General features: G+C 45.4%; 16 protein-coding genes and 2 pseudogenes across 17 annotated transcripts; 15 read left to right on the plus strand and 3 right to left on the minus strand.

Moving 5' to 3' along the window:
* The first annotated feature begins 29,460 nt into the window (after positions 1-29,460).
* On the plus strand, positions 29,461-30,239 carry LOC116968411 (histone H1-like). The gene has a single exon (XM_033015187.1). The coding sequence runs from the start codon at positions 29,478-29,480 to the stop codon at positions 30,237-30,239; it is 762 nt and encodes a 253-aa protein (XP_032871078.1). The 5' UTR covers positions 29,461-29,477.
* An 11,940-nt stretch (positions 30,240-42,179) lies between these two features.
* On the plus strand, positions 42,180-200,483 carry LOC116968503 (histone H2B-like). 2 transcript variants are annotated; one of them, XM_033015273.1, is made up of 2 exons: positions 42,180-42,270; positions 200,021-200,483. In XM_033015273.1, the coding sequence occupies exons 1-2, from the start codon at positions 42,208-42,210 to the stop codon at positions 200,360-200,362; spliced, it is 405 nt and encodes a 134-aa protein (XP_032871164.1). In that variant the 5' UTR covers positions 42,180-42,207; the 3' UTR covers positions 200,363-200,483. The 2 variants fall into 2 exon arrangements, with proteins under 2 accessions (XP_032871164.1, XP_032871163.1); XM_033015272.1 differs by lacking the exon at positions 200,021-200,483 and having other exon boundaries at positions 42,180-42,689.
* LOC116968564 (histone H2AX-like) lies at positions 43,675-44,083 on the plus strand. The gene has a single exon (XM_033015335.1). It carries the CDS (start codon positions 43,703-43,705, stop codon positions 44,081-44,083), a length of 381 nt encoding a protein of 126 aa, XP_032871226.1. The 5' UTR covers positions 43,675-43,702.
* On the plus strand, positions 67,490-68,216 carry LOC116968643 (histone H1-like). Its single transcript, XM_033015410.1, has one exon. The coding sequence runs from the start codon at positions 67,490-67,492 to the stop codon at positions 68,144-68,146; it is 657 nt and encodes a 218-aa protein (XP_032871301.1). The 3' UTR covers positions 68,147-68,216.
* LOC116968595 lies at positions 69,406-69,803 on the plus strand (annotated as a pseudogene).
* On the minus strand, positions 81,226-82,984 carry LOC116968547 (late histone H2A.L3-like). The gene is made up of 2 exons (XM_033015315.1): positions 82,783-82,984; positions 81,226-81,755 (listed from the first exon to the last, which is right to left on the minus strand). Coding segments are annotated over exons 1-2 (381 nt in total). The 5' UTR covers positions 82,785-82,984; the 3' UTR covers positions 81,226-81,376.
* LOC116968507 (histone H2B-like) lies at positions 83,817-84,322 on the minus strand. The gene has a single exon (XM_033015275.1). It carries the CDS (start codon positions 84,296-84,298, stop codon positions 83,876-83,878), a length of 423 nt encoding a protein of 140 aa, XP_032871166.1. The 5' UTR covers positions 84,299-84,322; the 3' UTR covers positions 83,817-83,875.
* LOC116968392 lies at positions 85,975-125,420 on the plus strand. The gene is made up of 4 exons (XM_033015175.1): positions 85,975-86,105; positions 98,448-98,752; positions 103,012-103,267; positions 125,000-125,420. Exons 1-4 carry the CDS (start codon positions 85,975-85,977, stop codon positions 125,325-125,327), a joined length of 1,020 nt encoding a protein of 339 aa, XP_032871066.1. The 3' UTR covers positions 125,328-125,420.
* On the minus strand, positions 112,135-112,647 carry LOC116968573 (histone H2B-like). Its single transcript, XM_033015344.1, has one exon. The coding sequence runs from the start codon at positions 112,566-112,568 to the stop codon at positions 112,194-112,196; it is 375 nt and encodes a 124-aa protein (XP_032871235.1). The 5' UTR covers positions 112,569-112,647; the 3' UTR covers positions 112,135-112,193.
* LOC116968584 (histone H4) lies at positions 178,881-179,278 on the plus strand. The gene has a single exon (XM_033015353.1). It carries the CDS (start codon positions 178,913-178,915, stop codon positions 179,222-179,224), a length of 312 nt encoding a protein of 103 aa, XP_032871244.1. The 5' UTR covers positions 178,881-178,912; the 3' UTR covers positions 179,225-179,278.
* On the plus strand, positions 180,933-181,395 carry LOC116968535 (histone H3). The gene has a single exon (XM_033015302.1). The coding sequence runs from the start codon at positions 180,933-180,935 to the stop codon at positions 181,341-181,343; it is 411 nt and encodes a 136-aa protein (XP_032871193.1). The 3' UTR covers positions 181,344-181,395.
* Positions 183,509-183,975, plus strand: LOC116968540 (histone H2A-like). Its single transcript, XM_033015307.1, has one exon. The coding sequence runs from the start codon at positions 183,573-183,575 to the stop codon at positions 183,963-183,965; it is 393 nt and encodes a 130-aa protein (XP_032871198.1). The 5' UTR covers positions 183,509-183,572; the 3' UTR covers positions 183,966-183,975.
* Positions 200,484-201,280: 797 nt separating the features above from the next.
* On the plus strand, positions 201,281-201,937 carry LOC116968554 (histone H2AX-like). The gene has a single exon (XM_033015324.1). The coding sequence runs from the start codon at positions 201,424-201,426 to the stop codon at positions 201,802-201,804; it is 381 nt and encodes a 126-aa protein (XP_032871215.1). The 5' UTR covers positions 201,281-201,423; the 3' UTR covers positions 201,805-201,937.
* Positions 201,938-209,610: 7,673 nt separating this feature from the next.
* On the plus strand, positions 209,611-215,425 carry LOC116968412 (histone H2A type 1-like). The gene is made up of 2 exons (XM_033015188.1): positions 209,611-209,628; positions 215,063-215,425. Exons 1-2 carry the CDS (start codon positions 209,611-209,613, stop codon positions 215,372-215,374), a joined length of 330 nt encoding a protein of 109 aa, XP_032871079.1. The 3' UTR covers positions 215,375-215,425.
* Positions 215,426-227,805: 12,380 nt separating this feature from the next.
* LOC116968538 (histone H2B-like) lies at positions 227,806-228,295 on the plus strand. The gene has a single exon (XM_033015306.1). It carries the CDS (start codon positions 227,832-227,834, stop codon positions 228,234-228,236), a length of 405 nt encoding a protein of 134 aa, XP_032871197.1. The 5' UTR covers positions 227,806-227,831; the 3' UTR covers positions 228,237-228,295.
* Positions 228,296-229,168: 873 nt separating this feature from the next.
* On the plus strand, positions 229,169-230,510 carry LOC116968553 (histone H2AX-like). The gene has a single exon (XM_033015323.1). The coding sequence runs from the start codon at positions 229,296-229,298 to the stop codon at positions 229,674-229,676; it is 381 nt and encodes a 126-aa protein (XP_032871214.1). The 5' UTR covers positions 229,169-229,295; the 3' UTR covers positions 229,677-230,510.
* Positions 230,511-250,944: 20,434 nt separating this feature from the next.
* Positions 250,945-251,266, plus strand: LOC116968593 (annotated as a pseudogene).
* A 1,069-nt stretch (positions 251,267-252,335) lies between these two features.
* On the plus strand, positions 252,336-252,834 carry LOC116968533 (histone H3-like). Its single transcript, XM_033015300.1, has one exon. It carries the CDS (start codon positions 252,372-252,374, stop codon positions 252,780-252,782), a length of 411 nt encoding a protein of 136 aa, XP_032871191.1. The 5' UTR covers positions 252,336-252,371; the 3' UTR covers positions 252,783-252,834.
* The last annotated feature ends 10,354 nt before the right edge of the window (positions 252,835-263,188 follow it).

The raw sequence follows: 263,188 nt of genomic DNA on the forward strand, positions 1-263,188 counted from the left end.
TTAAATCCCTGCACAGCACCGAATCAGCCCTTTTAAGAGTGTTTAATGATATTTTTTTAGCTACTGACCGTGGTGACTGTGTTACCCTTGTGCTTTTAGATTTGACTGCTGCTTTTGACACAGTGGATCATGAAATATTGATCTCACGTTTGAAGCAGTGGGTGGGTATCAGGGGCATAGCACTGGAGTGGTTCAGGTCGTACCTGGCTGATCGAACTTTCTGTGTCAGCCTTGGGGACTCTGTATCCTCCTCTGCTCCTCTCTCGTGTGGGGTCCCACAGGGCTCAGTTCTTGGCCCTCTCCTCTTCTCTCTCTATTTGCTCCCACTTGGTTCCATACTTAGGAAACATGGAATTTCATTCCACTTTTATGCAGACGACAGTCAGATTTATGTGCCTCTTAAAAAGAAGGATGAACACTCTGTCGGACTGTTACTTGAGTGTCTCAACGACATAAAGGCCTGGATGGCTCTGAACTTTTTAAAATGTAATGATAAAAAGACGGAAGTAATGGTTTTTGGTGGCACCACTGGGGCCCCCCCTGTAGATCTGGGCTCCCTGGCACAGTATATCAAACCAAGCATCACAAACCTAGGGGTTAAAGTGGACCCTGAGCTTAAATTTGACACTCAGATCAAGGCTGTTGTTAAATCAAGTTTTTTCCATTTGAGGCAGCTGGCCAAAATAAAGCCAATTCTGTCAAGGCAGCACTTTGAGACAGTAATCCACGCCTTTGTTACCACTCGGCTGGATTACTGCAATGCACTGTATGTGGGGGTTAGTGGGTCCTCCATCGCCCGTCTCCAGATGGTACAGAATGCAGCTGTACGTCTTTTAACTGGCACACGTAAACATGAGCACATTTTGCACATTTTAGTCTCACTCCACTGGTTGCCTATTCAGTTTAGGATCCATTTTAAAATTCTTTTATTTGCTTTTAAATCCCTGAATGGTCTTGCCCCGCCCTACCTATCTGAGCTTCTACACCTATACACCCGCCCGCTCTCTCAGGTCAGATAATCAGCTGCTCCTGAGTGGGCCAAAAACTAAGCGGAAGCTCAGAGGGGACCGTGCCTTTGCTGTGTCGGCACCCAAATTATGGAACGATCTGCCTCTCCACATTAAACAGGCCTCTTCTCTGTCTGTTTTTAAATCACTTCTTAAAACCCATCTCTTCTCCGTGGCCTTTGATACCCAGTAAGATGTCGACTTTATTTACTTGATTTAATTTCTTATTTTGATTGCTTTATTGCGGGGCTATTATTTTTACTCATGTTTTATGTCTTTTAATTTATTGTTGTATTTCATATGTAATTTTTGTGCTTTATGTGAGCTGTTATGTTATGTTCTGTTATGTTGTCTGTTTATGATGTCTTGTTTATTCTTCTGTACAGCACTTTGGTCAACATTGGTTGTCTTAAAGTGCTTAACAAGTAAAGTTGTATTGGATTGGATTGGATAACACATGCTGGGAGTTCTCAGCAGCCCAGGCAGTGACTGCGGTGATAGAAACAGAGCTGAGACCTGGAACCAAAACTCTGCTTTTCTCCCCGTAGGTGCTGACCGACCTGCCTAATGTTTCCAAAATGTTCTACTTTTATTTCTCAGTGGGAGCGCCTGTCGACCATTCTTAGACTTACCTGCTGCAGGGAGCAGTTTCTCTACATCGACCGTTTCAGTTCAGTCAAGTCAATACTTCCCCTTCCCATCCCACGACCCCTGGTCCCAGGACGTGGAATAAACCTCATGGTCCTGCATCCTCGGGCCGAAGATCAGGACCAGGGCCCACACTTCCATCCTGGGACAGCTGCGGCCGGACCCATGTTTTACCTCAATGATAACTCAAGGTAAAGGAGCCATCAGGAGGTAGTGACCATAATATGATACGTTTTAATCTGCAATTTGAGAGGGAGAAGGGAATATCGGATGTGTGTCAGGATCTTTAGAGGTGAAGAGGTCAAAATTAGTTAAGACCAAAGTTGGACCCTTGAAGACTGAAAAAGGTGATTTCTTTTATGGGGAACATGGAAATGGCAGACGAGTTGAACAGGTACTTTGGATCTGTCTTCACTAAGGAAGACACAAACAATCTCCCTGATGTACTTGTGGCCAGAGGATCTAGGGTGAGGGAGGAACTGAAGGAAATGTAGGAAATGGTGTTGGGTAGACTGATGCGACTGAAGGCTGATAAATCCCCTGGGCCTGATGGTCTGCATCCCAGAGTACTTAAGGAAGTAGCTCTAGAAATTGTGGAAGCATTGGTGATCATTTTCCAATTATAGACCAGTTAGCCTGACATCGGTGGTGGGGATGATGCTGGCGTCAATTATAAAAGATGAAATAGTGGCACATTTGGATAGCAGTAGCAGGATCGGTCCGAGTCAGCATGGATTTACGAAGGGGGAAATCATGCTTGACTAATCTTCTGGAATTTTTTGAGGATGTTACTAGGAAAATGGACATGGAAGAGCTAGTGGATGTGGTGTACCTGGACTCTCAGAAAGTATGATAAGGTCCCACATAACCGGAGATTAGTGGGCTAAATTAGAGTACATGGTATTGGGGGTAGGGTATTGAGATTAATAGAAAATTGGTTTGCAGACATAAGCAAAGAGTAGGGATTAACGGGTCCCTTTCAGAATGGCAGGCAGTGACTAGTGGGGTACTGCAAGGCTCGGTGCTGGGACATCAGCTATTTACAATATACATTAATGATTTAGATGAAGGGATTAAAACCAACATTAGCAAATTTGCAGATGACACAAAGCTGGGTGGCAGTGTGAATTGTGAGGAGGATGCTATGAGGAGCCAGGGTGAGTTGGACAGTTTGGGTGAGTGGGCAGATGCACAGCAGATGCAATTTAATGTGGATAAATGTGAGGTTATCCACTTTGGTAGCAGAAACAGGAAGGCAGATTATTATCTGAATGGTGTCAAGTTGGGAAAAGGGGAAGTACAAGGGGACATCTGGGGGTCCTTGATCATCAGTCACTGAAAGTTAGCATGCAGGTGCTGCAGGCAGTGAAGAAAGCGAGTGGCATGTTGGCCTTCATCCAATAGGAGTTGAGTATAGGAGCAAAGTAGTCCTTCTCAAATAATTTAAAGATTTAGAAGTTACAAAATGGATTCTGCTGTAGATTTAGAAGTTAGAAAATGAAAACCTAACCTTTCTCCTACTACACTAGCGACATTACAGCACAATAACATGAATGTTTTGCCCTTCTATTGCACAAGCGAGATGTTCAGACAAGTTCTTTCCCTCTGCTCTATAGATTGCAATGTACAAACAATTAATCAACAAGGTAAAAAAAACAAGAGTGCTTGAATCTGCAAAAAATAGCACCTTCAGCATAACCATATATGGGTTAACCTTTCCTCTATTGGAAGAACCTGTCAATCTTCTGATTTTATCCATGTATGGACAAGGCAAGAGGCTGTACAATGCTATGTAAGATAAAGAATTGCTGAATTGCTGATTATTAGGGTGTAAATATATCTGATTGAACATTACCTCTGTGTGTGTAGAGAGAAACTCTGTAGTGTGTATTTTACATACTGTGAGAGTTGACTCCCACACCCACCTGGCGAAGTAAAGTCGTTATTGTATTACTAACTTTTGTGTTGTTATCTATTATAATCAAAAATAACTTTAACAATTCTGCAGTTGTACAGGGCCCTAGTGAGACCACACCTGGAGTACTGTGTGCAGTTTTGGTCTCCAAATTTGAGGAAGGACATTCTTGCCATTGTAGCAGTGCAGCGTAGGTTCACAAGGTTAATTCCCGGATGGCGGGACCGTCTTATATTGATATAAAGGAGCGGCTGGGCTTGTACACTCTGGAATTTAGGATGAGAGGGTATCTTAATTAAACATCAATGATTATTAAGGGATTGGACACGCTAGAGGAAGGAAACATGTTCCTGATGTTGGGATAGTCCAGAACCAGGGGCCACAGTTTAAGAATAAGGGGCATGCCATTCAGAATGGAGATGAGGAAAAACATTTTTACACAGAGAGTTGTGAATCTGTGGAATTCTCTGCCTCAGAAGGCAGCGGAAGCCAATTCTCTAGAGGCTTTCAAGAGAGAGTTAGATAGAGCTCTTAAAGATAACGGAGTCAAGGGATATGGGGAGAAGGCAGGACAGGGGTACTGATTATGGATGATCAGCCATGATCACAGTGAATATCGTTCTGGCTCGAAGGGCCGAATGGCCTACTCCTGCACCTATTGTCTGTTGTCTATTGTCCAATTTGGCTCCAGTCCCCTCGCAGCTCTTCTCTTCTCTTGCGTGCTAAGGTCCAGGCTCCATCCGCCCCTTCTCACCCTTGCTCCCTTCAGTGCGGCCCCGGGACAAGCTGGACCCGCGCTTGGGCACCGAGGACACGGGCCCACGGTCGTTCAAACACCTCCGGCCTGGGGGAACTCTCGTCCACCCCCGGCCCCAGGACGGTCCTCTTCTGTGGGCCTCGCCATCGGTTGCCGAGGGAACGACGTCAGCGATGCTGCAAGATCTTCGTGACGTCAGATCGCAATTGGCTGGGTGAGGTCGTCTCGCGTTACGTGACAGGCGCGGCCGCAGTCCGGGCGAGAGCGTAATTTAGAATATTGTGATATACTTTAGAACTGTATTGTATCGAATGCTTATTAATTGAATGTTTGTATTTTATATTGCAGTGTGTTTTGCATGATAGGTATTAATAGTATTATTTCTTGTTTAAATGCGATTTTGCTTGCGTGTTGCAACCTTATATGCTTTTGTTTAACAATAGACAATAGGTGCAGGAGTAGGCCATTCAGCCATTCGAGCCAGCACTGCCATTCAATGTGATCATGGCTGATCATCCCCAATCAGAACCCCATTCCTGCCTTCTCCCCATATCCCCTGACTCCGTTATCTTTAAGAGCCCTATGTAGCTCTCTCTTGAAAGCATCCAGAGAACCTGCCTCCACTGCCCTCTGAGGCAGAGAATTCCAGACTCCAACCACTCTCTGTGAGAAAAAATGTTTCCTCGTCTCCGTTCTAAATGGCTTACTCCTTATTCTTAAACTGTTTGGATTGAAGTGTGTAAGTGTAGGAGATTTGCTGCTGAAGTGTGTTTGATTGTTCCGTTGAGAAGGTGGTCCCCACCTTGAGCTGAGAGTGTTTACCGATTTAAAAGCTTGTGTGATTTCTGTGTGTGAGATTTGCGTGAAAGATTCTTCGGTACCCGGTTGAAAGGAGATAGATTGATTGTGCGAGAGACATACTGGTGCGTTGAAGAACTTTTGGCCATTGTTTTGTGAGCGAACTTGTTCAGTCATGTGTTAAATTTGTAAAATTTTGGGAGTGAAGTGTGAATAGCTTGAGCTATTGTTTCCATTGTAAGTTGGTTAGCTTTGGTTTGGGAGATGAAGAATATTTGGAAGATTGGGAGAGTATTTGAATTAAGAGAAGTTTGCAGCCTCCACGTAACTCCCCTTGCACTCCCTATATGCCACCTCCACATCCAACACCTCATGTGCCTCACAGACCAACTTCTGTGCCTGCAGCACCACTCACATTCCCTACTGATCTTATAGTATCACCTGCTCACCAGACAGCAGCACCAGCACAGAGTTCTTTGACCCCAACAGCTCCAGCACTAACAGATATTCCAGTAGTGCTCAGTACAAGGAGCAAGACAAAGAAAATAGCTCCCGTGTTTAAAGACAGAGTGCGATCACCAGAACCATTTACGAACCTAAACCTAGGAGAATAAAACGACCACCTAGAGAGACAAGATATGCCTTTAAAAAATACCGCCTTCCCCCTAGTGATGAGGATGATACATCGAGGGTAAAGTAGTCTCTGGGGACACAGAGAGTGAGTCAGACATAGGAAAAATTATGAAGGAAGGGTAACTTAAAGGAAGGATAAACCGGAAGTGGCGGCGCTGCCCTGGCAGCAGCGGCTCACCTGCAGTCCTTTTGTTTTTGCTTTTTTTGTGTTGTTTATTTCGTTTTGGCTAGTCCAGTTTTTGTTTTTTTAGTTTGTGTTTTGGGGGGGGGGGGGGGGGGGGTTGAAACGGGGCTTGCTGTCTCTCCCTGCGGGGGAATGCGACTTTTTTGTCGTATTCCCCTTCTCTGCCTCCGTCTGCGCTGAGGCCTAATGGCGGAGCTGGCGACCTCGAGGCTCAGGAGGCAGATCCCGCCAGGACTCGCACTGGGCTCGCTCTCGTGAGGACGGCCCGGCTCGGGGCTGGAACAGGGCTTCCGTGAGGGGCTGTGACGCTCCCGTGAGGACGGCCGGCCCGAGGAAGGAACGGTGCTCCCGTCGGAGTGGCCGAGCTCGGGGAGGTACGGCGCTCCCAGCCCGAGGGAGGAGCGGTGCCCAGTCGGGGCGGCCCAGCCTGAGGGAGGAGCGGCGCCCAGTCGGGGCGGCCCAGCCCGAGGGAGGAGCGGTGCCCAGTCGGGGCGGCCCAGCCCGAGGGAGGAGCGGCGCCCGGTCGGGGCGGCCCAGCCCGAGGGAGAAGCGGCCCCCGGTCGGGGCGGCCCAGCCCGAGGGAGAAGCGGTGCCCAGTCGGGGCGGCCCAGCCCGAGGGAGGAGCGGCGCCCGGTCGGGGCGGCCCAGCCCGAGGGAGAAGCGGCGCCCGGTCGGGGCGGCCCAGCCGGAGGGAGAAGCGGCGGCCTGGCGCGAGGCTGAGACAGTAACGGCACTCACGTGAGGGCGATCCGGCTCGGTGCTGGAACGATGCTCCGGCGGCTGGGACTGTGTTCTGGCGGCGGTGACCTGAGTCCGGGGTTCGGCCGCGGGCCAGCGGCTGTGTCAGCAGGACTGGTGGACGGCAGCTTCGACCACCCCGGGGCCGCGGTGTTTGAGCCGCAGGACTGTTTGCTACATCGCCCGGTGGGGTATCGCCTCAGCGCAGAGAGAGAAGAGGAGGGGAGAGACTGCAGCCCTAAGACTTTTGCCTCCATCACAGTGAGAAGGTGCTATGTGGACTCACTGTGGTGGATGTTAATATGTGTTTATTGTTGGTTTTGTATTGTATTGTATGTATGTATGACTGCAGGCACGAAATTTCGTTCAGACTTCGGTCTGAATGACAATAAAGGAAACCCTGTAACCCTGTAACTAACCCGTCATCAGTTCCCAGTTGCATGTGGGAGGGGGGTGCTTTTTGAAATTTGATGTATTAAACTCTTGTTTTTGTGAATTGTAGAAGTATGATTTCAATGTTGCGTTTAAAGCATTTTTAAGAGGTAACTTTTTAAGGGGTAACTTTTTCCACACAAAGGATTGTGGGGGTATGGAACACATTGCCAGAGGAGGTAGTTGAGGCAGGGACTATCCCAACATTTAAGAAACAGTTCGACTGATACATGGATAGGACAGGTTTGGAGGGATATGGACCAAAAGCAGGTAGTGTAGCTGGGACATGTTGGTGGGTGTGGGCAGGTTGCGCCAAAGGGCCTGTTTTCACACTGTATCACTCTATGACTACATTATACCTCCACCATGCATGAATGCTTCAAAATCAAGTGGTCGAGTTTTATTGCCATATACTCAAGCAAAGAAACATAGAAAGTAGGTGCAGGAATAGGCCATTTGGCCCTTCGAGCCAGCACGGCCATTCAATATGATCATGGCTGTTCATCCAAAATTAGTACCTCTTTCCTTCCCCATAGCCTTTCAGTATTCAGTATTCAGTATTTATTTAATATCATTTTAACTGAGTACTTGCATACACAGATGAAACGAAAAAAACGTTTCTCGATCAGTTTCCATTCAGTGTAGTTAATAAAAATAGGATAAATACACAGAGCTTTAAAAAATTAAAATGACCATATCTAAAAACAAAACGTAGGCCTAAAAATTACAATAAAATAAAAACAGACATTCCTACTGACAGTGGCTTTGCTTTGACAGGTGCCTAGCTGTCAAAGTATGGGCGAGGTTGAATGTGTTGGTGAACGATATATGGGGAGGGGACACAGTCCGTTAACCAGTCTTATTGCCTGTGGGAAGAAGCTGTGTAGCATCCTGCTGGTTTTGCAGCTGATGCTCCTGTACCTCTTCCCAGATGGCAGAATGGAGAAGATGTGGTGTGATGGATGATAAGGGTCCTTGATAATGGAGATGGCTCTGCTGATGCTCCGCTTCTTATAGATCTCCAACAGGAAAGGGAGTGGGGCACCAATGATCCTGCTGGCTGTCTTCACTATCCTGTTGAGTTGATTTTGCTCATAAGCCTTGCAGCTCCCAAACCAGGAAGTGATGCCGTAGGTCAATATACTCTCGATGGTGCCCCTGTAGAAGGTCCTTAGATGAACAGTAGGGAGACCTGCTTTCCTTAGTCTCCGGAGAGGGTGGAGTCGCTGCTGAGCTCTTTTGATCACTGCTGTGGTGTTGGTCATAGAGGTCAGGTCATCCGCCAGGTGGAGTCCCAAGAACTTCACACTGCTGACCCTCTCCACAGCAGCTCCATCAATATGCAGCGGAGTGTGATGTTGTTTTCCAGCCCTCCTGAAGTCGATCACCATTTCCTTGGTCTTTTCCACATTGAGGGTGAGATTGTGAGATCTACACCACTCTGTAAGCAGCTCCACCTCCATCCTGTATGCCGACTAATTGTTGTCACTGATGAGACCCACCACTGTTGTGTCATCAGCGAACTTGTTGATATAATTATTGCTGAGTCTGGCAGTACAGTCATGAGTAAGCAGAATGAACAGCAGGGGGCTTAGGACACAGCCTTGGGGTGAGCCAGTGCTCACAGCGATGGTTCTTGATGACCGACTGCCCACCCTGACTGTCTGCTGCCGTTGTGTCAAAAAGTTAAGGACCCAGTTGCAAGTGCCAGTGTCCACCTTTAACAGCTTCAGCTTCTCCACCAGCTGCTGTGGGATGATTGTGTTAAAAGCGGAGCTGAAGTCTATAAAGAGGATCCTGGCATAGGTATTCTTCCGGTCGAGATGTGATAGTGCAAGGTTGAGTGTTGTAGAGACTGCGTCCTCTGTGGACCGGTTGGCTCTATAAGCGAACTGCAGTGGGTCTAGGTCAGCAGGGAGACAATTTTTAATGTGCTGCATGACCAGCCACTCAAAACACTTCATTAGTGTGGGTGTGAGAACCACTGGACGAAAGTCATTGAGACAGGCTGGGTTGGGTTTCTTCGGGACAGGAACGATGGTGGCACTTTTGAGACAGTTGGGCACTACTGCCTGGCTGAGTGAGATGTTAAAAATGTCTGTAAGGACATCTTTTAGTTGCTCACCACAATCCCTTAAAACGCATCCAGGGATGTTATCCGGCCCTGCAGCTTTGCGTGGATTGACGCTGGCAAAGGCCTTTTTAACTCCGGCTGTGGACAGTCTGAGTGACTGGTCGCTGGGTGATGGCAGGAGTGCTTGTATCTGGGTGGTATTTTTAACCTCAAAACTTGCGTAAAACTCGTTCAGTTCATCTGGTAGAGAGGGGTCGTTTTGGCATATCTGCAGCGGGGGGGGGGGGGGGGGGGGGGGGGGGGGGGGGTGGGGCTTGTAGCCCTTGATTTAGCTAACCCCAATATCCAGCTAATTGGCCTCCACTGCCTTCTGTGGCAGATAATTTGACAGATTCACAACTCTCTGGGTGAAGAAAGTTTGTCCTCATCTCAGTCCTAAATGGCTGACCCCTTATTCTTAAACTATGTGTGGCCCCTTGTTCTGGACTTCTCCAACAGCAGAGAAGCCTCGAGTCAAATTTAGTGTTGTTGCATTAATTGTTCTGTAGGTGAGAGGGAAACGGAGTTGGTTTCAAGGAGGATCTCTTACTGCAAGTCGTCGCCAATCTTTGTTTCGAGGAATATCTGCCTAAACTTACCCTTCCGCATCAGTCATCTGCTGTTTCATGTTTATATAACCATATAACAATTATAGCACGGAAACAGGCCATCTCGGCCCTTCAAGTCCGTGCCGAACACTTATTCTCCCCTAGTCCCATCTACCTGCACTCAGACCATAACTCTCCATTCCTTTCCCGTCTATATACCTATCCAATTAATTTTTAAATGATAAAATCGAACCTGCCTCCACCACTTCCACTGGAAGCTCATTCCACACAGCTACCACTCTCTGAGTAAAGAAGTTCCCCCTCATATAACCATATAATAATTACAGCACGGAAACAGACCATCTCGGCACTTCTAGTCCGTGCAGAACACTTATTCTCCCCTAGTCCCATCTACCTGCACTCAGACCATAACCCTCCATTCCTTTCCCGTTCATATAACTATCCAATTTATTTTTAAATGATAAAATCCAACCTGCCTCCACCACTTCCACTGGAAGCTCATTCCACACAGCTACCACTCTCTGAGTAAAGAAGTTCCCCCTCATGTCACCCCTAAACTTCTGTCCCTTAATTCTCAAGTCATGTCCTCTTGTTTGAATCTTCCCTGCTCTCAATTGGAAAAGCTTATCCACGTCAACTCTGTCTATCCCTTTCATCATTTTAAAGACCTCTATCAAGTCCCCCTTAACCTTCTGCGCTCCAAAGAATAAAGACCTAACTTGTTCAACCTTTCTCTGTAACTTAGTTGCTGAAACCCAGGCAACATTCTAGTAAATCTCCTCTGTACTCTCTCTATTTTGTTGACATCCTTCCTATAATTAGGCGACCAAAATTGTACACCATACTCCAGAATTGGCCTCACCAATGCCTTGTACAATTTTAACATTACATCCCAACTTCTATACTCAATGCTCTGATTTATAAAAGCCAGCACACCAAAAGCTTTCTTTACCACCCTATCTACATGAGATTCCACCTTCAGGGAACTATGCACAGTTATTCATAGATCCCTCTGTTCAACTGCATTCTTCAATTCGCTACCATTTACCATGTACGTCCTATTTTGATTTTTCCGGCCAAGATGTAGCACCTCACACTTATCAGCATTAAACTCCATCTGCCATCTTTCAGCCCACTCTTCCAAATGGCCTAAATCTCTCTGTAGACTTTGAAAATCTACTTCATTAACCACAACACCACCTATCTTAGTATCATCTGCATACTTACTAATCCAATTTACCACACCATCATCCAGATCATTGATGGACATGACAAACATGTACATCAATTTAGTTTAGTTTAGAGGTACAGCGCGGAAACAGACCCTTCGGGCCAGCGATTCCACACGGAACAAAGATCCCAACACATGAACATTATCCAACACACAAAGGATTTTTTTGTACCTTCTTATCAAACCAATTAACCTACAACGTTGGACATCTTTCTTTTGAGCGTGGGAGGAAATGGGGAGAACGAACAAACAGCGTACAGATAAGTACCCGTAGTTAGGATCGAACCCAGGTCTCTGGCGCTGTAAGGCAGTAGGTCTACCACTGTACCACTGTGTAGACAACCTGCACATCCCCAATCATTTCCACTCGTAATTTTAATTTCATGTTTCAAGTATTTTATAATTCTATGACTAGTGGCAGATCAATTTTCTTCCTGGGATGAATAAATTTATATTGTATCGTTTTGTAAATGCATCTGCAATGTTGTTACAGTTCTGGCTCCGCCCTGGCAGCTCATTCCAGATGCCAATTAACCTTTATGTGAAAAATGTTTCATTTAATCCTCCTCTCTCTCACTTTAAACTGATGCACGTTTAGACCTACCATAGGAGGCAGATCCTGGCCATCTAGTTTGTTTATGCCTCATAATTTTACATGCTTCTATCATGTCATGTCAGCCTCCTTTACTCCAGAGGATATTGAATACAGCCTGTCCAATCTCTCCTGATAACTCAAACCATCCGATGCAGGCAACATCCTAGTGAATCTTTTCTTCACCCTCTCCAGCTTAATCACATGTTCTCTGTGGTGTGATGACCATCACTGCACACAATACTCCAAGTGCAGCCTAACGGACCATTAGTACATCTGTAACATGGCGTCCCAATCCTTGTACAGTGCCTCGGCTGATACATACCATTCCCCTTTGACAAATCCCATGATTCCTTGCGTTTTTCGGAATACCAAACTCACTTTTTGAGCTGGGTTCAAGGAAAGAGCGTTCATGTCTTGGCCCTATTTCCACCAATCTTTCCACCACCACGCACAAGAAGCGACAAGATAGACACCATTGTCTGCAGTTGTCGAGACGGGTGTTCAGCTCTGGCTGAACAACTTCTAATCTTGTGTGTGGACTCGATAAGAAGAAGAAGTATTGAGCTGGGCATCCAGTGACATCAGTGACAGAGGCTCCACACTCCCAAGGTGGACAGTCGTGAAGATTGAAAGAGTCAAAGAATCATAAAAGAAACTGGCCCTTCAGCACAATTATTAGGGATTCAGGGTCGGCAGTAGTTCACACATTTGCTTCGCCTCTTTTGGAATAGGAAATTCGCAAATTGGTTCCAGAAGCTTTTCTAAGCTTCTCTCCTTAGCCTAAATTATTACTCCAAGAAACGTTACTTTTTGTTGAGCCATCAATAGTTTGGACTGAGAGACCACATATCCTAAATTTGCCAGATGATTCAATAATTGAGCAGTGTCCTCACGATGATCTGCTGATCTACATCAGCCACCAGCAAATCGTCCACATACTGTACTAATGTGGGTTTCCTTTTAAAACTCAAAGTGCTTAACTGTTCTTGAAAACATCGAGAAAACAAGGTAGGCAAATTAATAAATCCCTGCGGTAGTCTTGTCCACATATATCATTGTCCCCAGTGAGTAAAGGCAAATAGATACAGGCTGTTCTTGTCCAGAGGTAATGAGAAGAAGGCATGTTGCAAGTCCACAATAGAAAAGATCTTAGCTTCCGCTGGAATAATTCTGGACAGTACACATTCCTTTGGCCCCCACATCAGCAATATCACACGCTCTGCATACTTTCATCTCCGCAACATCTCCAGACTCCGCCCCTCCTTCTCCAAAGACAATACAAAAGTCCTCATCCACGCTCTGGTCACATCCCGCATCGATTACTGCAATGCCCTCCTCACTTGCACCTCCAATAAACTTCTTCATCGCCTCCAATGCATTCAGAACTCTGCAGCCCGGATCATCACCCGCACCAGATCATCGGACCACATCACACCCTTCCTCACTCAGCTCCAATGGCTCCCTGTGCACCACCGGATTAACTACAAGATTTTACTGCTGACCTTCAAAGCCCTACACCACCTTGCTCCCCAATACCTCTCTGACCTGCTGCTACCATACACTCCTTCCCGGTCACTTCGTTCCTCCTCAGCTGCAATTTTAACTGTCCCCACATTTAGACTCAGCACCATGGGTGCCAGAGCCTTCAGCTGCTCTGCCCCACGTCTCTGGAACACTCTCCCACCTCCCATCCGTCACCTGGACACTATCGATCAATTCAAATCACAACTCAAAACACACCTGTTTAGATTAGCATACCCGACATAACTTCCACCATGTTCACCCTGATTTTAATGACTTAAAATGTTTTGTGTATTTTTTGTTTTTTTTTGTTTTTAATCAACTTGATTTTAATATTGATAAATGTATTGTGATTTTATGTCCTGTAAGGTGTCCTTGGGTGCCCAGAAAGGCGCCAGCAAATAAAATGCATTATTATTATTATTAAAGCTAGAATATGAGCCGGATTTGGCACCAAGGCATGGAGCAGCTCTATTACTGCATTTGGTCCATATCACTCTGAACTGTCCTGACCAATGTACCTGTCCAAGTGTATTTTTTAAAGTTGTTATTGTCCCTGACACTTCCTATGCAAGTCCTCACCAATTTCTGTGGGGTAAATCAGTGCACTCCTAGTGAGGAGATTTTGCACCAGTCAAAAATGCCTGCTCCTTACTCTGAACGTTGATTCCAGACATTTGACCTGGGGAAATGCTGGGTCTGCAGCTATTTAAAATATGCATCAATGATTTAGATGAAGGGATTCAAAGTAACATCAGCAAATTTGCAGATGACACAAAGCTGGGTGGCAGTGTGAACTGTGAGGAGGATGCTATGAGGATGCAGGGTGACTTGGACAGGTTGGGTGAGTGGGCGGATGCATGGCAGAAGCAGTTTAATGTGCATAAATGTGAGGTTATCCATTTTGATTGCAAAAACAGGAAGGCAGATTATTATCTGAATGGTGTCGTCGGGAAAAGGGGAAGTCCTTGTTCATCACTCACTGAAAGTAAGCATGCAGGTACAGCAGGCAATGAAGAAAGCTAATGGCATGTTATAGACAATAGACAATAGGTGCACGAGTAGCCCATTCGGCCCTTCGAGCCAGCACCGCCATTCAATGTGATCATGGCTGATCATCCCCAATCAGTACCCCGTTCCTGCCTTCTCCCCATATCCCCTGACTCCGCTATTTTTAAGAGCCCTATCTAGCTCTCTCTTGAAAGCTTCCAGAGAACCCGCCTCCACCGCCTCCACCGGAGAGAATTCCACAGACTCACCACTCTTTGTGAGAAAAAGTGTTTCCTCGTCTCGGTTCTAAATGGCCTACTCCTTATTCTAAAACTGTGGCCCCTGGTTCTGGACTCCCCCAACATCGGGAACATGTTTCCTGCCTCTAGCGTGTCCAAACACTTAACAATCTTATATGTTTCAATGAGATTCCCTCTCATCCTTCTAAACTCCAGGGTGTACAAGCCCAGCTGTTCCATTCTCTCAGCATATGACGGTCCCGCCATCCCGGGAATTAACCTTGTAAACCTACGCTGCACTCCCTCAATAGCAAGAATGTCCTTCCTCAAATTAGGGGACCAAAACTGCACACAATACTCCAGGTGTGGTCTCACTAGGGCTCTGTACAACTGCAGAAGGACCTCTTTGCTCCTATATTCGATTCCTCTTGTTATAAAGGCCAAAATGCCATTTGCTTTCTTCACTGCCTGCTGCACCTGCATGCTTACTTTCATAGATTGATGTACAAGGACCCCGAGATCCTGTTGTACTTCCCCTTTTCCCAACTTGACGCCATTTAGATAGTAATCTGCCTTCCTGTTTTTGCTACCAAAGTGATAGCCTCACATTTATCCGCATTAAACTTCATCTGCCATGCATCTGTCCACTCCCCAACCTCTCCAAGTCACCCTTAAGTCTCATAGCATCCTCCTCACAGTTCACACTGCCACCCAGCTTTGTGTCATCCACAAATTTGCTAATGTTACCTTGAATCCCTTCATCCAAATCATTTATGTATATTGTAAATAGCTGAGGTCCCAACACCGAGCCTTGCGGTACCCCACTAGTCACTGCCTGCCATTCTGAAAGTGACCCGTTAATCACTACTCTGTATCCTGTCTTCCAACCACGGCTCTATCCATGTCAGCACTCTACCCCCAACCCCCTCTTGCCCTCTAATCTCTTATGTGGGACCTTATCAAATGCTCTCTGCAGGTCCACTGGCTCTCCCGTCCATTTTCCTAGTTGGCCTTCATAACAAGAGGAGTTGAGTATAGGATATAGTATAGAATTATCAACATACTGCAACTCCCTTTTACAATGGCATCAGCCAATCTTCCCTGTCCTGCCTGCAACTGGTCCAAAACGCCGCAGCGAGACTCCTGACGGGCATCCGAAAAAGGGACCATATCACCCCGATTCTGGCCTCTCTCCACTGGCTCCCTGTGCAGTTCCGAATAAATGTCAAGATCCTTCTTTTTATGTTTAGAAAGCCCTTAACTGGCTTGCCCCCACCTACATCAAAAGTCTGCTTACCCACCACACCACCTCCAGGTCCCTCAGATCGGCCGACTTGGGGTTACTGAACATCCCGCAGTCTAGGCATAAGCTCAGGGTGACCGCGCCTTTGCAGCTCCTAGACTGTGGAACAGCATCCCTCTTCCCATCAGAACTGCCCCCTCCATCGACTTTTTTAAGTCGAGACTTAAAACTCATCTTTACTCTCAAGCCTTTCTTGATGTCCTCTTAGGGAGGGCGTATTATGTATGTATTGATGTATGTACTTAATCTATGAACCAATGTTGTATAACGTTAGTAACCCCACCAATGTAAAGCACTTTTGTCAACGAGAGTTGTTTTTTAAATGTGCTATAGAAATAAAAGTGACGACTTGACTTGACTTGATCCAACTGGAAAACAGGCCCTTTGGCCCAACTCACCATGCTGATTAAGAATATCATCCAAGCAAATCCCATTTCCACTTATTTGACCGATATCCCTCTAAACCATTCCCATCCATGTACACATCCAAATACATATAGATACGTAGACAATAGATGGAGGAGTAGGCCATTTGGCCCTTCGAGCCAGCACTGCCATTCAATGTGATCATGGCTGATCATCCAGTCAGTTCCTGCCTTCTCCCCATACCCCTTGATTCTTTCTGCTAGCCCTAAGAGCTCCATCTAACTCTCTTTTGAATGCATCCAGTGTATCGATCTCCACTGCCTTCCGAGGCACAACATTCCAGAAATTCACAACTAACTGTGTGAAAAGATTTTTCCTCATCTCAGTTCAAAATGGCCTACCCTTTATTCTTAAACTGTGCCCCTGGTTCTGGAATCCTCCAACATCGAGAACATGTTTCCTGCATCTAACTTGTCCAATCCCTTAATAATTTTATATGCTTCTATAACATCCCCTCTAATCCTTCTAAATTCCAGTGAATACAAGCCCAGTTGCTCAATTCTTTCATCAGATGACAGTCCCGCCATCCCAGGAATTAATCTTGTGAACCTACGTGGCACTCCCTTAATAGCAAGAATGTCCTTCCTCAATATAGGAAATGTCCTATTGTCTTAAATCTCCTGAAATGTCTTTAAATATTGTGATGTGCCTGCCTGATCTATTTCCTCAGTTAACTCGTTCCATATACCATCACCCTCCATGTGAAAACAATGGCCCTTGGGTGTCTATTAAATCTTTCCTGTCTCACCTCAAATCCATGCCCTCCAGTTCCTGATTCCCATACCCTGGCAAATGGACTATGTGGGATCACCCTCTCTACGTCCCTCAGAATTCTATAAACCTCGAAGACCAATTCTCAGATTTCCACGATCTAAGGAATAAAGTTCCTGTCCAATCTCACCCCATAACTTCAGGTTCAGACAACATCCATGTAAATCTCCTCTGCACTCTTTCCATTTTACTGGCATCTTTCATTCACCTTGGTGACTAAATCTGAACACAATACATATGCAGCACCACCAACATTGTGAACAACAGCAACATCAACATCAACGAGCAGAGATTTCAGGGGGTCACTAGAAATGGAGGAGATTACAGGCAGAGTGAGGGGAGAGGGTGAAGGAGGGGTTGCTGCACAAGGATGAGAATGGTAAAAGTGAGTGAGGGAGGGAGGGAGCCGATAGAGTGAGGCACTAACACACACTCACTGTTCACTGCCCGGCAAGGAGGAAGAGAAGACCCCGATGGATGTCCACAGTGGAGGAGCAGTTAGGCCCACAAGACTCCACCAGTCAGGCCGCAGATCCACACGAGAATGGCAGAGAGCAAGGACCAGCTCGTCTGATACAATCGCCGCCTTCTCTATCTCTGCAAACCACAAGAGCATCCGTGCGATCACCTCTCATTCGTCTAAACACCACAAGTACCGAGCGAGCGAGCGAGCGAGCGACCCCACTTCAGTTCCGTCCTTAACCTCAGGCTCCATCCCCGGGCCCAGGCCGCTCCCCCTCCGTGGGCCTCGTCGCCGACCCGCGTCCGGACCGGCCGGTTGCCGTGGCAACGACGTCAGTGACGCGACGCGGCCTCTGTGAGTGACGTCAACGCGCAAATTGCTTAGTGACTGTGGACACAAAAAGATGCAGCAACTCAGCGGGACAGGCAGCAGCATCTCTGTGGAGAAGGGATGGGGGACGTTCTTCTTCTTTGGAGTTTTACGGCAGCCGGCATCCACAATGTTGCATTGCTGCCACCTTCTGGCTTCACTCCACAGTCCTCATGTCTTTACATTATATCCTTGTTATAAGGCCAGAGGCCCTCAAGAAATTAAACAACACCTTTACTCCTTTTCCTTCCCCTCCATACTCTAGAATGTTCTTTTCTGATATATCTGTCATTCCAATTTTCTTCATTTCACTGATCAAAACTCTTCTTTCTGTTTCATATCTTCTACATGCAACTAGAGCATGCTGAACTGTTTCCGGCTGATGGCATTCCTCACACAGCCCGGTAGGGTGTTTTCCCAACATTTTTAATGTGCTGTTCAGGTGAGTGTGTCCTATCCTCAATCTTGCTAATACTACCTGTTCTCTCCTGTTCCCCCCTCTTCTTGCTGTAATGCCCACTCTATTTTGTAGCGAATAGAGGTGTCTCCCCTTTGTCTCCTGTTCCCAGTATTGTTGCCATTCCTGATTTATTTTCTTCCACACAATGTGTTTTCCTTCAGATTTGGATAATTGTAAGTTTACCTCTATGTTCTCTTTTTTAACGGCCTCTTTTGCTAATTTATCCACTTTTTCCTTTCCTAGCACACCAATGTGTGCTGGGACCCACAACAAAGTCACGTCACTGCCCTTCCTTGTTACTTGGCTTAATAGTAGTAGAATTTCATACACTAGGTCAGGCCGCCTATGGGATGCACCAGACCCAATACTCTGGATTGCAGACAATGAGTCGCTACATATTAATACTTTGCATGGTTGCACCTGTTCTATCCACCGAACTGCATTCAAAATAGCGTACAGTTCCACTGTATACACTGCCAAATAGTTATTTGTTCTTTTGCAAATCCCAACATTCATCCCTTGCACTACCACAGCTGCCCCTGTTGTTTCAGCTACTGGGTCATTTGATCCATCTGTGAAGATTAAGAGGTGTTCCCTGTATCTATTATATATATGGTTACAGTATTCTGTTTTTAGGTCCGAATTTTTTTCCCTCCTTTTTGCCTCCCATATCTCCAGATCAACTTTTGGGATGTTCAGTAACCATATTGGGACAGATGGCCACAATACTGCAGGGCGATGGGGGACGTTTCTGGTCCACACCCTTCTTCACACTGGTTGGGGATAAGGGAAACGTGAGATATAGACGGTGATGTGGAGAGATAAAGAACAATGAATGAAAGATATGCAAAAAAGTTACGATGATAAAGGAAACAGGTCATTGTAAGCTGTTTGTAGGGTGAAAATGAGAAGCTAGTGTGGACTTGGGTAGTGGAGGAATAGACAGGTTGCACGGCAGTCGGTTCACGACCCATGACCAGTATTGTTGCCACGGAACGCCAACTGGAGGACACGCGGAGAACTGCAGGTAAGCACTTGCCATGGATTGAAGGGTGTAGCGGGCACGTCTTCTGTCCCAGCATCCAGACTCCACGCTGACTGGTTCCACACTCGTGGATCCCGGGTCGTCTATCCCCGCGGCCGGGGGTGGGGAGGAGGTCGTGGGGGGCGGGGGGGGGGGGGGGTGGGGTGCCGATACAGCTCTGTCAGCGACTCTGGGTGGCGGAGGGACCAGACTGTCCCCAACTCTGCTGCAGCTGACGGGGACGTTACCAGGTGGCCGCGGGGGGGGGGGGGGGGGTTGTTGGGGGGGGGGGGGGATGGTCTGGGGGAGGACGGGGAGTGGTCGGGGGGGCGGCCAGCGTGACATTGCAGCGTGGTCTGGACTGGGTGGCGGAGGGAGGGTAGTTGGGGGGGGGGGTGTCAGTGACTCTGGGTGGGTAGAGAGACCAGGCTGTCCCCAACTCTGCTGCAGGTGACGGGGACGTTGCCAGGTTTTTGTCCCCGTGCGTCCACTGCCCGGAGCCGCGGCCCCACTCCACCCGGTGTGGGGGGAGGGTGGGTGGAAGGCGACAGTAGCCGGACAACGCTGACCCCGGGGGGGAGAGTGGGGGCTGTCCCGAGGGATGCGCTCCTTCAGCCGCTTACACCTTGGTGCTCGGGTTTAGAGCAAAAATACTAGAGCATTTGGTTCAGAGCGCTCAGTCACCTTCCACAATTATTTTCAGCGGAAAATTGGCCATTTCGGCGGTTTTTAACAGGTAAGAAAGTACGGTTTCATGTGTAAACAGTGTATGCCGGAAGCTGCCATGTCCTCCAGATGGATTGAGCTGCTCCGTGCGTCACGCGCTTTGACCCGATGACCTTGCGTGCAACCCCCATATAGAGAGGGAATGTCGGGGCTTCCTGAAGTGAGATAAATCAATATTCATACCACTGGGCTGTAAGCTTCCTAAGAGGAATATGAGATGCTGCTCCTCCAATTTGCGTTTAGCCTCACTCTGACAATGGAGGAGACAGAGGACAGAAAGGTCTGTGTAGGAATGGGAAGGAGAATTAAAGTGTCCAGCAATCGGGAGATCAGGTTGGTTCATGTGAGCTGAGCGAAGGTGTTCCGCGAAACGATCGCCCAGTCTGTGTTTGGTCTCGCCTGTAAGTCGACATCTTGAAATACGGGGACAGTAGATGAGGATGGAGTTGGTGCAAATGAACCTCTGCCTAACCTGAAAGGACAGTCAGGGCCCCTGGACAGGGTCGACAGAGGAGGTATAGCGACAGGTGTTGAATCTTCTGCGGTTGCATGTGAAGGTACCTGGGGATGGGGTGTTTTGGGTGAGAAGGGATGAGTTAACCAGGGAGTTGCAGAGGGAATGGTGTCTGCATGAGTCGGAAAGGGATGGAGATGGGAAAATGTGGCTAGTACTAGGATCCCGTTGGAGGTGGCGGAAATTTCAGAGGATTATGTGTTGTATGCGACGGTTGATGGGGTGGAAGGTAAGGACTAGGGGTCTCTGTCTCGGTTGTGACTAGGGGAGGGGGAGGAAGGTCAGAGCAAGGGGTAGCGAGGAGACACGAGTGAGAACCTTGTTTATGATGGGAGAGGGGAGCCCCCATTCCCTGAAGAATGAGGACATCTCGGATGTTCTTGTATGGAACATCTCATCTTGGGCACAGATGCATGGACGGGCATAGACAGAGGAATTGGGAGTAAGAGATAGAGTCTTTGCAGGAAGCAGGGTGGGAAGAAGTGTAGTCGAGATGTTTGTGAGAGTCAGTGGGTTTTTAATAGATGTCAGTCAGTCTATTTCTTGTGATGGAGACTGTGAGATCAAGAAAGGGGAGGGAGGTGTCGGAGATGGTCCAAGTACATTTTAGTGCAGGATAAAAATTGGTGGTGAAGTTGGTCCATGAGTTCTGCATGAATACAGCAGGTAGCACCGATGCAGTCATCAATGTAACGGAGACAGTGTTCGAGGACAGGGCCAGTGTACGCCTTGATCAGGGATTGTTCAACATACCCTACAAAGAGACAGGCATAGCTGGGGCCCATGCGGGTGCCCATAGCTACACCTTGGACTTGGATTCTTCAGTGAAGTTGTCTTGCATCACGTGACAGGGGCGGCCGCAGCCCGGGGGGAGGGGCAGAGAGAGCTGTCCATCAGAGACGCAGCCGCGGGCAGTCACTGCGCACAAGCAAATCACAGAGACGTTTTCGCTGTAAAATCTGCAACTGGAGAAATGAATTAGATACTGTAACAGCGATAGAAAAGTGAACAAAATATAATATCGTTTCTGAGGCAGAAGCAATGGAAAAAGAACAACGAAAATTCATGAAAGAGATAAAGAACAAATAGAGAGGTAGGCAGCCAGTCAGAATTGTGTAAACAGTAAACGTGAGATTAAATAAAACTGATTATGGGGGTAGAGTTAGTGTAGATAGTGAGAAATGACCCTACAGACAAAGTCACCTGAGAATGAGGGAGAAAGCATAAAGGACTATGTGGGACAAGTTTTTTACTAAGAATAGTGGGTGTCTTGTTCCCATTGCCTGGGTTGGTGGTGGCAGATACAATAGTGGTGTATAAGAGGATTTTAGATAGGCACATGGATGTGCAGGGAATAGAGAAGTGTGGATCATGTACACGCAGATGAAATCAGTTTAATTAGGCATCATGTTTGGCACAAACATTGTGGGCTGAAGGACCCGTACTGTTCTACGTTCAATCTGGAAAGAGGCACTGGTGGTCTTATACTGCATAAAGAAGAGTAAATCCCTGGGATCTGATCAAGGGTATCTTTGAACATTGTGTGAAACCTGGGAAGAAAATCCAGAGGCTCTGCAGAGATATTTGTATCACTGTTAGGCAAGGCTGAGGTACCGGAAGACTAATGTGGTGCCTTTACTTAAGAATGAGGGCCAGGGCAGTTTACTGTTCTGGATGTCAGATGTGGGAGGTCATGGAGTCGGATAGCCTTCCAGATGTCCACATCTGCGCCAGGTGCATCGAGATGGGGCTCCTAAGGGACCGTATTAGGATCCTGGAGCAGCAGCTCGATGATCTCTGTCTGGTCAGGGAGAGTGAGGAGGTCATAGAGAGGAGTTATAGGGAGGTGGTCACTCCAAAACCATGGGAGGCAGACATGTGGGTCACGCTTAGGAAGGGCAAGGGGCAGAGGCAGGGACGAGTGAGTACTCCAGTGTCTGTACACCTTGAAAATAAGTACTCCTGTTTGAGTACGGTTGAGGGGGACAGCCTGCCCGGGGGTAGCGACAGCGGCCGGGCCTCCAGCACAGAGACCGGCCCTGTTGCTCAGAAAGGTAGGAAAAAAAAGAGGACGGCAATAGTAATTGGGGACTCTATAGTTAGGGGGTCGGATAGGCAATTCTGTGGACGCAGTCGGGAGACCCAGATGGTAGTCAGCCTCCCTGGTACCAGGGTCTCGGATGTGTCTCAACGCGTCCAAGATATCCTGAAATCAGAGGGAGAGGAGCCTGAGGTCGTGGTACATATAGGTACCAATGACATAGGTAAAAAAAGAGAAGAGGTCCTGAAGGGAGAATTTAGGGAGTTGGGAGGAGAGTTAAGGAAAAGGACCAAAAAAGTAACAATCTCAGGATTACCGCCTGTGCCATGCGACAGTGAGAGTAGGAATGGAGCGAGGTGGAGGATAAATGCGTGGCTGAAGGACTGGTGCAGTGGGTATGGATTCACGTTTCTGGATCATTGGGACTTCTTTTGGGGAAGGTGTGACCTGTACAGAAAGGACGGGTTGCACTTGAACCCGAGGGGGACCAATATCCTGGCGGGAAGATTTGCAAAGGCTACTGGGGAGACTTTAAACTAGAATAGTTGGGGGGAGGGACTCAAATTGAGAAAGCTAGTATACAGAATGTGAGGCAGGAGGCAGAGAAGGGAAGCACTTAGACACAAAATCTAGGGGAGAAAGAAGAAAAAGACAATAAACAGAGAATAAGAGGCGGTGGGTTTCTTAAATGTGCATATTTTAATGCTAGGAGCATTGTAAGAAAGGTGGATGAGCTTAGAGCCTGGATTGACACCTGGAAGTATGATATTGTGGCGAACAGTGAAACATGGTTGCAGGAGGGCTGTGATTGGAAACTAAATATTCCAGGATTTCGTTGCTTCAGGTGTGATAGAATTGGAGGGGCAAGAGGTGGAGGTGTTGCCTTGCTTGTCAGGGAAGATATTACAGCAGTGCTTTGGCGGGATAGATTGGAGGCCTTGTCTAGGGAGGCTATTTGGGTGGAACTGAGAAGTGGGAAAGGTGTAGCAACACTTATAGGGGTGTATTATAGTCCGCTAAATGGGGAGCGAGAATTGGAAGAGCAAATATGTAAGGAGCTGGCAGATATTAGTGGTAAGCACAAGGTAGTGATATTGGGAGATTTCAATTTTCCACACATAGACTGGGAAACACATTCTGTAAATGGGCTGGATGGTTTGGAGTTTGTAAAATGTGTGCAGGATAGTTTTTTGCAGCAATACATAGAGGTACCTACTAGAGAAGGGGCAGTGCTAGACCTCCTGTTAGGAAATGAGACAGGTCAGGTGGCGGAGGTATGCGTTGGGGAGCACTTCGGGTCCAGTGATCACAATACCATTAGTTTCAATATAATTATGGAGAGGGTCAGAACTGGACCTAGGGTTGAGATTTTTGATTGGAGAAAGGCAAACTTTGATGAGATGCAAAATGATTTAAAAGAAGTGAATTGGGACATTTTGTTTTATGGGAAGGATGTAGAAGGGAAATGGAGGACATTTAAAGGGGAAATTTTAAGAGTACAGAATCTTTATGTCCCTGTTCGGTTGAAAGGAAATAGTAAAAGTTGGAAAGAGCCCTGGTTTTCAAGGGAAATTGGACACTAGGTTCGGAAAAAGAGAGAGATCTACAATAATTATAGGCAGCATGGAGTGAATGAGGTGCTTGAGGAGTATAAAGAATGTAAAAAGAATCTTAAAAAAGAAATTAGAAAAGCTAAAAGAAGATATGAGGTTGCTTTGGCAAGTAAGGTGAAAGTAAATCCAAAGGGTTTCTACAGCTATATTAATAGCAAAAGCATAACGAGGGATAAAATTGGTCCATTAGAGAGACAGAGTGGACAGCTATCTGCCGAGCCAAAAGAGATGGGGGAGATATTGAACAATTTATTCTCTTTGTTATTCTCCAAGGAGAAGGATATTGAATTATGTGAGGTAAGAGAAACAAGTAGAGTAGCTATGGATACTATGAGATTCAAAGAAAAAGAAAAAGAAGTACTGACACTTTTGAAAAATATAAAAGTGGATAAGTCTCCAGGTCCTGACAGGATTTTCCCTAGGACATTGAGGGAAGTTAGTGTAGAAATAGCAGAGGCTATGACAGAAATATTTGAAATGTCATTAGAAACGGGAATAGTGCCGGAGGATTGGCGTACTGCGCATGTTGTTCCATTGTTTAAAAAGGGTTCTAAGAGTAAACCTAGCAATTATAGACCTGTTAGTTTGACTTCAATGGTGGGCAAATTAATGGAAAAGATACTTAGAGATAATATATATAAGCATCTGGATAAACAGGGTCTGATTAGGAACAGTCAACATGGATTTGTGCCTGGAAGGTCATGATTGACTAATCTTCTTGAATTTTTTGAAGAGGTTACTCGGGAAATTGATGAGGGTAAAGCAGTGGATGTTGTCTATATGGACTTTAGTAAGGCCTTTGACAAGGTTCCTCATGGAAGGTTGGTTAAGAAGGTTCAATTGTTGGGTATAAATGCAGGGGTAGCAAGATGGATTCAACAGTGGCTGAATGGGAGACGCCAGAGAGTAATAGTGGATGGCTGTTTGTCAGGTTGGAGGCAGGTGACTAGTGGGGTGCCTCAGGGATCTGTGTTGGGTCCACTGTTGTTTGTCATGTACATCAATGATCTGGATGAAGGTGTGGTAAATTGGATTAGTACATATGCAGATGATACTAAGATGTAGTTGGCAGATGTAGTTTAATGTTGATAAGTGTGAAGTGCTACATCTTGGCAGGACAAATCAAAATAGGACGTACATGGTAAATGGTAGTGAATTGAGGAATGCAGTTGAACAGAGGGATCTAGGAATAACTGTGCATAGTTCCCTGAAGGTGGAATTTCATGTACATAGGGTGGTAAAGAAAGCTTTTGGTATGCTAGCCTTTATAAATCAGACCATTGAGTATAGAAGTTGGGATGTAATGTTAAAATTGTACAAGGCATTGGTGAGACCAATTCTGGAGTATGGTGTATGTGAGGGATAAGATGATTAAACCACCACCATTGTGAGGGGCCGAGTGATTGTAGTCACCGACCTTGTGATGGGCCGACTGGTTGGAATCACCAACCTTGTGATTCGAACAAACAGTCAGACCTTCAGAGCTGTTGATAACATTGTCCCATAACAAGATGAGGTAAGGAATGTAGCTGACAACACAGAAGCTATTCTTTAGGTCAAAGGCAATTAAGTAGGTTAGGCCAACAGATACTGTGCATGCTTAAAAGGTTAAATGAATATTAACTATACGCCCCTCATGACAAAGAACCTAATTTAAATGTACATGCGATGTATGATGTGGGAGGAGAGGGAATGATTGATGACGCATGGAGGGGAGGGTTGGAAGATTGTGAACCTCGGTACCCTGATTGGAAGGGGTCAGAAGGGGAGTAGTCCGATCAATAAAGACTGTATACTGAATTGTATAAAAATAGACGTTTTTCCTTAGCTCGGTGTGTCTCAACTTGGAGGCACCCGATTCTGCAGACTCGCAAATAAAGCATTTCTTGTTTCCACGATTTAGTCTCTGAGTAGTGGTTGTGAGCACAAACAATATATCTCACAGTGTACAATTTTGGTCGCCCAATTATAGGAAGGATGTCAACAAAATAGAGAGAGTACAGAGGAGATTTACTAGAATGTTGCCTGGGTTTCAGCAACTAAGTTACAGAGAAAGGTTGAACAAGTTAGGTCTTTATTCTATGGAGCGCAGAAGGTTAAGGGGGGACTTGATAGAGGTATTTAAAATGATGAGAGGGATAGACAGAGTTGACGTGGACAAGCTTTTCCCATTGAGAGTAGGGAAGTTTCAAACAAGAGGACATGACTTCATAATTAAGGGACAGAAGTTTAGGGGTAACATGAGGGGGAACTTCTTTACTCAGAGAGTGGTAGCTGTGTGGAATGAGCTTCCAGTGGAAGTGGTGGATGCAGGTTTGATTTTATCATTTAAAAATAAATTGGATAGGTATATGGTTGGGAAAGGAATGGAGGGTTATGGTCTGAGTGCAGGTAGATGGGACTAGGGGAAAATAATTGTTCGGCACGGACTTGTAGGGCCGAGATGGCCTGTTTCCGTGCTGTAATTGTTATATGGTTATATGGTTATAAAGACAGTTCGGGAAAGGCAGGGAACTACAGACCAGTGAGCCTAATGTTAGTGGTGGGAAAGTTACTGGTGGGGATTATGAGAGGATCCACTTGCACTTAGGAAGGCAAGGACTGAGGAGGAACAGTCATGATGGTTCTTTGCATGAGAAATCATGCCTCAAGAATTTGACTGAGTTTTTCGAAAAAGGTACCATGGAAATTGGCGAGGGAAGGGCAGTAGATGTTGCCACGTGGACTTCATCAAGGCCTTTGACATGGTCAGGTATGGTACACAGGTCCAGAAGTTAGACCATAAGGGATCTAGGGAGATCTATTCAATCAATAGAAAACTGGCTATAGACGTGGTTGTGTCGAGCTGTTTTAGAGTTTGGCCTATGACCAGTGGGGTGCTGCAGGGATCAGTGCTGCGTCCACTGTTGATTATCATCTACGTCCATGATTTGCATGAGTATGCGATTGCCTTGGTTGATGAATAATAAATGAGTGGTACAGTCGACTGTGAATAAGGTTATCTAAGATTGCCACAGGATTTAAATCAGCTGGGACAGAGGCCCAAGGAATGGCAGATGGAACTTAACTTGGACAAGTGCACAGTGTTTTATTTTGGCTGAACAGTAAATGTCACTAGACTGCAGGAGGGATGTGGTTTTGCTGGAGAGAGTACAAAGGAAATTCAGCAGGATGTTGCCTGGACTGGAGGACTTGAGCCATGGGGGGAGCTTGGAGAGGCTGGTCTTGTTGTCCTTGCAGCGAAGGAGACTGAGGAATAACCTGATGGCTGTATGTATATGAGGTTATGAAACACATGGAAGGGTAAATAGTTCAATAGGTAAATAGTCAATATTGTTTTCCCATGGCCGGTGTTTCAAAAACATGAGGGGACAGGTTTGAGGTAAGGCACGTGGATTTTAAAGGAAATCTGAAGGTTTTTTTTACACAGGGATTGATTGATGTCTGAATCATGTGCCAGAGAAGGTGGACTCGGATACAGTCACCGTGTTTAAGAGACATTTAGACAGATGGATAACTAAGTAAGGCATAAACGATGAAGTCCCAATGCTAGCAAATGGGATTAATATACATGGGCAAAAAGATCAACATGAATGTGGTGGGACAAAGGCTCCATTTATTGGCTGGATGACTGTCCATCTGAATATAAAATGATCATATTTGGTGGGGAAAAGAAGCAGATTCTCCAAACATATCACCAACTATTTGTCCTGGTATAACCACATTGTTACTAGGGCTAAGGTGCCACACCAGCACATCTACTTCTTCAGAATAACAAAGCATTTTAGCAGCTCTCCAGTGACTATCAATTTCTTCTTATGCACCACTATAGAAATCATTTATCCAGCAGCATCATAGCTTGCTGGTCTGTCCGGTATCGCAAAAAATGCAAAGAGTTGTGGAAACGGTCCAGTCCAACAAAAACCAGCCTGCTCCATCAACTTAATCTACAGCTCATGCTACCTCAGGAAAGCACCCAACATAATCCAAGGACCACTCACAACCTGGTCATTCTATTTCCTCTCTTCTGCTGTCAGGTAGAAAATATGACAGTTTCACATCACGTATGAACAGATTCAAGAACAGCTATTTGCCCGCTGTTATCAGACTGTTGACACCTTTCATATGTTTCCAATCTTCCAATTCACCTCGGTGTGGCCCCTTGCACTTAATTTTATTTTTGCACTAATGTATTGTATGAGTGAACGATTTCCCTGCATTACATGCAAAATAACTTTGTCACTGTACATTGCTACATTTGACAATAATAAATCTACTCCAAAAACCAAGAGATGACAAAGGCCTGAGGTTCACAGAGATCTTAGGGTCCTGGTGCATGATTCTCGCATGCAGACGCAGACAGAATTAGTGAACTTAACAGGTTACCTGATGTAAGGGAGTGGGGTTGCAGAAGGCTGTATGTATAACAGGTAGGTGATTTCAACTTCCGTTACACTGACTGGGTCTGCCATAGATTCGAGGCTATGTGGACGGGGTGGAATTTGTTAAATGCGTCCAGGAACGATTTCTCAAGTAATATGTGGAAGGGCCTGGCTGAGAGGAGGCGACACTGGGCCTCCTATTAGTAAATCAGGCAGACCAAGTGACTGAAGTGTCAGTGGGGAGCCAGTGACCATAATTATATCAGTTTAATAAAAAACAAGTAAATAAATTATATTTCAGACATACAGTGAGTTGATACCACAACTGGAGTCTGTGTCGGGTGTTGGACTGTTTAAAAATACTGGGTCGCTCATGTATGAAAGAGGCGAATCCGATTCCAGGGATCAGAGACTCTGAGGAGCGGCGGAGTCAGCGAGTTTAACAGTTACTGAGCTGGGAAACTACACGTAACCCCCGAGAATCCACAGCACGGGTCGATCGTCGAGGTAATTCCTCCCTGGGAACTGTGCAACGGGCCACCTGTCTGAACTGTGAATGTCCAGACGTGAACATTGTGCCAGAGAGTGTGTTGAAGGGGCGGGCGGCTCAGGCTGATGTCAATGTGTTTGTGGGTCCGAACACTTTGCCGGATTTCCCAGCCCCTCTGGTGAAAAATGTAAAGCTATCAGTGGCACGCGATCGCCCCACTTCCCAGCTCAGTCCTGAAGTTGGAATTAACCGGATAGTTTACGTTTGTTTCGATATTTCTGACGATAAGCAGCGGGCATGTCAGCGATCGGGGCAGAGAACGCCCTCAGTGCAGCAGTGAAACCGGGCGAAATGGAAAGCGCTGCCTTTAATTCCTATCAAATCTACTGGACAATAAACATTCCGGTCTCAGAGATGTACCGAGACCAGTTTAGGTCTCCGAGCTATCTGATTTTAATTAGAATCGGAGAGTTTTTGAGGACAGAGAAACACAGCGAGGCGAAGGGGCCGTGATCTGAGAGCAGGATGTCTCCGCCCCGTCCGCTCGCTGCCTTTAAGTTGCGCTGTGCCGCCGCCTCTCGCTTCATTTCTCACTCAGTCCTGAGTGTCAGAGAGAGTTTGTGTAGAGTCGCCGACATGACCGAGACCGCAGCCGCTGAAGCGGCTCCTCAAGCCGTCCCCGCCGCCCAAACCAAGTCTCCCAAGAAGAAGAAGGCGCCCGCCTGGAAGAAGGCAGCCGGTCCGAAGCTGGGCGACCAGATCGACAACATTGTGGCGGATTGCCACGATCGCCGAGGGATGTCTTTCTATGCGATAAAGAAGGGACTGGCCGCCAAGGGTGTGGATGTGGAGAAGTGCCGCCACCTGATCAAGACGGGCATCAAGAGGAAATTAGTAAACGGTTCCCTGGTTCAGATCAAGGGCGTGGGCGCCTCTGGTTCTTTCAAGACCGGTCAGGGAGAAGGCGCCGTGAAGTCGGCAAAGAAAGCGGTTCCAGCAGCCAAAACCTCCAAGAACAAGAAATCAACGTCCAGGAAAACCCCGACCAAGAAATTACTGGCAAAAAAATCTACCACCAAAAGATCATCGAAATCTCCCTACAAGAAAATTGTGGCCAAGAAACCAGCGCTTAAACAAATGGCAGCGAAGAAATCATCGCCCAAGAAGGTGGCGCCGAAAAAACAAAAAAAGGCCGTAGTCAAAAAGGCGAAGGCGGCCAAGAAGCCGGTAAAAGGCCAGGCGAAGACCAAATCGGCGAAACCCAAGAAGGCAGTGACCAAAAAGTGAATTATAAAGCGCACATTGTAAAGACCTGAACCCAACGGCTCTTCTCAGAGCCACCCACATCTCTCAGGAAAGAGCTGATCCAGACTCCAGATCCCTGTCCCAAGACAAGCTCAGTGCCAGTGGGGACTCGTTTAAATTACCGGGGGTTCCTTGTAACTCGCTGACATTCGCTGCACCCCCGGTATCCAGTATATGGAATACAACTAAATGGTATGTCCGGGCTAAACCTCACTCGGACTGGGCATACGTTTGGCTTCAAGCTGAGTTCAAAGCCGTTTCATTGTCAGTGAGACAATAACACTGACAAAATCCCCGCCTCAGAGCCCATGCATCAAGGAACCATGCACTTGTACTCCGAGATCCCTCTGGTCTACAACACTACCCAGAGGCCTACCATTTACTGTGTAGGTCCTGCCCTTAATCGACTCCCAAAATGCAACACCTCACACTTCTCTGTATTAAATTCCATCAACCATTCCTCTGCCCACCTGGCCAATCGATCATCAGCAAACTTGCTAATCTTGCCCTGTATGTTCTCATCCAAATCATTGATGTAGATGACAAACAGTAACGAGCCCAGCACCGAACCCTGTGGCACACCACTAGTCACATGCCTTAATTCTGAAAAGCAACCTTCCACAATCACCCTCTGCTTCCTTTATGGAGCCAATGTGCTATCCATTCAGCTATCTCTCCTTGGATCCCTATAGATCTAACCTTCCAGAGAAGCCTACCACCTTTTTCGAATGCCTTACTAAAGACCATGTACACAACATCTTCAGCTCAGCCTACATCAACCTTTTTGCTCACGTCTTCAAAAAAATCAATCATATTTGTGAGACACGACCTCTCACGTACAAAACCATGCTGACTGTCTCTAATCACCCCTTGCCCATCCAAATTCCTGTATATCCTATACCTCAGAATACTCTCCAGTGATTTACCAACTACAGATATTAAGCTCACTGGCCTAGAGTTCCGAGCATTTTCACTGCTGTTATTCTTGAAAAGAGGTACAACATTTGCCACCCTCCAATCCTCTGGTACCTCTCCATATTTAAGTACGACTCATACATTTCAACTGGGCCTCCCGCAATTTCCTCTCTAGTTTCCTGCAATATCCTCGACTATATCTGATCAGGCCTCGGAGATTTGTCTACTTTCAAACACGACAGTACCTTCAGTACTTCCTCGACATTACCTGGAGTATTGTGTGCAGTTTTGGTCCCCTAATTTGAGGAAATACATTATTGCTATTGAGGGAGTGCAGCGTAGGTTTACAAGGTTAATTGCTGTGATGGCGGGACTGTCATAGGCTGAGAGAATGGAGCGGCTGGGCTTGTAAACTTTGGAGTTTAGTAGGGTGAGAGGGGATCTTATTGAAACATATACGATTATTAAGTGTTTGGACACGCTAGAGGCAGGAAACATGTTCCTGATGTTGGGGATGTCCAGAACCAGGGGCCATAGTTTAAGAATAAGGGGTAAGCCATTTAGAACGGAGATGAGGAAACACTTCTTCACACAGAGAGTTGTGAGCCTGTGGAATTGTCTGCCTCAGAGGGCGGTGGAGATCGGTTCTCTGGATACTTTCAATAGAGAGCTAGATAGGGCTCTTAAAGATATCAGAGTCAGGGGATATGGGGAGAAGGCAGGAACGGGGTACTGATTAGGGATGATCAGCCATGATCACATTGAATGGCGGTGCTGGCTCGAAGGGCTGAATAGCCTACTCCTGCACCTATTGTCTATTGACAGATTCAGATTCAATTTTAATTGTCATTGTCAGTGTACAGTACAAAGAAACGAAATGACAGTAACCCTGACTGCTCTCATGACACTTCCAGTGACTGCTCCAATTTCCTCCGTCCTACTGTCTTTCTCCTCGGTAAATACGGAGTTTTTAGTTCCCGAAACTCCTACAAGGATGCACTTGATCCCAGCTGCCCGGCACATATGTTCTTCTAATTCCCGTTGACTATTTGAGGGTCTGTAATACACCCCCAACATGGTGATCATCCCTTTCTTGTTCCTCAGCTCCATTCATATAGCCTCACTAGACAAAATGTCCATAATGTCACCTCTGAACACAACTGTGACATCCTCCTTAACCAACAATGCAACTCCCCCAACTCTTTTTTCCTCATCTGTCTCTCCTGAAGTTCCTGTACCCCGCAACATTGAGCTACCAGTCCTGCCCCTCCCTCAACCAGGTTTCAGTTATGGCTCCAACGTCCCAGTCGCTCGTACGTATCCACGCCCTAAGCTCATCTGCCTTACCCGTCAAGCCCCTTGCATTAAAATACCTGCAGTTTAAACCAACCTTCCTTCCTCGCTCTCCAGATTTTTGCCTATTCTGTCCATTAACCTTTCCCACACCACCATCCATACCAAACTATAGCCTCTCCTGTGCCTCTGTCCTGCATGAGATCCCACCCCCCTGCCAATCTAGTGTAATCCCTCCCTCCTGTGTATGGAGTTGGAATCGTTATGTGCTGTTCTGGTCATCAGACTACAGGAGGAACTGGAATACGCAGGGGAGATTCACCAGGGGAGCTTGTTGCCTGTGATGAGGCGGAACCTGATAAAGATATAGTAAAAGATTATAGGGACAGAGATAGCATGGATAGTGAGAAACCTTTCCAAGCCTTTCCTGATTAGTTAGGATGTCAAAGATTATGGGGAGAAAGCAGGAGAATGTGACTGAGAAGGAAAGGTAGATCAGCAAGGATTGAATGGTGGAATAGTCTCAATGGGCTGAATGTTTTAATTCTGCTGCTATGACATAAACAAAGGCATGTGAAACTAGTGAGCATCGCTTCCATGGGAGGACGGAGAGGTTTAGAGGGTACGTGAGGATTATATTTTCATCCATTGGCTGATTGCAATGTGAGACACTGCCTGAGAATGTGGGGGATGCAGGTACACTTTAAACATGTGTAAAGTATCTGGATGAGTGATTGAAGCATTACGGTGTAGATTGTTACAAAACAACAGATGATAAATGGGATTGGTGCAGAGGGTCCTTGATGGCCAGCATACTGGGCCACACAGACTGTCTCTGTGCTGTACAACTCCATCAGATGTCATTACAGAGGATGCAAGGAACCTCTTAAAATGGCTGTTGATCAGGAACTGGAAGTGAGGGGAATTCAGGAAAATTACACTAATCATTTAATTGATAGTAATCTGATGCGACACATGAGCAAACATAACATTCTTGCTGACAACCAACATGCATTTAGGAGGCATAGATCATGTGAGTCTTAGCTTATCCTGACGACAAATGACCTGGCCAAGCACCTTGATAGTAACGTAATCACGGATTTAGTTGTGCTGGACTTTTCTAAAGCATTTGCTGTCATCCCACACCAGAGACTGCTTCGGAAGCTTGACTTCTATGGCATACGTTCCAACACGAAACAATGGATTTCCGGTTTCCTGACAAAACATCTTCAGCGTGTGTGTGTGAACAGAAAGAGCTCCAATTGGCATCCAGTGTTGAGTGGTACACCTCAGGGCACCGCACTTGGCCCACATCTATCTTTGCTTTACATAAATGACATCCATGAAAAAGTCGCATGTACGACCAGACTATTCGCTGATGATTGTTTGCTGTACCGTCCAATTAAGTCAACTGATGATGAAGATGCTCTCCAAAAGGATCTCGATACTATGGTTGAGTGGTCACAACAATGGGGCATGCAGTTCAACCCTTCCAAATGTGAAACCATGCGTGTCACCAGAAAGAGGAATCCAGGCGAAACATCTTACAATATACTTGGTGCCACCCTTGAAGAATCCAAACAAACCAAGTATCTTGGCATCAAATTGCAGAATGATCTGCGTTGGAATGGTCAGACTCATCATGCAACGGTGAAAGCAACAGGTGTCCTAAATTTTCTGAGTCGCAACTTTCATCATTGTTCAACTTCTGTCAAGGAGAAGCTGCACTTCACCCTCGTTAGACCTCATTTGGATTACGCAGTTGCAGCATGGGACCCATACACAAATAAAAACATTTCTTCCATCGAACGTGTCCAAAGACAGGCAGCTCGATTTGTTACTAACACCTATGAGAGAGAAGCAAGTGTCATCAAACTTCTGAATTCTCTGGGGTGGAACACTCTCCAAGACAGACATGAAGCTCACCGTTTGACCTGTTTTTACAAAATGTTAAATGGTCAGCTCGACATAGATTACAAGACCTACACCAAACCCAAACCAATTAGGAGCAGACAAGGGCAGTCGATCCAATTTGTGATCCCAGCTACAAAGACAGATGTGTACAGCAATTTGTTCTTCCCCCGCACAATTAAAGCATGGAATAATCTCCACCCTACTATAGTTACCCAACCAGATGCAACTAAATTTAAAGTAGCTCTTTCTTCCCAATAACCCTTTCTGGCTTAAGTCCTCCATCCACCACCTCCAGTTTAAATTCAATTTGGAATATTTTGGAGGACCAAGAAACCAAGAACCAAGGGAATTGTTTACAAACCCCATATTGGAGCTGACACTGACAGGTGATTGGGTCATCTTCTCTTCATCCCAGTGGTGTACAAGAAGCACCTGGTGAGTAGATGGGTGCCTTGTTTTTTTTAAATAACCAAGCGTACACAGATTGGGGGAAGGTTTCCCCCCTTAAGATAATGAAGGAGGACAATGTTTCCTAGGTTTTCTGAAAGGCAATACATGTTTGATCAACTTCATCAATTCTTTGATAAGCAACATGTATTGTCGTTCATGAGGCAGCAGTGGGTGCACTCAGCAGGCATTTGATCAGATGCCAGATCAAAGGTTATTGTGGAAAATAAAAGTTCAGAGATTGGGAGATGACGTGGGTGTGAACAGAAGCGAGTGGACATGAATTAATCTTTCTCTGGTTGCCCACTGACATGAGTGGTATGTCACAGTGATTAATGCCCAGGCCCAAACTTCTTAGAATTAATGTGAATGACTTCTCTGACAACCAAAGTTTTGATAACTGAATTACTGATAATATAAAGAGAGCTAGGAAAGTACTTTGTGAAGGGTACATAAGGAGGATACAATGATCTATATATGTGTCAGGTAAATGGGCAGAGATCTGGCATATTTTATCATCCCCACGTCCCCTTCACTATGTACTTTCCTACTTTGTACCATCCGTAAATTCAGTAATCCAACCTTCATTCTTCAGTGAAGTAATTGAGAGGAATTGCAAGAGGTTTGAGCCCAGACATTGATATATTTCCGTTGGAACATGGGTAGAGCATTGGCAGATGGAATGAAATCCTGACAAATGCATTTTAGGATGTAAAATAAAGATGGGTCATTGGCAGGATGCTAAGTTATGTTGATGCATAGACAGACCGAGGGGTTAAAATCCAAAGTTCCTTGAAAATTCCAATGCATTAGATAGGCTGATGAAGAAAGTATATGGCATCCCTGCCTTCCTATGTCATGGCATAGAATATAATGGATAGGATGTTATGCAGCAACTTTACAAAACACTAGTTAATCCACATTTGGAGTATTTGTGCCATTCTGCCTCTCTTCTCCTTCTGTGGCACGAGAAAGGATGTGGTTGTACTGGAGAGAGTGTAGAGGACATTCCCCACGATCTGGCATGAACTGGAGAACCTTATCTATGAGGAATTATTGGAGCCGCTGGTCTTGTTTTCCCAGCAGTGAAGGAGATTGATTACTAACCAGATAAAAGTATATAAACCAGTGAGAGGCAATGACAGGGTAGAACATCAAAATCTATTTCCCATGCCAGGTGTGTCAAAATCAAGAGAGCAGAGGTTTTCTAGACAGGGAAAGGTTGACATTTGAATCATGGCACCAGAGAGGTTGTGGAATCAGGCACGGTCTGCATGTTGAAGAGGCATTTAGACAGGCAGTCTGAAGAAGGGTCTCGACCCAAAACGTCACCCATTCCTTCGCTCCATAGATTCTGACTCACCCGCTGAGTTTCTCCAGCTTTTTGTCTACCTTAGACAGATAGTTAAATAGGCAAGACCTACAGGGCACAGTCAGATGGGATTTATGTAGATGGGCAAAGATGTGGGGATGGACAGAGAGGGCTGAAGATCCTATTTCTGGGCTGCAGCACTCTATCGCTCTGCAATTGTCCATTTTTGGAAAACGGAAGCATGTTGTCTGAATTGTGAGACATGACAGAGATCTGAGATTCAGAGAGTTCTTGGGTTCCTGGTGCCTGATTTTCATCGGCTCATTCGCCAGGTACAGAACCAATCTGGAAACCAAACAGAATGTTATCTGATGAAGGATCTCTGGCCTGAATCATTAACACTGTTTAATCTTTCACAAGGACTGCTTCCCCAGAAACTATGCAGACTGAAGGGCTGACCTCAAAGTTACAGAAAATCATGAGGGTCGGAGGGAATGTGGATACACAGTCTTTGTCCGAGGGTTTCAGAATCTAAAAGTATTAGGCAAAGGTTTAAGGTGAGAGGGGACAGAGTTAAGGGACACGTGAGGGGCTAGATTTTTCAACAGAAAGGGATGTGGGCGTATGAGACAAGCTGACAGATGAGACGATAGAGGCAAGTAGAATTAAGGGCCAAAGGTTGGCCAATGTGACACCCTCACGAAGGCCCTTGCTCAGTATGGACGTTGGGCTGAAGAACCGGTTTCTGTGCTTCACAACTCCAGTAAATGCTGCCTGACCTGCTGAACGTTTTCAGTTCTCTCGGAAAGTTTTCGGAAAAAATCCCACACGGTCACGGGGAGAAGGTACAAACTCCGACAGACAGCTCCCGTAGTCGTGATCGAGCCCAGGTCTCCGGCGCTGCAAGCGATCTACCTCTACGCCCATTTCCTTATTATTCTGAATAATCAGTTTCTTTCAACTTTATATTAAATCCACTTTAATTCTCCCCCCTCTATATAAATCATATGCGGTGCGGATTTACTGCCGAAGCTAAGGTAATTCAGCTCTTCTACGCACTGCTTTATCGAGATCTGAATATTTTATGATGTTTGTGCATCCAAGATGGTTGATTTGCACATTGGCGCATAGTGTGACAAATCAGGTTGATCTGAGGAGTGAAAACATGGCATCTGTGTGACGTGCAAGTTTATCCCAAGACTGTGTCAGTGACAGGATTGAGTACAGTTGTTGACAAATGCTTTAGTGCCCGACGGCTGCTGGCAGTGGGACTCACTGGGAACTTGTGTCATGGCCGTGCTGTTCATGAGAAGCGACAACTCTGATGTGAATGTGAAATGTAGGACATGGTGGAAAACTCAGCAGGTCAGACAGCATCTGTGGAAAGAGAAATGGCTGACATTTTAACTCTGACATGCTTGATTGGAACAGAGGAAGAAAGAAATATGTCTCAGCAGCAGAGAGGGCTGGGAGGGCAGTGGGTGGAACAGAGTGAAGTTCGCTGATAGTTGCAACAGGGCTACTCAGTAGTTAATCTAGTGATGCAGGGGGCTGGGATCCACAGTGACTCTGATCAGGTGGGCTATGTAGAAAATGGGACAGTAAAATCCAGTGGGATGAGTAGACAGGGACAGGAGGGGAATCTCGTGAAGGGCCGGTGGGGTTAACTGCATTTACTTGAATGAAAGGAGTCTCACGGGTAAGATGGGTGAGCTGGGATATCCTGGAGGGATCGACTCATGGAACTTTATGGTTAAAACTTGGGAATAAGAAATGGACAATCACTATGATGAGATTACACTGTCTGCCTCTCAATAGTCAGCATGCATGAGGAGACCAGACATGTAGGCTGAATGAGGAAGGATGTGAAATCAATGTGTTTGTAGTCATGGGTAATTTTAACTGTTGGGTGGGAAAAGCAGTGATGTTGCAACAGAAAGCAACATCCAGGTCTGTGCTACTAGGACTGGCTCTGTGGCACAGTGGGGATGAATGAGACCAGTCAGGCGACAGTGATAGGATACTTGATAGTCAGGGGAAAAGAAGGAAATTCTGTGAGGATAGGAAGAGGAAGATGGGACTGATGAATGCATAACTGAAAAGTTGGAGCAGGGAGTCAGATTATTGGATTATAGGGATCTTTTCTGCAGCAGCAGTGACATGCACAAGAGGGACGCGTTACACCTGAACTGGAGGGTGACCAATATTCTGGCGGGCAGATTTGCTCACGATACCAGGGAAGATTAAATCACATTTATTTCAGTAAATGTTGCCGGACAAATAAGATCGTCGAACACTGGACGTGAATAAGTACATGGGATTGGGATATTACAGCCACTGCAGAAATATAGTTAATAGAGGGTTGGGCTGGTAGCTTAATATTCCAGGGTACCAGTGCGATAGGCGAGATGGAGCAGGAGAAAGAGAGGAGAGGTAGTTGAGTTTTTGATGAGGGGAACATCACGCAGTTATCTAAGATGAAAGTATTGAGGATTTATGAATGGAACATTGAAATATGGGGGTGATCTTGTTGGGAATTAGAGCAAAATGCAGAAAGATTGGAAAAAGTTCCAAGAATAACAAAGGCTGTGAAGTGGATTTTACGTTCTGGATATAGATTACGATTAAGGCTTAGAGGGGGTGGGCAAAGCTTAAACTATTCTTGTGAAATAGGGCAAGTGTCTGAAATGTAGGTGGGGAGGCACTTTAGTTCTATTTGTGTTAATGCTGTTATGTAAAAACACAGAACTGCTCCTCAAGCTAAAGTTATATAGTTATTCTGTTGTGCTGCAGCAAGTAAGAAATTCATTGTTCTTTCTGCGACATCTATACTATTACTAAAATTCTCAAAATGAGTTGTTGGCCTGCACTGTACTTGAACTCAGTTGTTGGCCTGTGCTGTGCTTGAACTCAGTTGCTGGCCTGCATCGTGCTTCAACTCAGTTGTTGGCCTGCACTGTGCTTGCTCCAAAGGTCACGCTCATTTCGGAAGTCCCGCTCACTCCAGACTTCCTGCTCAGTGGAGAGGTTGCGGTCATTCCGGAAGTCCTGCTCAGTGGAGAGGCCACGCTCAACCACATGAGTAGATTCAAGAGAGTTTTACTGTCATATATATGTTGTGTGTGTGTGTGTGTGAGTGATGGAGGGTGTGTGTGTGAGATTGGGGTGTGTGTGTGAGCCCACCAGCCGTGAGTGAGTGAACTACCAGCCGTGGTGGGCTGGCGCACGCGCGCGCACACACACACGCACGCCTGAGCGAATGAGCTGCCAGCCCACCAGGCCTGAGTAACTGAGCTGCCAGCCCACCAGGCTTGAGTGACTGAGCTGCCAGCCCAAGAATCCATTCAGCCCACAATGTCCATACAAGCCTTCTGGGAACCTGTCCCTTCAGCCCACAACACCCATACTAGAGCTCCAGAAAGCCCCCTCCCCACTGGCCACCAATATTGGAATTGGTGGAGAGGTGGAATATTGTGTTGGGGGACCAGCCCTCCCATGTGAACATGGGACCCAACGGGTCCCACTTAGGATGAAAATAAAACACTCTTGACTCTTCTACATGACCAGTGAAAGTGGATAGGGAGCAGCGGATAGAGGGGGAAACGATCTGGTGTGTGGGAAGCATAAACAGTGAGGGAGTACGAGGTTGGAGTCAGCAGGTCCCCGTGAGATAAATAAGCAAATGTGCTTACCTTAGTTTAGTTCTAACTCTCTCTCCATCCCTCCCCCTTCCTTATGATTCCTTGTCACCTTAGCTAACAACGAACCATTCTACATTTCCTTATCATCGTCTGCTTTGAACTATAATTTTACCCCACGATATCTCCAGACTCCCTTTCCCCTGACCTTCAGTCTGAAGAAGGGTCATGAGCTGAAACATCACGCATCCTTTCTCTCCAGACATGCTGTCTGACCTACTTAGTAGCTCCAAAATTTAGTGTCTATCTTTGATGTAAACCTGCATCTGCAGTTCCTTCCAACGCACCTAATCTGCTGTAGTCTGGTCGACTGGTACATTCTGAATGGGCCAGACAATACAACTGAAAGAGTAAGGAAGATAGATGGCAGGCAAACTTGGTCCGACTGATATCAACACGAGGATTCAGCACAGAGGCCTACATGCTGCATTGTGCACAGGTGATAGATGATGTGTTGTCCCTTGAGCTGTGGAACATTTCTAGATTTAATAAGTCATCGAGCTTTATAGCACAGAAACAGGCCGCCTGGTCCACCTTGGCCATGGCAATCATGTCTGCATTCTGGGTCAGTTCCACTTGCCCACATTTGACCCTCAGCTTCTAATCGCTTCCTATCCCAATATTGGTCAAAATATATTTTAAAGATTGTAATTGTACCTGTTTCCTCAGCAGCTCATTCCAGATATGAACTACTCTCAGTTAAAATGTTGCCCTGATGTCCCTTTTAAATCTCTCTCTCTCACCTTGGGCCAATGATTCTTGTTTTAGAATCCTTCATCCTGGGGAAAATAAACTGAGTGTTCAATATCCATGCCCCTCATGATTTTTCACACTTTATTTAGGTCACCCCTCGACCTCCTATTCTCCCAAATCAATCCTTGCCTATCCAGCCTCTCCTTATAATTCAAACACACAAGTCCCCGAAACATCTTGGTAAACCTCTTCTGCACCATTTCCAGCATAATGGCATCCTGCTACAGCTGAGCAACTAGAACTACACACACTATTCCAGGTGTAGTCTCACCAATACAAAGCTGCATCATGATATCCAAATATTTGTATTCAATACCCTTCCCATTGATGGCAAGTATGGCAAAGCCTTCGCCACACCATCCATCTTACGATGTTCTAGAAACCATGCACCTGTAATCCGAGATCTCTGTTCTGCAACATTCTCCAGGGTTCTACCATTTATTGTGCAAGTCCTACCCTGGATTTGCATATCAGTGTGCAACACCTCACATTTGTCAGAGTTAAATTATATTTGTCATTCCCCACCAAACCAAACTTCCTGTGTATGATGTGCACAGCCTAAAGTTGGCATTTAATACCATCATCCTCTCCATGCTGGTTACCAAGCTCTCAGATCTGGGTCTCTGCGCATCCGTCTACAATTGGATCCTCGAACTGATTGTGGACTTAGGGAGGGGTAGGATAGGGACTCACAATCCCGTTTATATCAACGGGACGATGGTGAAAAGGGTCAAGAACTTCAAATTCGTGGGCGTGCATATTTCCAAAGATCTTTCCTGGTCCCAGCACACTGATGAAATAATAAAGAAAGCACATCAGCGCCTCTACTTCGTGACAATATTACGGAGAGTCGGAATGTGAAAGAGGACTCTCTCAAACTTCTAAAGGTGTACAGTAGAGAGCATGTTGCCTGGTTCGGCAACTTGAACAACCAGCAACGGAAAAGAATGCCCCTTCTCGCTCACAGAGTCTCTCGCCTGTTTTGGGCAGAATTTCTGGCAGTTTCCCACCAGGCCTGAGTGACTGAGCTGTCAGTCTACCAGACCTGAGTGACTGACTGCCAGCCCACCAGGCCTGAGTGACTGAGCTGCACGCCCTCCAGGCCTGAGCTGCCAGCCCAATAATACATTCGGCCCACAATGTCCATACTAGCCCTCTGGTAACCAGTCCCTTCGGCCCAAAACACCCATACTAGCGTTCCAGAAAGCCCCCACCCCACTGGCCACCAATATTGGAATTGGTGGAGAGGTGGAATATTGCGTTTGCGGACCAGCCCTCCCATGTGAACATGGGACCCAACGGGTCCCACTTCGTCTACTATCCCTATAAACTTTTCCTATCCATGTAAATGTAGTGTCACGCCACAGATACTGGAGCTTGGTGTGACGCGAACGTAGACAGTGGAAGCGGCTTCTGATTGGGGGAGCGATGGATTGCAATGTTTCACCGCAGATATCCAATCAGAAGGTTTATAGCGAAGTGTGATTCATGTCACCGACCACCCAATGACGATCCGCTCCTGCTCCATCCCTCATTAGCATAGGGTGACGCCGCTGCCTATATAATCCGCGTTCCGACTCCGAGCTGGTCACTTCCGTGTTTGAAATCCACCGAGGAAATGCCTGATCCGTCGAAAACTAAAGATGCTGTAGGAACTTTGCCGAAAACAGCCGCCAAGAAGGAAACAGCCGCCAAGAAGGGCGCAAAGAAAACTTTGCCGAAATCCGCAGTCAAAGGGGGCAAGAAGCGCAGGAAGTCGAGGAAGGAGAGTTACTCCATCTACATCTACAAAGTGATGAAGCAGGTTCACCCGGACACCGGCATCTCCTCCAAGGCCATGGGCATCATGAACTCGTTCGTGAACGATATTTTCGAGCGTATCGCGGGCGAGGCTTCCCGCCTGGCCCATTACAACAAACGGGCGACCATCAGCTCCCGAGAGATTCAGACCGCCGTGCGCCTGCTTCTTCCCGGGGAGCTGGCCAAGCACGCCGTGTCGGAAGGGACAAAGGCGGTGACCAAGTACACCAGTTCCAAATAAAGATCCACACATTGTTGAGAAAACACCTAAAACCCAACGGCTCTTTTAAGAGCCACCCACATTTTCGCAGAAAGAGTTGTACTAATGTTTCGACATTGAATCGCAAGAGAATTGTTTCAGAATATTTTTGTTTGGCGAATTATTTCACATTCTGTTTTGTGATTAAATGTTCCGATGTACGCGGGATATTCCCGGTCTCCATGTTGCGTTCCTGTCCATCAAACAGAAGTAAAACTCACGTCAGCTTGTCCCAGTCATCATAAGGCAGAGTCAGAAGAAGGATTTCGACCCGAAACGTTGCCTATTTCCTTCGCTCCACAGATGCTGCTTCATCCGCTGAATTTCTCCAGCATTTTTGTCTACCCAGTCATCATACGTTGTGCCCACGGCCAGCCGATTAGTGCTGTAGTTGCTGTTTTATTGTCTTCATCTCTGTAAGTGTACTGAATTGCATTTCTACTCGACAATTCGTCCACAGTCTTTCAAGGAGGAACATTTCACAGTCGCCCATATTCCGATTTTTGTGAAAATGAACCAGTCGTTAATCCGAGACCCTTTACATAGTGACCGATCGCTAATTGATGCCGAGGATCATTTTTTGTAATCGGTTACCGGCCCAAATAAATCGTGAATTAAATGTGTTGAGCTGTATTGCCCGGGGTTCAAGGTGGTCAACAATCAAGAATATTTAATTGTCATTAATTAACGGAACAATGAAATTCTTACTCGCAGCAGTATAATTAACATCTTAACGCAATGCACTTACATAAAAAAATGATAATCAAAAAAGCAATGATTATGTGATGTAGCAAATTGTATTGACATACAGATTTATAGTTTGGCGGCTATTTCAAAGGTCGAGTTTTGGAGGGACTGGCAGTTATTTTCAGCACTTTTCTGTTGTGGGTTTTGATTGGTAGATAAAACAGTTCTGTGATTGGGTCATTCTTCACACCAATGAGATCATGTCCTTTTTCACCAATCACCAGCGGTTCTCTGGATTCCTCAAACAGGTATAAGAAAGGCGAGTCTGTGACCATTTTCTCATTCTGCGTGTACAAAGCATCAGGAGATGTCTGGACGAGGAAAAACCAGCGGCAAAGCTCGGGCCAAGGCCAAGTCTCGCTCGTCCCGGGCTGGACTGCAGTTCCCGGTCGGTCGTGTTCATAGGCACTTGAGGAAAGGCAACTATGCTCAGCGGGTGGGTGCAGGAGCCCCTGTCTATCTGGCTGCTGTGCTCGAGTATCTGACGGCTGAAATCCTCGAGTTGGCCGGCAACGCGGCCCGGGACAACAAGAAGAGCCGCATCATCCCCAGACATCTGCAGCTGGCCGTCCGCAACGACGAGGAGCTCAACAAGTTGCTGGGAGGGGTGACCATCGCTCAGGGCGGTGTGTTGCCCAATATCCAGGCCGTGCTGTTGCCCAAGAAAACTGGCGCAGCGGGCAAGTAAGCGAGAGAAACTCAACATAGTGACCCAAAGGCTCTTTTCAGAGCCACTCACCATGTCTGTGGAAGGGCAGATCATCGATTATGCTTAGTGCGGGACAAGTGTGCCTTGTCGTTGTCGAAAACCGACTGTACATTGAGTTGTCTACACGGTGGCGGAGCGGTAGACCAACTGCCTTACAGCGCCAGAGACCCTGGTTCGATCCAGACTACGGGCGCTTCCCTGTACACAATTTGTAGGTTCTCCCCGTTTCCTCCCACACTCAAAAGACGTCCAGGGTTGTAGGTTAATGGTTTGATATAAATGTTTAAAAATATATGTTTTTCAAACACTTATCATTTGTAGGATAGTATTCATGTGTGAGGATCGCTAGTCGGTGCGGACTCGCTGGTCCGAAGGGTCAGTTTCCGCGTTGTACCTCAAAACTAAACATGAAACAACGGTTGGCTGATGCGGGAAGATACATTTACGCAGATATTCCTCAGAACATTGGCAGCGACCTACAGTAAGAGATCCTCCTCGAAACCAACTCCGTTTCCCTCTCACCTACAGAACAATTAATGCAGCAACACTAACATCGTCTCAAGGTTTCTCTTCGAAAACAGCGACTAATATCCAGCCTCGGGCAGAGCTGAACTCCGTCAGTTTCGCTAGTGGATCAGTAAATCCGCACCGCATACGATTTATGGGGACATTAAAATCGATATAAATTGATGGAAACGATATTATGATAACATTTGCCTCTGTTCTTGTTTGCACTGAAATTGGACGGCAATCACACTGCAGTCTTTTCTCCGATTGACTGAGCTCCGACCGCCGGAGAGAGGAGAGAAGTGAGTCTTCTGCTGCTACTTCTTCTACTTTGGAGTTTTACGGCAGCCGGCATCCACAATGTTGCATTGCTGCCACCTTCTGGCTTCATTCCACAGTACTCATGTCTTTACATTATATCCTTTTTATAAGGCCAGAGGCCCTCAAGAAATCAAACAACAACTTTATTCCTTTTCCTTTCCCTCCACACTCTAGAATGTTCTTTACTGATATTTCTGTCAATCCAATTTTCCTCATTTCAATTATCATAAATCCTCTTTCTATCTCATATCTCCTACATGCAATTAGGGCATGCTGAACTGTTTCTGGCTGATGGCATTCCTCACACAGCCCAGTAGGGAGTAAGTGAGTCAAAGGGAAAGAAGATTTAAAAAGAGCACCATAGGCCCAGGTTCAAGTAATTTACTAATTAGCCGTGAATTAGTGAATTAGGTGTGTGTGTGTGTGTGTCTGAGAGAGAGTGTGTGTGTCTGAGAGAGTGTGTGTGTCTGAGAGTGTGTGTGTGTCTGATAATGTATGTGAGAGTCTGTGTGTGTGTGTGTGAGAGTATGTGTCTGTGTGTGAGAGTCTGTGTCTGTGTGAAGTGGAGGGTGTGTGTGTAATCAACAAATAACAAATAGTACAAATAATATAGTATTTCGTTATGTTTAATAGCCTGATGGCTGTCAGGAAGAAGCTGTTCTTCAATGTGGATGTTACAGTTTTCAGTTTACAAACGTCGGACTCCAGAAGTCGGGCATAAGTCAGCCCACAAGCTGTGATTCAGTCTGAAAGTCCAGAGGTCATGAGTTGGTCAGTCAGTCCAGAGACCATGAGTTAGTCCCAAGGCAGTGAGTCCAGAGGCCATGAGTGGGTCACTCACTGCCTCCCCCCCCCCCCCCCCCCCATTAGCATCCCCACCTCAAGACGCTGCCCTCCGCGTAGCTATAGGATGCTCCCCTTCCTGAAGCCGCCCCCAACCCTCGCTGCAGGACACCCCCTCCCTCATCAGCCCACGAGAGCCCCCGCCTGAAGCCGTTCCCCTCTCCTCCGCTGCAGGACGTTTGCCACCCCCGGGGTGGAAGATTGCAACCTTCACGTGGTCCGCCCTGTTTCGACTAATGCAATCAACTCGACATGCACAAACAGAAGATCAAATAGGACAAGTTGTCCTACAACTTTAGGCTGTGCACACAACAGGAAAGATGAAGCCACCCCCCACCCCACCCCGACAGCCCCACCTCAAAAAAATGTTTTGCACAGAATCTTCAGTGAGTCCAGAGGATTGAGAATTACAACAAATTACAACCGCTCAATCTCTCTATATTAAAATTGTCTCTATTTTTTTAATCAACAGCAAATAGCCATCAAGAGGCAGTGGGCAGCAGAACACAACAAGAAATAACAATCATTCTCATCTTTAATTGTTCTTATATTTTAAGAGTAATTCACAATTTAAACTTTAATAAATCATTTTTCCACTTTTCATGCCTGCGTGTTCTTCATCACAATGGGAACCTAATAGGCAGGAATGGCTGCTCTGTGGGAGATCCGCTAAGAATGCATGGGGGGAGGTTGTAGGGAGATGGACTGAATGTGTGGGGGGGAGGGGAATGGCAAGCAGAGTGGGGGGATGAAGGGAAGAGGGACTGAATGAACTGCCAGCGTACCAGGCGTTAGTGACTGCACTGCAAGCCCACCAGCCATGAGTAAGTGAACTGCCAGCCCACGAGTCGTGAGTATGTGAACTGCCAGCCCACCAGCTGTAAGTGACTGAACTGCCAGCCCACCAGCCAATAATCTATTCAGTCCACCCTCTCCCCCTTCTCTCTCGCAGTCTGTCACTTGTTTTGGGCAGAATTTCTGGCAGTTTCTCAGCTGCCAGCCTGGCAGGTCCGAGTGACTGTACTGCCAGGCCTCAGTGACTGAGCTGCCAGCCCAAGAATCCATTCGGCCCACAATATCAATACTAGCCATCTGGAAACAAGTACCTTCGGCCCACAACACCCATACTAGTGCAACAGAAAGCCACTGGCGAGCAATATTGGAATTGGTGGTGAGCTGGAATATTGCTTTGGGTGACCAGCCCAACTGGTTCCACTTAGTCTAGTACATTATAATGTGTGAATGTGGTTTAGCCACTGCACCCTTCACTTGATCCCGATCCATTTACAATACAGACTGCGAGTGAATTGATTATCTGATAGGAGTTTCTGGGAATGTAACCTCCCATTAATTTAACCTGGTAACCATTCGAAACAAATACGATTCATGGAACATAACAGCGGTTGGATTTTTATGCAAAGGGGATTAGGTTATGGACAGGTTATTATTCCTAAACCGGGGTCAAATCCTCACTTAGGTGTAAAAGTTGGTTCAGTGAAAGGACCGTGAACTTGTAGTGATCTTGATAAGAAGAGATTTCAGGGGACTTACAACACAGGAGGTTACAGTTAATACGTCATGTTCACCACAGCAATTAAACCACATCAACAGCAGTACCTTGTTCATATTAGTCTGCTCTATATGTAACGTTGTGGGTGAAATATTTGGAGACAGAGACAAGCTGAGAGGGAATAAGAAGATAAAGTTTCCGTGTCAGTGCAGAGGGCGGGAACGTAACAGCGACACCAGGACTGTGAGAAGAACCGCAACATTTAGAACTCAATGGAGGAGGACAAAGGGGTTAATTAAGAGGGTGCAAAAAGAGCATGAATGAAAGCTTGCGGGAATATAAAAACAGACTGTAAAAGCTTCTTTAGATATGTAAATAGTATCAGATTAGTGAACACAAATATAGGTCCCTAACATGTAGAGACAGATGAATTTATAATGGAGAAACAAGGAAATGACAGAACAGTTAAATGAGTTCTTTAGTTCTGTCGTCACTATGGAAGACACAAACAATCTCCCAGAAATACTAGGGGACTGAGGATTTAATGAGAGGAAGGAACTGAAATTAATTAGAAGAAGAATTAGAAATAATTTTATTGCCACACAACCAAGGTCGGTGGTATTTGGGTTGCCAGCAGCGGTACAATAATAAAGAACACAACCACATTAAAATTTTACACAAACATCCACCACAGCATTCATCACTGTGGTGGAAGGCACAGAGCTTGGCCAGTCCTCCTCCATTTTCCCCCGTGGTCGGGACCTCCACCCTCCACAGCCGTTGCTGCGGGCGTCCAGATGGTAAGGGACAAAGTCAAAGTCAAGGTGAGTCCAGGATCGGCTCTTCCCAACCAGAGACCGCGGCTTCAGGCTGGTGTAGGCCGCAGGCCGGCGGTCAAAGTTTTAATGTACCTGCCGTGCCGCAGCCGGAAGCACCGCAGTCTGCAGGGCCGGCGGTCGAAGCTCCCCTCCTGGGGTGATGTTAAGTCCATGCCGCACCCGCGGTAGAAGACGGCCGCGGGCCGGCGGTGGAAGCTTCTTCTTCCCCCCGGGTCCCCAACGTGAGATCCCGGGCTGTAGACGCCGCACCAGCTGGAGTTCTGCAGACCGCTGCTTCAGGCTGCCGGCTGCCGCGGGCCAGCGTAACGGAGCGCTCCCCTCCAGCGAGGTCTCACCCGCTCCGCGCCGAGAGTCCACGCTGCGCCCGCCGCTGAAGCCCCGGGCGCGTCTCCGGGAAAGTCGGCGCCGATCCATGCTGTTAGGCCACGGGGGAGGCGTCCTGAAAAAGTCGCCTCTCCATGGAAGAGGCGGCCGAAACGGTTTCCCCCTTATCCCCCCACACCACCCCCCACACATAACACACAAAGAAACATTAAAAACACACTTTTAAACATACTAAAGAAATAAAAGTGCAGCGCCCCCTACCGAATTCACATTAGTCAAGAAATGGTGTTAGTAAACCGTTGGGACTGGAGGCAAATAAATCCCCACGGCCTGATGGTCGACATCCCAGCGTACTCAAGGAGGTGTACCCCAGAAATCATGGATGCATTGGTGATCATTTTCCAATTTTCACTCGACTCTGGATCAGTTCCTTGTACTGGAGGGTAGACACTGTAACTCCACTTTTTTGGATGTTTTCAAGAGAGAGTTAGATTTTGCTCGTAGGGCTGAAATAATTAAGGGATATGGGGGAAAAAGCCGAAACTGGTACTGATTTTACATGATCAGCCGTGATCATAATGATTGGTGGTGCTGGCTCAAAGAGCCGAATGGCCTTGTGCTGCACCTTTTTCTATGTTTCTCACTTTAGGTAGCCCCGGCATTCTCTCTCGCTCTATCCCTCCCCCACACAAGACGCACTAGCTTCTTAGCTAGGAATGGCCTGTTACTTTTATCATTGTTTCTTTTTTGCATATCTTTCATTCATTGTTCTTTACCTTTCCATATCGCTTGTTTCCCTTTTCCCTAACCAGCCTGAAGAAGGGTCTTGACTTGAAACGTCAACCTCTCCAGAAATGCTGCCTGTGCCACTGAGTTGCTCCAGCTTTTTGTGTCTATGGACTGGGCAGTGTTCATCCATTTGTCCAATCATCTTTGATTCTGGTCGTTCAAGTTGCTGAACTAGGCCATGATGCAATTATAGAAATTAAATTACGTATACTGAATTTCCCCAGTCTTAGAAGTAGAAACATTGATGCACTTTCTTTATGATTGTATCAATGTGCTGGGGCCAGGACAGATCTTCAGAAATATGCATGCCCAGGAATTTGATACAGTTGCATATGGATGTGCAGAGACCCAGTTCCCTGAGCTTGGGCTTGGACTGTGGCTGATTTCCCTTTGTCCATCTCCCTGCTGTCAGTGCTGGAGCTGTACTGGGCAGTCTCCATGCAGTTCTGAGATGGTTTGTGCAGGTCTGTGCCCTTACAGTGTTGGGAGTGGCTGGTGCAAATCTCTCAGACCACAGGCTGTGTGGTCTGTACTGGGCTGTGACTTCACAGTGTAGTGCAGGGGGTGTTCCTGTCTTTATCTGTACACGAGGGGTTGGTGTTGGAAATCTGTTGCCCCACAGGGAAGTGTGAGGTCCATGTCATTACATTATTGTGCGGTGTGATGGTCAAATAGTGTGTTGTCCAGGCCTGTCTCCTTGCAGTACAGTGCAGGGAAGTTTTATTGTTTCCTGTTGGTACACGTGACAATAATAAACCTAAATCTTTTTAATTCACACAGTGAGTGCCAGTCATCTGTCATTGTATAAAATACAAGTCATAAAGTGATAGAGCTGTACAGCATGGAAACCTTGTCCATACCAACTAAGTTGACATATTGGGCTAGTCTCTTTCACCTACTTTTGGCCCATATCCCTCTAAAACCTTCCTGGCCTTGTATCTGTCCAAATGTCATAATTGTATCCACTCCTATAGATTCTTCTGGATGCTCATTCCAGATGTGGACGACACTCTGAATAAAAGTGTTGCCTTGAGGTTTCTCTTAAATGTATCTGATTTCACCTTCACCGTGTGCCTTTTTTATGAATCCTCTACCCTGGGGGAAAAACTGTTCATTCAGTTTATCCTGCCCATCAGTTTCAGGTACACATCAAAAAGGTCACTGTTTAGCCTTCAATGCTGCAAAGTATAAAGGCCCAGCCCATCCATCCTCTCCCTATAATGCAAGCCCAGGTAACATATGGTGCATCTCTTCTGCACCCGTTCCAATTTAATGACATTCTTAACTGCCAGTCAGGCCGCAGATCCACATGAGAATGGCAGAGAGCAAGGACCAGCTCGTTCATGTGAGCTGAGCGAAGGTGTTCCACAAAACGATTGCCCAGTCTGCATTTGGTCTCGCCTATGTATATGAGTCCACATCTTGAAATACAGATACAGTAGATGAGGATGGAGGAGGTGCAAGTGAACCTCTGCCTAACCTGAGAGGACTGTCGGGTCCCTGGACAGGGTCGACGGAGGAGGTATAGCGACAGGTTTTGCATCTACTGTGGTTGCATGGGAAGGTACCTGGGAATGGGGTGGTTTGGGTGGGAAGGGATGAGTTAAACAGGGAGTTGCAGAGGGAATGGTCTCTGCAGAAGTCGGAAACGGGTGGAGATGGGAAAATGTGGCTAGTGCTGGGATCCTGTTGTAGGTGGCAGAAATTTCAGAGGATTATGTGTTGTATGCGAATGTTGATGGGTTGGAAGGTAAGGACTAGGGGTACTCTGTCTCTGTTGTCACTAGGAGAGGGGGAGCAAGGGGTACTGAGGAGACAGGAATGAGGGCCTCGTTTATGATGGGAGAGGGGAACCCCCATTCCCTAAAGAATGAGGACATCTCACATGTTCTAGTATGGAACACCTCATCTTGAGCACAAATGTGGTGTAGACGGATGAATTGAGAGTAAAGGATAGAGTCTTTGCAGGAAGCAGGGTGGGAAGAAGAATAGTCAAGATAGTTGCGGAAGTCAGTGGGTTTGTAATAGATGTTAGTCAATAGTCTATTTCTTGTGATGGAGTCTGTGAGATCAAGAAAGGGGAGGGAGATGTCGGAGATAGTCCAAGTGAATTTGAGTGCAGGATAAAAATTGGTGGTGAAGTTGATGAAGTCCATGAGTTCTGCCTGGATGCAGGGGATAGCACCGATGCAGTCATCAATGTAACGGAGACAGAGTTCGAGGACAGGGCCAGTGCACGCCTTGAGCAAGGATTGTTCAACGTACCCTACAAAGAGACAGGCATAGCTGGGGCCCATGCGGGTGCCCAGAGCTACGTCTTGGACTTGAATTCTTCAGTGAAATTGTCTCTCATTCCATGACAGGCGCGGCCGCAGCCCGGGGGGAGGGGCAGAGAGAGCTGTCCATCAGAGGCACAGGCACGGGCAGTCACTGCGCACAGGGAAATCACAGAGACGTTTCGCTATAAAATCTGCAACTGGAGAAATGAACTAGAAACTGTAACTGCGATAGAAAAGTGAACTATACCTATTTCAATCTATACCGGTATATATACCAAAATACTTTAAAAAAAAATTAGACTCTAATATTACTAATTATATTTGGGACTATAGATCACATAGAATCACAAAAAACACTTATGTAAACCAAAAGAGGTCAGGGGACTTTCACTTCCGAATTTTATGTATTATTACTGGGCAGTGCATATTAAGAATATGATTTATTGGTTGGATAGTTCTACCCAACAGACAGAATGGATAAAAATGGAGAAGGAGGATTGCCATCCTAGTAATATAGGAACGATCCTCTTCTCCCCAAAAAAACTGAATAACACAATATATAAGAAGAACCCAATTATATATGGTACAATAAGAATTTGGAAACAAATAAAATTATCTTTAAAATTAAGAAATCTATCACTGTTAATGCCAATAGCGAATAACCCTTTATTTAAACCATCTCTTATTGATAAGACATATAACCAATGGGAAAGTCTCGGAATTAGAAGGATCGGGGATATGTATGAAATGGGAAACTTACTATCATTCCAACAATTACAATTAAAATTTAAATTGAAAAACAACCAATATTTTAAATATCTTCAGATTTGCGATTTCGTGAAAAAATATATACAAGGATATCAAAAAGTAACTCCTGACTTATTGGAAGAGGCAATGAATATTGAAGCTGACTCACAAAAATTAATATCATATTTATATAATAGTATTCTAAATATAGACCTACCATCGACAGAGGTACTTAGAGAAGAGTGGGAACGGGAACTAATGATAAAAATTACGAAGGTTAAATGGGAAAAATACCTGATATATATTCACAAATGTTCAATTAATGTAAGACATAATTTAATTCAATTTAAAATTGTACATAGATTATATTATTCAAAAACAAGATTGAACAAATTTTATCCAAATATATCCGCCACTTGTGATAAATGTCTAGCCCAAAAGGCAACTATAACACACTCCTTAGTCTCCTGCATAAAACTTTATAGATTTTGGAATGATATTTTTGAAATATTTACAAAATTATTCAAGACAAGAATGGAACCTAATACTGAAATGATTATATTTGGCGTAATGGAAGATGGGAATAAATTGAACACATCTCAAAATCTATTCCTTAACTATGGTTTAATAATAGCAAAAAAATTAATTCTTAAATTTTGGAAGGGTACATCAATACCAACGCTTAAAATGTGGATTGCAAGTATGTTGGACACCGCTCATCTTGAGGAAATGCGATTCCTCCTAATGGATAAATCAGACCAATTCATAACGAGTTGGTCTCCATTCGTCGTTTTTTTGGAATCATATGGTGCAACACAATTGTAAAAAATAACTGTTTCAGGACTGGACGAGGGTTGGTCAAGACTATAAATAATGATCTCCTCTTTTTTTCTTTTCTTCTCTCTATTCTCTCTCTCAACTTTCTTCATTTACTCGTTTTCTTTTTTCACACACTATATATTTCACATCTTTCTATCCTTTACTATCTAACTTCTTTTTCTTATTCTAATCTTTTTTCAGTGTAACAAAAAAAAAAAAAAAAGAAGTTGTACATAAAATGTATTATGAAAATATATATTAGGCACTTTGGTGCCATATGACTGTACTTACTTCTAATAAAATAAAATATTAAAAAAAAAAAAAAAAAAAAAAAAAAAAGTGAACAAAATATAATATCGTTTCCGAGCCAGAAGCAATGAAAAAGATCAACAAAAGTTCATGATAGAGATAAAGAACAAAGAGAGAGATGAGAGATGCAGCCAGTCAGAATTGTGTAAACAGTAAACGTGAGATAAAATAAAACTGATCTGATTATGGGGGCAGAGTTAATGTAGATGCAAGATGGCGGCGCGTTCAGACGCAGCGGCTTTGCACTCCCAAGTCCGAGTCAATTTGGAGCAGCCCGGTACCGAACGCGGCTGTGAAAATAAGGTATTTAAAAACCTCAGAACCCCTAGAAACCCCAGCACCCCCAGAAACCATAGTAAGAAACTCACCTCCAGGACGAGGAAATCCAGGACCCACATTGCAATCCCGACGGGTCGCACATGAAGCCGCACGGAACTGCTCAATATCGGACGTGGCTGTGAGAAACTGGCTTGTGAATACTACAGCACCCTCACCAAAATCCCGATGGAGCTGGGCAGAACAGCCCCCTGGATCACCACTCCGGAGGGCAGGAGACGGAGCAAGCGCTGGGAGCGAAAGCAGAAACGTGGCAGGCCAGTGGGGGTGCAGGACAGGCTACGGAGGGCTCCACAAAGACCATCGCTCCCAAGCGTCTTTCTCGCAAATGTCTGGTCACTCACCAACAAGCTGGATGAGGTAAGGCTCTGGATCAACACCTAGCGATCCCTGAAAGACTGCTGTGTGCTGATCTTCACAGAGACCTGGCTCAGCGCGCTGGTTCCCGATGGGGCTGTGGACCTAACCAAACGGTCACTGCATCGTGCTGATAGAACAAAGACTCCGGTAAGAGCGAGGGCGGCGGACTCTGCATCTACATCAACAATGACTGGTGCACCAACCACACTACAGTAGAGAGCTACTGTTCCCCTGACCTGGAATTCCTAGTGATTTACCGTTTTACCTGCCTCGGGGGTTTACTGTGGTTATCATCATGGCCATATACATCCCACCACAGGCTAATGCTAACCTAGCGCGAGCACAGCTGCACTCGGCCATCAGTAAGCAGCAGGATGCTCACCCCGACGGTGCCTTCTTGTTGCAGGGGACTTTAATCAGGTCGACCTACGAGCCGCACTCCGCAAATTCCACTAGCATGTGCAGTGCCCTACCAGGGGCTCAAACACGCTGGATAAAGTGTACACCAACATCAAGGACGCTTACAGAGCTCTCCCCTGCCCATCCCTGGGACAATCTGATCACCTCTCACTGTTTCTTCTGCCTGCATACAAACCCCTCATCCGCAAGACCAAACCTGCAATAAGGACGGTCAAAATATGGCCCAAGGATGCCACCCTACAACTCCAGGACTGCTTTGATCGCACCGACTGGGACCTGTTTGCACAACAGGCAACCAGTGGTATAGAGGTAGACTTGGAGGAGTACACATCCACTGTGCTCTCCTACATCAACTGCTGTGTGGAGACTGTCACAGTGGACAAGCAAATAAAGATGTTCCCAAACCGGAAACCCTGGATGAACAAGGAGGTTCAGAATCTGCTAAGGGCACGCAACAATGCTTTTAAATCCAGGGACACTTCTGCCTAAAGTGCTGCCAGGTCAAACCTGAACAAAGGCATAAAAAAGGCCAGAGACATCCACAGACAAAGGGTGGAAGACCACTTCAATACCGCGGACACCAGAAGCATGTGGCAGGGTGTCAGGGACATCACTGACTACAAGAGCAGCCCCGCCTGCCCCCACGGTGATATCAGACTGGCCAACGAACTAAACACCTTCTTTGCCCGCTTCGAAACTGGCAACACCACCAGGAGTGGAATAACCCCGGCCATGGCGGAGGGACAGGCCTTAACACTGAGCACTCAGGAGGTACAGTGCGCTCTGCGTAGGATCAATCCACGCAAGGCTGCAGGCCCGGATGGAGTCCAGGGAAGGGTACTAAAGGACTGTGCTGTACAGCTGGCGGAGGTATTCACGAGAATCTTTAATCTGTCTCTATCTCTGGCAACGGTCCCTAAGTTCCTGAAAACAGCCACCATAGTGCCGGTGTCGAAAAAGTCTAAAGTCACCAACCTGAACGACTACCGCCCGGTTGCCCTAACTCCAGTACCAATGAAGTGCTTCGAAAGGCTGGTCCTCTCCCACATCAAATCCAGCATCCCTGCCTCACTGGACTCTCATCAATTTGCATACAGGGCAAATAGATCGACAGAGGATCCCATCTCTCTGGCTCTTCACACTGTCCTGACTCACCTGGATAGACTGGGCACTTACGTGAGGATGCTCTTCATTGACTATAGCTCTGCATTCAATACGGTCATCCCCACCAAGCTCACCACCAAACTCCACCAGCTAGACCTCAGCTCGCCGATATGCGATTGGATCCTGAACTTTCTGACGGAGCGACCGCAGGCAGTGAGACTGGGCCCGCACCTGTCCTCCACTATCACCCTGAGCACCGGCACACCACAGGGCTGTGTACTAAGCCCCATACTCTACTCCCTCTTCATTCACGACTGTGTTCCTGCATTCGACACCAACACCATCGTGAAGTTTGCAGACGACACAACAGTGATTGGGCTGATCACCAACGATGATAAAACAAAATACAGAGCGGAGGTGCAGAACCTGGCGGACTGGTGCGCACGTAACAACTTGTCACTAAACACCTCCAAGACCAAGGAGCTGATTATTGACTTCAGGAAGTCTCATAATGGAGAATACGCCTCAATCTCCATTTACAGGGAAAGTGTGGAGAGAGTGTCCAGCTTTAAGTTTCTGGGCACTCACATTTCAGAGGACCTCACATGGTCCACCAACACCGCTGCGCTGGTCAAGAAGGCACAGCAACGACTGTTCTTCCTGAGGACATTAAAAAAGACTGGTCTGCCCCAACAGCTGCTGACTACCTTCTACCGCTGCACCACAGAGAGCATATTAACGTATGGCATCTCTGTGTGGTATCTCAGCTGCACGGAGGTGGAGAGGAGAGCTCTTCAGCGCGTCGTCCACAGAGCGCAGAGGATTATTGGGACACAGCTACCAGCCTTGGAGGGCATCTACCACACACGGTGCCTCAGGAAGGCCGTGAGCATCCATAAAGACTCCTCACACCCTTGTAACGGACTGTTCGAACTACTTCCCTCCGGCAGACGTTACAAGGCCTTCTACGCCCGAACCTCCAGACTCAGAAACAGCTTTATTCCCAGAGCTATAGCGGCTCTGAACCGGCCCTGCTGAGTGGCCCCCATCCCCCCTGGACTGTCTCCCTCAGATGGTCACGTCACAGTTAATTTTTTTTATTTATTTTTTTGACATCGGTTGGAAGCTGCATACTAAATCTCATTGCACTGATGTGCAATGACAATAAAATATTATTATTATTATTATTATTATTATTATTATTATTATTATTATTATTATTATTATTATTATTATTATTATTATTATTATTATTATTATTATTATTATTATTATTATTATTGGATAGTGAGAAATGTCCCTACAGACAAAGTCAAAATCAGGTGAGGAAGGCAAGGGTCAGAAGGCAACTAAGGGTTGTATTATACTCAGAAGGTGATTGAAATGTGTGATATAACAAAATATGCTGAAAGGGAATCCAGTTTTGACCATTTTGATGAATTTATCAGTTCATTAAAGGCCATCGGGATCAGGGAACAAGGGTCCACAAGGGATATTTGGGCTCTCAAGACTCAAGAACGTTTAATTGTCATATGTATCCGCAATGGAAAAATAACATTGACACTTGTTGCAGCTACACAGTAGCACGCAGATCATAATTAATAATTAAACGTACATTAAATTAGTAACCACATTACGAGGTAACCAAAACTGTGCAACAACTGAAATCTATGGCGCTGCCAAAAACTTGGTGCACATGAAATCACTGAGGTTGTGTCATGTTTAAAAGCACTATAATTATTGGAAAGAAGCTGTTCTTGAAACTGGTGACCATGATTTTCAGATTCGTCAACTTTCATTCTGTTGGTAGGAGCAAAATGTGTTCACAACCAGGGTGCAGTGGGTTTTTAGCAATATTAGCTGCCTTTTAAAGCATTGCGTTCTACAGATCACTCAGATGTTGGAGAGGTTTTACCTGTGAGTGACCTGGTAGTGTCTCCCCTGTAGTTTTCTTTGTTCAAGAGCATTTGAGTTGCCAAACCAGACCATGATGCAACTGTACACCTGTAAAAGTTAAATAAAGTATTTGTCAACAAACTGAATTGATCAATCCTTTTAGGAAATAGAGGAAGGAAAAAATAGGTATATATCATGTGTAGACAGCTGAGATGAAGCAAATCTAGTAATTTAAGTAACTCAGGAGAGATTAGGGTCGCTGAAGGATCAATGTGGATGTCTATATTTGGAGCCATGGAGAATGTTACATGAACTGATGGATTCAATGAAGAGAACTACGATGTCTGGTAACATATCAACGTTGAGAGGCATAGATAAGGTAAACAGTCAAAACATTTATTTTTTTTTATTTTTTTTTTAATATTTATTTATTAGAAGTAGACATATTATAAAATGTAGTTACATATTATAGTAAAAAAAACTTTTCATATACATCAGTCATACATTATTAAAATTTTCCATTATCAATTACTTCGGCTTCTAGTGTTTTTATTTTTTATAGAAAGAGGGAAAAAGAGAGGGTAGAAAGTTACAAATAAAAAAGAAAGCAAAAAAAAAAACACAACAGAAAAACAAGGGAGGTGGAATGGGTTACCTGTAATACATCAATGGAGATAGGTTCGTAGGTTATAAAGTATAGTTTTTCATCTATTCCTGAGTTCAAGTTTCAGCTGGGTCCTCGTGCTGTGCCAATCTATCCCTTCAGATAGTTAATGAATGGAGCCCAAATTTTATGGAAAAGATCTTGTTTGTCCATTAAGACAAGTCTAATTCTTTCTAAGTATAGGGTCTCCGACATTTCCGTAATCCACATTTTAATTGTGGGGGTTGTAGGGCCTTTCCAAAATTTTAATATTAATTTTTTTCCGGTTATTATACTGTAATTGAGGAAATTTCTTTGGTTTGTTGTGAGTGTTAAGCTTTGTTCTGATATTCCAAGTATTATTAATTTTGTGTCTGGGTCCAGTTTTGTATTAATAACTTCTGAAGTTATTTCAAAAATATCAGTCCAGAAATGTTTAAGTTTTATACAGTTTGCAAACGTATGTGTTAAATTAGCCTCTAAATGTAGACATTTATCACAAATAGGAGAGATTTGTGGGAAGATTCTATTTAGTTTTATTTTAGAGAAGTGTAGTCTATGTAAGACCTTGAATTGTATTGACGACAGATGGCACAATGGGCTAAGTGTTCGGCTGGCAACCGGAAGGTAGCTGGTTCGAATCCCGCTTGGAGTGCATACTGTCGTTGTGTCCTTGGGCAAGACACTTCACCCACCTTTGCCTGTCTGTATGGAAGTAATTATGTGAAGCACTTTGGGGTCAATGCAAGTTGACTAAAAATGTGCTATATAAATAAAGACATTATATAAATAAAGACATTAAAGTGTGTCTGGCATTTAATGAACATTGATGTATTTGTTGTAAACTTTCGTCCCACATATCTTTCGTGATAGGGTGACCTATTTCATTTTCCCATTTGTATCTATATGGTTCAGTCGGTGGTACCTCGTTATTTAGTAGGGTGTTATAAATATAAGCTATTAGTTTTTCAGTATTAGGATGCTTGTTCAGACATTCATCAAGAATTTCTGATTCCCTATTCCTGTAGACTTGTGTATTAGATTTAACATAATCTCTAATTTGTAGATATCTGATGAAATTATTTGAGTGCAGTCCATAATTCTGTTGTAACTCTTGAAATGAAAGAAAAGTACCTTTCCCATAAAGATGTCCTATATTTTTGATTCCATAATTTTTCCATTGTGTGAAACCTTTGTCCATAAAGGATGATTTGAATAAAGGATTATTTACAATGGGAAGGCAGAGTGGTATATTATTCAATTTTAAATCTTTTTTTATTTGTTTCCAAATTCGTATTCCACTATGTATTATGGGGTTTTCTTTATAGGTTTTTTTGTGCAGTTTTGTGGGGGCAAATATGATCGGTCCAATTTCAAAAGGTAGACAGTCTTCCTTTTCCATCATTAGCCAATCTGGTTGTTGATCCATTTCTTCCAGCCAGAAATTCATGTTTTTAATATGGACTGCCCAAAAATAAAATAAGAAATTTGGCAAAGCCAGACCTCCATTTATCTTTGATTTACATAAATGTTTTTTACTTATTCTATGATTCTTATAATCCCAGGCAAAACTTGTAACAATGGAATCGACTTTTTTGAAAAATGTTTTTGGGATATATATCGGAATTAATTGAAGTAGGTACAGCAGTTGCGGTAAAAAAATCATTTTTATAGCATTAATTCTCCCAAGCATAGAAATGGGGAGTGTTTTCCAGTATTGAATATTCTTATGTAGTTTATTCAGTAAGGGTGGGAAATTTAGTTTAAATAAAGAGGTATATGTCTTGTATATGTATATGTATATGTTACATAGATTCCTAAGTATTTAAATTTATCTTTAACTATTTTAAAAGGGGATTTTTGTATTGTATGTAAATTGAATTTTGTTATTGGCATGATTTCGCTTTTATTCCAATTGATTCTATATCCCGAAAACTGACCAAATTGAGTTATTAGATTTAATAGGTTTGGAATACTAGTTTCTAATTTTGTAATATATATTAGTATATCATCTGCATATAAGGAGATTTTATTCCTTGTGTCTCTAGTATTGTATCCAAATATTCCTGGATGGTTTCTAACGCTTTCTGCTAGGGGTTCGATTGCAAGAGCAAATAATAGTGGGGATAGTGAGCATCCTTGTCTACAGCCTCTAGAGAGATTAAATTTAGTTGATAACATTTTGTTTGTTAATATTCTAGCTGTTGGGTTAGAATATAACAATTTAACCCATGTACAGTACTTCTCTCCTAGTTGAAATTTTTCCATCACCGAAAATAAATATGGCCATTCTACCTGGTCAAATGCTTTTTCAGCATCTAACGAGATAATTGCTAGCTCTGCGTTAGGGATTCTATTGGAGTATATAATATTAAATAATCTTCTCAGATTATAAAATGAATAGCGTTTGGGGATAAACCCTGTTTGGTCGGGATGTATTAATTTGCTGATCACTAAGCTCAATCTATTAGATAGAATCTTAGTTAATATTTTCTGATCAGTATTTAACAGGGCTATAGCTCTGTATGAACCTGGGTCTTCAAGATCCTTGTCCGTTTTTGGTATAAGTATGATTGTAGATTCATTTAGAGTTTCTGGGAGTTTCTGTTGAATATATGCGTATTTGTACATTGTCTGTAGGCGTGGGGAAAGCAAGTCATAATTTTTTTTATAAAATTCCGAATTTAGACCATCGGGTCCTGCCGACTTTCCGTTTTTTAAGGACTTTATTGATTCTTCAATGTCTTTTATCGTAATTTCAGCCCCTAGCAATTCTCTCTCTTTCTGATCTAGACCCGCAAACTTACAATTCTGTAAAAATGTTTCCATTCCCGTTGATTGTTATGTTATTTTAGATGAATACAATTTTTGGTAGTATTGTAGAAATCTATCATTAATATCTTTAGGCAGTGTTAATGTTTCTCCCTTATCTGTTCTAATTTTGTATATTGTTTTTTCCCCGTCCAATTTGCGAAGTTGACGAGCTAATAGTTTTTGTGGTTTGTCACCAAATTCAAAATTTAATTGTTTTGTATGTTGATAAAGTTTTATAACTTGGTCTGAATAAATCTTGTTTAATTTATATTTCAATACTGCAATTTTATTGTGTTTTATCGTGGAAGGTGCTGCTGCATTTTCTGTGTCTAATTGCTTTATTTCCATTTCCAGTTTCTGTTGTTTGGCCCTATTCTCTTTATTAAAAAATGATTGGGAAGAAATTAATGCTCCTCATACAAATGCTTTAAATGTTTCCCAAAGAAGGGAGGCAGAGATTTCAGGGCTATCGTTAGCCTCAAAAAACATTTTAATCTGTTTTACTAGATATTCATTACATGACTTATCTTTTAAGATTTGGGGATTAAATCTCCATTGTGACTGTGTCTCTGCCATTCCGTTTACTTTGATCATAAATGTTAATGGGGCGTGGTCTGAGATTATGATGTTATGATATTGTGAGTTATAGGTAAATGGGATAAGTTTTGAATCTACTAAAAAATAGTCTATCCTTGAGTAAGTTTTATGTACTGGTGAGTAAAATGAATATTCTCGGCCCGATGGATTTTCAATTCTCCAAACGTCCTTAATATTAGTAGTATTAATGTATGAATTTAAAAATTCACTTGATCGAGATTTTAGTTTTCTTTGAGTTGATGATTTATCCAAACAAGCATCCAAAGTACAATTTAAATCTCCACCGATTATTAAGTTTTGTGTACCTTCCGGGATATTGTTAAGAATTCTCTTAAAAAACAGAGGGCTATCAAAATTTGGTCCATACACATTGAGGAGAGTCACCTTTTTTAAGTATAACTCCCCTATTATTACAATATATCTGCCTTCAATGTCTTCTATCGTTGATATATGTTTAAAGGGTATACCTTTACGAATTAATATTGCAACACCTCTTGATTTATGTGAGAATGAAGAGTGGTACGCTTTAGCAATCCATTTTGCTTTCAATCTGTGTTGTGCTTCCTTTTTAAGATGTGTCTCCTGGAGAAATATTATATCTGTTTTCAATGATTTTAAATGAGCTAACACTTTGCCTCTCTTGATAGGTTCATTAATTCCCTTAACATTCCAACTACAGAATTTAATTCCCTCACCCCCAATTTTTACATTCATGTCTTACATCTTGTGATTAAGTGGTAGAGCAGATGATTCAGCACACTCAACCCTACCTTATACTTGAACATCAGGTAGATGAATTTTAGGTCACGTCTGTTTTCCATCCGAACATATCTCCTTAAATAAAATATGCAATTCCATTCCAAATACAAAATATAATATGATATAAGATAAAAAAAGGTGATAGCAAATAGGGTTAGTAAAGCGTGGAAAGTAAAAAAGAAAAGCAACTACAACTACAATTAGTGCAGTTAGTGATTGCCACCCTAATGTGGCTAAGCATCTATGGACTTCCGTAGCTTTTGGTTTATAAAAATACTAGCTCCGTACTTTCCTTGAAAGGAAAGTTTCCAATTCGATGCATACAATTTGTGGGGGGGAAAGAAATATTGATTATATTCCATTAATGGTATAATTAGTAGTCTCAAATTGAAATGTTAGTTTTGTATAATATAAACATTTATCAAAGAATAATCAAAAACGAAAACATCAGAGAGAGAGCTATCAAACATTTCTCATTATAAAATACCTGAATCACACTTTACTTATATTTCATACTTTTAATTAATTCTTAAATAATCTAAATAATCTTATTATCATTAGTTAGTGTTAGTTAATATTCTTGATTATTAATATATGTTAGAGGTTAGTACTAGAATGTTAGTATTATATATCCGTTGCAGGAAATATACCCAATTCTTATTGCGAATTTTAGGCAACTCTTAAATATAATAATTTAAAGTTTAGAGTTCCATATCTTCTCTGCGAGATAGCAGTATCCGGGTAAGTGTTAAGAGTTGAATATTTTTCAATCTTCGATCTTGTCCTCGACGTTCTTGGCAAATTCAAATGCTTCCGTGTGCTTGATGAAGAAGTATTCCTTCTTCTCGTAACTGACTCTTAGTGTTGCGGGGTATAACAGTCCATATCTCAGATTCTTTATGTTCTTCAGTATACTTCTTGTTTCTGTGAACAACGCTCTTTTCTTAGCAACTTCCACAGGGTAATCTCTGAATACGCTAATCTTGTCTCCTTCATATACAAGATTTCTGCTTTTGCCAATTTTCCTCATCATGTCATCCAATACATGGTCATATTGGACCTTTACTATCATTATTCTTGGTCGGTCGCCCACCTTTGGGGGACGTCTCGGCACTCTGTGCGCTCGGGCAAGTAATGGCGCCTGGTCCAGGTTCAAAATTGTTTTCAGTACTTCTGCAGCAAATTCACGGGGGTCACGAGTCAAGTTCTTTTACAATCTTGTAGTGTTGGTTTAATGTCAGGAGAATAGGTTCAAGTTTAGAATCAAATCTGGATTCCATCTTATTCAGTTTTTCATTTGCTTCTTCAACATTTTGAGTCATATTTCTTTCCATATCTAATTTCCAGTCTTCAAGGACTTCGTGTACAATCTCTGTAACATCTTCTTTAATTAGTTCTTTAATTTCTTTTTTAAAAGATACCAGCTCCTCTTTAACCTCTTGAAAGTTCTGTTTAAGATTTTTAAGTTCCTCCTTAAGGAACATTTTTAATTCTTCCATCTCAGTCTTTTTCTTCTTCTTTGAGATGTCTTCTCGGGATGCTGTTAAACCTGAGGCCGAGGCTTCAGTTGGGCCTACCTCTTTAGTCTTGCCGTTTTTTGCCTTGTGGGGGGAGTATGTTGAGAGGACATACTGCCGGTGTCGCGCGCCTGATGACGTTACGGGCTTAGTGCAAAACAAACGGTCCCGTTTTCTGCAGGTAGGATCTGTCTTTTCCCCCCGTTTTTTCACGGAGCTAGTTGGCGCGAGTCTCTCCTACTCCATAACACCACCGCAGGTTGCAAATGTCCTGGACCAGCGGGCATAGCTGTAAGATGAGAGGGAGAAAGCATAAAGGACTATGTGGGACAGGTTTTTACTAAGAATAGTGGGGGTCTTGTTCGCATTGCCTGGGTTGGTGGTGGCAGACACAATAGTGGTGTATAAGAGGCTTTTAGATAGGCACACGGATGTGCAGGGAATAGAGAAATATGGATCATGTACAGGCAGATGAAATCAGTTTAATTAGGCATCATGTTTGGCACAAACATTGTGGGCTGAAGGACTCGTACTGTTCTACGTTCAATCTGGAAAGAGGTACTGGTGGTCTTATAGTGCAAAACGAAGAATAAATCCCAGGGGCCTGATCATGGGTATCTGTGGACATTGTGTGAAACCAGGGAAGAAAATGCAGAGGCTCTGCAGAGATATTTGTATTACTGTTAGGCGTGGCTGAGATACCAGAAGACTAATGTGGTGCCTTTACTTAAGAAAGACTGTTCAGGAAAGGCAGGGAACTACAGACCAGTGAGCCTAATGTTAGTGGTGGGAAAGTCACCAGTGGGGATTATGAGAGGATCCACTTGCACTTGGAAAGGCAAGGACTGAGGAGGAACAGTCATGATGGTTCTGCGCATGAGAAATCATGCCTCAAGAATTTGACTGGGTTTTTCAAAAAAGGGACCATGGAAATTGGCGAGGGAAGGGCAGTACATGTTGCCACATGGACTTTAGCAAGGCCTTTGGCATGGTCCTGTATGGCATACAATCCAAAGGTTAGACCATAAGAGATCCATGGGTGAGCTATTCAATCGATAGAAAACTGGCTATAGACGTGTTTGTGTCGAGCTGTTTTAGAGTTTGGCCTATGACCAGTGGTGTGCTGCAGGGATCAGTGCTGGGTCCACTGTTGATTATCATCTATGTCCATGATTTGCATGAGTATGCGATTGCCTTGGTTAGTAAGTTGATGAATAATAAATTAGTGGTACAGTCGATAGTGAATAAGGTTAACTAAGATTGCCACAAGATTTAAATCAGCTGGGACAGAGGCCCAACAAAATAGCAGATGGAACTTAACTTGAACAAGTGCATAGTTTTTCATTTTGGCTGAACAGTAAATGTCACCAGACTGTTGGAAGGATGTGGTTTTGCTGGAGAGAGTACAAAGGAAATTCAGCAGGATGTTGCCTGGACTGGAGGACTTTAGCCATGGGGGGAGCTTGGAGAAGCATGGTCTGTGTTTCAAAAACATGAGGGGATAGGTTTGAGGTAAGGCACATGGAGATTTAAAGGAAATCGAAGGGTTCTTTTTACAAAGGGATTGATTGATATCTGAATCATGTGCCAGAGAAGGTGGTGGAATCCGATACAGTCACCGTGTTTAAGAAACATTTAGACAGATGGATAAATATGTAAGGCATAGAAGATGAAGTCCCAATGCAAGCAAATGGGATTAATATACGTGGGCAAAAAGATCAGCATGAATGTGGTGGGCCAAAGGCTCCATTTATTGGCTGGATGACTCTGTCCATCTGAATATAAAATGATCATATTTGGTGGGGAAAAGAAGCAGATTCTACAAACATATCACCAACTATTTGTCCTGGTATAACCACATTGTTACTAGGGCTAAGATGCCACACCAGCGCCTCTACTTCTTCAGAATAACAAAGCATTTTAGCGGCTCTCCAGTGGCTATCAATTTCTGCTTATGCACCACTATAGAAATCATTTATCCAGCAGCATCATAGCTTGCTGGTCTGTCCGGTATCGCAAAAAATGTGGAGAGTTGTGGAAACAGTCCAGTCCAACACAAACCAGCCTGCTCCATCAACTTCATCTACACTTCATGCTACCTCAGGAAAGCACCCAACATAATCCAAGGACCACTCACAACCTGGTCATTCTATTTCCTCTCTTCTGCTGTCAGGTAGAAAATATGACAGTTTGAAATCACGTACCAACAGATTCAAGAACAGCTATTTGCCCGCTGTTATCAGACTGTTGACACCTTTCATATGTTTCCAATCTTCCAATCCACCTCGTTGTGCCCCCTTGCACTTTGTTTTCTTTTTGCACTAATGTGTTGTATGAGTGAACGATTTCCCTGCATTATATGCAAAATAAACGTTGTCACTGTACATTGCTACATTTGACAATAATAAATCAACTCCAAAAACCAAGAGATGACAAAGGCCTGAGGTTCACAGAGATCTTAGGGTCATGTTGCATGATTTGTAATAACTCGCATGCAGACGCAGACAGAATTAGTGAACTTAACAGGTTACCTGATGTAAGGGAGTGGGGTTGCAGAAGGCTGTATGTATAACAGGTAGGTGATTTCAACTTCCGTTACACTGACTGGGTCTGCTATAGATTCGAGGCTATGTGGACGGGGTGGAATTTGTTAAATGCGTCCAGGAACGATTTCTCAAGTAATATGTGGAAGGGCCTGACAGAGAGGAGGCGACCCTGGGCCTCCTATTGGTAAATCAGGCAGAGCCAGTGACTGAAGTGTCAGTGGGGATCCAGTGACCATAATTATATCAGTTTAATAAAAAACAAGTAAATACATTATATTTCAGACATACAGTGAGTTGATACCACAACTGGAGTCTGTGTCGGGTGTTGGACTGTTTAAAATACATGGTCGCTCATGTATGAAAGAGGCGAATCCGATTCCAGGGATCAGAGACTCTGAGGAGCGGCGGAGTCAGCGAGTTTAACAGTTACTGAGCTGGGAAACTACACGTAACCCCCGAGAATCCACAGCACGGGTCGATCGTCGAGGTAATTCCACACTGGGAACTGTGCAACGGGCCACCTGTCTGAGCTGTGAATGTGCAGACGTGAACATTGTGTCAGAGAGTGTGTTGAAGGGGCGGGCGGCTCAGGCTGATGTCAATGTGTTTGTGGGTCCGAACACTTTGCCGGATTTCCCAGCCCCACTGGTGAAAAATGTAAAGCTATCAGTGGCACGCGATCGCCCCACTTCCCAGCTTAGTCCTGAAGTTGGAATTAACCGGATAGATTACGTTGGTTTCGATATTTCTGACGATAAGCAGCGAGCATGTCAGCGATCCGGGCAGAGAACGCCCTCAGTGCAGCAGTGAAACCGGGAGAAATGGAAAGCGCTGCCTTTAATTCCTATCAAATCAACTGGACAATAAACATGCCGGTCTCAGAGATGTACCGAGACCAGTTTAGGTCTCCGAGGTATCTGATTTTAATTGGAATCGGAGAGTTTTTGAGGACAGAGAAACACAGCGAGGCGAAGGGGCCGTGATCTGAGAGCAGGATGTCTCCGCCCCGTCCGCTCGCTGCCTTTAAGTTGCGCTGTGCCGCCGCCTCTCGCTTCATTTCTCACTCAGTCCTGAGTGTCAGAGAGAGTTTGTGTAGAGTCACCGACATGACCGAGACCGCAGCCGCTGAAGCGGCTCCTCAAGTCGTCCCCGCCGCCCAAACCAAGTCTCCCAAGAAGAAGAAGGCGCCCGCCCGGAAGAAGGCAGCCGGTCCGAAGCTGAGCGACCAGATCGACAACATTGTGGCGGATTGCCACGATCGCCGAGGGATGTCTTTCTATGCGATAAAGAAGGGACTGGCAGCCAAGGGTGTGGATGTGGAGAAATGCCGCCACCTGATCAAGACGGGCATCAAGAGGAAATTAGCAAACGGTTCCCTGGTTCAGATCAAGGGCGTGGGCGCCTCTGGTTCTTTCAAGACCGGCCAGGGAGAAGGCGCCGTGAAGTCGGCAAAGAAAGCGGTTCCAGCAGCCAAAACCTCCAAGAACAAGAAATCAACGTCCAGGAAAACCCCGACCAAGAAATTACTGGCAAAAAAATCTACCACCAAAAGATCATCGATGAAGAAATCTCCCGCCAAGAAAGTTGTGGCCAAGAAACCAGCGCTTAAAAAAATGGCGGCGAAGAAATCATCGCCCAAGAAGGCGGCGCCGAAAAAACAAAAAAAGGCCGTAGTCAAAAAGGCGAAGGCGGCCAAGAAGCCGGTAAAAGGCCAGGCGAAGACCAAATCGGCGAAACCCAAGAAGGCAGTGAACAAAAAGTGAATTATAAAGCGCACATTGTAAAGACCTGAACCCAACGGCTCTTCTCAGAGCCACCCACATCTCTCAGGAAAGAGCTAATCCAGACTCAAGTGATCCCTGTCCCAAGACAAGCTCGGTGCCAGTGGGGACTCGTTTAAATTCAAAGGTCAATAGGAACTCTTGTGCGGCTATTCAGAGAGTCAAGTCAAGTTAAAAATTTAAATTTAAAAAGACACATAATCCATAAAAAATATACCACTCCAGGAAAAAAAAAAAAGAAAATGCCTAAAACCCTGTACAAAGGGGAAAGTGAGAGCATTGTAACTTGCACAAACCCTATATCAGGACATCAGTTCATTTTGTTTTGTTTTGGCCAAGAGTCTCACTGTTGCAGGGAAGAAGCTCTTAAAAAAGCGTGTTCTATTTGTGGCAATACTGTCCGCTCGTCTGTGCCTGAGGTTGTATGTGCAGTTTTTGTGTTTGAGCAGGGAGTGAGCTGGATGTAGTGTGTCTCTGATGATTCTCTCTGCTCTTTTTTGACAGCGCTGTGTGTAGATTGTGTCCATGGAGGGGAGTTCAGTTCTGATGATCCTCTCTGCAGTCTTTATGACTCTTTGCAGAGCCTTCCTCTGTCTGTGTGGTGTTTCCATACCACACCGTGATGCCTGTGGTGAGGATGCTCTCGATCAGTCCTTTGTAGACCTGGGTGAGAGGGCGACAGTGCAGACCAGCTTTTCTGAGCAGCCTGATGAAGTACAGTCAATTACCGGGGGTTCCTTGTAACTCGCTGACATTCGCTGCACCCCCCACCCCTCCCCCCGGTATCCAGTATATGGAATACAACTAAATGGTATGTCCGGGCTAAACCTCACTCGGACTGGGCATACGTTTGGCTTCAAGCTGAGTTCAAAGCCGTTTCCTTGTCAGCGAGACAATAACACTGACAAAATCCCCGCCTCAGAGCCCATGCATCAACTCAGTAATATTGCCAAATCATCCGTGTTTAAAGCTGCTGAACGCTGTGGGGTGGGCGATATCGGCAGAGGGAACGGGCTCCGAGGATGAATCGGAAGGAGACAAATTAATTTGACAGGGGTAATATCACTGACTGACGTTTACCACGGAATGTCTGTCTGAAAGTTTGGCCGGAGCGCTAAATTTCGGGTGGTTTGTGGGCAAACCGTGTGAAAAATGTTTTCAGGAATCTGGGGCGTGGAGCTGGAATATGAGACGAAGCTGTCTGTTACATTGTCACCTCCTCTCCCCGTCTCGCACTCTCTGCGTATCTCGGGCAGGTCGGGGCGCTGCGTATAAAAAGAGACAGCACCAGTTAGATTATCACTGAGCAGCGACTCGAGTGAAGCAGCATCATGTCTGGTCGAGGGAAAGGAGGCAAAGGATTAGGGAAAGGCGGAGCAAAGCGGCACCGCAAAGTGCTTCGCGATAACATCCAGGGCATCACCAAGCCAGCTATCCGCCGCCTGGCTCGAAGTGGTGGGGTCAAGCGGATCTCGGGTCTGATATACGAGGAGACCCGCGGGGTGCTGAAGGCTTTCCTGGTGCAAGCGCAAGACGGTCACTGCCATGGATTTGGTGTACGCTCTGAAACGACAGGGCCGCACTCTCTACGGGTTCGGTGGCTAAATAACTACCCCCTTTATTCCAACACAAAACAAAGGCTCTTTTAAGAGCCGCTCACAGAATGAGCAGTGATTAGGGAATTGGAGTAGTAGCAGATAGAAATGTATTTTATTAAACTAGTTATTCCACCACTGAACATAACAGTTTTTAGCTTGATCACCGCGGTCATTAGAATGTTATTTTTGGGCGGGCTTTTCAAATGTCAGTTCTTTTGTGGAGCGACGGTTGTTTTCCTATTGGCGTCTGGTCATTGGAGAACGAGGCAGCTCTACGATTGGCCTATTTCATATTACCAATGAGATGAAGCGCTGTGCGACCAATAGTAAGCGCCCCACCACATCCCTCTCTAGAAGCTACAAGCAGGGCCAGTGCAGGAGAATTTCCACCAAAGATCCTATAGGATCTTTCATTTCCAAATTTTCTTTCCGCAGAAGCTTGTGGAAATTGACTGGACGAGGGAAAACCGGAGGCAAGGCCAAGCCTCAGTCACGCTCGTCCCGAGCTGGACTGCAATTCCCGGTGGGCGGTGTTCACAGGCTCCTAGAGAAAAGGCAACTATGGTGAGCGTACACAAAAATGCTGGAGAAACTCAGCCGGTGCAGCAGCATCTATGGAGCGAAGGAAATAGGTGACGTTTCGGGCCGAAACCCTTCTTCAGACTGATGGGGGGGGGGGGGGGGGGGGGGAGAAGGAAGGAAAAAGGGAGGAGGAGCCCGAGGGCGGGGGGATGGGAGGAGACAGCTCGAGGGCTAAGGAAGGGGAGGAGACAGCAAGGGCTAGCAAAATTGGGAGAATTCAATGTTCATGGCCCGGGACGCAAACAACCCAGGCGGAATATGAGGTGCTTTTCCTCCAATTTCCGGTGTTGCTCACTCTGGCAATGGAGGAGACCCAGGACAGAGAGGTCGGATTGGGAATGGGAATTAATTAGTTGAAGTGCTGAGCCAGCTGATTTACATCGGTGAGACTAAGCGGAGGTTGGGCGATCGTTTCGCCGAACACCTCCGCTCAGTCCGCAAGAACCTACCTGAACTCCCGGTGGCTCAGCACTTCAACTCCTGCTTTAAGATCTTTGAAGCTGACTGTTTCTGTCTTCTTTTATACGCAGCGCCCCGACCAGCCGGGGAAATGCAGAGAAAGAGGCAGGAGGGGAAAAGGCAGAATCAGAGTGACAGACAGAAAGAGGGACGTCTCTCATCTTCCAACTCCGCCCTCGGTTTTTTGCAACCGCCCATTTTGCAACAGAAAGACGCCCCAAAGACCTAGATTTTGCCGATGACATTGCAATACTAGCAGAGTCGAGACAAATCCTTAAAGAGATATCAGCTCTGGAGGAGAATGCATCAAAGGTTGGATTAAAGATCAGCTGCCAAAAGACAAAGATCATGCAGACTGGAGACCAGCAGCCAATAGACCAACTGATAATCAATGGGTAACCTGTGGAAAACGCCACAAGATTTACCTTTCTTGGCATCATGTTCACAGTAGATGTGGAGATCGACATCAACTCCCGAATTGGTAAAGCTGCATCAGTCTTCAGAAAAATGCAGCCAATATGTTCTAGTGGCGGGATATCCAAGATGCTAAAACTCAAGCTCTTCCTGTCTGTAATCCTCCCTACAGCCCTCTCTGCCAGTGAGACATGGAAAATCAATGTGAAGATGAAAAAGAAATTGAATTCATTCCAAAACTTTTTTTGAGGAAAATCCTGAAGACCAGCTACAGAGACCACATCACAAATGAGGATATCTACCGGGAAACTGCAACAAAGCCTCTCAGCCAGGACATAGAGGTACGCAGGATGAAATTTGCAGGACATGTACTCAGAATGTCACCAGATCGTGCACCGAAGATAGCAATGATCTGGCAACCTGACGGGAGAAGAAAAAGAGACCGATAAAGACAACTTTTATTGCAACTTTACATAACACTAGTTCATCCACATCTGCAGTATTGTGTACCGTTCTAGTCACCACACTACGGGGAGAGTGTGGTTGGGTTGGAGTGAGTGCAGAGGTGATTCACCAGCATCTTGCCTGGACTGGAGACATTCAGTTGTGAGAAAACATTACAGATTCTTGTTTTGTTTTCCCTGCAGTGAAGGAGATTGATTATTAACCAGATGAAAGTATATATCTACTGATAGGTGAGATCATCAAAAAATTATTCCCCCTTCCATGTGTATTAAAAACAAGAGAGCAGACTTTTGTTTTGATGGTTGACACTTGAATCATGTTGCCAGAGGAGATGGTGGAATCAGGTGCCATCACCGTGTTTGAGGCAATTAGGCAGTTAAATAGGAAGGTCCTATAGGCCACAGTCCTTAAAAAGGCAGATGGGATTAATATAGATGAGGAAAAGAGGTGGACATGGACATGGAGGGCAAAGTTCCCCTTTCTGGGCTGCAGCCTTCTGTCGCTCTGAATGTAGAATTTTCCTTTTTGGGAATAACAGAAGCACGTTATGTAAAATGCGAGACATGACAGAGTTCTGAGGTTTAGAAATATCAGGCTCCTGGTCCCTGAAATACAATGGCTCATAGACTGGTACATAACCAACTAGGAAAGTGACCGGAATGTTAACTGATGAAGGATCTATGCCCTGAATCATTATCTGTTTTACCTTCCCCAGAGACTGCTTGCCTTGAAACAACACAGGCTGAGGGATGACTACAGAGAGGTAGATGGGTGTTTGGGATGAGCTGCCAGATGTAGAGGCAAGTATAGTTCACATTTTAAAATCATATTTGGACAGCTAGATCATTAGCAAATCGTTAAAGGGGCAATAGTACACAAATGCGACTAGCTCAGCATGAACATTGGGATGAAAGGCCTATTTCCACACTGACGAACAATGATTCCATAATATGCTGCCCCAGCCCCACTGAACCTTTTTATGGTTTTCTATTTTTAGTTCAGATTTCAGGATTTTGCATTTCGTTTTTTTATTTTCAGAATGTTATATATTGGTCTGCGGGGAAGGAGCAGGGAATATTATGGTCATCGAGTGATACATTGTGGAAACAGGCCCTTTGAACCAACTTGCCCACACTGGCCACAAATGTCCCAGCTACACTAGTCCCACTTGCCTGCGCTTGGTCCATATCCCTCCAAAGCTGTCCTATCCATGTATCTGTCTAACTTTTTCTTAAATGAAGGGATAGTCCCAATCTCATCTACCTCCTCTGGCAGCTTGCTCCATACATACACTGTGTGAAAAATATTACCTCTTGGATTCCTATTAAATATCTTCCCCTTCACCTTGAACCTACGTCCTCTGGTCCTCGATTCCCCTACTCTGGGCAAAAGACTCTGTGCATCTACCCAATCTATTTCTCTCGTAATTTTGTATAGCGCTATAAGATTTCCTCTCATCCTCCTGCGATCCATGGAATAGAGGCTCAGCCCACTCAACCTCTCCCTAAAGCTCACACCCTCTAGTCCGGGAAACATCCTCGTAAATCTTTTCTGAACCCTTTCAAGCTTGACAATATCTTTCCAATAACATGGTGCCCAGAACTGAACACAATACTCTTATTGCAGTCTCACCAACGTCTAAGACAACTGCAATATGACCTCCCAACTTCTATACTCCATACTTTGACTGATGAAGGACAAAGTGCAAAAAGCCTTTTTGACCACCTTATCTACCTGCCACTCGACCTTCAAGGAATCATGCACCTGTATTCCTAGAACCCTCTGCTCTACAACACCACCCAGAGGCCTACCATTTACTGTGTAGGTTCTGCCCTTGTTCGACTTTCCAAAATGCAACACCTCACACTTCTCTGTATTAAATTCCATCCATCATTCCTGGCCAATCGATCCAGATCCTGTTGCAATCGTTCACAACCATCTTCACTATCTGCAAAACCACTAACTTTTGTTTCATCAGCAAACTTGCTAATCTTGCCATGTATTTCTCATCCAAATCCTTGACATAGATGACAAACAACAGCGGGCCCAGCACCGTATTCTGAGGCACGTCACTCGCCACAGGCAACCAGTCTGAGAAGCAACCTTTCACTATTACCCTCTGCTTCCTTCCAATGACCCAATTTGCTATCCATTCAGCTATCTCTTCCAGAGCAGCCTATCATGTGGAATCTTGTAGAACGTCTTACTGAAGTCCATGTACACAACATCTACTGCTCTGCCCTCATCAAACTTTTTATTCATGTCTTCAAAAATTTAAATCAGATTTTGGAGACATAACCTCCCAGATACAAACCATGCCTACTATCCCGAATCAGCCACTGCCCAACCAAATGCCTGTATATCCTACATATCCAGAATACTCTCCAGTAACTTACCAACTAAAGATGTTCAGCTCACTGGCCTATAGTTCCCAGCATTTTCCCTGCGGCCTTTTCTTGAAAAGAGGCACAACATTTTTCCACACTCCAGTCTTCCGGTATTGAAGGACGACTCATAAATTTCAACCAGGGCTCCCGCAATTTCCTCTCTAGTTTCCCTCAATGTCCTCGGATATATCAGATCAGGCCCTGGAGATTTGTGTACCTTCAAACACGACCTTATCTTTGGTACTTCTTCGACAGTAGCCCTGACTGCTCTCAAGACACTTCCACTGAATGCTCCAATTTCCTCCGTCCTACTGTCTTTCTCCATGTTAAATACAGAGAAGAATTACTCTTTTAGGACCTTGCCCATTTCACACAGAGGTGACCACTTTTATTCCCGAGGTCTCACTCTCCCTCTAGTTACCCTTTTCCCCCTTATGTATTTATAAAACCTTTTGGGATTGTCCTTAATGCTAACCACCAGAACCATCTCCTGGCCACTTTTTGCATTTCTGATTTTTTTTTTAGTTTAATCCTTAGTTCCCAAAACGCCTCCAGGGATCCACTTGATCCCATCTGCCTATACCTGTCCCATGCATCCTTCTTGTTTTTGACTAACATCTCAATTTCCCTCATCAACCAAGCTTGCTTACACTTGCCTGCTTTGCCCTTCACTCTAATGGGGACGTAAACATCCTGAGCTTTCTTCAGTACACTTTTAAAAACATCCCACTTGGCCGATGTTCCTTTCCCCTCTAATAACCTGCTCCAGTCAACTTGAGCGAGACCTTCTCTCATACCCTCAAAGTTGACCTTACTCCAGTTGAGCATTTGAATACTTGGACCCTCTCCGTCCCTATCCATAACTATCTTAAACTTAATCAAACTGTGGTCACTGGTCCCAACAGGCTACTTCACACACACTTCATTAACTTGCCCTTCCAAATTTTCCCTATTTCCCAATACTAGATCCAGTGTTGCCCTCCCACAATAGCCAATAGGTGCAGGAGGAGGCCATTCGGCCCTTCGAGCCAGCACATTCACTGTGATCATGGCTGATCATCCACAATCAGTACTCCTTTACTGCCTTCTCCCCATATCCCTTCACTCAGCTATCTTTCAGAGCTCCTTCTAACTCTCTCATAAAAGCATCCAGAGAATTGGCCTCCACTGCCTTCTGAGGTAGAGAATTCCACAGATTCACAACTTTCTGGCTGAAAAAGTTATTCCTCGTCTCCGCCTTAAATGGCCTACCCCTTATTTCTAAACTGTGGCCCTGATTCTGGACTTCCCCAACATCGGCAACATGTTTCCTGCCTCTAGCGTGTACAATCCCTTGATAATCTTGTAGGTTTCAATAATATCCCCTCTTATCCTTCTAAATTCCAGTGTATACAAACCCAGTCCTTCCATTCTTTCAACATATGACAGTCTCGCCATCCCAGGAATTAACCTCGTGAACCTCGTTTAATCTTACTATTTTACTTCGGAGTCACGTGAGTGACTACGTGAAGATTTTAAAGCTTCTGTGATTTCAGGCCGTGGATTGGGTTCCGGCGTATCACTGCATTTTGCTTGACTCTATGAGTGACAAACAGTCAATAACATGCAAACCATCATACTTGTTTAATTAATGGTTTATTTTATGGTAAAACATTATATGTCCCATTTTAATCTCTAGAGACATTTAATACTGAATTCAAAATAGTACCACCAAATACACCAGGGTCTGCAATTTCTTTGTGATAATACTTGTGCAACATCCTTTCATTTTCCCAACCTGCGGCCGCAAGGATATGGTCTATTGGAACGTCCAAATCCTTGGCCGCCAATGTTGCCGCCGCCCTGGTGGAATGAGGTTTAAATTTGTCAGTAACAATTCCTGCATCCAATAGCACCTTCTTCAGCCATCTTGAAATTGTTTGTGTTGTCACTTTTTTGTGTGGCTTTATGGCTGATGAATAATCCCGTTTCTACACCTGTAAGATGTTTGGTAGTCTCAATGTAGTATTTTAAATATGTAACTACACAAAGTCTTTGATCTGCAGGATAAGCTGAAAATCAATTTACACCCCGAGACTCCTGGTCTGCTCTGTTTTAGCAGGTCATAGACATAGAATGTAATTTCCTCTGTTTTCATTCCCTTTCTGTCTATCCTTAACTTGTGTAATGTTTGTACTCTTTGAGCTGATACTAAAGCCATTAACATGACTGCTTTTATCGTAATTTTGTCTAACGACAAATTTGAGATGGTATCCCAATCCCTAAGTAGCATTAAAGATGCCCTTCATGTATCTACAAGTCAAAGGGCGTGATCCTAGAACTTAATGTTCCGATGGTCTCGATAAGTATGCCGACAAAGCATTCCTTACTGTGTTGATCACACTATAGCTTAAATTATCATCAAAATGTAATTTTGACAAATTTCTACAACATCTGAAGCGTCTGCAGTATGGTAAGAAATTTTTTTGTTGAAGAAACTGTTCCCATTTCGTAATGTAAGAAAATGTACTGCTTCTAGGTACTTGTTAGAATCTGCAAATCAATAAATCAACACGATCATGTAAAGGAAGAAATTCACCAGTTACAGGGTGCACAAGTAGGTTTTCTTGTCTAAAGACATCCATAATGGGTTCAGTCACCATTTTTAACCCTAATGGATACCATGTTTGTGTGGGCCAATCTGGAACCACCGACAATCCTGAAGCATAATCTTGTTTGATCTTCTGTAGACACCTATTGACGAGACAAAAGGGAGGAAATGCATCCAAAACATTCCACCCCAATTTAACGTAAACTCATCTTGGTGTTTCCCAAATTTTTTCATAATTTTGTGGAAAATATCACTATTTAACATCCATTCTGTGTTGTCATTGAAATTTATTGACCTAGTATCTGCAATTATGTTGAATTTACCTTGTAGGTAACTTGCAGAAAGCCAATATCTTTCTCAATGAACCAGTGCCGAATCATGTTTGCCAATCTGTCACATGCTTCTGACTTGATTCCACCCATGTGATTGACATGTGCCACTGCCGTAGTGTTGTCAATCTGAACCTGTACATGCAAATGTTGTACCTTTCGGCAAGGGCTTTCAACCCATGCAATACACTTAGTAATTAAAGATAATTTATGCCATGTGTCTCGAGCAAAGGTTCTTCCTCTGCATTCCATCTATCTCCACAGCTTGAGATGGCATCCGCAGCTCCCCATTCCAGTGCACTTGCATCTGTTTATAAAATGGCAGCTGGTGATTCAATCAGAATTTTCCTGTGAGAGAAATCCACATTTTTAATCCACCATTTTATATCCTCAATTACTGTGTTAGTTAGTTGTATATGCCTATCGTAACGTCCAGCATGTCTTCCAAATGCTGATATCTTTGCTCACTGCAGCTGTCTGATAATGCAGTGGTCCAAACTGAACAGCTGGAAATGAAGCAATTAACTTGCAAATTAGATTTGCTACTTGCCTGATTGATGGTTGTTTGCCTGCAATTAACTCCTTACAGATTTTTTTCCCGAATTGGACCTGGGTTTTTATCCGTTTTTTTGCCTCCCCCAGGAGATCACGAGGTTCTTGGGGTGAGAGGGGTGATAGCGGTATAAAGGGGAGGGTAGTGTCTTGTGTTCTGTGTCTTGTGTCTACTGTTTGTGGGTAAGTGTGTCTGTTTAGTGTTCAGCCATGAGCGAATGGCGGTGCGGGCTCGACGGACCTGGTGGTCTACTCTCGCACCTACTTTCTATGTTTCTATGTTTCTATGTTACAGCCCTTAATCACTTGCAACTTTTTGTCCTTGGGTAAGCTGTCTTGTGTTCTGAATTAATAGTGAACCCCAAGTAATCAATTATTTTGTTAGGTATCAGTCTGGATATCTCTGAATGAATGACAAATCCCATTCTTTGAAATGTGAGGTTTACTTTTTAAAACTGAAGCTGTTGCCATGGCTTCAGTATCTCCCACAATTAAAATGTCATCCAAGTAAGCCATTATCAAATGGCCTTGAGTTCTTAACAATGCTAAAATTGGACTTCAACAGTTTTGTAAACAAACTGAGGCTTTAAACTGCCACATTTGAGACATCCAGACAAATTTCAAATATCTGCGATGTTACACATGCACCGCAACAGAATAATGTGCATCTTGGAGATCTATGCTTGCCATATAGCATTCTGTTGAAATTAATTGCAAAGCATTAGTACGTCTCCATCTTGAAATGTTTATACTGCACAAAAGAGTTAAGACTTGTGAGGTCCAAAATGATTCTAGTACCCCCATCCTTTTTTGTTCTAGAGAAAATACTAGATACAAACTGATGGTTTTGACAAGTTGTTTTCTCTATTACCCTTTTTTTACTCAAAATCTTAATTTCTATTTGAATTCTTCTCATCTCTTCTTTAGAGAAGGACTATATTCTTTTTGGAGTATGTTGTGTAGGGGATTTTCATTCTGGTAAAATTCAATTCTAAACTCCATAATACTGCACAGTATATATGCATCAGATGTTATTAGTTTCCATTCTTTTAAAAAGAATTGTAACCTACCCCCAACTTGTAAGTAGGATACATCTGATATGTTTCTTTCAGTACCAGAGCCACCTACCTCAGAGTTTACTGGTGTCACTTTTTGTACATTGCCCCTTGTGGAAATACCATGACCTCCACGTCCTGGGGTTGTATGTCCATATCTTGTATGTGAGTACAAGCGACTTGTTCCTTCACCAGTTCCCCTTCGGTATGGATATTGCTTTCTAGCTGTGCTGCCAAACATCTGTGGTTTCATCATCCCGATGGTTTTTGATTCTTCGTTGAGAACCTTTAGTTTTTTGGCAAGCTCTTCTCCAAAGAGTAAATTTGGCAATTGTATATTAGATGGTTTACAGAGCCCTGCAAACTTAGGATGCATGTTAGGTCTTATCACAGTTTTACAAATACAGTTTATTTCAAAATGTGCATTACACATCATTCCTATTACATCCTGTTGTGCCATTGTCACATTTCCTTATTCCAGATCTTTGGCAAATGCCGTAATATTTGACCAATCTTAATACCCGCTGTAATCTCATTTCTTGAGCTGTTACTGCAATGCCCATATACTTCCACACTTCTTTGTTAACAGCTGGCACTCCTAGCAGAGCACAGTTCTGCGGGATTTCATATTTGTTCATAACTTCATCCATTGTTGCATCTTCTGATTGATGGGAAAGCAGGTAATTTATACTCTCTGCCATTTCCTCTGGAAGAGGTTGTCCCTTGTGTCTGGGACTATAGAACTTTTGGGCCAGCACTGGCATTTTTCCTTTTTGCACTGGGTTCTGGCCCTCAACTGCTTCATTATCAGAGTATTCTGGATATTCCTCCTCATAATGGGTTTCACCTGGATATTCATCATCAGGTATTTCATGCGATGGCTCTGTTATAGGCCGACGCTTTTTTGTCCCTCTTTGGGGTACATCAAGCTCTTCATTTGAGCTGTATATTGGCAGCCCACTTTTGGGTGCTGCTCCATATTCTGGGTCTCCTGTAGACCAACGCCTGTATTGTCTTTCAGACATTTCTGGTGCTGCCTCCCTGTCAGGTCAGCCCATATATTCATCTTTATCATCAGGCATTTCGGTCACTGGCTCAAATCTGGGTCAATGTTTCCCAGAACATCTTCTGGGTGTTCCATGCGGTTGCTCCCTATGGGAGTTTCAACGGGACTTTTCCCCTCCCGTGTAAAATAGTTATTTCTTTACAATCAACTTTTTAGTCGGGCGCCCGCTACTCTCAGACACTTTGTCTTATAGAGTGCTTACTGCGGTGCGCTTACTATTCTTCCTCCCACCTTTCCCCATACATACGACTTGCCTGTGTCTCTGCAATCAGTCTCCGAAGAAAAGCAGCCTGAAAGTAAAAGTAGAAAATACTTACGTTCAGGTTTTCCTTCACTCATCGCTTAGAGGTTCCACACCTCCTACCGCGGTCGCTGCGCAATGCGTCTGACGAGATGACGCGCATGCGCCTGGACGGCCTTCTTCACGTATTCACTCACGTGACTCCGAAGTAAAATTTATAATTGACTCCAGCTTTTATCCCCCCATCAATGTCAGGCTAACTGGTCTATAATTCCCTGTTTTCTCTCTCCCTCCTTTCGTCAAATGTGGGATAACATTAGCTACCCTCCAATCCACAGGAACTGACCCTGAATCTATAGAACATTAGAAAATTGATCACCTATGTGTCCACGGTTTCCAGAGCCACTTACTTAAGTACCCTGGGATGCAGACCATCAGGCCCTGGGGATTTATCAGCCTTCTGTCCCATCAGCCTACCCAACACCATTTCCTGCCCAATGCAAATTTCCTTCATTTCGTCCATCACCCTGGGTCCTCTGGCCACCAGTACATCTGGGAGATTGTTTGTGCCTTCCTTAGTGAAGACATATCCAAAGTATCTGTTCAACTCGTCTGCCAATACCTTGTTCTCCAGTATAAATTCACCTGTTTCTGTCTTCAAGGGACCCACAGTTGTCTTAACTATTTTTTTCCTCCTCACATTGCTGGCCATTTTCAGTGCAAACAAGAACAGAGGCAAATGTTATCATAATATTGTTTCCATCAATTTATATCGACTTTAATGTCCCCATAAATCGTATGCGGTGCGGTTTTACTGATCCGCTAGCGGAACTGAAGGAATTCAGTTATGCCCGAGGCTGGATATTAGTCGCTGTTTTCGGATAGAAACCTCGAGTCGATTTTAGTGTTGCTGCGTTAATTGTTCTGTAGGTGAGAGGGAAACGGAGTTGGTTTCGAGGAGGATCTCTTACTGTAGGTCGCTGCTAATGTTCTGAGGAATATCTGCCTCAATCTATCTTCCCGCATCAGCCAACCGCTGTTTCATGTTTAGTTTTGAGGTACAACGCGGAAACTGACCCTTCGGACCAGCGAGTCCGCACCGACTAGCGATCCTCACACATGAACACTATCCTACAAATGATAAAGGTTTGAAAAACATATATTTTTAAACATTTATATCAAACCAATTAACCTACAACCCTGGACGTCTTTTGAGTGTGGGAGGAAACGGGGAGAACGTACAAATTGTGTACAGGGAAGCGCCCGTAGTCGGGATCGAGCCAGGGTCTCTGGCGCTGTAAGGCAGTTGGTCTACCGCTCCGCCACCGTGTAGACAATTCAATGTGCAGTCGGTTTTCGACAACGACAAGGCACACTTGTCCCGCACTAAGCATAATCGATAATCAGCCCTTCCACAGACATGGTGAGTGGCTCTGAAAAGAGCCTTTGGGTCACTATGTTGAGTTTCTCTCGCTTACTTGCTGACTCCGCCGGTTTTCTTGGGTAACAACACGGCCTGGATATTGGGCAACACACCGCCCTGAGCGATGGTCACCCCTCCCAGCAGCTTGTTGAGCTCCTCGTCTTTGCGGACGGCCAGCTGCAGATGTCTGGGGATGATGCGGCTCTTCTTGTTGTCCCGGGCCGCGTTGCCGGCCAGCTCGAGGATTTCAGCCGTCAGATACTCGAGCACAGCAGCCAGATAGACAGGGGCTCCTGCACCCACCCGCTGGGCATAGTTGCCTTTCCTCAAGTGCCTATGAACACGACCGACCGGGAACTGCAGTCCAGCCCAGGACGAGCGAGACTTGGCCTTGGCCCGAGCTTTGCCGCTGGTTTTTCCTCGTCCAGACCAAAGATCCTATAGCAGAGCAAGATGGGTTACTCCCACGCAAACGCGTAGTACGGTCATGGGCAGATTCATGGGTGATTATAGGACCCATTTTAGCACCAGCCTCCGCCATCTTGCTTCTGGCCAAAGATCGGATCTTTGCTTCCGCCTCCGCTCCCGTATCTTCGCTTTGGTCTTTGACTTGGGCGGGGAGAGGGAGTGCGCGGCCCAGGGAGAGGGGAGAGGGAGGTGCGCGGTCCGGGGAGAGGGGGTGTGCGGCCCGGGGCAGCGAGGAGAGGGGCCCGGGGAGAAGGGCATTGGAAGGGGGAGACATTGTAGTGTGGGGGGAGGTGAGGGAGTGCGGGGGGGGGGGGGGGGGGGGGGGGGGGGGGGAAGAGTTGAGGGGTGGGATATGGCCTAGTGTGTGTGAAGTTGTGGGGAGGTTTACAATGTTTCTTATTTAATGTCCCTTGTCTAGTCTGAAATAAAGTTCATCATTGGATATAAAAATCAGAAGAAATATAATTGTGTGTGTTATATGATTATATACATTTATATCACATTCATGTATGTGTGTTCATAAACATTTTATTCTTTAACAAGAATTAACAGAAGTATAAACTAACAGAATTATGAATCTAACCCTATATCACGCACAAAAACTTCCCCCGCAATGTCAATTACCCTGCGGGTCGGGTAGGTTCCGGTTACTACAAAATCAACTCAAACACTGTTTGGGAGCCATTTAAAAAGAAATGATTTAAAAAACATAAAAAAAGACAATTACCAGAGTCAAATTTTATTCTTGACAAGAATTAATAGAAGTATGAACTGACAGAATTATGAATCTAACGCTATAATCACATACACAAACGGTTGCCCCGCAACGTTGATTACACTACTAGTTAGGTCGGGTCAGGTAGGGCTCCGGTTACTAAAATGGGCGGGGAAAAATGCCAAGAATCCCCTCCGTAGCGTACTACACGTCATCCCATTGCATTTCGCAGGAGTGGCATATCTTGCTCCGCTATAGGATCTTTGGTCCAGACATCTCCTGATGTTTTGTACACGCAGAATGAGAAAATGATCACAGACTCGCCTTTCTTATACCTGTTTGAGGAATCCAGAGAACCGCTGGTGATTGGTGAAAAAGGACATGATCTCATTGGTGTGAAGAATGACCCAATCACAGAACTGTTTTATCTACCAATCAAAACCCACAACAGAAAAGCGCTGAAAATAACTGCCAGTCCCTCCAAAACTCGACCTTTGAAATAGCCGCCAAACTATAAATCTGTAAGTCAATACAATTTGCTACATCACATAATCATTGCTTTTTTGATTATCATTTTTTATGTAAGTGCATTGCGTTAAGATGTTAATTATACTGCTGCGAGTAATAATGTCATTGTTCCGTTCATGGTACATATGACAATTAAATACTCTTGATTGTTGACCACCTTGAACCCCGGGCAATACAGCACAACACATTTAATTTACGATTTATCTGGCCCGGTAACCGATTACAAAAAACGATCATCGGCATCAATTAGCGATCGGTCACTATGTAAACGGTGTCGGATTATAGTCTGGTTCATTTTCACAAGAATCGGAATTTGGGCGAAAGTGTGCAACGTTCCTCCTTGAAAGACTGTGGACGAATTGCCGAGTAGAAATGCAATTCAGAACAGTTACAGAGATGAAGACAATAAAACATCAACGACAGCACTAATCGGCTGGCCGTGGGCACAATTTATGATGACTGGGTAGACAAAAATGCTGGAGAAACTCAGCGGGTGAAGCAGCATCTGTGGAGCGAAGGAAATAGGCAACGTTTCGGGTCGAAACCCTTCTTCAAACTCTGGTTTATAATGACTGGGACAAGCTGACGTGAAGGGAAAGGAGTTTTACTTATGTTTGATGGACAGGAACGCAACATGGATACCGGGAATATCCCGCATATATTGGAACAACATTAAATCACTAAAAAGAACGTGAAATAATTCGCTAAACAAAAATATGCTGAAACAATTCTGCTGCGATTCAATGTCGAAACATTAGTACAACTCTTTCTGCGAAAATGTGGGTGGCTCTTATAAGAGCCGTTGGGTTTTGGGTGTTTTCTCAACAATGTGTGGAACATTATTTGGAACTGGTGTACTTGGTCACCGCCTTTGTCCCTTCCGACACGGCGTGCTTGGCCAGCTCCCCGGGAAGAAGCAGGCGCACGGCGGTCTGAATCTCTCGGGAGCTGATGGTCGCCCGCTTGTTATAATGCGCCAGGCGGGAAGCCTCGCCCGCGATACGCTCGAAAATATCGTTCACGAACGAGTTCATGATGCCCATGGCCTTGGAGGAGATGCCGGTGTCCGGGTGAACCTGCTTCATCACTTTGTAGATGTAGATGGAGTAACTCTCCTTCCTCGACCTCCTGCGCTTCTTGCCCCCTTTGACTGCAGATTTCGGCAAAGCTTTCTTTGCGCCCTTCTTGGCGGCTGTTTCCTTCTTGGCGGCTGTTTTCGGCAAAGATCCTACAGCATCTTTGGTTTTCGGCGGATCAGGCATTTCCTCGGTGGATTTCAAACACGGATGTAACCAGCTCGGAGTCGGAGCGCGGATTATATAGGCAGCGGCGTCACCCTATGCTAATGAGGGATGGAGCAGGAGCGGATCGTCATTGGGTGGTCGGAGACATGAATCACACTTCGCTATAAACCTGCTGATTGGATATCTGCGGTGAAACATTGCAATCCCTCGCTCCCCCAATCAGAAGCCGCTTCCACTGCCTACATTCGCGTCACACCAAGCTCCAGTATCTTTGGCGTGACACTACATTTACATGGATAGGAAAGGTTTATAGGGATACTAGACGAAGTGGGACCCGTTGGGACCCGTTGGGTTCACATGGGAGGGCTGGTCCCCAAACGCAATATTCCACCTCTCCACCAATTCCAATATTGGTGGCCAGTGGGGAGGGGGGCTTTCTGGAACGCTAGTATGGGTGTTGTGGGCCGAAGGGACTGGTTTCCAGAGGGCTAGTATGGACATTGTCGGCCGAATGTATTCTTGGGCTGGCAGCTCAGTCACTCAGGCCTGGTGGGCTGGCAGCTCAGTCACTCAGGTCTGACAGCTCAGTCACTCAGGCCTGGTGGGAAACTGCCAGAAATTCTGCCCAAAACAGGTGCGAGACTGTGAGAGAGAGAAGGGGTATTCTTTTCCGCTGCTGGACGCTCATGTTGCCGAACCAGGCCACGATGCAACCAGTCAGCATGCTCTCTACTGTACACCTTTAGAAGTTCGAGAGAGTCCTCTTTCACATACCGACTCTCCATAATATTCTCAGGAAGTAGAGGTGCTGATGTTCTTTCGTTATAATTGCATCAGTGTGCTGGGACCACAATCAGTTCGAGGATCCAATTGTAGACGGATGCGCAGAGACCCAGATCTGAGAGCTTGGTAACCAGCATGGAAGGGATGATGGTATTAAATGCCAACTTTAGGCTGTGCACATCATACGCAGGAAGTTTGGTTTGGTGGGGAATGACAAATATAATTTAACTCTGACAAATGAGAGATGTTGCACACTGATATGCAAATCCAGGGTAGGACTTGCACAATAAATGGTAGAACATTGGAGAATGTTGCAGAACAGAGATCTCGGATTACAGGTGCATGGTTTCTAGATTGCTGGAAGATGGATGGTGTGGTGAAGGCTTAGCCATACTTGCCTTCAATGGGAAGAGTATTGTATACAAAGATTTGGATATCATGATGCAGCTTTGTATTGGTGAGACTACAACTGGAATACTGTACGTAGTTCTAGTTGCTCAGCTGTAGCAAGGATGCAATTATGCTGGAAAGGGTGCAGAAGAGGTTTACCAAGATGTTTTGGGGACTTGTGTGTTTGAAATATAGGGAGAGGCTGGATATGCAAGGATTGATTTGGGAGCATAGGAGGCCGAGGGGTGACCTAAATAAAGTGTGAACAATTATGAGGGGAATGGATATTGAACACTAAGTTTATTTTCCCCAGGATAAAGGATTCTAAAACTAGAAGCATTGGCCCAAGGTGAGAGGAGAGAGATTTAAAAGGGACATCAGGGCAACATTTTAACTGAGAGTAGTTCATATCTGCTGAGGAAACAGGTACAATTACAATGTTTAATATATATTTTGACCAATATTGTGATAGGAAGGGATTAGAAGCTAAGGGTCAAAAGCGGGCGACCCAGAATGCAGACATGATTGCCATGGCCAAGGTGGACCAGGCGGCCTGTTTCTGTGCTATAAAGGTCTATGACTCATTAAATCTAGAAATGTTCCACAGTTCCAATGGCTGGTGTCAACATCCCGGGCCCAGCGCAGTGTGCAGGTGGGGAAAGGAGAGCGGACAGGGGTTGTTGGCATTGGATTGCACGGGGACTGATAGAGAGATCCTCCGGGGTCCAGTACTGCAGATTCCAATCTCTGGTACAGTGTGAAAGTGTGGGGCTCATTCTGTACCTGCCAGTTCCTGGTACAATGTCTGGTCTGTGATTTCCAGTAATGTTACAACAAGGCCCGACACAAGCTCAAGGAACAACACATCATCTATCACCTGTGCACAATGCAGCATGTAGGACTCTATGCTTAATCCTCTTGTTGATATCAGTATGACCAAGTTTGCCTGTCATCTATCTTCCTTACTCTTTTAGTTGTATTGTCTGGCCCACTCAGAATGTACCAGTCGACCAGACTACAACAGATTAGGTGTGTTGGAAGGAACTGCAGATGCAGGTTTACATGAAAGATAGACACTAAAGTTTGGAGCTACTAAGTATGTCAGACAGCATGTCTGGAGAGAAAGGATACGTGATATTTCGGCTCTTCAGTCAGGGGAAAGGGAGTCTGGAGATATCGTGGGGTAAAATTACAGTTCAAAGCAGACGATGATAAGGAAATGTAGAATGGTTCATTGTTAGCTAAGGTGACAAGGAGGCATAAAATCAGTAAAATTATCAGAAGGACATTGAAGTTAGTCAGAGAATTAGGATGGGGGAGGGATGGAGAGAGAGTCGGAACTAAACCAAGGTAAGCACATTTACTTATTTATCTCACGGGGACCTGCTGACTCCGACCTCGTACTCCCTCACTGTTTATGCTTCCCACACACCAGATAGTTTCCCCCTCTCCTGCTCCCAATCCACTTTCACTGGTCCTGTAGGAGAGTCAAGAGTGTTTTATTGTCATCCTAAGTGGGAACCGTTGGGTCCCATGTTCACACGGGAGGGCTGGTCCCCCAACCCAATATTCCACCTCTCCACCAATTCCAATATTGGTGGCCAGTGGGGAGGGGGCTTTCTGGAGCGCTAGTGTGGGTATTGTGGCCCAAAGGGACAGGTTTCCAGAAGGCTAGTATAGACATTGTGGGCCGAATGGATTCTTGGGCTGGCAGCTCAGTCACTCAGGGGTAGGTGTGTGTGTGTGTGTGTGTGTGTGTGTTTCTGACCTCACTCCAGTATTTTTCTCCCTTCATTGCCTCCCTGTGAGATCCAGGATTGACTATCAAGGTCCTTCACGGCTGGTGGGCTGGCAGTTGACTCACTCACGTCTGGTGGGCTGGCAGTTGACTCACTCATGGCTGGTGGGCTGGCAGTTGATTCACAGCTGGTGGGCTAGCAGTTCACTCACTCACGGCTGGTGGGCTCACACACACATACCCCCCATCTCACACACACCCTCCATCTCTCACACACACTCACACCCTCCATCACTCACACACACACACACACACACACTCACACACAACATATATATGACAGTAAAACTCTCTTGAATCTACTGATGTGGTTGAGCGTGGCCCCTCCACTGAGCGGGACTTCTGGAATGAGCGCAACCTCTCCACTGAGCGGGACTTCCGAAGTGTGCGGGACTTCCGGTATGAGCATCATTTTTGGAATAAGCACAGTGCACGCCAACAACTGAGTTGAAGCACGATGCAGGCCAGCAACTGAGTTCAAACACAGTACAGGCCAACAACTGAGTTGAAGCACGATGCAGGCCAACAACTGAGTTCAAGCACGATGCAGGCCAGCAACTGAGTTCAAGCACAGTGCAGGCCAACAACTGATTTCAACCACAGTGCAAGGCCATCAACTAATTTCATTTCCATTTCAAGCACAGTGCAAGGTCAGCAAATCACTTCTTATCCATTTCAAGCACAGTGCAAGGCCAACAACTCATTTCAATACCATTTCAAACACAGTGCAAGGCCAACAACTCATTTCATTTCCATTTCAATCACAGTGCAAGGCCAACAACTCAATTAATTTCCATTTCGAGCACAGTGCAAGGCCAACAACTCATTTCATTTCCATTTGGAGCACAGTGCAAGGCCAACAACTCATTTCATTTCCATTTCAAGTACAGTGCAGGCCAACAACTCATTTCAAACACAGGGCAGGCTAACAATTCATTTCAAGCACAGTGCAGACTCACAGTTCAGTTCACTCATGGCGTAGACTCACAGTTCTGGACTCAACTCTCAATCACATTCTTCCAGAGTGACTGAATCACGTCCGGCCTCTGGGGCTTTATTTTCCTAGGCCATCGGAAGGGGCGTGACATGCATCATGGTGACTGACAGGCGAGAAGCCAATCAGCTGATCTCACAATTTTTTAAACATTCATAACCTTTTTATTATTTCACCGATCAGAAAAAACCTTGGGGCGGTTGGAGGAGAGGAGGACAGTGAGTAAGATTGCGGAAAAAATCATAGCAATATACGGTAGCATTTTTTCCAAAATGTATTTACAACGTAGACAGGAAGTGGTCAAGATGAGAATTTTTGTAATAGTATAGATGGCCCAGATAGAACAATGAAATACTTACTTGCTGCAGCACAACAGAATATGTAAACAACAGAATATGTAAACATAGTACATAAACAAGAGAAGAAAAGTTCAGTGTGTATATATACACATACACACATACTCACAAAACAAATAATTATAGTGCAATAATAATAATAGTCTCTTGTAGTTCAGAGCTTGTTTGTTGTCATGTTTAATAGCCTGATGGCTGAAGGGAAGAAGCTGTCCCTGAACCTGGACATTACAGTTTTCAGGCTCCTGTACCATCTTCGCGGTGGAAGTGGTGAAATGAGTGTGTGGCCAGGATTATAGAAACATAGAAAATATGTGCAGGCGTAGGCGATTCGGCCCTTCGAGCCTGCACCGCCATTCAATATGATCATGGCTGATCATCCAACTCAGTATCCCATCCATGCCTTCTCTCCATACCCCCTGATCCCTTTAGCCACAAGGGCCACATCTGACTCCTTCTTAAATCTAGCCAATGAACTGGACTCAACTACCTTCTGTGGCAGAGAATTCCACAGATTCACCACTCTGTGTAAAAAATGATTTTCTCATCTCGGTCCTAAAAGACCTTAAAGACCTCTTATCCTTAAACTGTGACCTCTAGTTCCGGACTTCCCCAACATCGGGAATAATCTTCCTGCATTTAGCCTGTCCAACCCCTTAAGAATATTGTAAGATTCTATAAGATCCCCCCTCAATCTTCTAAATTCTAGCATGTACAAACCGAGTCTATCCAGTCTTTCTTCATATGAAAGTCCTGCCATCCCAGGAATCAGTTTGGCGAACCTCCTCTGTACTCCCTCTATGGCAAGAATGTATTTCCTCAGATTAGGAGACCAAAACTGTACGCAATACTCCAGGTGTGGTCTCACCAAGACCTTGTACAACTGCAGTAGAACTTCCCTGCTCTTATACTCAAATCCTTTTGCTTTGAATGCTAACATACCATTTGCTTTCTTCACTGCCTGCTGCACCTGCATGCCTACTTTCAATGACTGGTGTGCCATGACACCCAGGTCTCGTTGCATCTCCCCTTTTCCTAATCGGCCACCATTCAGATAATAGTCTACTTTCCTGTTTTTGCCATCAAAGTGGATAACCTCACATTTATCCACATTATACTGCATCTGCCATGCATTTGCCCACTCACCCAACCTATCCAAGTCACCTTGCAGCCTCCTAGCATCCTCCTCACAGCTAACACTGCCTCCCAGCTTCGTGTCATCTGCAAACTTGGAGATGGTGCATTCAATTCCATCATCCAGATCATTAATATATATTGTAAATAGCTGGGGTCCCAGCACTGAGTCTTGCGGTACCCCACTAGTCACTGCCTGCCATTCTGAAAAGGACCCGTTTACTCCTACTCTTTGCTTCCTGTCTGCCAGCCAGTTCTCTATCCACCTCAATACTGAACCCCCAATACCGTGTGCTTTAAGTTTGCATACTAATCTCTTATGTGGGACCTTGTCGAAAGCCTTCTGAAAGTCCAGATATAACACATCCACTGGTTCTCCTTTATCCGCTCTACTAGTTACATCCTCGAAAAATTCTATGATTCGTCAGACATGATTTACCTTTCATAAATTCATGCTCACTTTGTCCAATGATTTCATCACTTTCCAAATGTGCTACTATCCCATCTTTAATAACTGACTCCAGAATTTTCCCCACCATCGATATTAGACTAACTGGTCTGTAATTCCCCGTTTTCTCTCTCCCTCCCTTTTTAAGTACTTCCTTAAGTACTCTGGGATGCAACTTATCTGGCCATGGGGATTTATCGGCCTTAAATCCATTCAATTTACCTAACACCACTTCCCAGCTAACCTGGATTTCACTCAGTTCCTCCATCTCATTTAACCCCCGGTCCCTTGCTATTTCCGGCAGATTATTTATGTCTTCCTTAGTGAAGACAGAACCAAAGTAGTTATTCAATTGGTCTGCCATGTCCTTGTTCCCCATGATCAATTCGCCTGTTTCTGTCTGCAAGGGACCTACATTTGTTTTAACTAATCTTTTCCTCTTCACATATCTATAAAAACTTTTGCAGTCAGTTTTTATGTTCCCTGCCAGTTTTCTTTCATAATCTATTTTCCCTTTCCTAATTAAGCCTTTTGTCCTCCTCTGCTGGACTCCTAGTTTCTCCCAGTCCTCTGGTAGGCTGCTTTTTCTGGCTAATTTGTACGCTTCATCTTTTGTTTTGATACTATCCCTGATTTCGCTTGTTATCCACGGATGCACTACCTTCCCTGATTTATTTTTTTGCCAAACTGGCAAATGATGTGGGTATCTGATGATGTTCGCTGCCTTTTTGAGGCAGCGTCTCCGATAAATCCCTTCGATGGTGGGGAGGTCAGAGCCAGTGATGGACTGGGCAGTGGTCACAACAGTTTGCAGTCTTTTCCGCTCCTGGACATTCAAGTTGCTGAACTAGGCCGTGATGCAACCAGTCAATATGCTCTCTACTGTACACCTGTAGAAGTTCAGGAGAATCCTCTTTGACATCCCAAATCTCCGTAATCTTCTCAGAAAGTAGAGGCGCTGATGTTTAAGAAAGAACTGCAAATTGAAGGTAGAAAAAAAATGCTGGAGAAACTCATCGGTGAGGCAGCATCTATGGAGAGAAGGAACAGGCGACGTTTCGGGTCGAGACCCTTTTTCAGACTGATGTCGGGGGGGCAAAGAAAGGAAGATGCGGAGACATTAGACTTTATGAGAGAGCCCAGTAAAATATGTCTAAAAATATGTAAAATTAGAGAGGTAGAGTAGGACTATGGAGTAGAGGCGCTGATGTGCTTTCTTTATAATTGCATCAGTGTGCTGTTCCCAGGAAAGATCTTCGGAAATATGCACGCCCAGGAATTTGAAGTTTTTGACTCTCTCCACCATCGTCCCATTGATATAAACAGGATTGTGGTCCCTCATCCTTCCTCTTCCAAAGTCAACAGTCAGTTCCTTGGTTTTACTGGTATTGGGAGCCAGGTTGTTGTGCCGGCACCATTTGGTCAATCGGTCAATCTCACCATCTGACTCATCACCATCTGTAATTCATCCAACAACGGTGGTGAACACTATTGAACTCCAACTTCTCCCAGTTAAAGACCCTGTTTCACAAACAAAACAAATTATTTTCACGACTACCTTGAAACAGATCGAACCATGGCCTCTGTATGGAAAATGTATTTGCCATAGATACACCTATCAACTTCACATCCTCGTTCCCCAAGATAAAGTCCGGTACTGCCCCTCCCCAGTAGCACTCTCTACATACTGCTTCAAAACATGCTCTCGGATGGCATTTACAAATTCTTCCATCAAAGGCCTATTTATCGAGGCAATCCCCATCAATATTGAGGAAGTTAAATGCCATCACTTTTACACCCTTCCTCATTCTCGTATCCTCATATCAGTCATACAGCACAGAAACAGGCTCTGCAGCCCAACTTGTCTCTGCCAACCAGGATGCCATCTAAGGTAGTCCTGTGTATCTGTGTTTGACCTACACCACTCTGAAGTTTTCCTATCCTTCTAACAGTCCAAATGGCGTTTTAAACATGGTTACTGTACTTGTATCCATCACATTATCTGACATCTCATCTCATTAACACACCACCATGTATGAAAAGGTTGCTCATCAGATTGCCATTAAATATTTCACCTCTCACCTTAAACTAATGCACTCTGGTCCCTGATTCCCCAAATATTGATAAAATACTGTTTCAATAACTCTGTCCATGCCCCTCTTGGTTTGATCTTTTCGATAAGATCACCACTCAATCTCATATGCTCCGAGGAATAAAGTCCCAGCCTGCAAATTCTCTTCATGTAATTCAGTCAAATGCTGGCAATATTCTTGTTATTATTTTCTGCATCTTTCCAGCTTATTTGCATGTTTCCTTGTAACACAATGCCCCAAACTGAACAACACACTCCACACGCAGCCTCACTAATGTCGTATGCAACTGCAATGTAACACCCAACTTCTATACTTACTGCTCTGACTGACGAAGGTCAGCATGCCAAAAGCCCTCTACTCCACTGTCTACCCGTGATGCCACTTACAGGGAACTAAGTAATTGTACACTTGGATCCCTCTTTTCACAACCAGCCACGGGGCACTACCATTCACTGTGAACTTCTGTTTTGTCTTTCCAAACTGCACACCTTGCACTTATCTCAAATGTATCTGATTGAAAAAACGATATAATTCGTGAAAATCTTCTTCTTTGTTGACAATACCATATATTTTGCTGTCACCTCCAAACTTACAAATCATGTCACATACTCTACATGGTCCACTATGCCCATGTAGAATGAATCTCCTAAGCCTACACATGATCCATATCCTTGCATTCACTGCACATTGAATTGAACCCAAATACCACCGACCTTGGTTGTGTGGCAATTAAATTATTTCAATTCAATTCAATTCAATTCAATTCAATTCAATCCATGTGCATTTCAAGAAGCCTTTTAAATACTGGTGTCATATCTGCCTCCACCACCATCCCTGGGTGGACTTTCCAGGCTCCCAATGTTCTCTGAATAAAAACTTTCCCTGCACATCTTTAAATGTTGGTCCTGTCACCTTAAAAGTTATGCCATCTTGTCATTAGTTGTATACTTCCCCCTTCCATTTGACCTCCCAAAGTGCAACACCTCACACATACTCAGAATAACCTCCTTCTGCCATTTCTGGAGCTGATCTATATCTTGCTCTATACCTGCACAGTCTTGCTCACTGGCTGCATTAAGCTAAATTTGGTCTGATACATTTCCATCCAAATTGTTGATGTAGATGACAAATAACAATGGGCACATCACCAACTCCTGAGACATATCACTGGTCACTTGCCTCAGCATCAAGCCAATTATGTCTCCGTGAACTCGATGCAATCAAACCTTCCAGAGCAGCCTCCCAAACTTAAAGGCCTTGCTGAAGTCGATATGAACTATATCTATGGCTCCGCTCTCATCAAATACCTTTGTTATCTCCTTAAAATTCTCAAATTTGTGAAACTTGATTCCCACATATAAAGCCATGCTGACTATCCTTAATCAACCCGTCTTTCCAATTGCACATGTGGTTTATCCTTTGGACACTAACCACGGATGTTAGGCAGGTTTTTCTTTGCAGCTGTTATTAAAGGGAGACACAATATTGGCCAGCATCCAGTGTTCCAGCACCTCACCCTTGTGGAATCATGATCGATAAATCTCAGCTTCGGTTCCTGTAATTTCTTCCCCAGCTTTGCACAGTATTCTTGAATATGGCTGATCAGTCCTTAAAGAATGATCTGCTTCATTCATCCAGCGCCTCCTCTACCATATTGAAGATCACCACAAGACTTCCCTGTTAATTCTTCAAGTTATTAACAATAGACAATAGGTTCAGGAGTAGGCCATTCGGCACTTCGAGCCATTCAATGTGATTATTGCTGATCATCCACAATCAGTATCGTTCCTGCCTTCTCCCCATACCTTCAAGAGTCCTATCTAACTCTCTCTTGAAAGTATCCAGAGAACCGGGCTCCACTGCCCTTTGAGGCAGCGAATTCCACAGACTCACAACTCTCTGTGGAAAAAGTGTTTCCGTCATCTTCATGTATTTTTCTATAATAAAAACAGAGAAATACTCTCAGGTCCTTGCCAATCTCCTGCAGCTCCACACATAGAAATTGGTCTTTGACTTTGATGGACTGGGCAGTGTTTACTGCTACAGTGTTCACTCCCCAACTTCCACCAACATGTCTCCTGCTGCACCAGAGGACCTAACACCCTTGACCACTGCTACACCACCATCAAGAATGCCTATCGTTCTATCCCTCGCCCTCACTTCGATAAGTCCGACCATACCGCGGTGCTGCTTCTTCCTGCCTACAGGCAGTAATTGAAGAGCGCACCCCCAGAAGTGAGGACAGCACAGAGCTGGTCGGGGGGGGGGGGGGGGGGGGGGGGGGGGGGGGGGGGGGGGGGGCGGGGGCAGAAGAACAACTCCAGGACTGTTTGGGGTCCGTGGACTGGGCAATGTTCAAGGACTCGGCAACGGACTTGAACGAATATGCCACAGTCGTTACAGACTTCATAAAGAAATGTGTGGAGGACTGCATCCCTACAAAAAACCTTCCGAGTGTTTCCCAATTAGAAACCTTGGATGAACTTTGAGATCCGCACTCTTCTAAAGTCCAGACACAGGGCATTCATGTCCGATGATACAGTGGCCTACATGAAGTCCAGATACGACCTTGGTGAGGTCATCAAAAAGGCCAAAAGGGACTTCTGCTCCAAACTGGAAGATGAGACAGATGTTCGGCAGCTGTGGCGGGGCCTGAATGCAATCACCTCCTAAAAGGCGAAACCAGGAGGCAGCTCGAATGTCGGTGAAACATCACTCCCTGACGAGCTCAATGCGTTTTACGCACGCTTTGACAGGGAGAATACTGATGTGCCTTCCTGATCCCCCATTCGCTGTGATAGCATTTCAGTCTCAGTCTCAGTCACAGAGGCCGATGTCAGGAAATCCTTCAGAGGGGTGAACCCCCGAAAAGCACCTGGTCCTGATGGTATACCCGGTCGTGTTCTAAAAACCTGTGTGGACCAACTGGCGGGAGTTTTTATGGACATTTTCAACCTCTCACTTCTGAGGTCTGAGGTCCCCACCTGCTTTAAAAGGACATCAATTATACCGGTGCCCAAGAAGAGTAAGGTGACGTACCTTAATGACTATCGACCAGTGGCACTAACGCCGGTGGTGATGAAGTGCTTTGAGAGGCTGATCATGGAGCAAACCAACTCCTACCTCGACAAAAACCCGGACCCACTGCAGTTCGCTTACCGCCACAACAGATCAACGGTGGATGCGATCTCGCTGGCCCTCCACTCTGCACTGGACCACTTGGACAACAAAAACTCATATGTCAGGCTGTTATTCATTGATTACAGCTCGGCATTTAACACAATCATCCCCTCCAAACTGGTTACCAAACTCGCAGAACTGGGTCTCTGCGCATCCCTCTGCAACTGGATTCCTCATCCACAGACCACAGTCTGTTCGTATTGGTGGAAATGTGTCAGCCTCGATAACAATCAGCACGGGAGCACCTCAAGGCTGCGTGCTCAGCCCCCTGCTGTACTCACTCTATACCCATGACTGCATAGCCAACCACAGTGCGAACTCCATCATCAAGTTCGCTGACGACACCACTGTTGTGGGACGTATCACTGATGGGGATGAGTCAGAGTACAGAAGAGAGATCGAGCAACTGTCCATATGGTGCCAGCGCATTAACCTGGCCCTCAACACCAGCAAAACCAAGGAACTGATTGTGGACCTTGGAAGGAGTAGGAGGGGGACCCACAGCCCCATTTATATCAACGGGTCGATGGTTGAAAGGGTCAAGAACTTCAAATTCCTGGGCGTGCACATCTCTGAAGATCTTTCCTGATCCGAGAACACTAACATAATTATCAAAAAAGCTCATCAGCGCCTCTACTTCCTGAGAAGATTACGGAGAGTCGGATTGTCAAGGAAGACTCTCTCTAACTTCTACAGGTGCACAGTCGAGAGCATGCTGACCGGTTGCATCGTGGCTTGGTTTGGCAATTTGAGCGCCCTGGAGAGGAAAAGACTACAAAAAGTAGTAAACACTGCCCAGTCCATCATCGGCTCTGACCTTCCTTCCATCGAGGGGATTTATCGCAGTCGCTGCCTCAAAAAGGCTGGCAGTATCATCAAAGAGCCACACCATCCTGGCCACACACTCATCTCCCTGCTACCTTCAGGTAGAAGGTACAGGAGCCTGAAGACTGCAACAACCAGGTTCAGGAATAGCTACTTCCCCACAGTCATCAGGCTATTAAACCTGGCTCAGACAAAACTCTGATTATTAATAACTACTTTCTGCTATTTGCACTTTATCAGTTCATTTATTCATGTGTGTATATATTTATATCATGGTATATGGACACATTTATCTGTTTTGTAGTAAATGCCTACTATTTTCTGTGTGCTTAAGCAAAGCAAGAATTTCATTGTCCTATACAGGGACACATGACAATAAACTCACTTGAACTTGAACTCTCCCACCTCGACAACAGAGACACATACGTAAGAATGTTGTTCATCGATTACAGCTTAGCATTCAACACCATTACACCCTCTAAACTGATCACCAAACTCGGTGACCTGGGCATCGACCCCTCCCTCTGCAACTGGATACTGGACTTTCTAACCAACAGACCCCAGTCTGTTAGGTTAGACAAGCACACCTCCTCAACCCTCACCCTGAACACCGGCATCCCACAGGGCTGTGTGCTGAGCCCCCTCCTCTACTCCCTCTTCACCTACGACTGCACACCTGCACATGGGACTAACACCATCATCAAGTATGCAGATGATACAACGGTGATTGGCCTCATCAGCAACAATCATGAGTCGGCCTATAGGGAGGAGGTCCAGCTCCTAGCAGCATGGTGCGCTGACAACCTGGCCCTTAACTCCAAGAAGACCAAGGAGCTCATTGTAGACTTCAGGAAGTCTAGGGGCGGCACGCACACCCCCATCCATGGTATGTTAGCATTCATAGCAAAAGGATTTGAGTATAGGAGCAGGGAGGTTCTACAAGGAGGTCTGAAGAAGGGTTTCGGCCCGAAACGTCGCCTATTTTCTACGCTCCATAGATGCTGCTGCACCCGCTGAGTTTCTCCAGCATTTTTGTGTACCTTCGATCTTCCAGCATCTGCAGTTCCTTCTTGAACACAGGTTCTACTGCAGTTGTACAGGGTCGTGGTGAGACCACACCTGGAGTATTGCGTACAGTTTTGGTCTCCTAATCTGAGGAAAGACATTCTTGCCATAGAGGGAGTACAGAGAAGGTTCACCGGACTGATTCCTGGGATATCAGGACTTCATATGAAGAAAGACTTGATAGACTCGGTTTGTACTCGCTAGAATTTAGAAGATTGAGTGGGGATCTGATAGAAACGTACAAAATTCTTAAGGGTTTGGACAGGCTAGATGCAGGAAGATTGTTCCCGATGTTGGGGAAGTCCAGAACAAGGGGTCACAGTTTAAGGATAAGGGGGAAATCTTTTAGGACCGAGATGAGGAAAACATTTTTCACACGCAGTGGTGAATCTCTGGAATTCTCTGCCACAGAAGGTAGATGAAGCCAGATCATTGGCTATATTTAAGAGGGTTAGATGTGGCCCTTGTGGCTAAAGGGATCAAAGGGTATGGAGAGAGGGCCGGTGCAGGATACTGAGTTGGATGATCAGCCATGATCATGTTGAATGGCGGTGCAGGCTCGAAGGGCCGAATGGCCTACTCCTGCACCTATTTTCTATGTTTCTATGTATGACCGGCCTAAACCTCACGGACTGGGCATACGTTTGGCTTCAAGCTGAGTTCAAAGCCGTTTCCTTGTCAGTGAGACAATAACACTGACAAAATCCCAGCCTCAGAGCCCATGCATCAACTCAGTAATATTGCCAAATCATCCGTGTTAAAAGCCGCTGAACGCTGTGGGGTGGGCGATATCGGCAGAGGGAACGGGCTCCGAGGAAGAACCGGAAGGAGACAAATTAATTTGACAGGGGTAATATCACTGACTGACTTTTACCACGGAATGTCTGTCTGAAAGTTTGGCCGGAGCGCTAAATTTCGGGTCGTTTGTGGGCAAACCGTTTGAAAAATGTTTTCAGGAATCTGGGGCGTGGAGCTGGAATATGAGAGGAAGCTGTCTGTCACTTTGTCTCCTCCTCTCCCCGCCTCTCACTCTCTGCGTATCTCGGGCAGGTCGGGGCGCTGCGTATAAAAAGAGACAGCACCAGTTACATTATCACTGAGCAGCGACTGGAGTGAAGCAGCATCATGTCTGGTCAAAGGCGGAGCAAAGCGGCACCGCAAAGTGCTTCGCGATAACATCCAGGGCATCACCAAGCCAGCTATCCGCCGCCTGGCTCGGCGTGGTGGGGTCAAGCCGATCTCGGGTCTGATCTACGAGGAGACCCGCGGGGTGCTGAAGGTTTTCCTGGAGAATGTGATCAGGGACGCGGTCACCTACACCGAGCACGCCAAGCGCAAGACGGTCACTGCCATGGATGTGGTGTACGCTCTGAAACGACAGGGCCGAACTCTCTACGGGTTCGGCGGCTAAATAACTACCCCCTTTATTGCAACACAAAACAAAGGCTCTTCTAAAAGCCGCCCACAGCCTCATAGAAAGAGCAGTCTAGGGAATTAGAGTAGATGCAGATTGAAATGTGTTTTATTAAACTAGTTATTCCACCACTGAATATAACAGTTTTTAGCTTGATCACCGCGGTCATTAGAATGCAAAGCCGACAGTAAAAGATCATAAACAAGGCGATGTCAGTTTCCCTTTTACCGATATACCTCATGATTAATGCAGCAACAGGAGGGTCGACTCCAAACCGTTCCCTGGGTAACAGTCGCTTATTTTCAGTCACGGGCAGAGCTGAATTCCTTCTGCACAGGGATCCGGTCTGTAAATCCGCGCCGCATATTCAGTCATGATTTGAGCGAGAAGTTAAAGTGGATTTGATATTAAGTTGACAGAAACTGAATTCATTCAGAATAATAAATAAAATCCAGCCACACACCCCCCCCCCCCCCCCCCCCCCCCCCCACCCCCACCCCGGACTCAGACCTTCTGGAACAGCCGCCTGGTGCTGACAAACCTGCAGCCACTCGCAGGGATGGGACACGGTGAGTGATATCTCTGCTCCATCCATTCAGAGGCTGTGGGCCGGCCCTTCACCAACGCTACAAAAGCGGGTTCCAGAGCCGGCTCCGTCATTCAGTCCCTGTATTTCACACCAAAGATCTTAGAGCAGAGCAAGATGAGTTACTCTCACGCAAACGTGTTGTCCGCTCATGGGCGGATTCATGGGTGATTATTGGACCCATTTTAGCGAACAGCCCCCGCCACATGATAGGCTGCTCTGGAATGTCACATCGCATGTGATCCAAGGAGAGATAGCTGAATGGATAGGAAAATGGCTCATTGGAAGGAAGCAGAGGGTAATAGTGGAAGGTTGCTTCTCAGACTGGTTGCCTGTGGCGAGTGACGTCCCTCAGAATACAGTTGTTGTTTGTCATCTATGTCAAGGATTTGGATGAGAACATACACGGCAAGATTAGCAAGTTTGCTCATGATACAAAAGTTAGTGGTTTTGCAGATAGTGAAGATGGTTGTGAACGATTGCAACAGGATCTGGATCGATTGGCCAGGAATGATGGAAGGAATTTAATACAGAGAAGTGTGAGGTGTTGCATTTTGGGAAGTCGAACAAGGGCAGGACCTACACAATAAATGGCAGGCCTATGGGTGGTGTTGTAGAGCAGAAGGTTCTAGGAGTACAGGTTCATGATTCCTTGAAGGTCGAGTGGCAGGTAGATAAGGTGGACAAAAAGGCTTTTTGCACTCTGGCCTTCAGTCAAAGTATGGAGAATCGAAGTTGGGAGGTCATATTGCAGTTGTATAAAACGTTGGTGAGACTGCAATAAGAATATTGTGTTCAGTTCTGAGCACCATGTTATTGGAAAGATATTGTCAAGCTTGTCAAGTTCTGAAAAGATTTACGAGGATGTTGCCCGGACTAGAGGGTGTGAGCATTGGGGAGAGGTTGGGTGGGCTGAGCCTCTATTCCATGGATCGCAGGAGGATGAAAGGAAATCTTATAGCGCTATACAAAATCATGAGAGGAATAGATTGGGAAGATGCACAGAGTCTTTCGCCCAGAGTAGGGGAATCGAGGACTAGAGGACGTAGGTTCAAGGTGAAGGGGAAGATATTTAATAGGAATCCAAGAGGTAAATTTTTTCACAGAGAGTGGTGGTTGTATGGAGCAAGCTGCCAGAGGAGGTAGTTGAGGCTGGGATTATTCCATCATTTAAGAAACAGTTAGACAGGTACTAAAATTAGAAAATGATGAGAAGGTTCAGTGGGTCAGGCAGCATATTATGGAATCATTGTTAGTCGATGTGGAAATAGGCCTTTCTTCCCAATGTTCATGTTGACCAAGGGACTTCCTAAGCGAGTTGCATTTGTGTACCCTTGGCCATTTCCTAACGATCTAGCTGTCCAAATATGATTTAAAAATGTGAACTATATTTGGACAGGCTAGATGCAGGAAGATTGCTCCCGATGTTGGGGAAGTCCAGGACAAGGGGTCACAGCTTAAGGATAAGGGGGAAATCCTTTAAAACCGAGATGAGAAGAACTTTTTTCACACAGAGAGTGGTGAATCTCTGGAACTCCCTGCCACAGAGGGTAGTCGAGGCCAATTCATTGGCTATATTTAAGAGGGAGTTAGATGTGGCCCTTGTGGCTAAGGGGATCAGAGAGTATGGAGAGAAGGCAGGTACGGGATACTGAGTTGGATGATCAGCCATGATCATATTGAATGGCGGTGCAGGCTCGAAGGGCCGAATGGCCTACTCCTGCACCTAATTTCTATGTTTCTATGTTTCTATATTGGCCTCCACCGTTTCATCTGGCAGCTCGTCCCAAATACCCATCTATCCTCTCTGTAGTCATCCCTCAGCCTGTGTTGTTTCAAGGCAAGAGTCTCTGGGGAAGGTAAAACAAATAATGATTCAGGTCAAAGATGCTTTATCAGTTAACATTCCAGTCACTTTCCTAGTTGGTTATGTATCAGTCTATGAGCCATTGTATTTCAGGGACCAGGAGCCTAATACTTCTAAACCTCAGAACTGTCATGTCTCGCATTTTACATAACGTGCTTCTGTTTTTCCCAAAATGGACATTTCTACATTCAGAGCGACAGAAGGCTGCAGCCCAGAAAGGGGAACTTTGCCCTCCATGTCCATGTCCACCTCTTTTCCTCATCTATATTAATCCCATCTGCCTTCTTTAGGACTGTGGCCTATAGGCTCTTTCTATTTAACTAATTGCCTCAAACACGGTGATGGCACCTGATTCCACCATCTCCTCTGGCAACATGATTCAAGTGTCAACCATCAAAACAAAGGCTTTTCTAAGAGCCGCCCACAACCTCACAGGAAGAGCAGAGACTAGGGAATTAGAGTAGATGCAGATTTAAATGTGTTTTAAACTAGTTATTCCACCACTCTGAACATAACAGTTTTTAGCTTGATCACCGCAGTCATTAGAATGCAAAGCCGACAGTAAAAGGTCATAAACAAGACAAGGCGATGTCAGTTTCCCTTTTACCGATATACCTCATGATTAATGCAGCAACAGGAGGGTCGACTCCAAACCGTTCCCTGGGTAACAGTCGCTTATTTCCAGTCACGAGCAGAGCTGAATTCCGTCTGCACAGGGATCCGGTCTGTAAATCCGCGCCGCATATTCAGTCATGATTTAAGCGAGAAGTTAAAGTGGATTTGATATTAAGTTGACAGAAACTGAATTCATTCATAATAATACATAAAATACAGCCCTCGGTTCTCGGCTGAATTGAAATTGGTGGGCGATTTGAAAATCAACCCGCAACCAATGATACTGCAGTCCGTGCTCTCTGGTTGGCCGAGCTTCCCCCACCCCACCCGGCCAGCCACAAATCTCTGTATCCCCCCCCCCCCCCCCCCCCCCCCCCCCCCGCCTCAGACCTTCTGAAACAGTTGAAACACTGTGCTCTCACTGTGGAAGGAGAATGGCCCGGAGCAAGCAGACAGCGCGTAAATCGAGTGGAGGGAAAGCTCCTCGCATACAGCTGGCGCGGAGCGGACCGGGCGATGCCTTGCCTGGGTCGCCGCGCTGGATCGACGCGCTGGAGCTCTGGTGAGCTGTGACCGCCGAGTTTAACACCTCCGGGCTGCGGAAATGCGGAGTGAGCGGCGCCGACTTCTTCATCGGGAGCCTGGGAGCTCCAACCCGGTGCGGCCTTGTCGGCTTCGGAAGCCGCGGTCCCCAGTTAGGAAGCGGCCGTTCCAGGTGGCCCAGCCACTGAGAGGACTCTCCCGACGCCGGGGCAACACCACCCGGCCAGAACGGCCAGGAACATCGGGCCTCCGTAGAGGCAATAGCGGTGGCCTCAATAGGCCTGACTTTGGGAGAACTGGAGATGGGGACTGGACATTGTGCCTTCCCCCACAGTGGTAACCATTGTGGGGGGATGATTTTTTTTTTTTTTGTGTGTAAGTTAATATGTTAGTCTGTGTCCAAGATGGCTGTCGGAAGGGAGAGTGGACGCTGGCGCGGTTTAGCTGCCGCTGCTCTCTCTTCACATTGTGTTTTTGATTTTTTTGTCTTTGGAGCGATTTCTATCTTTAATTTGTGTATTGGTGATGTCCTTATTATTTATTTTACTCCGACTATATGTTTTTTCTCTCTTGTTAATTTCTGTAAGGTGTCCTTGAGACTTTGAAAGGCGCCCGCAAATAAAATGTATTATTATTATTAAAGCGGCGCGGAAGAGCGCTCCAGCCACGGGCGGAGTGAAGAAGCCTCATCGCTACAGGCCCGGCACCGTGGCTCTGAGGGAGATCCGGCGCTACCAGAAATCCACCGAGTTGCTCATCCGCAAACTGCCCTTCCAGCGCCTGGTGCGGGAGATCGCTCAAGACTTCAAGACAGACCTGCGCTTCCAGAGCTCGGCCGTCATGGCCCTGCAGGAGGCCAGCGAGGCTTACCTGGTGGGGCTCTTTGAGGACACCAACCTGTGCGCAATCCACGCCAAGCGAGTCACCATCATGCCCAAAGACATCCAGCTGCCCGTCGTATCCGCGGGGAGCGCGCCTAAACTCCGCCTCTCCACCAACAACAAACGGCTCTTTTAAGAGCCACTAATACGGCAGAAGAAAGAGCTGTGGCTTTCTAATGTCCTTTTACATCAATGTTCTCTTCTTTCTGCGGGCTTTTATCTGAATTGATGCCGCAAAGACTGCTGCTGAGTGGAGTCTGACTTCAGTCATTCAAGTGTAACTGGTTTCGATGTAAATGCCAACATGGCTCATAATGGTGTGTACACGACCAGCCCCTGTTCGCTCTGCGCCCCCTTTTCTCACGCGCTCCGGGTTCAAGGACAACAAACGCCTTTATTACGCACTTTCCACGCGCGCCCCTCAGTCGCTGATCAGTCCTTCCACAGACACTGAGTTACACCATCTCCATAATGATGAGGCCGGTTGGAGGGACAAAGGCGGCGACCACATACTCCAACTCCAAGTAACGACCCACACAGCGCTGACGCTGGGCTTGTACACTCTGGAGTTTAGAAGGATGAGAGGAGTTCTTATTGAAACATATAACATTGTTAAGTGTTTGGAAACGCTGGAGGCAGGAAACATGTTCCCAATGTTGGGGGAGTCCAGAACCAGAGGCCACAGTTTAAGAATAGTGGGTAAGCCATTTAGAACGGAGACGAGGAAACACTTTTTCCCACAGAGAGTTGTGAGTCTGGAATTCTCTGCCTCAATGGATAGTTCTGTGGAGGCCAGTTCTCTGGATACTTTCAAGAGAGAGCTAGACAGGGCTCTTAAATATAGCGGAGTTTAAATACTCGTTTAATAGTTCTGCCATTTCCTTGTTTCCCATTTTCAAGTTATCTGACTGATTGTAACTCTGATATTTGTCTTTGTGAGATTCAAATTCACAAATGCTCAGAGACAAAGTCAGAGAAACAAGTTTATCTTATTATTACATTTCTGCGCAGAAACGGCTGCCCCTCTGTCACCCTCTAGAGACACAAAGATCTTAGAGCTCTAAGATCTTTGGACACAACGAAGATGGAGATGCTTTCTATCTTTATACATTTTCATTCCACTATTGTCACACCCTCATCCCTCCTCATTGAGCTTCTTCCAATCATAACATAAAGCCCAGATTCCCACGAGAACGTCAAAGACACCTCCCCTGACGTCTAGGTTACCTCCTATTACATGCATCGCATGTGCATTTAAATTAGGCATCTTGTCATAGTGGGCGTGAGTACATATTCATATAATCTTATTAGGCCTGCTCAGATCTGTTTGATCTTTTGTGCTTCTCAATTTTGTTCTAATTTCTCTTAAAACTCATACTGAAGCATTTCTCTTGCTACTTTTTATCTAGAATTTCTCTCTGTTCTTTATATCGTTACTTTCTATTCTACTAGCAGTCTGGCTTCTGCTGACACCTTATTTCTTTCAAAGTTATATTTCAGAGTTCTAGTATAAATCAACCATCTCTATTAAACCTTTTCTCACAATCTACCATTTTTCTTTTTTGCTACGCAACTTTTGATTTATACTATAACCTCCTTTTCTAGTGCTAGCAGATTCTTCGCCTCCCTATCCTCCTCTCGCTGGTCATACTGTGTTCTGAAGGCCATCATGACGGTGCTGTTCTTTGTCAGGGCTGTCTCTATCAATCGCTGAGCCAGCCCCCGTGCGCAGGGAATGATACAACATCCAAATAGGCACAAAGTCAATGGTTCCTTCCCTTCACGCACAGTCCACGGGCTGATATTGTCTGGTGGGGCCTCCACAGGACCCTTAAATCGGCTGGCGTGTGTCCACCCTTTTTCTTTTGTTCGTACTGCTGTCTCGGTGAATAATAACACAAGGTAGCGTCCAGTCCACTTAGGCTGCAGCTTTTCTTCCTTCCATGATTTTACAAGATCCCAGTTCCCTGTTTTCACAGAATGGATAGGAAAGTCGAGATGGGGACTCTGTGCCAGCAGCCCCTTGGTTTTTAATTCTGTAATAGAAGGAGATACTGCCAGTAAATAGTTCCTTAAGAAAACATCACTACCCTCTATGGTGGGTATTCCTTCTATCTTTTCCAAATAATAAAGACCTAACTTGTTCAACCTTTCTCTTAGTTGCTAATCATCTTAGTTGCTGAATCCCAGTCAACATTCTAATTGATCTCCTCTGTACTCTCTATTTTGTTAACCTTTTTCCTATAATTAAGCTTACCAAAATTATACACCATACTCCACAATTTACCTCACCAATAGCTTGTACAATTTAACATTACAACCCAACTTCTATACACAATGCTCTGATTTATAAAGGCCAACACACCAACATCTTTCTTTACCATCCTATCTACATGAGATTCCACCTTCAGGGAACTATGCACAGTTATTCCTAGATCCCTCTGTTCAACTTCATTCCTCAATTCACAATCATTTACCATGTAAGTCTAATTTGAATTTGTCCTGCCAAGATGTATCACCTCACACTTATCAACATTAAACCCATCTGTCATGTTTCAACCCACTCTTCCAAATGACCTAAATCTCTCTGTACATTTTAAAAATCTACTTCATTATTCACAACACCACCTATTTTAGTATCATCTACATATTTCTTAATCTATCTTACCACACCAACATCCATATTATTGATTTACATGACAAACAACAGTGGACCCAACACACATCCCCGAGGTACCCCTCTAGTCACTAACCTCCAACCTGATAAACATCCATCCACCATTACTCTTTGACATTTCCCAATCAGCCACTTTTTAATCCATCTTGCTATTCCTTACTAACCTCTTCTTAACCAACCTTATTTCCTTATTGAAACTTGTCAGCCTTACTGAAGTTCACCACTTTAACCTCATCAATTTCCCTAATAACCTCTTTTTTAAAGAAAAAAATCAAGATTAGTCAAATATCACAATCACAAATCCATGCTAATTCTTCCTAATCCTACCCTATTTATCCAAATTCCTATAATATTGTCTTTAGTATCCTTTCCATTATTTCCCACCACTGATGTCAAACAATGTTCTTGTTAAAACTCTACTCTTCTTTGTCCTCCTGTTCACTTACCTCAGGGCTATTATCTATTCGTACCTGCGGGACAGCCCTCATGTAATTATTTAAATTGTACTTGGTATCTCAACCTTCTAAACGAACATCGTTCGGTGATCTAGAAAACTCATACATACACCTTGTCTTCAGGTTTAAAGGGTCCTTCCTCCTGGTCCATCTCCGACAGCTTTTACTTTACCTGTTCATAAATAGACTTGTATATCATAATTAACTGTTTCATATACTTTTTAAATTCTATCTTTAACTGTTCCAAACCCTTGTAGGGACTTCTCCATTGTGCCACCTGCTGGTTAGTTTGCATGCAACATTTCTTCAGTGCCAATGACAGAGCATTACACAAATCTTATTTATATTAACCTTCAATGTTCCATTTATTCTTTTCATCAAATGAAAACAATCCGTTGGCAAAGCTGATTTCTGTAGGTCTTTCAAACCTCTTAATCACCTTATTCATCATAAACGACACTACAGTGCTTATATATGAGGAAGAACTTCTTCACCCAGAGGGTGGTTAATTTATGGAATTCACTGCCCCAGGGAGCAGTGGAAGCAGAAACGTTAAATATATTTAAGTCTAAAATAGATGGTTTTTTAGCTGCCAAGGGGATAAGGGGCTACGGGGAGAGGGCAGGGATATGGACCTAGGTATGGTTAGTATAGTAAGACCTGAGTGATCTCCTGGACAAGTGTCGATCGCCTGGATTGGGGTCGGAGAGGAATTTCCCGGATTTTTTTCCCGAATTGGACCTGGGTTTTTATCCGTTTTTTTGCCTCCCCCAGGAGATCACGCGGTTCTTGGGGTGGAGAGGGGTGATAGCGGTATAAAGGGGAGGGTAGTGTCTTGTGTTCTGTGTCTTGTGTCTACTGTTTGTGGGTAAGTGTGTCTGTTTAGTGTTCAGCCATGAGCGAATGGCGGTGCGGGCTCGACGGACCTGGTGGTCTACTCTCGCACCTACTTTCTATGTTTCTATGTTTCTATGTTACCTAAATCGATTCTGACTTACCCTAGACATATCTTCCAGATGCTGTTCCGGCTGCTTTGTCTGCATTTTAATTTAACTTCTTTGACATGTACTTTTTCCCGTTTCACCATACAATCTGAACATATTTCAATCTAGTCTGATCTATATCCTGCCATTCCAAAAGTCATCATCCGCTGTCTTATATTCTGAAGTATTTCTCTCTCTCTCTCTCTTCACTTGTGGAACAAACCACCAAATTGTCCACATCATCAAATACTTTCTAATGGTATACCTTCCAACTCTGCCATTATCATCTAATTTAAAAAAAACCTACAATACAATACAATACCTTTTATTTGTCATTCGAACCTCACATGAGGTTCAAATGAAATTTGGTTTCTGCAGCCATACAAGAAAAGAACCAAGACACACACCAACACAATTTACACAAACATCCATCACAGTGAGTCTCCTCCTCACTGTGATGGAAGGCAAAGTCGTATCTCTCCCCTGCTCTCCATTCCTCTCCCAAAGTCGAGGTCAAAGCCCCATCCTAGCCTTTCTTGACATCCTCCTTTAAATCCCTTTCTCTCTCTTGGGGACCCCAGTCCTGTTAGGGCTTATCTCCAGATTAATTTCACTCCTGATAAGACTTTTCGAGGAAAAGTTCCCCAAGACATGTATTATTGGCATGTAATTCTCTGGCCCCGCTTGGTTCCGTCATAGGACTCACTTGTGTCAGTTCATCACTTATTTCAGTCTTTTTGCCCCTCAGTTTATGGGTGCCCCAAGGGATTTTTTTTTTTTTCCTCACAAATGCTCAGAGACAAAGTCAGAGAAATATGTTTATCTTATTTATTACATTTCTGCGCAGAAAAGGGTGCCCCTCCGTCGCCCTCTAGAGACACAACGAAGATGGAGATGCTTTCTATCTTCATACATTTTCGTTTCACTATTGTCACAGCCTCATCCCTCCTCAATGAGCTTCTTCCGATCATAACATAAAGCCCAGATTCCCACGAGAACGTCAAAGACACCTCCCCTGACGTCAAGGTTACCTCCTATTACATGCATCGCATGTGCATTTAAATTAGGCATCTTGTCATAGTGGGCGTGAGTACATATTCATATAATCTCATTAAGCCTGCGTAGATCTGATTGATCTTTTGTACTTCTCAACTTTGTTCTTTTTTCTCTTAAAACTCATACTGAAGTATTTCTCTTGCTACTTTTTATCTAGAATTTCTCTCTGTTCTTTATATCGTTACTTTCTATTCTACTAGCAGTCAGGCTTCTGCTGACACCTTATTTCTTTCAAAGTTATATTTCAGAGCTAGTATAAATTAACCATCTCTATTAACCCTTTTCTCACAGTCTTCATTAATCTTTTCCTTTTTCCATATCTAAAGATGCTTTTAGTCCATTTTTATTTCCCCACAAGGTTTCTTTCATGCTCTTATTTTTACCCCTCTTAATTAACCCCTTTATCCGTTGTTGAGTTCTATAATTTCTCCCAGTCCTCCAGTTTGCAGCTTCCTCTGGCCATTTCTCAACTTATTCCTTGTTTTAACACTATCCTTGAAATCCCTCATAAGCCACAGTTGAGACCCCATCCCAGTTTTATTTTTTTGCCTGATAGGGTTGAACAATTTTTGGAGTTCATCCATGCGGTCTTTAAATCTTTGCCATTGCATCTCCACCGTCAACCCGTTAAGTATAATTTGAAAATCTATCCTAGCCAATTCCCGTGTCATACCTTCAAGGTCTCCTTTCTTTAAGTTCAGGACCATAGTGTGAATTAACCGTGTCACTCTCCATCCTAATGCAGAATTCCACCATATTATGGTCACTGTTGCCCAAGGGGCTTTGCACAACAAGATCACTAACTAATAATTCCTCATTACACAATACCCAGTCCAGGATGCCCTGCCCTCTTGTCGGTTCCTCAACATATTGCTTTCTGCCCTTGGCTATTTCACAGTTCTACCCATACCGATTCTACAGCATCCAAGCTAATGTCTCTCCTTGCTAGTGCATTAATCTCCTCTTTAACAACCGATACCACCCCACCTCCTCTTCCTTTCTGTCTTTCCTTCCTGAATATTGAATACCCCTGGATGTTTAGCTCCCCACCATGGAGCCATGTTTCTGTAATTCCAACTATATCATATCCCTTAACTACTAACTGCGCATCCAATTCATCCACCTTATTACGAATGCTCCTCGCATTAACAAACAAAGCTTTCAGGTTTGTTTTTCATATCTCCCTTCTACATTTTGTTGCTGTCCTCCTTTTAAGGCCCTCTGTCTCCTTGCATTGGTTCCCATCCCCCTGCCCTGTTAGTTTAAACGTGACCTTTACTGTACTTATTCTCGTTAACAGCACTCATACGCTGCACATTGTTGACCCCCCCACTGTTTAGTTTAAACTCACCCGTGTAGCACTAGCAAACCTGCCCGCCAGAATGTTGGTCCATACCTCCATTAAGGTACAACCCATCCCTTTTGTACAGGTCACCCATGCCCCAGAAGATATCTCAGTGGTCTAGAAATCCAAATTCCTGCCCCCTGCACCAACTCCTTCTCCCTGTTTAAGAAAGAACCGCAGATGCTGGTAAAATCGAAGGTAGATACAAAATGCTGGAGACACTCAGTGGGTGAGGCCACATCTATGGAGAGAAGGAATAAGCGACATTTTGGGTCGAAACCCTTCTTCAGACTGATGTCAGGGGAGGGGGTAGGACAAAGAAACAAAGTTGGCTGAGACAATGGGACTAGTGGGAGGACTGGGAAGGAGAGAGAGAGCAAGGGCTACCTGAAGTTCTCTAACTTCAGGTAGCCAACGTTCCTACCGCTGGTTTTAAATTACCCAAGCAAAATATGTGCTGGTCCTCCAATTTGCACTGGGACTCACTCTGACAATGGAGGAGGCCCAGGACAGGAAGGTCGGATTAGGAATGGGAGGGGGAGTTGAAATGCTGGGCAACCGGGAGATCAGTTTGGTTGAGACAGACTGAGCGGAGGTGTTCAGCGAAATGATCGCCGAGCCTGCGCTTGGTCTCGCCGATGTAGAGAAGTTGACACTTGGAACAGCGGTTGCAGTAGATGAGCTTTGAGGAGGTGCAAGTGAACCTCTGCCTCACCTGGAAAGACTGGTTGGGTCCTTGGATGGAGTCGAAGGGGGAGGTAAAGCGGCAGGTGTTGCAGCTCCTGTGGTTGCAGGGGATAGTACCTGGGGAGGGGGTGGTTTGGGTGGGAAGGGACAAGTTCACCAAGGAGTTACGGAGGAGCGGTGGAATGTAGAAAGGTGTGGAGATGGGAAGATATAGCCAATAGTGTGATCCCTTTGGAGGTGGCACCAGGGAGACAACATACCATCCTCGAGTCTCGCCTGTCACCACAGAATCTCCTGTCCGCTCCTGACAATGGAGTAACCCACCACTGTTGATCGTCAATAGTCTAATGTCCTTTATGCAAAGAGCGATCTCTAACATTTCTATGATTAGAGTTTATACCCATAAGTTAGGAGTTTTAAATGGTAAGAATGCGCTCTTAAGAATCTCTCATGTAATTAATTCACATTGGGTGTGTCTTGTTGGTGGGTTAGGATGGAATAATTGGGATGCGGGGATCCAGTATCGCACACAGATGTGTAATTATTTTTATTTTTTTTTGCCTGAAAAGACATTTTCTTTTTGGGCGGGCTTTTCAAACCTGTTATTTTGGGGCCAGGCAGTTATTTTCCGCGCAACTCCGGTTGTCTCATTGGAGAAAGAGGCAGCTGTACGATTGGCCTATTTGAAATCACCAATGAGATGAAGCTCGTCCCGGGCCGGACTGCAGTTCCCGGTGGGCCGGGTTCATCGGCTCCTGAGAAAGGGCAACTATGCTCAGCGGGTGGGTGCAGGAGTCCCGGTCTATCTGGCTGCTGTGCTCGAGTATCTGACGGCTGAAATCCTCGAGCTGGCCGGCAACGCGGCCCGGGACAACAAGAAGAGCCGCATCATCCCCAGACACCTGCAACTGGCCGTCCGCAACGACGAGGAGCTCAACAAGCTGCTGGGAGGGGTGACCATCGCTCAAGGCGGGGTGCTGCCCAATATCCAGGCCGTGCTGTTGCCCAAGATAACCAGCGCAGCCTCTGGCACCAAGAGCAAGAAGATCAGCGAAACCTCAATCTAACGACTCTTTTCAGAGCCACCTACAGTGTCTATCAAAGGGCTGAGCACCGGCTGGGTATTTCCGTTCAGAGGACCGCTTCGTTTGTCTTGTGTGGACGCGCCTCCACTCGCGCGTCTTGTTATAAACCACCCGGGCTAACACTCACTCCCCGTTACGTCCTCATGTATAAAGCCAACATCTACAGCAAACAACGATCCACTACTGTCCGGGTTCCAGAATCACAGATGTATAGATATATGTTTATTGTTTGATATTCTGTTTAGAGCCTTATTATATTCCTGTTCCGATGTCAGTACTTATGTGATTCAGAACAGTTAAATAAATGAGGACAGAAGTTAATAAACCGCAATCCCTTCAACAAATAAAACAGCAACAAGAGCACTAATCGGCTCCCCGTGGACACAACTTATGATGACTGGCACAAGCGGATCGAAGGGGATGAAGCTTCATGTCTGGTTGATGGCCGGGAATGTAACCGAGACACCAGGAATGTCCGGGGTACTGAAACCACATTTAATCAGTAAACAGTATCTGAAATAACTAAGATAACATTCAGAAAGTATTCTGCTGTAATTCAATGTCGAAATATTACTGCAGCAATTTTAAGTGAAAATATGAGTGGCTCTTAAAAGAGCCTTTGGGTTTTCGGTGTTTCGTCAGCATTGAGTGGATGTTTACTTGGAGCTGGTGTACTTGGTTACAGCCTTTGTCCCTTCCGACACGGCGTGCTTAGCCAGTTCCCCGGGCAGAAGCAGGCGCACGGCGGTCTGAATCTCCCTGGAACTGATGGTCGCCCGTTTGTTGTAATGGGCCAGGCGGGAAGCCTCGCCCGCGATACGCTCGAAAATATCGTTCACGAACGAGTTCATGATGCCCATGGCCTTAGAGGAGATGCCGGTGTCAGGGTGAACCTGCTTCATCACTTTGTAGATGTAGATGGCATAACTCTCCTTCCTTGACCTCCTGCGCTTCTTGCCCGCCTTGCCTACAGCCGGTTTTGCCAATGCTTTCTTGGCGCCCTTCTTGGCTGTTGGTTTCCGCTCAGGCATTTCCTCGGTGAATTTCAAACACAAAAGTAACCAAAGATACTTCGCTCTATGATCCTCTATGAAGTGACCAGAAGCCGTTCGGAGCGCGAATTAAATAGGCAGCGGCGTCACCCTATGCTAATGAGGGATGGAGCAGGAGCGGATCGTCATTGGGTGGTCGGTGACATGAATCACACTTCGCTATAAACCTTCTGATTGGATATCTGCGGTGAAACATTGCAATCCCTCGCTCCCCCAATCAGAAGCCGCTTCCACTGCCCCGTTCGCGTCACACCAAGCTCCAGTATCTTTGGCGTGACACTACATTTACATGGATAGGAAAGGTTTATAGGGATAGTAGACGAACTGGGACCCGTTGGGTCCCATGTTTACACGGGAGGGCTGGTCCCCCAACGCAATATTCCACCTCTCCACCAATTCCAATATTGGTGGCCAGTGGGGAGGGGGCTTTCTGGAGCGCTAGTATGGGTGTTGTGGGCCGAAGGGACTGGTTTCCAGAGGGCTAGTATGGTCATTGTGGGCCGAATGTATTATTGTGCTGGCAGCTCAGTCACTCAGGCCTGGTGGGAAACTGCTGGGAATTCTGCCCAAAACAGGTGAGAGACTCGTTGTCGCAGTCGCTGCCTCAAAAAGGCTGGCAGTATCATCAAAGACCCACACCATCCTGGCCACACACTCATCTCCCTGCTACCTTCAGGTAGAAGGTACAGGAGCCTGAAGACTGCAACAACCAGGTTCAGGAATAGTTACTTCCCCTCAGCCATCAGGCTATTAAACCTGGCTCGGACAAAACTCTGATTATTACCAACCACTTTCTGTTATTTGCACTATCAGTTTATTTATTCATGTGTGTATATATTTATATCATGGTATATGGACACATTTTATCTGTTTTGTAGTAAATGCCTACTATTTTCTGTGTGCTTAAGCAAAGCAAGAATTTCATTGTCCTATACAGGGACACATGACAATAAACTCACTTGAACTTGAACTTGACTCTGAGAGAGTGAGAGAAGGGGGAGAGAGAAGGGGCATTCTTTTCCGCTGCTGGATGCTCAAGTTGCCAAACCAGGCCACAATGTAACCAGTCGGCATGCCAGTTAGCCTGACATCGATGGTGGGGAAGAAGCTGGATTAAATGATAAATTATGACATAGAGGCACATTTGGAGAGCAGTAACAGGACCACAGCTATTTACAATATACATTAATGATTTAGTAGATGAAGGGATTAAAAGTAACATTAGCAAATTAGCAGATGACACAAAGCTGGGTGGCAGTGTTAACTGAGGGGAGGATGCAGGTTGGGTGAGTGGGCGGATGCATGGCACATGCAGTTTAATGTGGATAAATGTGAGGTTATCCACTTTGGTGGCAAGAACCCCACGAAGGCAGATTATTATCTGAATGATCTCAAGTTAGGAAAAGGGGAAGTACACCGAGATCTGGGTGTCCTTATTCAGCAGTCACTGAAAGTAAGCATGCAGGTACAGCAGGCAGTGAAGAAAGCTAATGGCCTTCATAACAAGAGGGGTTGAGTATGGGAGCAAAGAGGTCCTTCTACAGTTGTACAGGGCCCTAGTGAGACCACACCTGGAGTATTGGTGCAGTTTTGGTCCCCAAATTTGAGGAAGGACATTCTTGGGAGAGCATCGTAGGTTCACAAGGTTAATTCCCGGGATGGCGGGACTGTCATATGTTGAAAGAATGGAAGGACTGGGTTTGTATACACTGGAATTCAGAAGGATGAGAGGGCATCTTATTGAAACCTATCAGGTTATTAAGGAATTGTACACGCTAGAGGCAGGAAACGTGTTCCCGATGTTGGGGGAGTCCAGAATCAGGGGCCAGCCATTTAAAACAGAGATGAGGAAAAACCTTTTCAGCCAGAGAGTTCTCTACCTCAGAAGGCAGTGGAGGCCAATTCTCTGGATGCTTTCAAGAGAGAGTGAGATAGAACTCTTAAAGATAGCGGAGTCAAGGGATATGGGGAGAAAGCAGGGAAGGGGTACTGATTGTGGATGATCAGCCATGATCACAGTCAATGTGGTGGCTCAAAGGGCCGAATGGCCTAGTCCTGCAACTATTGGCTATTGTGGGAGGGCAACGCTGGATCTAGTATTGGGAAATAGAGAAAACTGGGAAGGGCAAGTTAATGAAGTGTGTGTGAAATAGCCTGTTGGGACCAGTGACCACAGTTTGATTAGGTTTAAGATAGTTATGGATAGGGACGGAGAGGGTCCAAGCATTAAAATGCTCAACTGGGGTAAGGACAACTTTGAGGGTATGAGAGAAGGTCTCGCTCAAGTTGACTGGAGCAGGTTGTTAGAGGGGATAGGAAGATCAGCCAAGTGGGATGTTTTTAAAAGTGTACTGAAGAAAGCTCAGGATGTTTACGTCCCCGTTAGAGTGAAGGGCAAAGCAGACAAGTGTAAGGAAGCTTGGCTGACGAGGGAAATTGAGACGTTAGTCAAAAACACGAAGGATGCATGGGACAGGTATAGGCAGCTGGGATCAAGTGGATCCCTGGAGGAGTTTTGGGCACTAAGGAGTAAACAAAAAAAATAAATCAGAAATGCAAAAAGGGGCCAGGAGATGGCTCTGGTGGTTAGCATTAAGGACAATCCCAAAAGATTTTATCAATACATAAGGGGGAATGGGGCAACTAGAGGGAGAGTGAGACCTTGGGAATAAAAGTGGTCACCTCTGTGTGGAACCACAGGAAATGGGCAAGGTCCTAAAAGAGTATTTCTTCTCTGTATTTACCGAGGAGAAAGACAGTAGGACGGAGGAAATTGGAGCAGGCACTGGAAATGTCTAGAACAGTAAGGGTTACAGTCGAAGAAGTACCGAAGATACAGTCGTGTTTGAAGGTAGACAAATCTCCAGGGCCTGATCTGATCTATCCGAGGACATTGAGGGAAACTAGAGAGGAAATTGCTGGAGCCCTGGTTGAAATTTATGAGTCGTCCTTCAATACAGGACAGGTGCCGTAAGACCGGAGTGTGGAAAAATGTTGTGTCTCTTTTCAAGAAAAGGCTGCAGGGAAAATGCTGGGAACTATAGGCCGGTGAGCTGAACATCTGTAGTTGCTTAGTTACTGGAGAGTATTCTGAGGGATAGGATATACAGCCATTTTAATGGGCAGGGGCTGATTAGGGATAGTAGACATGGTTTGTACCTGGGAGGTTATGTCTCCAAATCTGATTGACATTTTTGAAGACATGACCAAAAAGTTTGATGAGGGCAGAGCAGTAGATGTTGTGTACATGGACTTCAGTAAGACGTTCGACAAGGTTCCATATGATAGGCTGCTCTGGAAGGTTAGATCGCATGCGATCCAAGGAGAGATAGCTGAATGGATAGCAAATTGGCTCATTGGAAGGAAGCAGAGGGTAATAGTGGAAGGTTGCTTCTCAGACTTGTTGCCTGTGGCGAGTGACGTGCCTCAGAATACGGTGCTGGGCCCGTTGTTTGTCATCCATGTCAAGGATTTGGATGAGAACATACACGGCAAGATTAGCAAGTTTGCTGATGATACAAAAGTTATTGGTTTTGCAGTTAGTGAAGATGGTTGTGAACGATTGCAACAGGATCTGGATCGATTGGCCAGGAATGATGGATGGAATTTAATACAGAGAAGTGTGAGGTGTTGCATTTTGGGAAGTCGAACAAGGGCAGGACCTACACAGTAAATGGTAGGCCTCTGGGTGGTGTTGTAGAGCAGAGGGTTCTAGGAGTACAGGTGCATGATTCCTTGAAGGTCGAGTGGCAGGTAGATAAAGTGGTCAAAAAGGCTTTTTGCACTCTGGCCTTCATCAGTCAAAGTATGGAGTTGGGTGGTCATATTGCAGTTGTATAAGACATAGGTGAGTCTGCAATAAGAGTATTGTGTTCAGTTCTGGGCACCATGTTATTGGAAAGATATTGTCAAGCTTGAAAGGGTTCAGAAAAGATTTACGAGGATGTTGCCCGGACTAGAGGGTGTGTGCTTTAGGGAGAGGTTGGGTGGGCTGGGCCTCTATTCCATGGATCGCAGGAGGATGAGAGGAAATCCTATAGTGCTATACAAAATCATGAGAGGAATAGATTGGGTAGATGCACAGTCTTTTGCCCAGAGTACGGGAATCGAGGACCAGAGGATGTAGGTTCAAGGTGAAGGGGAAGATATTTAATGGGAATCCAAGAGGTAATTTTTTTCACACAGTGTATGTATGGAGCAAGCTGCTAGAGTAGGTAGTTGAGATTGGGACTATCCCTTCATTTAAGAAACAGTTAGACAGATACATGGATAGGACAGCCTTGGAGGGATATGGACCAAGCGCAGGCAAGTGGGACTAGTGTAGCTGGGACATTTTTGGCCGGTGTCGGCGAATTGGGCCAAAGGGCCTGTTTCCACAATGTATCACTCTATGACTAAAATATTCTCTGCTCCCTCCCCGCAGACCAATTTATAACACTCTGAAAATAAAAAAACGAAATGCAAAATCCAGAAATCTGAACTAAAAATAGAAAACCATAAAAAGATTCAGTGGGTCAGGCAGCATATTATGGAATCATTGTTAGTCAGTGTGGAAATAGGCCTTTCATCCCAACGTTCATGCTGACATAGAAACATAGAAACATAGAAATTAGGTGCAGGAGTAGGCCATTCGGCCCTTCGAGCCTGCACCGCCATTCAATATGATCATGGCTGATCATCCAACTCAGTATCCCGTACCTGCCTTCTCTCCATACCCTCTGATCCCCTTAGCCACCAGGGCCACATCTAACTCCCTCTTAAATATAGCCAATGAACTGGCCTCGACTACCCTCTGTGGCAGGGAGTTCCAGAGATTCACCACTCTCTGTGTGAAAAAAGTTCTTCTCATCTCGGTTTTAAAGGATTTCCCCCTTATCCTTAAGCTGTGACCCCTTGTCCTGCACTTCCCCAACATCGGGAGCAATCTTCCTGCATCTAGCCTGTCCAACCCCTTAAGAATTTTGTAAGTTTCTATAAGATCCCCTCTCAATCTCCTAAATTCTAGAGAGTATAAACCAAGTCCATCCAGTCTTTCTTCATAAGACAGTCCTGACATCCCAGGAATCAGTCTGGTGAACCTTCTCTGCACTCCCTCTATGGCAATAATGTCCTTCCTCAGATTTGGAGACCAAAACTGTACGCAATACTCCAGGTGTGGTCTCACCAAGACCCTGTACAACTGCAGTAGAACCTCCCTGCTCCTATACTCAAATCCTTTTGCTATGAAAGCTAACATACCATTCGCTTTCTTCACTGCCTGCTGCACCTGCATGCCCACTTTCAATGACTGGTGTACCATGACACCCAGGTCTCGCTGCATCTCCCCTTTTCCTAGTCGGCCACCATTTAGATAATAGTCTGCTTTCCTGTTTTTGCCACCAAAATGGATAACCTCACATTTATCCACATTATACTGCATCTGCCAAACATTTGCCCACTCACCCAGCCTATCCAAGTCACCTTGCAGTCTCCTAGCATCCTCCTCACAGCTAACACTGCCCCCCAGCTTAGTGTCATCCGCAAACTTGGAGATATTGCCTTCAATTCCCTCATCCAGATCATTAATATATATTGTAAATAGCTGGGGTCCCAGCACTGAGCCTTGCGGTACCCCACTAGTCACTGCCTGCCATTGTGAAAAGGACCCGTTTACTCCTACTCTTTGCTTCCTGTTTGCCAGCCAGTTCTCTATCCACATCAATACTGAACCCTCAATGCCGTGTGCTTTAAGTTTGTAAACTAATCTCTTATGTGGGACCTTGTCGAAAGCCTTCTGGAAGTCCAGATACACCACATCCACTGGTTCTCCCCTATCCACGCTACTAGTTACATCCTCGAAAAATTCTATAAGATTCGTCAGACATGATTTACCTTTTGTAAATCCATGCTGACTTTGTCCAATGATTTCACCACTTTCCAAATGTGCTGCTATCCCATCTTTAATAACTGACTCTAGCAGTTTCCCCACTACCGATGTTAGACTAACTGGTCTGTAATTCCCCGTTTTCTCTCTCCCTCCCTTCTTAAAAAGTGGGGTTACGTTTGCTACCCGCCAATCCTCAGGAACTACTCCAGAATCTAAAGAGTTTTGAAAGATTATTACTAATGCATCCACTATTTCTGGAGCTACTTCCTTAAGTACTCTGGGATGCAGCCTATCTGGCCCTGGGGATTTATCGGCCTTTAATCCATTCAATTTACCCAACACCACTTCCCGGCTAACCTGGATTTCACTCAATTCCTCCAACTCCTTTGACCCGCGGTCCCCTGCTATTTCCGGCAGATTATTTATGTCTTCCTTAGTGAAGACGGAACCAAAGTAGTTATTCAATTGGTCCGCCATATCCTTGTTCCCCATGATCAACTCACCCGTTTCTGACTGCAAGGGACCTACATTTGTTTTAACTAATCTCTTTCTTTTCACATATCTATAAAAACTTTTGCAGTCAGTTTTTATGTTCCCTGCCAGTTTTCTTTCATAATCTATTTTTCCTTTCCTAATTAAGCTCTTTGTCCTCCTCTGCTGGTCTCTGAATTTCTCCCAGTCCTCCGGTATGCTGCTTTTTCTGGCTAATTTGTACGCATCATCCTTCGCTTTGATACTATCCCTGATTTCCCTTGTTATCCACGGATGCACCACCTTCCCTGATTTATTCTTTTGCCAAACTGGGATGAACAATTTTTGTAGTTCATCCATGCAGTCTTTAAATGTCTTCCATTGCATATCCACCGTCAACCCTTTTAGAATTAATTGCCAGTCAATCTTGGCCAATTCACGTCTCATACCCTCAAAGTTACCTTTCTTTAAGTTCAGAACCATTGTTTCTGAATTAACAATGTCACTCTCCATCCTAATGAAGAACTCAACCATATTATGGTCACTCTTGCCCAAGGGGGCACGTACAACAAGACTGCTAACTAACCCTTCCTCATTACTCAATACCCAGTCTAAAATAGCCTGCTCTCTCGTTGGTTCCTCTACATGTTGATTTAGATAACTATCCCGCATACATTCCAAAAAATCCTCTTCCTCAGCACCCCTGCCAATTTGATTCACCCAATCTATATGTAGATTGAAGTCACCCATTATAACGGTTTTGCCTTTGTCGCACGCATTTCTAATTTCCTGTTTGATACCATCTCCAACTTCACTACTACTGTTAGGTGGCCTGTACACAACACCCACCAGCGTTTTCTGCCCCTTAGTGTTCCGCAGCTCTACCCATACCGATCCCACATCCTGCAAACTAATGTCCTTCCTTTCCATTGCGTTAATCTCCTCTCTAGTCAGCAACGCTACCCCACCTCCTTTTCCTTTCTCTCTATCCCTCCTGAATATTGAATATCCCTGGATGTTCAGCTCCCAGCCTTGGTCACCCTGGAGCCATGTCTCCGTGATCCCAACTATATCATAGTCATTAATAGCTATCTGCACATTCAACTCATCCACCTTATTACGAATGCTCCTCGCATTGAGACACAAAGCCTTCAGGATTGTTTTTACAACACTCTTACCCCTTATACAATTTTGTTGAAAAGTGGCCCTTTTTGATTTTTGCCCTGGATTTTCCGGCCTGCCACTTTTACTTTTCACCTTGCTACCTATTGCTTCTACCCTCATTTTACACCCCTCTGTCTCTACGCTCACACATTTAAGAAACCCTTTCCCTTTAACTCCATCCTCCACTAGCCCATTCGACACCCCACCCCCCTTATTCAGTTTAAAACCACCCGTGTAGCAGTGGCAAACCTGCCTGCCAGAATGCTGGTCCCACACCTGTTAAGATGCAATCCGTCCCTTTTGTACAGTTCCCCCTTACCCCAAAACAGATCCCAGTGATCTAAGAATCCAAATCCCTGCCCCGTGCACCAGTTCCTCAGCCACACGTTCAGGTCCCGTATCTCCCTGTTCCTGCTCTCGCCAGCACGAGGAACTGGAAGCAAACCGGAGATAACAACCCTGGAGGTCCTGCTTTTCAGCATTTTTCCGAGCTCTCTAAAGTCACGCTGCAGAATATTCATCCCCTTCTTTCCGACATCGTTTGTGCCGACATGCACTACCACTTCCGGATGTTCACCTTCGCCCTTGAGGATTTTCTGCACTCTGTCCGTGACATCCTGGATCCTGGCACCAGGAAGGCAGCACACCATCCTCGCATCCCGTCTGTTGCCGCAGAAACCCCTGTCCGTACCTCTCACAATGGAGTCTCCTACTACAATGGCGTTGCCTGCCTTAGGCCTTTTTGGTTTTGGCTCAACAGCCCTATTCGCATCACAAGCCAGTCCGCCGCCCAGTGTAAACATCTCTTCTGTCCCGACAGCTTCTAAGTGGGTGAACCTGTTCACAAGAGGTACAACACCCGGGGACGTTGGCATTCCATGCTTCCCTCCCGTTCTCACTGTCTCCCACCTTCTCTCTTCCAGTACCTTAGGTGTAACAATCGTACTGTAGGACTTGTCGAGGAACGACTCCGTTTCTCGGACGAACCGGAGGTCATCCACTTGCTTCTCCAGTTCCCCAACACGGCCCTTCAGGAGCTCTACCTGGATGCACTTTTCGCATTTGTAGCAGCCAGAGGCACCAGCGGTGTCCTTGACCTCCCACATACTGCAAGCATCACACTGAATCAGCTTGCCTGACATCTCCTTCTTTCGTCTCTCCCTCTGCAGTGTTTTGCTTAGTCTCCTCTCCTCAGCCTCCTCTCCGAAGACTCTCGAGCCAAAGACTCACACTTTTCTCACAGGGCACTTCCCTCACTGCCGCTCCCTAAGAGCAGTCTTACTTAAATTGACTGATAAATTGCCTGATTTACCAATTTACAAACTAAATTCCTCAGTTTTCAGCTGTTTTCCCAGCACTTGGGCTAGAGCCAATCAGTCGTATCTCTTGCTAATCTCCTGCTGCTGCTGCTGTTGTTGTTGCTCCCAAAGCTACAGCAGTTCTGAGTCAAGTCTGCCTGTCCTTGACCTGTACTTAAACTGTTTTCACTTCTCTCCTCCCACTTGGGCTCGAGCCAATCAGTCGTATCTCTTGCTAATCTCCTCCTGCTGCTGCTGTTGTTGTTGCTCCCAAAGCTACAGCAGTTCTGAGTTCATGCTGACCAAGGGACTACCTGAGCGAGTCGCATTTGTGTACCCTTGGCCATTTACTAACGATCTAGCTGTCCAAACGTGCTTCTGTTTTCCCCAAAAAGGACATTTCTACATTCAGAGCGACAGAAGGCTGCAGCCCAGAAAGGGGAACTTTGCCCTCCATGTCCATCTCTTTTCCTCATCTATATTAATCCCATTTGCCTTCTTTAGGACTGTGGCCTATAGTACCTTCCTATTTAACAGTCTAATTGCCTCAAACACGGTGATGGCACCTGATTCCACCATCTCCTCTGGCAACATGATTCAAGTGTCAACCATCAAAACACAACTCTGCTCTCTTGTTTTTAATACACATGGAAGGGGGAATAAATTTTGATGATCTCATCTATCAGTAGATATTACAGCCCTATATACTTTCATCTGGTTAATAATCAATCTCCTTCACTGCAGGGAAAACAAAACAAGAATCTGAAATGTTTTCTCACAACTGAATGTCTCCAGTCCAGGCAAGATGCTGGTGAATCACCTCTGCACTCACTCCAACCCAACCACATTCTTCCCATAGTGTGGTGACTAGAACGGTACACAATACTGCAGATGTGGATGAACCAGTGTTAAGTGAAGTTGCAATATAACATACCATTACTTATATTCCTGCCCTAACCTCGGAAGGGAAGCATGCCACAGACCTTCTTCACCAGCCTATTTACTCAATGAAACTTTCATGGAACTGTGTACTTTACTCCATAGGTATGTTGACGCATCGAGGATAAAATATGCCAGATCTCTGCCCACTTACCTAACCTAGATATACTCCATTGTATCCGTAAGTCCCCTTCACGGTGTACTTTACAACTTCTCTTTGCACCATCAATGTTCAGTAACCAAATATTCAGTTTTCAGAGGAGTCAGTGACATTACGTGTAAGAAGTTTGGGCCCAGTCCCTGATTGCTGTGACACACCACTAATGTCAGTGGCCAACCAGAGAAGGATCAATTTACCGTATGTTCATACTCTATCAGACAATCTTCGGTTCACTCCAGCTTGTCATCTCCCAAATTTTCCATAAAACCTTTGATCTGAATCTAACCAAATGCCTAATGTATATCAAAAATGCTGGAGAAACTCAGCGGGTGAGGCAGCATCTATGGAGAGAAGGAATGGGCGACGTCTCGGGTCGAGACCCTTCTTCAGACTAATGAAGTACATGACTTCATCAGTCTTCTTCAGACTGCCAGTACATGATCTATCATCTCTGTTTGCTTCGTTGTCACCTTTTCCTAGCTAACAATGATCTATTCTACAACTGCATGCACTTCTTTCTTGAACTGCATCTCACATCTTACCCTTCTTTATCTCTGTGTCTCCCTCTCTCCTGATTCCCAGTCTGAAGAAGTATCTCGACCTGAATCATCACCCATTCCTCTATCCAGAAATGCTGCCTGTCCCACTGAGTTACTTTGGCATTTTGTGTCCATCTTCATTGTTCACTTCCCTGAATTTCCCAGATGACATCACTTTGTAGCGGCACCTAGTGGTGAAGCTGTGTATTCACAACCCTCGTCATTGGTCGGGACGGTCACGTGACCGGGGGTACGTTCGCCATGAAACAACCAGTCACTATGTTCTCCACTGTAAACCTGTAGAAGTTAAATCACGTATTTGTTGGCATTCTAGATTTCCCCAATCTTAGAACTAGAAACGTTGATTCACTTTATTTATGAGCTTAGGATCTTTGGTCTCGACTCTGCTAGTAGTGCAATGTCATCGGCAACATCTCGGTCTGTGGGGCGTCTTGCAAAAGAACCGGGGGCGGAGCTGGAAGATGAGAGACGTCCCTCCTTCTGTCTGTCACTCTGATTCTGCCTTTTCCCCTCCTACCTCTTTCTCTGCATTTCCCCGGCAGGTCGGGGCGCTGCGTATAAAAGAAGACAGCAACAGTCAGCTTGTCACTGAGCAGCGACTCGAGTGAAGCAGCATCATTAGATTAGATTAGATTATTCCTTTAATAATCCTTTTCAGGAAATTACAGTGCCACGACAGCTTCAAGACAAACATAACACCACGCTTTCATACATAACAAGTTAAAATACGTTAAAATACAAGTTAAAATACAATTAATTTAAAAAAAGTGCAGTTATTTATGCTCATTATAAAGTCTTATAGCAGCTGGTAAACAGGACTTCCTGTATCTCTCCGTTTTGCACATTGGTGCAATCAGCCTCTGGCTGAAGATGCTGCTCTTGATCACCTTCAGGGCATGGAGTGGGTGAGTGGGGTTTGTCATTATGGAACCTAGTTTATTTAGAGTTCTGGCCTCCGCCACCTGCTGGACCGTTCGTTGCTCAGCCCCGACCACTGAGCCGGCCTTCCTGATTAGTTTGTCCAATCTGTTTTTATCCGCTATACGGGCGCCATCTCCCCAACAGGCCACAGCAAAGAACAGAGCACTGGCCACCACTGAATGGTAGACACTGCACAGTAGGGGTTGGCAGATATTAAAAGACCTCAGCCTCCTTAAAAAATACAGTCGGCTTTGTCCCCTCCTGTACACCGCCTCCATATGACACTTCCAGTTCAGCTCACTGTCAAGCTGCACCCCAAGGTACCTGTGATTAGCAACCACCTCCACCTCAGTGCCCTTAATGGTGATCGGCGTTGCTTGAGTCCTCCTCCTCCCCCTCCTAAAGTCCACCACTATCTCCTTTGTTTTTTTGGTGTTGAGATGGAGATTATTGTGTGCGCTCCACTCCACAAAGTTACTTATAATGTCTCTGTATTCCTCCTCATTGCCCCCTTTAATGAGGCCGACAACAGCTGTATCATCCGAAAACTTCTGCAAAAAGCAGCTGTTGGTGTTCCATTGGAGATCCGCTGTGTAGATGGTAAACAGGAACGGAGCCAGCACAGTTCCTTGTGGAGCCCCTGTGCTGCTCAAGATGGTGCCCGAGACACTGTTCTGTAGGCGCACGTACTGTGGTCTGAGGGAAAGGTAATCCAAACACCACAGTACCAGTGATGGATCCACTTTCATCTTCTCCATCTTCTCCCCTAGCAGTCGGGGCTGAATAGTGTTGAAGGCGCTTGAAAAGTCAAAAAAAGTAATCCTTACAGATGCATCAGCAGTGTCCAAATGTGTGTACACCCTCTGCAGCATGTAAATGAGGGCATCATCGACACTGATGTTAGGCTGATATGCAAACTGCAAAGGATCCATGTGATTTGACACACTAGTCCTGATGTAGGAAAGGACAAGTCTCTCAAATGTCTTCATTATGTGAGAAGTGAGCGCTACTGGTCTGTAGTCATTGTAGAGAGTGGGATGGGTCTTCATGTCTGGCAGAGGGAAAGGAGGCAAAGGATTAGGCAAAGGAGGAGCAAAGCGGCACCGCAAAGTGCTTCGCGATAACATCCAGGGCATCACCAAGCCAGCTATCCGCCGCCTGGCTCGGCGTGGTGGGGTCAAGCGGATCTCGGGTCTGATCTACGAGGAGACCCGCGGGGTGCTGAAAGTTTTTCTGGAGAATGTGATCAGGGACGCGGTCACCTACACCGAGCACGCCAAGCGCAAGACGGTCACTGCCATGGATGTGGTGTACGCTCTGAAACGACAGGGCCGCACTCTCTACGGGTTCGGCGGCTAAATAACTATCCCCTTTATTCCAACACAAAACAAAGGCTCTTCTAAGAGCCGCCCACAACCTCACAGAAAGAGCAGAGACTAGGGAATTGGAATAGATGCAGATTGGAATGTGTTAAATTAAACTGGAGTGCATAATGTCGTTGTGTCCTTGGGCAAGACACTTCACCCACCTTTGCCTGTGTGTGAGTGATTGGTGGTGGTCGGAGGGGCCGTAGGCGCAGAATGGCAGCCACGCTTCCGTCAGTCTGCCCCAGGGCAGCTGTGGCTACAGAAGTAGCTTACCACCACCGAGTGTGACTGAGGAGTGAATGAATAATGCGATGTAAAGCGCCTTGAGTATTAGAAAGGCGCTATATAAATCCCATCCATTATTATAATTATTATTATAAACAAGGCGATGTCAGTTTCCCTTTTACCGATATACCTCATGATTAATGCAGCAACAGGAGGGTCGACTCCAACCCGTTCCCTGGGTAACAGTCGCTTATTTCCAGTCACGAGCAGAGCTGAATTCCGTCTGCACCGGGATCCGGTCTGTAAATCCACGCCGCATATTCAGTCATGATTTAAGCGATGTTAAAGTGGATTTGATATTAAGTTGACAGAAACTGAATTCATCAGAATCATAATAAAATACATCCCTCAGTTCCCGGCTGAAATGAAATTGGCGGAAAATTTGAAATTCAACCCGCAACCAATGATACTGCAGTCCGTGCTGATCTAGAGCAGTTGGGAAGGTGGGACAAGGAATGACAGATGGAATTTAACTCTGACAAATAAGAGATGTTGCATTTTGGTCTATGAAGGATCAGGGGTAGGATTTTTAAAGTGCATCAAGGAGAATCTTTGTTTCAGTACATGAATAGTCTCACTAGGGATGGGGCATTGCTGGACCCAATCCCAGGCAATGAGGCTGGGCAAGTGGATAAAGTGTCAGTGTGCAATCACTTTTGGGATAGTGAGAGCAACTCAAAGTTTCAAAGTAGTTATGGAAATATGAGAAGTATTTTCAGGAACTTAAGTGTCTGAATTGGAGAAAGGACCATTTCATGATCATTACAAAGAACCTGGCAAATGTGGATGGGGAGATGTGACTTGCAGGGAAATGTACATGTACAGGGAAGTTGGAGTTATTTCAGAGTTCATGTCCAACGTGCTCCATTAGGGCAGAAAGTCCAGGGATTCCTGAATCTCGAGGGATGTTGAGGGATTGATTAAATAAATTAAGAAAAGCAGTAAAGAGAGATGTGGTTCACATGGACATCAAACAACCTTTGGCAAGGTCCCACGCAGAGACTTCATGAATAGAGAGAGGGGGCTGGGGGGAGAAGGTGGTAGTTGTGAAATAAATTCAGGAGGGAAAGAGGAATCAGGAAAATTAGTGGCAGCTCAGATCAAGGAAAATCTCAGGAAGATTGCTAAATAGATTAAGAGCAAAAGTATTACCAGGGAAAGAATCAGGCCTGTTTGTTCTCTTATAATTCATTGTGGCTGGAGATTTTAAGTGTTAATTGAATTTCTCGAGATCACTCGCATATCTTAACAGGCTGAAAGGTGGATAATTCCCCAGGACTGATGAAAAATATACCAGGCTGCTTTGTTGGGCATGGAGATGCTTACGGGGATATTTATATCTTTATTGGCCACAGCTGAGATGCTGAGTGACTGGAAGACAACAAATGACGCACCTTTATTCAGGAAGAGCAACAGGGATAAGCCAGACAATAACAAGATAGTTAGTCTAGGGGCACTTGTGTGGGATTTCTTAGAAAACGCTTTGAGTGACGGGAATAATCTGCTTTTGGAAAGGCAGGGATCGTTCAGATAACACTGATTTGTTGGTGGGAGATCCAATCTGACGAATGTAATTGAGATTTATGAAAAAGTAACTAAATATATTGATAATGGCTCTTTGGTAGATGTGGTTCACATGGACCTCAGACAGGCCTACACAGAAGGCCGGTCCAAAACATTAGACCCATGGTATTCAAAGTAATGTGGCCATAAGTATCCAAAAGTAGCTTGGTGATAAGAGATGGAAGGTGATGTTAGAAGGTTGCCTTTGTGATTGAAATCCTGTCAGCAGTGGTGTACCACAGGGATCAGTGCTGGGTCCCTTGCTATTTGCCATCTTATTTAACAATTCAGATGCGAATGCAGGAGGTATGGTTGACAGGTTTACAGATAGCACAAGAACTGCTGTGAGGAGTGCAGTCTTGGACTATAGAATGATATGGATCAGCTGGTAAATTGACAAATGGAACAAAGTCCTGATTATTGTGAGGTGAAGCATTTTGCAGGGTTAAACAAGAGTCAGATGTACCATGGGCTGAGGAGATATTGTGGAACAGAGAGATGTTGATGGACATGCAAAATACTCCTGAACGTGGCGGCACAGTTAGGATGGGTGGTGAAGAAGGCCTGTGGGATATTTGTCTTTATTGGTCAGAACACACGTCTTACAAGAACCTTTTAAAACTTTGGTGAGGACAGAGCTGGAACAATGTGGACTTCTCTGGTGCCATATTGTAGGAAGGACAAGATTACACTGGAGAGGAGATTCACCAGGATGTATCCTGAGGGACAATCATTCAGTTATATGGAGAGACTGGATAGGCTGGGCTTGATTTCCTTGGAGCAGTGGAGACTGACCAGGTTAAGACGTATAAGATTGTGTGTGGTCATTGTATACTCCTACGTGGTTTAACTTTCAAAATGCATCACTACACACTTGTCCAAATTAAGTTACATTGCCATTCCCATGCCCGCTTTCCCAGTTGATCAGTATTCAGTTGTAAACTTAGATACCCCTCTTCACTCTCCACTCTACCACTAACTGTGGAGTAATCTGTAAACTTTATAATTATGCCACTTATTTATGTAAATATACATGACACACAACAGCAACCAACACTGATCCCTGCAGCATCTAAAAACAGAAGAACATAGAACATCGCAGGAACAGGCCCAAATGAATCCGACTACGGGTGCTGTCTATACGGAGTCTGTCCGTTCTCCCGATGACTGTGGGTTTTCTGCGGGATTTCGGTTTCCTCCCACTCTCCAAAGACGTACAGGTATGTAGGTTATTGGCTTGTCTTGGTGTAAGTATAAATTGTCCCTCGTGTGTGTAGGATAGTGTTAATGTGCGGGGATTGCTGGTCGGTGCAGACTCGATGGGCTGAAGGGCCTGTTTCCACTCTGTATCTACAAACTAAACTAAACAAACACGATGCCAAGTTTAATTAATCCCCTCTGCCTGCATGTGATTCATATCCCTCTATATCCATGTGTCTATCCAAAGCCTCTTAAATGCCACTATTCTATCTGCCAGCACATTCCAGACAACACATTCCAGGCATCCTGCCCCCCTGTGTAAATCAGTGGTCACACACATCTCTTTTAAACTTTGTGTCTCAAACCCAAAAGCTAAGCCATCTCGTTTTTGACAATTTCAGCCAGAGAAAAAGGATCAGACTATCCACACTATATATGCCCTCCTAATTCTATCTACTTCTACCTCAGGCTCCAGTGAAAACAATCCAATTTTATGCAACCTTGCCTTATAGCAAATGCCGTCTAATCCAGGCAACATTCTGTTAAACATATTCTGCACTCTCTCCAACATTCCTGTAATGGACAATACACCAAGGCTGCAACTTGGCTTCCTGACCCTTTTACGCAATACACCGACTGACAAAGTACATTTTACTTCGGAGTCACGTGAGTGACTACGTGAAGAAGACCCCGTCCGTGCGCATGGCGCTCATATTGTCGTTCACATGGCAGATGCACCGGTCTGACAAGCATGTCGCCTGCTTGCCAGCGGTAAGTTAAACTAAGAAGGTAAGGTTTTTATTTCAGACCTTTTCTTAGATTTCGTGCAGGAACCTCTGTTATAGAGGTTTCCTGCCGGTACATTGCGAGGCTGACGAGGGAACCAGTATAGCTGGTAAGTCGGGTCTGCAATTGTTAATGTTTTAAGAAATTGCTGATTTGCAGTGCCAGAGACCCGGGTAATTACGGGTACTTTTTAAATTAAAGCGTTATTCTCAGAGGAGTGGATTCCTCTGGAGGCTCCGTTTAAAGAACGGATAGACCTGTTGCCGTGAGGGTTCCCCTCCGGTAATAGAGATAGATGGTGGGGTTCCCCGAGATAGTGGGGTAAAACCGTTTAGACGGCTAACCCTAATACCGGCAGGGTTTCCCTCCGGTAATAGAGATAGATGTGGGGTTCCCCGATATGGCGAGGTAAAACCCATTAGATGGTCAGCCCCAGTACCGGCAGGGTTCCCCTCCGGTAAAATATACAGATGCTAGGGTTCCTAGGGTAGGGAAATCCAGTAGCAATATGGTTTCCAGACTACAGTGGTCCCCAGGATATGGGTTCAAAACTAAACCTCAAAGGTCAGCATTAGTGCTGGGAGGGTTCCCCTCCAGTAAGTTATAAAAATCTTTTGAAGTTGGTTAGGAGAATAATAATGGTGAAGATATTCCATCTAGACACACTAGGAAGTGTGTCAGCGTGGCTGCTCCTTTGGAACAGGGCTGCTTATTTGAATGCCTAGTCTATGGCAGCGTGGGCCTATGTGAGAGCCCGCACCAGCAGCGCCTTGGAACAGAGCTGCTTCATGCCTAGTATGGCAGCGTGGGCCTATGGGAGAGCCCGCGCCGGCAGCACCTTGAAACAGGGCTGTTTGACGCCTAGTATATGGCAGCGTGGGTCTATGGTACAGCCCGCACCAGCAGCGCCTTGGAACAGGGCTGCTTGAAGCTTAGTCTATGGCAGCATGGGCCTATGGGAGAGCTAGTGCCAGCAGCACCTTGAGATAGGGCTGTTTGATGCCTAGTCTATGGCAGCGCAGGCCTATAGGAGTGCCCACGCCAGCAGCACCTTGAGATAGGGCTGTTTGATGCCTAGTCTATGGCAGCGCAGGCCTATAGGAGTGCCCACGCCAGCAGCACCTTGAGATAGGGCTGCTTAAAAATGCATGCATAGTCTATGGCAGCGCAGGCCTATGGGAGAGCCAGCGCCAGCAGTTGTTACTAAATAGACTGGTTGGCCATTGGATTTTAGCTTTAGCTTTAGCTATTAATTGGCCTATGACGCAGCTCTGGGAAACATATTACAGTTATAGAAATCTGTAATAGCCCTGTGGTTAGTATCAGCCGCTAGTCATTAGACTAATTGGCAATATATAGCTGTGATTCAGCTGTGCAAGTGGGAAAATTGACATCATGTTAAATGGCAAATTCTAAAAGTGCCATGTAAATCATGGTTAATATACTGACACTATTACTACTGCTGCTGCTGATAAATTCATTTCACTTGCACCTATGTGCAACGTGAGGAATACAACTGTATTATATTGCATTGTATTGTATTGTACTAGCTGAAGCTACCAAAGCCACTATGATGTACAAACAGTATGCAGCATTATTCTAGCAGTTGGTCAGAAAATATTACAGTAATATGGCCTAACGTAGGATATTGCAAAGGTCATCTCCAGTTTGGATGTGGAGGAGATTTGCATGATTATCAATTCTTGAGCTATTTGTATAACTATTTATAGATCCTACATGCATTCGATGGGAAGAGTGATTGAGCAAATAAGCTTATTCTGCGTCTTCAATTTCAGGTTGATACACTATGATGGTGGCATATGTTGGTCACATGGGTGCAATCAAGTAAAAATAAAATAACCTGTAGTGGTTTAACTAATTTTGTTTGCCACAGGTGTATTATCAAGTACAGATCATGACAACACAGAATGGGTATTGGATCACACAGTATTGATGATTTGGGTTCAATGGAACACCGTATACTGATATGTTGCTGTCATGCTTATTTACAGGTTGGGGGAAAAAAAAAAAAAATATGCGGCATAAGAATGGCAAAAAATACATTCTCCCTACAAGGAGGAGGAATGGTTTATTTTCTTCCATTTTGCCTGGCCAGTCGGGTCTTCAAGTAAAGTCATCAAGATCCCGCTTTAGATTTCCTACTGTCTGATTGGTCTATGCAGCTTAAATTCCCAATTGTCGGGGATAATAAGACAACCTTATAAGAGGCTATGGCTAGGGAAATCAGCCGTTGCATGTTAAAATCAATTTATGCTCTGCAGTATCTGAATTAGACTGCCCTACGGCTGGAGTTGGCACACTTACCCAAGTATGGGTTCACTCCAAAGTGCTGATATAGCACCAAAAAACAGTACATTTCTTTGCAGGAAATGGGAAGTGTTGTTTAATGCTAATCTTCCATTTAAAATGGTATAGACTATGGACGTCTTGGAGTTTATTGTTAATTGGTCTTTTGACAATAATTTAAGTGATAAGGCCATTAATTGTGTCAATGTGTTTCCCATCATATTTACTGTAACAAATGGGACTTACTCTGTTGGTTCAACTCGGATATCAAGTTTGTAAAGATATCTTTAACAAAAAGTTCCCAGGACAACAACAAGACAGTAAGGGATACTGAAACTGTTAACACTGTTTCATAAGAGAGCTCCAGTTACATGCTTAGTCTGGCCGGCTCTCATAAGGTAGTTATCCTACTGGCACAGGGAGCGCAACAGGTGCTGTTGCTACATATTGCGAAGGTACAGGATGATTACATCTGTAAATAAAATATAATATTTTATGTTTATAATTACTTAAGCACAGCAGAAGGGGTGTCAAGTCTGAAAATAGTTCAAGGCATACCCAGGGACCTTTGGCTATGTGAGGGCACACATATACAACTATATGTTAAGGTTACCAAGAGTTTTAAGGCTCTGAACTTGCTATGCTTGTTATAAAAATAAAAAAAAGAGAAAAACCGTATCCGGTCAGATGATGTCCAGGGATAAAACCGGTTCATCTATGCAGGAGTAGATACTGATTTCAGATCTCACTGCACCAGGGCTGCTGCAACATCAGCAGCAAGGGTTGTTTCCGTCTGGACTGACATCTTCAACCTGTCACTTGCCCAAGCAGTTGTCCCCACGTGCCTTAAAACCACCTCCATCGTGCCAGTGCCAAAACACTCCACTGCGGCAAGCCTCAACGACTTCCGCCCACTTGCACTTACCCCCATCATCACCAAGTGCTTCGAGAGGCTGGTCCTGGCACACCTCAAAAGCTGCCTACCCCCCACACTGGATCCCTATCAGTTTGCCTACCGCAAGAACAGGAGTACGGAGGATGCCATCTCAACGGCACTTCACTCCGCCCTCTCCCACCTCGACAACAGAGACACTTACGTAAGAATGCTGTTCATCGATTACAGCTCAGCATTCAACACCATTATACCATCAAAACTGATCACCAAACTCGGTAACCTGGGCATCGACCCCTCCCTCTGCAACTGGATACTGGACTTTCTAACCAACAGACCCCAGTCTGTTAGGTTAGACAAGCACACCTCTTCAACCCTCACCCTGAACACCGGCGTTCCACAGGGCTGTGTGCTGAGCCCCCTCCTCTACTCCCTCTTCACCTATGACTGCACACCTGTACATGGTACTAACACCATCATCAAGTATGCAGATGATACAACGGTGATTGGCCTCATCAGCAACAACGATGAGTCGGCCTACAGGGAGGAGGTCCAGCACTTAGCAGCATGGTGCGCTCACAACAACCTGGCCCTTAACTCCAAGAAGACCAAGGAGCTCATTGTAGACTTTAGGAAGTCCAGGGGCGGCACGCACACCCACATCCACATTAACGGGACGGAGGTGGAACATGTTTCTAGCTTCAGGTTCCTGGGAGTCAACATCTCCGATGACCTCTCTTGGACCCACAATACCTCAACTCTGATCAAGAAGGCTCACCAGCGTCTCTTCTTCCTGAGGAGACTGAAGAAGGTCCATCTGTCTCCTTAGATCCTGGTGAACTTCTACCGCTGCACCATCGAGAGCATCCTTACCAACTGCATCACAGTATGGTATGGCAACTGCTCTGTCTCCGACCGGAAGGCATTGCAGAGGGTGGTGAAAATTGCCCAACGCATCACCGGTTCCTCGCTCCCCTCCATTGAGTCTGTCCAAAGCAAGCGTTGACTGCGGAGGGCGCTCAGCATCGCCAAGGACTGCTCTCACCCCAACCATGGACTGTTTACCCTCCTACCATCCGGGAGGCGCTACAGGTCTCTCCGTTGCCGAACCAGCAGGTCCAGGAACAGCTTCTTCCCGGCGGCTGTCACTCTACTCAACAACGTACCTCGGTGACTGCCAATCACCCCCCCACCCCACGGACACTTATTATCACTTATTATTATTTATTCAAATCATTTGCTATGTCGCTCTTCCAGGGAGATGCTAAATGCATTTCGTTGTCTCTGTACTGTACACTGACAATGACAATTAAAATTTAATCTGAATCTGAATCTGAATCTGAATCTTACGTTCCGTTGGATCACATCCTAACAGCTGGAGCATGGTAAAAAATGAATAGGTTTGTTTTTTCCAAACATTTATAATAACCCAATGCCAGACCAAAGGTATTTGGCAACTCTATTTACATACTTTATTTATAGAACCACCCGGGAGGTGTTACTATGATTATTACTTCATTAACAGCATCAGCATGTTTTAAATTAATGTCATGACTGTATGCATTATGAAGGTTTTCCCTCATTGTCATAAAGCAGTTGTGGTTGTGTAGACTCGTTTCTCACGGCATGAAAATCACAGAGCTTTGAAATCTTCACGTAGTCACTCACGTGACTCCGAAGTAAAATTGTAAGATTAAACGAGCTTACCAGTTTGAAGTTTGATCTTTATTTTATGAGGAGGTACGATGAGGGACTACGTGAAGAAGACCCCGTCCGTGCGCATGCGCATCAATCTTCAAAGCAGCGGTGTGAAATCACAGACAATAATTACCGAAGCATAATAGTAAGATACGTGAGACAAACATAACTTCCAGCTGATCTTTATGAGGGTGGGAGCGCAGGGCACGTAGTCTCTCATCGTAAGATGATGTAATTATCTCATTAACTGCCATCTTTACCACACTATTTACTTGTGATCCCACTTTTAAGTTGCTGTAGTAGACCCCAAAATCCCCCTACACGTCAATGCTGTTGAGAATCCGGACATTAACTATATACTTTCCCCTTACATTAGACCTTCCAAAGTGCAACTCCTTTCATTTGCTCCAATCAAACACCATCTCCCATTTCTCATTCCATTTCTGAGGCTGATCTGTATCCTGTTGTATACTTTCACAACCTTCTTCACTGACCGTAACTTCACCAATTTTGGGGTTGTCAACGAACTTACAAACCAACAGTTCTACATTTACGCGCTGTGCTGGATGAACTCAACACGTATATGCTGCATTTATGGAGGGAATGTTTCAGGTCGGGATTGGAGCAAGGGAATTAAGTTATTTACACTCAAGAAAAGACCAAGTAATAATTCCTGCAGCACACCACTGGTCAGAGTCCTCCAATCTGAAAAGGGAAGGGACATGACATTGACACAGGTGGAGGAGAGCATAGATTTCAGAGGGCCAGAAGAGTGGAGGAGGTTACAGAAAGGGTGAGGGCAAAGAAGGGATTTGAACACGAGGATGGCATTATTAAACCTGAGGCAGGGACTGGTGGAGTAAGGTACAAACACACACTCACTGTTCACTCACCGACAATCAAGAAGAGAAGGCCCCGATGTCTATGGTAAAGGAGCGCTCATGTCCACAAGATTCCACTAGTCAGGTCCCAGATCCACATGGGATGGCACGTTCGATGCAATCGTCATCTTGTTCATCCCTACGGGTCAGTCTACAAACCACAAGAGAAGCCGTGAGATCACATCTTATTCTTCTAAACTTTAGCAGTACAGACCAACCCCAGTTCAGTTCAGTCCTTAACCTCAGCTTCCATTTTTTAGATGGGAAGAAAATAAAATCTGTAGATGCTGGAAGCCCAAGATAAACATAACACATGCTGGGAGTTCTCAGCAGCTCAGGCAGTGACTGCGGTGATAGAAACAGAGCTGAGACCTGGAACCAAAACTCTGCTTTTCTCACCGTAGGTGCTGACCGACCTGCCTAATGTTTCCAAAATGTTCTACTTTTATTTCTCAGTGGGAGCGCCTGTCGACCATTCTTAGACTTACCTGCTGCAGGGAGCAGTTTCTCTGCATCGACCGTTTCAGTTAAGTCAAGTCAATACTTCCCCTTCCCATCCCACGACCCCTGGTCCCAGGACGTGGAATAAACCTCATGGTCCTGCATCCGCGGGCCGAAGATCAGGACCAGGGCCCACACTTCCATCCTGGGACAGCTGCGGCCGGACCCATGTTTTACCTCAATGATAACTCAACGTAAATGAGCCATCAGGAGGTAGTGACCATAATATGATACGTTTTAATCTACAATTTGAGAGGGAGAAGGGAATATCGGATGTGTCAGGATCTTTAGAGATGTGAAGAGGTAAAAATTAGTTAAGACCAAAGTTGGACCCTTGAAGACTGAAAAAGGTGATTTCTTTTATGGGGAACATGGAAATGGCAGACGAGTTGAACAGGTACTTTGGATCTGTGTTCACTAAGGAAGACACAAACAATCTCCCTGACGTACTTGTGGCCAGAGGATCTAGGGTGAGGGAGGAACTGAAGGAAATTTAGGAAATGATGTTGGGTAGACTGATGCGACTGAAGGCTGATAAATCCCCTGGGCCTGATGGTCTGCATCCCAGAGTACTTAAGGAAGTAGCTCTAGAAATTGTGGAAGCATTGGTGATCATTTTCCAATTATAGACCAGTTAGCCTGACATCGGTGGTGGGGATGATGCTGGCGTCAATTATAAAAGATGAAATAGTGGCACATTTGGATAGCAGTAGCAGGATCGGTCCGAGTCAGCATGGATTTACGAAGGGGGAAATCATGCTTGACTAATCTTCTGGAATTTTTTGAGGATGTTACTAGGAAAATGGACATGGAAGAGCTAGTGGATGTGGTGTACCTGGACTCTCAGAAAGCATGATAAGGTCCCACATAACCTGAGATTAGTGGGCAAAATTAGAGTACATGGTATTGGGGGTAGGGTATTGAGATTAATAGAAAATTGGTTTGCAGACATAAGCAAAGAGTAGGGATTAACGGGTCCCTTTCAGAATGGCAGGCAGTGACTAGTGGGGTACCGCAAGGCTCGGTGCTGGGACATCAGCTATTTACAATATACATTAATGATTTAGATGAAGGGATTAAAACCAACATTAGCAAATTTGCAGATGACACAAAGCTGGGTGGCAGTGTGAATTGTGAGGAGGATGCTATGAGTAGCAATGTTACAAAATTTTGAGATTTTAAAAATCAAGTCTGTAATTTATCCCATCAGATAAAGCATAAAAATAAGTTTAATTTGACACCTAATTCACTTTCATATCTCAAGTATTTAAAAAGTTATGGCCATTTTCATACTGGGAAATGAGCATCTTGTTCCCTATTGATTTTCTATGGACATAACAAAAAAGCTGTGATCGTGAACAGTCAAAAGCCCATAACTTTCTTAAAAATTAAGAGAACTGAATGAAATTTTCAGTTATCATAGATTGAAGCATTCTGAAACAAATATAAAATAATCTTACTTGGATGACCTGAAATTAAAGCATATAATTAGTTAGTTACCTAATTGTAGCTAATTTCAGACTTCAATTACTAGATCTAAACATCTATCCATTTCTTAATAAATGATTAACATTTTTAAATAGCCTAAATGTCCAAATAATATTCACAAATAATTCACAATAAAACATGATTTTTAAATCTCATTTACATTAATTTATAGGCCAAATGGAAGGAATTTAGTGTTTAATTGCTGTAAATAAATGTCCATTTAAATCAGCTTTCCAGTGGGATCCTGTGGAACTCGCTGGTTTAGAACGTTCACATTGCGGTAGATTTGTGCTCCAAATGCCGAGAAAAATACTGCGGGATATAATGGGCCCAAAATGAGCTTCTCGCAATATTAAACTTTGTATAAAGGGATCTTAAGAAGCCCTTTTTAATGTAAAAATATACAGCCTACCTTCTGTGGTTTGCTTTATGAGACCCTGCGGTTGCTGGCGGTCGCGGGTTTAGAGATTGATTTTTAAACTACTATAACTATTATTCAAGGGCTTTAAACCTAATAATAGCTTTTGCGACGGGGTCTTCCAGCGATTTTTCGTTAATAATTAACTAGGCTGAACATTTTCGATTGGAACAGCTTAGAGAAAATCGCGTTTTAAACCCGCCCCCTCTAAACGGCGCCAAAATCGCGCACACCCGCAGCGACAGATTTTCAGCCACGCTTCAGGTAGGCTTTGCAACATACCTACTATGAGGAGCCAGGGTGAGTTGGACAGTTTGGGTGAGTGGGCAGATGCACGGCAGATGCAATTAATGTGGATAAATGTGAGGTTATCCACTTTGGTAGCAGAAACAGGAAGGCAGATTATTATCTGAATGGTGTCAAGTTGGGAAAAGGGGAAGTACAAGGGGACATCTGGGGGTCCTTGATCATCAGTCACTGAAAGTTAGCATGCAGGTGCTGCAGGCAGTGAAGAAAGCGAGTGGCATGTTGGCCTTCATCCAAGAGGAGTTGAGTATAGGAGCAAAGTAGTCCTTCTCAAATAATTTAAAGATTTAGAAGTTACAAAATGGATTCTGCTGTAGATTTAGAAGTTAGAAAATGAAAACCTAACCTTTCTCCTACTACACTAGCGACATTACAGCACAATAACATGAATGTTTTGCCCTTCTATTGCACAAGCGAGATGTTCAGACAAGTTCTTTCCCTCTGCTCTATAGATTGCAATGTACAAACAATTAATCAACAAGGTAAAGAAAACAAGAGTGCTTGAATCTGCAAAAAATAGCACCTTCAGCATAACCATATATGGGTTAACCTTTCCTCTATTGGAAGAACCTGTCAATCTTCTGATTTTATCCATGTATGGACAAGGCAAGAGGCTGTACAATGCTATGTAAGATAAAGAATTGCTGAATTGCTGATTATTAGGGTGTAAATATATCTGATTGAACATTACCTCTGTGTGTGTGTAGAGAGAAACTCTGTAGTGTGTATTTTACATACTGTGAGAGTTGACTCCCACACCCGGCTGGCGAAGTAAAGTCGTTATTGTATTATTAACTTTTGTGTTGTTATCTGTTATAATCAAAAATAACTTTAACAATTCTGCAGTTGTACAGGGCCCTAGTGAGACCACACCTGGAGTACTGTGTGCAGTTTTGGTCTCCAAATTTGAGGAAGGACATTCTTGCCATTGAAGCAGTGCAGCGTAGGTTCACAAGGTTAATTCCCGGATGGCGGGACCGTCATATATTGATATAATGGAGCGGCTGGGCTTGTACACTCTGGAATTTAGAAGGATGAGAGGGTATCTTAATTAAACATCAATAATAATAACAATAATACATTTTATTTATGGGCGCCTTTCAAGAGTCTCAAGGACACCTTACAAAAATTTTGCAGGTAGAGGAAAAACATGTAAGGGGAATGAAATAAATAGTAGAGACATGACTAGTACACAAAGTAAAGACAGAATTCAATACAAAACACAATAACAAGGCAATTAATGCACAGATGAAAAGGGAGGGGGACGTGGGGCTAAGGATAGGCAGAGGTGAAGTGATGGGTCTTGAGGCGGGACTGGAAGATGGTGAAGGACACGGAATTGCGGATCAGTTGGGGGAGGGAGTTCCAGAGCCTGGGAGCTGCCCTGGAGAATTGGACTTGTGGATGGAGAGGAGACCGGCTGATGTGGATCTGACGGACCGTGAGGGTTGGTAGGGGGAGAGGAGGTCAGTGAGATATGGGGGGGGGGGCAGATGGTGGAGGGCTTTGTAGGTGAGGACCAGGATTTTGTAGGTGATCCAGTGGGAGATGGGAAGCCAGTGAAGTTGTTTGAGGACTGGAGTAATGTGATGCCAGGATTTGGTGTGGGTGATGAGTCGGGCGGCTGCGTTCTGGACCAGTTGGAGTCGGTTGATGTAGGTGGAGCTGATGCCAAGGAGAAGTGAGTTGCAATAGTCCAGTCGGGAGGAGATGAAGGCATGGATGAGTCTTTCAGCAGCGGGCGGTGTGAGAGAGGGTCTGAGTTTGGCGATGTTGCGGAGATGAAAGAAGGAGGTTTTAATGACATGGCAGATGTGAGGCTCAAGGGAGAGGGTGGAATCAAAGATCACGCCAAGGTTGCGGGCCTGGGGAGATGGGGAGACAGTGGTGCCGTCGATGGTGAGAGTGGGGTTATTGATTTTGCTGAGTGTGGCTTTGGAGCCTATGAGGAGGAATTCTGTCTTATCGCTGTTGAGTTTGAGGAAATTATGTTGCATCCAGGTTTTTATAGCTGACAAACAGGAGTTGATATGGGAGAGGGGGGGGGTTGTGGGGGGATTTGGTGCCAAGGTAGATCTGGGTGTCATCAGCGTAACAGTGGAAGTCCAGATTGAAGTGGCGGAGTATCTGACCAAGGGGGAGGATGTAGATGATGAAGAGGAGTGGGCCGAGTACGGAGCCTTGGGGAACGCCTTGAGTGACTGTGGCTGTAGCAGAGGTGTGGTTGTGGAGAGAGATGAAGTGGGATCTGTTGGAAAGGTAGGAACGGAGCCAGCTGAGTGCAGAACCTTCAATGCCGAGGTCTTTGAGTCTGGTGAGCAGGATGTTATGGTTCACTGTATCGAAGGCTGCGCTCAGGTCGAGGAGGATGAGGATGTTGAGGGAACCAGTGTCAGCAGAGATGAGGAGGTCGTTGAGGACTTTGAGGAGAGCAGTTTCTGTGCTATGGAGGGGGCGAAAGCCAGATTGGAGGGGTTCAAATAGGTTATACGAAAGGAGGTGGGAATGAAGTTGTGACGCAACGATACGCTCCAGGGTTTTTGAAAAAAAGGGGAGGTTTGAGATTGGGCGGTAGTTAATGAGAGAGGAGGGATCAAGACCAGGTTTCTTTCAGATTGGTGTGACAGCAGCAGTTTTGAAAGCGGAGGAGACAATTCCTTGGGACAATGAGGAGTTGAAGAGATTAGTGAGGTAGGGGCAGAGAACGGGGAGGCAGGACTTCAGCAGGGGAGTGGGGAGAGGGTCGAGGGAGCAGGTAGTGGGTTTGGGAGAGCTGATGAGTGGAGATTTCAGTAGGGGTGACCAGGTCAAACTGGGAGAGGAAGCAGTGTGGAGGAGGGGTAAGGAGGTCAGTGGAGATGTTGAAAGGAGGGGCCTTGGTAGGTGGTGGAGTAGATGCTGGGGAGTCGGGTACAGGGGATAAAGATTGATAGATGGTGCTGATTTTATCAGCGAAAAAGTGGAGGAATGAGTTGCAGAGATCCGGAGTAGAGGTAGGGAGAGTGTTGGCTCGAGGCTTGAGGAGGTTGCCCACTGTGGAGAAGAGGGTTCTGTGGTTTAGGCAGGGTTCGGTGAATATGGAGGAGGGGTAGGAAGATTTTGCAGCAATGAGGGCATCTTTGTAATCAGTGAGGTGGAGTTTGTAAGCTTCATGGTGGACTGTGAGAGATGATTTCTTTGTGAGTCGTACAAGTCGGCGACCAGTCTGTTTCAGCTTACGAAGTGCAGGTGTGTACCAGGGTGAAGATGGGTTGAAAGTTACGGTTCTTGTTTTGAGGGGGGCCAGAATGTTAAGGGAGGTAGACAAGGTGGAGTTGAGATGGTTTGTGAGATCATCAGGTGAGATATGGGTTGAATCCAGGGGGAGAGTGGTGGAGGGCAGGTCAGAGAGATGGTGGGGATCCATGGATTTTAGATTATGGAAGGTGATTTCTCGGAGGAAGCAGGGGCGAGGTGTCGGAGAAGGGATGGTGAACCGTATAAGCTTATGATCAGAGAGCATTAGTAGTATTATTTCTTGTTTCAATGCGATTTTGCTTGCGTGTTGCAACCTTATCTGCTTTTGTTTGACAATAGACAATAGGACATTCAGCCATTCGAGCCAGCACCGCCATTCAATGTGATCATGGCTGATCATCCCCAATCAGTACCCCATTCCTGCCTTCTCCCCATATCCTCTGACTCCGCTATCTTTAAGAGCCCTATGTAGCTCTCTCTTGAAAGCATCCAGAGAACCTGCCTCCACTGCCCTCTGAGGCAGAGAATTCCACAGACTCACCACTCTCTGTGAGAAAAAATGTTTCCTTGTCTCCGTTCTAAATGGCTTACTCATTATTCTTAAACTGTTTGGATTGAAGTGTGTAAGTGTAGGAGATTTGCTGCTGAAGTGTGTTTGATTGTTCCGTTGAGAAGGTGGTCCCCACCTTGAGCTGAGAGTGTTTACCGATTTAAAAGCTGTGTGATTTCTGTGTGTGAGATTTGCGTGAAAGATTCTTCGGTACCCGGTTGAAAGGAGATAGATTGATTGTGCGAGAGACATACTGCTGCGTTGAAGAACTTTTGGCCATTGTTTTGTGAGCGAACTTGTTCAGTCATGTGTTAAATTTGTAAAATTTTGGGAGTGAAGTGTGAATAGCTTGAGCTATTGTTTCCATTGTAAGTTGGTTAGCTTTGGTTTGGGAGATGAAGAATATTTGGAAGATTGGGAGAGTATTCGAATTAAGAGAAGTTTGCAGCCTCCACCAAATGCCCCTTGCACTCCCTATATGCCACCTCCACATCCAACACCTCATGTGCCTCACAGACCAACTCCTGTGCCTGCAGCACCACTCACATTCCCTACTGATCCTATAGTATCACCTGCTCACCAGACAGCAGCACCAGCACAGAGTTCTTTGACCCCAACAGCACCAGCACTAACAGATATTTCAGTGGTGCTCAGTACAAGGAGCAAGAGAAAGAAAATAGCTCCCGTGTTTAAAGACAGAGTGCGATCACCAGAACCATTTTACGAACCTAAACCTAGGAGAATAAAACGACCACCTAGAGAGACAAGATATGCCTTTAAAAAATACCGCCTTCCCCCTAGTGATGAGGATGATACATCGAGGGTAAAGTAGTCTCTGGGGACACAGAGAGTGAGTCAGACATAGGAAAAAATATGAAGGAAGGGTAACTAACCCGTCATCAGTTCCCAGTTGCATGTGTGAGGGGGATGCTTTTTGAAATTTGATGTATTAAACTCTTGTTTTTGTGAATTGTAGAAGTATGATTTCAATGTTGTGTTTAAAGCATTTTTAAGAGGTAACTTTTTCGACACAAAGGATTGTGGGGGTATGGAACAAGTTGCCAGAGGAGGTAGTTGAGGCAGGGACTATCCCAACATTTAAGAAACAGTTCGACTGATACATGGATAGGACAAGTTTGGAGGGATATGGACCAAAAGCAGGTAGTGTAGCTGGGACATGTTGGTGGGTGTGGGCAAGTTGCGCCAAAGGGCCTGTTTTCACACTGTATCACTCTATGACTACATTATACCTCCACCATGCATGAATGCTTCAAAATCAAGTGGTCGAGTTTTATTGCCATATACTCAAGCAAAGAAACATAGAAAGTAGGTGCAGGAATAGGCCATTTGGCCCTTCGAGCCAGCACGGCCATTCAATATGATCATGGCTGTTCATCCAAAATTAGTACCTCTTTCCTTCCCCATAGCCTTTCAGTATTCAGTATTCAGTATTTATTTAATATCATTTTAACTGAGTACTTGCATACACAGATGAAACGAAAAAACGTTTCTCGATCAGTTTCCATTCAGTGTAGTTAATAAAAACAGGATAAATACATAGAGCTTTAAAAAATTTAAATGACCATATCTAAAAACAAAAAGTAGGCCCAAAAATTACAATAAAATAAAAACAGACATTCCTACTGACAGTGGCTTTGCTTTGACAGGTGCCTAGCTGTCAAAGTATGGGCGAGGTTGAATGTGTTGGTGAACGATATATGGGGAGGGGACACAGTCCGTTAACCAGTCTTATTGCCTGTGAGAAGAAGCTGTGTAGCATCCTGCTGGTTTTGCAGCTGATGCTCCTGTACCTCTTCCCAGATGGCAGAATGGAGATGTGGTGTGATGGATGAATAGGGTCCTTGATAATGGAGATGGCTCTGCTGATGTTCCGCTTCTTATAGATCTCCAACAGGAAAGGGAGTGGGGCACCAATGATCCTGCTGGCTGTCTTCACTATCCTGTTGAGTTGATTTTGCTCATAAGCCTTACAGCTCCCAAACCAGGAAGTGATGCCGTAGGTCAATATACTCTCGATGGTGCCCCTGTAGAAGGTCCTTAGATGAACAGTAGGGAGACCTGCTTTCCTTAGTCTCCGGAGAGGGTGGAGCCGCTGCTGAGCTCTTTTGATCACTGCTGTGGTGTTGGTCGTAGAGGTCAGGTCTTCCGCCAGGTGGAGTCCCAAGAACTTCACACTGCTGACCCTCTCCACAGCAGCTCCATCAATATGCAGCGGAGTGTGATGTTGTTTTTAGCCCTCCTGAAGTCGATCACCATTTCCTTGGTCTTTTCCACATTGAGGGTGAGATTGCGAGATCTACACCACTCTGTAAGCAGCTCCACCTCCATCCTGTACGCCGACTCATTGTTGTCGCTGATGAGACCCACCATTGTTGTGTCATCAGCGAACTTGTTGATATAATTATTGCTGAGTCTGGCAGTACAGTCATGAGTAAGCAGACTGAACAGCAGGGGGCTTAGGACACAGCCTTGGGGTGAGCCAGTGCTCACAGCGATGGTTCTTGATGTCCGACTGCCCACCCTGACTGTCTGCTGCCGTTGTGTCAAAAAGTTAAGGACCCAGTTGCAAGTGCCAGTGTCCACCTTTAACAGCTTCAGCTTGTCCACCAGCTGCTGTGGGATGATTGTGTTAAAAGCGGAGCTGAAGTCTATAAAGAGGATCCTGGCATAGGTATTCTTCCGGTCGAGATGTGATAGTGCAAGGTTGAGTGTTGTAGAGACTGCGTCCTCTGTGGACCGGTTGGCTCTATAAGCGAACTGCAGTGGGTCTAGGTCAGCAGGGAGACAATTTTTAATGTGCTGCATGACCAGCCACTCAAAACACTTCATTAGTGTGGGTGTGAGAGCCACTGGACGAAAGTCATTGAGACAGGCTGGGTTGGGTTTCTTCGGGACAGGAACGATGGTGGCACTTTTGAGACAGTTGGGCACTACTGCCTGGCTGAGTGAGATGTTAAAAATGTCTGTAAGGACATCTTTTAGTTGCTCACCACAATCCCTTAAAACGCATCCAGGGATGTTATCCGGCCCTGCAGCTTTGCGTGGATTGACGCTGGCAAAGGCCTTTTTAACTCCGGCTGTGGACAGCCTGAGTGACTGGTCGCTGGGTGATGGCAGGAGTGTTGGATCTGGGTGGTATTTTTAACCTCAAAACTTGCGTAAAACTCGTTCAGTTCATCTGGTAGAGAGGGGTCGTTTTGGCATATCCGCAGCGGGGGGGGGGGAGACCAGCGAATTGGCCTCCACTGCCTTCTGTGGCAGAGAATTCGACAGATTCACAACTCTCTGGGTGAAGAAAGTTTGTCCTCATCTCAGTCCTAAATGGCTGACCCCTTATTCTTAAACTATGTGTGGCCCCTTGTTCTGGACTTCTCCAACAGCAGAGAAGCCTCGAGTCAAATTTAGTGTTGTTGCATTAATTGTTCTGTAGGTGAGAGGGAAACGGAGTTGGTTTCAAGGAGGATCTCTGTTTCGAGGAATATCCTTCCGCATCAGTCATCTGCTGTTTCATGTTTATATAACCATATAACAATTATAACACGGAAACAGGCCATCTCGGCCCTTCAAGTCCGTGCCGAACACTTATTCTCCCCTAGTCCCATCTACCTGCACTCAGACCATAACCCTCCATTCCTTTCCCGTCTATATACCTATCCAATTTATTTTTAAATGATAAAATCCAACCTGCCTCCACCACTTCCACTGGAAGCTCATTCCACACAGCTACCACTCTCTGAGTAAAGTAGTTCCCCCTCATGTCACCCCTAAACTTCTGTCCCTTAATTCTCAAGTCATGTCCTCTTGTTTGAATCTTCCCTGCTCTCAATGGGAAAAGCTTATCCACGTCAACTCTGTCTATCCCTCTCATCATTTTAAAGACCTCTATCAAGTCCCCCCTTAACCTTCTACGCTCCAAAGAATAAAGACCTAACTTGTTCAACGTTTCTCTGTAACTTATTTGCTGAAACTATGCACAGCTATTCATAGATCCCTCTGTTCAACTGCATTCCTCAATTCGCTACCATTTACCATGTACGTCCTATTTTGATTTTTCTGGCCAAGATGCAGCACCTCACACTTATCAGCATTAAACTCCATCTGCCATCTTTCAGCCCACTCTTCCAAATGGCCTAAATCTCTCTGTAGGCTTTGAAAATCTACTTCATTAACCACAACACCACCTATCTTAGTATCATCTGCATACTTACTAATCCAATTTACCACACCATCATCCAGATCATTGATGGACATGACAAACATGTACATCAATTTAGTTTAGTTCAGAGGTACAGCGCGGAAACAGGCCCTTCGGGCCAGCGATTCCACACGGAACAGAGATCCCAAAGGAAGGACATTAGTTTGGAGGATGTGGAATCGGTATGGGTAGAGCTGCGAAACACTAAGGGGCAGAAAACGCTGGTGGGTGTTGTGTACAGGCCACCTAACAGTAGTAGTGAAGTTGGAGATGGTATCAAACAGGAAATTAGAAATGCGTGCGACAAAGGCAAAACCGTTATAATGGGTGACTTCAATCTACATATAGATTGGGTGAATCAAATTGGCAGGGGTGCTGAGGAAGAGGATTTCTTGGAATGTATGCGGGATAGTTATCTAAATCAACATGTAGAGGAACCAACGAGAGAGCAGGCTATTTTAGACTGGGTATTGAGTAATGAGGAAGGGTTAGTTAGCAGTCTTGTTGTACGTGCCCCCCTTGGGCAAGAGTGACCATAATATGGTTGAGTTCTTCATTAGGATGGAGAGTGACATTGTTAATTCAGAAACAATGGTTCTGAACTTAAAGAAAGGTAACTTTGAGGGTATGAGACGTGAATTGGCCAAGATTGACTGGCAATTAATTCTAAAAGGGTTGACGGTGGATATGCAATTTAAAGACTGCATGGATGAACTACAAAAATTGTTCATCCCAGTTTGGCAAAAGAATAAATCAGGAAAGGTAGTGCATCCGTGGATAACAAGGGAAATCAGGGATAGTATCAAAGCGAAGGATGATGCGTACAAATTAGCCAGAAAAAGCAGCATACCGGAGAACTGGGAGAAATTCAGAGACCAGCAGAGGAGGACAAAGGGCCTAATTAGGAAAGGAAAAATAGATTATGAAAGAAAACTGGCAGGGAACATAAAAACTGACTGCAAAAGTTTTTATAGATATGTGAAAAGAAAGAGATTAGTTAAAACAAATGTAGGTCCCTTGCAGTCAGAAACAGGTGAGTTGATCATGGGGAACAAGGATATGGCGGACCAATTGAATAACTACTTTGGTTCCGTCTTCACTAAGGAAGACATAAATAATCTGCCGGAAATAGCAGGGGACCGCGGGTCAAAGGAGTTGGAGGAATTGAGTGAAATCCAGGTTAGCCTGGAAGTGGTGTTGGGTAAATTGAATGGATAAAAGGCCGATAAATCCCCAGGGCCAGATAGGCTGCATCCCAGAGTACTTAAGGAAGTAGCTCCAGAAATAGTGGATGCATTAGTAATAATCTTTCAAAACTCTTTAGATTCTGGAGTAGTTCCTGAGGATTGGCGGGTAGCAAACGTAACCCCACTTTTTAAGAAGGGAGGGAGAGAGAAAACGGGGAATTACAGACCAGTTAGTCTAACATCGGTAGTGGGGAAACTGCTAGAGTCAGTTATTAAAGATGGGATAGCAGCACATTTGGAAAGTGGTGAAATCATTGGACAAAGTCAGCATGGATTTACAAAAGGTAAATCATGTCTGACGAATCTTATAGAATTTTTCGAGGATGTAACTAGTAGCGTGGATAGGGGAGAACCAGTGGATGTGGTGTATCTGGACTTCCAGAAGGCTTTCGACAAGGTCCCACATAAGAGATTAGTATACAAACTTAAAGCACACGGCATTGGGTGTTCAGTATTGATGTGGATAGAGAACTGGCTGGCAAACAGGAAGTAAAGAGTAGGAGTAAACGGGTCTTTTTCACAATGGCAGGCAGTGACTAGTGGGGTACCGCAAGGCTCAGTGCTGGGACCCCAGCTATTTACAATATATATTAATGATCTGGATGAGGGAATTGAAGGCAATATCTCCAAGTTTGCGGATGACACTAAGCTGGGGGGCAGTGTTAGCTGTGAGGAGGATGCTAGGAGACTGCAAGGTGACTTGGATAGGCTGGGTGAGTGGGCAAATGTTTGGCAGATGCAGTATAATGTGGATAAATGTGAGGTTATCCATTTTGGTGGCAAAAACAGGAAAGCAGACTTTTATCTAAATGGTGGCCGACTAGGAAAAGGGGAGATGCAGCGAGACCTGGGTGTCATGGTACACCAGTCATTGAAAGTGGGCATGCAGGTGCAGCAGGCAGTGAAGAAAGCGAATGGTATGTTAGCTTTCATAGCTAAAGGATTTGAGTATAGGAGCAGGGAGGTTCTACTGCAGTTGTACAGGGTCTTGGTGAGACCACACCTGGAGTATTGCGTACAGTTTTGGTCTCCAAATCTGAGGAAGGACATTATTGCCATAGAGGGAGTGCAGAGAAGGTTCACCAGACTGATTCCTGGGATGTCAGGACTGTCTTATGAAGAAAGACTGGATAGACTTGGTTTATACTCTCTAGAATTTAGGAGATTGAGAGGGGATCTTATAGAAACTTACAAAATTCTTATGGGGTTGGACAGGCTAGATGCAGGAAGATTGCTCCCGATGTTGGGGAAGTGCAGGACAAGGGGTCACAGCTTAAGGATAAGGGGGAAATCCTTTAAAACCGAGATGAGAAGAACTTTTTTCACACAGAGAGTGGTGAATCTCTGGAACTCTCTGCCACAGAGGGTAGTCGAGGCCAGTTCATTGGCTATATTTTTTTTTTTTTTTTTTTTTTTTTTTTTTTTTTTTTTTTTTTTTTTTTTTAAAAGAAGTTAGATAGTAAAGGATAGAAAGATGTGAAATATATAGTGTGTGAAAAAAGAAAACGAGTAAATGAAAAAAGTTGAGAGAGAGAATAGAGAGAAGAAAAGAAAAAAAAAAAAAAAAAAAAAAAAAAAAAAAAAAAAAAAAAAAAGAGGAGATCATTATTTATAGTCTTGACCAACCCTCGTCCAGTCCTGAAACAGTTATTTTTTACAGTTGTGTTGCACCATATGATTCCAAAAAAACGACGAATGGAGACCAACTCGTTATGAATTGGTCTGATTTATCCATTAGGAGGAATCGCATTTCCTCAAGATGAGCGGTGTCCAACATGCTTGCAATCCACATTTTAAGCGTTGGTATTGATGTACCTTTCCAAAATTTAAGAATTAATTTTTTTGCTATTATTAAACCATAGTTAAGGAATAGATTTTGAGATGTGTTCAATTTATTCCCATCTTCCATTACGCCAAATATAATCATTTCAGTATTAGGTTCCATTCTTGTCTTGAATAATTTTGTAAATATTTCAAAAATATCATTCCAAAATCTATAAAGTTTTATGCAGGAGACTAAGGAGTGTGTTATAGTTGCCTTTTGGGCTAGACATTTATCACAGGTGGCGGATATATTTGGATAAAATTTGTTCAATCTTGTTTTTGAGTAATATAATCTATGTACAATTTTAAATTGAATTAAATTATGTCTTACATTAATTGAACATTTGTGAATATATATCAGGTATTTTTCCCATTTAACCTTCGTAATTTTTATCATTAGTTCCCGTTCCCACTCTTCTCTAAGTACCTCTGTCGATGGTAGGTCTATATTTAGAATACTATTATATAAATATGATATTAATTTTTGTGAGTCAGCTTCAATATTCATTGCCTCTTCCAATAAGTCAGGAGTTACTTTTTGATATCCTTGTATATATTTTTTCACGAAATCGCAAATCTGAAGATATTTAAAATATTGGTTGTTTTTCAATTTAAATTTTAATTGTAATTGTTGGAATGATAGTAAGTTTCCCATTTCATACATATCCCCGATCCTTCTAATTCCGAGACTTTCCCATTGGTTATATGTCTTATCAATAAGAGATGGTTTAAATAAAGGGTTATTCGCTATTGGCATTAACAGTGATAGATTTCTTAATTTTAAAGATAATTTTATTTGTTTCCAAATTCTTATTGTACCATATATAATTGGGTTCTTCTTATATATTGTGTTATTCAGTTTTTTTGGGGAGAAGAGGATCGTTCCTATATTACTAGGATGGCAATCCTCCTTCTCCATTTTTATCCATTCTGTCTGTTGGGTAGCACTATCCAACCAATAAATCATATTCTTAATATGCACTGCCCAGTAATAATACATAAAATTCGGAAGTGAAAGTCCCCCAACCTCTTTTGGTTTACATAAGTGTTTTTTTGTGATTCTATGTGATCTATAGTCCCAAATATAATTAGTAATATTAGAGTCTAATTTTTTAAAAAAGTATTTTGGTATATATACCGGTATAGATTGAAATAGGTATAGTAATTGTGGTAGGAAGATCATTTTTATTGCATTTATTCTACCTAATAATGATAAGGGAAGTGTTTTCCAAAATTTAATCGACGTATTAAGTTTATTTAATAAAGGCATGAAATTAGCATTGAATAATGCTTTATATTTTCTAGTAATCTGAATACCCAAATATTTAAATTTTTCTGTTGCAATTTTAAAGGGGAACTTCAGTAAGTGTGTAGGTTCTTGAGGTTTTAATGTCATGATTTCACTTTTATTCCAGTTTATTCTATATCCAGAAAAAGACCCAAATTCCTCTATTAAGTTTAATAAATTTGGTATGCTCGTTTGTGACTTTGTAATATATAAAAGTATATCGTCTGCATATAATGAGATTTTATTCTTTGAGTCTCTGGTATTATAGCCCTGAATATTCGGATGAATTCTTATACTTTCAGCCAGGGGTTCTATCATAAGGGCAAATAGCAGGGGTGATAGTGCACATCCCTGCCTATTACCCCTTGATAGTTGAAATTTTTGAGATAACATGTTATTAGTTAAAATTCTTGCCATCGGTTTATCATATAATAATTTTACCCATCTTATAAAATTCTCTCCCATATTAAATTTTTGTAGTACTTTATATAAGTATTGCCACTCTACCTGATCAAATGCTTTCTCTGCATCCAAAGAAATAATTGATATATCTTCTTCCTCTACTTTATGCGAGTACATTATATTAAACAGACGTCTCAGATTATTAAATGAGTATCTTTTAGGTATAAACCCCGTTTGATCAGGGTTTATCAATTTACTAATATATTTGCTTAATCTTCTTGATAAAATCTTTGCTAAAATTTTCTGATCTGTATTTAAAAGTGATATAGCTCTGTACGAGCCCGGATCTTCTAAATCTTTATCTTTTTTTGGAATAAGTGTAATAGTTGATTCTGTTAGTGTTTCAGGTAGTTTGTTTTCTTTAAAAGCATGGGAGTATAAATTAAATAAATAAGGGGTTGTTATCTCCTGAAATTTTTTATAAAATTCATTATTAAAACCATCTGGTCCCGGTGTCTTACCATTTTTCAGCGATTTTATTGTTTCACCTATTTCTTTGATTGTAATTTGAGCTCCTAATTCCTCTTGTTCCAAAAGGTCCAGTATTGGAAGATTACAATTATCTAGAAATTTTTTTATTTTACTATCTTCTCTTTTAATTTTAGATGTATATAAGTTTTGATAAAATTGGGCAAATCTATTATTAATATCTTTAGGTAGTATTAGTAATTCTCCTTCCTCTGATTTAATTTTGGTTATAGTATTTTCCTTTTCTTGTTTTTTCAATTGGCGAGCTAAAAGCTTATGTGGTTTGTCACCAAACTCAAAATGTTCCTGTTTTGTCATTTGGAATAGTCTTATTACCCTTGCCGATAAAATTCGATTAAGTTTAAATTTCAGTAATATTATCTTATTGTGTTTATCTGTCGTGGAATCTTTGGCATTATCCATCTCTAACTGTCTGATTTCTTGTTCTAACAACAATTGTTCTGTCTTATTCTTTTTATTTTGAAAACTTTGATATGAAATTATAATTCCTCTCATAAATGCCTTAAAAGTTTCCCATAATAAAGAAGGCAAAGTACCTGGTATATCATTTGTATCGAAAAAAAGTTCCATTTGTTGTTTTAAATATTGATAGCCTTGCACGTCATTTAAAATATGTGTATTAAACCTCCAAAAAAAAATTTTTCCCGGCATTCCCTCAAATTTTACTGAAAATGTCAACGGGGAGTGATCTGAGATACTACTAATGTGGTATGTTGGGTTGTTTGTATATGGCATTAATTTCATATCCACTAAAAAATAATCAATTCTTGAATAAGTTTTATGCACCGAAGAGTAAAACGAGTATTCCCTTCCAACTGGATTAGCAGATCTCCATACATCTATTATATTCGTATTTTTTATATATGTATTTAGAAGTTCGCTAGTTTTAGATTTTAAATTACTCTTCTTTTGTTTTGCTGATTTATCTAGATATGAATCTAAAACACAGTTAAAGTCCCCCCCTATTATCACATTTTGGTAATTAAACTCTGATATTATGTCAATAATTTTATCAAAAAAGTGGGGGTTATCAAAATTCGGAGCATAAATATTTATCAAAGTTAGTGGGGTTGCATAAATTTCACCCGAAACTATAATATATCTTCCCTCTTTATCTGATATGGTATTCTTTAATTTAAAAGGAATACCTTTCCTAATAAGAATAGCTGTACCCCTAGATTTAGAAGTAAATGAGGAGTAGTATGTTTGGCCTATCCAATTCGCCTTTAATCTTATTTGTGTTTGTTGTTTCATGTGTGTCTCCTGCAAAAACATTATGTCGCTTTTCAACGATTTTAGTTGGGCAAAAATTTTACCCCTCTTAATTGGTTCGTTGGCACCCCGTATATTCCAACTACAAAATGTAATTCCTCCATTCTTTATTTGTCTATCGTCTTGCATTGTAAATCAGGGTAATATTCCTGAATCATATGGTGCAAACAAATACCTCAGAACTTTAGGACTTGGGTGGTCATCCCGGTTTATTAAATTTATATTGCATCTCCTTCTTGTAAAGTGCCTTAGAAAAAGAAAAAAAGAGTGTGATACACAATTACTTTCAAAAAAATTAAACAGATAAAAATCTTGCTTGTGTTTTAAAAAAAAAGGTGCTATTAAGGTATCTAAGGGAAGATACCTTAAGAACGAATAGCCATCAACGATGGCAAAAAATGTATAGACCTCCGTGATGTTGTTATACATTGAGCTCCTCCCCCTAGGCGAATCCTCATAAAAAGTTACATATCGTTTCATATTGTGTTTTTTCTTATATGAGTTCATCAAATCAGTGCTAGTGACAGCCGAGAGAAAAAAGAGACATAAGGAATAAAAAAACAAAACAAATATAGAACAAACATATACACGATTATATAAGTATATATGTCCCTCTAATTTATCCAATCTTAATCTAATCTAAACTTTCCCATATATATCCACCCTGTATTCTTACATAATATCCCATTCTATAACTACCATACATCATACAAGCTGGTACCAAAGGGTTAACTACCGTACAAGCAGGTGCCAAGGGGTTAAACTTTGAGCTTTGCATCCAAGGTTGAATATAACCAAGCTCTCTGAATAACACATTCCAACGAGATAAGCTTTATAATTGTCTGGGTAGCTCGGCCATTTTAATGTAAAAAGTTCAGATTTCTTCATTGTCGGCAGTTTGACCCGATGTTTTCTTAACGATATCCTCTGCATACTTTAAAGCTTTTCCGGGAGCTGTATAAGGGGTAAGAGTGTTGTAAAAACAATCCTGAAGGCTTTGTGTCTCAATGCGAGGAGCATTCGTAATAAGGTGGATGAGTTGAATGTGCAGATAGCTATTAATGACTATGATATAGTTGGGATCACGGAGACATGGCTCCAGGGTGACCAAGGCTGGGAGCTGAACATCCAGGGATATTCAATATTCAGGAGGGATAGAGAGAAAGGAAAAGGAGGTGGGGTAGCGTTGCTGACTAGAGAGGAGATTAACGCAATGGAAAGGAAGGACATTAGTTTGCAGGATGTGGAATCGGTATGGGTAGAGCTGCGGAACACTAAGGGGCAGAAAACGCTGGTGGGTGTTGTGTACAGGCCACCTAACAGTAGTAGTGAAGTTGGAGATGGTATCAAACAGGAAATTAGAAATGCGTGCGACAAAGGCAAAACCGTTATAATGGGTGACTTCAATCTACATATAGATTGGGTGAATCAAATTGGCAGGGGTGCTGAGGAAGAGGATTTTTTGGAATGTATGCGGGATACTTATCTAAATCAACATGTAGAGGAACCAACGAGAGAGCAGGCTATTTTAGACTGGGTATTGAGTAATGAGGAAGGGTTAGTTAGCAGTCTTGTTGTACGTGCCCCCTTGGGCAAGAGTGACCATAATATGGTTGAGTTCTTCATTAGGATGGAGAGTGACATTGTTAATTCAGAAACAATGGTTCTGAACTTAAAGAAAGGTAACTTTGAGGGTATGAGACGTGAATTGGCCAAGATTGACTGGCAATTAATTCTAAAAGGGTTGACGGTGGATATGCAATGGAAGACATTTAAAGACTGCATGGATAAACTACAAAAATTGTTCATCCCAGTTTGGCAAAAGAATAAATCAGGGAAGGTGGTGCATCCGTGGATAACAAGGGAAATCAGGGATAGTATCAAAGCGAAGGATGATGCGTACAAATTAGCCAGAAAAAGCAGCATACCGGAGGACTGGGAGAAATTCAGAGACCAGCAGAGGAGGACAAAGAGCTTAATTAGGAAAGGAAAAATAGATTATGAAAGAAAACTGGCAGGGAACATAAAAACTGACTGCAAAAGTTTTTATAGATATGTGAAAAGAAAGAGATTAGTTAAAACAAATGTAGGTCCCTTGCAGTCAGAAACGGGTGAGTTGATCATGGGGAACAAGGATATGGCGGACCAATTGAATAACTACTTTGGTTCCGTCTTCACTAAGGAAGACATAAATAATCTGCCGGAAATAGCAGGGGACCGCGGGTCAAAGGAGTTGGAGGAATTGAGTGAAATCCAGGTTAGCCGGGAAGTGGTGTTGGGTAAATTGAATGGATTAAAGGCCGATAAATCCCCAGGGCCAGATAGGCTGCATCCCAGAGTACTTAAGGAAGTAGCTCCAGAAATAGTGGATGCATTAGTAATAATCTTTCAAAACTCTTTAGATTCTGGAGTAGTTCCTGAGGATTGGCGGGTAGCAAACGTAACCCCACTTTTTAAGAAGGGAGGGAGAGAGAAAACGGGGAATTACAGACCAGTTAGTCTAACATCGGTAGTGGGGAAACTGCTAGAGTCAGTTATTAAAGATGGGATAGCAGCACATTTGGAAAGTGGTGAAATCATTGGACAAAGTCAGCATGGATTTACAAAAGGTAAATCATGTCTGACGAATCTTATAGAATTTTTCGAGGATGTAACTAGTAGCGTGGATAGGGGAGAACCAGTGGATGTGGTGTATCTGGACTTCCAGAAGGCTTTCGACAAGGTCCCACATAAGAGATTAGTTTACAAACTTAAAGCACACGGCATTGAGGGTTCAGTATTGATGTGGATAGAGAACTGGCTGGCAAACAGGAAGCAAAGAGTAGGAGTAAACGGGTCCTTTTCACAATGGCAGGCAGTGACTAGTGGGGTACCGCAAGGCTCAGTGCTGGGACCCCAGCTATTTACAATATATATTAATGATCTGGATGAGGGAATTGAAGGCAATATCTCCAAGTTTGCGGATGACACTAAGCTGGGGGGCAGTGTTAGCTGTGAGGAGGATGCTAGGAGACTGCAAGGTGACTTGGATAGGCTGGGTGAGTGGGCAAATGTTTGGCAGATGCAGTATAATGTGGATAAATGTGAGGTTATCCATTTTGGTGGCAAAAACAGGAAAGCAGACTATTATCTAAATGGTGGCCGACTAGGAAAAGGGGAGATGCAGCGAGACCTGGGTGTCATGGTACACCAGTCATTGAAAGTGGGCATGCAGGTGCAGCAGGCAGTGAAGAAAGCGAATGGTATGTTAGCTTTCATAGCAAAAGGATTTGAGTATAGGAGCAGGGAGGTTCTACTGCAGTTGTACAGGGTCTTGGTGAGACCACACCTGGAGTATTGCGTACAGTTTTGGTCTCCAAATCTGAGGAAGGACATTATTGCCATAGAGGGAGTGCAGAGAAGGTTCACCAGACTGATTCCTGGGATGTCAGGACTGTCTTATGAAGAAAGACTGGATGGACTTGGTTTATACTCTCTAGAATTTAGGAGATTGAGAGGGGATCTTATAGAAACTTACAAAATTCTTAAGGGGTTGGACAGGCTAGATGCAGGAAGATTGCTCCCGATGTTGGGGAAGTGCAGGACAAGGGGTCACAGCTTAAGGATAAGGGGGAAATCCTTTAAAACCGAGATGAGAAGAACTTTTTTCACACAGAGAGTGGTGAATCTCTGGAACTCCCTGCCACAGAGGGTAGTCGAGGCCAGTTCATTGGCTATATTTAAGAGGGAGTTAGATGTGGCCCTGGTGGCTAAGGGGATCAGAGGGTATGGAGAGAAGGCAGGTACGGGATACTGAGTTGGATGATCAGCCATGATCATATTGAATGGCGGTGCAGGCTCGAAGGGCCGAATGGCCTACTCCTGCACCTAATTTCTATGTTTCTATGTTTCTATGAACACTATCCAACACACAAAGGATTTTTTTGTACCTTCTTATCAAACCAATTAACCTACAACGTTGGACATCTTTTGAGCGTGGGAGGAAATGGGGAGAACGAACAAACAGCGTACAGATAAGTACCCGTAGTTAGGATCGAACCCAGGTCTCTTGCGCTGTAAGGCAGTAGGTCTACCACTGCACCACTGTGTAGACAACCTGCACATCCCCAATCATTTCCACTCGTAATTTTAATTTCATGTTTCAAGTATTTTATAATCTATGACTAGTGGCAGATCAATTTCCTTCCTGGGATGAATAAATTTATATTGTATCGTTTTGTAAATGCATCTGAAATGTTGTTACAGTTCTGGCTCCGCCCTGGCAGCTCATTCCAGATGCCAATTAACCTTTATGTGAAAAATGTTTCATTTAATCCTCCTCTCTCTCACTTTAAACTGATGCACGTTTAGACCTACCATAGGAGGCAGATCCTGGCCATCTAGTTTGTTTATGCCTCATAATTTTACATGCTTCTATCATGTCATGTCAGCCTCCTTTACTCCAGAGGATATAGAATACAGCCTGTCCAATCTCTCCTGATAACTCAAACCATCCGATGCAGGCAACATCCCAGTGAATCTTTTCTTCACCCTCTCCAGCTTAATCACATGTTCTCTGTGGTGTGATGACCATCACTGCACACAATACTCCAAGTGCAGCCTAACGGACCATTAGTACAACTGTAACATGGCGTCCCAATCCTTGTACAGTGCCTCGGCTGATGAAGGTGTTCCTGCCCACTCTTTCAGCGAATCCTCTTCAGATCCTTCTCACTTCTCACATCCAGCCTTGATTCCGTTCAACTATAAGCGATTTCGGTATTCTGACTGCACATGCCCAGGTCATAGGTCACAAGAGGAAAACATTCTCGGCATCCGCAGCCAGGATCGATCCCGGGCCTCCGGCGCCGCAATCTCTGCCGAACCTCCACTGGAACATCCCCGTCCCCTCCCGAGTGACCCCTCCCCCATCCAGGAGCAGCGCCCCCAGGCTCACAGCCAGCGTGGAGAAGCAGCGCTAAATCCAGCTCAACTTTGCCTGTCTCGCCGGGTTTACCTACCAGCCCTGCCTGGACTGACGGGGACGACGGCCCAGGCTTACAGCCAGCTCGTATAAGCAGCGCTAAATCCAGCTCAACTCTGCCTGTTAACCTAACAGCCCTGCCTGGATTTACGGGAATGACGGCCCAGGCTTACAGCCAGCGCGGAAAGGCAGGGCTAACTCCATGGCTCCGGGCTAATGTCCCATCAGTCCAGGCAGGGCTGTAGGTTAACCCGGTGAGACAGGCAGAGTTGAGCTAGATTTAGCATTGCTTCTCCACGCTGCCTATAAGCCTGGGCCATCGTTGCCGCAAGTCCAGGCAGGGCTGGTAGGTTAACGCGCAGAGTTGTGCTGGATTTAGCACAGCTTCTCCGCGCTGGCTGTAAGCCTGGGGACGCAGCTCCTGTCTGACTTCCGACGTCTCTGGCCGCCCCCGGACGGACGGACGGACGGACGGGGGAGGGAGGCACTCGGGAGTGGACAGGGATGGTCCATTGGCGGTTCGGCAGCGATTGCTTCGCTGGAGAACTGGGATCGATCCTGGCTGCAGATGAGGCACAGGTCTATGTCCATGCCGCAGCACAGCTGCTGAGAGTTTTTATCGCTTGTGATCGTTGACAAATCCCATGATTCCTTGCGCTTTTCGGAATACCAAACACACTTTTTGAGCTGGGTTCAAGGAAAGAGCGTTCATGTCTCGGCCCTATTTCCACCAATCTTTCCACCACCACGCACAAGAAGCGACAAGATAGACACCATTGTCTGCAGTTGTCGAGACGAGTGTTCAGCTCTGGCCGAACAACTTCTAATCTTGTGTGTGGACTCGATAAGAAGATCTATTGAGCTGGGCATCCAGTGACATCAGTGACAGAGGCTCCACACTCCCAAGGTGGACAGTCGTAAAGATTGAAAGAGTCAAAGAATCATAAAAGAAACAGGCCCTTCAGCACAATTATTAGGGATTCAGGGTCGGCAGTAGTTCACCATACCGAGCCACTGTAACATTTGCTTCGCCTCTTGAGGAATAGGAAATTCGCAAATTGGTTCCAGAAGCTTTTCTAAGCTTCTCTCCTTAGCCTAAATTATTACTCCAAGAAACTTTACTTTTTGTTGAGCCATCAATAGTTTGGACTGAGAGACCACATATCCTAAATTTGCCAGATGATTCAATAATTGAGCAGTGTCCTCACGATGCTCTGCTGATCTACATCAGCCACCAGCAAATCGTCCACATACTGTACTAAAGTGGGTTTCCTTTTAAAACTCAAAGTACTTAACTGTTCTTGAAGACATCGAGAAAACAAGGTAGGCAAATTAATAAATCCCTGCGGTAGTCTTGTCCACATATATCATTGTCCCCTGTGAGTAAAGGCAAATAGATACTGGCTGTTCTTGTCCAGAGGTAATGAGAAGAAGGCATGTTGCAGGTCCACAATAGAAAAGATCTTAGCTTCCGCTGGAATAATTCTGGACAGTACACTTTCCTTTGGCCCCCACATCAGCAATATCACACGCTCTGCATACTTTCATCTCCGCAACATCTCCAGACTCCGCCCCTCCTTCTCCAAAGACAATACAAAAGTCCTCATCCACGCTCTGGTCACATCCCGCATCGATTACTGCAATGCCCTCCTCACTTGCACCACCAATAAACTTCTTCATCGCCTCCAATGCATTCAGAACTCTGCAGCCCGGATCATCACCCGCACCAGATCATCGGACCACATCACACCCATCCTCACTCAGCTCCACTGGCTCCCTGTGCACCACCGGATTAACTACAAGATTTTACTGCTGACCTTCAAAGCCCTACACCACCTTGCTCCCCAATACCTCTCTGACCTGCTGCTACCATACACTCCTTCCCGGTCACTTCGTTCCTCCTCAGCTGCAATTTTAACTGTCCCCACATTTAGACTCAGCACCATGGGTGCCAGAGCCTTCAGCTGCTCTGCCCCACGTCTCTGGAACACTCTCCCACCTTACATCCGTCACCTGGACACTATCGATCAATTCAAATCACAACTCAAAACACACCTGTTTAGATTAGCATACCCGACATAACTTCCACCATGTTCACCCTGATTTTAATGACTTAAAATGTTTTGTGTTTTTTTTTTTTTTTTTTTTTTTAATCAACTTGATTTTAATATTGATAAATGTATTGTGATTTTATGTCCTGTAAGGTGTCCTTGGGTGCCCAGAAAGGCGCCAGCAAATAAAATGCATTATTATTATTATTAAAGCTAGAATATGAGCCGGATTTGGCACCAAGGCATGGAGCAGCTCTATTACTGCATTTGGTCCATATCACTCTGAACTGTCCTGACTAATGTACCTGTCCAAGTGTATTTTTTAAAGTTGTTATTGTCCCTGACACTTAATAATAATAAGAATAAATTTTATTTATAGGCGCCTTTCAAGAGTCTCAAGGACACCTTACAAAAATTTTGCAGGTAGAGGAAAAACATGTAAGGGGAATGAAATAAATAGTAGAGACATGACTAGTACACAAAATAAAGACAGAATTCAATACAAAACACAATATGAGGCAATTAATGCACAGATGAAAAGGGAGGGGGACGTGGGGCTAAGGATAGGCTGAGGTGAAGAGATGGGTCTTGAGGCGGGACTGGAAGATGGTGAGGGACACGGAATTGTGGATCAGTTGGGGGAGGGAGTTCCAGAGCCTGGGAGCTGCCCTGGAGAAGGCTCTGTCCCCAAAACTGCGGAGGTTTGACTTGTGGATGGAGAGGAGACCGGCTGATGTGGATCTGAGGGACCGTGAGGGTTGGTAGGGGGAGAGGAGGTCAGTGAGATATGGGGAGGCCAGATGGTGGAGAGCTTTGTAGGTGAGGATCAGGATTTTGTAGTTGATCCGGTGGGAGATGGGAAGCCAGTGAAGTTGTTTGAGGACTGGAGTGATGTGATGCCAGGATTTGGTGTGGGTGATGAGTCGGGCGGCTGCATTCCTATGCAAGTCCTCACCAATTTCTGTGGGGTAAATCAGTGCACTCCTAGTGAGGAGATTTTGCACCAGTCAAAAATGCCTGCTCCTTACTCCGAACGTTGATTCCAGACATTTGACCTGGGGAAATGCTGGGTCTGCAGCTATTTACAATATGCATCAATGATTTAGATGAAGGGATTCAAAGTAACATCAGCAAATTTGCAGATGACACAAAGCTGGGTGGCAGTGTGAACTGTGAGGAGGATGCTATGAGGATGCAGGGTGACTTGGACAGGTTGGGTGAGTGGGCGGATGCATGGCAGAAGCAGTTTTTTTGGGTTTTTATTTATTTATTTATTTATTAGAAGTAGACATATTATAAAATGTAGTTACATATTATAGTAAAAAAACTTTTCATATACATCAGTCATACATTATTAAAATTTTCCATTATCAATTACTTCTGCTTCTAGTGTTTTTATTTTTTATAGAAAGAGGGAAAAAGAGAGGGTAGAAAGTTACAAATAAAAAAGAAAGAAAAAAAAAACACAACAGAAAAACAAGGGAGGTGGAATGGGTTACCTGTAATACGTCAATGGAGATAGGTTCGTAGGTTATAAAGTATAGCTTTTCATCTGTTCCTGAGTTCAAGTTTCAGTTGGGTCCTCGTGCTGTGCCAATCTATCCCTTCAGATAGTTAATGAATGGAGCCCAAATTTTATGGAAAAGATCTTGTTTGTCCATTAAGACAAGTCTAATTCTTTCTAAGTATAGGGTCTCCGACATTTCCGTAATCCACATTTTAATTGTGGGGGTTGTAGGGCCTTTCCAAAATTTTAATATTAATTTTTTCCCGGTTATTATACTGTAGTTGAGGAAATTTCTTTGGTTTGTTGTGAGTGTTAAGCTTTGTTCTGATATTCCAAGTATTATTAATTTTGTGTCTGGGTCAAGTTTTGTATTAATAACTTCTGAAGTTATTTCAAAAATATCAGTCCAGAAATGTTTAAGTTTTATACAGTTTGCAAACGTATGTGTTAAATTAGCCTCTAAATGTAGACATTTATCACAAATAGGAGAGATTTGTGGGAAGATTCTATTTAGTTTTATTTTAGAATAGTGTAGTCTATGTAAGACCTTGAATTGTATTAAAGTGTGTCTGGCATTTAATGAACATTGATGTATTTGTTGTAAACTTTCGTCCCACATATCTTTCGTGATAGGGTGACCTATTTCATTTTCCCATTTGTATCTATATGATTCGGTCGGTGGTACCTCGTTGTTTAGTAGGGTGTTATAAATATAAGCTATTAGTTTTTCAGTATTAGGATGCTTGTTCAGACATTCATCAAGAATTTCTGATTCCCTATTCCTGTAGACTTGTGTATTAGATTTAACATAATCTCTAATTTGTAGATATCTGAAGAAATTATTTGAGTGCAGTCCATAATTCTGTTGTAACTCTTGAAATGAAAGAAAAGTACATTTCCCATAAAGATGTCCTATATTTTTGATTCCATAATTTTTCCATTGTGTGAAACCTTTGTCCATAAAGGATGATTTGAATAAAGGATTATTTACAATGGGAAGGCAGAGTGGTATATTATTCAATTTTAAATCTTTTTTTATTTGTTTCCAAATTCGTATTCCACTATGTATTATGGGGTTTTCTTTATAGGTTTTTTTGTGCAGTTTTGTGGGGGCAAATATGATCGGTCCAATTTCAAAAGGTAGACAGTCTTCCTTTTCCATCATTAGCCAATCTGGTTGTTGATCCATTTCTTCCAGCCAGAAATTCATTTTTTTAATATGGACTGCCCAAAAATAAAATAAGAAATTTGGCAAAGCCAAACCTCCATTTATCTTTGATTTACATAAATGTTTTTTACTTATTCTATGATTTTTATAATCCCAGACAAAACTTGTAACAATGGAATCGACTTTTTTGAAAAAAGTTTTTTGGATATATATCGGAATTAATTGAAGTAGGTACAGCAGTTGCGGTAAAAAAATCATTTTTATAGCATTAATTCTCCCAAGCATAGAAAAGGGGAGTGTTTTCCAGTATTGAATATTCTTATGTAGTTTATTCAGTAAGGGTGGGAAATTTAGTTTAAATAAAGAGGTATATGTCTTAGTTACATAGATTCCTAAGTATTTAAATTTATCTTTAACTATTTTAAAAGGGGATTGTTGTATTGTATGTAAATTGAATTTTGTTATTGGCATGATTTCGCTTTTATTCCAATTAATTCTATATCCCGAAAACTGACCAAATTGAGTTATTAGATTTAATAGGTTTGGAATACTAGTTTCTAATTTTGTAATATATATTAGTATATCATCTGCATATAAGGAGATTTTAATCCTTGTGTCTCTAGTATTGTATCCAAATATTCCTGGATGGTTTCTAACGCTTTCTGCTAGGGGTTCGATTGCAAGAGCAAATAATAGTGGGGATAGTGAGCATCCTTGTCTACAGCCTCTAGAGAGATTAAATTTAGTTGATAACATTTTGTTTGTTAATATTCTAGCTGTTGGGTTAGAATATAACAATTTAACCCATGTACAGTACTTCTCTCCTAGTTGAAATTTTTCCATCACTGAAAATAAATATGGCCATTCTACCTGGTCAACTGCTTTTTCAGCATCTAACGAGATAATTGCTAGCTCTGCGTTAGGGATTCTATTGGAGTATATAATATTAAATAATCTTCTCAGATTATAAAATGAATACCGTTTGGGGATAAACCCTGTTTGGTCGGGATGTATTAATTTGCTGATCACTAAGCTCAATCTATTAGATAGAATTTTAGTTAATATTTTCTGATCAGTATTTAAGAGGGCTATAGCTCTGTATGAACCTGGGTCTTCAAGATCCTTGTCCGTTTTTGGTATAAGTATGATTGTAGATTCATTTAGAGTATCTGGGAGTTTCTGTTGAGTATAAGCGTATTTGTACATTGTCTGTAGGCGTGGGGAAAGCAAATCATAATTTTTAAAATAAAATTCAGAATTTAGACCATCGGGTCCTGCAGACTTTCCGTTTTTTAAGGATTTTATTGATTCTTCAATGTCTTTTATCGTAATTTCAGCCCCTAGCAATTCTCTCTCTTTCTGATCTAGACCCGCAAACTTACAATTCTGTAAAAATGTTTCCATTCCCGTTGATTGTTCTGTTATTTTAGATGAATACAATTTTTGGTAGTATTGTAGAAATCTATCATTAATATCTTTAGGCAGTGTTAATGTTTCTCCCTTGTCTGTTCTCATTTTGTATATTGTTTTTTCCCCATCCAATTTGCGAAGTTGACGCGCTAATAGTTTTTGTGGTTTGTCACCAAATTCAAAATTTAATTGTTTTGTGTGTTGATAAAGTTTTATAACTTGGTCTGAATAAATCTTGTTTAATTTATATTTCAATACTGCAATTTTATTGTGTTTTATCGTGGATGGTGCTGCTGCATTTTCTGTGTCTAATTGCTTTATTTCTATTTCCAGTTTCTGTTGTTTGGCCCTATTCTCTTTATTAAAAATGATTGGGAAGAAATTAATGCTCCTCGTACAAATGCTTTAAATGTTTCCCAAAGAAGGGAAGCAGAGATTTCAGGGCTATCGTTAGCCTCAAAAAACATTTTAATCTGTTTTACTAGGTATTCATTACATGACTTATCTTTTAAGATTTGGGGATTAAATCTCCATTGTGACTGTGTCTCTGCCATTCCGTTTACTTTGATCATAAATGTTAATGGAGCGTGGTCTGAGATTATGATGTTATGATATTGTGAGTTATAGGTAAATGGGATAAGTTTTGAATCTACTAAAAAATAGTCTATCCTTGAGTAAGTTTTATGTACTGGTGAGTAAAATGAATATTCTCGGCCCGATGGATTTTCAATTCTCCAAACGTCCTTAATATTAGTAGTATTAATGTATGAATTTAAAAATTCACTTGATCGAGATTTTAGTTTTCTTTGAGTTGATGATCTATCCAAACAAGCATCCAAAGTGCAATTTAAATCTCCACCGATTATTAAGTTTTGTTGTGTACCTTCCGTGATATTGTTAAGAATTCTCTTAAAAAACAGAGGGCTATCAAAATTTGGTCCATACACATTGAGGAGAGTCACCTTTTTTAAGTATAACTCCCCTATTATTACAATATATCTGCCTTTAATGTCTTCTATCGTTGATATATGTTTAAAGGGTATACCTTTACGAATTAATATTGCAACACTTCTAGATTTATGTGAGAATGAAGAGTGGTACGCTTTAGCAATCCATTTTGCTTTCAATCTGTGTTGTGCTTCCTTTTTAAGATGTGTCTCCTGGAGAAATATTATATCTGTTTTCAATGATTTTAAATGAGCTAACACTTTGCCTCTCTTGATAGGTTCATTAATTCCCTTAACATTCCAACTACAGAATTTAATTCCCTCACCCCCAATTTTTATATTCATGTCTTACATCTTGTGATTAAGTGGTAGAGCAGATGATTCAGCACACTCAACCCTACCTTATACTTGAACATCAGGTAGATGAATTTTAGGTCACGTCTGTTTTCCATACGAACATATCTCCTTAAATAAAATATGCAATTCCATTCCAAATACAAAATATAATATGATATAAGATAAAAAAGGTGATAGCAAATAGGGTTAGTAAAGTGTGGAAAGTAAAAAAGAAAAGCAACTACAACTACAATTAGTGCAGTTAGTGATAGCCACCCTAATGTGGCTAAGCATCTATGGACTTCCGTAGCTTTTGGTTTATAAAAATACTAGCTCCGTACTTTCCTTGAAAGGAAAGTTTCCAATTCGATGCATACAATTTGTGGGGGGGAAAGAAATATTGATTATATTCCATTAATGGTATAATTAGTAGTCTCAAATTGAAATGTTAGTTTTGTATAATATAAACATTTATCAAAGAATAATCAAAAACGAAAACATCAGAGAGAGAGCCACCAAACATTTCTCATTATAAAATACCTGAATCACACTTTACTTATATTTCATACTTTTAGTTCATTCTTAAATAATCTAAATAATCTTATTATCATTAGTTAGTGTTAGTTAATATTCTTGATTATTAATAGTTGTTAGAGGTTAGTACTAGAATGTTAGTATTATATATCCGTTGCAGGAAATATACCCAATTCTTATTGCGAATTTTAGGCAACTCTTAAATATAATAGTTTAATATGCATAAATGTGAGGTTATCCATTTTGATTGCAAAAACAGGAAGGCAGATTATTATCTGAATGGTGTCGTCGGGAAAAGGGGAAGTCCTTGTTCATCACTCACTGAAAGTAAGCATGCAGGTACAGCAGGCAATGAAGAAAGCTAATGGCATGTTATAGACAATAGACAATAGGTGCACGAGTAGCCCATTCGGCCCTTCGAGCCAGCACCGCCATTCAATGTGATCATGGCTGATCATCCCCAATCAGTACCCCGTTCCTGCCTTCTCCCCATATCCCCTGACTCCGCTATTTTTAAGAGCCCTATCTAGCTCTCTCTTGAAAGCTTCCAGAGAACCCGCCTCCACCGCCCTCTGAGGCAGAGAATTCCACAGACTCACCACTCTTTGTGAGAAAAAGTGTTTCCTCGTCTCGGTTCTAAATGGCCTACTCCTTATTCTAAAACTGTGGCCCCTGGTTCTGGACTCCCCCAACATCGGGAACATGTTTCCTGCCTCTAGCGTGTCCAAACACTTAACAATCTTATATGTTTCAATGATATCCTCTCATCCTTCTAAACTCCAGGGTGTACAAGCCCAGCTGTTCCATTCTCTCAGCATATGACGGTCCCGCGATCCCGGGAATTAACCTTGTAAACCTACGCTGCACTCCCTCAATAGCAAGAATGTCCTTCCTCAAATTAGGGGACCAAAACTGCACACAATACTCCAGGTGTGGTCTCACTAGGGTTCTGTACAACTGCAGAAGGACCTCTTTGCTCCTATATTCGATTCCTCTTGTTATAAAGGCCAAAATGCCATTTGCTTTCTTCACTGCCTGCTGCACCTGCATGCTTACTTTCATAGATTGAAGTACAAGGACCCCGAGATCCTGTTGTACTTCCCCTTTCCCCAACTTGACGCCATTTAGATAGTAATCTGCCTTCCTGTTTTTGCTACCAAAGTGGATAGCCTCACATTTATCCGCATTAAACTTCATCTGCCATGCATCTGTCCACTCCCCAACCTCTCCAAGTCACCCTTAAGTCTTATAGCATCCTCCTCACAGTTCACACTGCCACCCAGCTTTGTGTCATCCACAAATTTGCTAATGTTACCTTGAATCCCTTCATCCAAATCATTTATGTATATTGTAAATAGCTGAGGTCCCAGCACCGAGCCTTGCGGTACCCCACTAGCCACTGCCTGCCATTCTGAAAGTGACCCGTTAATCACTACTCTGTATCCTGTCTTCCAACCACGGCTCTATCCATGTCAGCACTCTACCCCCAACCCCCTCTTGCCCTCTAATCTCCTATGTGGGACCTTATCAAATGCTCTCTGCAGGTCCACTGGCTCTCCCTTGTCCATTTTCCTAGTTGGCCTTCATAACAAGAGGAGTTGAGTATAGGATATAGTATAGTATAGAATGATCAACATACTGCAACTCCCTTTTACAATGGCATCAGCCAATCTTCCCTGTCCTGCCTGCAACTGGTCCAAAACGCCGCAGCGAGACTCCTGACGGGCATCCGAAAAAGGGACCATATCACCCCGATTCTGGCCTCTCTCCACTGGCTCCCTGTGCGGTTCCGAATAAATTTCAAGATCCTTCTTTATGTTTAGAAAGCCCTTAACTGGCTTGCCCCCACCTACATCAAAAGTCTGCTTACCCACCACACCACCTCCAGGTCCCTCAGATCGGCCGACTTGGGGTTACTGAACATCCCGCGGTCTAGGCATAAGCTCAGGGTGACCACGCCTTTGCAGCTCCTAGACTGTGGAACAGCATCCCTCTTCCCATCAGAACTGCCCCCTCCATCGACTTTTTTAAGTCGAGACTTAAAACTCATCTTTACTCTCAAGCCTTTCTTGATGTCCTCTTAGGGAGGGCGTATTGTGTATGTATTGATGTATGTACTTAATCTATGAACCAATGTTGTATAACGTTAGTAACCCCACCAATGTAAAGCACTTTTGTCAACGAGAGTTGTTTTTTAAATGTGCTATAGAAATAAAAGTGACGACTTGACTTGATCCAACTGGAAAACAGGCCCTTTGGCCCAACTCACCATGCTGATTAAGAATATCATCCAAGCAAATCCCATTTCCACTTATTTGACCGATATCCCTCTAAACCATTCCCATCCATGTACACATCCAAATACATATAGATACGTAGACAATAGATGGAGGAGTAGGCCATTTGGCCCTTCGAGCCAGCACTGCCATTCAATGTGATCATGGCTGATCATCCACAGTCAGTTCCTGCCTTCTCCCCATACCCCTTGATTCTTTCTGCTAGCCCTAAGAGCTCCATCTAACTCTCTTTTGAATGCATCCAGTGTATCGATCTCCACTGCCTTCCGAGGCACAACATTCCAGAAATTCACAACTATCTGTGTGAAAAGATTTTTCCTCACCTCAATTCAAAATGGCCTACCCCTTATTCTTAAACTGTGCCCCTGGTTCTGGAATCCTCCAACATCGAGAACATGTTTCCTGCATCTAACTTGTCCAATATCCTTAATAATTTTATATGCTTCTATAACATTCCCTCTAATCCTTCTAAATTCCAGTGAATACAAGCCCAGTTGCTCAATTCTTTCATCAGATGACAGTCCCGCCATCCCAGGAATTAATCTTGTGAACCGACTTGGCACTCCCTTAATAGCAAGAATGTCCTTCCTCAAAATAGGAAATGTCCTAATGTCTTAAATCTCCTGAAATGTCTTTAAATATTGTGATCATGCCTGCCTGAACTATTTCCTCAGTTAACTCGTTCCATATACCATCACCCTCCATGTGAAAACAATGGCCCTTGGGTGTCTATTAAATCTTTCCTGTCTCACCTCAAATCCATGCCCTCCAGTTCCTGATTCCCATACCCTGGCAAATGGCCTATGTGGGGTCACCCTCTCTACGTCCCTCAGCATTTTATAAACCTTGAAGACCAATTCTCAGATTTCCACGATCTAAGGAATAAAGTTCCTGTCCAATCTCACCCCATAACTTCAGGTTCAGACAACATCCATGTAAATCTCCTCTGCGCTCTTTCCATTTTACTGGCATCTTTCATTTGCCTTGGTGACTAAATCTGAACACAATACATATGCAGCACCACCAACATTGTGAACAACATCAACATCAACGAGCAGAGATTTCAGGGGGTCACTAGAAATGGAGGAGATTACAGGCAGAGTGAGGGGAGAGGGTGAAGGAGGGGTTGCTGCACAAGGATGAGAATGGTAAAAGTGAGTGAGGGAGGGAGGGAGCCGATAGAGTGAGGCACTAACACACACTCACTGTTCACTGCCCGGCAAGGAGGAAGAGAAGACCCCGATGGATGTCCACAGTGGAGGAGCAGTTAGGCCCACAAGACTCCACCAGTCAGGCCGCAGATCCACACGAGAATGGCAGAGAGCAAGGACCAGCTCGTCTGATACAATCGCCGCCTTCTCTATCTCTGCAAACCACAAGAGCATCCGTGCGATCACCTCTCATTCGTCTAAACACCACAAGTACCGAGCGAGCGAGCGACCCCACTTCAGTTCCGTCCTTAACCTCAGGCTCCATCCCCGGGCCCAGGCCGCTCCCCCTCCGTGGGCCTCGTCGCCGACCCGCGCCCGGACCGGCCGGTTGCCGTGGTAACGACGTCAGTGACGCGACGCGGCCTCTGTGAGTGACGTCAACGCGCAAATTGCTTAGTGACTGTGGACACAAAAAGATGTAGCAACTCAGCGGGACAGGCAGCAGCATCTCTGTAGGGAAGGGATGGGGGACGTTTCTGGTCCACACCCTTCTTCACACTGGTTGGGGATAAGGGAAACGTGAGATATAGACGGTGATGTGGAGAGATAAAGAACAATGAATGAAAGATATGCAAAAAAGTAACGATGATAAAGGAAACAGGCCATTGTAAGCTGTTTGTAGGGTGAAAATGAGAAGCTAGTGGACTTGGGTGGTGGAGGAATAGAGAGGTTGCACGGCAGTCGGTTCACGACCCATGACCAGTATTGTTGCCACGGAACGCCAACTGGAGGACACGCGGAGAACTGCAGGTAAGCACTTGCCATGGATTGAAGGGTGTAGCGGGCACGTCTTCTGTCCCAGCATCCAGACTCCACGCTGACTGGTTCCACACTCGCGGATCCCGGGTCGTCTATCCCCGCGGCCGGGGGTGGGGAGGAGGTCGTGGGGGGCGGGGGGGGGGGGGGGGGGGGGTGCCGATACAGCGCGGTCAGCGACTCTGGGTGGCGGAGGGACCAGACTGTCCCCAACTCTGCTGCAGCTAACGGGGACGTTGCCAGGTGGCCGCGGTGGGGGGGGGGGGGTTGTTGGGGGGGGGGGGGGGGGGGGTATGGTTTGGGGGAGGACGGTGAGTGGTCGGGGGGGCGGCCAGCGTGACATTGCAGCGTGGCCTGGACTGGGTGGCAGAGGGAGGGTAGTTGGGGGGGGGGGTGTCAGTGACTCTGGGTGGGTAGAGAGACCAGGCTGTCCCCAACTCTGCTGCAGCTGACGGGGACGTTGCCAGGTTTTTGTCCCCGTGCGTCCACTGCCCGGAGCCGCGGCCCCGCTCCACCCGATGTGGGGGGAGGGTGGGTGGAAGGCGACAGTAGCCGGACAACGCTGACCCCGGGGGGGAGAGTGGGGGCTGTCCCGAGGGATGCGCTCCTTCAGCCGCTTACACCTTGGTGCTCGGGTTTAGAGCAAAAATACTAGAGCATTTGGTTCAGAGCGCTCAGTCACCTTCCACAATTATTTTCAGCGGAAAATTGACCATTTTGGCGGTTTTTAACAGGTGAGAAAGTACGGTTTCATGTGTAAACAGTGTATGCCGGAAGCTGCCATGTCCTCCAGATGGATTGAGCTGCTCCGTGCGTCACGCACTTTGACCCGATGACCTTACGTGCAACCCCCATATAGAGAGGGAATGTCGGGGCTTCCTGAAGTGAGATAAATCAATATTCATGCCACTGGGTTGTAACTGCCTAAGAGGAATATGAGATGCTGTTCCTCCAATTTGCGTTTAGCCTCACTCTGACAATGGAGGAGACAGAGGACAGAAAGGTCTGTGTAGGAATGGGAAGGAGAATTAAAGTTCCAGCAATCGGGAGATCAGGTTGGTTCATGTGAGCTGAGCGAAGGTGTTCCGCGAAACGATCGCCCAGTCTGTGTTTGGTCTCGCCTGTAAGTCCACATCTTGAAATACGGGTACAGTAGATGAGGATGGAGTTGGTGCAAATGAACCACTGCCTAACCTGAAAGGACTGTCCAGGTCCCTGGACAGGGTCGACAGAGGAGGTATAGCGACAGGTGTTGAATCTTCTGCGGTTGCATGCGAATGTACTTGGGGAGGGGGTGTTTTGGATGGGAAGGGATGAGTTAACCAGGGAGTTGCAGAGGGAATGGTGTCTGCATGAGTCGGAAAGGGATGGAGATGGGAAAATGTGGCTAGTGCTAGGATCCCGTTGGAGGTGGCGGAAATTTCAGAGGATTATGTGTTGTATGCGACGGTTGATGGGGTGGAAGGTAAGGACTAGGGGTACTCTGGCTCGGTTGTGACTAGGGGAGGGGGAGGAAGGTCAGAGCAAGGGGTAGCGAGGAGACACGAGTGAGAACCTTGTTTATGATGGGAGAGGGGAACCCCCATTCCCTGAAGAATGAGGACATCTCGGATGTTCTAGTATGGAACATCTCATCTTGGGCACAGATGCATGGACGGGCATAGACAGAGGAATTGGGAGTAAGAGATAGAGTCTTTGCAGGAAGCAGGGTGGGAAGAAGTGTAGTCGAAATGGTTGTGAGAGTCAGTGGGTTTGTAATAGATGTCAGTCAGTCTATTTCTTGTGATGGAGACTGTGAGATCAAGAAAGGGGAGGGAGGTGTCAGAGATGGTCCAAGTACATTTTAGTGCAGGATAAAAATTGGTGGTGAAGTTGGTCCATGAGCTCTGCATGAATACAGGAGGTAGCACCGATGCAGTCATCAATGTAACGGAGACAGAGTTCGAGGACAGGGCCAGTGTATGCCTTGAACAGGGATTGTTCAACGTACCCTACAAAGAGACAGGCATAGCTGGGTCCCATGCGGGTGCCCATAGCTACACCTTGGACTTGGATTCTTCAGTGAAGTTGTCTTGCATCACGTGACAGGGGCAGAGAGAGCTGTCCATCAGAGACGCAGCCGCGGGCAGTCACTGCGCACAAGCAAATCACAGAGACGTTTTGCTGTAAAATCTGCAACTGGAGAAATGAAGTAGAAACTGTAACAGCGATAGAAAAGTGAACTAAATATAATATCGTTTCTGAGGCAGAAGCAATGGAAAAAGAACAACGAAAATTCATGAAAGGGATAAAGAACAAAGAGAGAGGTGAGAGATGCAGCCAGTCAGAATTGTGTAAACAGTAAACGTGAGATTAAATAAAACTGATTATGGGGGCAGAGTTAGTGTAGATAGTGAGAAATAATCCTACAGACAAAGTCACCTGAAAATGAGGGAGAAAGCATAAAGGACTATGTGGGACAAGTTTTTTACTAAGAATAGTGGGGGTCTTGTTCCCATTGCCTGGGTTGGTGGTGGCAAATACAATAGTGGTGTATAAGAGGATTTTAGATAGGCACATGGATGTGCAGGGAAGAGAGAAGTGTGGATCATGTACAGGCAGATGAAATCAGTTTAATTAGGCATCATGTTTGGCACAAACATTGTGGGCTGAAGGACCCGTACTGTTCTACGTTTAATCTGGAAAGAGGCACTGGTGGTCTTATACTGCATAAAGAAGAGTAAATCCCTGGGATCTGATCAAGGGTATCTTTGAACATTGTGTGAAACCTGGGAAGAAAATCCAGAGGCTCTGCAGAGATATTTGTATCACTGTTAGGCAAGGCTGAGGTACCGGAAGACTAATGTGGTGCCTTTACCTATGAATGAGGGCCAGGGCAGTTTACTGTTCTGGATGTCAGATGTGGGAGGTCATGGAGTCGGATAGCCCTCCAGATGTCCACATCTGCGCCAGGTGCATCGAGATGGGGCTCCTAAGGGACCGTATTAGGATCCTGGAGCAGCAGCTCGATGACCTCTGTCTGGTCAGGGAGAGTAAGGAGGTCATAGAGAGGAGTTATAGGGAGGTGGTCACTCCAAAACCATGGGAGACAGACATGTGGGTCACGCTTAGGAAGGGCAAGGGGCAGAGGCAGGGACGAGTGAGTACTCCAGTGTCTGTACACCTTGAAAATAAGTACTCCTGTTTGAGTACGGTTGAGGGGGACAGCCTGCCCTGGGGTAGCGACAGCGGCCGGGCCTCCGGCACAGAGACCGGCCCTGTTGCTCAGAAAGGTAGGGAAAAAAAGAGGGCGGCAATAGTAATTGGGGACTCTATAGTTAGGGGGTCGGATAGGCGATTCTGTGGACGCAGTCAGGAGACCCAGATGGTAGTCAGCCTCCCTGGTGCCAGGGTCTCGGATGTGTCTCAACGCGTCCAAGATATCCTGAAATCAGAGGGAGAGGAGCCTGAGGTACCAATGACATAGGTAAAAAAAGAGAAGAGGTCCTGAAGGGAGAATTTAGGGAGTTGGGAGGAGAGTTAAAGAAAAGGATCAAAAAAGTAACAATCTCAGGATTACTGCCTGTGCATTGGCTGAAGGACTGGTGCAGTGGGTATGGATGGCTGAAGGACTGGTGCAGTGGGTATGGATTCAAGTTTCTGGATCATTGGGACTTCTTTTGGGGAACGTGTGACCTGTACAGAAAGGACGGGTTGCACTTGAACCCGAGGGGGACCAATATCCTGGCGGGGAGATTTGCAAAGGCTACTGGGGAGACCTTAAACTAGAATAGTCGGGGGGAGGGACTCAAGTTGAGAAAGCTAGTAGACAAAATGTGAGGCAGGAGGCAGAGAAGGGAAGCACTTGGACCCAAAATCTAGGGGAGAAAGAAGAAAAAGAAAATAAACAGAGAATAAGAGGCGGTGGGTTTCTTAAATGTGCATATTTTAATGCTAGGAGCATTGTAAGAAAGGTGGATGAGCTTAGAGCCTGGATTGACACCTGGAAGTATGATATTGTGGCGATCAGTGAAACATGGTTGCAGGAGGGCTGTGATTGGAAACTAAATATTCCAGGATTTCGTTGCTTCAGGTGTGATAGAATTGGAGGGGCATGAGGTGGATGTGTTGCCTTGCTTGTCAGGGAAGATATTACAGCAGTGCTTTGGCAGGATAGATTGGAGGCCTTGTCTAGGGAGGCTATTTGGGTGGAACTGAGAAGTGGGAAAGGTGTAGCAACACTTATAGGGGTGTATTATAGACCGCCAAATGGGGAGCGAGAATTGGAAGAGCAAATATGTAAGGAGATAGCAGATATTAGTAATAAGCACAAGGTAGTGGTTGTGGGAGATTTCAATTTTCCACACATAGACTGGGAAACACATTCTGTAAATGGGCTGGATGGTTTGGAGTTTGTAAAATGTGTGCAGGATAGTTTTTTGCAGCAATACATAGAGGTACCTACTAGAGAAGGGGCAGTGCTGGACCTCCTGTTAGGAAATGAGACGGGTCAGGTGGTGGAGGTATGCATTGGGGAGCACTTTGGGTCCAGTGATCACAATACCATTAGTTTCAATATAATTATGGAGAGGGTCAGAACTGGACCTAGGGTTGAGATTTTTGATTGGAGAAAGGTTAACTTTGATGAGATGCGAAATGATTTAAAAGGAGTGAATTGGGACATTTTGTTTTATGGGAAGGATGTAGAAGGGAAATGGAGGACATTTAAAGGGGACATTTTAAGAGTACAGAATCTTTATGTCCCTGTTCGGTTGAAAGGAAATAGTAAAAATTGGAAAGAGCCCTGGTTTTCAAGGGAAATTGGACACGGTTCGGAAAAAGAGAGAGATCTACAATAATTATAGGCAGCATGGAGTGAATGAGGTGCTTGAGGAGTATAAAGAATGTAAAAAGAATCTTAAGAAAGAAATTAGAAAAGCTAAAAGAAGATATGAGGTTGCTTTGGCAAGTAAGGTGAAAGTAAATCCAAAGGGTTTCTACAGCTATATTAATAGCAAAAGGATAACGAGGGATAGAATTAGTCTATTTGAGAGACAGAGTGGACAGCTATCTGCAGAGCCAAAAGAGATGGGGGAGATATTGAACAATTTATTCTCTTCGGTATTCACCAAGGAGAAGGATATTGAATTATGTGAGGTAAGGGAAACAAGTAGAGTAGCTATGGATACTATGAGATTCAAAGAAAAAGAAAAAGAAGTACTGACACTTTTTAAAAATATAAAAGTGGATAAGTCTCCAGGTCCTGACAGGATATTCCCTAGGACATTGAGGGAAGTTAGTGTAGAAATAGCAGAGGCTATGTCAGAAATATTTGAAATGTCATTAGAAACGGGAATAGTGCCCGAGGATTACTGCGCATGTTGTTCCATTGTTTAAAAAGGGTTCTAAGAGTAAACCTAGCAATTATAGACCTGTTAGTTTGACTTCAGTGGTGGGCAAATTAATGGAAAAGATACTTAGAGATAATATATATAAGCATCTGGATAAACAGGGTCTGATTAGGAACAGTCAACATGGATTTGTGCCTGGAAGGACATGATTGACTAATCTTCTTGAATTTTTTGAAGAGGTTACTAGGGAAATTCATGAGGGTAAAGCAGTGGATGTTGTCTATATGGACTTTAGTAAGGCCTTTGACAAGGCTCCTCATGGAAGGTTGGTTAAGAAGGTTCAATTGTTGGGTATAAATGCAGGAGTAGCAAGATGGATTCAACAGTGGCTGAATGGGAGATGCCAGAGAGTAATGGTGGATGGCTGTTTGTCAGGTTGGAGGCAGGTGACTAGTGGGGTGCCTCAGGGATCTGTGTTGGGTCCACTGTTGTTTGTCATGTACATCAATGATCTGGATGAAGGTGTGGTAAATTGGATTAGTAAGTATGCAGATGATACTAAAATGTAGTTGGCAGATGTAGTTTAATGTTGATAAGTGTGAGGTGCTACATCTTGGCAGGACAAATCAAAATAGGACGTACATGGTAAATGGTAGTGAATTGAGGAATGCAGTTGAACAGAGGGATCTAGGAATAACTGTGCATAGTTCCCTGAAGGTGGAATCCCATGTAGATAGGGTGGTAAAGAAAGCTTTTGGTATGCTAGCCTTTATAAATCCGAGCATTGAGTATAGAAGTTGGGATGTAATGTTAAAATTGTACAAGGCATTGGTGAGACCAATTCTGGAGTATGGTGTACAATTTTGGTTGCCCAATTATAGGAAGGATGTCAACAAAATAGAGAGAGTACAGAGGAGATTTACTAGAATGTTGCCTGGGTTTCAGCAACTAAGTTACAGAGAAAGATTGAATAAGTTATGTCTTTATTCTATGGAGCGCAGAAGGTTAAGGGGGGACTTGATAGAGGTATTTAAAATGATGAGAGGGATAGACAGAGTTGACGTGGACAAGCTTTTCCCATTGAGAGTAGGGAAGATTCAAACAAGAGGACATGACTTCAGAATTAAGGGACAGAAGTTTAGGGGTAACATGAGGGGGAACTTCTTTACTCAGAGAGTGGTAGCTGTGTCGAATGAGCTTCCAGTGGAAGTGGTGGAGGCAGGTTCGATTTTATCATTTAAAAATAAATTGGATAGGTATATGGATGGGAAAGGAATGGAGGGTTATGGTCTGAGTGCAGGTAGATGGGACTAGGGGGAAATAATTGTTCGGCACGGACTTGTAGAGCCGAGATGGCCTGTTTCCGTGCTGTAATTGTTATATGGTTATATGGTTATAAAGACAGTGCCACACCAGCACCTCTACTTCTTCAGAATAACAAAGCATTTTAGCAGCTCTCCAGTGACTATCAATTTCTGCTTATGCACCACTATAGAAATCATTTATCCAGCAGCATCATAGCTTGCTGGTCTGTCCGGTATCGCAAAAAATGCAGAGTTGTGGAAACGGTCCAGTCCAACACAAACCAGCCTGCTCCATCAACTTAATCTACAGCTCATGCTACCTCAGGAAAGCACCCAACATAATCCAAGGACCACTCACAACCTGGTCATTCTATTTCCTCTCTTCTGCTGTCAGGTAGATAATATGCCAGTTTCAAATCACGTACCAACAGATTCAAGAACAGCTATGTGCCCGCTGTTATCAGACTGTTGACACCTTTCATATGTTTCCAATCTTCCAATTCACCTCGGTGTGGCCCCTTGCACTTAATTTTATTTTTGCACTAATGTATTGTATGAGTGAACGATCTCCCAGCATTACATGCAAAATAACTTTGTCACTGTACATTGCTACATTTGACAATAATAAATCTACTCCAAAAACCAAGAGATGACAAAGGCCTGAGGTTCACAGAGATCTTAGGGTCCTGGTGCATGATTCTCGCATGCAGACGCAGACAAAATTAGTGAATTTAACAGGTTACCTGATGTAAGGGAGTGGGGTTGCAGAAGGCTGTATGTATAACAGGTAGGTGATTTCAACTTCCGTTACACTGACTGGGTCTGCCATAGATTCGAGGCTATGTGGACGGGGTGGAATTTGTTAAATGCGTCCAGGAACGATTTCTCAAGTAATATGTGGAAGGGCTTGACAGAGAGGAGGCGACACTGGGCCTCCTATTGGTAAATCAGGCAGGCCAAGTGACTGAAGTGTCAGTGGGGAGCCAGTGACCATAATTATATCAGCTTAATAAAAAACAAGTAAATAAATTATATTTCAGACATACAGTGAGTTGATACCACAACTGGAGTCTGTGTCGGGTGTTGGACTGTTTAAAATACAGGGTCGCTCATGTATGAAAGAGGCGAATCCGATTCCAGGGATCAGAGACTCTGAGGAGCGGCGGAGTCAGCGAGTTTAACAGTTACTGAGCTGGGAAACTACACGTAACCCCCGAGAATCCACAGCACGGGTCGATCGTCGAGGTAATTCCACCCTGGGAACTGTGCAACGGGCCACCTGTCTGAGCTGTGAATGTGCAGACGTGAACATTGTGTCAGAGAGTGTGTTGAAGGGGCGGGCGGCTCAGGCTGATGTCAATGTGTTTGTGGGTCCGAACACTTTGCCGGATTTCCCAGCCCCACTGGTGAAAAATGTAAAGCTATCAGTGGCACGCGATCGCCCCACTTCCCAGCTCAGTCCTGAAGTTGGAATTAACCGGTTAGTTTACGTTGCTTTCGATATTTCTGACGATAAGCAGCGAGCATGTCAGCGATCGGGGCAGAGAACGCCCTCAGTGCAGCAGTGAAACCGGGCGAAATGGAAAGCGCTGTCTTTAATTCGTATCAAATCTACTGGACAATAAACATGCCGGTCTCAGAGATGTACCGAGACCAGTTTAGGTCTCCGAGCTATCTGATTTTAATTGGAATCGGAGAGTTTTTGAGGACAGAGAAACACAGCGAGGCGAAGGGGCCGTGATCTGAGAGCAGGATGTCTCCGCCCCGTCCGCTCGCTGCCTTTAAGTTGCGCTGTGCCGCCGCCTCTCGCTTAATTTCTCACTCAGTCCTGAGCAAAGATCTTTGGTCCTGAGTGTCAGAGAGAATCTGTGCAGAGTCACCGATATGACCGAGACCGCAGCCGCTGAAGCGGCTCCTCAAGCCGGCCCCGCCGCCCAGACCAAGGCTCCCAACAAGAAGAAGGCGCCCGCCCGGAAGAAGGCAGCCGGTCCGAAGCTGGGCGACCAGATCGACAACATTGTGGCGGATTGCCACGATCGCCGAGGGATGTCTTTCTATGCGATAAAGAAGGGACTGGCAGCCAAGGGTGTGGATGTGGAGAAGTGCCGCCATCTGATCAAGACGGGCATCAAGAGGAAATTAGTAAATGGTTCCCTGGTTCAGATCAAGGGCGTGGGCGCCTCTGGTTCTTTCAAGACCGGTCAGGGAGAAGGCGCCGTGAAGTCGGCAAAGAAAGCGGTTCCAGCAGCCAAAACCTCCAAGAACAAGAAATCAACGTCCAGGAAAACCCCGACCAAGAAATTACTGGCAAAAAAATCTACCACCAAAAGATCATTGATGAAGAAATCTCCCTCCAAGAAAGTTGTGGCCAAGAAACCAGCGCTTAAACAAATGGCGGCGAAGAAATCATCGCCCAAGAAGGCGGCGCCGAAAAAACAAAAAAAGGCCGTAGTCAAAAAGGCGAAGGCGGCCAAGAAGCCGGTAAAAGGCCAGGCGAAGACCAAATCGGCGAAACCCAAGAATGCAGTGACCAAAAAGTGAATTATAAAGCGCACATTGTAAAGACCTGAACCCAACGGCTCTTCTCAGAGCCACCCACATCTCTCAGGAAACAGCTGATCCAGACTCAAGCGATCCCTGTCCCAAGACAAGCTCAGTGCCAGTGGGGACTCGTTTAAATTACCGGGGGTTCCTTGTAACTCGCTGACATGAGAGGAAGCTGTCTGTCACTTTGTCTCCTCCTCTCCTCGCCTCTCACTCTCTGCGTATGTCGGGCAGGTCGGGGCGCTGCGTATAAAAAGAGACAGCACCAGTTAGATTATCACTGAGCAGCGACTCGAGTGAAGTAGAATCATGTCTGGTCGAGGGAAAGGAGGCAAAGGATTAGGCAAAGGCGGAGCAAAGCGGCACCGCAAAGTGCTTCGCGATAACATCCAGGGCATCACCAAGCCAGCTATCCGCCGCCTGGCTCGGCGTGGTGGGGTCAAGCGGATCTCGGGTCTGATCTACGAGGAGACCCGCGGGGTGCTGAAGGTTTTCCTGGAGAATGTGATCAGGGACGCGGTCACCTACACCGAGCACGCTAAGCGCAAGACGGTCACTGCCATGGATGTGGTGTACGCTCTGAAACGACAGGGCCGCACTCTCTACGGGTTCGGCGGCTAAATAACTACCCCCTTTATTCCAACACAAAACAAAGGCTCTTCTAAGAGCCGCCCACAGCCTCACAGAAAGAGCAGTGACTAGGGCAGAGTAGATGCAGATAGAAATGTGTTTTTTTAAACTAGTTATTCCACCACTGAACATAACAGATTTTAGCTTGATCACCGCGGTCATTAGAATGCAAAGCCGACAGTAAAAGATCATAAACAAGACAAGGCTATGTCAGTTTCCCTTTTACCGATATACCTCCCTGGGTAACAGTCGCTTATTTCCACTCACGAGCAGAGCTGAATTCCGTCTGCACTGGGATCCGATCTGTAAATCCGCGCCGCATATTCAGTCATGATTTAAGCGAGAAGTTAAAGTCAAAGATCTTGGAGCAGAGCAAGATGGGCTACTCCTGCGAAATACAATGGGCTGACGTGTAGTACGCTACGGAGGGGATCCTGGGCATTTCCCCCCGCCCATTTTAGTAACCGGAGCCTACCTGACCCGACCCGACTCGCAGTGTAATCAGTGTTGCGGGGCAACAGTTTGTGAGCGTGGTATAGGGTTAGATTCATAATTCTGTCAGTTCATACTTCTTGTCAAGAATAAAATTTGACTTTGGGAATTGTCTTTTTTAATGTTTTTTTAAATCATTTCTTTTTAAATGGCTCACAAGCAGTGTTTGAGTTGATTTTGTAGTAACCGGCACCGACCCGACTCGCTGGGTAATTGACATTGCGGGGGAAGTTTTTGTGCGTGATATAGGGTTAGATTCATAATTCTGTTAGTTCATAATTCTGTTAATTCTTGTTAAAGAATAAAATGTTTATAAACACACATACATGAATGTGATATAAATGTATATAATCATATAACACACACAATTATATTTCTTCTGATCCAATGGTGAACTTTATTTCAGTCTAGACAAGGGACATTAAATAAGAAACATTGTAAACCTCCCCGCAACTTCACACACACTAGGCCTTATCCCCACCCCTCAACTCTTCCCCCCCCCCCCCCCCCCCCCGGCACTCCCTCGCCTGCTCCCACACTACAATGTCTCCCCCCCTCCTATGCCCCTCTCCCCGGGCCCCACACTCCCTCTCCCCGCTGCCCCGGGCCGCTCACTACCTCTCCCCGGGCCGCGCACCCCCTCTCCCCGCTGCCCCGGGCCGCTCACTCCGCCTTTCCGGGCCGCGCCCAACGCTCCCTCTCCCCGCTGCCCCGGGCCGCGCACTCTCTCTCCCCGCTGCGGAAATAAAGATCCGATCTTTGACCGGATGGCGGGGACTGGTCGCTAAAATGGGCCCAATAATCACCCATGAATCCGCCCATGAGCGGACTACACGTTTGCGTGAGAGTAACCCATCCTGCTCTGCTCTAAGATCTTTGGTTAAAGTGGATTTGATATTAAGTTGACAGAAACTGAATTCAATTTGAAATTCAACCCACAACCAATGATACTGCAGTCCGTGCTATCTGGTTGGCCGAGCTTCCCCCACCCCACCCGGCCGGCCCCCCTCAGACCTTCTGAAACAGCCGCCTGGTGCTGACAAACCTGCAGCCACTCGCAGGGATGGGACACCGTGAGTGACATCTCTGCTCCATCCATTCAGAGGCTGTGGGCCGGCCCTTCACCAACGCTACAAAAGCGGGTCCCAGAGCAGGCTCCGTCATTCAGTCCCTGTATTTCACACTGCGCTCCCACTGTTGAAGCAGAATGGCCCGGACAAAGCAGACAGCACGTAAATCGACTGGAGGGAAAGCTCCTCGCAAACAGCTGGCGACCAAAGCGGCGCGGAAGAGCGCTCCGGCCACGGGCGGAGTGAAGAAGCCTCATCGCTACAGGCCCGGCACCGTCGCTCTGAGGGAGATCCGGCGCTACCAGAAATCCACCGAGTTGCTTATCCGCAAACTGCCCTTCCAGCGCCTGGTGCGGGAGATCGCTCAGGACTTCAAGACAGACCTGCGCTTCCAGAGCTCGGCCGTCATGGCCCTGCAGGAGGCCAGCGAGGCTTACCTGGTGGGGCTATTTGAGGACACCAACCTGTGCGCAATCCACGCCAAGCGAGTCACCATCATGCCCAAAGACATCCAGCTGGCCCGCCGCATCCGCGGGGAGCGCGCCTAAACTCCACCTCTCCACCAACAACAAACGGCTCTTTTAAGAGCCACTAATCCGGCAGAAGAAAGAGCTGGGGCTTTCTAATGTCCTTTTACATCAATGTTCTCTTCTTTCTGCGGGCTTTTATCTGAATTGATGCCGCAGAGACGGCTGCTGAGTGGAGTCTGACTTCAGTCATTCAAGTGGAACTGGTTTCGATGTAAATGCTAACACGGCTCATGATGGTGTGTACACGACCAGCCCCTGTTCGCTCTGCGCCCCCTTTTCTCACGCGCTCCGGGTTCAAGGACAACAAACGCCTTTATTACGCACTTTCCACGCGCGCACCTCAGTCGCTGATCAGTCCTTCCACAGACACTGAGTTACACCATCTCCATAATGATCGGCGGGCGGCGCGACTCACCTGTTCCAGCGGCCCCTACAGCCTGTCTGTCTTTTTTTTATTTCTTGTCTAGTTAAATGTAGTTGTTCGTGTTTTTAATAGTGTTTTTAACTGTGTATATGTGGGGGGGAGGGGGAAACTAAAAAAATCTCTTCCCTGCACGGGAGACCCGACCTTTTCCCTGTCGGGGCTCCGTTGTAGTTGGGGCCTAGCACCGTGAAGCGGCCTCCAGCCGGAACGACCTGGGGGCTCCAGTCACGGAGGCGGCGGAGCTGCGGAATTACCATCGTGGGGCTGGCCGGCCTCGGTGCGTGGGGAGCGGTGGTGACTCGCTGCTGCGGCCCGACTCTGGATCTCGGAGGCTCCAGCAATGCAGCTTCTGTGGACTGTCGGGAGCTCGCGGGCCCGGGTGGAGACCGCTTTCCGGAGCTCCCGCAACGCAACTTCTCCAGCCCGTGTCGCGGGGTTGGAACGACCCGGAGCGGGGCCGTACTTCACCCGGCGCGGCTTGATGGCCGCGGGATATTCCATCGCCCGCCGGGGGCTCCAACTTTGTGACATTTAGACCGGGAGCGGGTCGTACATCGCCCGGCACGGCCTAAAATGGCCGTGGGACTTATCATCGCCCGCCTGGGGCTTCGACATCGGGAGAAAAATGGAGAACAGGGGAGAGAAAAGACTTTGCCTTCCATCACAGTGAGGAGGAGGTTCACTGTGATGGATGTTTCTGTAAATTGAATTGTGTGTATGTCTGTAGGAAATTGTCTTTGTTTGTATGGCTGTGGAAACGGAGTTTCGTTTGAGCCTCACTGAGGTTCAAATGACATGTAATAAATATTGTATTGTATTGTATTGATGAGGCCGGTTGGAGGGACAAAGGCGGCGACCACATACTCCAACTCCAAGTAACGATCCACACAGCGCTAACGCTGTTGACGGAAATCCTAATGGCTCTGCTCACGCACCGTCTCACTGAAAGTGTTGTGTTGATATTTGGACATCGCTTTGATGCAACTGGTTCGATATTTCATTCGCAGGCGATAGTTTTCATTCTGTGTAATTTGATCAAATTAGCCGTCCAAACCACGGTATAATCCACATGCGAGTACATTCCTGCCCACCTCATTGAAACCGAAACTTCACCCTCGCCTTTCTCGTTAGTTTGTTTCAATCTTCATACACTTCTCTCAGTGATCCATCCCTTCAGATTGAATTAACGTAAACAAGATGTTTGTGTGTTTGTTGCTGCTGCTGTTTTAGTTGTGATGTGACTGACTTTTAGTGACTGCATTCTGTTGTTTTGAACGTGTGAGTCCCGTTTTCTATTCGAGAAACATTGCTGCGACGGCTCCGAGAGTCATTAGACAATTGATCGTCAATAGTCTAATGTTCTTTATGCAAAGAGCGATCTCTAACATGTTCTATGAATAGTGTTTGTACCCATAAGTTAGCAGTTTAAAATGGTAAGAATGCATTCATAAAAATCTTTCAGGTAATTCATTCACATTCGGTGTGTCTTGTTGGTGGGTTAGGATAGAATAATTGGGATGCGGGGATCCAGTATCACACATATGTGTAATTATTTTAATTTTTTTGCCTGAAAAGACATTTTCTTTTTGGGCGGGCTTTTCAAACCTGTTATTTTGGGGCCAGGCGGTTATTTTCCGCGAATCTCCGGTTGTTGTCTGCTCATTGGAGAAAGAGGCAGCTGTACGATTGGCCTATTTGAAATCACCAATGAGATGAAGCACTGCGCTACCAATGGGAAGCGCTCCACCGCATTCCTCTAGAAGCTACAAGAAGGGCGAGTGCGGGAGGATTTCCTCATTCTTTGTGCGTAGAAGTTGGTGGAAATGACTGGACGAGGGAAAACCGGCGGCAAAGCCAAGGCTAAGCCTAGGTCACGCTCGTCCCGGGCCGGACTGCAGTTCCCGGTGGGTCGTGTTCATCGGCTCCTGAGAAAGGGCAACTATGGTGAGCGGGTGGGTGCCGGAGCCCCGGTCTATCTGGCTGCTGTGCTCGAGTATCTGACGGCTGAAATCCTCGAGCTGGCCGGCAACGCAGCCCGGGACAACAAGAAGAGCCGCATCATCCCCAGACACCTGCAACTGGCCGTCCGCAACGACGAGGAGCTCAACAAGCTGCTGGGAGGGGTGACCATCGCTCAAGGCGGGGTGCTGCCCAATATCCAGGCCGTGCTGTTGCCCAAGAAAACCAGCGCAGCCTCTGGCACCAAGAGCAAGTAGATCAGCGAAAAGTCAACCTAACGACCCAAAGGCTCTTTTCAGAGCCACCTACAGTGTATCAAAGGGCTGAGCACCGGCTGGGTATTTCCGTTCAGAGGACCGCTTCGTATGTCTTGTGTGGACGCGCGTCTTATTATAAACCACCCGGGCTAACACTCACTCCCCGTTACGTCCTCATGAATAAAACCATCATCTACAGCAAACAACGATCCACTACTGTCCGGGTTCCTCCACTGTCCCCCATTCTCATGTTCGCCAATTACATGTTTAGTTCAGAGATACAGCGCAGAAACAGGCCATTCGGCCTGGCGATTCCACGCTGACCAGTGATCCCCGTACACTAACACAAGCCTACACTCACTACGGCAATTTACACATTTTACGGAGTTAATGTAGGAAGGCACAACATATGCTGGTTTACATCGAAGATAGACACAAAATGCTGGAGTAACTCAACGGGACAGGCAGCATCTCTGGATCGAAGAAACGGGTGACGTTTCAGGTGGAGACACTTCTTCAGTATCATGTTCTCTCCCAACGGGTTCAATGGGGCCCGAGTGGGGAACTGGGGAATTTCAGAAAGGTCGACAGTTCCAGACTATCAATCCGCAGAGAGTTAACATTTAATCTACAGTAATCTGTGTTACAACGCCAAGTACTCAATACTCTGACTGATGAAGGCCAAAGTGCCAAAAGCCTTTTTGACCACCTTATCTACCTGCAACTCGACCTTCAAGGAACCATGCACTTGTACTCCGAGATCCCTCTGGTCTACAACACTACCCAGAGGCCTACCATTTACTGTGTAGGTCCTGCCCTTGTTCGACTCCCAAAATGCAACACCTCACACTTCTCTGTATTAAATTCCATCAACCATTCCTCTGCCCACCTGGCCTATCGATCATCAGCAAACTTGCTAATCTTGCCCTGTATGTTCTCATACAAATCATTGATGTAGATGACAAACAGTAACGAGCCCAGCACCGAACCCTGTGGCACACCACTAGTCACAGGCCTCCATTCTGAGAAGCAACCTTCCACAATCACCCTCTGCTTCCTTCCATGGAGCCAATGTGCTATCCATTCAGCTATCTCTCCTTGGATCCCTATAGATCTAACCTTCCAGAGAAGCCTACCACCTTTTTCGAATGCCTTACTAAAGACCATGTACACAACATCTTCAGCTCAGCCTTCATCAACCTTTTTGCTCACGTCTTCAAAAAAATCAATCATATTTGTGAGACACGACCTCTCACGTACAAAACCATGCTGACTGTCCCTAATCAGTCCTTGCCCATCCAAATGCCTGTTTATCCTATACCTCAGAATACTCTCCAGTAATTTACCAACTACAGATGTTAAGCTCACTGGCCTAGAGTTCCGAGCATTTTCACTGCTGTTATTCTTGAAAAGAGGCACAACATTTGCCACCCTCCAATCCTCTGGTACCGCTCCTGTATTTAAATACGACTCATACATTTCAACTGGGCCTCCCGCAATTTCCTCTCTAGTTTCCTGCAATGTCCTCGACTATATCTGATCAGGCATCGGAGATTTGTCTACTTTCAAACACGACAGTACCTTCAGTACTTCCTCGACATTACCTGGAGTATTGTGTGCAGTTTTGGTCCCCTAATTTGAGGAAATACATTATTGCTATTGAGGGAGTGCAGCGTAGGTTTACAAGGTTAATTGCTGGGATGGCGGGACTGTCATAGGCTGAGAGAATGGAGCGGCTGGGCTTGTATACTCTGGAGTTTAGTATGGTGAGAGGGGATCTTATTGAAACATATACGATTATTAAGTGTTTGGACACGCTAGAGGCAGGAAACATGTTCCTGATGTTGGGGATGTCCAGAACCAGGGGCCATAGTTTAAGAATAAGGGGTAAGCCATTTAGAACGTAGACGAGGAAACACTTCTTCACACAGAGAGTTGTGAGTCTGTGGAATTGTCTGCCTCAGAGGGCGGTGGAGATCGGTTCTCTGGATACTTTCAATAGAGAGCTAGATAGGGCTCTTAAAGATATCAGAGTCAGGGGATATGGGGAGAAGGCAGGAACGGGGTACTGATTAGGGATGATCAGCCATGATCACATTGAATGGCGGTGCTGGCTCGAAGGGCTGAATGGCCTACTCCTGAACCTATTGTCTATTGACAGTAACCCTGACTGCTCTCATGACACTTCCAGTGACTCCTCCAATTTCCTCCGTCCTACTGTCTTTCTCCTCGGTAAATACAGAGTTTTTAGTTCCCGAAACTCCTACAAGGATGCACTTGATCCCAGCTGCCCGGCACATATGTTCTTCTAATTCCCGTTGACTATTTGAGGGTCTGTAATACACCCCCAACATGGTGATCATCCATTTCTTGTTCCTCAGCTCCATCCATATAGCCTCACTAGACAAAATGTCCATAATGTCACCTCTGAACACAACTGTGACATCCTCCTTAACCAACAATGCAACTCCCCCAACTCTTTTTTCCTCATCCGTCTCTCCTGAAGTTCCTGTACCCCACAACATTGAGCTACCAGTCCTGCCCCTCCTTCAACCAGGTTTCAGTTATGGCTCCAACGTCCCGTACATATCCACGCCCTAAGCTCATCTGCCTTACCCGTCAAGCCCCTTGCATTAAAATACCTGCAGTTTAAACCAACCCTCCTTCCTCGCTCTCCAGATTTTTGCCTATTCTGTCCATTAACCTTTCCCACACCACCATCCATACCAAACTATAGCCTCTCCTGTGCTTCTGTCCTGCATGAGATCCCACCCCCCTGCCAATCTAGTGTAATCCCTCCCTCCTGTGTATGGAGTTGGAATCGTTATGTGCTGTTCTGGTCATCAGACTACAGGAGGAACTGGAATACGCAGGGGAGATTCACCAGGGGAGATTGTTGCCTGGGATGAGGCGGAACCTGATAAAGATATAGTAAAAGATTATAGGGACAGAGATAGCATGGATAGTGAGAAACCTTTCCAAGCCTTTCCTGATTAGTTAGGATGTCAAAGATTATGGGGAGAAAGCAGGAGAATGTGGCTGAGAAGGAAAGGTAGATCAGCAAGGATTGAATGGTGGAATAGTCTCAATGGGCTGAATGTTTTAATTCTGCTGCTATGACATAAACAAAGGCATGTGAAACTAGTGAGCATCGCTTCCATGGGAGGACGGAGAGGTTTAGAGGGTACGTGAGGATTATATTTTCATCCATTGGCTGATTGCAATGTGAGACACTGCCTGAGAATGTGGGGGATGCAGGTACACTTTAAACATGTGTAAAGTATCTGGATGAGTGATTGAAGCATTACGGTGTAGATTGTTACAAAACAACAGATGATAAATGGGATTGGTGCAGAGGGTCCTTGATGGCCAGCATACTGGGCCACACAGACTGTCTCTGTGCTGTACAACTCCATCAGATGTCATTACAGAGGATGCAAGGAACCTCTTAAAATGGCTGTTGATCAGGAACTGGAAGTGAGGGGAATTCAGGAAAATTACACTAATCATTTAATTGATAGTAATCTGATGCGACACATGAGCAAACATAACATTCTTGCTGACAACCAACATGCATTTAGGAGGCATAGATCATGTGAGTGTTAGCTTATCCTGACGACAAATGACCTGGCCAAGCACCTTGATAGTAACGTAATCACGGATTTAGTTGTGCTGGTCTTTTCTAAAGCATTTGATGTCATCCCACACCAGAGACTGCTTCGGAAGCTTGACTTCTATGGCATTCGTTCCAACACGAAACAATGGATTTCCGGTTTCCTGACAAAACGTCTTCAGCGTGTTTGTGTGAACAGAAAGAGCTCCAATTGGCATCCAGTGTTGAGTGGTACACCTCAGGGCACAGTACTTGGCCCACATCTATTTTTGCTTTACATAAATGACATCCATGAAAAAGTCACAAGTACGACCAGACTATTCGCTGATGATTGTTTGCTGTACCGTCCAATTAAGTCAGCTGATGATGAAGATGCTCTCCAAAAGGATCTCGATACTATGGTTGATTGGTCACAACAATGGGGCATGCAGTTCAACCCTTCCAAATGTGAAACCATGCGTGTCACCAGAAAGAGGAATCCAGGCGAAACATCTTACAATATACTTGGTGCCACCCTTGAAGAATCCAAACAAACCAAGTATCTTGGCATCAAATTGCAGAATGATCTGCGTTGGAATGGTCAGACTCATCATGCAACGGTGAAAGTAACAGGTGTCCTAAATTTTCTGAGGCGCAACTTTCATCATTGTTCAACATCTGTCAAGGAGAAGCTGCACTTCACCCTCGTTAGACCTCATTTGGATTATGCAGTTGCAGCATGGGACCCATACACAAATAAAAACATTTCTTCCATCGAACGTGTCCAAAGACAGGCAGCTCGATTTGTTACTAACACCTATGAGAGAGAAGCAAGTGTCACCAAACTTCTGAATTCTCTGGGGTGGAACACTCTCCAAGACAGACATGAAGCTCACCGTTTGACCTGTTTTTACAAAATGTTAAATGGTCAGCTCGACATAGACTACAAGACCTACACCAAACCCAAACCAATTAGGAGCAGACAAGGGCATTCAATCCAATTTGTGATCCCAGCTACAAAGACAGGTGTGTACAGCAATTTGTTCTTCCCCCGCACAATTAAAGCATGGAATAATCTCCACCCTACTATAGTTACCCAACCAGATGCAACTAAATTTAAAGTAGCTCTTCCTTCCCAATAACCTTTTCTGGCTTAAGTCCTCCCTCCACCACCTCCAGTTTAAATTCCATTTGGAATATTTTGGAGGACCATGAAACCAAGATCCAAGAACCAAGGGAATTGTTTACAAACCCCATATTGGAGCTGACACTGACAGGTGATTGGGTCATCTTCTCTTCATCCCAGTGGTGTACAAGAAGCACCTGGTGAGTAGATGGGTGCCTTGTTTTTTTAAATAACCAAGCGTACACAGATTGGGGGAAGGTTTCCCCCCTTAAGATAATGAAGGAGGACAATGTTTCCTAGGTTTTCTGAAAGGCAATACATGTTTGATCAACTTCATCACTTCTTTGATAAGCAACATGTATTGTCGTTCATGAGGCAGCAGTGGGTGTACTCAGCAGGCATTTGATCAGATGCCAGATCAAAGGTTATTGTGGAAAATAAAAGTTCAGAGATTGGGAGATGACGTGGGTGTGAACAGAAGCGAGTGGACATGAATTAATCTTTCTCTGGTTGCCCACTGACATGAGTGGTATGTTACAGTGATTAATGCCCAGGCCCAAACTTCTTACAATTAATGTGAATGACTTCTCTGACAACCAAAGTTTTGATAACTGTATTACTGATAATATAAAGAGAGCTATGAAAGTACTTTGTGAAGGGTACATAAGGAGGATACAATGATCTATATATGTGTCAGGTAAATGGGCAGAGATCTGGCATATTTTATCATCCCCACGTCCCCTTCACTACGTACTTTCCTACTTTGTACCATCCGTAAATTCAGTAATCCAACCTTCATTCTTCAGTGAAGTAATTGAGAGGAATTGCAAGAGGTTTGAGCCCAGACATTGATATATTTCCGTTGGAACATGGGTAGAGCATTGGCAGATGGAATGAAATCCTGACAAATGCATTTTAGGATGTAAAATAAAGATGGGTCATTGGCAGGATGCTAAGTTATGTTGATGCATAGACAGACCGAGGGGTTAAAATCCAAAGTTCCTTGAAAATTCCAATGCAGTAGATAGGCTGATGAAGAAAGTATATGGCATCCCTGCCTTCCTATGTCATGGCATAGAATACAATGGATAGGATGTTATGCAGCAACTTTACAAAACACTAGTTAATCCACATTTGGAGTATTTGTGCCATTCTGCCTCTCTTCTCCTTCTGTGGCACGAGAAAGGATGTGGTTGTACTGGAGAGAGTGTAGAGGACATTCCCCATGATCTGGCATGGACTGGAGAACCTTATCTATGAGGAATTATTGGAGCCGCTGGTCTTGTTTTCCCTGCAGTGAAGGAGATTGATTACTAACCAGATAAAAGTATATAAACCAGTGAGAGGCAATGACAGGGTAGAAAATCAAAATCTATTTCCCATGCCAGGTGTGTCAAAAACAAGAGAGCAGAGGTTTTCTAGACAGGGAAAGGTTGACATTTGAATCATGGCACCAGAGAGAGGTTGTGGAATCAGGCACGGTCTGCATGTTGAAGAGGCATTTAGACAGGCAGTCTGAAGAAGGGTCTCGACCCAAAACATCACCCATTCCTTCGCTCCATGGATTCTGACTCACCCGCTGCGTTTCTCCAGCTTTTTGTCTACCTTAGACAGATAGTTAAATAGGCAAGACCTACAGGGCACAGTCAGATGGGATTTGTGTAGATGGGCAAAGATGTGGGGATGGACGGAGAGGGCTGAAGTTCCTATTTCTGGGCTGCAGCACTCTATCGCTCTGCAATTGTCCATTTTTGGAAAACGGAAGCATGTTGTCTGAATTGTGAGACATGACAGAGATCTGGGATTCAGAGAGTTCTTGGGTTCCTGGTGCCTGATTTTCAACGGCTCATTCGCCAGGTACAGAACCAATCTGGAAACCAAACAGAATGTTATCTGATGAAGGATCTCTGGCCTGAATCATTAACACTGTTTAATCTTTCACAATGACTGCTTCCCCAGAAACTATGCAGACTGAAGGGCTGACCTCAAAGTTACAGAAAATCATGAGGGTCGGAGGGAATGTGGATACACAGTCTTTGTCCGAGGGTTTCAGAATCTAAAAGTATTAGGCAAAGGTTTAAGGTGAGAGGGGACAGAATTAAGGGACACGTGAGGGGCAAGATTTTTCAACAGAAAGGGATGTGGGGGTATGAGACAAGCTGACAGATGAGACGATAGAGGCAAGTAGAATTAAGGGCCAAAGGTTGGCAAATGTGACACCCTCACGAAGGCCCTTGCTCAGTATGGACGTTGGGCTGAAGAACCGGTTTCTGTGCTTCACAACTCCAGTAAATGCTGCCTGACCTGCTGAACGTTTTCAGTTCTCTCGGAAAGTTTTCGGAACAAATCCCACACGGTCACGGGGAGAAGGTACAAACTCCGACAGACAGCTCCCGTAGTCGTGATCGAACCCAGGTCTCCGGCGCTGCAAGCGATCTACCTCTACGCCCATTTCCTTATTATTCTGAATAATCAGTTTCTTTCAACTTTATATTAAATCCACTTTAATTCTCCCCCCTCTATATAAACCATATGCGGTGCGGATTTACTGCCGAAGCATTTAACTCCATCAACCCGGTTAAACTCTTCCATAAATTAACGGACATGAACATCGACCCCTGCATCTGTCACTGGATCTACAGCTTCCTTTGGAACAGACAACAGAGGGTGAAGATACATAACACAATATCTCACCCCCTGCACCTCAGCACAGGAGCCCCTCAGGGCTGCGTCTTGTCTCCCTGGTTATTCTCACTCTACACAAACCAATTCACATCCCAGCATAGTTCAGTTAAAATTTATAAATACGCAGATGACACAACCATCATAGGTCTCATCTCGAACAATAATGAAACAGAATACCGCACTCAAACACACAAAGCAGTCACTTGGTGCACAGATAATAACCTCTTACTCAACACATCAAAAACACACAAACTCATCATTGATTTCAGACGTAAGGCACAACCCAAGACCCCCCTACTCATCTCAGGCGAACCCATATCCACCACTGATTCATACAAATTTCTTGGCACTCACATAAGCAATAACCTCAAATGGAAAATCAATTCAAATCACATCTACAAAAAAGCCATCCAAAGACTCTTCTTCCTCCGCCAGCTCAAGAGGTTTAGAGTAAGGAAACACCTCCTAATCAAATTCTACACAGCCATCATCCAAAGCATGCTCACTTCATCAATTACAGTCTGGTTCAGCAGTTTAGACACTCACTCCCGTAATAAATTACAACGCATAGTTAACAAAGCATCCAAAATCATCAGCACTCCCCTTCCATCAATAGAATCACTCAATCACAAACGGTCTGTGTCAAGGGTGAAGAAAATCATCTCTGATCCCTCCCACCCAGCTCACCACATCTTCCACCTGCTGCCATCAGGAAGGCGCTACAGCTCACTGTCCGCCAAGACATCTCGATTTAAAAACAGCTTTTACCCACACGCAATCCGAATTCTGAACACACTATGATAACAGCACATATCCTCCCCATGCATGTACTGTATATTGAATGATGTTGTGTTTTATGTTATGTTTGACGGGAATCAGCCTACCTTGTAACATCCTGTACTGAACCTGAATTCCACCAGCTTGACTGTGTGGTCATTAAATAATCTAATCTAATCTAATCTAATTCAGATCTTCTACGCACTGCTTTATCGAGATCTGAATATTTTATGATGTTTGTGCATCCAAGATGGTTGATTTGCACATTGGCGCATAGTGTGACAAATCAGGTTGATCTGCGGAGTGAAAACATGGCATCTGTGTGACCTGCAAGTTTATCCCAAGACTGTGTCAGTGACAGGATTGAGTACAGTTGTTGACAAATGCTTTAGTGCCCGACGGCTGCTGGCAGTGGGACTCACTGGGAACTTGTGTCATGGCCATGCTGTTGATGAGAAGCGACAACTCTGATGTGAATGTGAAGAAATGTAGGACATGGTGGAAAACTCAGCAGGTCAGACAGCATCTGTGGAAAGAGAAATGGCTGACATTTTAACTCTGACATGCTTGATTGGAACAGAGGAAGAAAGAAATGTGTCTCAGCAGCAGAGAGGGCTGGGGAGGGCAGTGGGTGGAACAGAGTGAAGTTCGCTGATAGTTGCACCAGGGCTACTCAGTAGTTAATCTAGTGATGCAGGGGGCTGGGATCCACAGTAACTCTGATCAGGTGGGCTATGTAGAAAATGGGACAGTGAAATCCAGTGGGATGAGTAGACAGAGACAGAAGGGGAATCTCGTGAAGGGCCGGTGGGGTTAACTGCATTTACTTGAATGAAAGGAGTCTCACGGGTAAGATGGGTGAGCTGGGATATCCTGGAGGGATCGACTCATGGAACTTTATGGTTAAAACTTGGGAATAAGAAATGGACAATCACTATGATGGGATTATACTATCTGCCTCTCAATAGTCATCATGCATGAGGAGACCAGACATGTAGGCTGAATGAGGAAGGATGTGAAATCAATGTGTTTGTAGTCGTGGGTAATTTTAACTGTTGGGTGGGAAAAGCAGTGATGTTGCAACAGAAAGCAACATCCAGGTCTGTGCTACTAGGACTGGTTCTGTGGCACAGTGGGGATGAATGAGACCAGGCAGGCGACAGTGATAGGATACTTGATAGTCAGGGGAAAAGAAGGAAATTCTGTGAGGATAGGAAGAGGAAGATGGGACTGATGAATGCATAACTGAAAAGTTGGAGCAGGGAGTCAGATTATTGGATTATAGGGATCTTTTCTGCAGCAGCAGTGACCTGCACAAGAGGGACGGGTTACACCTGAACTGGAGGGTGACCAATATTCTGGCGGGCAGATTTGCTCACGATACCAGGGAAGATGAAATCACATTTATTTCAGTAAATGTGGCCGGACAAATATGATCGTCGAACACTGGACGTGAATAAATACATGGGATTGGAATATTACAGCCGCTGCAGAAATATAGTTAATGGAGGGTCGGGCTGGTAGCTTAATGTTCCAGGGTACCAGTGCGATAGGCGAGATGGAGCAGAAGTAAGAGAGGAGAGGTAGTTGAGTTTTTGATGAGGGGGAACATCACGCAGTTATCTAAGATGAAAATATTGAGGATTTATGAATGGAACATTGAAATATGGGGGTGATCTTGTTGGGAATTAGAGCAAAATGCAGAAAGATTGGAGAAAGTTCCAAGAATAACAAAGGCTGTGAAGTGGATTTTACGTTTCTGGATATAGACTAGGATTGAGGCTTAGAGGGGGTGGGCAAAGCTTAAACTATTCTTGTGAAATAGGGCAAGTGTCTGACATGTAGGTTGGGAGGCACTTTAGTTCCATTTGTGTTAATACAGTTATGTAAAAACACAGAACTGCTCCACAAGCTAAAGTTATATAGTTATTCTGTTGTGCTGCAGCAAGTAAGAAATTCATTGTTCTGCGACATCTATACTATTACTAAAATTCTCAAAATGAGTTGATGGCCTGCACTGTACTTGAAATGGAAATGAAATGGGTTGTTGGCCTGCACTGTGCTTGAAATGGAAATGAAATGGGTTGTTGGCCTGCGCTGTGCTTGAAATGGAAATGAAATGAGTTGTTGGCCTTGCACTGTGCTCGAAATGGAAATGCAATGAGTTGTTGGCCTTGCACTGTGCTCAAAATGGAAAGGAAATGAGTTGTTGGCCTTGCACTGTGCTTGAAATGGAAATGAAATGAGTTGTTGGCCTGCTCTTTGCTTGAACTCAGTTGTTGGCCTGCACCGTGCTTGAACTCAGTTGCTGGCCTGCATCGTGCTTCAACTCAGTTGTTGGCCTGCACTGCGCTTGCTCCAAAGGTCACACTCATTTCGGAAGTCCCGCTCACTCCAGACTTCCTGCTCAGTGGAGAGGTTGCGGTCATTCCGGAAGCCACGCTCAACCACATGAATAAATTCAAGAGAGTTTTACTGTCATATATATATGTTGTGTGTGTGTGTGTGTGTCAGTGATGGAGGGTGTGAGTGGGTGTGAGAGATGGAGGGTGAGTGTGAGATTGGGGTGTGTGTGTGAGCCCACCAGCCGTAAGTGAGTGAACTGCCAGCCGTGGCACACACACACACACATGCACACGCACACGCACACCTGAGTGAATGAGCTGCCAGCCCACCAGGCCTGAGTAACTGAGCTGCCAGCCCACCAGGCCTGAGTGACTGAGCTGCCAGCCCAAGAATCCATTCGGCCCACAATGTTCATACAAGCCTTCTGGAAACCTGTCCCTTCAGCCCACAACACCCATACTAGAGCTCCAGAAAGCCCCCTCCCCACTGGCCACCAATATTGGAATTGGTGGAGAGGTGGAATATTGCGTTGGGGGACCAGCCCTCCCATGTGAACATGGGACCCAACGGGTCCCACTTAGGATGACAATAAAACACTCTTGACTCTTCTACATGACCAGTGAAAGTGGATTGGGAGCAGTGGCTAGAAGGGGAAACGATCTGGTGTGTGGGAAGCATAAACAGTGAGGGAGTACGAGATCGGAGTCAGCAGGTCCCCGTGAGATAAATAAGCAAATGTGCTTATCTTGGTTTAGTTCTAACTCTCTCCATCCCTCCCCCTTCCTTATGATTCCTTGTCAGCTTAGCTAACAACGAACCATTCTACATTTCCTTATCATCGGCTGCTTTGAACTATAATTTTACCCCACGATATCTCCAGACTCCCTTTCCCCTGACCTTCAGTCTGAAGAAGGGTCACGAGCTGAAACATCACGCATCCTTTCTCTCCAGACATGCTGTCTGACCTACTTAGTAGCTCCAAAATTTAGTGTCTATCTTTGATGTAAACCTGCATCTGCAGTTCCTTCCAACGCACCTAATCTGCTGTAGTCTGGTCGACTGGTACATTCTGAATGGGCCAGACAATACAACTGAAAGAGTAAGGAAGATAGATGGCAGGCAAACTTGGTCAGACTGATATCAACACGAGGATTCAGCATAGAGTCCTACATGCTGCATTGTGCACAGGTGATAGATGATGTGTTGTCCCTTGAGCTGTGGAACATTTCTAGAATTAACGAGTCATAGAGCTTTATAGCACAGAAACAGGCCGCCTGGTCCACCTTGGCCATGGCAATCATGTCTGCATTCTGGGTCAGTTCCACTTGCCCACATTTGACCCTCAGCTTCTAATCGCTTCCTATCCCAATATTGGTCAAAATGTATTTTAAACATTGTAATTATACCCGTTTCCTCAGCAGCTCATTCCAGATATGAACTACTCTCAGTTAAAATGTTGCCCTGATGTCCCTTTTAAATCTCTCTCACTCTCTCACCTTGGGCCAATGATTCTTGTTTTAGAATCCTTTATCCTGGGGAAAATAAACTGAGTGTTCAATATCCATGCCCCTCATGATTTATCACACTTTATTTAGGTCACCCCTCGACCTCCTATGCTCCCAAATCAATCCTTGCCTATCCAGCCTCTCCTTATAATTCAAACACACAAGTCCCCGAAACATCTTGGTAAACCTCTTCTGCACCATTTCCAGCATAATGGCATCCTGCTACAGCTGAGCAACTAGAACTACATACACTATTCCAGGTGTAGTCTCACCAATACAAAGCTGCATCATGATATCCAAATATTTGTATTCAATACCCTTCCCATTGAAGGCAAGTATGGCAAAGTCTTCACCACACCATCCATCTTACGATGTTCTAGAAACCATGCACCTGTAATCCGAAATTTCTGTTCTGCAACATTCTCCAGGGTTCTACCATTTACAGCAACATCAAGCAGGCTTTCAGAGCAGTACCCCGGCCTCACCTCGGCTCCTCTGACCACCTCTCTGTAATGCTCATCCCAGCCTATAAGCCCCTTCTGATCAGAGAGAAACCTACTGTGAAGCAGGTTAGAGTCTGGTCTGAGGGAGCTACAGAAGCACTCCAGGACTGCTTTGAGTGCACGGACTGGGACATGTTCAGGACAGCAGCCACTCATAATGAAAACATCAATGTGGATGAGTATGCCATGTCAGTGTCGGGCTACATACAGAAGTGCATGGAGGACGTCACTGTCATCAGGAACATCACAACCCGGGCCAACGACAAACCTTGGATTACTGCAGAGGTGCGTGCCATGCTGAAAGCACGAAATGCGGCTTTTAAATCTGGTGATTTGGGAGCTCTGAGAACAGCGAGAGCCAACCTCAACCGCGAAATTAAGAAAGCAAAGCGCGCCCACGGACAGGAAATCCAGGGTTTCTTCCAGGATGATACCAACACCAGGAACATGTGGGAAGGCATCCGGGCCATAACAAACTACAAGGCACCTCAGATGTCTTGTAAGGATGACACAGACTTTCTAAATGAACTAAATAATCATTTCGGCAGGTTTGAGGCACTGAACACCACTACAATGAGGAAATTAGAGCCTCAACCAGGAGAACAGACACTGTCTTTTGAAACTGCTGAAGTCCGCAAAATCCTGGAGGGTATTGACCAGCGAAAGGCAGCCGGACCGGATAACATACCGGGGCGTCTGCTTAGGGGATGTGCCGACCAGCTGGCTCTGGTTCTGACAGACATTTTTAACATCTCCCTGAACCAGGCCATTGTTCCATCATGTTTCAAGACAGCCACCATCATACCAGTTCCCAAAAAGTCTACAATAACCTGCCTGAATGATTACCGCCCCGTAGCACTCACACCAATAATATTGAAGTGCTTTGAGAGACTTATTAAGCAGCACATGGTCTCTAAACTCCCCTCCAGTTTTGACCCGTTCCAGTTTGCTTATCGCCCGAACCGCTCCACAGAGGATGCTATTTCCTCTGTAGTCCACCTGAGCCTACAACACCTGGAGGAGAGGAACACCCACGTGCGGATGCTGTTTGTTGATTTCAGCTCAGCATTTAACACGATAATCCCCCAGCATCTGGTGAGCAAACTGGCACCCCTAGGTTTCAATACCATACTATGCAACTGGATCCTGGATTTCCTTTCTGAAAGACCCCAGTCTGTGCGGGTTGGGAAGAACACCTCCTCGGTCATCACACTGAGCACCGGATCCCCTCAGGGCTGTGTCCTGAGTCCGCTGCTCTTCACATTGATGACACATGACTGTTTCGCCAGGTCCACTACTAACCATATCATCAAATACGCGGATGACACAACAGTAGTGGGCCTCATCCGCAATAACGACGACCAGGCATATAGAGAGGAGGTGGAACAGCTCGTGAGCTGGTGCAGCAGGAACAACCTTCTCCTAAATGTGAACAAAACCAAGGAGATTGTCGTCGATTTCAGAAGGAAAATTCAGCCCAGTCACACTCCACTTTGCATCAACAACTCAGCAGTGGAGCAGGTGAAAAAGATCAAGTTCCTGGGGGTGCATATAACGGACACCTTAAACTGGTCCACAAACATTACATCTCTGGCAAAACGGGCACAGCAGCGGTTGTACTTCCTCCGCAGGTTGAGAAGTTTACACCTCCACCCTCCCATCCTCGCCACCTTCTACAGAAGCACAATTGAGTCGGTCATGACCAGCTGCATCTCTACGTGGTGCGGCAGCTATACAGCTGCGGACTGGAAGTGCCTTCAGAGAGTGGTGAGGACAGCGGAAAAAATCATTGGGACTTCTCTTCCTTCAATCATGGACATGGGGTACAAGCGCTGTCTGATTAGAGCTAAGGGCATTACCAGAGCCCCCACACACCCACAATTCGGACTGTTTATACTGCTTAACTCTGGGAGGAGGTACCGCAGCATGAAGAGCGGGACAACCAGGTTCTGCAACAGCTTCATCCCCCAGGCCATAAGATTACTGAACAATCAACAAAACCGAGGCTAGAACTTTTTAAATATCGACACTTTAAAAAAAAAACTTTTTATATATATTTATTTTACAGAACCATGCACATGAGGCATTTTTTATGGACGCACCTAGCACTTTTACTTTTACTATTTACCTGATTGGAGAGTCAAATGCAACGAAATTTCGTTCAAGGTGCACTGTGTCTAGGTGTATATCTGAATGACAATAAAGTTTTCATTCATTCATTCATTTATTGTGCAAGTCCTACCCTGGATTTGCATATCAGTGTGCAACACCTCACATTTGTCAGAGTTAAATTATATTTGTCATTCCCCACCAAACCAAACTTCCTGTGTATGATGTGCACAGCCTAAAGTTGGCATTAAATACCATCATCCCCTCCATGCTGGTTACCAAGCTCTCAGATCTGGGTCTCTGCGCATCCGTCTACAATTGGATCCTCGAACTGATTGTGGACTTAGGGAGGGGTAGGATAGGGACTCACAATCCCGTTTATATCAATATCATATGGTGAAAAGGGTCAGGAACATCAAATTCGTGGGCGTGCATATTTCCGAAGATCTTTCCTGGTTCCAGCACACTGATGAAATAATAAAGAAAGCACATCAGCGCCTCTACTTCCTGAGAATATTACGGAGAGTCGGTATGACAGAGGACTCTCTCGAACTTCTAAAGGTGTACAGTAGAGAGCATGTTGCCTGGTTCAGCAACTTGAGCAACCAGCAACGGAAAAGAATGCCCCTTCTCGCTCACAGAGTCTCTCACCTGTTTTGGGCAGAATTTCTGGCAGTTTCCCACCAGGCCTGAGTGACTGAGCTGTCAGTCTACCAGACCTGAGTGACTGAGCTGCCAGCCCACCAGGCCTGAGTGACTGAGCTGCCAGACCACCAGGCCTGAGTGACTGAGCTGCAAGCCCACCAGGCCTGAGTGATTGAGCTGCCAGCCCAAGAATAAATTCGGCCCACAATGTCCATACTAGCCCTCTGGTAACCAGTCCCATCGGCCCAAAACACCCATACTAGCGTTCCAGAAAGCCCCCTCCCCACTGGCCACCAATATTGGAATTGGTGGAGAGGTGGAATATTGCGTTTGGGGACCAGCCCTCCCGTTTGAACATGGGACCCAACGGGTCCCACTTCGTCTAGTATCCCTATAAACCTTTCCTATCCATGTAAATGTAGTGTCACGCCAAAGATACTGGAGCTTGGTGTGACGCGAATGTAGGCAGTGGAAGCGGCTTCTGATTGGGGGAGCGAGGGATTGCAATGTTTCACCGCAGATATCCAATCAGAAGGTTTATAGCGAAGTGTGATTCATGTCTCCGACCACCCAATGACGATCCGCTTCTGCTCCATCCCTCATTAGCATAGGGTGACGCCGCTGCCTATTTAATCCGCGTTCCGACTCCGAGCTGGTCACTTCCGTGTTTGAAATCCACCGAGGAAATGCCTGATCCTGCGAAAACCAAAGATGCTGTAGGAACTTTGCCGAAAACAGCCGCCAAGAAGGAAACCGCCGCCAAGAAGGGCGCAAAGAAAGCTTTGCCGAAATCCGCAGGCAAAGGGGGCAAGAAGCGCAGGAAGTCGAGGAAGGAGAGTTACTCCATCTACATCTACAAAGTGATGAAGCAGGTTCACCCGGATACCGGCATCTCCTCCAAGGCCATGGGCATCATGAACTCGTTCGTGAATGATATTTTCGAGCGTATCGCGGGCGAGGCTTCCCGCCTGGCGCATTATAACAAGCGGGCGACCATCAGCTCCCGAGAGATTCAGACCACCGTGCGCCTGCTTCTTCCCGGGGAGCTGGCCAAACACGCCGTGTCGGAAGGGACAAAGGCGGTGACCAAGTACACCAGTTCCAAATAAAGTTCCACACATTGTTAAAAAAACACCCAAAACCCAACGGCTCTTTTAAGAGCCACCCACATTTTCGCAGAAAGAGTTGTACTAATGTTTCGACATTGAATCGCAGCAGAGTTGTTTCAGGATATTTTTGTTTGCCGTTCTGTTTAGTGATGAAATGTTCCGATATACGCGGGATATTCCCGGTATCCATGTTGCGTTCCTGTCCGTCAAACAGAAGTAAAACTCACGTCAGCTGGTCCCAGTCATCATAAGCCAGAGTCAGAAGAAGGGTTTCGACCCGAAACGTTGCCTATTTCCTTCGCTCCACAATGCTACTTCACCCGCTGAATTTCTCCAGCATTTTTGTCTACCCAGTCATCATAAATTGTGCCCACGGCCAGCCGATTAGTGCTGTAGTTGCTGTTTTATTGTCTTCATCTCAATAAGTGTACTGAATTGAATTTCTACACGGTAATTCGTCCAGTCTTTCAAGGAGGAACATTTCACAGTCGCCCATATTCCGATTTTTGTGAAAATGAACCAGTCGATAATCCGAGACTGTTTACATAGTGACCGATCGCTAATTGATGCCGAGGATCATTTTTTGTAATCGGTTACCGGCCCAAATAAACCGTAAATTATATGTGTTGTGCTGTATTGCCCGGGGTTCAAGGTGGTCAACAATCAAGAGTATTTAATTGTCATATGTACCGTGAACGGAACAATGAAATTCTTACTCGCAGCAGTATAATTAACATCTTAACGCAATGCACTTACATAAAAAATGATAATCAAAAAAGCAATGATTATGTGATGTAGCAAATTGTATTGACTTACAGATTTATAGTTTGGCGGCTATTTCAAAGTTCGAGTTTTGGAGGGACTGGCAGTTATTTTCAGCGCTTGTCTGTTGTGGAGTTTGATTGGTAGATAAAACAGTTCTGTGATTGGGTCATTCTTCACACCAATGAGATCATGTCCTTTTTCACCAATCACCAGCGGTTCTCTGGATTCCTCAAACAGGTATAAGAAAGGCGAGTCTGTGATCATTTTCTCATTCTGCGTGTACAAAACATCAGGAGATGTCTGGACGAGGAAAAACCAGCGGCAAAGCTCGGGCCAAGGCCAAGTCTCGCTCGTCCCGGGCTGGACTGCAGTTCCCGGTCGGTCGTGTTCATAGGCACTTGAGGAAAGGTAACTATGCTCAGCGGGTGGGTGCAGGAGCCCCTGTCTATCTGGCTGCTGTGCTCGAGTATCTGACGGCTGAAATCCTCGAGCTGGCCGGCAACGCGGCCCGGGACAACAAGAAGAGCCGCATCATCCCCAGACATCTGCAGCTGGCCGTCCGCAACGACGAGGAGCTCAACAAGCTGCTGGGAGGGGTGACCATCGCTCAGGGCGGTGTGTTGCCCAATATCCAGGCCGTGCTGTTGCCCAAGAAAACCGGCGCAGCGGGCAAGTAAGCGAGAGAAACTCAACATAGTGACCCAAAGGCTCTTTTCAGAGCCACTCACCATGTCTGTGGAAGGGCTGATCATCGATTATGCTTAGTGCGGGACAAGTGTGCCTTGTCGTTGTCGAAAACCGACTGTACATTGAGTTGTCTACACGGTTGCTGAGCGGTAGACCAACTGCCTTACAGCGCCAGAGACCCTGGTTCGATCCCGACTACGGGCGCTTCCCTGTACACAATTTGTACGTTCTCCCCGTTTCCTCCCACACTCAAAAGACGTCCAGGGTTGTAGGTTAATGGTTTGATATAAATGTTTAAAAATATATGTTTTTCAAACACTTACCATTTGTAGGATAGTGTTCATGTGTGAGGATCGCTAGTCGGTGCGGACTCGCTGGTCCGAAGGGTCAGTTTCCGCGTTGTACCTCAAAACTAAACATTAAACAGCGGTTGGCTGATGCGGGAAGATACATTTACGCAGATATTCCTCAGAACATTGGCAGCGACCTACAGTAAGAGATCCTCCTCGAAACCAACTCCGTTTCCCTCTCACCTACAGAACAATTAATGCAGCAACACTAACATCGACTCAAGGTTTCTCTTCGAAAACAGCGACTAATATCCAGCCTCGGGCAGAGCTGAATTCCGTCAGTTTCGCTAGTGGATCAGTAAATCCGCACCGCATACGATTTATGGGGACATTAAAATCGATATAAATTGATGGAAACGATATTATGATAACATTTGCCTCTGTTCTTATTTGCACTGAAATTGGCCGGCAATCACAATGCAGTCTTTTCTCCGATTGACTGAGCTCCGACCGCCGGAGAGAGGAGAGAAGCAGCGAGAGCTAGTATTGGCTGGAAGTAAGTGAGTCAATGGGAAAGAAGATTTAAAAAGAGCGCCAAAGGCCCAGGTTCAAGTAATTTACTAATTAGCCGTGAATTAGGTGTGTGTGTGTGTGTGTCTGTGTCGGTGTGAGAGAGTCTGTGTGTGTGAGAGTCTGTGTGAAGTGGAGGGTGTGTGTGTAATCAACAAATAACAAATAGTACAAATAATATAGTATTTCGTTATGTTTAATAGCCTGATGGCTGTCAGGAAGAAGCTGTTCTTCAATTTGGATGTTACAGTTTTCAGTTTACAAAAGTCGGACTCCAGAAGTCGGGCATAAATCAGCCCACAAGCTGTGATTCAGTCTGAAAGTCCAGAGGCCATGAGTTGGTCAGTCAGTTCAGAGACCATGAGTTAGTCCCAAGGCAGTTAGTCCCCCCCCCCCCCCCCCCCCCCCCACACACACACACACACTAGCATCCCCACCTCAACATAGAAACATAGAAACATAGATATTAGGTGCAGGAGTAGGCCATTCGGCCCTTCGAGCCTGCACCGCCATTCAATATGATCATGGCTGATCATCCAACTCAGTATCCCGTACCTGCCTTCTCTCCATACCCTCTGATCCCCTTAGCCACAAGGGCCACATCTAACTCCCTCTTAAATATAGCCAATGAACTGGCCTCGACTACCCTCTGTGGCAGGGAGTTCCAGAGATTCACCACTCTCTGTGTGAAAAAAGTTCTTCTCTTCTCGGTTTTAAAGGATTTCCCCCTGATCCTTAAGCTGTGATCCCTTGTCCTGGACTTCCCCAACATCGGGAGCAAACTTCCTGCATCTAGCTGCCCTCCGCCTAGCTATAGGATGCTCCACCTCCTGAAGCCGCCCCCAACCCTCGCTGCAGGACACCCCCTCCCTCATCAGCCCACGAGAGGCCCCGCCTGAAGCCGTTCCCCTCTCCTCGGCTGCAGGACGTTTGCCACCCCCGGGGTGGTCCGCCCTGTTTCGACTAATGCAATCAACTCGACGTGCACAAACAGAAGATCAAATAGGACAAGTTGTCCTACAACTTTAGGCTGTGCACACAACAGGAAAGAAGAAGCCACCCCCCACCCCGACAGCCCCACCTCAAAAAAATGTTTTGCACAAAATCTTCAGTGAGTCCAGAGGATTGAGAATTACAACAAATTACAACCGCTCAATCTCTCTATATTAAAATTGTCTCTTTTTTTAATCAACAGCAAATAGCCGTCAAGAGGCAGCAGAACACAACAAGAAATAACAATCATTCTCATCTTTAATTGTTCTTATATTTTAAGAGTAATTCACAATTTAAACTTTAATAAATCATTTTTTCCACTTTTCATGTCTGCGTGTTCTTCATCACAATGGGAACCTAATAGGCAGGAATGGCTGCTCTGTGGGAGATCCGCTAAGAGTGCATGGGGGGAGGTTGTAGGGAGATGGACTGAATGTGTGGGGGGAAGGGGAATGGCAAGGAGCAGAGTGGGGGGATGAAGGGAAGAGGGGTAACTGAATGAACTGCCAGCGTACCAGGCGTTAGTGACTGCACTGCAAGCCCAACAGCCATGAGTAAGTGAACTGCCAGCCCACGAGTCGTGAGTAAGTGAACTGCCAGCCCACCAGTTGTAAGTGACTGAACTGCCAGTTCACCAGCCATAAGTGACTGAACTGCCAGCCCAATAATCTATTCAGTCCACCCTCTCCATCCTTCTCTCTCACAGTCTGTCACCTGTTTTAGGCAGAATTTCTGGCAGTTTCTCAGCTGCCAGCCTGGCAGGTCCGAGTGACTGTACTGCCAGGCCTCAGTGACTGAGCTGCCAGCTCAAGAATCCATTCGGCCCATAATGTCAATACTAGCCCTCTGGAAACAAGTACCTTCGGCCCACAACACCCATACTAGTGCAACATAAAGCCCCCCCCCCCCCCCACTGGCGAGCAATATTGCAATATTGGAATTGGTGGTGAGCTGGAATATTGCTTTGGGTGACCAGCCCAACTGGTTCCACTTAGTCTAGTACATTATAAATGTGTGAATGTGGTTTAGCCACTGCACCCTTCACTTGATCCCGATCCATTTACAATACAGACTGCGAGTGAATTAATTATCTGATAGGAGTTTCTGGGAATGTAACCTCCCATTAATTTCACCTGGTAACCATTGGAAACAAATATGATTCATGGAACATAACAGCAGTTGGATTTTTGTGCAAAGGGGATTAGGTTATGGACAGGTTATTATTCATAAACCGGGGTCAAATCCTCACTTAGGTGTAAAAGTTGGTTCAGTGAAAGGACCGAGAACTTGTAGTGATCTTGATAAGAAGAGATTTCAGGGGACTTACAACACAGGAGGTTACAGTTAATACATCATGTTCACCACAGCAATTAAACCACATTCAATTCAATTCAATTCAATTCAACTTTAATGTCATTGCACAAATACTAAGTATGGGTACAACGAAATGCAGTTTTGCGTCAGTCCGTAGTAGTAGTAGTGCATATAGAAATTTAAAAAAAAGAAGATACAGAATAATCAAAAATACAGAATAATTAAACAATGGGGACGGAGGGACCGGAGAAATCTATCTGCGGGACTCCGAGTTCACCAATGTGATGGTATAATTGTAGAAGCTGTTCCTCATCCTACTGGTACGAGACCTGAGGCTCCTGTACCGCCTCCCTGATGGGAGGAGGGCAAACCGTCCATGGTTGGGGTGGGAGGGGTCTTTAATGATCGTCCCAGCCCGTCTCAGACACCGTTTTCGGTGGTGGGCATCCATGGCAGGGAGCGGAGCACCGATGATGTGCTGCGCGGTTTTTGCCACCCGTTGTAGTGCCTTCCTGTCCGCAACAGTGCAGCTGCTGTGCCATACCATGAAGCAGGTGGTCAGGATGCTCTCGATGGTACAGCGGTAGAAGTTGGTCAGGATCTGGGGGGACAGGTGGGCTTTCTTGAGCCTCCTCAGGAAGTAAAGGCGCTGCTGTGCCTTTTTGATCAGCTTGGAGGTGTTGAGGGACCAGGACAAATCCTCCGAGATATGTACCCCAAGGAATTTGTAGCTGGAGACGAGCTCCACCTCAGTCCCGTTTATATGGATGGGGGTATGACTGCCTCCTCTGACCTTCCTGAAGTCGACAATAATTTCCTTCGTCTTCTTGGAGTTGAGGACGAGGTTATTGTTGGCACACCAGGTTGTCAGGTGCTGGACCTCCTCTCTGTAGGCTGACTCATCGTTGTCACTGATCAGTCCCACCACCGTGGTGTCGTCAGCAAACTTAATGATGGCGTTGGATCCGTACTTAGGGATGCAGTCGTGGGTGAAGAGGGAATAGAGGAGAGGGCTGAGCACACAGCCCTGTGGCACGCCGGTGTTCAGTGTTATAGTGGAGGAGGTGAGGTTGTTGACCCTGACAGACTGTGGTCTGTTGGTGAGGAAATCCAGTGTCCAGTTGCAGAGGGAGGTGGAGATGCCAAGTCCGCTGAGTTTGGTGATCAAGCTGGCGGGGATGACAGTGTTAAAGGCAGAGCTGAAATCAATGAACAGCAACCTGATGTAGGACTTGTTGTTGTCCAGGTGGGTCAGGGCAGAGTGTAGGGCCGCCGATATGGCGTCCTCTGTAGACCTGTTGGCCCGGTAGGCAAACTGATGGGGGTCCAGTGTGGGGGGGAGGCTGGCTTTGAGGTGAGCCAAGGTCAGCCGCTCAAAGCACTTAGCAATGACAGGGGTGAGTGCCACTGGGCGGAAATCATTGAGACTCCCTGTGGCTGACTGTTTGGGCACTGGCACGATGGTTGATGTCTTGAGGCAAGTGGGGACAACACCCTGGGCCAGTGAGAGATTGAAAATGTCGGTGAAGACTTGGGATAGTTGTCCAGCACATGCCCTAAGCACCCGGCCAGGGATGCCATTGGGGCCGGCAGCTTTGCGCTCATTCACCTTGCTCAGTGCATCTTGTACAGCAGAGGTGGAGAGACTGAGGGGTTGTTCATTCGGGGGTGGAGCAACTTTGATGGCTGGGGTTTTGTTGTCCCGGTCAAAGCGAGCATAGAAATGGTTTAGCTCGTCAGGAAGGGTGGCGTTGTCTGGGGGAGGGGTGTTAACTTTATGGTAATCGGCAAGGGATTTGATTCCTTGCCACATGCGCCTGCTCCTCAATCCACCGTTTGTGATTGAGTTTGGCATTCCTAATTCCCATTTTCAGATTGGCCCTGGATGAGCTGTATCCCTCAGCAGTACCTTGTTCATATTAATCTGCTCTATATGTAACGTTGTGGGTGAAATATTTGGAGACAGAGACAAGCTGAGAGGGAATAAGAAGAAAAAGTTTCCGTGTCAGTGCAGAGGACGGGAACGTATCAGCGACACCAGGACTGTGAGAAGAACCGTAAAATTTAGAACTCAATGGAGGACAAAGGGGTTAATTAAGAGGGTGCAAAAAGAGCATGAATGAAAGCTTGCGGGAATATAAAAACAGACTGTAAATGCTTCTTTAGATATGTAAATAGTATCAGATTAGTGAACCCAAATATAGGTCCCTAACATGCAGAGACAGATGAATTTATAATGGAGAAACAAGGAAATGACAGAACAGTTAAATGAGTTATTTAGTTCTGTCGTCACTATGGAAGACACAAACAATCTCCCAGAAATACTAGGGGACTGAGGATTTAATGAGAGGAAGGAACTGAAACTAATTCACATTAGTCAAGAAATGGTGTTCGTAAACCGTTGGGACTGGAGGCAAATAAATCCCCATGGCCTGATGGTCGACATCCCAGCGTACTCAAGGAGGTATACCCCAGAAATCATGGATGCATTGGTGATCATTTTCCAATTTTCACTCGACTCTGGATCAGTTCCTTGTACTGGAGGGTAGACACTGTAACTCCACTTTTTTGGATGTTTTCAAGAGAGAGTTAGATTTTGCTCGTAGGGCTGAAATAATTAAGGGATATGGGGGAAAAAGCCAAAACTGGGTACTGATTTTAGATGATCAGCCGTGATCATAATGAATGGTGGTGCTGGCTCAAAGAGCAGAATGGCCTTGTGCTGCACCTTTTTCTATGTTTCTTACTTTAGGTAGCCCCGGCATTCTCTCTCGCTCTATCCCTCCCCCACACAAGACGCACTAGCTTCTTAGCTAGGAATGGTCTGTTACTTTTATCATTGTTTCTATTTGGCATATCTTTCATTCATTGTTCTTTACCTTTCCATATCGCTTGTTTCCCTTCTCCCTAACCAGCCTGAAGAAGGGTCTTGACTTGAAACGTCAACCTCTCCAGAAATGCTGCCTGTGCCACAGAGTTGCTCCAGCTTTGTGTGTCTATGGACTGGGCAGTGTTCATCCATTTGTCCAATCATCTTTGATTCTGGTCGTTCAAGTTGCTGAACCAGGCCATGATGCAATTATAGAAATTAAATAATGTATTTGTTGGCATACTGAATTTCCCCAGTCTTAGAAGTTGAAACACTGATGCACTTTCTTTATGATTGTATCAATGTGCTGGGGCCAGGACAGATCTTCAGAAATATGCATGCCCAGGAATTTGATACAGTTGCATATGGATGTGCAGAGACCCAGTTCACTGAGCTTGGTCTTGGACTGAGTTTCCCTTTGTCCATCTCCCTGCTGTCAGTGCTGGAGCTGTACTGGGCAGTCTCCATGCAGTTCTGAGATGGTTTGTGCAGGTCTGTGCCCTTACAGTGTTGAGAGTGGCTGGTGCAAATCTCTCAGACCACAGGCTGTGAGGTCTGTACTGGGCTGTGACTTCACAGTGTAGTGCAGGGGGTGTTCCTGTCTTTATCTGTACACGAGGGGTTGGTGTTGGAAATCTGTTGCCCCACAGGGAAGTGTGAGGTCCATGTCATTACATTATTGTGCAGTGTGATGGTCAAATAGTGTGTTTTCCAGGCCTGTCTCCTTGCAGTACAGTGCAGGGAAGTTTTATTGTTTCCTGTTGGTACACGTGACAATAATAAACTTAAATCTTTTTAATTCACACAGTGAGTGCCAGTCATCTGTCATTGTATAAAATACAAGTCATAAAGTGATAGAGCTGTACAGCATGGAAACCTTGTCCATACCAACTAAGTTGACATATTGGGTTAGTCTCTTTTACCTACTTTTGGCCCATATCCCTCTAAAACCTTCCTGGCCTTGTATCTGTCCAATGTCATAATTGTATCCACTCCTATAGAATCTTCTGGAAGCTCATTCCAGATGTGGACGACACTCTGAATAAAAGTGTTGCCTTGAGGTTTCTCTTGAGTTTATCTCATTTCACCTTCACTGTGTGCCTTTTTTATGAATCCTCTACCCTGGGGGAAAAACTGTTCATTCAGTTTATCCTGCCCATCAGTTTCAGGTACACATCAAAAAGGTCACTGTTTAGCCTTCAATGCTGCAAAGTAAAAAGGCCCAGCCCATCCATCCTCTCCCTATAATGCAAGCCCAGGTAACATATGGTGCATCTCTTCTGCACCCGTTCCAATTTAATGACATTCTTAACTGCCAGTCAGGCCGCAGATCCACACGAGAATGGCAGAGAGCAAGGACCAGCTCGTTCATGCGAGCTGAGCGAAGGTGTTCCACAAAACGATTGCCCAGTCTGCGTTTGGTCTCGCCTATGTATACGAGTCCACATCTTGAAATACAGATACAGTAGATGAGGATGGAGGAGGTGCAAGTGAACCTCTGCCTAACCTGAGAGGACTGTCGGGGTCCCTGGACAGGGTCGACGGAGGAGGTATAGCGACAGGTTTTGCATCTACTGTGGTTGCATGGGAAGGTACCTGGGAATGGGGTGGTTTGGGTGGGAAGGGATGAGTTAACCAGGGAGTTGCAGAGGGAATGGTCTCTGCAGAAGTCGGAAAGGGGTGGAGATGGGAAAATGTGGCTAGTGCTGGGATCCTGTTGTAGGTGGCGGAAATTTCAGAGGATTATGTGTTGTATGCGAATGTTGATGGGTTGGAAGGTAAGGACTAGGGGTACTCTGTCTCTGTTGTCACTAGGAGAGGGGGAGCAAGGGGTACTGAGGAGACAGGAATGAGGGCCTCGTTTATGATGGGAGAGGGGAACCTCCATTCCCTAAAGAATGAGGACATCTCACATGTTCTAGTATGGAACACCTCATCTTGAGCACAAATGTGGTGTAGACGGATGAATTGAGAGTAAAGGATAGAGTCTTTGCAGGAAGCAGGGTGGGAAGAAGAATAGTCAAGATAGTTGTGGGTCAGTGGGTTTGTAATAGATGTTAGTCAATAGTCTATTTCTTGTGATGGAGTCTGTGAGATCAAGAAAGGGGAGGGAGATGTCTGAGATGCTCCCAAGTCCGAGTCAATTCGGAGCAGCCCGGTACAGAACGCGGCTGTGAAAATAAGGTATTTAAAAACCTCAGAACCCCTAGAAACCTCAGTACCCCCAGAAACCATAGTAAGAAACTCACCTCTAGGACGAGGAAATCCAGGACCCACATTGTTATCCCGACGGGTCGCACATGGAGCCGCACGGAACTGCTCAATATCGGACGTGGCTGCGAGAAACTGGCTTGTGAATACTACAGCACCCTCACCAAAATCCCGATGGAGCTGGGCAGAACAGCCCTCTGGATCACCACTCCGGAGGGCAGGAGACGGAGCAAGCGCCGGGAGTGAAAGCAGAAACGTGGCAGGCCAGTGGGGGTGCAGGACAGGCTACGGAGGGCTCCACAAAGACCATCGCTCCCAAGCGTCTTTCTCGCAAATGTCCGGTCACTCACCAACAAGCTGGATGAGGTAAGGCTCTGGATCAACACCCAGCGATCCCTGAAAGACTGCTGTGTGCTGATCTTCACAGAGACTTGGCTCAGCGCACTGGTTCCCGATGGGGCTGTGGACCTAACCAAACGGTCACTACATCGTGCTGATAGAACAAAGACTCCGGTAAGAGCAAGGGCGGCTGGCTCTGTATCTATATCAACAATGACTGGTGCACCAACCACACTACAGTAGAGAGCTACTGTTCCCCAGACCTGGAATACCTACTGATTAAATGTAGGCCGTTTTACCTGCCTCGGGGATTTACTGTGGTTATCATCATGGCCATATACATCCCACCACAGGCTAATGCTAACCTAGCGCGAGCACAGCTGCACTCGGCCATCAGTAAGCAGCAGGATGCTCACCCCGACGGTGCCTTCTTGTTGCAGGGGACTTTAATCAGGTCGACCTTCGAGCTGCACTCCGTAAATTCCACTAGCATGTGCAGTGCCCTACCAGGGGCTCAAACACGCTGGATAAAGTGTACACCAACATCAATGACGCTTACAGAGCTCTCCCCTGCTCATCACTGGGACAATCCGATCACCTCTCACTGTTTCTTCTGCCTCCATACAAACCCCTCATCCGCAAGACCAAACCTGCAATAAGGACGGTCAAAATATGGCCCAAGGATCCCACCCTACAACTCCAGGACTGCTTTGATCGCACCGACTGGGACATGTTTGCACAACAGGCTACCAGTGGTACAGAGGTAGACTTGGAGGAGTACACATCCACTGTGCTCTACTACATCAACTGCTGTGTGGAGACTGTCACAGTGGACAAGCAAATAAAGATGTTCCCAAACCGGAAACCCTGGATGAACAAGGAGGTTCAGGATCTGCTAAGGGCACGCAACAATGCCTTTAAATCCAGGGACACTTCTGCCTAAAGTGCTGCCAGGTCGAACCTGAACAAAGGCATAAAAATGGCCAAAGACATCAACAGGCAAAGGGTGGAAGACCACTTCAATACCGCGGACACCAGAAGCATGTGGCAGGGTGTCAGGGACATCACTGACTACAAGAGCAGCCCCTTCTGCCCCCATGGTGATATCAGACTGGCCAACGAACTAAACACCTTCTTTGCCCACTTCGAAACTGGCAACACCACCAGGAGTGGAATAACCCCAGCCATGGCAGAGGGACAGGCCTTAACACTGAGCACTCAGGAGGTACAGTGCGCTCTGCGTAGGATCAATCCACGCAAGGCTGCAGGCCCGGATGGAGTCCAGGGAAGGGTACTAAAGGACTGTGCTGTACAGCTGGCGGAGGTATTCACGAGAATCTTTAATCTGTCTCTATCTCTGGCAACCGTCCCCAAGTGCCTGAAAACAGCCACCATAGTGCCGGTGCCGGTGCCGAAAAAGTCTAAAGTCACCAACCTGAACGACTACCGCCCGGTTGCCCTAACTCCAGTACCAATGAAGTGCTTCGAAAGGCTGGTCCTCTCCCACATGAAATCCAGCATCCCTGCCTCACTGGACTGTCATCAATTTGCATACAGGGCAAATAGATCGACAGAGGATGCCATCTCTCTGGCTCTTCACACTGTCCTGACCCACCTGGATAGACAGGGCACGTACGTGAGGATTCTCTTCATAGACTATAGCTCTGCATTCAATACGGCCATCCCCACCAAGCTCACCACCAAACTCCACCAGCTAGGCCTCAGCTCGCCGATATGCGATTGAATCCTGAACTTTCTGACGGAGCAACCGCAGGCAGTGAGACTGGGTCCGCACCTGTCCTCCACTATCAACCTGAGCACCGGCACACCACAGGGCTGTGTACTAAGCCCCATGCTCTACTCCCTCTTCAATCACGACTGTGTTCCTGCATTCGACACCAACACCATCGTGAAGTTTGCAGATGACACAACAGTGATTGGGCTGATCACCAACGGCGATGAAACAAAATACAGAGCGGAGGTGCAGAACCTGGCGGACTGGTGCGCCAATAACAACTTGTCACTAAACACCTCCAAGACCAAGGAGCTGATTATTGACTTCAGGAGGTCCCATAATGGAGAATACGTCCCAATCTCCATTTACGGGGAAAGTGTGGAGAGAGTGTCCAGCTTTAAGTTTCTGGGCACTCACATTTCAGAGGATCTCACATGGTCCACCAACACCGCTGCGCTGGTCAAGAGGGCACAGCAACGACTGTTCTTCCTGAGGACTTTAAAAAAAGACTCGTCTGCCCCAACAGCTGATGACTACCTTCTACCGCTGCACCACAGAGAGCATATTAACGTATGGCATCTCTGTGTGGTATCTCAGCTGCACGGAGGCGGAGAGGAGAGCTCTTCAGCGCGTCGTCCACAGAGCGCAGAGGATCATTGGGACACAGCTACCAGCCTTGGAGGGCATTTACCACACACGGTGCCTCAGGAAGGCCGTCAGCATCCATAAAGACTCCTCACACCCTTGTAACGGACTGTTCGAACTACTTCCCTCCGGCAGACGTTACAAGGCCTTCTACGCCCGAACCTCCAGACTCAGAAACAGCTTTATTCCCAGAGCTATAGCGGCTCTGAACCGGCCCTGCTGAGTGACCCCCCATCCCCCCTGGACTGTCTCCCTCAGATGGTCACGTCGCAGTTAATTTATATATTTTATTTTTTTGACATCGGTTGGAAGCTGCATACTAAATCTCGTTGCACTGATGTGCAATGACAATAAAATATATTATTATTATTATTATTATTATTATTATTATTTAGTGAGAAATGTCCCTACAGACAAAGTCAAAATCAGGTGAGGAAGGCAAGGGTCAGAAGGCAACTAAGGGTTGTATTATACTCAGAAGGTGATTGAAATGTGGAATATAACAACATATGCTGAAAGGGAATCCAGTTTTGACCATTTTGATTAATTTATGTTCATTAAAGGCCATCGGGATGAGGGAACATGGGTCCACAAGGGATATTTGGGCTCTCAAGACTCAAGAACGTTTAATTGTCATATGTATCCGCAATGGAAAAATGACATTGACACTTGCTGCAGCTACACAGTAGCACGCAGATCATAATTAATAATTAAACGTACATTAAATTAGTAACCACATTACGAGGTAACCAAAATTGTGCAACAACTGAAATCCATAATGCTGCCAAAACCTTGGTGAACAGGAAATCACTGAGGTTGTGTCATGTTTAAAAGCACTATAATTACGGTAAAGAAGCTGTTCTTGAAACTGGTGACCATGATTTTCAGATTCGTCAAATTTCATTCTGTTGGTAGGAGCAAAATGTGTTCACAACCAGGGTGTAGTGGGTTTTAGCAATATTAGCCGCACACTCCCTCTCCCCGGGCCGCACACTCCCTCTCCCCGCTGCCCCGGGCCGCACACTCCCTCTCCCCGCTGCCCCGGGCCGCACACTCCCTCTTCCCCGCTGCCCCGGGCCGCACACTCCCTCTCCCCAGGCCCCACACTCCCTCTCCCGCTGCCCCGGGCCGCACACTCCCTCTCCCCGGGCCGCACACTCCCTCTCCCCGCTGCCCCGGGCCGCACACTCCCTCTCCCCGCTGCCCCGGGCCGCACACTCCCTCTCCCCGCTGCCCCGGGCCGCACACTCCCTCTTCCCGGGCCCCACACTCCCTCTCCCCGCTGCCCCGGGCCGCACACTCCCTCTCCCCGGGCCGCACACTCCCTCTCCCCGCTGCCCCGGGCCGCACACTCCCTCTCCCCGGGCCCCGGGCCGCACACTCCCTCTTTCCGGGCCCCACACTCCCTCTCCCCGCTGCCCCGGGCCCCACACTCCATCTCCCCGCTGCCCCGGGCCGCACACTCCCTCTCCCCGGGCCCCACACTCCCTCTCCCCGCTGCCCCGGGCCGCACACTCCCTCTCCCCGGGCCCCACACTCCCTCTCCCCGCTGCCCCGGGCCGCACACTCCCTCTCCCCGGGCCCCACACTCCCTCTCCCCGCTGCCCCGGGCCGCACACTCCCTCTCCCCGGGCCGCACACTCCCTCTCCCCGCTGCCCCGGGCCGCACACTCCCTCTCCCCGCTGCCCCGGGCCGCACACTCCCTCTCCCCGCTGCCCCGGGCCGCACACTCCCTCTCCCCGCTGCCCCGGGCCGCACACTCCCTCTTCCCGGGCCCCACACTCCCTCTCCCCGCTGCCCCGGGCCGCACACTCCCTCTCCCCGGGCCGCACACTCCCTCTCCCCGCTGCCCTGGGCCGCACACTCCCTCTCCCCGGGCCCCGGGCCGCACACTCCCTCTTTCCGGGCCCCACACTCCCTCTCCCCGCTGCCCCGGGCCCCACACTCCATCTCCCCGCTGCCCCGGGCCGCACACTCCCTCTCCCCGGGCCCCACACTCCATCTCCCCGCTGCCCCGGGCCGCACACTCCCTCTCCCCGGGCCCCACACTCCCTCTCCCCGCTGCCCCGGGCCGCACACTCCCTCTCCCCGGGCCCCACACTCCCTCTCCCCGCTGCCCCGGGCCCCACACTCCCTCTCCCCGCTGCGGAAACAAAGATCCGATCTTTGGCCGGAAGCAAGATGTCGGGGTCGCTAAAATAGGTCCAATAATCACTCATGAATCCGCCCATGAGCGGACAACACGTTTGCGTGAGAGTAACCCATCTTGCTCTGCTCTAAGATCTTTGGTGTTCATCGGCTCCTGAGAAAGGGCAACTATGGTGAGCGGGTGGGTGCAGGAGCCCCGGTCTATCTGGCTGCTGTGCTCGAGTATCTGACGGCTGAAATCCTCGAGCTGGCCGGCAACGCGGCCCGGGATAACAAGGAGAGCCGCATCATCCCCAGACATCTGCAGCTGGCCGTCCGCAACGACGAGGAGCTCAACAAGCTACTGGGAGGGGTGACCATCGCTCAAGGCGGGGTGCTGCCCAATATCCAGGCCGTGCTGTTGCCCAAGAAAACCAGCGCAGCCTCTGGCACCAAGAGCAAGTAGATCAGCGAAACCTCAATCTAACGACCCAAAGGTTCTTTTCAGAGCCACCTACAGTGTCTATCAAAGGGCTGAGCACCGGCTGGGTATTTCCGTTCAGAGGACCGCTTCGTATGTCTTGTGTGGACGCGCGTCTTGTTATAAACCACCCGGGCTAACACTCACACCCCGTTACGTCCTCGTGAATAAAACCATCATCTACAGCAAACAACGATCCACTACTGTCCGGGTTCCTCCACTGTCCCCCATTCTCATGTTCGCCAATTACATGTTTAGTTCAGAGATACAGCGCAGAAACAGGCCATTCGGCCTGGCGATTCCACGCCGACCAGTGATCCCCGTACACTAACACAAGCCTACACTCACTACGGACAATTTACACATTTTACGGAATTAATGTAGGAAGGCACAACATATGCTGGTTTACATCGAAGATAGACACAAAATGCTGGAGTAACTCAACGGGACAGGCAGCATCTCTGGATCGAAGAAACGGGTGACGTTTCAGGTGGAGACACTTCTTCAGCCAGTATCATGTTCTCTCCCAACGAGTTCAATGGGGCCCGAGTGGGGAACTGGGGAATTTCAGAAAGGTCGACAGTTCCAGACTATCAATCCGCAGAGAGTTAACATTTAATCTACAGTAATCTGTGTTACAACGCCAAGTACTCAATACTCTGACTGATGAAGGCCAAAGTGCCAAAAGCCTTTTTGACCACCTTATCTACCTGCAACTCGACCTTCAAGGAACCATGCACTTGTACTCCGAGATCCCTCTGGTCTACAACACTACCCAGAGGCCTACCATTTACTGTGTAGGTCCTGCCCTTGTTCGACTCCCAAAATGCAACACCTCACACTTCTCTGTATTAAATTCCATCAACCATTCCTCTGCCCACCTGGCCAATCGATCATCAGCAAACTTGCTAATCTTGCCCTGTATGTTCTCATACAAATCATTGATGTAGATGACAAACAGTAACGAGCCCAGCACCGAACCCTGTGGCACACCACTAGTCACAGGCCTCCATTCTGAGAAGCAACCTTCCACAATCACCCTCTGCTTCCTTTCATGGAGCCAATGTGCTATCCATTCAGCTATCTCTCCTTGGATCCCTATAGATCTAACCTTCCAGAGAAGCCTACCACCTTTTTCGAATGCCTTACTAAAGACCATGTACACAACAACTTCAGCTCAGCCTTCATCAACCTTTTTGCTCACGTCTTCAAAAAAATCAATCATATTTGTGAGACACGACCTCTCACGTACAAAACCATGCTGACTGTCCCTAATCAGTCCTTGCCCATCCAAATGCCTGTTTATCCTATACCTCAGAATACTCTCCAGTAATTTACCAACTACAGATGTTAAGCTCACTGGCCTAGAGTTCCGAGCATTTTCACTGCTGTTATTCTTGAAAAGAGGCACAACATTTGCCACCCTCCAATCCTCTGGTACCTCTCCTGTATTTAAATACGACTCATACATTTCAACTGGGCCTCCCGCAATTTCCTCTCTAGTTTCCTGCAATGTCCTCGGCTATATCTGATCAGGCCTCGGAGATTTGTCTACTTTCAAACACGACAGTACCTTCAGTACTTCCTCGACATTACCTGGAGTATTGTGTGCAGTTTTGGTCCCCTAATTTGAGGAAATACATTATTGCTATTGAGGGAGTGCAGCGTAGGTTTACAAGGTTAATTGCTGGGATGGCGGGACTGTCATAGGCTGAGAGAATGGAGCGGCTGGGCTTGTATACTCTGGAGTTTAGTAGGGTGAGAGGGGATCTTATTGAAACATATACGATTATTAAGTGTTTGGACACGCTAGAGGCAGGAAACATGTTCCTGATGTTGGGGATGTCCAGAACCAGGGGCCATAGTTTAAGAATAAGGGGTAAGCCATTTAGAACGGAGATGAGGAAACACTTCTTCACACAGAGAGTTGTGAGTCTGTGGAATTGTCTGCCTCAGAGGGCGGTGGAGATCGGTTCTCTGGATACTTTCAATAGAGAGCTAGATAGGGCTCTTAAAGATATCAGAGTCAGTGGGTATGGGGAGAAGGCAGGAACGGGGTACTGATTAGGGATGATCAGCCATGATCACATTGAATGGCGGTGCTGGCTCGAAGGGCTGAATGGCCTACTCCTGCACCTATTGTCTATTGACAGTAACCCTGACTGCTCTCATGACACTTCCAGTGACTCCTCCAATTTCCTCCTTCCTACTGTCTTTCTCCTCGGTAAATACAGAGTTTTTAGTTCCCGAAACTCCTACAAGGATGCACTTGATCCCAGCTGCCCGGCACATATGTTCTTCTAATTCCCGTTGACTATTTGAGGGTCTGTAATACACCCCCAACATGGTGATCATCCATTTCTTGTTCCTCAGCTCCATCCATATAGCCTCACTAGACAAAATGTCCATAATGTCACCTCTGAACACAACTGTGACATCCTCCTTAACCAACAATGCAACTCCCCCAACTCTTTTTTCCTCATCTGTCTCTCCTGAAGTTCCTGTACCCCGCAACATTGAGCTACCAGTCCTGCCCCTCCTTCAACCAGGTTTCAGTTATGGCTCCAACGTCCCAGTCGCTCGTACGTATCCACGCCCTAAGCTCATCTGCCTTACCCGTCAAGCCCCTTGCATTAAAATACCTGCAGTTTAAACCAACCCTCCTTCCTCGCTCTTCAGATTTTTGCCTATTCTGTCCATTAACCTTTCCCGCACCACCATCCATACCAAACTATAGCCTCTCCTGTGCCTCTGTCCTGCATGAGATCCCACCCCCCTGCCAATCTAGTGTAATCCCTCCCTCCTGTGTATGGAGTTGGAATCGTTATGTGCTGTTCTGGTCATCAGACTACAGGAGAAACTGGAATACGCAGGGGAGATTCACCAGGGGAGATTGTTGCCTGGGATGAGGCGGAACCTGATAAAGATATAGTAAAAGATTATAGGGACAGAGATAGCATGGATAGTGAGAAACCTTTCCAAGCCTTTCCTGATTAGTTAGGATGTCAAAGATTATGGGGAGAAAGCAGGAGAATGTGGCTGAGAAGGAAAGGTAGATCAGCAAGGATTGAATGGTGGAATAGTCTCAATGGGCTGAATGTTTTAATTCTGCTGCTATGACATAAACAAAGGCATGTGAAACTAGTGAGCATCGCTTCCATGGGAGGACGGAGAGGTTTAGAGGGTACGTGAGGATTATATTTTCATCCATTGGCTGATTGCAATGTGAGACAGTGCCTGAGAATGTGGGGGATGCAGGTACACTTTAAACATGTGTAAAGTATCTGGATGAGTGCTTGAAGCATTACGGTGTAGATTGTTACAAAACAACAGATGATAAATGGGATTGGTGCAGAGGGTCCTTGATGGCCAGCATACTGGGCCACACAGACTGTCTCTGTGCTGTACAACTCCATCAGATGTCATTACAGAGGATGCAAGGAACCTCTTAAAATGGCTGTTGATCAGGAACTGGAAGTGAGGGGAATTCAGGAAAATTACACTAATCATTTAATTGATAGTAATCTGATGCGACACATGAGCAAACATAACATTCTTGCTGACAACCAACATGCATTTAGGAGGCATAGATCATGTGAGTCTTAGCTTATCCTGACGAGAAATGACCTGGCCAAGCACCTTGATAGTAACGTAATCACGGATTTAGTTGTGCTGGACTTTTCTAAAGCATTTGATGTCATCCCACACCAGAGACTGCTTCGGAAGCTTGACTTCTATGGCATTCGTTCCAACACGAAACAATGGATTTCCGGTTTCCTGACAAAACGTCTTCAGCGTGTGTCTGTGAACAGAAAGAGCTCCAATTGGCATCCAATGTTGAGTGGTACACCTCAGGGCACAGTAATTGGCCCACATCTATTTTTGCTTTACATAAATGACATCCATGAAAAAGTCACAAGTACGACCAGACTATTCGCTGATGATTGTTTGCTGTACCGTCCAATTAAGTCAGCTGATGATGAAGATGCTCTCCAAAAGGATCTCGATACTATGGTTGAGTGGTCACAACAATGGGGCATGCAGTTCAACCCTTCCAAATGTGAAACCATGCGTGTCACCAGAAAGAGGAATCCAGGCGAAACATCTTACAATATACTTGGTGCCACCCTTGAAGAATCCAAACAAACCAAGTATCTTGGCATCAAATTGCAGAATGATCTGCGTTGGAATGGTCAGACTCATCATGCAACGGTGAAAGTAACAGGTGTCCTAAATTTTCTGAGGCGCAACTTTCATCATTGTTCAACATCTGTCAAGGAGAAGCTGCACTTCACCCTCGTTAGACCTCATTTGGATTACGCAGTTGCAGCATGGGACCCATACACAAATAAAAACATTTCTTCCATCGAACGTGTCCAAAGACAGGCAGCTCGATTTGTTACTAACACCTATGAGAGAGAAGCAAGTGTCACCAAACTTCTGAATTCTCTGGGGTGGAACACTCTCCAAGACAGACATGAAGCTCACTGTTTGACCTGTTTTTACAAAATGTTAAATGGTCAGCTCGACATAGACTACAAGACCTACACCAAACCCAAACCAATTAGGAGCAGACAAGGGCATTCAATCCAATTTGTGATCCCAGCTACAAAGACAGGTGTGTACAGCAATTTGTTCTTCCCCCGCACAATTAAAGCATGGAATAATCTCCACCCTACTGTAGTTACCCAACCAGATGCAACTAAATTTAAAGTAGCTCTTTCTTCCCAATAACCTTTTCTGGCTTAAGTCCTCCCTCCACCACCTCCAGTTTAAATTCCATTTGGAATATTTTGGAGGACCATGAAACCAAGATCCAAGAACCAAGGGAATTGTTTACAAACCCCATATTGGAGCTGACACTGACAGGTGATTGGGTCATCTTCTCTTCATCCCAGTGGTGTACAAGAAGCACCTGGTGAGTAGATGGGTGCCTTGTTTTTTTAAATAACCAAGCGTACACAGATTGGGGGAAGGTTTCCCCCCTTAAGATAATGAAGGAGGACAATGTTTCCTAGGTTTTCTGAAAGGCAATACATGTTTGATCAACTTCATCACTTCTTTGATAAGCAACATGTATTGTCGTTCATGAGGCAGCAGTGGGTGTACTCAGCAGGCATTTGATCAGATGCCAGATCAAAGGTTATTGTGGAAAATAAAAGTTCAGAGATTGGGAGATGACGTGGGTGTGAACAGAAGCGAGTGGACATGAATTAATCTTTCTCTGGTTGCCCACTGACATGAGTGGTATGTTACAGTGATTAATGCCCAGGCCCAAACTTCTTAGAATTAATGTGAATGACTTCTCTGACAACCAAAGTTTTGATAACTGTATTACTGATAATATAAAGAGAGCTAGGAAAGTACTTTGTGAAGGGTACATAAGGAGGATACAATGTTCTATATATGTGTCAGGTAAATGGGCAGAGATCTGGCATATTTTATCATCCCCACGTCCCCTTCACTACGTACTTTCCTACTTTGTACCATCCGTAAATTCAGTAATCCAACCTTCATTCTTCAGTGAAGTAATTGAGAGGAATTGCAAGAGGTTTGAGCCCAGACATTGATATATTTCCGTTGGAACATGGGTAGAGCATTGGCAGATGGAATGAAATCCTGACAAATGCATTTTAGGATGTAAAATAAAGATGGGTCATTGGCAGGATGCTAAGTTATGTTGATGCATAGACAGACCGAGGGGTTAAAATCCAAAGTTCCTTGAAAATTCCAATGCATTAGATAGGCTGATGAAGAAAGTATATGGCATCCCTGCCTTCCTATGTCATGGCATAGAATATAATGGATAGGATGTTATGCAGCAACTTTACAAAACACTAGTTAATCCACATTTGGAGTATTTGTGCCATTCTGCCTCTCTTCTCCTTCTGTGGCACGAGAAAGGATGTGGTTGTACTGGAGAGAGTGTAGAGGACATTCCCCATGATCTGGCATGGACTGGAGAACCTTATCTATGAGGAATTATTGGAGCCGCTGGTCTTGTTTTCCCTGCAGTGAAGGAGATTGATTACTAACCAGATAAAAGTATATAAACCAGTGAGAGGCAATGACAGGGTAGAACATCAAAATCTATTTCCCATGCCAGGTGTGTCAAAAACAAGAGAGCAGAGGTTTTCTAGACAGGGAAAGGTTGACATTTGAATCATGGCACCAGAGAGAGGTTGTGGAATCAGGCACGGTCTGCATGTTGAAGAGGCATTTAGACAGGCAGTCTGAAGAAGGGTCTCGACCCAAAACATCACCCATTCCTTCGCTCCATGGATTCTGACTCACCCGCTGCGTTTCTCCAGCTTTTTGTCTACCTTAGACAGATAGTTAAATAGGCAAGACCTACAGGGCACAGTCAGATGGGATTTATGTAGATGGGCAAAGATGTGGGGATGGACGGAGAGGGCTGAAGTTCCTATTTCTGGGCTGCAGCACTCTATCGCTCTGCAATTGTCCATTTTTGGAAAACGGAAGCATGTTGTCTGAATTGTGAGACATGACAGAGATCTGGGATTCAGAGAGTTCTTGGGTTCCTGGTGCCTGATTTTCAACGGCTCATTCGCCAGGTACAGAACCAATCTGGAAACCAAACAGAATGTTATCTGATGAAGGATCTCTGGCCTGAATCATTAACACTGTTTAATCTTTCACAATGACTGCTTCCCCAGAAACTATGCAGACTGAAGGGCTGACCTCAAAGTTACAGAAAATCATGAGGGTCGGAGGGAATGTGGATACACAGTCTTTGTCCGAGGGTTTCAGAATCTAAAAGTATTAGGCAAAGGTTTAAGGTGAGAGGGGACAGAGTTAAGGGACACGTGAGGGGCAAGATTTTTCAACAGAAAGGGATGTGGGTTTATGAGACAAGCTGACAGATGAGACGATAGAGGCAAGTAGAATTAAGGGCCAAAGGTTGGCAAATGTGACACCCTCACGAAGGCCCTTGCTCAGTATGGACGTTGGGCTGAAGAACCGGTTTCTGTGCTTCACAACTCCAGTAAATGCTGCCTGACCTGCTGAACGTTTTCAGTTCTCTCGGAAAGTTTTCGGCAAAAATCCCACACGGTCACGGGGAGAAGGTACAAACTCCGACAGACAGCTCCCGTAGTCGTGATCGAACCCAGGTCTCCGGCGCTGCAAGCGATCTACCTCTACACCCATTTCCTTATTATTCTGAATAATCAGTTTCTTTCAACTTTATATTAAATCCACTTTAATTCTCCCCCCTCTATATAAATCATATGCGGTGCGGATTTACTGCCGAAGCTAAGGTAATTCAGCTCTTCTACACACTGCTTTATCGAGATCTGAATATTTTATGATGTTTGTGCATCCAAGATGGTTGATTTGCACATTGGCGCATAGTGTGACAAATCAGGTTGATCTGAGGAGTGAAAACATGGCATCTGTGTGACCTGCAAGTTTATCCCAAGACTGTGTCAGTGACAGGATTGAGTACAGTTGTTGACAAATGCTTTAGTGCCCGACGGCTGCTGGCAGTGGGACTCACTGGGAACTTGTGTCATGGCCGTGCTGTTGATGAGAAGCGACAACTCTGATGTGAATGTGAAATGTAGGACATGGTGGAAAACTCAGCAGGTCAGACAGCATCTGTGGAAAGAGAAATGGCTGACATTTTAACTCTGACATGCTTGATTGGAACAGAGGAAGAAATAAATGTGTCTCAGCAGCAGAGAGGGCTGGGGAGGGCAGTGGGTGGAACAGAGTGAAGTTCGCTGATAGTTGCACCAGGGCTACTCAGTAGTTAATCTAGTGATGCAGGGGGCTGGGATCCACAGTGACTCTGATCAGGTGGGCTATGTAGAAAATGGGATAGTAAAATCCAGTGGGATGAGTAGACAGGGACAGGAGGGGAATCTCGTGAAGGGCCGGTGGGGTTGACTGCATTTACTTGAATGAAAGGAGTCTCACGGGTAAGATGGGTGAGCTGGGATATCCTGGAGGGATCGACTCATGGAACTTTATGGTTAAAACTTGGGAATAAGAAATGGACAATCACTATGATGGGATTATACTGTCTGCCTCTCAATAGTCATCATGCATGAGGAGACCAGACATGTAGGCTGAATGAGGAAGGATGTGAAATCAATGTGTTTGTAGTCGTGGGTAATTTTAACTGTTGGGTGGGAAAAGCAGTGATGTTGCAACAGAAAGCAACATCCAGGTCTGTGCTACTAGGACTGGTTCTGTGGCACAGTGGGGATCAAAGATCTTATAGCGGAGCGCTATAGAATCTTTGGTGGGGATGAATGAGACCAGTCAGGCGACAGTGATAGGATACTTGATAGTCAGGGGAAAAGAAGGAAATTCTGTGAGGATAGGAAGAGGAAGATGGGACTGATGAATGCATAACTGAAAAGTTGGAGCAGGGAGTCAGATTATTGGATTATAGGGATCTTTTCTGCAGCAGCAGTGACCTGCACAAGAGGGACGGGTTACACCTGAACTGGAGGGTGACCAATATTCTGGCGGGCAGATTTGCTCAGGATACCAGGGAAGATTAAATCACATTTATTTCAGTAAATGTGGCCGGACAAATATGATCCTCGAACACTGGACGTGAATAAGTACATGGGATTGGGATATTACAGCCGCTGCAGAAATATAGTTAATGGAGGGTCGGGCTGGTAGCTTAATGTTCCAGGGTACCAGTGCGATAGGCGAGATGGAGCAGAAGTAAGAGAGGAGAGGTAGTTGAGTTTTTGATGAGGGGGAACATCACGCAGTTATCTAAGATGAAAATATTGAGGATTTATGAATGGAACATTGAAATATGGGGGTGATCTTGTTGGGAATTAGAGCAAAATGCAGAAAGATTGGAGAAAGTTCCAAGAATAACAAAGGCTGTGAAGTGGATTTTACGTTTCTGGATATAGACTAGGATTGAGGCTTAGAGGGGGTGGGCAAAGCTTAAACTATTCTTGTGAAATAGGGCAAGTGTCTGAAATGTAGGTGGGGAGGCACTTTAGTTCTATTTGTGTTAATATAGTTATGTAAAAACACAGAACTGCTCCACAAGCTAAAGTTATATAGTTATTCTGTTGTGCTGCAGCAAGTAAGAACTTCATTGTTCTTTCTGCGACATCTATACTATTACTAAAATTCTCAAAATGAGTTGTTGGCCTGCACTGTACTTGAAATGGAAATGAAATGGGTTGTTGGCCTTGCACTGTGCTCGAAATGGAAATGCAATGAGTTGTTGGCCTTGCACTGTGCTCAAAATGGAAAGGAAATGAGTTGTTGGCCTTGCACTGTGCTCAAAATGGAAAGGAAATGAGTTGTTGGCCTGCTCTGTGCTTGAACTCAGTTGTTGGCCTGCACCGTGCTTGAACTCAGTTGCTGGCCTGCATCGTGCTTCAACTCAGTTGTTGGCCTGCACTGTGCTTGCTCCAAAGGTCACGCTCATTTCGGAAGTCCCGCTCACTCCAGACTTCCTGCTCAGTGGAGAGGTTGCGGTCATTCCGGAAGCCACGCTCAACCACATGAATAAATTCAAGAGAGTTTTACTGTCATATATATGTTGTGTGTGTGTGTGTGTGTCAGTGATGGAGGGTGTGAGTGGTTGTGAGAGATGGAGGGTGTGTGTGAGATTGGGGTGTGTGTGTGAGCCCACCAACCGTAAGTGAGTGAACTGCCAGCCGTGGCACACACACACACACACATGCACACGCACACCTGAGTGAATGAGCTGCCAGCCCACCAGGCCTGAGTAACTGAGCTGCCAGCCCACCAGGCCTGAGTGACTGAGCTGCCAGCCCAAGAATCCATTCGGCCAACAATATTGGAATTGGTGGAGAGGTGGAATATTGCGTTGGGGGACCAGCCCTCCCATGTGAACATGGGACCCAACGGGTCCCACTTAGGATGACAATAAAACACTCTTGACTCTTCTGCATGACCAGTGAAAGTGGATTGGGAGCAGTGGCTAGAAGGGGAAACGATCTGGTGTGTGGGAAGCATAAACAGTGAGGGAGTACGAGGTCGGAGTCAGCAGGTCCCCGTGAGATAAATAAGCAAATGTGCTTATCTTGGTTTAGTTCTAACTCTCTCTCCATCCCTCCCCCTTCCTTATGATTCCTTGTCACCTTAGCTAACAACGAACCATTCTAATTTCCTTATCATCGTCTGCTTTGAACTATAATTTTACCCCACGATATCTCCAGACTCCCTTTCCCCTGACCTTCAGTCTGAAGAAGGGTCATGAGTTGAAACATCACGCATCCTTTCTCTCCAGACATGCTGTCTGACCTACTTAGTAGCTCCTAAATTTAGTGTCTATCTTTGATGTAAACCTGCATCTGCAGTTCCTTCCAACGCACCTAATCTGCTGTAGTCTGGTCGACTGGTACATTCTGAATGGGCCAGACAATACAACTGAAAGAGTAAGGAAGATAGATGGCAGGCAAACTTGGTCAGACTGATATCAACACGAGGATTCAGCATAGAGTCCTACATGCTGCATTGTGCACAGGTGATAGATGATGTGTTGTCCCTTGAGCTGTGGAACATTTCTAGATTTAATAAGTCATAGAGCTTTATAGCACAGAAACAGGCCGCCTGGTGCACCTTGGCCATGGCAATCATGTCTGCATTCTGGGTCAGTTCCACTTGCCCACATTTGACCCTCAGCTTCTTATCCCTTCCTATCCCAATATTGGTCAAAATATATTTTAAACATTGTAATTATACCCGTTTCCTCAGCAGCTCATTCCAGATATGAAGTACTCTCAGTTAAAATGTTGCCCTGATGTCCCTTTTAAATCTCTCTCACTCTCTCACCTTGGGCCAATAATTCTTGTTTTAGAATCCTTTATCCTGGGGAAAATAAACTGAGTGTTCAATATCCATGCCCCTCATGATTTATCACACTTTATTTAGGTCACCCCTCGACCTCCTATGCTCCCAAATCAATCCTTGCCTATCCAGCCTCTCCTTATAATTCAAACACACAAGTCCCCGAAACATCTTGGTAAACCTCTTCTGCACCATTTCCAGCATAATGGCATCCTGCTACAGCTGAGCAACTAGAACTACATACACTATTCCAGGTGTAGTCTCACCAATACAAAGCTGCATCATGATATCCAAATATTTGTATTCAATACCCTTCCCATTGAAGGCAAGTATGGCAAAGCCTTCACCACACCATCCATCTTACGATGTTCTAGAAACCATGCACCTGTAATCCGAGATCTCTGTTCTGCAACATTCTCCAGGGTTCTACCATTTATTGTGCAAGTCCTACCCTGGATTTGCATATCAGTGTGCAACACCTCACATTTGTCAGAGTTAAATTATATTTGTCATTCCCCACCAAACCAAACTTCCTGTGTATGATGTGCACAGCCTAAAGTTGGCATTTAATACCATCATCCTCTCCATGCTGGTTACCAAGCTCTCAGATCTGGGTCTCTGCGCATCCGTCTACAATTGGATCCTCGAACTGATTGTGGACTTAGGGAGGGGTAGGATAGGGACTCACAATCCCGTTTATATCAATATCATATGGTGAAAGGGTCAGGAACATCAAATTCGTGGGCGTGCATATTTCCGAAGATCTTTCCTGGTCCCAGCACACTGATGAAATAATAAAGAAAGCACATCAGCGCCTCTACTTCCTGAGAATATTACGGAGAGTCGGTATGACAGAGGACTCTCTCGAACTTCTAAAGGTGTACAGTAGAGAGCATGTTGCCTGGTTCGGCAACTTGAGCAACCAGCAACGGAAAAGAATGCCCCTTCTCGCTCACAGAGTCTCTCACCTGTTTTGGGCAGAATTTCTGGCAGTTTCCCACCAGGCCTGAGTGACTGAGCTGTCAGTCTACCAGACCTGAGTGACTGAGCTGCCAGCCAACCAGGCCTGAGTGACTGAGCTGCAAGACCACCAGGCCTGAGTGACTGAGCTGCCAGCCCAAGAATAAATTCGGCCCACAATGTCCATACTAGCCCTCTGGCAACCAGTCCCTTCGGCCCAAAACACCCATACTAGCGTTCCAGAAAGCCCCCTCCCCACTGGCCACCAATATTGGAATTGGTGGAGAGGTGGAATATTGCGTTTGGGGACCAGCCCTCCCGTTTGAACATGGGACCCAACGGGTCCCACTTCGTCTAGTATCCCTATAAACCTTTCCTATCCATGTAAATGTAGTGTCACGCCACAGATACTGGAGCTTGGTGTGACGCGAATGTAGTCAGTGGAAGCGGCTTCTGATTGGGGGAGCGAGGGATTGCAATGTTTCACCGCAGATATCCAATCAGAAGGTTTATAGCGAAGTGTGATTCATGTCTCCGACCACCCAATGACGATCCGCTCCTGCTCCATCCCTCATTAGCATAGGGTGACGCCGCTGCCTATTTAATCCGCACTCCGACTCCGAGCTGGTCACTTCCGTGTTTGAAATCCACCGAGGAAATGCCTGATCCGTCGAAAACCAAAGATGCTGTAGGATCTTTGCCGAAAACAGCCGCCAAGAAGGGCGCAAAGAAAGCTTTGCCGAAATCCGCAGGCAAAGGGGGCAAGAAGCGCAGGAAGTCGAGGAAGGAGAGTTACTCCATCTACATCTACAAAGTGATGAAGCAGGTTCACCCGGACACCGGCATCTCCTCCAAGGCCATGGGCATCATGAACTCGTTCGTGAATGATATTTTCGAGCGTATCGCGGGCGAGGCTTCCCGCCTGGCGCATTATAACAAGCGGGCGACCATCAGCTCCCGAGAGATTCAGACCGCCGTGCGCCTGCTTCTTCCCGGGGAGCTGGCCAAGCACGCCGTGTCGGAAGGGACAAAGGCGGTGACCAAGTACACCAGTTCCAAATAAAGATCCACACATTGTTAAAAAAACACCCAAAACCCAACGGCTCTTTTAAGAGCCACCCACATTTTCGCAGAAAGAGTTGTACTAATGTTTCGACATTGAATCGCAGAAGAATTGTTTCAGGATATTTTTGTTTGCCGTTCTGTTTAGTGATGAAATGTTCCGATATACGCGGGATATTCCCGGTATCCATGTTGCGTTCCTGTCCGTCAAACAGAAGTAAAACTCACGTCAGCTTGTCCCAGTCATCATAAGCCAGAGTCAGAAGAAGGGTTTCGACCCGAAACGTTGCCTATTTCCTTCGCTCCACAATGCTACTTCACCCGCTGAATTTCTCCAGCATTTTTGTCTACCCAGTCATCATAAATTGTGCCCACGGCCAGCCGATTAGTGCTGTAGTTGCTGTTTTATTGTCTTCATCTCAATAAGTGTACTGAATTGCATTTCTACTCGGCAATTCGTCCAGTCTTTCAAGGAGGAACATTACAGTCGCCCATATTCCGATTTTTGTGAAAATGAACCAGTCGATAATCCGAGACCGTTTACATAGTGACCGCTCGCTAATTGATGCCGAGGATCATATTTTGTAATCGGTTACCGGCCCAAATAAACCGTAAATTAAATGTGTTGTGCTGTATTGCCCGGGGTTCAAGGTGGTCAACAATCAAGAGTATTTAATTGTCATATGTACCGTGAGCGGAACAATGAAATTCTTACTCGCTGCAGTATAATTAACATCTTAACGCAATGCACTTACATAAAAAATGATAATGAAAAAAGCAATGATTATGTGATGTAGCAAATTGTATTGACATACAGATTTATAGTTTGGCGACTATTTCAAAGGTCGAGTTTTGGAGGGACTGGCAGATATTTTCAGCGCTTTTCTGTTGTGGATTTTGATTGGTAGATAAAACAGTTCTGTGATTGGGTCATTCTTCACACCAATGAGATTATGTCCTTTTTCACCAATCACCAGCGGTTCTCTGGATTCCTCAAACAGGTATAAGAAAGGCGAGTCTGTGATAATTTTCTCATTCTGCGTGTACAAAACATCAGGAGATGTCTGGACGAGGAAAAACCAGCGGCAAAGCTCGGGCCAAGGCCAAGTCTCGCTCGTCCCGGGCTGGACTGCAGTTCCCGGTCGGTCGTGTTCATAGGCACTTGAGGAAAGGCAACTATGCTCATCGGGTGGGTGCAGGAGCCCCTGTCTATCTGGCTGCTGTGCTCGAGTATCTGACGGCTGAAATCCTCGAGCTGGCCGGCAACGCGGCCCGGGACAACAAGAAGAGCCGCATCATCCCCAGACATCTGCAGCTGGCCGTCCGCAACGACGAGGAGCTCAACAAGCTGCTGGGAGGGGTGACCATCGCTCAGGGCGGTGTGTTGCCCAATATCCAGGCCGTGCTGTTGCCCAAGAAAACCGGCGCAGCGGGCAAGTAAGCGAGAAAAACTCAACATAGTGACCCAAAGGCTCTTTTCAGAGCCACTCACCATGTCTGTGGAAGGGCTGAACATCGATTATGCTTAGTGCGGGACAAGTGTGCCTTGTCGTTGTCGAAAACCGACTGCACATTGAGTTGTCTACACGGTGGCGGAGCGGTAGACCAACTGCCTTACAGCGCCAGAGACCCTGGTTCGATCCCGACTACGGGCGCTTCCCTGTACACAATTTGTACGTTCTCCCCGTTTCCTCCCACACTCAAAAGACGTCCAGGGTTGTAGGTTAATGGTTTGATATAAATGTTTAAAAACATATGTTTTTCAAACACTTATCATTTGTAGGATAGTATTCTTGTGTGAGGATCGCTAGTCGGTGCGGACTCGCTGGTCCGAAGGGTCAGTTTCCGCGTTGTACCTCAAAACTAAACATGAAACAGCGGTTGGCTGATGCGGGAAGATACATTTACGCAGATATTCCTCAGAACATTGGCAGCGACCTACAGTAAGAGATCCTCCTCGAAACCAATTCCGTTTCCCTCTCACCTACAGAACAATTAATGCAGCAACACTAACATCGACTCAAGGTTTCTCTTCGAAAACAGCGACTAATATCCAGCCTCGGGCAGAGCTGAATTCCGTCAGTTTCGCTAGTGGATCAGTAAATCCGCACCGCATACGATTTATGGGGACATTAAAATCGATATAAATTGATGGAAACGATATTATGATAACATTTGCCTCTGTTCTTGTTTGCACTGAAATTGGCCGGCAATCACACTGCAGTCTTTTCTCCGATTGACTGAGCTCCGACCGCCGGAGAGAGGAGAGAAGCAGCGAGAGCTAATATTGGCTGGAAATAAGTGAGTCAATGGGAAAGAAGATTTAAAAAGAGCACCAAAGGCCCAGGTTCAAGTAATTTACTAATTAGCCGTGAATTAGGTGTGTGTGTGTGTGTCTGTGTCGGTGTGTGAGAGTCTGTGTGAAGTGGAGGGTGTGTGTGTAATCAACAAATAGTACAAATAATATAGTATTTCGTTATGTTTAATAGCCTGATGGCTGTCAGGAAGAAGCTGTTCTTCAATTTGGATGTTACAGTTTTCAGTTTACAAAAGTCGGACTCCAGAAGTCGGGCATAAGTCAGCCCACAAGCTGTGATTCAGTCTGAAAGTCCAGAGGCCATGAGTTGGTCAGTCAGTCCAGAGACCATGAGTTAGTCCCAAGGCAGTTAGTCCCCCCCACTCCCACACACACACTAGCATCCCCACCTCAACATAGAAACATAGAAACATAGAAATTAGGTGCAGGAGTAGGCCATTCGGCCCTTCGAGCCTGCACCGCCATTCAATATGATCATGGCTGATCATCCAACTCAGTATCCCGTACCTGCCTTCTCTCCATACCCTCTGATCCCCTTAGCCACAAGGGCCACATCTAACTCCCTCTTAAATATAGCCAATGAACTGGCCTCGACTACCCTCTGTGGCAGGGAGTTTCAGAGTTTCACCACTCTCTGTGTGAAAAAAGTTCTTCTCATCTCGGTTTTAAAGGATTTCCCCCTTATCCTTAAGCTGTGACCCCTTGTCCTGGACTTCCCCAACATCGGGAGCAATCTTCCTGTATCTAGCTGCCCTCCGCCTAGCTATAGGATGCTCCCCCTCCTGAAGCCGCCCCCAACCCTAGCTCTTTTTTTAATCAACAGCAAATAGCCATCAAGAGGCGGTGGGCAGCAGAACACAACAAGAAATAACAATCATTCTCATCTTTAATTGTTCTTATATTTTAAGAGTAATTCACAATTTAAACTTTAATAAATCATTTTTTCCACTTTTCATGTCTGCGTGTTCTTCATCACAATGGGAACCTAATAGGCAGGAATGGCTGCTCTGTGGGAGATCCGCTAAGAGTGCATGGGGGGAGGTTGTAGGGAGATGGACTGAATGTGTGGGGGGAAGGGGAATGGCAAGGAGCAGAGTGGGGGGGATGAAGGGAAGAGGGGTAGCTGAATGAACTGCCAGCATACCAGGCGTTAGTGACTGCACTGCAAGCCCAACAGCCATGAGTAAGTGAACTGCCAGCCCACGAGTCGTGAGTAAGTGAACTGCCAGCCCACCAGCTGTAAGTGACTGAACTGCCAGTCCACCAGCCATAAGTGACTGAACTGCCAGCCCAATAATCTATTCAGTCCACCCTCTCCACCTTCTCTCTCACAGTCTGTCACCTGTTTTAGGCAGAATTTCTGGCAGTTTCTCAGCTGCCAGCCTGGCAGGTCCGAGTGACTGTACTGCCAGGCCTCAGTGACTGAGCTGCCAGCTCAAGAATCCATTCGGCCCACAATGTCAATACTAGCCATCTGGAAACAAGTACCTTCGGCCCACAACACCCATACTAGTGCAACAGAAAGCCCCCCCCCCCCCCCCCCCCCCCCCCCCCCACTGGCGAGCAATATTGCAATATTGGAATTGGTGGTGAGCTGGAATATTGCTTTGGGTGACCAGCCCAACTGGTTCCACTTAGTCTAGTGCATTATAAATGTGTGAATGTGGTTTAGCCACTGCACCCTTCACTTGATCCCGATCCATTTACAATACAGACTGCGAGTGAATTAATTATCTGATAGGAGTTTCTGGGAATGTAACCTCCCATTAATTTCACCTGGTAACCATTGGAAACAAATATGATTCATGGAACATAACAGCAGTTGGATTTTTGTGCGAAGGGGATTAAGTTATGGACAGGTTATTATTCATAAACCGGGGTCAAATCCTCACTTAGGTGTAAAGGTTGGTTCAGTGAAAGGACCGAGAACTTGTAGTGATCTTGATAAGAAGAGATTTCAGGGGACTTACAACACAGGAGGTTACAGTTAATACATCATGTTCACCACAGCAATTAAACCACATTCAATTCAATTCAATTCAACTTTAATGTCATTGCACAAATACTAAGTATGGGTACAACGAAATGCAGTTTTGCGTCAGTCCGTAGTAGTAGTAGTGCATATAGAAATTAAAAAAAAAGAAGATACAGAATAATCAAAAATACAGAATAATTAAACAATGGGGACGGAGGGACCGGAGAAATCTATCGGCGGGACTCCGAGTTCAGCAATGTGATGGTATAATTGTAGAAGCTGTTCCTCATCCTACTGGTACGAGACCTGAGGCTCCTGTACCGCCTCCCTGATGGGAGGAGGGCAAACCGTCCATGGTTGGGGTGGGAGGGGTCTTTAATGATCTTCCCAGCCCGTCTCAGACACCGTTTTCGGTGGTGGGCATCCATGGCAGGGAGCGGAGCACCGATGATGTGCTGCGCGATTTTCACCACCCGTTGTAGTGCCTTCCTGTCCGCAACAGTGCAGCTGCTGTACCACACCGTGAAGCAGGTGGTCAGGATGCTCTCGATGGTACAGCGGTAGATGTTGGTCAGGATCTGGGGGGACAGGTGGGCTTTCTTGAGCCTCCTCAGGAAGTAAAGGCGCTGCTGTGCCTTTTTGATCAGCTTGGAGGTGTTGAGGGACCAGGACAAATCCTCCGAGATATGTACCCCGAGGAATTTGTAGCTGGAGACGCGCTCCACCTCAGTCCCGTTTATATGGATGGGGGTATGACTGCCTCCTCTGACCTTCCTGAAGTCGACAATAATTTCCTTCGTCTTCTTGGAGTTGAGGACGAGGTTATTGTTGGCACACCAGGTTGTCAGGTGCTGGACCTCCTCTCTGTAGGCTGACTCATCGTTGTCACTGATCAGTCCCACCACCGTGGTGTCGTCAGCAAACTTAGTGATGGCGTTGGATCCGTACTTAGGGATGCAGTCGTGAGTGAAGTGGGAATAGAGGAGAGCGCTGAGCACACAGCCCTGTGGCACGCCGGTGTTCAGTGTTATAGTGGAGGAGGTGAGGTTGTTGACCCTGACAGACTGTGGTCTGTTGGTGAGGAAATCCAGTGTCCAGTTGCAGAGGGAGGTGGAGATGCCAAGTCCGCTGAGTTAGGTGATCAAGCTGGCGGGGATGACAGTGTTAAAGGCAGAGCTGAAATCAATGAACAGCAACCTGATGTAGGACTTGTTGTTGTCCAGGTGGGTCAGGGCAGAGTGTAGGGCCGCCGATATGGCGTCCTCTGTAGACCTGTTGGCCCGGTAGGCAAACTGATGGGGGTCCAGTGTGGGGGGGAGGCTGGCTTTGAGGTGAGCCAAGATCAGCCGCTCAAAGCACTTAGCAATGACAGGGGTGAGTGCCACTGGGCGGAAATCATTGAGACTCCCTGTGGCTGACTGTTTGGGCACTGGCACGATGGTTGATGTCTTGAGGCAAGTGGGGACAACACCCTGGGCCAGTGAGAGATTGAAAATGTCGGTGAAGACTGGAGATAGTTGTCCAGCACATGCCCTAAGCACCCGGCCAGGGATGCCATCGGGGCTGGCAGCTTTGCGCTCATTCACCTTGCTCAGTGCATCTTGTACAGCAGAGGTGGAGAGATTGAGGGGTTGTTCATTCGGGGGTGGAGCAACTTTGAAAGCTGGGGTTTTGTTGTCCCGGTCAAAGCGAGCATAGAAATGGTTTAGCTCGTCAGGAAGGGTGGCGTTGTCTGGGGGAGGGGTGTTAACTTTATGGTAATCGGCAAGGGATTTGATTCCTTGCCACATGCGCCTGGGGTCAGAGTTGTTTTGGAAGTGCTCCTCAATCCGCCGTTTGTGATTGAGTTTGGCATTCCTAATTCCCATTTTCAGATTGGCCCTGGATGAGCTGTATCCCTCAGCAGTACCTTGTTCATATTAATCTGCTCTATATGTAACGTTGTGGGTGAAATATTTGGAGACAGAGACAAGCTGAGAGGGAATAAGAAGATAAAGTTTCCGTGTCAGTGCAGAGGACGAGAACGTATAAGCGACACCAGGACTGTGAGAAGAACCGTAAAATTTAGAACTCAATGGAGGACAAAGGGGTTAATTAAGAGGGTGCAAATAGAGCATGAATGAAAGCTTGCGGGAATATAAAAACAGCCTGTAAAAGCTTCTTTAGATATGTAAATAGTATCAGATTAGTGAACCCAAATATAGGTCCCTAACATGCATAGACAGATGAATTTATAATGGAGAAACAAGGAAATGACTGAACAGTTAAATGAGTTCTTTACTTCTGTCGTCCCTATGGAAGACACAAACAATCTCCCAGAAATACTAGAGGACCGAGGATTTAATGAGAGGAAGGAACTGAAACTAATTCACATTAGTCAAGAAATGGTGTTAGTAAACCGTTGGGACTGGAGGCAAATAAATCCCCACGGCCTGATGGTCGACATCCCAGCGTACTCAAGGAGGTGTACCCCAGAAATCATGGATGCATTGGTGATCATTTTCCAATTTTCACTCGACTCTGGATCAGTTCCTTGTACTGGAGGGTAGACACTGTAACTCCACTTTTTTGGATGTTTTCAAGAGAGAGTTAGATTTTGCTCGTAGGGCTGAAATAATTAAGGGATATGGGGGAAAAAGCCGAAACTGGGTACTGATTTTAGATGATCAGCCGTGATCATAATGAATGGTGGTGCTGGCTCAAAGAGCCGAATGGCCTTGTGCTGCACCTTTTTCTATGTTTCTCACTTTAGGTAGCCCCGGCATTCTCTCTCGCTCTATCCCTCCCCCACACAAGACGCACTAGCTTCTTAGCTAGGAATGGTCTGTTACTTTTATCATTGTTTCTATTTTGCATATCTTTCATTCATTGTTCTTTACCTTTCCATATCGCTTGTTTCCCTTTTCCCTAACCAGCCTGAAGAAGGGTCTTGACTTGAAACGTCAACCTCTCCAGAAATGCTGCCTGTGCCACTGAGTTGCTCCAGCTTTTTGTGTCTATGGACTGGGCAGTGTTCATCCATTTGTCCAATCATCTTTGATTCTGGTCGTTCAAGTTGCTGAACCAGGCCATGATGCAATTATAGAAATTAAATAATGTATTTGTTGGCATACTGAATTTCCGCAGTCTTAGAAGTAGAAACACTGATGCACTTTCTTTATGATTGCATCAATGTGCTGGGGCCAGGACAGATCTTCAGAAATATGCATGCCCAGGAATTTGATACAGTTGCATATGTTGGGATTGGCTGGTGCAAATCTCTCAGACCACAGGCTGTGTGGTTTGTACTGGGCTGTGACTTCACAGTGTAGTGCAGGGGGTGTTCCTGTCTTTATCTGTACACGAGGGGTTGGTGTTGGAAATCTGTTGCCCCACAGGGAAGTGTGAGGTCCATGTCATTACATTATTGTGCGGTGTGATGGTCAAATAGTGTGTTTTCCAGGCCTGTCTCCTTGCAGTACAGTGCAGGGAAGTTTTATTGTTTCCTGTTGGTACACGTGACAATAATAAACCTAAATGTTTTTAATTCACACAGTGAGTGCCAGTCATCTGTCATTGTATAAAATACAAGTCATAAAGTGATAGAGCTGTACAGCATGGAAACCTTGTCCATACCAACTAAGTTGACATATTGGGCTAGTCTCTTTCACCTACTTTTGGCCCATATCCCTCTAAAACCTTCCTGGCCTTGTATCTGTCCAATGTCATAATTGTATCCACTCCTATAGAATCTTCTGGAAGCTCATTCCAGATGTGGACGACACTCTGAATAAAAGTGTTGCCTTGAGGTTTCTCTTGAGTTTATCTCATTTCACCTTCGCCGTGTGCCTTTTTTATGAAACCTCTAACCTGGGGGAAAAACTGTTCATTCAGTTTATCCTGCCCATCAGTTTCAGGTACACATCAAAAAGGTCACTGTTTAGTCTTCAATGCTGCAAAGTATAAAGTCCCAGCCCATCCATCCTCTCCCTATAATGCAAGCCCAGGTAACATATGGTGCATCTCTTCTGCACCCATTCCAATTTAATGACATTCTTAACTGCCAGTCAGGCCGCAGATCCACACGAGAATGGCAGAGAGCAAGGACCAGCTCGTTCATGCGAGCTGAGCGAAGGTGTTCCACAAAACGATCGCCCAGTCTGCGTTTGGTCTCGCCTATGTATATGAGTCCACATCTTGAAATACAGATACAGTAGATGAGGATGGAGGAGGTGCAAGTGAACCTCTGCCTAACCTGAGAGGACTGTCGGGGTCCCTGGACAGGGTCGACGGAGGAGGTATAGCGACAGGTTTTGCATCTACTGTGGCTGCATGGGAAGGTACCTGGGAATGGGGTGGTTTGGGTGGGAAGGGATGAGTTAACCAGGGAGTTGCAGACGGAATGGTCTCTGCAGAAGTCGGAAAGGAGTGGAGATGGGAAAATGTGGCTAGTGCTGGGATCCTGTTGTAGGTGGCGGAAATTTCAGAGGATTATGTGTTGTATGCGAATGTTGATGGGTTGGAAGGTAAGGACTAGGGGTACGCTGTCTCTGTTGTCACTAGGAGAGGGGGAGCAAGGGGTACTGAGGAGACAGGAATGAGGGCCTCGTTTATGATGGGAGAGGGGAACCTCCATTCCCTAAAGAATGAGGACATCTCACATGTTCTAGTATGGAACACCTCATCTTGAGCGCAAAGGTGGTGTAGACGGATGAATTGATAGTAAAGGATAGAGTCTTTGCAGGAAGCAGGGTGGGAAGAAGAATAGTCAAGATAGTTGTGGGAGTCAGTGGGTTTGTAATAGATGTTAGTCAATAGTCTATTTCTTGTGATGGAGTCTGTGAGATCAAGAAAGGGGAGGGAGATGTCTGAGATGGTCCAAGTGAATTTGAGTGCAGGTTAAAAATTGGTGGTGAAGTTGTTGAAGTCCATGAGTTCTGCCTGGATGCAGGGAATAGCACCGATGCAGTCATCAATGTAACAGAGACAGAGTTCGAGGACAGGGCCAGTGCACGCCTTGAGCAAGGATTGTTCAACGTACCCTACAAAGAGACAGGCATAGCTGGGGCCCATGCGGGTGCCCAGAGCTACGTCTTGGACTTGGATTCTTCAGTGAAATTGTCTCTCATTCCATGACAGGCGCGGCTGCAGCCCGGGGGGAGGGGCAGAGAGAGCTGTCCATCAGAGGCACAGGCACGGGCAGTCACTGCGCACAGACAAATCACAGAGACGTTTCGCTGTAAAATCTGCAACTGGAGAAATGAACTAGAAACTGTAACTGCGATAGAAAAGTGAACAAAATATAATATCGTTTCCGAGCCAAAGCAATGAAAAAGATCAACAAAAATTCATGACAGAGATAAAGAACAAAGAGAGAGATGAGAGATGCAGCCAGTCAGAATTGTGTAAACAGTAAACGTGAGATAAAATAAAACTGATCTGATTATGGGGGCAGAGTTAATGTAGATGCAAGATGGCGGCACGTTCAGACGCAGCGGCTTTGCGCTCCCAAGTCCGAGTCAATTCGGAGCAGCCCGGTACCGAACGCGGATGTGAAAATAAGGTATTTAAAAACCTCAGAACCCCTAGAAACTCCAGTACCCCCAGAAACCATAGTAAGAAACTCACCTCCAGGACGAGGACATCCAGGACCCACATTGCAATCCCGACGGGTCGCACATGAAGCCGCACGGAACTGCTCAATATCGGACGTGGCTGCGAGAAACTGGCTTGTGAGTACTACAGCACCCTCACCAAAATCCCGATGGAGCTGGGCAGAACAGCCCCCTGGATCACCACCCCGGAGGGCAGGAGACGGAGCAAGCGCCGGGAGCGAAAGCAGAAACGTGGAAGGCCAGTGGGGGTGCAGGACAGGCTACGGAGGGCTCCACAAAGACCATCGCTCCCAAGCGTCTTTCTCGCAAAAGTCCGGTCACTCACCAACAAGCTGGATGAGGTAAGGCTCTGGATCAACACCCAGCGATCCCTGAAAGACTGCTGTGTGCTGATCTTCACAGAGACCTGGCTCAGCGCACTGGTTCCCGATGGGGCTGTGGATCTAACCAAACGGTCACTGCATCGTGCTGATAGAACAAACACTCCGGTAAGAGCAAGGGCGGCTGGCTCTGTATCTATATCAACAATGACTGGTGCACCAACCACACTACAGTAGAGAGCTACTGTTCCCCAGACCTGGAATACCTACTGATTAAATGTAGGCCGTTTTACCTGCCTCGGGGATTTACTGTGGTTATCATCATGGTCATATACATCCCACCACAGGCTAATGCTAACCTAGCGCGAGCACAGCTGCACTCGGCCATCAGTAAGCAGCAGGATGCTCACCCCGATGGTGCCTTCTTGTTGCAGGGGACTTTCACTGACTACAAGAGCAGCCCCGCCTGCCTCCACGGTGTTATCAGACTGGCCAACGAACTAAACACCTTCTTTGCCCGCTTCGAAACTGGCAACACCACCAGGAGTGGAATAACCCCGGCCATGGCGGAGGGACAGGCCTTAACACTGAGCACTCAGGAGGTACAGTGTGCTCTGTGTAGGATCAATCCATGCAAGGCTGCAGGCCCGGATGGAGTCCAGGGAAGGGTACTAAAGGACTGTGCTGTACAGCTGGCGGAGGTATTCACGAGAATCTTTAATCTGTCTCTATCTCTGGCAACAGTCCCCAAGTGCCTGAAAACAGCCACCATAGTGCCGGTGCCGAAAAAGTCTAAAGTCACCAACCTGAACGACTACCGCCCGGTTGCCCTAACTCCAGTACCAATGAAGTGCTTCGAAAGGCTAGTCCTCTCCCATTTCAAATCCAGCATCCCTGCCTCACTGGACTCTCATCAATTTGCATACAGGGCAAATAGATCGACAGAGGATGCCATCTCTCTGGCTCTTCACACTGTCCTGACTCACCTGGATAGACAGGGCACGTACGTGAGGATGCTCTTCATTTACTATAGCTCCGCATTCAATACGGTCATCCCCACCAAGCTCACCACCAAACTCCACCAGCTAGGCCTCAGCTCGCCGATATGCGATTGGATCCTGAACTTTCTGACGGAGTAACCGTAGGCAGTGAGACTGGGCCCGCACCTGTCCTCCACTATCACCCTGAGCACCGGCACACCACAGGGCTGTGTACTAAGCCCCATGCTCTACTCCCTCTTCACTCACGACTGTGTTCCTCCATTCGACACCAACACCATCGTGAAGTTTGCAGACGACACAACAGTGATTGGGCTGATCACCAACGGCGATGAAACAAAATACAGAGCGGAGGTGCAGAACCTGGCGGACTGGTGCGCACGTAACAACTTGTCACTAAACACCTCCAAGACCAAGGAGCTGATTATTGACTTCAGGAGGTCCCATAATGGAGAATACGCCCCAATCTCCATTTACGGGGAAAGTGTGGAGAGGGTGTCCAGCTTTAAGTTTCTGGGCACTCACATTTCAGAGGATCTCACATGGTCCACCAACACCGCTGCGCTGGTCAAGAAGGCACAGCAAAGACTATTCTTCCTGAGGACATTAAAAAAGACTGGTCTGCCCCAACAGCTGCTGACTACCTTCTACCGCTGCACCACAGAGAGCATATTAACGTATGGCATCTCTGTGTGGTATCTCAGCTGCACGGAGGCGGAGAGGAGAGCTCTTCAGCGCGTCGTCCACAGAGCGCAGAGGATTATTGGGACACAGCTACCAGCCTTGGAGGGCATCTATCACACACGGTGCCTCAGGAAGGCCGTCAGCATCCATAAAGACTCCTCACACCCTTGTAACAGACTGTTCGAACTACTTCCCTCCGGCAGACGTTACAAGGCCTTCTACGCCCGAACCTCCAGACTCAGAAACAGCTTTATTCCCAGAGCTATAGCGGCTCTGAACCGGCCCTGCTGAGAGCCCCCCATCCCCCCTGGACTGGCTCCCTCAGATGGTCACGTCACAGTTAATTTATTTATTTTATTCTTTTGACATCGGTTGGAAGCTGCATACTAAATCTCGTTGCACTGATGTGCAATGACAATAAAATATATTATTATTATTATTATTATTATTATTATAATTATGATTATTATTATTATTATTATTATTGTTATTGTTATTGTTATTGTTATTGTTATTGTTATTATTATTATTATTATTATTAGATAGTGAGAAATGTCCCTACAGACAAAGTCAAAATCAGGTGAGGAAGGCAAGGGTCAGAAGGCAACTAAGGGTTGTATTATACTCAGAAGGTGATTGAAATGTGGAATATAACAACATATGCTGAAAGGGAATCCAGTTTTGACCATTTTGATTAATTTATCAGTCCATTAAAGGCCATCGGGATGAGGGAACATGTGTCCACAAGGGATATTTGGGCTCTCAAGACTCAAGAACGTTTAATTGTCATATGTATCCGCAATGGAAAAATGACATTGACACTTGCTGCAGCTACACAGTAGCACGCAGATCATAATTAATAATTAAACGTACATTAAATTAGTAACCACATTACGAGGTAACCAAAATTGTGCAACAACTGAAATCCATAGTGCTGCCAAAAACTTGGTGAACAGGAAATCACTGAGGTTGTGTCATGTTTAAAAGCACTATAATTACTGGAAAGAAGCTGTTCTTGAAACTGGTGACCATGATTTTCAGATTCGTCAAATTTCATTCTGTTGGTAGGAGCAAAATGTGTTCACAACCAGGGTGTAGTGGGTTTTAGCAATATTAGCTGCCTTTTAAAGCATTGCCTTCTACAGATCGCTCAGATGTTGGAGAGGTTATACCTGTGAGTGACCTGTTAGTGTCTCCCCTGTAGTTTTCTTTGTTCAAGGGCATTTGAGTTGCCAAACCAGACCGTGATGCAACTGTACACCTGTAAAAGTTAAATAAAGTATTTGTCAACAAACTGAATTGATCAATCCTTTTAGGAAATAGAGGAAGGATAAAAGTAGGTATATATCATGTGTAGACAGCTGAGATGAAGCAAATCTAGTAACTTAAGTCGAAAAGCAAAAGACCAAAAAGAGGACACTAGATATCTTTGGCAGAGAAGGTTATAAAAGGGGTGGATTTGTGTATATTAAGAGCTAAAGGTAACTCAGGAGAGATTAGGGTCACTGAAGGATCAATGTGGATGTCTATATTTAGAGCCATGGAGAATGTTACATGAACTGAGGGATTCAGTGAAGAGAACTACGATGTCTGGTAACATATCAACGTTGAGAGGCATAGATAAGGTAGACAGTCAAAACATTTTTGCAGGTTGCAAATGTCCTGTACCAGCGGGCATAGCTGTAAGATGAGAGGGATAAAGCATAAAGGACTATGTGGGACAGGTTTTTTACTAAGAATAGTGGGGGTCTTGTTCCCATTGCCTGCGTTGGTGGTGGCAGATACAATAGTGGTGTATAAGAGGCTTTTAGATAGGCACACGGATGTGCAGGGAATAGAGAAGTATGGATCATGCATAGACAGATGAAATCAGTTTAATCAGGCATCATGTTTGGCACAAACATTATGGGCTGAAGGACTTGTACAATCCCAGGGGCCTGATCAAGGCTATCTGTGGACATTGTGTGAAACCAGGGAAGAAAATGCAGAGGCTCTGCAGAGATATTTGTATTACTGTTAGGCGTAGCTGAGATACCGGAAGACTAATGTGGTGCCTTTACTTAAGAAAGACTGTTCAGGAAAGGCAGGGAACTACAGACCAGTGAGCCTAATGTTAGTGGTGGGAAAGTCACTGGTGGGGATTATGAGAGGATCCACTTGCACTTGGAAAGGCAAGGACTGAGGAGGAACAGTCATAATGGTTCTCAGCATGAGAAATCATGCCTCAAGAATTTGACTGGGTTTTTCAAAAAAGGACCATGGAAATTGGCGAGGGAAGGGCAGTAGATGTTGCCACATGGACTTTAGCAAGGCCTTTGACATGGTCATGTATGGTACACAGGTCCATAAGTTAGACCATAAGGGATCCAGGGTGAGCTATTCAATCGATAGAAAACTGGCTATAGACGTGTTTGTGTCGAGCTGTTTTAGAGTTTGGCCTATGACCAGTGGTGTGCTGCAGGGATCAGTGCTGCGTCCACTGTTGATTATCATCTCTGTCCATGATTTGCATGAGTATGCGATTGCCTTGGTTAGTAAGTTGATGAATAATAAATTAGTGGTACAGTCGACAGCGAATAAGGTTAACTAAGATTGCCACAGGATTTAAATCAGCTGGGACAGAGGCCCAAGGAATGGCAGATGGAACTTAACTTGAACAAGTGCATAGTTTTTCATTTTGGCAGAACAGTAAATGTCACCAGACTGTTGGAAGTATGTGGTTTTGCTGGAGAGAGTACAAAGGAAATTCAGCAGGATGTTGCCTGGACTGGAGGACTTTAGCCATGGGGGGAGCTTGGAGAAGCATGGTCTGTGTTTCAAAAACATGAGGGGATAGGTTTGAGGTAAGGCACATGGAGGTTTAAAGGAAATCGAAGGGTTCTTTTTACAAAGGGATTGATTGATATCTGAATCATGTGCCAGAGAAGGTGGTGGAATCGCATACAGTCACCGTGTTTAAGAAACATTTAGACAGATGGATAAATATGTAAGGCATAGAAGATGAAGTCCCAATGCTAGCAAAAGGGATTAATATACATGGGCAAAAAGATCAGCATGAATGCGGTGGGCCAAAGGCTCCATTTATTGGCTGTACGACTCTGTCCATCTGAATATAAAATGATCATATTTAGTGGGGAAAAGAAGCAGATTCTCCAAACATATCACCAACTATTTGTCCTGGTACAACCACATTGTTACTAGGGCTAAGGTGCCACAACAGCGCCTCTACTTCTTCAGAATAACAAAGCATTTTAGCGGCTCTCCAGTGACCATCAATTTCTGCTTATGCACCACTATACAAATCATTTATCCAGCAGCATCATAGCTTGCTGGTCTGTCCGGTATCGCAGAAAATGTGGAGAGTTGTGGAAACAGTCCAGTCCAACACAAACCAGCCTGCTCCATCAACTTCATCTACACTTCATGCTACCTCAGGAAAGCACCCAACATAATCCAAGGACCACTCACAACCTGGTCATTCTATTTCCTCTCTTCTGCTGTCAGGTAGAAAATATGACAGTTTGAAATCACGCAGCAACAGATTCAAGAACAGCTATTTGCCCGCTGTTATCAGACTGTTGACACCTTTCATATGTTTCCAATCTTCCAATCCACCTCGGTGTGGCCCCTTGCACTTTGTTTTCTTTTTGCACTAATGTATTGTATGAGTGAACGATCTCCCAGCATTACATGCAAAATAAACGTTGTCACTGTACATTGCTACATTTGACAATAATAAATCAACTCCAAAAACCAAGAGATGACAAAGGCCTGAGGTTCACAGAGATCTTAGGGTCATGTTGCATGATTTGTAATAACTCGCATGCAGACGCAGACAGAATTAGTGAACTTAACAGGTTACCTGATGTAAGGGGGTGGGGTTGCAGAAGGCTGTATGTATAACAGGTAGGTGACTTCAACTTCCGTTACACTGACTGGGTCTGCCATAGATTCGAGGCTATGTGGACGGGGTGGAATTTGTTAAATGCGTCCAGGAACGATTTCTCAAGTAATATGTGGAAGGGCCTGACAGAGAGGAGGCGACACTGGGCCTCCTATTGGTAAATCAGGCAGACCAAGTGACTGAAGTGTCAGTGGGGAGCCAGTGACCATAATTATATCAGTTTTAATAAAAAACAAGTAAATACATTATATTTCAGACATACAGTGAGTTGATACCACAACTGGAGTCTGTGTCAGGTGTTGGACTGTTTAAAAATACTGGGTCGCTCATGTATAGAAACATAGAAACATAGAAATTAGGTGCAGGAGTAGGCCATTCGGCCCTTCGAGCCTGCACCGCCATTCAATATGATCATGGCTGATCATCCAACTCAGTATCCCGTACCTGCCTTCTCTCCATACCCTCTGATCCCCTTAGCCACAAGGGCCACATCTAACTCCCTCTTAAATATAGCCAATGAACTGGCCTCGACTACCCTCTGTGGCAGGGAGTTCCAGAGATTCACCACTCTCTGTGTGAAAAAAGTTCTTCTCATCTCGGTTTTAAAGGATTTCCCCCTTATCCTTAAGCTGTGACCCCTTGTCCTGGACTTCCCCAACATCGGGAGCAATCTTCCTGCATCTAGCCTGTCCAACCCCTTAAGAATTTTGTAAGTTTCTATAAGATCCCCTCTCAATCTCCTAAATTCTAGAGAGTATAAACCAAGTCTATCCAGTCTTTCTTCATAAGACAGTCCTGACATCCCAGGAATCAGTCTGGTGAACCTTCTCTGCACTCCCTCTATGGCAATAATGTCCTTCCTCAGATTTGGAGACCAAAACTGTACGCAATACTCCAGGTGTGGTCTCACCAAGACCCTGTACAACTGCAGTAGAACCTCCCTGCTCCTATACTCAAATCCTTTTGCTATGAAAGCTAACATACCATTCGCTTTCTTCACTGCCTGCTGCACCTGCATGCCCACTTTCAATGACTGGTGTACCATGACACCCAGGTCTCGCTGCATCTCCCCTTTTCCTAGTCGGCCACCATTTAGATAATAGTCTGCTTTCCTGTTTTTGCCACCAAAATGGATAACCTCACATTTATCCACATTATACTGCATCTGCCAAACATTTGCCCACTCACCCAGCCTATCCAAGTCACCTTGCAGTCTCCTAGCATCCTCCTCACATCTAACACTGCCCCCCAGCTTAGTGTCATCCGCAAACTTGGAGATATTGCCTTCAATTCCCTCATCCAGATCATTAATATATATTGTAAATAGCTGGGGTCCCAGCACTGAGCCTTGCGGTACCCCACTAGTCACTGCCTGCCATTGTGAAAAGGACCCGTTTACTCCTACTCTTTGCTTCCTGTTTGCCAGCCAGTTCTCTATCCACATCAATACTGAACCCTCAATGCCGTGTGCTTTAAGTTTGTAAACTAATCTCTTATGTGGGACCTTGTCGAAAGCCTTCTGGAAGTCCAGATACACCACATCCACTGGTTCTCCCCTATCCACGCTACTAGTTACATCCTCGAAAAATTCTATAAGATTTGTCAGACATGATTTACCTTTTGTAAATCCATGCTGACTTTGTCCAATGATTTCACCACTTTCCAAATGTGCTGCTATCCCATCTTTAATAACTGACTCTAGCAGTTTCCCCACTACCGATGTTAGACTAACTGGTCTGTAACTTACCGTTTTCTCTCTCCCTCCCTTCTTAAAAAGTGGGGTTACGTTTGCTACCCGCCAATCCTCAGGAACTACTCCAGAATCTTAAGAGTTTTGAAAGATTATTACTAAAGCAAAATCATTGAGAAAGTTGTCCTCCAGCAACTTAATCAATTCCTGGCTTCAACTGGCTGCTACGACAACTTCCAGTCAGGATTTCGACCTCTTCATAGCACCGAGACCGCTCTTATTAAAGTTGTAAACGACATCCGTCTTAACACAGACTCTGGCAAAGTTTCAATATTAATGCTATTAGATCTCAGTGCTGCATTCGACACTGTTGATCACTCAATACTTTTGGACAGGTTGGAAAAATGGGTGGGGCTCTCAGGCACAGTCTTAAGTTGGTTCAGGTCATATTTACAAGATAGGAACTATTTTGTTTCCATTGGAGACTTTGTATCAGAACCAACAAACGTGAAGTGTGGAGTACCGCAAGGTTCGATCTTCGGGCCCTCTTTATTCAACATCTACATGCTCCCACTAGGGCAAATCATGCGATATAATAATATTGACCACCACTGCTATGCCGATGACACTCAAATCTATGTAGCGCTATCACCAAATGATTATCGCCCCATAGATCTGTTGTGCCAGTGCATTGAGCAAGTCAAAGACTGGATGTGCCAAAATTTTCTCCAACTAAATAAGGACAAAACGGAGATAATTGTTTTTGGTGCTAAAAAAGAAAGGCTTAAAGTAACCCAACACCTTCACTCTCTGTCCCTGAAAACTTCAAACAAAGCCAGAAATCTTGGGGTCATTATGGATTCAGATTTAAATTTCGACAGTCACATCAAATCAGTAACAAAATCGGCCTACTATCACCTCAAAAACATAGCAAGATTAAGAGGACTCATGTCAGCTCAAGATTTAGAAAAACTTGTACATGCCTTTATTAATAGTAGGCTAGATTATTGCAACGGTCTCCTTGCAGGTCTTCCAAAAAAAACTGTCAGGCAGCTACAGCTTGTTCAGAACGCTGTTGCTAGAGTTCTAACAAAGACCAAAAAATTTGAGCATATTACACCAATTCTTAAATCCTTACATTGGCTCCCTGTATGTCAGAGAATTGATTTTAAAATCCTGCTGCTCACCTATAAATCACTACATGGTTTAGGGCCAAAGTATATCACTGACATGCTTCCACTATATAAGCCTTCTAGACCGCTAAGATCTTCTGAAACCAATCTGCTAGTGATTCCCAGAGTAAATACAAAACATGGGAAAGCAGGATTTAGTTACTATGCAACAAATAGCTGGAATAAACTTCCTGAAGATTTAAGACTTGCCTCAACTTTGACCACTTTTAAAACAAGACTGAAAACTTTTATGTTTACTTTAGCTTTCAGCTAAATCTTAACTACATTGCACTTTTAACTTTTGCACTTTTTATAATGCATTTTTAATTTTGTTTTTCTTTTCTTTTAGTTCTTCTATTTTATTTCATTTTATTATTTCATTTATTGTATGACATGTTTTTATGTGAAGCACTTTGAGTCTGCCTCGTGTATGAAATGTGCTATATAAATAAAGTTGCCTTGCCTTGCCTTGCCTTGCCTTGCCTAATGCATCCACTATTTCTGGAGCTACTTCCTTAAGTACTCTGGGATGCAGCCTATCTGGCCCTGGGGATTTATCGGTCTTTAATCCATTTAATTTACCCAACACCACTTCCCGGCTAACCTGGATTTCACTCAATTCCTCCAACTCGGTTGACCCGCGGTCCCCTGCTATTTCCGGCAGATTATTTATGTCTTCCTTAGTGAAGACGGAACCAAAGTAGTTATTTAATTGGTCCGCCATATCCTTGTTCCCCATGATCAACTCACCCGTTTCTGACTGCAAGGGACCTACATTTGTTTTAACTAATCTCTTTCTTTTCACATATCTATAAAAACTTTTGCAGTCAGTTTTTATGTTCCCTGACAGTTTTCTTTCATAATCTATTTTTCCTTTCCTAATTAAGCCCTTTGTCCTCCTCTGCTGGTCTCTGAATTTCTCCCAGTCCTCCGGTATGCTGCTTTTTCTGGCTAATTTGTACGCATCATCCTTCGCTTTGATACTATCCCTGATTTCCCTTGTTATCCACGGATGCATTACCTTCCCTGATTTATTCTTTTGCCAAACTGGGATGAACAATTTTTGTAGTTCATCCATGCAGTCTTTAAATGTCTTCCATTGCATATCCACCGTCAACCCTTTTAGAATTAATTGCCAGTCAATCTTGGCCAATTCACGTCTCATACCCTCAAAGTTACCTTTCTTTAAGTTCAGAACCATTGTTTCTGAATTAACAATGTCACTCTCCATCCTAATGAAGAACTCAACCATATTATGGTCACTCTTGCCCAAGGGGGCACGTACAACAAGACTGCTAACTAACCCTTCCTCATTACTCAATACCCAGTCTAAAATAGCCTGCTCTCTCGTTGGTTCCTCTACATGTTGATTTAGATAACTATCCCGCATACATTCCAAAAAATCCTCTTCCTCAGCACCCCTGCCAATTTGATTCACCCAATCTATATGTAGATTGAAGTCACCCATTATAACGGTTTTGCCTTTGTCGCACGCATTTCTAATTTCCTGTTTGATACCATCTCCAACTTCACTACTACTGTTAGGTGGCCTGTACACAACACCCACCAGCGTTTTCTGCCCCTTAGTGTTCCGCAGCTCTACCCATACCGATTCCACATCCTGCAAACTAATGTCCTTCCTTTCCATTGCGTTAATCTCCTCTCTAGTCAGCAACGCTACCCCACCTCCTTTTCCTTTCTCTCTATCCCTCCTGAATATTGAATATCCCTGGATGTTCAGCTCCCAGCCTTGGTCACCCTGGAGCCATGTCTCCGTGATCCCAACTATATCATAGTCATTAATAGCTATCTGCACATTCAACTCATCCACCTTATTACGAATGCTTCTTGCATTGAGACACAAAGCCTTCAGGCTTGTTTTTACAACCCTTTTACAATTTTGTTGAAAAGTGGCCCTTTTTGATTTTTGCCCTGGAAAGAGGCGAATCCGATTCCAGGGATCAGAGACTCTGAGGAGCGGCGGAGTCAGCGAGTTTAACAGTTACTGAGCTGGGAAACTACACGTAACCCCCGAGAATCCACAGCACGGGTCGATCGTCGAGGCAATTCCACCCTGGGAACTATGAATGTGCAGACGTGAACATTGTGCCAGAGAGTGTGTTGAAGGGGCGGGCGGCTCAGGCTGATGTGAATGTGTTTGTGGGTCCGAACACTTTGCCGGATTTCCCAGCCCCACTGGTGAAAAATGTAAAGCTATCAGTGGCACGCGATCGCCCCACTTCCCAGCTCAGTCCTGAAGTTGGAATTAACCGGATAGTTTACGTTGCTTTCGATATTTCTGACGATAAGCAGCGAGCATGTCAGCGATCGGAGCAGAGAACGCCCTCAGTGCAGCAGTGAAACCGGGCGAAATGGAAAGCGCTGTCTTTAATTCGTATCAAATCTACTGGACAATAAACGTGCCGGTCTCCGAGCTATCTGATTTTAATTAGAATCGGAGAGTTTTTGAGGACAGAGAAACACAGCGAGGCGAAGGGGCCGTGATCTGAGAGCAGGATGTCTCCGCCCCGTCCGCTCGCTGCCTTTAAGTTGCGCTGTGCCGCCGCCTCTCGCTTCATTTCTCACTCAGTCCTGAGTGTCAGAGAGAGTTTGTGCAGAGTCACCCACATGACCGAGGCTCCTCTATGATCTTTGACCGAGACCGCAGCCGCCAAAGCGGCTCCTCAAGCAGTCCCCGCCGCCCAAACCAAGGCTCCCAAGAAGAAGAAGGCGCCCGCCCGGAAGAAGGCAGCCGGTCCGAAGCTGGGCGACCAGATCGACAACATTGTGGCGGATTGCCACGATCGCCGAGGGATGTCTTTCTATGCGATAAAGAAGGGACTGGCCGCCAAGGGTGTGGATGTGGAGAAGTGCCGCCACCTGATCAAGACGGGCATCAAGAGGAAATTAGTAAACGGTTCCCTGGTTCAGATCAAGGGCGTGGGCGCCTCTGGTTCTTTCAAGACCGGTCAGGGAGAAGGCGCCGTGAAGTCGGCAAAAAAAAAGAGGTTCCAGCAGCCAAAACCTCCAAGAACAAGAAATCAACGTCCAGGAAAACCCCGACCAAGAAATTACTGGCAAAAAAATCTACAACCAGAAGATCATCGAAATCTCCCTACAAGAAAGTTGTGGCCAAGAAACCAGCGCTAAAACAAATGGCGGCGAAGAAATCATCGCCCAAGAAGGCGGCGCCGAAAAAACAAAAAAAAGCCGTAGTCAAGAAGCCGGTAAAAGGCCAGGCGCAGACCAAATCGGCGAAACCCAAGAAGGCAGTGAACAAAAAGTGAATTATAAAGCGCACATTGTAAAGACCTGAACCCAACGGCTCTTAGAGCCACCTACATTTCTCAGGAAAGAGCTGATCCAGACTCAAGCGATCCCTGTCCCAAGACAAGCTCAGTGCCAGTGGGGACTCGTTTAAATTACCGGGGGTTCCTTGTAACTCGCTGACATTCGCTGCACCCCCCACCCCTCCCCCCGGTATCCAGTATATGGAATACAACTAAATCGTATGTCCGGGCTAAACCTCACTCGGACTGGGCATACGTTTGGCTTCAAGCTGAGTTCAAAGCCGTTTCCTTGCCAGTGAGACAATAACACTGACAAAATCCCCGCCTCAGAGCCCATGCATCAACTCAGTAATATTGCCAAATCATCCGCGTTAAAAGCTGCTGAACGCTGTGGGGTGGGCGATATCGGCAGAGGGAACGGGCTCCGAGGATGAATCGGAAGGAGACAAATTAATTTGACAGCGGTAATATCACTGACTGACTTTTACCACGGAATGTCTGTCTGAAAGTTTGGCCGGAGCGCCAAATTTCGGGTGGTTTGTGGGCAAACCGTTTGAAAAATGTTTTCAGGAATCTGGGGCGTGGAGCTGGAATATGAGTGAAAGCTGTCTGTCACTTTGTCTCCTCCTCTCCCCGCCTCTCACTCTCTGCGTATCTCGGGCAGGTCGGGGCGCTGCGTATAAAAAGAGACAGCACCAGTTAGATTTTAACCAAAGATCTTATAGCGAAGCTCCGCTATAAGATCTTTGATTATAACTAAGCAGCGACTCGAGTGAAGCAGCATCATGTCTGGTCGAGGGAAAGGAGGCAAATGATTAGGCAAAGGCGGAGCAAAGCGGCACCACAAAGTGCTTCGCGATAACATCCAGGGCATCACCAAGCCAGCTATCCGCTGCCTGGCTCGGCTTGGTGGGGTTAATCAGATCTCGGGTCTGACCTACGAGGAGACCCGCGGGGTGCTGAAGGTTTTCCTGGAGCAAGCGCAAGACGATCACTGCCATGGATGTGGTGTACGCTCTGAAACGACAGGGCCGCACTCTCTACGGGTTCGGTGGCTAAATAACTACCCCCTTTATTCCAACACAAAACAAAGGCTCCTTTAAGAGCCACCCACAAACTCACAGAAAGAGCAGTGATTAGGGAATTAGAGTAGAGGCAGATTGAAATGTGTTTTATTAAACTAGTTATTCCACCACTGAACATAACAGTTTTTAGCTTGATCACCGCGGTCATTAGAATGCAAAGCCGACAGTAAAAGATCATACACAAGGCGAAGGTACACAACATTGCTGGGGAAACTCAGCGGGTGCAGCAGCATCTATGGAGCGAAGGAAATAGGCGACGTTTCGGGCCGAAACCCTTCTTCAGACTCGAAATAGGCGACGTTTCGGGCCGAACCCCTTCTTCAGGCGATGTCAGTTTCCCTTTTACCTATATACCTCCAGAACAAGGGGTCGCAGTTTAAGGATAAGGGGGAAATCTTTTTGGACCGAGATGAGGAAAACTTTTTTCACACAGAGTGGTGAATCTCTGGAATTCTCTGCCACAGAAGGTAGTTGAGGCCAGTTCATTGGCTATATTTAAGAGGGAGTTAGATGTGGCCCTTGTGGCTAAAGGGATCAGGGGGTATGGGGAGAAGGCAGGTACAGGATACTGAGTTGGATGATCAGCCATGATCATATTGAATGGCGGTGCAGGCTCGAAAGGCCGAATGGCCTACTACCGCACCTATTTTCTATGTTTCTATGATTAATGCAGCAACAGGAGGGTCGACTCCAAACCGTTCCCCGGGTAACAGTCGCTTATTTCCAGACACGAGCAGAGCTGAATTCCGTCTGCACAGGCGGGAAATTTGAAATTCAACCCGCAAACAATGATACTGCAGTCCGTGCTCTCTGGTTGGCCGAGCTTCCCCCACGCCACATGCTGGTCACACATCTCTGTATCCCACCCCACCGACCCCAGACCTTCTGAAACCGCCGCCTGATGCCGACCAAAGATCCTGCTATAAGATCTTTGGTGCTGACAATTTGCAGCCACTCGCAAGAATTGGACACCATGAGTGACATCTCTGCTCCATCCATTCAGAAGCTGTGGGCCGGCCCTTCACCAACGCTACAAAAGCGGGTCCCAGAGCCAGCACCGTCATTCAGTCCTTGTATTTCACACTGTGCTCCCACTGTTGAAGGAGAATGGCTCGGACCAAGCAGACAGCGCGCAAATCGACCGGAGGGAAAGCTCCTCGCAAACAGCTGGCGACCAAAGCGGCGCGGAAGAGCGCTCCAGCCACGGGCGGAGTGAAGAAGCCTCATCGCTACAGGCCCGGCACCGTGGCTCTGAGGGAGATCCGGCGCTACCAGAAATCCACCGAGTTGCTCATCCGCAAACTGCCCTTCCAGCGCCTGGTGCGGGAAATCGCTCAGGACTTCAAGACCGACCTGCGCTTCCAGAGCTCGGCCATCATGGCTCTGCAGGAGGCCAGCGAGGCTTACCTGGTGGGGCTCTTTGAGGACACCAACCTGTGCGCAATCCACGCCAAGCGAGTCACCATCATGCCCAAAGACATCCAGCTGGCCCGCCGCATCCGCGGGGAGCGCGCCTAAACTCCACCTCTCCACCAACAACAAACGGCTCTTTTAAGAGCCACTAATCCGGCATAAGAAAGAGCTGGGGCTTTCTAATGTCCTTTTACATCAATGTTCTCTTCTTTCTGCGGGCTTTTATCTGAATTGATGCCGCAGAGACTGCTGCTGAGTGGAGTCTGACTTCAGTGAGTCAAGTGTGACTGGTTTCGATGTAAATGCCAACACGGCATTTACGTGTGAGCCCCGTTTTCTATTCGAGAAACATTGTTGCGACGGCTCCGAGTCATTTGACTATTGGACTATTGATCGTCAATAGTTGATCCGAAAATAGTTGTATTCGCTCCATAGATGCTGCCTCACCCGCTGAGTTTCTCCAGCATTTTTGTCTACCGTCAATACTCTAATGTCGTTTATGCAAAGAGCGATCTTGTTCCCATAGGTTTGCGTTTTAAATAGTAAGAATGCATTCTTAGGAGTCTCACCATGAAACTAATTCACACTCGGTGTGTTTTGTAGGTGGGTCAGCATAGAATAACTGGATGCGGGGATCCATTATCATACATAAATGTGTAATTAAATTCTTAAAGTCCAATTTCTTAAGGTATTGCTGAAAATATATGTTATTTTTGGGCGGGCTTTTCAAATGTCAGTTCTTTTGTGGAGCGACGGCTGTTTTCCTATTGGCGTCTGGTCATTGGAGAACGAGGCAGCACTACGATTGGCCTATTTCATATTACCAATGAGATGAAGCGCTGCGCCACCAATAGTAAGCGCCCCACCACATTCCTCTCTGGAAGCTACAAGCAGGGCCAGTGCAGGAGAATTTCCACCAAAGATCCTATAGGATCTTTCATTTCCACATTCTCTTTCCGCAGAAGTTTGTGGAAATTGACTGGACGAAGGAAACCGGAGGCAAAGCCAAGAACAAGCCTAAGTCACGCTCGTCCCGAGCTGGACTGCAATTCCCGGTGGGCCGTGTTCACAGGCTCCTAGAGAAAAAGCAACTATGGTGAGCGGGTGGGTGCCGGAGCCCCGGTCTATCTGGCTGCTCTGCTCGAATATTTGACGGCTGAAACCAAAGATCATAGAGGAGCAAGATAGACCACTCCTCCGAAATCCAATGGACTGACGTGTAGTATGTGACGGAACGTCACGGCCGCCATTTCTTTGAGCGACACGCGACTTCCGGTATGCCACCCGCTGTGATCCAAAGCAAATGTTATAGAGCTCCTCTATAATCTTTGATCCAAAGCAAAGATCCTCGAGTATCTTGTAGCGGGTACAGCCCCCTCCTTTGCGTAGTTTCCCTTGCATTGTATTGTGCAGTTTCCCTTTAACACACACTGTACAAAATTAAACTTAACGTATATATATTTTATATATTTATATGAATGTGTGTCTGTGTGTGAGAGGCAAGTTAGAGATAATAAAGTTTATTCTCAAGGATCAGAAGCAACTTTGATTTAAATCATCACTATTAATTAATTTGTCTTGTAAGATGATGTGCATAAACCATAAAGGCAATTATATATATAATTATATAGTAATAATAAATATATGCATATATATATATATTTATACACATACATATATATACACATACATATATACACACATACATATATACACATACATACACACGTATACACATACATATGCACACATACATATGGATAAATTTATATGCATACATACACACATATATAAACATATATATACACACATATACATATACATGCATATATACACATACATGCATATATACACATACATATATATTTATACATATGATCATTTTCCAACGATCAATAGATTTACGATCAGTTCCTGTGGATTGGAGGGTAGCTAATGCTATCCCACTTTTCAAGAAAGGAGCGTGAGAGAAAACGGGGAATTACAGACCAGTTAGCCCGACTTTGGTGGTGTGAAAGATGCTGGAGTCAATTATTAAAGATGTAATAATGGGGCATTTGGACAGCAATAAAATAATTAGTCCAAGTCAACATGGATTTATGAAAGGGAAATCATGTTTGACTAATCTTCTGAATTTTTTTGCCGCAAGGCTTGGTGTTGGGGCCGCAACTGTTTACCATATATATTAATGATTTTGAAAGGGAATTAGGAGCAAAACTAATGCATACATACCTACATATTTAAATTCATCTGATAAGTTGGTCAAATAACATGGGCACCTTCTTGCTTTTTTTGAGACATGGATTTTTTAAATGTGAATGTCTCATAGCAACACATTTGTGGGTCAGCAGTATTTTGTACCAACCCCCACAATTTCAAATAATTGTAAATTGAACTTCTTAAACAAGGAAAACAATTTTTATTTACATCATTTTGTGTGGCTGTCAAGGTGGCTGTGTTGACTGTAATTATGAGACTGCCGGGCAGTATCACTGTGAATGGCGGTGGCTGTGTGTTTTAATGCAAGTGTGAAAAGGAGAGTAAATTTAAAGAGACAATGTGAGAACCATCAGGGTTTCATCCAAGAACCAATTTAAAGGCAAGGTTCCATCAATTACAGTATTTTAATTGAAAATCTTACTCTTAATATTCTTCCTAATTAGGCTTTTTGTGTTCCCTCTTGAACCTTGTGTTTCCCAGAGCCTCTGGGGAGGTTCTGGAGATACAATAATCCAATCTTGAGGCAAATAACCATCTTTAAAACTGGCATTGCCTGCCTTTAATTCTACATTCTCCGAGGATGCTGGATGCCACGACAATCTCTTGCAACAAGTACAGAAAGGCAGGCAACTGCAAAAAGATCAGAGAGGAAAGAGTATGGAAGGCAAAGGCTTTTCAGAATCAGAATCAGATTTTATTTGCCATGTTTTGCAACATACGAGGAATTTCATTGGTCAGGTCAGTCATACAATTAAAAGCAACAGCACTCAAAAACACATTTTAATACGGACATTCACCACAGTGACTCCTACACATTCCTCACTGTGATGGAAGGCGAAATAAAGTTCAAGTCCCTTCCTTTTGTCCTCGGTCGGGGGCCTCAAGCCCCCCGTTCAAACTCCGTTCAATGGTGAACTCCTCTTGGTCTCCAGGCCTATAGTGCTGCACAAATCACTGCACCACATGCATCTATTTATTCCCTTTTCACATGGTTCATGCAGCTGGATATTAACTTGCCGACATGGAAAGAGATGCAGTGAGCATTCAATAGTTCAGACTTCTGGGTGAATTAAGGGGCTGCTTGATGGGCTGAGGGTAATCGAGATTGGCTGATTGTCATTCTTTTGGAAGAACTGATGGGAGTTCTTATGGAAAAGTTGATGAATTGACTACGGGATGAGCTGGTGGGCTCGAGGATTGCTGGATGAGTGTTCTAGAAACATAGAAAATAGGTGCAGGAGGAGGCCATTTGGCCCTTCGAGCCAGCACCGCCATTCATTGTGATCATGGCTGATCAGCCCCAATCGATAACCCATGCCTGCCTTCTCCCCATATCCCTTGATTCCACTAGCCCCTAGAGATCTATCTAACTCTCTCTTAAATCCACCCAGTGATTTGGCCTCCACTGCTCTCTGTGGCAGGGAATTCCACAAATTCACAACTCTCTGGGTGAAAAAGTTTTTCTCTCACCTCAGTATTAAATGGCCTCCCCTTTGTTCTAAGACTGTGGCCCCTGGTTCTGGACTCGCCCAACATTGGGAACATTTTTCCTGTATCTAGCTTGTTCAGTCCTTTTATTCATTTATATGTTTCTATAAGATCCCCTTGCATCTAACAAGAGTGTTTTATTATCATGTAGAACAATTTCCTGCATCTAGCTTGTCCCAGATAGAACAATTAAATTCTTACTTTCAGCAGCACAACAGAATCTGTAAACATAGTACACTGTAAACAATATGATAAGATACCCCCTCATCCTTCTAAACTCCAGTGAATACAAGCCTAGTCTTTTAAATCTTCCTCATATGACAGTTCTGTTAGGTTATTTGATGGTTAGGACAGGTTTAGAGGGGTATGGGCCAAATGCAGGCATGTGGGACTAGTGTAGATGGGACATGTTGGCCAGCGTGGGCAAGTTGAGCTGAAGGGCCTGCTTCTAAGCTGTGAGACTCTATGACTAGGTGATCTGTTGAGGCTGGTGGTATGCCATGAGGAACAATGGGCATGGACCTTTGTAAACCACCACCTGGTTGAGTCTCCTTGAGTCACCATTGGCATTGATAACATCAGTCAGGGGTTGATGATCTGCAAAAAACAAGTTGGTCTCATTCTTGTTCTCTCATGCGATACAGGCAGCAGATCTGAACTGCCTGTGTTTGCCCTCTTGGCTGTCTTGTCAAATTACGCTGGAGATTAGAGTCACCCCTGAAACAAACAGTGCCTTGTGATCCACAGGGGAAAAAATATAATCTAAATGCAGAACAATGGATGGTTTAAATCAAAGAAAATGATACAAAGAGGCCATTAGAGCAATACCGATCTAGGAAACTGACAGCAGATTTTACAATGCATTTAAACCTCTCCCATTTTAATGAGATGCATTCCTGGAATATGTAGGAAGTTTATTGTAACCTAGTGCCCTAGTGGATTAAGGGCGGCATGGTGGTGCAGCGGTAAAGTTGCTGCCTTACAGTGGGTGCTGTCTGTACAGAGTTCGTAGGTTCTCTCCATGACTCAATGGGTGTTCTCCGAGATCTTCGGTTTCCTCCCACACTCCAAAGACATACAGGTTTGTAGGCTTGGTATAGTGTAAATTGTCCCTAGTGTGTGTAGGATGGTGTTAGTGTGCGGGGATCTTTGGTCAATGCGGACGCGGTGGGCCAAAGGGCCTGTTTCCGCGCTGTATCTCTGTAAGAAATAGAAGCAAGGATAAGCCATCTGTTCAAACCACCATCAGTAAGATTATTGTTGATCCTGCAACTCAACACCTTATTCCCACATTCTCTCCATTATCCTTCATCCTTATCGTATTTGAAAAAAAATATCTCTCCTTTCAAGGACTCGACTTCCACCATCTCACGCGATAAAGAATTCCAAGATTCCCAGCCCTTGAGTGAAGAAACTGCTCCTTGTCTCATTACTAAATATCATGACCCATATTCTGAGACTTTGGCCCTCATTCTAGATCACCAGACCAGCCTCAATCTCCACCCACGAGCCCAATCTAAACAGAGATAGACACAAAATGCTGGAGTAACTCAGTGGATCAGGCAGCATCTCTGGAGAAAAGGAATAGGTGACGTTGCAGGTCGGAAGCCTTCTTCAGACTGCGTTCTGACACTTCTGCTTCTTCTTCTTGCGTATGGCGCGCACAGCCTAAAGTTGTAGGACAACTTGTTCTATTTGATCTTATTTGACTGTGCACACCAGGTTGATTGGATTTGTCGAAACAGGGCGGACCACGTGAAGGTTGCAATCTCCCACCCCGCGTTCTGACACCAAAGAGCAAAATGTCCAACGTAGATACAATAATAAATATATCGCCATTTGCATTAGTTTTGTGCAGTTAACAAATCACAATTTCACACAATGTACATAAGACAGCAGTTATTTGACAAATACTCTGCAGTTCGGTGCAGGAGATCTTGTCGACGAATATTCTGGACCCACTGTTGACATCTGAAATTACAGGAGATATCATTTAGGATTAACTAATAAGAAAAAAGATGATCATAACTACATGCCTGAACAATGGATGATATGTCACTTAAATGCAATTGTTTTCAGTTGTGTGGAGAGACCTGTATGTTGAAGATGCTTTTTGCCTCTAATATGTCAATTTATCTTAAATGTAGAAGAGCTTATTAAAATCTTCTTACAAAGACCATTAAGTATTTTCTTTCTATCCTCTTTTGGACCCAGGCATAGCAGAGCAGCCAACTCTCACGAAGCGTAAGGGGAGGGAGAGAGGGAAGGGAGGGAGAGAGGGAGAAGAGAGGAGAGAGAAGAGAGGGAGAGAGAGAGAGATCGAGAGAAGAGACGGGAGAGGAGAGATCGAGAGAAGAGAGGGAGATGGGGGTGAGATGAAGAAGGGGGTAGAGGAAAGGGGGGAGAGGAGAAGGGGGACAGGGAGCAGGGGGAGAGGGAGTGGAATCGATAACACATTTATAAGCGCAGCCTGTCCCAGTTCCGACCAAAGATTATAGAGCAGATCTCCTCTCCTAGTCTTTGATTTTTTGCTGCCGCCGCCCGAACCCCCCTGGCCCACCATTGCACCAATGTGTCCAGCGGGCCTATTTTGAGAGACCAATCCCTTACAAGAACCAAAACCAAAAACGTACGAGAAGTTGTTTTAAAATTTGTCTTTATTATTATGGTAAGTAAAGATCTATTAAAAATCAATCTACTAACCTTTCTAATGTAACGCACAAACCTAGTTTCCCAATGGCGTTGATGGGAGAACAGAAAATAACATTTTCACGACAGAATATCGACAAAAAATCATAATAATATTTTCTTACCTTTCTTTTTTATCGGGGAACCTAAAGAATGACAGGTCTGGTCGTTTAGATTTACTATTAGAACAATTTATTGCGGAGCAGTGAGATCATGATTTAGATGAGGACGCCATGACAGTATGGGGGAAGCCCAGTAAAACGCTCAATAAAATGGCGTCGACAGTCACACACGTGATACTACGCGTTTTTCGAGGAGTGGTCTACCTTGCTCCTCTATGATCTTTGGTCCTGGCACACATCAAAGGCATCACACCCCCCACATTGGATCCCTATCAGTTTGCCTACCGCAAGAACAGGAGTACGGAGGATGCCATTTCAACGGCACTTCACTCCGCCCTCTCCCACCTCGACAACAGAGGCACTTACGTAAGAATGCTGTTCATCGATTATAGCTCAGCATTCAACACCATCATACTCTCTAAACTGATCACCAAACTCGGTGACCTGGGCATCGACCCCTCCCTCTGCAACTGGATATTGGACTTTCTAACCAACAGACACCAGTCTCTTAGGTTAGACAAGCACACCTCCTCAAACCCTCACCCAGAAACACCGGCGTTCCACAGGGCTGTGTGCTGAGCCCCCCCTCCCCCCCGGACACTCCTTCCACCAGGACAAAAAAATAATTGCACTACTATGACTGTATGCACGTAAATATATTTATTTATTGCTTATATACTATGTCGCTCTTCTAGGGAGATGCTAACTGCATTTCGTTGTCTCTGTATTGTACACTGCACAATGACAATAAAGTTTGAATCTGAATCTGAATCCGTTAACTTGCTAACCATGACAATTGTAGAATCATCCAAATGATGGACATAGATGATAAACAACAGTGGACACAGGTGCAATAATAATTATAATAATAGTCTATTGTAGTTCACAACTTTTGAGGTTGTAATGTTTAATAGCCTGATGGCTGTAGGGAGGTTGCTGTTACTGAACCTGGATGTTACCGTTCTCAGGCTCCTGTACCTTCTTCCCGATGGCAGTGGTGAGATGTGTGTGTGGCCAGAATGGTGTGGGACTTTGATGATTTTGGCTGCCTTTTGGAGGTAGCGACTACGATAGATCCCTTCGATGATGGGGAGGTCATAGTCAGTAATGGCCTGGGCAGTGTTTATGCTACCACCCCTCCCTCTCTACCCACCTCCCTCTCTAGAGATTGAAGAGGGAGGCTGAAGAGGAGGAGGAAGTAGTGCTGGGGGATGAGGAAAAATAAGTCGCTCCTGCGTAGTTGGGGGCTATGAGTGAGTGGTGTAATATTGCGTTGGGGGAACGGCTTGCGTTGGGGGAACTGGTGAGTGGTGGGACCTTGCGTTGTGGGAGCAGACCCAATGGGTCTGCACTTGGTCTAGTGACAATTAAACGTTCTTGAGTCTTGAGAGCCCTCGGTCGGTGGGAGCGCTGCGAGCCGGCTGCCCTGACAGCAGCGTATTCGTTATTTCAACTTTTTTTTGTTTTTTTTGGTGTGCCTCAATGTTAGTTAGGTGTCTCTTGGTGGGTCTTGTGTAGGGGGTGGTGGGGGGAAGGGGGAAACAGGGAGGAACTGTTTTCGGTCGCCTCCTCGACTTCCTTACCTGGTAGTGATTCCCACTCACGCTGCTGTCAATGATTTACCACCATTGCCCCTCAGACTCACTTTGCACGGAATCACCGCTCATTTTCTCAATAAATTTCCCTTTTATTTTATTTCACCAGAATGTTTACTCTTTACACGATTCTGACTGGCTGCATCTCTCGCCTCTTACTTTGTTCTTTATCTCTTTCATTAATTTTTCGCTGATCTTTTTCATTGCTACTGCCTTGGAAACAAGATTTTATTTTGTTCAAGTTTCCGTCTTGAGAAAACAGTTTCTATTTTGCTTCCCCAGTTGCAGATTTTACATCAAAATGTCTCCATGAAGCCAGGAAACAATATGAGAGTCATGTATTTTAACTTCTCCAGTGACTTTACCACCATCCGGCCTGCACTGCTAGGCAGCAAACTGACGATGATATGTGTGGATGCTCCATTAGTGTCCTGGCTCACCAACTACCTGACTGGATGACCACAATGTCAGGCTACAGAATTGTGTCTCGGACATGGTAGTGAGCAACACGAGGGGCTCACATGGGACAGTCCTCTCTCCCTTCCTGTTCAACATCTACACCACAGACTTCAGATATAACTCGGACTCCTGCCACCTGCAGAAGTTTTCGGATGACTCTACACTTGTGGGCAGCATTAGTGAGGAGAGGGAAGCTGAATACAGAGGTGTTTTCAACAACTTTGTTGGGTGGTGTGGATTGAATCACCCAATTTTCTAGCAAACGGTGGTAGCCAGTGCCAACTTCTTCACTGTTGTGTGTTGGGGCAGCAGGGCGAAGCCGCAGATGCCAACAGGATTAACAAGCTCATCAGGAAGGCTAGCTCCGACCTGGGGGCAGAGTTGGATTCATAAGAGGTCGTCTTAGAGGGGAGGATGCTACAAACAAATGTAGGTCCCTTGGAGTCAGAAATAGGTGAATTGATCATGGGAACAAGGACATGGCAGACCAATTGAATAACTACTTTGGTTCTGTCTTCAATAAGTAAGACATAAATAATTTGCCGGAAATAGCAGGGTACCATGGGTCAAATGAGATGGAGGAACTGAGTGAAATCCAGGTTAGCTGGGAAGTGGTGTTAGGTAAATTGAATGGATTAAAGGCTGATAAATCCCCAGGGCCAGATAGGCTGCATCCCAGAGAACTTAAGGAAGTAGCCCCAGAAATAGTGGATGCTTTAGTGATAATTCTTCACAACTCTTTAGATTCTGGAGTAGTTCCTGAGGATTGGAGGGTAGGTAATGTAACCCCACTTTTTAAAAAGGGAGGGAGAGTGAAAACAGGGAATTACAGACCAGTTAGTCTAACATCGGTAGTGGGGAAACTGCTAGAGTCAGTTATTAAAGATGGGATAGCAGCACATTTGGAAAGTGGTGAAATCATTGGACAAAGTCAGCATGGATTTACGAAAGGTAAATCATGTCTGACGAATTTTATGGAATTTTTCGAGGGTGTAACTACTAGAGTGGATAAGGGAGAATCAGTGGATGTGTTATATCTGGACTTTCAGAAGGCTTTCGACAAGGTCCCACATAAGAGATTAGTATACAAACTTAAAGCACACGGTATTGGGGGTTCAGTATTGATGTGGATAGAGAACTGGCTGGCAGACAGGAAGCAATGAGTAGGAGTAAACGGGTCCTTATCAGAATGGCAGGCAGTGACTAGTGGGGTACCGCAAGGCTCAGTGCTGGGACCCCAGCTATTTACAATATATGTTAATGATTTGGGCGAGGGAATTGAATGCAAGATCTCCAAGTTTGCGGATGACACGAAGCTGGGGGGCAGTGTTAGCGGTGAGGAGGATGCTAGGAGGCTGCAAGATGACTTGGATAGGCTGGGTGAGTGGGAAAATGCGTGGCAGATGCAGTATAATGTGGATAAATGTGAGGTTATCCACTTTGTTGGCAAAAACAGGAAAGTAGATTATTATCTGAATGGTGGCCGATTAGGAAAAGGGGAGATTCAACGAGACCTGGGTGTCATGGTACACCAGTCATTGAAAGTAGGCATGCAGGTGCAGCAGGCAGTGAAGAAAGCGAATGGTATGTTAGCATTCATAGCAAAAGGATTTGAGTATAGGAGCAGGGAGGTTCTACTGCAGTTGTACAGGGTCTTGGTGAGACCACATCTGGAGTATTGCGTACAGTTTTGGTCTCCAAATCTGAGGAAAGACATTCTTGCCATAGAGGCAGTACAGAGAAGGTTCACCAGACTTTCCTGGGAAGAAATACTGGAGAGACTCGGCTTGTACTCGCTAGAATTTAGAAGATTGAGGGGGAATCTTATAGAAACTTACAAAATTCTTAAGGGGTTGGACAGGCTTAGATGCAGGAAAATTGTCCTTCCTGTATCTTATAGAAACTTACAAAATTCTTACGTCTTATAGAAACTTACAAA

The sequence above is a fragment of the Amblyraja radiata genome, chromosome 45 (assembly GCF_010909765.2).
Source record: "Amblyraja radiata isolate CabotCenter1 chromosome 45, sAmbRad1.1.pri, whole genome shotgun sequence".
Classification (NCBI taxonomy): domain Eukaryota; kingdom Metazoa; phylum Chordata; class Chondrichthyes; order Rajiformes; family Rajidae; genus Amblyraja; species Amblyraja radiata.

Coding starts and splice junctions, on each gene's coding strand:
- LOC116968540 (XM_033015307.1), top strand. CDS start 183,573: ATGACTGGACGAGGGAAAACCGGCGGCAAAGCCAAGGCTAAGCCTAGG.
- LOC116968533 (XM_033015300.1), top strand. CDS start 252,372: ATGGCTCGGACCAAGCAGACAGCGCGCAAATCGACCGGAGGGAAAGCT.
- LOC116968503 (XM_033015272.1), top strand. CDS start 42,208: ATGCCTGATCCGTCGAAAACTAAAGATGCTGTAGGAACTTTGCCGAAA.
- LOC116968564 (XM_033015335.1), top strand. CDS start 43,703: ATGTCTGGACGAGGAAAAACCAGCGGCAAAGCTCGGGCCAAGGCCAAG.
- LOC116968507 (XM_033015275.1), bottom strand. CDS start 84,298: ATGCCTGATCCGCCGAAAACCAAAGATGCTGTAGGATCTTTGCCGAAA.
- LOC116968538 (XM_033015306.1), top strand. CDS start 227,832: ATGCCTGATCCGTCGAAAACCAAAGATGCTGTAGGATCTTTGCCGAAA.
- LOC116968554 (XM_033015324.1), top strand. CDS start 201,424: ATGTCTGGACGAGGAAAAACCAGCGGCAAAGCTCGGGCCAAGGCCAAG.
- LOC116968411 (XM_033015187.1), top strand. CDS start 29,478: ATGTCTCCGCCCCGTCCGCTCGCTGCCTTTAAGTTGCGCTGTGCCGCC.
- LOC116968392 (XM_033015175.1), top strand. CDS start 85,975: ATGATTGCCATGGCCAAGGTGGACCAGGCGGCCTGTTTCTGTGCTATA. Junction 86,106..98,447: donor GGGCCCAGCGCAGTGTGCAG/GTGGGGAAAGGA, acceptor ATCACTGAGCAG/CGACTGGAGTGAAGCAGCAT. Junction 98,753..103,011: donor TCTCTACGGGTTCGGCGGCT/AAATAACTACCC, acceptor TTATTATTAAAG/CGGCGCGGAAGAGCGCTCCA.
- LOC116968643 (XM_033015410.1), top strand. CDS start 67,490: ATGACCGAGACCGCAGCCGCTGAAGCGGCTCCTCAAGTCGTCCCCGCC.
- LOC116968584 (XM_033015353.1), top strand. CDS start 178,913: ATGTCTGGTCGAGGGAAAGGAGGCAAAGGATTAGGCAAAGGCGGAGCA.
- LOC116968573 (XM_033015344.1), bottom strand. CDS start 112,568: ATGCCTGAGCGGAAACCAACAGCCAAGAAGGGCGCCAAGAAAGCATTG.
- LOC116968535 (XM_033015302.1), top strand. CDS start 180,933: ATGGCCCGGACAAAGCAGACAGCACGTAAATCGACTGGAGGGAAAGCT.
- LOC116968553 (XM_033015323.1), top strand. CDS start 229,296: ATGTCTGGACGAGGAAAAACCAGCGGCAAAGCTCGGGCCAAGGCCAAG.